At 50.6% G+C, this 276,400-nt stretch overlaps 12 protein-coding genes across 23 annotated transcripts; 5 read left to right on the top strand and 7 right to left on the bottom strand.

The window, feature by feature from the left end:
- Nucleotides 1-5,818: 5,818 nt before the first annotated feature.
- Nucleotides 5,819-63,151, top strand: Syt7 (synaptotagmin 7). 2 transcript variants are annotated; one of them, XM_042676116.1, is made up of 13 exons: nt 5,819-5,889; nt 27,620-27,723; nt 32,438-32,517; nt 36,252-36,383; nt 37,309-37,533; nt 40,834-41,202; nt 44,770-44,892; nt 49,436-49,571; nt 53,486-53,756; nt 56,896-57,065; nt 57,402-57,516; nt 58,011-58,210; nt 61,219-63,151. In XM_042676116.1, exons 1-13 carry the CDS (start codon nt 5,859-5,861, stop codon nt 61,321-61,323), a joined length of 2,061 nt encoding a protein of 686 aa, XP_042532050.1. In that variant the 5' UTR covers nt 5,819-5,858; the 3' UTR covers nt 61,324-63,151. The 2 variants fall into 2 exon arrangements, with proteins under 2 accessions (XP_042532050.1, XP_042532051.1); XM_042676117.1 differs by lacking the exons at nt 36,252-36,383; nt 37,309-37,533; nt 40,834-41,202; nt 44,770-44,892.
- A 6,172-nt stretch (nt 63,152-69,323) lies between these two features.
- On the bottom strand, nt 69,324-70,406 carry Lrrc10b (leucine rich repeat containing 10B). The gene has a single exon (XM_042676526.1). The coding sequence runs from the start codon at nt 70,247-70,249 to the stop codon at nt 69,371-69,373; it is 879 nt and encodes a 292-aa protein (XP_042532460.1). The 5' UTR covers nt 70,250-70,406; the 3' UTR covers nt 69,324-69,370.
- Nucleotides 70,407-84,721: 14,315 nt separating this feature from the next.
- On the bottom strand, nt 84,722-95,344 carry Ppp1r32 (protein phosphatase 1 regulatory subunit 32). Its single transcript, XM_042676400.1, has 13 exons — nt 95,236-95,344; nt 94,533-94,650; nt 94,149-94,305; nt 89,570-89,698; nt 89,273-89,336; nt 88,892-89,004; nt 87,896-87,955; nt 87,694-87,780; nt 86,688-86,801; nt 86,501-86,595; nt 85,805-85,957; nt 84,932-85,019; nt 84,722-84,780 (listed from the first exon to the last, which is right to left on the bottom strand). The coding sequence occupies exons 1-12, from the start codon at nt 95,342-95,344 to the stop codon at nt 84,950-84,952; spliced, it is 1,269 nt and encodes a 422-aa protein (XP_042532334.1). The 3' UTR covers nt 84,722-84,780; nt 84,932-84,949.
- Nucleotides 95,345-105,474: 10,130 nt separating this feature from the next.
- Sdhaf2 (succinate dehydrogenase complex assembly factor 2) lies at nt 105,475-124,770 on the bottom strand. Of its 2 annotated transcripts, XR_006146978.1 has the most exons (5): nt 124,651-124,770; nt 119,050-119,267; nt 118,863-118,972; nt 110,166-110,826; nt 105,475-105,546 (listed from the first exon to the last, which is right to left on the bottom strand). XR_006146978.1 is itself a non-coding variant. In XM_042675606.1 (4 exons), exons 1-4 carry the CDS (start codon nt 124,684-124,686, stop codon nt 110,696-110,698), a joined length of 495 nt encoding a protein of 164 aa, XP_042531540.1. In that variant the 5' UTR covers nt 124,687-124,770; the 3' UTR covers nt 105,475-110,695. The 2 variants fall into 2 exon arrangements, 1 of the variants encoding a protein (XP_042531540.1); XM_042675606.1 differs by having other exon boundaries at nt 105,475-110,826.
- A 62-nt stretch (nt 124,771-124,832) lies between these two features.
- Cpsf7 (cleavage and polyadenylation specific factor 7) lies at nt 124,833-150,050 on the top strand. Of its 5 annotated transcripts, XM_042675604.1 has the most exons (11): nt 124,833-124,918; nt 125,570-125,678; nt 131,923-132,141; nt 132,949-133,052; nt 133,420-133,592; nt 136,091-136,505; nt 136,976-137,094; nt 138,904-139,072; nt 140,929-141,096; nt 145,904-145,944; nt 148,016-150,050. In XM_042675604.1, the coding sequence occupies exons 2-9, from the start codon at nt 125,625-125,627 to the stop codon at nt 141,089-141,091; spliced, it is 1,416 nt and encodes a 471-aa protein (XP_042531538.1). In that variant the 5' UTR covers nt 124,833-124,918; nt 125,570-125,624; the 3' UTR covers nt 141,092-141,096; nt 145,904-145,944; nt 148,016-150,050. The 5 variants fall into 5 exon arrangements, with proteins under 5 accessions (XP_042531538.1, XP_042531539.1, XP_042531535.1 ...); XM_042675605.1 differs by lacking the exon at nt 145,904-145,944 and having other exon boundaries at nt 133,420-133,565; XM_042675601.1 differs by lacking the exon at nt 145,904-145,944.
- A 5,020-nt stretch (nt 150,051-155,070) lies between these two features.
- Nucleotides 155,071-159,092, bottom strand: Tmem216 (transmembrane protein 216). Of its 2 annotated transcripts, none has more exons than XM_042676142.1 (5): nt 159,020-159,092; nt 158,355-158,456; nt 157,571-157,663; nt 155,841-156,042; nt 155,071-155,587 (listed from the first exon to the last, which is right to left on the bottom strand). In XM_042676142.1, the coding sequence occupies exons 1-5, from the start codon at nt 159,030-159,032 to the stop codon at nt 155,572-155,574; spliced, it is 426 nt and encodes a 141-aa protein (XP_042532076.1). In that variant the 5' UTR covers nt 159,033-159,092; the 3' UTR covers nt 155,071-155,571. The 2 variants fall into 2 exon arrangements, with proteins under 2 accessions (XP_042532076.1, XP_042532077.1); XM_042676143.1 differs by having other exon boundaries at nt 159,006-159,075.
- Nucleotides 159,093-167,875: 8,783 nt separating this feature from the next.
- Tmem138 (transmembrane protein 138) lies at nt 167,876-175,056 on the bottom strand. The gene is made up of 5 exons (XM_042676163.1): nt 174,829-175,056; nt 171,959-172,226; nt 171,121-171,292; nt 168,786-168,861; nt 167,876-168,545 (listed from the first exon to the last, which is right to left on the bottom strand). The coding sequence occupies exons 2-5, from the start codon at nt 172,084-172,086 to the stop codon at nt 168,433-168,435; spliced, it is 489 nt and encodes a 162-aa protein (XP_042532097.1). The 5' UTR covers nt 172,087-172,226; nt 174,829-175,056; the 3' UTR covers nt 167,876-168,432.
- A 258-nt stretch (nt 175,057-175,314) lies between these two features.
- Nucleotides 175,315-185,673, top strand: LOC122104885 (lysosomal membrane ascorbate-dependent ferrireductase CYB561A3). 3 transcript variants are annotated; one of them, XM_042675870.1, is made up of 6 exons: nt 175,321-175,560; nt 179,610-179,807; nt 181,403-181,611; nt 183,015-183,169; nt 183,635-183,791; nt 184,361-185,673. In XM_042675870.1, the coding sequence occupies exons 2-6, from the start codon at nt 179,624-179,626 to the stop codon at nt 184,382-184,384; spliced, it is 729 nt and encodes a 242-aa protein (XP_042531804.1). In that variant the 5' UTR covers nt 175,321-175,560; nt 179,610-179,623; the 3' UTR covers nt 184,385-185,673. The 3 variants fall into 3 exon arrangements, with proteins under 3 accessions (XP_042531803.1, XP_042531804.1, XP_042531800.1); XM_042675866.1 differs by adding an exon at nt 178,115-178,195 and having other exon boundaries at nt 175,477-175,560; nt 183,635-185,673; XM_042675869.1 differs by having other exon boundaries at nt 175,315-175,560; nt 183,635-185,673.
- A 1,610-nt stretch (nt 185,674-187,283) lies between these two features.
- Tkfc (triokinase and FMN cyclase) lies at nt 187,284-200,608 on the bottom strand. 3 transcript variants are annotated; one of them, XM_042675865.1, is made up of 19 exons: nt 200,536-200,608; nt 200,049-200,203; nt 198,648-198,763; nt 195,572-195,761; nt 195,114-195,224; nt 194,837-195,018; nt 192,479-192,557; nt 192,098-192,187; nt 191,242-191,276; nt 191,081-191,165; nt 190,909-190,998; nt 190,134-190,250; nt 189,689-189,808; nt 189,361-189,498; nt 188,761-188,867; nt 188,545-188,648; nt 188,388-188,421; nt 188,186-188,275; nt 187,284-187,825 (listed from the first exon to the last, which is right to left on the bottom strand). In XM_042675865.1, the coding sequence occupies exons 3-19, from the start codon at nt 198,648-198,650 to the stop codon at nt 187,664-187,666; spliced, it is 1,737 nt and encodes a 578-aa protein (XP_042531799.1). In that variant the 5' UTR covers nt 198,651-198,763; nt 200,049-200,203; nt 200,536-200,608; the 3' UTR covers nt 187,284-187,663. The 3 variants fall into 3 exon arrangements, with proteins under 3 accessions (XP_042531799.1, XP_042531798.1, XP_042531797.1); XM_042675864.1 differs by lacking the exon at nt 200,536-200,608 and having other exon boundaries at nt 200,049-200,356; XM_042675863.1 differs by lacking the exons at nt 200,049-200,203; nt 200,536-200,608 and having other exon boundaries at nt 198,648-199,046.
- Nucleotides 200,609-200,734: 126 nt separating this feature from the next.
- Ddb1 (damage specific DNA binding protein 1) lies at nt 200,735-232,889 on the top strand. The gene is made up of 27 exons (XM_042675862.1): nt 200,735-200,945; nt 202,193-202,341; nt 203,756-203,872; nt 204,183-204,404; nt 206,327-206,441; nt 208,247-208,344; nt 209,880-210,038; nt 210,741-210,824; nt 211,363-211,479; nt 211,984-212,086; nt 216,005-216,080; nt 216,177-216,285; nt 218,704-218,882; nt 218,999-219,162; nt 219,240-219,347; nt 219,490-219,697; nt 221,115-221,210; nt 221,303-221,414; nt 222,227-222,350; nt 222,639-222,803; nt 225,289-225,383; nt 228,792-228,962; nt 229,527-229,636; nt 229,813-229,982; nt 230,190-230,292; nt 231,920-232,043; nt 232,442-232,889. Exons 1-27 carry the CDS (start codon nt 200,885-200,887, stop codon nt 232,523-232,525), a joined length of 3,423 nt encoding a protein of 1,140 aa, XP_042531796.1. The 5' UTR covers nt 200,735-200,884; the 3' UTR covers nt 232,526-232,889.
- A 4,579-nt stretch (nt 232,890-237,468) lies between these two features.
- Vwce (von Willebrand factor C and EGF domains) lies at nt 237,469-262,671 on the top strand. Its single transcript, XM_042676330.1, has 20 exons — nt 237,469-237,578; nt 240,179-240,273; nt 240,355-240,444; nt 241,031-241,159; nt 243,194-243,310; nt 244,728-244,844; nt 245,672-245,800; nt 246,783-247,204; nt 247,280-247,373; nt 248,554-248,636; nt 250,960-251,047; nt 252,828-252,913; nt 254,418-254,535; nt 255,118-255,203; nt 256,517-256,613; nt 258,107-258,189; nt 260,159-260,249; nt 260,329-260,411; nt 261,034-261,124; nt 262,052-262,671. The coding sequence occupies exons 1-20, from the start codon at nt 237,469-237,471 to the stop codon at nt 262,669-262,671; spliced, it is 2,829 nt and encodes a 942-aa protein (XP_042532264.1).
- A 1,762-nt stretch (nt 262,672-264,433) lies between these two features.
- On the bottom strand, nt 264,434-267,430 carry LOC122104837 (endogenous retrovirus group PABLB member 1 Env polyprotein-like). Its single transcript, XM_042675783.1, has 3 exons — nt 267,049-267,430; nt 266,144-267,012; nt 264,434-264,484 (listed from the first exon to the last, which is right to left on the bottom strand). Exons 1-3 carry the CDS (start codon nt 267,428-267,430, stop codon nt 264,434-264,436), a joined length of 1,302 nt encoding a protein of 433 aa, XP_042531717.1.
- Nucleotides 267,431-276,400: the final 8,970 nt, after the last annotated feature.

The following is a 276,400-nucleotide window of genomic DNA, read 5'->3' as shown; positions in this document are numbered from 1 at the left end:
AGCCCAGACTGAAGTGCCCTGCAAGGATCAGGGGTTTGACTTTCTACCAGCCAGGCTCAGACTGAGGCTCCTAACAGTCCAAGCTGACAAAGGCTGGAAGATCCCGTTAAGTAGGCCGCCACTGGGGCTGGGCACTGGAGGCTGGAGCTGACCGGCTTGGGGCTCCCAGGGAGGTGTCAGCCAGGTCGTGGGCTTTGAACAAACCACAGAAAGTTTCTGTAATATCACACACAAAAAAAGAGCTCTTAGTGTCTAATCATATGGAGAGAAGGGGGGCAGTTGGCGAAAGAGCCAGTACTCAGTTCCATCAGTGGAGGATCAAAAAGCATTCGGTCAAAGAACCTTTAAATACCTTGAAAGGCAGGTGAAGCCGGTTCAATGGGTTCTAAAAGGGATTGAAAACATCAGCCTGAGCTGCAGACTGGCTGGCTCCAGCCACAGCAAGTGCTGGGGGAGGGAGATGGTGAAGATGAACCACTAGCTCGCCCCTCTTCCCCACCCCCTCCCGGGATCCACAGTCACAGTGGGTAAAGGAGAGAGGGTGGAGAACTGAGTTCAGACCCACTAAAGTTGGAAGCCATCTGACCTGGGTGATATCCTGAGCTCTTTTGCTCAAGGCAAGTGCTCTACCATGTTGAGCCACAGCTCCACTCCCCATTTCTTGGTGGTTAACTGGAGATAAGAGTGTCACAGACTTTTCTGACCAGGCTGGCTTTGAACCATGATCCTCAGATCTCAGCCTCCTGAATAGCTAGGACAGATTTTTAAGCATCATCCTTGTGGCACACTGCAATGAACAAAGCCTTGGAAGAAAGAACCTGGTTGGAATAGCTAAGCCTGTGGTCCTGGAACAAAGGTCTAAAGTCAAGCTTTCAAAGGAGACTGCCACTGTCCCAAAGTAGGGATGGCTGGGAGAAGGAATCGCCACTTTCATCTTTAGGAGACAGTGAGGTGTTAGGAGGCCCTGAGCCAAGCACATGTGGGTGTCAGATGACCACGGTGGAGAGAGCAACTTGGACAGAATTAGGAAGGGAGGAAGGTAGAGGGAGAAACGAGATGGGAAGATGGGTGGAATGAAGGTGGGTTTGGAGCAAGAGAAGGTTTCAGGATCTGATAAGGGCCTGGGACGAGGGAAAGTCAGTCTGGGCAGGGGCCTTAGTGTCTGGAGTCATCCCTAAGGAGCCAGGAAAGATACCCAACCCTGAATATATAATTTGTTATCTGTCTGTCTGTCTGTCTATCTAATTTGTTGGTGGTATGCCAGTACTGGGGCTTGGGCAGTGTCTTTAGCTTTTTCACTCAAGGCTACCTCTTTCCTCCTTGAACCACAGCTCTCCTTCTGGTTGTTTGCTGGATCATTGGAGTTAAGAGTCTCTTATGGACTTTCCTGCCCAGGCAGGCTTCAGGGCACACTCCTTAGATCTCTGCCTCCTGAGTAGCTAGGATTAGAGGTGTGAGCCCCTGGCACCTGGCTTCCGAATATATATTTGATATCTCTAGATAGTGTAATTATTAGCCCTATTCCATGGATGAGAAAACTGAGGCTCAGAGAGGTCAACTCGATAGCCAAAGCCGAACAAGCTAGAGACACAGGGAGAGGCAGGGCCAGAGTTCAAGCCTAATGTTCTGGTACTGAACTCAGAATGCCAGTCTCTGCTTCTTCAGGACCAGGCCTCCTCAGCAGAGCCCAGCCCAAGTAGTCTAGGCCCCAGGTAGGACATGAGATACCCTGGCTCCTGGGTCTGGAGAAGGGAGGTAATTAATCAGTAAGTATTGATTCTGTCTCTACTACGATGAGGTAGGAAGGAGATGGTTGAAACTGCCTTCTAGGACTTGACTGTCCTGTCCCTTCTGGGGGAGGAGGGCGATGGTATTTGCTAGTTCTATGCTTTTACCCTCTCCAGAGTCTCCATCTTTGCAGAGGAAGAAGGGACCCACCATGCAGCACATGCAGGACAAGTCCTTGCTGGAGATCTGGCACATTAGCATGCCCATGACCTTGGCCCCTCCCATTTGTCACAGCCTTTCCCTCCTGAAGCAGGCCAACACTCCCATCTGAATCTCTTGCTACATGGAAAGGAGAGAGGTGTGTTTGTTCTGTCACGTGAGCTTCACAAACGGCTTTCTCAGCATTTTTATTAATAATTCATCCTGTAGCGGGGGGGGGGGGGGGGGGGGGAGGAGGCGGGGACAAGGGGACAGGAACTGGAGGGAGAGAGACCAGGCCAGTTTAGAGGCCGTCTGGAACCCAGGGACCTTGCCTCATAGCTGTGGCCTAGCAACACAGCCAGGCAGCCTCCGGGGGCCTTGTTTGGGAGAGTAGAGGCCAGGCATCTATTCTCAGGGGACAAGATGTCCCTCCCTGGTTCCAGTCCCTCCCTGAAGCCACCGACCCAGGACACCTGGCCCCGATGACTGTGCCAGATGGGAAACAGGCCTGAGGGGTCCACAGCATGCTGTGTGGAAGTCCCTCGGGAACCAGGTGCTGCCAGTGTTTCCTGCTACATCATGGAACCCAGGACACAGGGGCCAGCAGCGTCATGGAATGACAGGGCTTCTCTGGGCAGCACCCTGTTCCCCCCTGGGTGCCAGAAAGGAGAAACAGAGCTAGCATCAGAGACCCAGGCCCTCTCCTAAGAGATGCAAAGCCCAAGGCCAGGCAGGGGTGATTCACAGCCTCCCATCTCCTATCTCCCAGGAACCGTGGTCTCCCATAGACTCTTTCCTGCCTTTTCTGCCCAGTCCACGAGTCCTTAGAAGGTTTGGCTATCTGACATGCCAGCAGGAGAGAGTGAGCCTTCAAATGCAGTCGAATGATTTGAAGCTAGACATCTGAAAGAACTTCCTTGACAGGAAAAACATAAAATAGGGAGTATGTGGTGTCCCTGTTAAGGATAAACAAATAAAAATCATCATTGGCACTCAGTATCTACCAAGAATCAGTCATATGCTCCAAGTATCATTTTAAGTGCTTTTACTGTATCATCACATTGAATCTTATACTCATCAAAGGAATAAGTCTTTTTATTCCCTTTGTATGGAATGAGGAAACAGGCCCAGATGTCTGTCTGCCCATGTTAATCATAGCCGTAACGGCAGAGCTACATAAATCTCTATTTCTGCCTCTTTCAAAAGCCTCTGAACTTGCTCAACAAAGTGACTGAGATCCAGACCAAAGGTATCTTTAAAGTCCTTCTTGAAGCTGGCAAGACAGAGAAAACCACCCAAGATTTCCAATGCCTTCTTGGTTTACCCAATGCTGTTTTGGGGGTTCGTATCTGGCATGGCTGCGGACTTTCCATCTCTGACATTCTGGTACAATGGTTGTCTAATGCCTGCTGGGAGTGCATGAGGCTGAGATTTTTATTGTTTGTAAGGGTCAGGCCTTAAGCTCTTGGCAGTGGGAGCAGGTGTCATCCTTCTCTTCCATCTCACAGCGGTTGGCCAAAGGCTAGGTCTCAGGACAAAGGGTTTCTCTTGGGCTCTCAATAGCTCCCTGGGCTGTGAAGCACTGGAGGCTTTAGCAACTTGAGTCTTCCTTCTCTAGAGGCCTTGCCTTTACCATCTGTTATGGGAGGAGGCAGCCTGAGTCATCTCTCAAATGGCCTCTCCATCAACTCTGAGAAACTGGGTGATCCCAGATGCCCAGTTAAGACCTGTTGAGCTGCAACAGGAAGTTCTGCTGTCCCTCTCCTCTCAGGTTGATGGCGGGGAGGAGGGGCGGGCAGTGAGGCTCTGGGGGTGGAAAGATTCCTGAACAAGAAATCTTTCTGTGTGCCCATTGATGGCTGGGGTGGAGGGAGGTGCCAGAAGGGCGCACTATTTACTCTTTACAAGGCAATGAGAGACAGCTGGAGGTGGGAGGGAAAAGAAGCAAAGGCACAAGACCCTAGAATTCCAATCTATTGGCTTGGCTTTCTGGAGTTTGTCAGGCCCTAAAGGGTGCTGTGTTGGTACCCTAGACCTGGGATTTAAAAAAGGGGGGTGGGGTGCGGGGAGAGACTGTGGATTGCTGCAGAGGTCTGGAACAGAATAATGGCCCTTCACCATACTGGGTAAGGGCTGAGATTCTGGCCACAGGAAAATTGCAGGCCTTCACCTACAGATGCTTTTTCTTTCTTTCTTTTTTTCTCCCCCCCCCCCCTTCCATTTTTAATTAGAATATTCAATCTCAGGAAATCTGTTCTCCACCGGAACAGTTTTAAAGAAGGTTGGGGGGGGGGGGGAATTTCCTTATCTGTTTCTCAACAGGAAAAGCTGTGGGTGGAGGTGAATGTACAGGGGGTGGGAAGTGGTTCCATGTGAGTTCTAGGGGATGGTGTTTGTGTGTGTGTGTGTGTGTGTGTGTGTGTTGGGGGGTGGGGGGAGACTTGGGACAGAGGCTTAACCCTGTGAGAAGGTGCTGTCTGCTGTTCTTCATAAAGGTGAAGGTGGGCTGATCATGAGCCCATACAGTAGATTTCTGGGGTGGGAATACTAATTCTTGAGTCTGGGAAGCCGGACTCACCTGGGATCTGGATTTTCAGCAGAGGGGAGGACAGGATGCTTCTGCAGACCCGGGCCTTTTGCCCTCTTGCCTACCCCTCTTGCGGGGAGGGGGGGGGGCAGCGGCAGACCTGCACTGTGGGAAGTGTCTTGGTCTGTGTCTGTTGTGTGCTAGGTGTGTATGGGGGATACTGGCAGATCTCTGCCTGATGCCACCTTTGAAGTCCTTGGGAGATCGGGAGATCGCCTCACTGGCGGAATCAAACAGTTTGCATGCTGCAGAGAAAAGAAATGGGTTCCCCTGATCAGGGACTCCGCTAAACCAGACTCAGCCGGGAGAACGTCAGGGTGGGCAGGGAAGGGGGAATTTGGTTCCTGCTACGGAGGTGCTGGCTCAAGAGAAAGAGGGGAGGGCCCGCTTCGGGAGAGGCTAAAAGGCCTGCAGGAGTAAGAGAGAAGGGTCATCAGACCCAGCGCCGCACTGAGGACAGGGATTCTAGCCCAGTCCGCTCCAGCTGGGAATGGGAGCCGTGGCCGACCCAGGCCCAGCGCTAGCAAAAAGGAAAAAATCCACTCCTGGTTTTTGCTCACACCAGCCTGTCTTCCAAGGACCCTGCGGTGTCAAGTCCGGAGCTGACGCCCTCGAGCGGCCGCCCGCGAAAAACCCGGCGTGGATCGCTCCGCCTTTCGGAATGGAGTCAAAGGACACCTCGGAGGAGGTGGCCGGCTACCCGGTGGCCCAGCGCGGTGCGAGGCCGCTGCCATCTGGGCAGCACGGGTCGGGTTGGTCGCGCAGTGCGGCGGGGCCCGCAGATTCCAAGCACCGCGGCGCGCGGATCCGGCAGCGGGCCGGGCGCGCGGGGCGGCGGCCGTGCCCTCGGGGCGGCTCGGGGCGGCGGCGGCTGGGCCGGCGGGCGGGCGGGCCGGCGGCGCGGGCTGCAGTGCCGCGCTCGGCCGGCAGCGGGCGGCCGCGGGCGCAGGCGGTGGCAGCGGTGCTCGGCGGCGGCGGCGGGCGGGCGGCGCCGGCGGTGCCCCGGGCGCGCACACACCACACACACCACACACACACACACACACACGCACACACACACACGCACGCACGCACCCCGCCTCGTACACACTCACACACGCTCCGGCGCGCACACGCGGCGCGCAGGCCGGAGGGAGGAGGCTCGGCGGGCGGGCGGGAGGGCTGGCGGGCGGCCCCCGCTCCCCGGCTCGGCGGCTCGGTGCAGCCCCGCGCGGCCCCCGCCCTCGGACCCGCCTCCGGGGGTCGCCCGGCCCCATGCCCTGCAGCGGCAGCGGCGGCGGAGCAAGGTGCGGCCGCGGGCGGCTCTGAGGAGCCCGGAGGGAGCCGGCGACGAGGGGGGACCATGTACCGGGACCCGGAGGCGGCCAGCCCAGGTAAGCGCGGCCCCGCGCGGGCTGGGGCGCCCCGCACCGGCGGGCCGGACGGAGGCAGAGCCGGGAGCGGTCTCGGAGCCCCAGCCCTGGGGCTTTGCTGTTGGCTGGAGCGCACGGACTCGCCCCCTCCCCCCGGGGGTCATCCCAGCACCGCGGGCGCCAGCTCGAACCCAGATCCCGCCGTCTGGACAGTGCCAGGCTGGATGCCCGGGCCGGCCTCGCAGTGTCCCCACAAGGATCTCCTCCCCCCCCCTCCCCCGGCAGCCCAAGGACAACGTGTGTAGCGGAGCGCGGAGCCGCTGCCCCTGCGGGAGCCGGGCAGTGCCCCCAGAGGTACCCCCCGCTCTCCCGGCGCCACCGCCCGGGGGTGCCGGCGCGGAGGGACCCCGGGACCACGATCCTTACAGCGTGGGGCCCGGGATCGTGAGCGCAGGGGAGCCGAGAGGCATCGGCGGTGCCAACTGTATATGGGGGCAAGTGGGAATGTGGTGCAGCGGCCGGGCAGGGAGGCTTCTGGGCGCGGGGGACTGCGGGAGCTGGGGGTGAGAGGGGGGGAGGCTGGGTAGGGAAGATGACAATGGGGGTGCTGGGGGAATGTGCACCTAGGACTGGGGAGGGGGGGAAGCAAAGAGCCCCAAACTCATTCAGTGCGGGGAGGGAGGGGGAGGGGCCGCACCCCTTTGCATTGCTCCTCGAAGGGAGTGGCCGGGGAGCCCACGGTCTGTCTGCTCAGCGTCTTCCAAGCTCAAGCCAGGAATCTCTTCCTCCTTCCTAGGGGAAATTGCCCTGCCATTTCCTCCTTGGCTTCTGACGCCTCCTCTCACGCAATGCCCACCTGTAGGCAGGTCCCCTGCAGCTCCAGCTCAGGCTTAGTCCCAGCTTCAACCTGAGACGATCTCATCTCCCCCGTCCACCAGATCTGCCATCAGGGGCTCCCTTTCCGGGTTGTCTTCAAAGCTGAGAGCCTAGATCTAGCCTAGGACCTACTCCCAACAGAAGAATCGCCGGGCTCTGACACATCAGCTCCCTCGGGGGTACAGGTGTTGGGGGAGTGCACCCTTCTAAGGCCCTCCCCAGAAAGGCCTTAGAGCTACAAGGATCGTGGCATCTGGCTCTGCCCCTTCTTGCCCCAGCCCACCCACACTTGCTCTTTCCCTTTAGGGGGCAACCTCTGCCCACCCCTGCCTCCTGCAGGATCCGATGTCACCTCCACCCATTCACTTCAGCCCAGAGCCATGAGGACCACCTACTGGGCACCAGGCATGATGCTCACTCATCATCAGGGTTAAGGGGGTGAGGGCCACTCAAGTCTGCTTCCCTGGAGCCTTATGTCCTGCTGTGAATGTCCTCTAGGTGAGGGCTGAAGGGACATTGAATTGGTGGAAGCCCTCCTCTCATCTGTCAAGCCCCAGCTCACCTACCCGGGCATTTTCTCTTAGAGGAGCAAGGTTCCCATACTAGGACTAAGGACAGGACCATTGTGTCCCTTGGTTCACTCTCAGAAGCCCATAGCTTAGTTCAGAGACCAGCTGGAGGGGAGGGACACTCTCCTCCCCTTCTCTTACCAGACTGGTGGTTCCCTACTCCTTTCCTCTTAGGCCACCAGCCTCTAGACCCAGGCCTACATCCCCTTTCTCTCCCTCCTCATTTTCTCCTATGTTTGAGCATCATGACATCACTACCCCTCCAAACGCCTCTGCCCCTCTTCAGAGAGGCCAATTTGATGTGCTTGGCACCTTCTGGGCAAAGAGTCTGGAGTCCAGTGCTGCTCCTGGCAGACTCAAGACTCCTGAACCTTTTCCTATCCTCATCTCCTCTGAACAGGAGCTGTATTGCCCCTTGCAGCCCTCCCCTCTCCCCTCTCCCCCCAAGCCTGCGCCAGGGATAGCTCTGACTACGAAGAGGGCTAGCCTGAGGTTTGCTTCTCTCTGATATGGGTGCTAGCCTTGCTGGAGAGCCTCTTTAGCTCCAAGTCCTCCAGGGTTCGCAGAGGGTCTGGCCTCCATGGTCCCTGGTGCCCCCAGATCCAGAGATGCCTCCCTGCAGCTCACCCCAGGTCTTCCTGACTCTGCTACTCCCCAGCCAGGACTCTGTGTCCCGCCCCATTCCTGCCCACCCTTTGCCTGGCACCAGGTAGGAGGGAGATATGCAAATTAATTCCTGTGTGACTCAGGCCAACCCCTCTTCTCTCCCCTTTGGTCCCCCAGGAACCAGTAAGTACCTCTTACATCCTAATCTCCTCATTCCTCCCCCCCCCCCCCAACACCTGCGGCCCAATTCTGCTTCTAAAAAAAAAAAATCTCCTGTGCTCTCCTGCTCCCTCCCTTAGAAGATCCCTGTGGGTACTCTGGCTCTTCACCCACTCACTCTGCAGGTCCCTACTGGGGGGGGGGGGGGACAGCTGAGAGGTAAGACCTTACCTGACTGGAGTTCTCCCCCCGCCCCCAACACACACACTTGGTACATTTTACTCCTGTGTAAAAGAAAGGGACGGTGAAAGAAAAACGGGAGTCCAGCATGAATGAGACCACAGATGTCTTCGTTCCCATGCAGGCCTGAGCGGCACCGCTCTGCACACTGCTCAGCCTGCCCTGGCCTAGCCTTCTGCTCCCCCTGAAGCTGGCCAGCCCAGCCTCTCTCCCTGGAGTGCTTGCTCCTCTCCCCGCCCCCCCCCCCCCCCACCTTCCCTGGCCGGGCAGGACTTCAGCACGCCTGCAGGGGTCAGCGTTGCAGTGGGCAGGCAGGACAGGCAGGACAGCCGGAGGAGGAGGGAGGGAGAGGTGACCTTGTGGTGAGCTAGTGAGCAAGGCCAGAGAGGGACCGGCTGAGAGAGGGGTCAGGCCCTAAGGACGGCCTGCCAGCCCCCAAGCCCTCTGGGAGCTGAGCAGTAGTGCTCCAAACCTTAAGTCTGTCCCACCTGTTAGTGGGCTGTCTCTTACACACTCTGGCAGGTCATGCCTTAGGGTATGAGGGACAGACATGAACTGAGTGGAGGGAAGAGGCGTTGGCATGGTGGGCAGAGGAACCAAATCTGACCCTGCACTTTCTGGGTACAAGTTAGGGGTCGAGGTCAATGAGGGAGGGTGTGTGTGTGTGTGTGAAGCAGGAGTTAGAGGTATGGGCAGATTAAGGGTATCTTGGGAGGATTAAAGCCCGAGGATGGAGATGGGGGGAGGACCAAGGGTGGGGGAAGCAGTGCTGAACATTCCATCATTTCCCTGACAACTGCCTCTGGACCTTCCTCCTCTGGCCTGCCCTTCCTCCTCCAAGTACCCTGCTGCCTGTATCCTAGGCTTAGGGCAGAGGCTGAGGCTGAAGATTCATTAGCTTCCCAACAGGTATGGCAGGGAGAGAGCCTGGGAGGGAGCGGACTTCACATCAGAGTGGGAGATGGTGCCCTTCAGGGTATGGACCAATTGCCAGTACCCACAACCTATCAAGTTGATGTGAGATTGGCTCTTTCTTGGCCCTGATTCATGCTGCTCTGTAGCTTTGGGGGACAGCCTGACCAGTCAGCTGGGTGCCCAAGGACTGCAAGATGGTCCCGAGGGAGGGGCCGTGGAGGGATGAAGATGGTCCCCGAAGGTTCTCTTTTGATGGTGAGCCAAAGCCGACGGTAGGAGGGTGGTGAGCCAGCTGGGGACAGGTGAAGAGACAGCTGTAAGGTAGGAGTAAGTAAGCGAAAGACCCACCTTGGGGCAGCTGGGTTCTAGCCCTGGCTGTCCCCAAGCTCAGGCCTCAGGGACTCTGAACAGCACAGTGCATGTCTGCCTGCCAGCCCTTGTGGTATAGCTTGTCTGTGGGAAGGGCAGAGGAGGCATGTGTGGCTCCCTCCCCTCCCTACATTCCCCCATCCCCACTCCCCACCCACCCCCTATTCTCACAGGGACTTTGAATCCTTATTGAATCTGATGGACTGTTTTTTTTTTTCTTTTCAATAACCACTTCCCCCAGGAGAATGAGGCAGAGAACAGCAGGAGAGATGTGGGTGAGGGGGGCCACATGGGGGCCAGGAGGCCCAGGCCAGAGGAAGAGTCAGCCTTGTGGCCCCCTGAGAAACACTAAAGCATCCCAGGTGGGCACAGGCGGCCTTGCTTGAAGCCAGCCCCCTGCTCCATGGGCAGTGCCCGGCAGGTGGCACGCGTGGCCAGTGAGGTCAGCTTTCTCTGTCAGGGCAGTCACTGGTCTGGCCAGGTGCCGGAGCTAGCCTGTGCCAGGCCCTGCCTGGGTACCCTCCTGCCTTGCCAGGGAACCACAGCCAGTGGTGCCAAGCAAATTGTGCCAGTTCCATGGACATGGAGGTCCCTGACCTTCCAGGCAGTGAGGGCAGACCTTCTGGACCCTGGCCAATTAGTATCTGGAGGTACAGGACTTTGTCTCACCCAGCACAATTCCCCAAGGGTTGGAACAGAGTTGGCAGACAGCAACGGGACCTGTGGAAGGGGCTGGATGGCGCCCAGAGCCTATGCCTGCATTCTAGATCAGTTGGTGGGAAGGTGGGCTGGGACGTCAGCCTGTTCCACGTGGCCTCTGCCTGGAGGCTCGTCTTGTCCCTTGCGGGGCCTGGCGGGACCTGACTTACATGGTGGGTTGAGATGTTTTCGGGGTTGCTATGTTCACGTGACTGCACGGATGGGGCTCCAGGGCGGGGCGGGGGAGAAGCGGTGTCTGTGTGTACCTACGTGTGTGCGGGCGGCAGCTGGCCCGCAGTAATAGCAGCGCTCATCGGAGCGCCGTGCCCGCTGTAAACAGCAGCTAATGAGTGTATTTGTAGCAAGGTGCGTTGAGGTGCGCAGGGAACTGTGACGATAAGCTTTGGGGAGGGCTCCTCCCCCAGCCCTTGCCCAGCCAGGCAGGACCTATGCCCTTTAGGGACCTTGCCTGCCCTCTGCCACACCTTCCACCTGCTGGTTTAGCCACCTCTGAGGCCTCAGTCTTTGGGGAGCAAAGCCTTGCCTGGCTGTAAGCAAGCTTGCTTGGGTGTGGATATGGGGTGGTATGTGTGTGTGTACATGCATGAGCACACAAGTGTAGGTTCCCCCCTAGACTGAGATAAGGACTGACCCTGCCTCTAGAATGACCCCCAGAATGGCAAAACCAAAGATGTTCTTGGAAGAGGCACGTGCTGCTGGGGCTGCTCATTTGCAGAGTGAGAGGGGCGGGGGGCGGGAAGCTGGGGGCTTCCAGTGCTGCCCAAGAGAAGACAGGGTGACCCTGTTCTGTCTGTTGAAGGAGACAGGAGGGAGCGATCTGAGCCCCAACCTCAGCAGGCTCCCAGACTTGCTGCTTGTATCCGAGAAAGGGAAGAACCAGAAGCCTAGAGGTCCCAGGAGCCTGAGGGCAGATAGGCGCGCCCTAGCTTGGAGAGGCTGGGGCTTGGGTGGCGTGAAAGAGAGGCCTGCGTGAGGTTTTGCACGAGGGGAGCGGAGGAGAGAGCTGTGTGGCTAATGTGTCCAATTAAATTACTTCAAACCCTGCCGCGGCAGCTGCTCCCCGTGGGGCTCTGGGTACAAATTGGATCCATCTCATTACCACAGGGTGGTGTCAGCAGGGCCAGAGAGCTGCGGCCAACACGGCCAGCAGTTCCCGGGCCCTCTTCTGCTCTGCCCAACCTGGCCCTACCTTGGTGACTTACTCCAGCACCCTTCAGAGTCCCCTAGTAAACTGGGTCTAGATATTGGGGCTTCCTGCCCACTTTGCCCATCCCTTATCCCATCCCTGGCAGCCTCAGGACCCCTCTTGAGTCCTTGCTCTTTTTTCTCTCCAGTAATGGGGGTGCTTTGTGTTTTGCAAGGGGTCCCCTCTCAACACACCCTGCCCTCGTTCCTGAGTATCCGTAGAGCCAAAAGAGCAAGTGCTGTATTCATGGAATACTGATTGTATTCTAAGCACCTTGCTTGTATGTTGCCAGCTGTGGCTGTCCATGTAAGTCTTGACATAGACCCTAGCTGGCAGATGGCCTCAGTTTTCTCCTCTGTGAAATGGGCCACATGGCTCTCTCCTCCTCAGGGGGGTGGGGGGCTGGAGGATGAGGTGAGTTAAGGCAGGATTCATATTCAGCAGAGAGCCTAGCACATAGTAAATACTCAGCCAACGGCAGCTGTTATCAACATTATCGTGTACCCAGTGATTGATGTGTGGGACGGGAGTTCTGGGAGCTCCAAAGAGGACATGCCTGCTGCTTTCTTGGTGGCAGAGTTGGGCAGGACTTCATTGAGCTGGTGACAGGTATCATCAGAATACCCAAGGCTGTTGAGTGCCAGCTGTGGGCTTGGGGCTGTTTTAAGTATATAGCACACTGGCCCATCCTCAGAAAGCCCTGGCAAGTGAGAATTTACAAGTAAAAGAAGTCGGTCTGGGATTTCAGCCCCACTACTGGACCCGAGTGTGAGCTCTGGGTGTAGGGCCTTGGCTCTTGAAGGCAGAATAAGAGCTTGTACAAGCAAGACCTTAAGAAAGATGGGGACAGCTTATCAGTGGCTTGGGGAGCTGAGGGGTCTTGGCTAGTTGTGGCGTCAGAGTGCAGAACTTGCCTGGAAGGAAGACGGGGAGGCAGGCCATGGCAGGATTCAAGGCTTGGAAGGTACTTGGGTCAGAATACAAAGGTCCTAGCATTCACAAATACCAAAGCTGGATTTTTTTCAATTAAGTCAATAGAAGCTTTTCAGCAGGTGAACAGCATGGGAGTGTGGAGGATGGGAGAGTCAGAGGCAGGCAAGTAGATGGAGCAGGAATCGCTGTGGGGAGCATTCCTGCCCCTACTTCTGCTCAGCTTCTCCTCAGTCTTTTACCTACACAGGGCTGGGTCCCAGCTTACCCACATTAAGAGCTGTGCACCACTCAATTAGACTAGATCCTACCTTTGGCAATCTAGTGGCTGGGAATGGGCAGTCTGATGGGGCTGGGCATTAACAAAGATCCAAGCATTGCTTCCTGGGGCATCAGAAAAGGCTTCTCATAGCTGGATGGACCACTGGTGGTTCATCCCTGTAACCCCACTCGTGCCTGTAATCCTAGCTGCTCAGGAGGCTGAGATCGAGGATTGCGTTTCAAAGCTATCCTGGGCAGGAAAATGCTCTTATCTCCAATTAACCACTAGAAAACCAAAAGTGGCACCGTGGCTCAAAGTGATAGAGTGCTCACTTTGAGCAAAAAAGCTCAGGGACAGAGAGCACTTAGGCCCTGAGTTCAAGCCCCACAACTGACAAAGAGGAAGGAAGGAAGGAAGGAAGGAAGGGAGAAAGAAAGAAAGAAAAGTCTTCTCAAGGATGACCAGCTAGGTGGGCAAGCTAGCAAGATAGGAAGGCCCAGGCCTGGGGGGCACAGATAATGTTCTTGAGGATTGGTTCTGTGTCTGTTCCTACCCTGGGCATTGGGCCCAGGCCCTGGAGAAGCCACCCTCTAGCCACCAGGCCTGAGCTCCAGTGCCCCATCAGAGCCAAACTGTCTCCACGGCAACTCGGCGGGCCGCCTCCCTTTCTGTGCCCACGGCCCTTGGCACAAGGGCGGTTCCCAGCAGGGCCTGGGTATGTCTTCCTACTTCCTTTGGGGGGGTCGTCTCAGGGCAAACACCCTCACATGGAGACCCTGGTAGCACACAGGTTGGCATTTGTGTCTGTGTGCTCGTGTGTGTGTGTGTGTGTGTGTGTGTGTGTGTGTGTGCGTGCGCGCGCACACGCACATTCATCCTGAAATGAGAAGTAGGGAGAGGGCCTATAGGGCTCACTCACTTTAGCTGTGGATTTGTTCCATGGGAGGGGGTCAGTCAGATGGCATCAAAGAGCCTGATGCCAGGATGAAGGGTGGACCTCTGCTATGGGAAGAAAGCAAGCCCAGAAAGGGGTCGTTGGGAGTAACTGAAGGTTCTAGCAGGAAGTCTCACAGATCCTTTGGCTCCTTTATTTAATCCTCACAGTTGTCTTGCAAGGGAGATCAAATTGTCACTGTCTTACAGATAAGGAAACGGAGCCCCAGAACGCTGGAGGGTCCTGGGTGGGTCACTCAGCAGATGTAGGATAAGACTGAGTCAGCCTGACTTCAAAGGCAAGGTCCTAACCACTTGAATCCACTGCCTGGCACCTCCCTTACCCTACTAGGATCCAAGCCAGCCTGTCTCTCAGCCTGTCTCTCAGAAGGGAGCGCTTGAAGTTTGTACTGGCTGCAGAGCTGGATTCAGAATGTGTCCCCAGCACTTCCTTTAGTGCTTGGGCTGTCCTCTGAAGCCTTTGTTCTCAGGTCCCTGAATGGAGTAAAAGCTCCTACCCACCCTGTCTCCATCATCCTCTTCTCCAGGCAAGGTGGAGGGATCCTCTCACCAGGGGAGGCTCCTGGGGAAAATGGGAGGAGCCCTCACTCCCAGCTTGGCACCTGCCAGCCCCAGAGGAGCCTCATGAATCGTCTGTGTGCCCCCCCCCCCCACAACCTCATTCCTCCCTCTCCAGCCCCCGCCTGGTTGGGGAGGTGCGAAGGGAGCGATTTCACAGCCTGTCAGCTGAGGCCTAAAAATACCCAGAACTCGGAGATGCTTGGGCAGGGGGAGGAGAGAGCAGGGACCAGGAATGGGACGGAGGGGTGCAATGGTAACTCAATCAGCGGAATCGTGGTGGTGAGGAGATGAGGGGCAGGTGCTCTGTTCCAGGTGCCCCTGTGGCCCCACATCTGGCAGAGACAACAAGAGGTGGCTACCCCTAGGGTTGTAAGAACTCAGCAGTGGCCTGGGGGAGGGGGTGGACATGGTCTCCAATAGGAACTGTGGACCCCAGACCTCTCCCCACCCGCCAAGCTTCCAGTTGATGTCTCTTTCTCCCTCTCCGCCCCCAGATTGCTGGCATCTTTGGAGCCAGGCTGAGCCCGGGGCTGTCTCCTTCCTGGAGAGGTGCCTGCGTCTGTTCAGGGAGAGGCATGAGGAAGGCGGTGGGGATGGGGTGCCGGCAGGTATGTGATTTGATGAGCCAGCCACCCAGGCACTAGAAGGAAGCGGAGGAGAAAAGGGTGTGGTAGCCCACGTCACTGCCACGTGGCCGTGCACTGCAGCATAACACACATCAACCAGAGTGGGGGACACGGTGTGTGTATGTGTGGGGAGGGTACACGTATGTGCGCATGCGTGTGTGAATCGAGCTGCTGGGAGTTGGGCTGTTCTGGAATGTTTGTGACATGTGTTGCCCAGCAGGGCTAGGCCACCTAGAAGCAGGGTGGAAGCGCAGAAACAGGTGTGGAACATGGGGGCATGGGGCCGTGTGGAAATCTGAGAGACTTTCAGAGCACGGGGCTCTGGGTCAGAAGGGATGGATTCAAATCTAGATCTGCCATGTATTTATTGATCGGTTTTGTGACCTTGGGCATCTTGACCTTGTAGTACTTCATTTCCCACCTGTGAAATGGGGTATTTGAATCTGTAAACTGCCAAAGACTGCCTGTACAGTTACTGCCGAGCACTAAGGCCCAGAGAGGGCGAATGATCTGTGCAAAGATATACAGTAACTTGGCAGCAGAGCCAGCAATACAACCCAGACTGTGGTGTCCTAAGAGGAGGATTTGATCAAGTCTAGGGCCTCATGGTACTGCCCCCTAGGAGCCACACGAACCCCTCACCTGCCAGAGCTGGACACTGGTCCTGGGAACTCAGACTTCAGCGCCTTCAGCTAATGCCATGTTGTAGGGGTCCTGGGGCAGTGGCCTTGACATAGCTGACCACCCTAGATCCATTGTCTAACTAGAGTTGGCACCATTTTCACTGGCTAGCTCTGTAGATGTGGCCAAATCACTCAACCCTCGTGAGTCCTAGTTTCTTCTCTATAATAGGATAACAGTGCTGTGTACTTTATGGGGTTGTCATGGGGATCAAACGGAGTCCTGCATACCATGTGGTAAGTAGCTGGCACACTCTGCCTACTAGGTGTTTGATAATGTTGCTGCAATTAGAACCCTGCCAGAACCCTTCCACCTAGTGCCGTCTTTCACTTCCCTTCCACCTGTGGCCATCCTTGCTCCTTTCCGTTCACTGCCCCACTGTCCACAGAGCTTTGATCAGAGTATGACTTCCTGGCAACCAAGATCCCCGTCTTCTTGTGTCATTGTTGCCCAGGAGGGAAGGGAACAGGGCCCACCACTGGGTGGACCTCTGCATCTGGCTTCAGCATCCACTGGCCATATGACCTTGGATGAGTACCATTTCCTCTCTGAGCCTTGATCCTCCCCCTACCCCTAGAAGTGAAGAAGCTGGACCAGACAGTTCTAAAGGCTTCAAGTCATGTTGCTGTATGACCCAGGAGGGGCCCTGGCTCAGCCCAGTGGAGGAGGTGGCAGGCAGACAGGGAAGGAGGTCAATTGGCTGCCCACAATGAGTGGAGCATCTGGGGCTTGAGCTGGCTGGTGGCCTGCCGTCATGCCCGCCCGCACCTGTGGCTGCGCAGGAGGGTGTGCAAGCCCGGCTGGCTGGGTACTGACATTGGGGAGGCTCAAGGACAATGACGTAGAGAGAGCCCTTCTTGTGGCCGTGGGATCTGCCACTCCAAGCTGTCCTTCCCCATCCTCCTCCCCCTTCTCTCTGGGGTTTTCCTCCAGCAATTCCCCCTTCCTTCCTGCCCTTCCTCTCTCCTTCCCCTTCCTGGAGTCTCCTCTCTCTCTCTCTCTCTCTCTCTCTCTCTCTCTCTCTCTCTCTCTCTCTCTCTCTCTCCTACAATTTTGACCACTTTCCAAGGTACCTTCTTCCTCTCTGTACAGAAGTCCTTCCCTCTCCTCTGCCTCTGGTTCCTCAGAGTCCTTCCCTTCTTCCTTCCTGTATCCCAGTTTCTCCAGATATCCCAGACTCCCTCTGCTGCTCTAGGACCTATGTCTCCTCAACTCTGCAGAGATATGTCCAGGCTGCTTCTAGCTTCATGGCCTCTGGTGCTATTGCTCACTGAGCCTCTCCCTCCCTAACATCCTCACTTTCCTTCTTCCAGTTCCTTGAACTGTCCTTTTCCTTCATACTCTCCCTGCCCCGACCCCTGCCCTGACAGGCCCTGACCCAGGCAGTTTCCATAGCTGTGTCTGCTACCTAGTGTTTCCACAACCCCCACCCCCGCCCCTGTGAGTTGAGAAAGGGGTCAACTCAGGGCCTTGGGACTGGCAGCCTTGCTTCCTAATTAGCAGAAGGTAATTGCCTGGAAAAAATTTTCATTTAGAATGAGACTCCAAGACTTCAAGTTAAAGCTGAGCCAGCTGATGGCCCCTGGGGGAGAGAAGGGGGGATACAGCCCTCATCGGGGCTTCAGAAAGCCCCTCACGAGATGGAGACACCTAGAACTCCCTGCCTGGCTCACCCACAGGACACCAGCCTTAGGCTCTGGCCAGCTGGCTGGCCCACCATCTCAACTGGGTTCTGACTATATGCTCGCTGTGCAACTTAGGGCAAGTCACTTTGTTCTTCAAGCCTTTTATTTTCTCTCCTATATAATCCTAGCTTGTCCATCCCTGCCCACCTTGGCCCTCACAGTACTTAGCAGGCTCTAAGTGCTACAGAGATGAGGCATTGTTGTCTTTTCCACAGGGCTCTCGGGTGAGAGGTGAGGATGGTGGAGAGGTGGCATGGGCTTGACAATACCTAAGGATAGATGGATCTCTGGAACACACAGCTGAGCTTTAAATTCAGAGCACATAGGGTTTCACATGTGTGCCTCTCTCTCTCTCTCTCTTTCTCTCTCTCTCTCTCTCTCTCTCTGGTGCTGGTTCTAGAGCTTGAACTTAGGGTCTAGGTGCTGTCCCTGAGCTTTTTTTTGGCTCAAGCCTAGCACTCTACCACTTGAGCCATGGCTTTACTTCTGGTTTTTTTGGTGGTTAATTGGAGATAAGAGTCTCATGGGCTTTTCTGTCCAGGCTGGCTTTGAACCACGATCCTCAGACCTCAGCCTCCTGAGTAGCTAGAATTACAAGCGTGAACCATTGGTGCTTGGCTCATGCCAGTCTTAATACTCACCAGCTACCCTATCTGAGTGGGTACCTCACCTCTCCCAACCCTACTTTCCTCATTTGTCACATGGTTGAACATGATGCTTCCTCTGGCAGGGCAGGGGAGGGGGAAGGGTTGTAAGGCCAAATGATATAATGTTTACAGAACTCAGTACAGTGCTTGGTGTATAGCAAGTGCTCAATAAGTGATAGTGGCTGGATCTACTGTCATTAAAGGTCATCAGCTTTACTCCATGTCTGGATCTATAGCAGCTCTTATCTTCAGATGGTTTTATTTGCTTTGCTTTGTGTTTGCCAAAGGAGGGGAGTTTCTCCAGCTAGTGAGGCTAATCTTAAGTAGTCTTAAGAAGCACCAAGCATAATTGCTACTTAGCTGTAGATTAAGAGAATAGGAGTGTCCTGCAGTTGTGTTCTTTCCCATCTTGCCCCCAGCTCCTCACTTATTCCTAGGGAGGTGTTGTAGGCAAGGTTCTTGTTCTGGAGATTGTGAAGTAGGGGGTTTCTGCTCTGGGAGAGACTTTGCTGGCCTTGCAGCAGAAGGAATGGTTAGGTTTTGTTTCAACAAGTCCACCCCACCCTTCTGGAGGAGGGAGCCGGAAGTTTTTACTATTCCCAGGACTGGTCATCTGGGTTGAGCCTGCGCTGTGGCCCGGCCAGCATGCACTCAAGGAGACAGGACACAGTCAGACAAGTAGGAGTGTGCGGGTGTGAGCAATGCTGCAAGCTCAGAGTGCCAGATTGCCCCGGGAGCAGTGAGGGGGCGGCGGGGGCCATACCGTCTGCCGCTCCTTCCCTGCCCGCCCAGCACCACCGCTGGGGACCTTCTGTGCTCCTGTTCTGGGTGCAGTAGTACCACGCCAGCCACCAGGAGGCAGAGTGGCTGGCTACCCTGGAAGGAAGAGGGCTCTTTATATTACTGGTGAAACTCTTTCTGTCCGGGTTCCCTGGGGGTCCTCACCAGCTGAGCTGAAGGAGCCCTTCAGATCCACCAGTCTGCAGTTGGAGATTGATCAGGAGGAACTGATAGTGTTAAACACTAAGATACCGTTGTGAAAAGGCTCTAGTTTCTTGAATCCTATTGTCAAAAGCAATGCCAAGGGCGTGGAGAAGAGGAAGCCATAAAGGAGGGCCCGAGAGAGGTTTCAGCACCAAGGCCAGGGGCAAGCAGAGGGTAGAGGTTTCAGCACCATGGACAGCGCAAAGCACCTGGCGGTTCTGTCCTCATCATCTGTGGTATGATAACGCTGGAATAGTAAAACAACACCTATGAAAGAGAGCCTCAGACATCCTAAGTTCCAACAAGAAGGCCGAGAACCAGGCAGATGAGTGAGTAATCCAAGGTCATAGAGCCGATGGAGAAGCAGAACTCTCCATCCATCTCTCCCACATCTGGATTTCTACATCCTGCTAATCACCTGACTCAGACATCTCTGGGAGCCACTTCACATGCTAGTGTATCCTCCAGATCCCTGGCAAGGACTGAGCGTTCCCCTCCCCCGCTAAAAAAATCCCTAGCCAGGGATCTGAAACTCAGAGTAGATGATTCCTCACCCCTGTGGCCTTCATGGCGCTAAGCCTCATGTAGGAGGAAGTCAGGAAGGACAGGTGCCACGTCCTATATGGAAGCCTGTAGCCTGAGGAGGTAGAGTTGAGTCATCAGATGAGGAATTGTACAGTGCTCCTGAGATCCACAAATGAAATACAGCACACCGTTCCAACCCCAGCTTCTTTGCAGCCCTGTATTATTAATAACAATAAGATGCTGATTTAGGCCAAGGCACAACTATGCATTATTCATAAGAGTAACTAGTGGTCAAGGCCCGCACTTAATCATCACACACGTCCCTGATCCTGCTTCCGCTCCGCACTCCTGGAGGAGAGGCAGGATCATCTCACCTACTCGTCTTGGGCTCCTGCTGTTCTGATGGACATGATCATTTTCATGGCTTCCTGGGCAGTTCATCGGCTTTGGGACTCAGGTGGGAGTGTGTGTGTGAGGCAGCAGATTCCTGACTTAACTCGTGGCTAGATATCCTTCAGCCTGGGATCCCTGTTCAGAGCTGACCCCTGGTCCCCTCCATCCTGGATGGCTTTAACCCTGGTGACTTCTGAGCTCAGCAGCTCTCTAGGGTCTGCAGATGGCCTGTCTTCCCCGCCTCCTGTTTTGAAGCCAAAGATGGAAGGTTGGCGCACTAGGCCTCCTCCTTAAGCCAAGAATTTGTATGAAATGAGGTAGATATGGTAAGGGGAGGGGATCACCAGGCAGAAGATATCCCTATCAACAACATTAAATGTGATAATGGATTTGAAACCCTTGGTAAAGTGGCCAGCACTTTGCAAAGTACACTTTGCAAGGTACAAATGCAAACAATTATTCCCAAGGCTGTGCTTTTTGCATGAGAGAGAGAGAGAGAGAGAGAGAGAGAGAGAGAGAGAGAGAGAGAGAGAGAGAAAGGGAGAGAGGGAAAGAGGGAAAGAGAGGGAGAGAGGAGGTAAGGAAGGTATGGATGAGGCCCTTGTAGCTGACCAGGTCTCGCTCCCTGATGAGGAGTCGAAGTGCTTGTGGATCCTGACATGTCCCCGTCCAATTTCTTGCTGGAACAGCTCCTGGCCCATCCGGATAATCCTTCATTCGCTGTTTACTCACTTGGCATCTCCTCTGAATTCTAAACTGTCTGCATCCAGCCGGCCTCTGCGGCCCCTGCCAGCATGCTCTCTCCAGCTCACTCACGCATTATCTGTTTTTATTACAGTCAAGGTTGAGGAAGCTTGCTCGTGCTAAGCCCCTATTTTGAGCTACTTGTAACTTTCCAAAACAATTCCTCCAGCCCCCCGCCTCTTTTACCAGTTTTGTTCCTGCCTCAGGTGAGGCCTGAGTTGTCCTGGGCACCTCCTTGGCTTTCTGAAGGACACTCAAGAGAGAAGGGCTAGAGGGAAGAGGGGAAGAGCCAAGGCCCAGCTTTCTTAGGAAGAGCAGGCTGGGCTCTCTAGCTTTTTCTTTTTCCCTTCTCCCCTATTTCATTCCCTTTTTCCTCTTACAAGGGAAAAACTGCCAGATTCCAAGGTAGATAGCTGGGAAGGGGTGTTTCAAAGTGAAAGAGGGGAAGCAAATTCTGTAGGATGCTAAGAAGCCAAGCTTTACGTAGCGATCTGAGCTTCCAGGTTTGTCTCAATGGTTTTTCTCTTCCTTTCTCCTCACCCCTGCCTCACTCCCTGGCTTTCTTGTGTATGTCAGGTTAGGAGGAGTAGAGGAGGTAGAACAGGCTCTGAAGATGCCTCCCCCACCCCCTTCTCTTGCCCAAATTGCCCTGGAGCTGCAAGGCTCTGCCCACTTGTAAACACCCTCCCGCCTTGGCTGAGGGAGCTTCCTGCAGAAACCTGTGACTCCAGCTTTCACTGTTTCTACCTTCAACGTCATCCTGGAGGCTGGGGGGAAGTGCTGCGTAGTGCAGGATCAGGTGGGAGGAGGCAGGCTCAGAATGGGAAGGTGCTGGCAGACAGAGCCCCAACCACCCTCAACAGCACTCTGCTCTATCTCTGCAAGAGTTGTTGTGCTGTAGTCAGACCCAGAGACAGACCCAGACATATCCTAAGCCACATCTTTCCCTCTGCACTCCTGGCCTGCCTGGCTCTAGCACCCAATCCCCAGCAAGTTTGGGGATCTTTACCTGTGCTGAGTCTATCTCCTGTATAGATGCTTTTCTGGGTCCCTGCCCAGGGCAGTAGAATAGAGAAGAGCCTGGAAATGTGTGTTAGAAGGGTCTCTGAAATGCTTGGGTTTACTTGAGCCTGGCTCCACCTGGCAAAATTCTTGAGAAAGTGGGAGCCCTTTCCCTGGCTTCTCTGTATTTGGGTTCTCTTGATCCTTTTCTTTATTCTCTGTCTCCGTGGTGACTTACTTCAAGGCATAGCTCCTCTAGTGTGGAGCAAGAGGAACAGCAGGAGGGCTTCTGAAAGACCTCAGGACTCATTTTGGCTTTATGTCTCTCCTGCTATCTTCTCTTGAGAGCAATGAGCCCTTTGGAGCCTCAGTTTCCTTCCCTGTACATTGGGCATAAGAGAATTATTTTCAGAGGGATGCTGAGGATCGTGGACATGGCTCAGTGCAGAATATGCCTTGGTTACTGTGGCTTATGGCAGGTGGGATCTGGGGGTTCCAGAAAGAGCCTCTAGGAGAGGGGACAGTCTAGACTGAGAGGGTTTGGGGAGGATGGAACAACCTGTGAGACCAAATGAATTGTGGGTAAAGGGGCTCTCAGGGATTCCAGTGGCTTGTATTTGCCTAGGAAGGTTCATACCAAAAATGGTTCTTGAAGAGCAAGGAAAAGAGAAATCGGACAGAGAATCAGTTAATTCAAGCTAGGGGTAAGAAGAGTCTGCTGTAAGTGTCTGTCATTGGAGAAGGCTTCCTGGAGGAGGTGGGCTTACCAAGAACCTCGAATAACTTCATGCATTGGTTTAACAACTCTTTCTCCAGTCTCTCTGTGTATGTGGGGCTTCAGAGATGAGTAATCTGGAGTTTCAACCACCAAAGTATTCCCATTGTGGAAAGGCCATAGAAAGCTAATTATTAACCCCAAATGGTGAGTTGTCATAGCTCCTGGAGATGGAGAAGGACTTGTGGGAGGCAGGAAAGCTCATCTTTGGCTTCATGCCTGGAAGGTAGAGAGGGTAAGGAAAGGTGAACTGGGGGAACTGTTCCTGCAAAGGCCCCTAGGCATGAACGTGCTCGTTGGAAGGAGGAAAACAAGGTGTGGCTAGACAGTGCAGTGTGGCCCCTTACAGAACACCGTCACGTGGTACTTAAGGAGACCTCTGGGGCTCCAAGGCCTTTAGTTCTCAGTGCCTCTGTTTCTTCCCCCAAGAAATGGAGCTAATAATGGCTTGAGGTTCTGGCGATGGGGCGTATAAAGTTTCTGAGGCAGTGTCTGTCACATTGTGTGTCCTCCATGTTCGCTATTATTTGGTCCTGACAGCCCCCCAGCAGGGGCAGTCAGGGTTTATTATCATCATTTGAAGGGTAGGCCTTGCCTTGGTGCACTTAGTGGCCCAGGCCCAAGTCGGGGCTCGGACCCAGGTCATCTGCACAAATTTACTGCACGTGCTCTGCTGTGCCTTAGAAGGAAGGAGCAGGACAGAAGAAGAAATAGAATTTAAGTAGACAAACAATGTTACATTTAAAAGGTAAAGAATTCTGAGAGGAATGACATGCACAGCTAGACTTCCTGCATGTGTGTGTGTGTGTGTGTGTGTGTGTGTACATGTGTGTGAGCGCATATGCATGCATGCCCGTGCCAGGGGCGAGACTCCATAGGTGAGGACTGTGGGTGTCCATGTTGGGGTCTGTGTCGCTGTGCCCCTTCCCGCCTCCCTGCTGTCCTGCACCCCTAGGGGCAGCTAGCGAGCTTTGCTCTCTGAAGTCCATCCCCTCTCCCGCAGCTCCCCTTGGGCCTCTCAGCTGCCCGCGGCCCTGTTTGATTCTGTTCATCCATTAATCATGGCTTGCTGAGGAGATGAGAAGGACAGGGGCAGAATCCTGGCAGGGCACTGAGTTGGGTCTCCAGTTCACACCTGAGGCCCATTCTTGCTTCCAGCTGTCACACACACACACACACACACACACACACACACACACACACACCATAGTCCAAGTCTCCATCCTCTCCTTTCCCTGCTATGGGTGCCCTAGGCTAGTTACTGGGACAAGGGGGTGATTAGTGACACATAAAATTGAGTAAGATGTGACCCCTAACCTGTGCTGCCCTGTGGGGACGACTCGAGTGTATCCAGTTCTGATTCATTCAACACTGATTGAACGCCAGCTCCATATGCCCCAGATATGGCGTGTACAGGTTGTGACGTGGCAAGGTGAGGATAGTAGCTGGCATTTATTGCTTACTTACCGTGTCAGGCACGGTGCTAAGCACATTATGCATGCTAATTCCTTGAAACCTCACAGCAGTCCTATGAAAAATGTACTTTATCGCTCCCCACCCGCTTTATAGATGGGAAACCAAGACCCGCAGGGATTAGGTCATGGAGTTTGGAAGAATCTGCACCAGAATCTGAGCCCAGGAGTCTGACTGCTGAGCCCTGGCTCTTAATCACTAAAAGACAGTGTTATGGGTACTCAGAGGAAGGGAAAATAATCTCCCCCCACCCCCACACCCAGACAGAATAAAGAAGGCTTCATGGAGGGAGTGTTTTCATCTAAGACTAGAAAAATCAAGTTTGTCAGGCAGAGTTGGACATGGAGAAGAACAGAAGGTGTGTGTGTGTGTGTGTGTGTGTGTGTGTGTGTGTGTGTGTGTGTGTGTGTGTTCAAAAGAGAGAGACTCTGAAAGTCTCACATTGACATTGACGCCTCTCCCATCCCTTCTTGTTTGAATGACAAGTAAGATATCCTATGCAAGCACTGAATATTCAACAAATGTTTGCTGAACATGTCTTTGTGCAGATTTCAACCCTGACTTCAGGGGCCCTAGAGTAAAGTATACACAAGGTGCTTAATAAATAGTAGCCTCCATTGATATCCTTACTTCCTGGGATTTCTCCTCATTCATTCTCACAACAAGCATTAATGGGACACCTATTGTATAGCAGAGCCTGGTATACTGGGACGCTGGGAAGAGTTTCCAAATGAGAGATGAAACCCTGCTAGAGAGAGGAAGACAGCACGGGCATCTTGTCTCCAGGCCTTCCCCTGACACTTGCCAGGAACACAGCCTTTGCTCAGTGGACACAAGGAGATCATTTAATGCCCAGTACAGGCCTGGGCATTACACAACAGTGTGTGTGAACCCACACCCCTTTGAGTGGCCCGGTCGGCCTGGCTGTGCCCAGCTCTTGGCTCACCCTATCTCTCAGGTCTGTGGATGTCATCTGTCTGCCCTTGTCTGTGTCTCCCCCCTGGGGAATCGACGATGTCTCCTCTGCCCAAGGATAGGTCGTGGAACTCAGCCCTGTCAAAAGGCTGACTCGGGCTACAATATTTTCTTTCCCTGAATGTTAATATGCTGACGATAAGGGGACTTGAAACCATGTGTGTCATCCGAGGAAGGGATAGAAGGGCCTGGGCAGCTTTGCCTGCAGAAGACTTGAAGGGGACATGGGAACTGTCGGCAAGGATTTGGAGGCCTGTCATGTGGCAGAGTCCTTGTAGTTCCAGAGGTCAGGTAGAGGACCATGAGAGGGGTGGGAAGGAGGAAAGAGTGTGTGGACTTCCAGGGAGACAAATTGGGCTCCACACAGGCACAGCAGCCTTCCTGACAGGGCCTGGCCATGCAGGGACAGCCTCTTGCAGAAACAACTCCCTGTCCCCACCAGGACTGGGGGAGGGGCACCCCCATGACTCTCAGGGTCCCTTCCAGCCAGAGACACAGTGACACCAGGCCCTAGGAACGGCTCCCTCTCTAATGGCAGGCGAGAACACGCTTGCGCCCCTTGATGGCACAGCACTCGAGGGCACGCTGGCCAAGGACATCTTGTCACTTTTATTCACAACATCAGTGCAATTTGCAATCGCAAGCATTTGTTTCACCCTGCCTTCAAGGGCTGTGTGAGGGCTGCTGAGGGGGCTGGGGGATCTTGTGGGGGAGGAGTCACTGTTCCAGAGGGGTTCAGCTTTCTTAGCAACACAGCTCCTTCAAATGGAATTTTCTGCAAAAGCCTAAGATGTGAAGCCAAGGGAAATACTGCTGCTCTGATTGAAGAGGGCTTAAGAGACCACAGCCTATCGGCTCAGTACCCACCTCCAGAGCCCCTGACTGACTTCAGGGAACCCTAGGGGTTCCAGGGAGCAGGCTTTGAGAACCACAGACAGCCACCTCTGTAGTGGGTGTGAATGGCGAAGGAAGCAGCATGAATTCTAACTGAGCCACCTGGGCTTGAGCTCTCCCACTGCTAGCTAAATGAGTGTGAGCATCATGTTGACCCGTCTGGGGCTCAGTTTTCCTCATCTGTATAATAGGGACAACTCATAATGCATATCTCAGTTGTTGTGAGGACTGAGTTTTTCCTGTACACGGAGCACCTGGAATTCCTGGCTCATCTTCTATGCGAGGAGGGGTCACTGATGTGTGAGACCTCCATGGGCAGGACCTGATGCCCGCAGGTTGTCCAGGTCACAGCTCATGGTTGCTGTGGCTGACAGTGAACTGGACGCAGGGGCTTCTGGTGGTTGAGGCTATGCACTTGGCACAGGCAGAGTCTCTGTGGACCTGGCAGGTGGACAGGCTTGGCAGAGGTGGCAAGGAGACTTCTTCCCACAGTAAGAAGTCCCACAAAGATGCAGAGAGAGAGGTGGGAGCCGAGCAGCAGCCTTGAGAGAGCAGGCCCCCCATGGCACTGCAGGGGTCGGGGGAAGGAACTAAGAGGTTCCGCAAGTCAGGTGTCTGCTAGCTCCTCCACAAGGCCTCTGGCCAAGCAAGAGAGACCAGGAGAGGAAGGGAAGACAGAAAAACCACAGGAACTGGGACCAGACAAATATCTCCAACTCTTAATTACCACAATCACTGGCACCAAAGAGCCCACGCAGGCTCCTCTGTAAACACACCCCATCTCCTTGACTTCAGGACACATCCCAGTGCACACATATTTACAGTGCACGCGTGATCTCTGCTGTTCTCTCTCTCTCTCCTCACTCGCCCACATTCCCACTTTGGGTCAAGGTTTTGCTTTCCTTGCATTTGGTTTAGACTCATGTTTACAACCACCTGTGAGGAAGACAGAGGAGGCTGCTAATCCACATTAACAGAGGAGAAAAATGAATGCTTATATGACTTGTCCAAAGCCACACAACTAGGAAGAGACAAGATTCAGGAAGAAACCTGGAGTTTCTCCCCCTCCCCCATGTTCGATCTCTTTCTTTGAAGAGCATCAAGGTCTTCATTTTCTGAAGCATCTGGCCCCTGAGCAGCACAAAATGTGTGCCAGAGCCAACAGGATTGGAGGGAGGGCCAGAGGTAAGCTCAGGGGCTAAGATGGAGAGAGCAGGGATGGGCAGAGACTTCCAACATAGTAAGCTGAGCCAAGGTAGGCAGAAGGTTCTGGAAAATTCCTCTTTTCTTGGGGGGGGTCCAGTCGTGGGGCCTGAACTCTGGGCCTGGACGCTGTCCCTCAGCTCTTCAGCTCAAGGCTAGCACCTGAGCCACAGCACCACTTCTGGCTTTTTTTCTTTTTGCTTATGTGGTGCTGAGGAATCGAACCCAGGGCCTCAGGCATGCAAGGCAAGCGCTCTACCACTGAGCCACCTTCCCAGCCCCTGGAAAATTCCTCTTAAGGACACATATGGCTGTTGGGTCTTGAGCAAGCAAACACTTAAGAAGGTCCATGGTGCATCAGAGGCAGATGTGCTCAGAGAACTGTAGGATCTACAATCCTTTGGTCCCATTTCACTGGAGCTGTGGCTCAGAGTAGGGTGTGAGGTGGAAGTCTGGAAAACCATACAAAAGCAGTGGTTTCTTCAGAGAGATCATGGGCCTGGTGAAGTCTGGCCTCTCTCTGCAGAGAGTCATCTGGAGGATAGCACTGAAAAGAGATGCCAAGTGGCACAGTCCCCCCATTTTACTGAGGCATGGAGGAAGGGAAGGACTTCGCAAGTTCATCCAGCAAGGCAGAGCTGGCAGTAGAACCGGGACTCAAAGCTCCCCATGTCCTAACCAAGAAGGAAGAGGAGGATATGGATTATTCTGGAGCGGGGAGGAGGGGGGCCCTCTGGGATAGAGAAGAACGGCTAGCCCTGGACTGCTGAGGGTCTGACTGTGCCTGTCCTCTTTAGGGGCACCCACCCGTGATGTCCTCCTGGTCTCTGCCATCATCACCGTCAGCCTTAGCGTCACTGTCGTCCTCTGCGGCCTCTGCCACTGGTGTCAGCGTAAACTGGTGAGGCGCCTGTGGGTCCCTGTAGGGGGTTGGGGGAGGGTGGCCCTGCACCCCTCCCTCCACAACTCCAGACATGTGCTTAGCTCCAGCTTGTGCAGATAGCCCACCTGCCCACACAGACACAGCTCCGTGGAAATTCATGCCACATGCACACATGCACAGTGCACAGTGTGTGAATGTCAAAGCAAGCAGCGTGAATTCTAACTGAGCCCCCTTGCCAGGGCATCCTGTGTGTGCCTGAATCTTGGTCCCATACGTCTCTTTTTTACCTATAGAAGCACAAACGTGGGGACACATTTGCGGACACACTTAAACCTTTAAGGCTCTAAACTACACACGTGCGCGCATGCATGCAAGGACACGCGCGTGCGCGCGCGCGCCCCACCGCCCACATAAAGAGCCCCAAACTCACAGGAGCCGAGACTGGAAATTGAGGCCCCTCCAACCCCTGCGCCCCGCCCCGCCCCTCTCCTCTCACGCCCCGCCCCCGGTGGGCGTGGCCGAGTGGCATCTTCTAGCCAATGAGGAGGCGACGCCCTCACCTCCCCACTCCCAACAGCACATCCATCCCGGTTCTCCCGGGTTTGTACAAGCACAAACGGCTTCTTTTCATTTTTAACGAGGGCTGGGGAATTAACGAGCAGGATTAGGCCATCAATAAGTAACGAGACTGTCAGGAGGGACATTCATCACTTTGGGGCCCCGGGAGCGGGAGCGCGCTGAGCCTGCAGCCGCAGCCCTCAGCTCCACCCAGCCTGCAGTTCTGCGAGCCCCACCAGCAGCCCTCCATCTGGCCTCCTGCAGCCCCACCCAGAAACCACAGCGGGACTTGGAGGGCTACAAGGGGAGAGGTGTCCAAGGTTCAGGGCCTTTGCAGGGCTCAGGTGAAAAAAAAGGTCCCCGCAGACTCTCCCTCACCCCCCAGTTGAGAATGGTGTGAAGTGGGGGCAGAGCTTCACATTGGGAACTCCATTCTGTCCCAGAGGGACTATTAGGACAAAGGGCAAGGGCTATAGCTATGGGCACTGAGTGGGTAAGAGGCTTCATGTCCCATGCCTATAGGGGAAGAATTCTCTTGAGGAGGGGGGGGGGGGGGAGATGTATTGGTCTTGTGAGATACCTGGTCTGGGAACCCATGAGGTGCTTAAGCCAGCACAGCTCCTATAGTAGTGGCAAACTCAACTAGGATGTGGACTGTCAGGCAATTCCAGCCTCTGGGGAAGAGCTACAAAGCATGCCCGCTCAGATCCGTGTGTGTGTGTGTGTGTGTGTGTGTGTGTGTAAGCGTGCTCACACACATACACAAGTGTGAGTATGTGATTGACCCAGCCCAGCCAGCCCTACAGCAGGGGTGTGGACAGGGCTGGTTACCCTGCACTGTTCTTGGGTCCCCCGAGTCTATCTGTGTCAGAATTTCAGGGGTGGTAATGGAAGGAGCTTGGCCTCAGAAACCAGGGGAGTGGCTGAGCACACTCTGCAGCCCTGTGCTGGCTCCTCATTGCCAGACCTGTTAGGCTCTTTGGTCTGTCTGTATTTGAAGACAGGGCAAGAAGGTTGTAGGCAGGCATTGCTGGTGACTTTGGGTGCATGGGGGCGGGGGAGGGAAGAGGTGTGCCTTTGTGATGAGTATGTTGGAGCAACAGTGTGTATGTGTGTGTGTATGTATATATGTTGGGGGGGAGGAAGCTGCCTTCCCTGAGCAGTAAGATGTGCACATGTATATATGTGCTGTTGTATGTACCTACTACAATGTGTGAGTGTATGTATGTGACTCTGTGTGTGTGTGTGTGTGTGTGTGTTTGTGTATGACACCCTTTCCAGGACCAGCATACAAACGGTCCCCCACCCCCACTCAGCCTCCAATGTGGGCTGATCCTGGGACAGGAGTTCAAGGATGCCAGTTGTAAGCAGGTGGTGTTTTCATTATGAGAAATATCTTGAGCCACTGAGAGACACAGAGCCGACCCCCGCCCTGTGCTCAACCCCACGCCTGGCTCCCAGTCAGGGCCCCTCCTGAACTCCAGGCCATAGGTAGAACATTATCTTCCAAACCTCCCTTCCCCAAGACACACACCAAAATGCTACCATCTTCATCCCCTTGTCCTGGATACCAGGGAGGTTTTTGACCAGGCTGTCTCCTTGCTGAAGGGAAGGGCTGTGAACTGTTGCCCCCCCCCCCCCCACACACACAGTTGCTGGGCTCTCCTTGCCTGCCTGTCCCCTCACCACCAGTGACGTGATTCCTTGACAGCCCAGATCCCATTTCCAAACATTAATAACTTCCTTAATCTCCAGCTGGCTTTTTCCGGCTCAGCCTAGCCAGCCCCCCAGCCCCCTCCCCCTCCCTGATAAGCAGACTGGTGCTGTGGGCTCCTCTGGAGCAGCCTCATATCTCCTGGGCCCCGCCTGGTTTCCTATTGACTTGGGTTCGCCTATTAAATTCCCCTTGCCCCCCAGTCAAGTCCTGCCCTGTTTTCTATCTCCACTGCCCATCATGCCTCAGCTCCTACCGCACAGTAATAAATAGTTACAGCTAGAGGGGAAGGGCCTCTCAACTCCCAGAATGCCCTGGGTAAATCAAGATCACCCACCCACTCCAGCTCTGCCTGGCCTTGGGGAAGGGGCAGTTGATGAGCCTTAGTGGAGGATGCTGTCAGGGACAAGGTCTTCTGCCAAGAGCAGAAAGAAGAGTGTTGGGGGGTGGGCAGGGGTGTTGTGATAAGAGCATTGGGAATGCCACCAAACAGATCCACCCTGCCCTGCACTGCCTGGGGACTGGAAAATAGTGGGGGCTGGACTCTTGCCTAAGGGACAGTCCTTGGCCACCACGGGGTGGTCTACCCCTGATGCTCCCAGTTAACCCTAGTAGGTGCTGGGGATTTGAACTTGAGGATGATAGTGGGAAGAACTAGAGACAGGTCTGAGAGTGAAGCTATTGAGAGCCCAGAAGGTCGAGGACTCTGCATTCTCATTTTTTTTTAACCAGTCCTGGTGCTTGAACTCAGGGCCTGGGCTCTGTCCCTGAGCCTTTCTGTACTCAAGGCTAGCGCTCTACCACTTGAGCCACAGCACCACTTCCTGTTTTTTCTGTGTATGTGGTACTGAGGAATCAAACCCAGGGCTTCATGCATACTAGGCAAGCACTCTACCACTGAGCCACCTTCACAGCCCTGTATTCTAGCTGTTAAGATTTCAGTGGTCTCCAGTGGTCCAGGCCCCAGAGTGGGTGGGGTAAGGGGAGGCATTTCTTCCAGTTATTTTTTGAGAACTGACTGCCAAGTGGTACCAAGCTCAACTCTAGGTTCTAGAGAGCATACAGCTCTGCCTTTGTGGGCCTCCACTCCAGGGCAGCTTGGTGGTCTAGGAGTGGGGTATCATCCTTTAGGGGGCTCATCTGGTGACGTCATACCATTTCAGGAAGGCAGCAAGAGGCCGGAGAAGGGAAGAGGCTTGGCCAGTGTGATACAGGGAAGGTGAAGCATAGCTGAGGCCAAGACCCAGGTACCCCTGAGATGCAGGGGTGCGAGGGGCAGAACGGGACGCCTGTCTATGCTCCACACCTTCCTAGAAGCGCTGCTGAGTCTCCCTGGACAGCCAGGTCCTGTGGCTAGGAAAGGGGTACAGCTGGCAGGAACATCCGGGAATGTGGCTGTGGCAGCTCTTATTTTGCTTTAGGAAGGATAGAATAATTGACTGTTGTGGCTGCAGTGTTGGTGCATATGAAGGAATGCTGAGGAAGCATGCACGTGCCTCTGTGTGTGTGTGATCTGTGTATTTCTGTGTGACTACGCTCAGCTAGGCAGGGGTGGTCCGTGTCTACTAGGAGTAGGAGAAGGAGCAGACCCAGCCCCCACCAGCCCTCAGCTTTTTACTGCCTGCCTCAGTCCGGGGCCCTGCCCAGCCCATAGCCCATGGGTGCACGTGAGGACTCTTGGTGGCAGCCAGGAATGTTAATGGGGCCGGGCTCTGCATGAGCTAAATTTAGAAACCCAAACTGAGAAGGTGAATGGTGCTCACCTTCCCGGCAGTTGCGGCTGCTCCTGTGGCCCTTCCTCTGGCTGGAAGGACCTGGGGTGCCCACTGGCTGCCCTGCCCCTCACCCCTCACGTTGGTTGGGGCTGCACCTGCACCCACACCAGCACAGTCCGCTCTCCCCCGCCCCTCCCTTCTCAAGGCTGCCTCTTACAAAGGCCCGGGGGCAGGAGGGCCCCAGGGAGCCTCCAGTGACCACACAGCCCTGGTCAAGACGGGACACGTGGCCTCCCTGCCCCCGCCAATCACGTCACTGGCCGCTGCCAACCTTGCCCTGCAGGATGCCGCCCCCACCATCTGGGGGCGGTGACGTGGACAGTGTGACGTGGCCAGGCGCCTGAGAGCTGTCTGTCCGTGGCAGAGGGAACTGTTTCTGGGAGCTGGGCCAGAGGCCCAGGAGACTTTCAGACATTACGGCCTGATACCTGCGGGTCAGGCGTGAGGTATACATTCTGGGTAACAGGCAGGTCCTAGAGCCCACTGGGACCCCAGATACTGGTCAACCAGGGGGAAGGGACCCCCCACAGTGGTGACCCCCCCCACACACATATCATCCCTACACCTTTTTGCATGCAAGCCCAGACTCTGGTTTCCCCCCTGTAACCTAGCGTCACTATGTGGGGGAGGTGGGGAGAGTCTGAGCCTGACCCCCTCGAGAGTGACCCCAGTGTTATCTCCACAGGGCAAACGCTACAAGAACTCCTTGGAGACAGTGGGCACGCCAGACTCAGGGCGTGGGCGCAGTGAGAAGAAGGCCATCAAGTAGGTGCCAGGCTGCCAGTTGGGGGGGGCGGGGCGGGTAATGCAGACAATCCAGGTGGAAGGAGCCCCTCCCCCTCCCTCAGACCTGGCCACACACGTCCACGCTGTCTACCCACCTCCATACCCCTAGAACCCCAGGGTGACACCAGAGTCCCTCTTTTCTGTCCGTGCCCCCTGAGACGATCACAAAGCTTCAGAGCCCTGGCTCCTGTGTTCTGGCTCCCTCTGTCTGCGCCCCAGTTGCTGGTCCCATTACCCACTGTGTATGACACGCACTGCCCCCAGGTCCTGGCTCTTCCCTCAGCCCCCCTGTCCTGGGTTGGAAACCCCTCCCCATCGTAGGCACTGGGTCTTTTCTCAGATTCTACCCATGTTCTGAGGAGGAGGAACTACATGGGGAAGAGACCAACCTGGGGACCCAACCCTGGCCCCTCCTAGGGAACAGAGCTATGGGGAGAAGGTTCCACCCTCCCTTCCCTGTAGCTTGGGCCCGGCCTCTGCCCTGCCAGGGTCCCACTTGAGTCCCATCGACAGATGGCTACTGTCTTCTGTAGCCCACTGTGGCCAGCCCAATGCTGAGGGTCACTGGGAGACATGTAAGAAGCCCCCCACTTCACCCGGCTGGAAGCTCCAAGCCCCCAGGCTCTGGGAATGCAGACTTTCTCTATTGCCCACCGGCCAATAGCTGTAGCTAGCCCTTTCTCTCTGTACAGCCCAGGCATTCACTGGGAAGTTATCAGGGAAGGACAGCTCACCCTCATCTTAGCCTCTCCAGAGCCAAGCCTGCCAGCCAAGGGGCTCTGCCTAGAAGCTGAGCCCCTCCACACTTCAAGGCCTGATGCTCTCCCCTCCCCTTTCTCTTCTACTCCTGCCTAAGGCCTTCGCCCTCCTGTATCTTTCTCCTTTCCTTGCCTCCTCCACTCCCACCCAGGCTCCCTGCTCATCACAGCTCTGTTTTCTTCTCCTGCTCTGACCCTGTTTGGGGCTCTCAGGGAAGCTGCGGGGGTGTGTCTGGGCTGGGGGGTGAGTGGAAGGGTGGGCCAGTTGAGGGGATGGGTAGGTGGAAGGCTCTGGGGGAGGCTACGGGGAGCCTTTGAAGCTGAGTTTGGTTGCTGGCTCACAAGTCTTCAAAGACAAGAGCTGGCAGGTCTCAGGGGCTGATGCAGAGCTCAGGCCCTGGGCTTTCTGGAGGGGAGGGGGAAGCATGTATGAGGGAGAGCGTGGGCCCCGCCCAGCACCTCTGCTGTCTCCAGGCTGGGCAGCATGGGGCCCTGGATGAGGGCAGCGGCCCTTCCACCAGCTGACCATAGCCTTCCTGCAGAGGAGCACATGTGGCAGGGCCAGGATTTCTGGGAAGGACCTGCCCCCAGCCAGAGGGTAGCAGGTCAGCCACGAGCTCTGCCAGGCTGGGACCAGTTCCAGGAGGGCACTGTGAGGGCAGTAGTGCCATCCAGCCTGTAGCCACACCATCCACAATCCAAGCCTGCCCCCCCTCCACCTATTGCACTGTCAGATCTCTGCCTTAGGCGAAGGAAGTCCCTTCCCATGTCTGTGTGTCCCATATTCTCAACCGGAGCCATTTATTTGCTATACAACTTCCCTACAGGCTCAGACCTCCTCCAAGGGACTCATCTGGTTAGCGATCATCTTAGCAGTGCTTCCCAAACTCTGTTCCTCAGAGCACTTGGGTCCCATCAATGATACAGGAGTCAAGGGTTCCACAGCCAACCAAGGTTTGGAAAACACGGCACACTCTGTCTCCCTTTTTGATGATACTGATCATTATTGATACATTAAAGGCTCTGACAAGTCTCGCAGTAAAGAAACCAGTTTTTTTTTCCCCCAAACTTCTTTAATTAGAGATTCTCTTTTCCAGTACCATAGTAGAGACCTCAGGGACTCTAGAGTTCCCTGAAACTTAGGGAGGGACATGAGGCTGGTAGGGATGACTGTTCGTGGATCTTTTGCTCTAGGACTTGGGGTCGGATAGAGATTTTGGAGATCTGAAGGGTTGAGGCTGTCCACCTTCCCCATCTGTAACTAGACCTGTGGTGGGAGGATGGGCATCCACTACTTTCTGTGGTGCCCTGCTGGGGAACAAGGCCAAAGGACACCTCTGTTGGACATGGGGTCCTTTGAAGGAAGCAGTTTCCTTGGGCCCATCCCCAGCCTTGTCTGTCCCTGGGAGCTACCTCAGGTCTTGGGCTTTGAATTTGGTACACAGAGTCCCTGATGAGACATTTTCAAGAGCTCCTGTCCTATTCTAGAGTGAGAGACTGTCTAGACCAGAGCCCGTGGTGGCAGCCCAGCCTCTCATTGCTCCCAAGTCTGAGGTTAAGAAGGGTCAAGGCCAAAGTCTCGGGGTCAAGAGAAGCAGGTCCCACAGAATGGTTTGCTTGATCCTTAGAGAGCATTCTCCCCTTCACATGTCCCGCCCCCAACGGCGCTGCACTGTGGCCTGAACTCCAGTCCAACCTTCAGCCCGCACGCAGGACTTCCCATCTCCCACCAGAGTCCCTCTCCAGCAGCATTCTCGTGACCCAGGCATGGCCCAGTCTTCCAGAACTGTCCTTTGGCCTGGGAGCTGCCTCTCTTCTCCCCCTGAAAACCTCAGTCCTCCTCCTTGAGGCCCTAGGGGGATGACAAGATGGTGGAGACCTTGTCCTTAGCACCCGAGGTCTCCAGGCCAGGCTCTTTGTCAGCCTAGACTTCTGCCACCTGCTTTATGTGGAAGTCCCCACAGTCTCGCTCCTAGCAGACTGCTGATGCTCCTCTAACACCCCAAATCACAGCAGGGGGTAGCAGACTGGAGCGATGGTCCCTTTGGACTTTAGCAGCTCCATCTTGGAAAGGGATGAGATCAGAGAGGAGCTGCCCAGCGGACAGGCTGGACACACATAGGAGTCCTTGACCCCATCAGAGAAGGGCAGGCTCCCTCCATCCAAGTCCCAGAGCAAAGGACCAATGCATATGAGACCCTCAGTAAGCTCAGAGGCCTAGAGGCCCCTCCTCTCTAGGAGACCCCAACCACCACATCTGGAACATCTCTCCAGCTCACTGAGAGCCCCCCTCCCAAATCATGGAAACCCTGCGTCTCAGTCTTGGCAGAGGTGGGGACAGGACAGAGGAGGCCAGGGGCCACCTTTGGCCAGGAGAGAGAAGATGGAAAGGGAGAAAGTCACCATCTTCTCCTTTGCCAGGCAGGAGAGTAGGGCCTTCAGTTGGTCCAGGACCTGGTCTATTTCCCCACTTCCTTCTAAACCAGAAACCAACACTCTCCCCCTTCTTCCAGTGCCCTCCGCCTCCCCAGGCTTGCCCCAGTTTCCCCTGCCCACTGTCCCTTCCTCTCATCATCTTTCTCTCTCCCACCAGCGTCCTAGGTTCGAGGCTCCCGTCCATCCTCCTGCAGCACGCTCCTTCTGTACAGCTTCACCTGCTGACCCTTCAATGTGTGTGTGTGTGTGTGTGTGTGTGTGTGTGTGTGGTGTGTCTGCGTGTCCACGTGCCTTCACGCACGTGTACAAGTGTGTGTGCCTGCCCGTGTGCATGTGTGTGTGCAGGCACGGGCACGCAGTGCCTGCTTGCCTTTCTTCCTCTGCAGGACTGACCCTGGAAGCCCTGCCCACTCCGTGCTCCCCTGGGGTTCCCGCACCCCTCCTGCCCCCACAGGATTGGCAGTTCTTGTTTCTTCTTGTATTTCCCTGTTTTTCTCCCCTCTCTCTCTGCCCCTCCAGCGACCTAGACAGAGACTTTTGGAATAACAATGAGAGCACAGTGCAGCAGAAATGGAGCTCCTACCCTCCCAAGGAGTTTATTCTAAACATTTCACCCTACGCCCCTTATGGCGACCCACGACTGTCCCTCAAGTGAGTGACTTTACCTGGTTTGATCATAATGTACCGAGTTACCCGCGCACGCCCTCCTTCCCTCCTCCCATCTGCTCCCAGCCCCCTTTCACTTCCTTCCTGCTCTTTCCCCCCACGTCCCACCCATCTACCCCCATGGGCAGGCTGGCCATGGAGACGAGCAACCCCTCCTGCCCCCTCTGCCCGCCTGCCCCCCTGTCCCCTCCCCCAGGGCCAGCCACACAGGAGAGCCCCCTGCCCCCCCGCCCCCGCGCCGCAGCCACGCCTGCCCCCCCCACTAGCTGTCCTGACCCCTCCTCCACCCTCTGTGCAGTCAGGATTGGGGTTGCCCGTTTTTGGTCCCTCCCTCTCGGTTGTGGCTCGCTTTTTCCTCCCCGCTGTGTGCTGCTGCCGTGGCTGCTGGTGGTCGGTGGTCGGTGGTCGGTGGTTCGTGGCGGTGGTGGCGGTGATGGTGGTGGTGGTGGTGATGAATTCTGACTAACACAGCTTTCTCTCTCTCCCTGCCTGGGGGCCTCCTGGCCTGGACAGCCCGCTCTTCCTCCGTCGTTAACCCTTCGTTGTCCTGTGGGATAGAGTTGGAGGTGGCTGCCCTCCCCCACCCCCGCCGCCCCTGCCCCAGGCGGTGGGGAGGGGCCCCCTTCCGTTGTCGTGGTGCGTTGCTCTCTGCCCCCCAGCCCGCCCGGTCCCCTCTCTCCTGCAGGCTCTGCTGTTAACTCATTTGCAGTGCTGATGTCTCTCTCTCTCTCTCTGTCTGTCTCTTGTCCGTCTGTCTCTCTCCTCCTCTCTCACTGTCTCTTTTTTCCTTTTATCTGTCGTTGTTTTTCCTCCTCTTCCTCCCCTCCACCCCCACGTGTGGCCTGCCCTCTCTCCCCCCACCACCACCCCCGGTGTCCCCCTGGCCGGGCTGCGTTGTGCATGCCTCCAGTGGCACCCTCCTGTCGGGCGCCAAAGTGGCCGCCGCGGCGGGGCTGGCGGTGGAGCGGGAAGGCCGGCTGGGGGAGAAGCCGGCACCGGTGCCACCACCCGGAGAGGACGCCTTGAGAAGCGGAGGGGCTGCCCCCAGCGAGCCGGGCGGCGGTGGCAAGGCGGGGAGAGGCCGCTGGCGGACAGTGCAGAGCCACCTGGCCGCAGGGAAGCTCAACTTGTCCAAGTGAGTGCTGGCGCCCCGTGGCCGCCGGAGCCGTGAGCTCAGGCCTGCCCCCTGCAGGATGGACAGCGGGACCCCTGGCATGCCCGCTGCTGCCCCCGGAGGCGCCGACCTCGGCCCCCTGGCTCATTCCATCCCTTCACCAGGCAATCATCATCCTTGCCATGAGGCACAACCAACTCAGCCATGCGGTACCCCACGTTCACAGCCCATTGGCGGCCCATCAGTCCCTCCCTTAACCAGTGACCAGGCCATTCCATTCTCAGCCCCCAGAGCAGCTCCATTCCAGTCCTTGGGCCATCCCATCCTCTTCGATTGGCTGCCCATCCCAACTTCCAGGATATCCCTTTCATGAGCAGTGGGCCCCAGATTGTCCCACCACGGGACCATCCCATCCCAGCCTGTGCCTATGCCCCTCATCAGCCACCAGGCCTTTCCTCTTGTGGCCAGCAGATGGCTCTAGACCCAGCACTGAGCCGTTCCATTTTGGACCACCGAGGGATTTCATCTGCTTGTCCCAGTCTTGCTTGTATCATGCAACCATCTGTTTCAGGGGTTCATCCATGAACAGGCCACCCCGATTGTTCATCTCACCCTAGCCATCCCCACTGGCTGTCCCAGTCTCGGTCAGTGAGCTGTCCCACTGCCAGCTGCTGGGGTTGGGTGTTCTTGGAGGTTGGGTTGTTGAGCCCCAGCTAGCTGCTCTGTTCAGATGCCAGGGTGTAGTCTGGGGGCCACAAAGAACTGTCCCTTTTCAACACCTGCCCTGAGCTTTCTGAGCAGGCATTCCCACTCTTGGGTGGTTTACACAGGCTTGACTCTGTTTTCCAAAGATGACCATGTCTCCTCTGTGGAGCAGCCTTGTCCTCATCTTGGCTGTTACTCACCTCCAGTTCCCCCACCAAGAAGCCATTCCAGTTCTTAGGTCCTCTGAACTATGGCCCTCCTTACACATGAAGATGCTGATTCCATTGGAACAGCCTCAATCCGCTAACCGAGTGGCCTCCCCATTAGACCTAAAGCCCTGACCCCTCTTAGTTGTTGGGCCACCCTTTTAGCTTCTATTTAGGGCCATCTGAGTTCTCTTGAAATTTTCCACCCTTGGAACCAGCTAGGGCCACCAGACTGAGACCTCATTTGCTTGTTGGCTTGAGTGAACGCAAGTCAATTTCTTCCCTGACATCTGGCCTCAGAAAGGTCCTGAGGGAAGCCCCACACCCCACCAGAGTCAAGCTCTGCACCCCAGCCTACCTAGACGGGCCCTGCCAGACTGTAGGCCAGCTAGAACTCCATGCCATTCACTGGCTTCAGATCTAGAGGAACCAATTTTAGTTTCCTGTGACTGAGAGGTTGTAAATTGTACTAATTTTGGATGTGATAGGAAACCAAAATGAGGTCAGCAAGGAGGAGGAGGCAGCCACCAATATACAATCCTCCCTCTACCTCCACCTGCCCCCCCCAGGGAGCTGTGGGCTTACCAGGCCAATCCAGCCTGGGCCTTCCTGTGGGGGTAGCCCTGATTCCAGGCCTGAGTCAGACAAGGCTGCTACCCCAAGTACCCAAGCTTCAGCCACTTTTTGCTTTCCTCTCTCTCTCTTTCTCTCTTTCTCTCTCTCTATCTCTCTTTCTCTCTCATTCTCTCTGTACTATACTCTTTCTCTTCTCTCTTTCTCATTCCTTCTCTCTGCCCACAGGGGCCACCTAACTGTTGTCTTTTAGTTCCAAGGGTGGGATCAGGGGGCAAGCAAAGCTGAGTGCTGGTTGCAGTGGTGAACGAGGCTCCCGAGGGCCTGGACCTCTTAACAGGGCCTAAGCATCCTCAGTGACCCTAGACCACTAGGCCAGGGGTTGGCAAACTTTCTCGGTAAAGGGCCAGGTAATATCTAAGAAAGAGCTAGACTTTTGCCAGCCAAGCTGTGCCTTTCACCCTGCTTGGCCCTGCCATTGTAGCAGGAAAGCAGCTGTGGATAGAATGTAAATCAAGTCCAATGGCTGTATCCCAATAAAACTTTCTTTAAAAACAAACACAAATTGCCCACAGCCCATAGTTTGTCAACTCCTGCCCTAGACCATTGGACTGGGAGAAGGAGGGAAGGGATGGTGGAGAAGAAGTTGGACCTTCAGGCCCAAGAAGGAGAAATGACTTGCTCTGAGCTATTCAGGGTAGTCTGTGACTTGGCACTCTGCTGACAGCCCACTTGGGACCCTCCCCCGTGTGGCATGTACTGAGATCTCTGGTCAGAGCACAGAGAAGGGCAGGTGACCTCAAACGACAGACCTGACTCTCATCTGTGGCATGGGAGTTTTTAACCCATCCAACCCTTCCGCACAGCCTGGCCCTACTGGGTCCTCATGGAAACTCTGGATTTAAAACATATATATATATATTCCCCTCAATCTACAGATGAAGAAACTGAGGCCCAGAGAGGTAGAAAGGCTTTTCCAAAATCCAGTTAGTCAGTGGCAGAGATGGGCTTTGAACCCCGATCTCTCTGAGCTTATACTGTCTCTAACCAGCTGGTGGGGAGGGGTCCTGACTCCAGTCTGTCCATGTCCTGCCTCCCAGGAGTGAAATAGCCAAATGAATGACTTCTGGGGCTCTCTACCACCAGCTACTCTTTCCTTGGTCCCTTCCTCTGAGAGAGAGAGTCTTTCCCACAGTACCAAGGGCCTCTGGGATAAACAGCTCTGGCCACAGGACACGGGGGTCTGTGGGCCTGAGGCTCCTTCCTCTTCTCCATGGGCAGAGGAGGAGAGTTGCTGGCTGCCCCCCTTCGCCAGGCATTACTAGGCCAGCTCTGCTGGCCTGGATTTTTCCTTGTCTCCCAGGACAGTAGTACCTGGAACCCAGAGGCAGACTTACTTAGCTGGTGGCCCCCAGTGAGACAACGGAAGGGACAGCCACACCTCCCTCTCCCCTCCCCTTTCCAACTTGATTGGCAGCGGCCCGGCCCGTGGGAACTGCCTTCACCACGCTGCCACCGCAGCTGCGGCCCGGCTCAGATCAGCAGAGAGACCAGGCCAGACGGGAGGTACCTGGGGCACTCGCTAGCCAGCCGAGCTAGGGCCAGACCGGGAGCGGGTGGGGCCCGAGCTGGGGGCCTCAGGGTGGGCTCAGGCTTTGTGGCTCCTGGGTGAGGCGGTGGCAGCAACAGCGGCAGCGACACCGATGGAGGCATGGCGAGGTCCGGCCGAGCGCGCCCTGCACTGGGGCCTCCCAGCCCTGGCTCTCGGCTTCTTTCTCCTCCACTGTGATCCCTTCACCTGCTTCTCCTTTCTCTCCTCTCCTCCACCTGCCCCAAGTTTCGAGGACTCCACCCTGTCCACGGCCACTACCCTTGAGTCTATCCCCAGCTCCGCGGGAGAGCCGAAATGCCAGCGACCCCGCACTCTGATGCGGCAGCAGAGTCTGCAGCAGCCGCTGAGCCAACACCAGCGGGGCCGGCCGCCCAGCCAGCCCACCACCAGCCAGAGCCTGGGCCAGCTGCAAACCCACGCAGCCTCGGCACCGGGCACCAATCCCCGGACCTATGGCCGGGGCCAGGCTCGGCAGGGCACCTCGGCCGGCTCCAAGTACCGGGCAGCCGGGGGCCACAGTCGCTCCAACCCGGGCAGCTGGGACCACGTGGTGGGGCAGATTCGAAACCGAGGCTTGGACATGAAATCCTTCCTGTAAGTCCTCCCCTTGAGTGGGCTGGCTCCCCCAAATCCCCTCTCCCCGCCCCCAGCTTCCTTCCCTCTCCCCGCCCCCCCCCACATCTCATGAGCAGCCACTAGAGTGCCACTCTGGGTCCCCCCCGTGGCCTTGGCAGATGCCACCCACGCTTTGCTGCTCCCTTCCCTCTTGTTACTCATGCCGGAGCTTCCCTCTCCCCATGGAAGGATCTGTGTCTGATCCACCCTCTCTGAGGACCCCAGGCTACCACCGGTCCCTGACTGCTCCTCCCCCCCTCCCTGTGACTTTACCTCCAGGGCCCTGTCCTCCTACCTTCCCATTGCCTCCTCTCTGAAACCCGACTCTGCTGGCCAACCTGCCCCACACTTCCTCCCTCCCTCTCACTTCCTCTGTCCCTGCCCTCCATCCTGTCCCTGTCTCTTTGACCTTCTGTAGCTACCTGTCCTCCCCATAATGGCCCATCATCTTCCCCTGAGAACAAACTTGAGATGTTCTCTCAATGCTTCTGAGCTTGGTGTTTCTAAATCAGAGCCTCTTTCAAGTACCCGGGACCAAGAAGAGATAGACTGGCAACCACTATCTGACCTTAACCACTGGCTCCCTGCCCTGGGCGCCCCTCCTTGCGTCCTCCCGTGCATTTGCATTCACTCTCAGACCCCTATGACAGGGCTGGGCTACAGCCCCAGCATCGCTCCCTCTGCCAGCCTAACATGAGCTTCCTTCCAGGCTGGGGGAATTCTCCCTGCACCCAAGGATTTCTCTCCTCCGGGAGCGTTTTACAGGCACTGGAAAGCAGCACTCTTAAGCTCGCCTCTCTAAGGAGAAGAGAAAGGGAGGAAAAAAGGCAAGCCTAAGAACCAGGCCCTGCTACTGGCAAGATGTAGGGATCTGAAAGACCAGCAAGTTCGGCTCAGCATGCTGCCTCTCTGCGTGCGAGGCCAGCAGACAGGAGCCCTGCTCTGGGAAAGGCTTCAAGAGAACCAGCTGCCCACGCCTATGCAAGAGGCCTGGGGCCCTGGCTGGCCAGACACGCTGCCCAGGGCTCTTCTTGTTCAAATGGTAACACCTTTGGAGTCCAGCTGGATGTCGTGACAGATGAGGCAGATTCCTCCCTCCCCAAGATTGGCTACTGCAACTCTGGAATGGATACAGATGATAGAAGAAAGGGGTGGCGCTGTGGCCTGAACAGAATTGAACAGAATTGCCCCTCTGCACAGCCTCAGGCTGCTAGATGCATGCACCCACATTATCCCTGCTTTCAATTGTTGAAACCATCAGCCCAGGCCAGGACCTGGGTCCAAACTCTCCCTAGCTACTGGAGAACTCCAGCTACCGACTCTTCCCTTCCCACTATTGTCCTATCCTACCAGAATCTGATGGACGCCCCTCGGCTGCCAACATCCTGGGCCCATGCTTCTCCTGTGGCAGTTCTTGTGTCCTTTCTCCGCTGGCATCTCCAAGCACAGTCCCCCACCCCCAGCCCTTTCCTCTGTCCCTCACAGCAAGGATCTGCAAACTCTTGTCCATGAAGGTCAGATCACAGAGCTTTAAGGTTCTGCAGGGCGCATGTTCTGCTCAGACAAACAAAAAAGAACTTTATTAAAATGTAGATTCTTAGCTTGTAAACTACAAAAAAAACTACAGTGGATGACAGGCCATAGTTTGCCAAACCCTGACTTGCAGATTAGTTCTCATGCTTCTTAGGCAATTCTCTTTCCCCAAACACCCACTAGCATCCAATGGGACTATACTCTTCCCTTTAGCCCCCCCAACAAGCCAGCAGGCCCTCCACCTCCCAGCTGCTTCCTCTCATCCCTGCCTCGTGGCCTGCACAACTGCAGAAAATGAGAAGTTGGGTGTTTTACGCAGAGGAGCTGTTCCATTTTTTTTTTTTTTAAAGAAGGTGTTATCGGAAAATTCATTTAGCAGGAAAAACATGTTTTCATTGAGTTTGCCTTTCCCAGCTCCACTAGCTCCGGAGCAACTAAATGGAATTTTACCAACTCCTGACCAACTACTGGTGGGGCAGGGACAAAGGAACCATGATCTACCCTGAAGAAAGGGAGAAACTGTAGCCCTAAGGTTAGATGCCAGTGCCAGTGTCAGCCTGGACCAGCAGCGCTCAGTACCCAGCACAAGCACAGGAAGAACATGGAGCACTTAGCACTTCCTCACCTCACTGGGACCCGGCTGGCATCTCCCATTTTCTAAGACCCCTGGGCCCACCCAGGTCCTTTAGCCCAAATGCCATTTGAGTTCCCTTTTTAACAGTCTCTTGGGGGGAATAATCCCGGAAGCTTTTGCCCTCCTTTAGGGGTTGAAATGGCAGATTCTTGACTCAGAATCCTCTCTCTTCCAGAATGTTTTATCTGCCTTTATCATTATTTCCCTGGGCCCCTTCTTAAGGCATGCTTGCCTGTCTGCCCCATCTGCGAACCCCTCTCCCTTAGTTCTACTGAGAGAGGAAACGCAGAGCACCAGCCAAGTTTCACACGTGGATGCTTGTAAGGAGCAGCGGCTACCATACTTCCTTCTCCTCTCAGGAAGACACAGATGATCCTGGCTCTGGGAAGTTGCTCCACCTTAAAGCTATGCACCTTGACCTCTGGCCTCTGACCTGCTGCCCACATGTCCTATCCTAGATTCTGCATTCTGTTCCCTCCAGAGCCATCTCTCTGCAGCCTCGCTCACAAGGCCCTATAGCCTGGCCAAGACTTCTTCAGACCTTGCCAAGCTCCTGTACTTACTCTTCATCTTCCCATTTTGTGCCTATTGGATGGCTCCAAAGAAAGGCCCTGAACAGGAGCTGGAAAGCTAGGTGACTGTTGCCTGGCTCCTTAGAAAGGTGGATACGGAAGAGGACATGCTATGCTCAGGTCATCAGCATGTGCCAGAAGGGACCTTCAGTCTCCTCGGATGGGCTGGCTATGCACCTGAGAGCCTGAAGGAGGGAGATCTTTAGGCCCCTCTTGGTTTCAAAGACATTGGGTTGACCTTGATCCCAGGGTCTGGCATGGATTTCCCTGGGCCACTGGATTTCAAATTTTCCTAACCACCCAGAAGCCTGAACCTGCATGCACAGTCCCCAAGTTAAGATGGTGAAAGAGCCCCTCCCTCTTTCCCAGGGGTCCAGCTGGGCAGAGTAACTTAGCTGGGGCTGCATTAGCCTCGGAGAACTCTGCCATGCTCCAGGACCGATGCTCCGTTCCCCAGCCTTCCCTGTGTACTCACGTGGGACTTTCCCAGCTACTGACCCTCACCTCAGGCCTCTGTCCCATACCTTCCTGGGTCCCCTGAGAGAATCTCATTCCTGCCTCAGGTGGCAGACACCTCCCCTCCCACCCCCACTCCCATCCTTTATTCCTCCCCTTCCCCAGCTCTCTGCAACTGTTGACAGTGCTAAAAGTTTGGTTTCTTTCCTCCAGGGCCAGTTTCTTACGCATGTCTCTTCTCTCTCTTTGTCTCTGTCTCTGTCTCTGTCTCTCTCTCCTTTCCCTCTCCCTACTACTGTCCGTGGGGCCTTCTCGTCTCACCCCGGCTGGTGGGCTGCCCACCCCGGGCAGGGAAGGCCGGATGGTGGTGCTATCCTTGGTCTTAGGGCTTTCGGAGCAGGATGACTTTGCCAATATCCCTGATCTACAAAACCCAGGAACTCAGCAGAACCAGAACGCTCAGGGGGACAAGAGGTACGAGAACAGGCAAGGCCTGCGGTGGCGGCGGCGGCGGCAGCGGCGATGGCAGAGAAAGAGGCTCGGAGAGGCTGCCGGCCCCAGCCGACGCCGGCTGCTGGACGAGGCGGTGCCTTCAGTGGAAGCTGGAGCAGGAGGATGAGCCCCTCCCCAGCCGATGCCCATGGCCACCTTGGTGGGGTCCCTCAGGTCTATGAAGGGACCATCCTGGGACCATTCTGGATCAAGCCTGCTCCCTGGCATGCTTGCCCTGGCCTGGAGCAAGCCCAGCCCTCTCGGCCCCATCTTTCCTGCTTGGCTTCCTCTCTGCTGTCCCTCCATCTCTCATCTCTGCCCCACCCCAGCCCGGAAATCCCTGTTTCACTGGTGGTTGCTGGATGGGGAGGATGTTAGGGGAGTTGGGCACCAGCCTGTCCCCCCTCATCCCCACCACCCCAACCTCCCTCTTGCCTGGGGGGAGAGAAACCCCTAGTGGGGAGGTCTGGGGGGCGGGAGAGGCCTGGTGACCAGAGGCAATCAGAAGGACAGCCCTGGAGTCCAGATGTCAGGAAGAGAGAGTAAGCAAGCAAGGCGGATGCCCAGGCCTCACTGGAGCAGGCGCCCTGTCCCAGCTGCTGCTTCTGGGCCTTGGTAGGGACCAAGTGGCCATCACACATGCTGAGCAAAGCCTGAGTATCCGGACTTCCGGAAAGCCACCATTTAGGAATTCAGGGAAGCTCTCCTGCTGTCTGTCCTCTGTCTCCAGGAGAGGTGGGCACTGCTCAAGGGCCAAAGGGAGAGGGGCCAGAGGTCTCAGGGCTTAGTGGCATCCCAAAAGCGGGAGCTATCTCCTGCACCCCTTCCCCCCAGCCTGCATTAGACTAGGCAGACGCACAACCGCAGTCCTGAGGAGGAGGGGCGATGGGCACCACCCATACCAGGTCTGCTCCTCAGGAACCCAGAGGTCTAGGGGAGAGGGTGTGGCCTAGCAGCCAGGGCGCCTGCCTCAATTTGGGGGCAAGAAACAGCCCCTATCTAGGCCTCTGCATTTGTTGAGTGAAGATCAGACAGGGTGACCTGTAAGAAATGGACTAACGGGCTAATAAGGAAGCGAACCCTTGGGCAGGGAATGTTTGGCGGGTGACTGATGTTCATTAGGAGGCCTGATGTTCATCAGGGGCAGGAAGGGGCTGTCCCGGGCACTGCCAGGGGCTTGGGGGTTAGGGAAGAGTGGCTAGGCTGAGATTAGACAGCCAGCTTGCTGTCCCTCCAGTAGCTTCTGGAGATCGGCCCTCTCAGCTCCCCCCCGACACCCACCCTCAGTTCACCTTGCATGTCTGTGGTGGAGCGGAAGTGCTCAGAGAGTGAGTGGGAGGGGAGAACGGGGCTGGCTCTTCTACGGGGTGGCACTTTTGGCGTCCTGAGCCCATGTCTGGAACACCTGACCCACCTGTACGTGGCAGAAGCCATAGCGTCTCCAAGCTGGGTGGCAGGCAGGCCAGGGGGCAGCAGGGGGGTTGGAGCCCTCCAAGAGCCTGCTAAGAACCTGATCCCCTTGCTGGGAAAGGTGTGAAGCGTGAGGAAGCAGATGCAGGCTGGAAACGAGATTTCACCTCACCCATGTATGTGTTAATTAACCGGCTCCATTTTCACCCATAAGCCTATTTTTACCTCCTTGCTACTCAGGTCTCACTCCATATTTTAACACACCCATCCCCTTCTGATCATGACATCAGCTTGTCTTCTGCCTCCCTGGGGACGGTGGGTGTGGAGGTGGAGGCCCGGACCCTCCCCCCACCCTGCCTGACTTTCCAAGCGGTTACATGCCACCCTACCTGCTCATGCCCACCCATCCTGGATATGAGTTTCTCATGACCCCTGGAGTGTCTTCTTAGGGGTGGGCCCCCCTACAGAATCAAGTGCTTCCTCCCTAGCAAGCTTCCCCATCCCAAAATTTGGTCCTGAGAACCCCTAGCCCGGCCCCAGCACCTCCAGACCCACCCTCTGGGATCCCAGACCCGCAGTGTCCAGTTGAGTAATCTGTCACCTTGTTTTCAGACCAAGGGTCTGCCCTTCTACCCTCAGTCCATCCTTCCCACCCTCATTGGATCCCCTTGGTCATGTGTCTTAGCTGATGTCTGGGAGAACAATCCCCCCCCCCCCACACACACACACTTGGTTCCTGCCATTCCAGGACCCCGGGGAGGGTAGCAATGTGTCCAACAAGCTGCAGGGAAGTAGAAGGGGTGGGTTCAGTCTCGATCCCCAGATTCCTGGGGCCCACCTAGGTTACCCCAGCCCCAGGAGTGCTCTTGGAGGGAGGCGGGGGGCCAAGCTGGCCGCTGGCTCCGTGCCCTGCTGTGCCCCGTCCACTCATTCACCTCCACCTCCATCACGCCCTCGCCATTCCGCCTGTGCTCCTTGGGATCCAAATGGTTTCCACCGTGGCCCCACCCCCACCCCAAGTGGGAGGCGGGGCAGGTCAGGCCACCCCATTGCTCGCCTCCTCTGAAGCCGCCATGTCCCTTCGCCCCTGTGTGTCCCCTGCCTCCTCTCTGCCTCTCCTGTTGGCCGCCTCGCTCCTCCTTGTCCTCTCGTCCTCCCAAGCAGCCTTCTGCACATGTCTCTGACTAACCTTTCTTGGCCTCTCCTCTCTCTCTGTCTCTCTCTCTCTGTCTCCTTCCTCCCATCTGCTCCTCACAGGGCCGGTGACGGGTCCCCCTGCCTCTCCCTGTGCCTCTCTGTCTCCGCCCTGTGGCCTCCAACAGCTTCGGGGGCGCTGACCATCTTTCCCAGGCTGCCTTGCAGCTGTGCTGACACTGTGGCGTGGCCAAAATAACTCCAACTTTCTCATACCTTCAGCAGTCAACCTCACGCTCTCTCCTCCTCTCCTGCTCTATTTTTAACCTGACTTTACCTCTTCAGCTATTTCAGTCTCCTCTTCCTCCCTGTGCCTGTCTGTGTGAGCACGTGTGCACGTGTGTGTATGTGGCAGTGTGGGCGGGGTCCCAGGTACACCTGCGGTTCTGATACTGGGGTATCTGTGCGTCTGGGGAGCGGGGCCTGGAGCAGTGGCAGGGTGGATGTAGCCGGGGTTCCCAGCAAGGCCAGGTTCTCACACCAGGTGTGTTGTGCACCTGATGATCAGGGATGGGTCTGAGTCTGCCCCCTGCCTCTTCCACATGCACACATTGGCATGCCTGGGTCTCCCCGAATGCATTTCTGGTGGGGATTGAAGTGTGCCCACCGCTGTGTGTGTGTGTGTGTGTGTGTGTGTGTGTGTGTGTGTGTGTGTGTGTGTGTGTGTGTGTGTGTGTGTGTGTGTGTGTGTGTGATCTCAGCTGCTCTGGTTGACCTGCCTGCTGCCCATGCTATATTCTCTTCCTGTTCCTCTGGGCATCTGTTCGGCTCATGTGCATGTGTGTGTGCAGGTGTGTGGGTCTGCGTTTGTGTAGCCTGCTGTTGAATCCTGGTGTCCGTTTCCCCCCCACCCCAGACTGGCATATTCCATGCATGTCGGTCTGTCTGTGCTGTTGTGGCCGCCTGTGTGCTGTGGCTGGTCTGTACCGGAGGCCATGGCTTGTCCGGCCTGTGAAGCTGTGAGTCTGTGCTCTCGATGCTGTTCTGTTCCAGCCTGCCCGAGCCCCATGCTCCCAGTCCTGTCTCCTCCTCGCTGCCTGCCCCCACCTCTCTTCCTCCTCATGGGACGTTCCAGTCTGGTCCCTGGGCAGGTTGTAGGCCCCCTTCCTGAGCCCTTAGCTGAATGGAGCTTGGGCTCACTGCCCTGAACAGCATGGAGTCGGGTGCAGACAGGACTCCTGGGTGCTTGCCCCCATACTTCTCTCACCCTTCCTCATCAATTATGGAGTCACCTGGTGGAAACAGGGTGGAGACTGGGGAGCACAGGGTGCCACCCTGCCCTGCCTACTAGGTAGCTATTAAATCTACATTAGCCTAGTGATCAAATGCAGACTCTTGCAGCCACTCATGCTGGCCACGTTGCAAAGTCTCAGCCTCTTGCCTGTGTGTGGCCAGTGATTGCAGCAGGGGTCAGCGCACATAGAGAGAGCACTTCGGTGGTGGTGGGAACTCGCTGGGCAGAGTTTGTGTGGATAGTGACCCTGCCCCCACCTGTGATCGGCTGGGCCTGAGCAAACACGGGTGGGGCTCTGGGAGACAGACACTGTGGCGTGTTTACAGAGGGTAATGATGCAGAGAGGCACCTGGATGTGCCACCCGGAGCCTGCCCTCCAAGGCAGGGGTGGGGTCAGCCTCTGGCTGAGCGCGTGAGCTTGTAGAACAGCCATGCAAGCTGGGAGACTGGGGTCTTGGGGAACAGGAAGAATGTGGACACCCTTCAAATGGTCCTCACCAAGGTACTTAACGCCCTGAGTGCTGGGCCTGGGGTGGGAATCCATTCTCCCTGTGGACAAGAATTCTGCTCTTGCAGAGGCTGGATCTTCAGAGAAGGCTTTCCAGCCACCCAGGCCCATGGTACCCGGCCCACTCCACCCCCCCCAGCCCTCACTCATCGGGCCTCCTCCCCCCTCCCCCCTGCCAGGTTACCTGCAGGAGGGAAGGCAGTGAACACGGCCCCTGTACCGGGCCAGACACCCCACGATGAGTCAGACCGCAGGACTGAGCCCCGCTCATCTGTCTCGGACCTCGTCAACTCCCTCACCAGCGAGATGCTTATGGTGAGAATGGTGGGGGGAGGGGGGGCGGTGAGGGAGAGGGGAGGCTGTGCCCCGCAGAGGAGCTGGGCTAGGAGGCTCGTGGGGGAAGGGGCATACACGGTAACTCACACGGGCCCACTTGAGCGCTGGACCCAGCCAGAGGTGGCCTGGAGAGTCACGCTCAGCGTGGTGACCGCTTGGTGCTTGCTAACTGGTAGGACAAAGCTCAGGTTCTTTTCCTGGCTCTTTCACCCAAATAGCCTCTTTGTGCATCTGTTTCCTCCATTGTCAAAGGAGAATAAGAATAACCATCCTCCTTTGATCTCTTTCTGGATTGAAAAGAGCACCTACTCGTGGGAGATAGCTTCTAAATGGAGAGACTGGCATGCAGTAGCCAGGGATAGTTTGTAGAAGGAGAGGCTGGCATGCAGTAGCCAGGTGCGCCTGTCCTCTGGGTGGAGGTCTGGGGTAGAGCTCTTGGCCAAGTCGCTCACATCACCAGTGACCTTACCACTCCACGGTGGGAGGCCCAGAGAACAGAAGAGCAGGAGCCCCCACCCCCAGGTCCTTCTTGTGAGTGGATCGCTGTGCTAGGGAGCTCCTGTCCACAGCTCACCTGGAGGCCATCTGCCCTGCGGAAGCCCAGATCTGGGTTGTTTGGAGGCCTTGGGTTGAAGGCTGCATGGCTCCTCCTGGTGGCAGAAGTGAGTCACAACACCTGCCCCACCTGTTCTTTGCAGAGAGCTCCTTGGCTTGGCCCAGAGGGAGGCTGTGCCAAAACCAGTTACATGTCTGGAAGGCTTGGTGAGGCCTGGACATGGCCAGAATGAGGGAGGGTCCTTCTGTGGAGGCAGAAGTAGACTTGGGGAGGGGGTGGGGACACACAGCTTCTATCTCCTTGTTTTCCACGTCCTACCCTTTGCCAGTTAGGGCTTCGGCCCGCTCTTACTAGCAGCCCCACAGCCCCTTTCAGGCTTGCCATATCTCCATTTACCATTGTAAAGTGCAGATCCCAGGCAACAGGCCTACACCGAGGCCCAGGCATCTGCATTTCTCTCCAATTCAGGTTAGAGCATCAGGGGATCCCCAGATCTGCCCATCTTGAGCCCTCTTCCTCTCCCTGCCTCAGTCATGTAGTTGACCCCACACTGCCCTCCTCCCTACCTGCCCTCAGCCATGTACAGAACCTGGCCATCTTCAGTTCTAGACAGCCCATTGCCACAGCCTGCTCTCCTCCCTGCCCAGCCCCTTAATTGGCTCTGCTTCTGGCTAGCCAGGTTCCCAGAAAGGACAGCCCTTTCCCAGCCAGCTTGCTGGCCCCTGGCTGCCCTCAGGGAGGGGCCGACAGGCACAGGCAGCAGATGAAAACGCAGGCCTTCTCCCGCTCATGTCCTCTGCCCTATGCCGCTGGGTTGTTGGAATTAACAGTCCCTAACGGTAAAGATAACCAGGCCCAAGTGAACCCAATGAGCTTCTGGCCTGGGTCATAGAAGCTTGGGGATCTCAGGAGATGAGGGAGATACACAGAGCTGACCAGCTGAGAGAAGATGTCAAGCCAAACCCATTGGGGTATTCCAGACCTGGCACAGGCTGGTGTTCTTTAAGACTTGTCTCCTGGGACAGGGCCTCTGGCAGCCCCTCCCTGGAATGAGGATGGGAGGGGAGGTATCCTGGTTACCATGGAAACAGCTGGTTCATTAGGACTCCCAGCTGTGGATGGGAAGGCTGGGAGAGGGTTCAGAGGCATTCCCCTTTTCCAAAGTAAAGCCTACCTGGGCTGGGAATCACAAGCCACAAGGATCTCAGCTAGGGCCCCAGACACCCAAAACCACACCCTAGTTTTGAAGGAATAAAGAGGGGCAAGTGATTCTTGTCGGTTGTGAGGCCTGAACTCTGGGCCTGGGCTCCGTCCCTCAGCTCTTCAGCTCAAGGCGAGCTCTCTACCACTTGAGTCACAGCGCTACTTCCAGCTTTTTCTGCTTATGTGGTGCTGAGGAATCGACCCAGGGCCTCATGCGTGCAAGGCAAGCGCTCTACCACTGAGCCACCTTCCCAGCCCCAAGTGATTTTTTTGGTGGCACTGTCCACGCATGCCAGGGCTTCTCTTGATCCTACAGCCAGAGAGCTGGGGTGCTGAGCAGGATTTGGAGGGACTGGGGGCCCTCAGGGTCCCAGGCTGGGTCACATGATCCCGTTCTGCAGATGGAGAAACTGAGAATAGGTTGCCATGAGGGAGAAGCCAAGTCATGTTCTCAGTGGGCCTGGCAAAGGGCTGGGAGAGGCGGGGATCTGCCATGAGTGTGGCCTGGAAGGACTCTTCTGATGTGAGGAAGAGCAGCTACAACGGCCGCTCAGTGTCCCCCTCATGACAGGACCACGCCAGGGTTCAAGCTCTCAGGACAGAGTATAGGTCTGGGTAGCTAGGTGCTGAGGACGCAAGTACCTGTCCTGGTTCAAGTTCCCATTTACCATTCTGTGACTGGCCTCCAGTCACCTGACCTCTTCTGTGCTCCAGATGGAAGGTAGAACACTGTGGTGCCTGACCATTCACTGTGTAGTAAGGAGTGAGTGGAGATGAGGCGTATGGCATGGGCAGACTTGAACACCCACCTCTCCCCTAGCACAGGTGACTTTGCTGGTGTGGGTGTGTGGGGGTGTATCTTACTATCACCCTGGACAGGGGTGGGGGGGGAGCAGGAGGGTTAAGCCTGCTTTGATGGACAGAGTAGGCCTTCAAGTCACAAAGGGCTCCTACTGCTGTGCGTTCTTGGACATGTGACTTAACCTCTCTGAGCCAGTCTCCTCAGCCAGGAGGCGGTGACAGCTACCTGGGCCAGCGGTAAGAAGTCTTCTGCATGGTAGGTGACATTATTGCTATCTGCGTTATTTAGAACTTCAGAGCTGGGGCTTGCCTCTCTAGGATGAAGGCCGGCACAGAGGTTTCTGCTAAAAGCAAGTACCTGCGGATTTGGTGACTGTGTAGCTCCCCCAGGGCCTATCCCTGGCTCATCAGCGATGCCCAGGTGGCAGGGTCTTAAAACCTCTCGAGGTGTTCCTCGTGGAGCAGCTACCTGGCTGAGACCCCCACCCCCAACCACCTGCCACACACACACACACACACACACACACACACACATACCCACACACACATGCACGCACGCACGCGCCCCAGACATCCACTGGTGTCTGTAACAGCCCCCAAAGCCAGCCCTGACACAGGGCACTCAGCACGGGGCACAGCCTTCTCGTGTCCCCACCTAGACTCACAGTGCAATCATCAGAGGCGCCTCATAGACAGCCCAGCCTGAGCCCGGCAGCCTCTCTGAGGCCAGGGCCTGTGGAGTCTGTGATTCTTCCAGTCCCTAGTGGACCTGACTTACACCTCACCCCAAAGCGCCTGCCTCTCACCTTATAACTCGCACTATGGGGGCATCTTAGAGCCGTGTGTGGTGAGCTCTGGGGGGGAACAGCCCCTCATCTGCGTTGCGGCCCACTGTGTCACACTGTGTCACACTGTGTGTGTCCCTCACACACATCAGGACGCTGGGACAGGGAGGCTAAGACAGTCTGAGGTGACGCTTGAAGCCGGCCAGACCCCGGGGCTGCAGGGGAGGCAGGAGAGTGGCGTGGCCGGCCCACACTCTGAGCCACTCCAGCTCTGCCTCGCCGACCTCCCTTGAGCCCTGGTGGCGGGGGGCACGCTTGCGCACTGGGTCAGAACTTCCTCTGCTGGGGGTGAATGCAAAGCCCTCCCCAGCCCCACCCCAGCCCCAGCCAGACCCCTCATGCCGATCCGGAGCTGGGGGGGGCGGGTAGTTTCCTAACAGCTGGCCTGGACTCCAGCACAGAGAGAACTGTGGACCCTTCTGGGCTGTGGAGAGGCCCAGGAGAGGCAGAGTGCACCCCTCCAACCTGCTGGCCTCTCCTGCCCCCAGCTCTCCCCAGGCTCGGAGGAGGACGAGGCCCACGAGGGCTGCAGCCGTGAGAACCTGGGCCGGATCCAGTTCAGCGTCGGCTACAACTTCCAAGAGTCGACGCTCACCGTGAAGATCATGAAGGCCCAGGAGCTGCCGGCCAAGGACTTCAGCGGCACCAGCGACCCCTTTGTCAAGATCTACCTGCTGCCCGACAAGAAGCACAAGCTGGAGACCAAGGTGAAGCGCAAGAACCTGAACCCCCACTGGAACGAGACCTTCCTCTTCGAAGGTGAGCCGGGCCCCACACCCCCTTCCGTGTCCTTCCCTCTACCCGCCATTGCTCGCCTCCCCCACACGGGCACACGCGTGTGCATGCACACGAGAACGTCCTGGTGCACGCACACCCAGAGGCATCGACTCAACCCGTTGACCCAAGGCATCATAGGACTTAACTCACATCAGGGTTCAGATGCTGAGAAGAATCAGCACTGGCACACCAGAGGCTAAGGATGGAAGTCGGGCCTTGCTTGGGCCTCCAGCCCAGACTCAGTACTCCTCCTGGGGAGGGCAGGATGGGCGGGAGGTACCCATGCCCATGCCGTTCTGAGATTGAGCACCCTGGGGCAATCAGTGCCGTGGTCCTGGCTGCCTGGGTTTGAATCCTACCTGTCACATTTCTTGTGTGACCATGGACCAGTTCCTAAACCTTCCCGGGCTTTGGTGTTCTCATCAATAAAACAGAGGCAGGAGTGAGAATTTCAGTATTGTCTGTAATAGGATAACAGGTAACCAGCGAGTACGCTGTCAGAGCTCAGTGAGCAGCGCCTGGCCCTCCGACCGCTGCCCCAGCCTTGGCTGACCTCTGCCTCGCTCCCTACGTGGGATGGAGTAAAGGCGCCCCCCTGTGCCGTCTGGGGCCCTTCCTCGTTCATGAAGCTTATTCTTATCTCTAATGTCAGAGGGTCGCTGGGAGGCAGGGCTTATGATTAAGGGACAGTTTCTGTCCCACGGCCTGTGGGTGCCACATCCCCACTCACAGAAGCCAGAGCCGACAGCCCGACAGCCTGGTTCAACCAGTGAGAATAAACCCCTTGGATGCCAGCCGCCCCGGTGCCCTGGCACACCCCAGAGACCTTCTCCAGCCAGTGACCACATCCTTCCCATTCTGCAAGGTCGCAAAGCATGGCCCCTCTTCCCCAGCTCAGCCTGGGGACCAGGTTAGAGGCAGCACCATGGGTGGAGGCTAGGCTGTGCACTAGCTGAGAGGACAAGGTTGGACAGAGTCCTGGCCACCCCGCTCCAAGCCCAGCAGTTACTCAGCACTGACTTGGAGTTAGGTACTGGAGCTCAGAAGAGAAGGAGGCATTGCATGGACTTCCAGCATCCCAGCCTAAAGGAGGACCTGGATGAGCCAATAATGAAGCCACACACAACATGACAAATGCTATAGGAACTCATCTTGATGAGCAAAAGAAATCTTCCCCAAAGAGGGGCCATTCAGGGTAGATTCTGATGGCTGCGTAGGAGTTTGCTAGATGGGCAATGACTTGCTCTGATTGTGTGGAGCTGTCAGATTCAGGAACCCCTTAGAAGCATCAACCAACCTTTCCCAGAATACTTGTTCTCCATTTCACCCAAACACATGCCCAAGGTCACCTGGGCGGAGTCCTTTGAAGAGTTCCAAGATGACCCAGACAGACTCCTTCATAGCAGACGAGAAGGTCCTTGAACAAGTTCAGAGGATTGGTCTCTTCTAGCTCAGCTGCTCTGGTCAAAGCCTCCTCTGCTGCCAGTGTGAAGGTGCTAGATTCTTCTAGAGCTCTTCCCTCCCTCTATACCTTCTCCATCAGTCCAACTTAGGTGCCCCTTTCTCCCTACTCACCTCTCAGTTCAAGATCTCAGCCTTCAGACTGGCCTGTGTCCCTCCCCCAAAACCACCCCAGTCCCCCCACCCAGCCCCCAAATCCTCTGGGGCCTGTAGCTCCCAGCTTCTGACCTTCCCCGATTCCCTCTCTCTTTTTGTTCTAGTGGCTCTGTCCATCATTTCCCTGGCACCCATTCATCCCTTCAATTATTTATTCTCTTAACAAATATTTATCGAGTGCCTACTATGTGCCAGCAACAGCGTTAGCCACGTGGGTCCAGCGGCTGGTCACAGAGATGCCTTCCTGGAAGTCCCTGCGAGTCAGGCAGTAATGAAGGAAACAGACGGATAAGTCTATTACGGCTTGCAATCCACACTGGGAAAGGGAAGTGCTCGAGCGTGGAACAGGGCATCCGGCCATCTGGGATGGCAGGAGAGAAAGCTGAGAACTCAAGATGACAATAAACTGGGAGAGAGCAGGAGGGGAGGGGAGGGGAGACAGTGCGAGCCAAGGCCAGGAGAGGTCGGGGCCTGGTCAGGGTACAGAAGTCTGGAAGGAGGCGTCTGGGCTGGAGATTTGCCCCATCATTGAGGACGGAGCCTTTGCAAGAAAACGGGGTGCAGACAGCAGGGCCAGATTGTAGGAGGACTTGGAAGCAAGGTGGGGTGCTGGCTCTTGTTCTGAGTGCACCGGGACACTGAAAGGCTTTCAGCAGGAGTGGCCGGCCCGTGATGTACGGGCTATTTTTAAAGCTTGCTCCGGCTGCTGTGTGGAGAATGGACTGTGGGAGAAAGCAGGGAAGCGGGGAGGGCGGTGTCATGGTTGTCCAGGCACGAGGTGCGGGTGGTGTGGCTGCAGAGGTGATGTGGAGGAGAGCAGGAACACAGGATCTGTTCAGATTGCACAACATCTAAGGCCGGTGCCTTGGATCGCTGTCTGTTCCCAGTTCTACGCTTTTGCTGTTTGCCTCGCTTGATGTTTTCCCATTTCTCCCCACCCTCATGCGTCCTGGGCTTTCTGACTGACAGCTGGGCAGCCTCCAGCACCGCCACTTGTCCAGATTTGGCAGTGGCTCTCCAAAACAGGAACCCCCGCTGCCCAGTTCCTGAGATGGCCACGTGGGGAATTAGTGCAGGGACTGCCTCTGTTCTGTTGGTAGCTGTGGAGCTTTGCAATTAAGCTACTTGGGCCTCGGTTTCCTCGTCGGTTAAATGGACAAGATACTAGAAAAATAGTTGTCATGTGAGATCCAGTTCTCAGTAGCACTTTAGCAAGTTGTACTGCAGTCGGGTGTGGCCTACAGGCCTAGGACACAGGGCCAGCTCTCGGGGCTAGCTGGCCAGCCTGCCTGCCTCCTTCCTTCCTTGTTTCTTTCCTCCCCTTCCTTTCTTCCTTCTTTCCTTCCTTCCTTTCCTCCCTGCTTCCTTGCTTTGTCCCTCCCTCCCTCCCTTCCTCCCTCCCCTCCTTCCCTTTTCTTCTCTCCCTCTCTCCCTCACTTCCTCTTTCCTGGGCCACATGTGGCCCTTCTGCCCCCTCCTCACCCCACATGTCTGTCCCTCTCAGGTTTTCCCTACGAGAAGGTGGTGCAGAGGGTCCTCTACCTCCAGGTCCTGGACTACGACCGTTTCAGCCGCAATGACCCCATCGGGGAAGTGTCCATCCCCCTCAATAAGGTGGACCTGACCCAGATGCAGACCTTCTGGAAGGATCTGAAGCCATGCAGCGATGGGAGTGTAAGTCTCCCCTGTGGTCCACGGATGATCGCAGCTCCTGGTCTCTCCAGGACCTTGGGAAGCCAGCAGGGCGTGGGGTAGGGTCCTGGTGGATGGTCACACTGTGGGACTCAGTCTCAACACTCAGCACTGATCTGGGAGAAAGACCCAGGGTCTCTGTTCAGCAAACTGGAGACCCTAGACTCGCCAGAGGAGGTGAGGTAGTCTAACTGTGGTAACAGACGGGGGGGGACAGGTAAGCACCCCGGTGGATGAGGGCAGAGGGAGTCTGGTTATCTGTTGTCCCTCCCAGGGACCCTACCACCACCCAGCCTCACCCTCCTGTTGTTCCCACAGGGGAGCCGAGGGGAGCTGCTCTTGTCTCTCTGCTACAACCCCTCTGCCAACTCCATCATCGTGAATATCATCAAAGCCCGGAACCTCAAAGCCATGGACATCGGAGGCACATCAGGTACTGGGGCTCCTCATGGCAGAGGGGGCATCCCCAGGGGGGCACCTGGAGGATAGAGGGTGGGCCGTGCCCTGCAGCTCTCCTCCTGGACTCCCAAGCCAGGGCCTCCGCCCCAGATACCCCGAGGGGCCCCTTACCACGCCCTTAGGGTCTCCTTGGACTTGTCCCTGCCAAAATCAGAGACACAAGGATTTTGTACTGGGACAGCTTGGTTCCGAGCTCTAGCTCCAAAGCCAAGTGAGTGATATGGGGAAGACGTGGCCGCTAGAGCTGGGGTTCCTCCTGGGTATTGGCTTGAGGACACTAGGGGATGGCCCAGCTTCTTTCTGGTTCTGCCATAGGTAGTTCTCCCTGAGGTCTCCCGCTCTGCCTGAGTGTGCAGCTCTGGAGATGCGCACAACCAGCGCTCACCTCGGCATCCACGCCTAGAAGGGCACCGGGATCCTCGCAGTCCCCCTAACACAAGGACTCTAACCCTTCTCCCACACCCCCAGATCCCTACGTGAAGGTGTGGCTGATGTACAAGGACAAACGGGTAGAGAAGAAGAAGACGGTGACGATGAAGAGAAATCTGAACCCCATCTTCAACGAGTCCTTCGCCTTTGACATTCCCACGGAGAAGCTGAGGGAGACCACCATCATCATCACTGTGATGGACAAGGACAAGCTCAGCCGCAACGACGTCATAGGCAAGGTAGGCCAGTAGGGGGCGCATGGCCTGGGCCCATATTTCTTTGTGGAGGAAAGGGGATTCCAGGAAAGAGGAATTTTCCTCAGGAAAGAAAGTTTTCTAAGAGGAACCTTCGAATCAGTTCCAGAGTTCTTGGAGGTCCACCTTCAAAGAGGGTGAACTGTGCAGGGGAAGGGTCACCAAAGGCCTGACTTCAGTTCCGTTCCCACCTTATACAGATGTGTGGGCTACAGCAAGTCATGTACCACTCTGAGCTTCTCTAACATGGAGGGACTAATGCCAATCCTGCAGAGCTCTCCAGGGTGAGATTCTCTCAGGGAACCCTCTGAGAGCAGACACCAATGGCTCATACCTGCAATCCTAGCTACTAAAGAGGCTGAGATCAAATGTGATTTAAAGCCAGCCCAGGCAGACAAATTCTTATCTCCAATTAACCAGCAAAAAGCCGTATGGCCCAAATAGTAGAGCCCCGCAGCCTTGAGCAGAAGAAAGCCAAGTGATAGTGACAGATCCTGAGCTTAAGCCCAGTACCAACACCAAAAACAAAAAACAAAAAAAAACTGCCTAAGATAGGTATAAATTCTCCATTCTCCTCGCATTGAAGTTAACCCCTACTTCTTATCACCTCTTGAGCCTAAGAATCCACACCTAGCCTCGAGTGTGACTTTATGACATAAGCCCTTCCATTGCCCTGTTTTGAAAGGATCTCTTCCTGTTTATGGCTTAGTGTTGAGAATGGACTCACGGGTTCCAGCCCCATCTCTTTTTACCTTTGGCAGTGCTTAGGGACAGAACCCAGGGCCTCCTGCATGCGAGGCAAGTGTCCCACCACGAGCCACACCCCCAGTCCTCTGGCCCTGCCTCCCGCAGCTGTGACTTCTCAGAGCCTTATTTTCTCTTCTCAAGATGAGCATGGAACCATGCTATCACACAGCCTGTGGGGAGAGCTAGGTGACACAGCTAGAGGCGCAGGGAGATGCTTGCCGTAGCACTTGGTGCATATAGGTTAGCTACTATTTATTACAAGTTCCTTTTTAAATGTCCTACTAAAGGTAGGGTCTGTCAGTCAGGAAGCCAGTGATCAGAGTTAGTGATGGGGAGCCAGGGGTGGCAGGAGGTGCTGCCTTGTTTGGGGAAGATGGGAGTGGCCACATTCTTGCAGGGAAGGGGTTGAGCTGGAAGCCTCCCCCTGGCAGATGGGAGAGGAGAGCCCAGCCGTTGGAGGGCAAGGGCAGCCTGGCTTGGTGAGGGAGAACAAGCCCTGGGAGTCTGACTCACGGATCTGTGGTCACAGGTGGGACAGCTCCCTGGGACCCGGCCTTCCCCTACTCCAGCCAGACTCTGCTCTGTGGACAGCTACGCCCCAGGGGTGAAATGCCCACCTATGTCCTCTTCTAGGCTCTTTCATGGCTCAGCCTTTTGGAATTGGGTGTTCCTTAGATATCAACGAGAGCTGCTTTAGAAACAGGCCTGTCTCCTGTGGGCCAAACCCAGGCAAATGTGGATTTGTTCTTGCCTTGCGCCTAGAGAGTTTATGGGGCCTAAGGATCAGGGGAATCCTTCTGAGATCCTGGGCCAGGCTCAGCCCCTAAAAGCTAGGAATCTGTACCACTGATGATGCTGGTTATTGAGCTCGACTGAGCTCATAAAGGCGGACCATTCCTAGAACCTCAGGGGTCAATAGTCAATCAGTTTCAGAGCTACGGATCTGACTTAGAGAATTCATCAAGGGAGCTCCCACCATGTCCTCTGAGTGGCCCATGTGCCAACTCCAGCTGTCTGTGAGGCAGGTGCCATGATCAGTTATCTACATTAGCTATTGATCCATCAATTGATCTTGTGGAACTGGGGATTTAATTTGGGGCCTTATATTTCCTAGGCAATACTTTACCACTTGAACTACACCCCCAGTCCTTTTGATTTTCAGCTAGGGTCTGATAGTTTTTGCCCAGGCTAGCCTTGGATTGCAATCCTCCTCCCTCTTCCTGGTAGTTGAGATTACAGGTGTATACCATCGGCCCATTTTATGCAGGGGCCTGAGTCTGAGAGAGGTAAATTTGCTTCTACATGCCAGAGCTGGATTTGGCTCACATGCTTTTTCTTTTATTAGTATATACCTCTTGATTAATCTTAGATTTACAGAAAAGTATCAAACACAGTGCAGAGTTCCCGGAGCTCCTGGTGCAGTCTCTCCATGAGCTTCTTGTATTGTATCAGTGCAGTCTTCACCACCATGGCTGCCGTGGTGAGACCCCCCCCAACTGCAGACTATTTGCATTCCACCACCTCCTCCCTGGGTGTTCTCTCTCTGGTTCAGGATCCAACCCAGGGTCCCACTTTGCACTGAGTTACCTTGGCCGTCAGGCCTTTCTAATCCACAACAGTTTCTGTGTTCCCCTTTTCCCTTTGACCTTGACACCCTTGAAGTGCCCTAGCTGGGAGTCCTGTAGTACCTACTGCCTTGTCCCCAGTACCTCTGCTCTTAACCAGCCACCAGTGCCCGCTCTGAGCCTACACTAGGGTTCTGAAAGCCTCAGCACACAGCCCCACAAAGCTATGGAGTCCTAACACAGAGGCCCAGCAGGATCCGCCATCTAGAGCCTTGAAAGACTTGCCGTAAATCCCCAGGCACAAACTGTAGCTGAGGGTTAAGTCTCTTCATTCTTTGTGCCTTAGTTTCCCCCATCTGAAACCATCTCGTGGTTGTAAGGATGCCATGATCCACAAATAACAGAGCCCTAGCTCAGGGCCTGGCAGGTAGGAAATTCACAAGAGGCAGAAACGATGGTGATGATGGTGAGCTAGGCAGTGCCCTCAGAGAAAGCCAAGAGAACACACTGCCTGCACCCGTACCCACATCTGGCCCATCAATGTTCACTGCAAAAGAGATCGCAGTCTGATTCAAGGGCGGGCATGCTCAGGCCCTGGCTGGGCCAGTAGAGTGGGGAAGGAAGAGGCCTGTGTGGCGGTACTGACACCATGATAATACATCCGCTCCCTTTCCTCCCCAGATCTACCTGTCCTGGAAGAGCGGGCCCGGTGAGGTGAAGCACTGGAAGGATATGATCGCCCGTCCCCGGCAGCCTGTGGCTCAGTGGCACCAGCTAAAGGCCTGAGTAGGGCCAGGAGAGGCCCAGGGGGCAGAGGCCCAGGTCCCTGTCATGCCCTCACCACTTTATGCACAACACCCGGCCTGGCCACCCTGCCGTGGGTGAGGGGAGGACCCTGAGGGCTCAGCCAGGGAGGGGGGTCCCAGGACTCGATTGGGCCCCATGTCTAGGAAGCATCAGCCCCACCCCCACCAGTCCAGCTCGGGGGCGGGGCTCTGGGAGCCATTTTCCTGCTTTGCCCCTTTCCTTCCTGACTCGCTGACACTAAAGAAGTGGGGGAGAACTCGAGAGCCAGACGGGCAGATCCCTCCAGAGGCCCGCCAGGTGGGCAAGGTCCCCCGTTTTCTTTAAGGCAGTGCCTGGAGTGGAGAGCAGCCACCCCTCCCCACAACCCCCTAGTGTGGGTCCAAGGAGAGGGGGGCCTGAGGCGTTTGGCCCCAGCCAGGCTGATCAGGCCCATCACCAGGGCAGTTTCAGGCGCCGGCTGGGCCCTGAATGCCGAGGATAGTATATTGGCCGCTCCAGGATCCTGGAGCTATGGCCCTGTGTACTTGTGTTGTGTCCACTGTGTGTGTGTGTGTGTGTGTGCGTGTGCGTGTGAGGAGGGCACTCACTCCCCGTCCCCCCTGGGGCCAGCAGGCTTTGTAGAAAAGCAGGAATTCATGAAGGCCCGGTAGGGCTCAAGGCGGGGAGAGGTTGAGGCCACAGAGCAGAGTAGAGCTCAGGGCTCTCCAGGAGCAATGTCATCTCTTGGACCTGAGTTCACATTTTGTAGGAACCTACTGTGTGCATAATATTCCACAGGACGGGCCTGCCCTTTTCCTTCTCAGGCATCCTACACCTCGCTCTCCTAACACCCTTACCCATAGACACTCCCCCCCACCAAAAAAAACCTTCCATATCTCATTCCAGTCAACTTGGCAATATGTTCCAGCCTTCTTAACTTTTCTTATCTGTCCCTACCCAGCAGACCCTACCCCTCTGTCCCCTGCTGGAGACCTCCCCTTCCTTCCTTCCACAGTCCCTGACAAACACCCACCCCACCGCACCCCCATCTCCTGAGCTGCTCCAGGCTCTTTGCACTTTGCTAACCCCTCCCAGGAACGCCAGGTTGGTTGGTTTTTTTTATACCCCTCCCTCCCACCGTGCAGGCAGAAGCAGCAGGGGACTGGTCCAGGATTCTGGGGTCGCTCCCACACAACGCAGCTGTGTTTCCTCCTCCCAGCTACCACTGAGACTAGAACTGGCTTCCCTTTGAACAGAGCAGATTCTAGAGTGACCGACCCCTGCTTAAGCCCTGTCATCTTTAAAACCACCCAGACTCAAAATGCCGATGCTCCAAGCTTGGGCCAGACATTCCCACAATGCACCACCAGGTGGTGATAGATCGCCACCATCTGTGTGTTTCTAGACCACAGTTTTCTACCCTGGGTGGGTCTGACACCCCAAAGGAAAATAAGGAGAGTCTCAGGACTGGGCCCTCACATCCAAAGCACAGCGAGACCATGGACTTTTGGAAGCTGTTTTCCTTCAGTAGGCTTGCCCTTGAGCTAGCCTTCTACTCTCTGCAGTAGACGGGCTGCCTTTCATCCATACCAAAATGTTCTTAAACTGACTTTAACCAACGCCCCCCTCGCCCCCATTCCCCTCCCAACCCTTGGGATCTGGAGGAATATCATATGTAGTAGGTGAATTGTTTTGTAGAGCGAAGAATGCCAATGTAAAGCCAATAGTCACTCACATTCTTTGTAAATCCAAATGTTTCTATAGTGTAGCTTGTTTTAAATGGGGAGCTGCCCCTCAGTGGGGTCTCGGGAGGCTGTGTAGAAGTAGGAGAGGGTGGTGTCAGGTGGAGGGGACCTGTCATTCTCTGCACCCCTCTAGAATTTACCTGGGTTTTCGGGGGGGGGGGGGGGGGGGGGGGGGGCTGCAGGACCTTGGAGGAAAGTGAGCAAGCCCCGCCCTAAGCCCCTCCCCTGTGGTTGTGTCCTCCAGGCCCCAGCCAACTCAGATTGAGTGGGCGGGGCAAGTGCTTCCCCAGGGTACCGCCTATGGAGCTCTTAACCAATCATATGCTGAGAGCATCCTGACTAGGGGTTAGTTCCCAGTCAGACTCCACCCAAGTCACCTTGGTGATCTGGCCTGGGATTTCCCTGACCTCCAGCCATAGTGGGTGCTCCTGATCTGGCATCAGGGGAAGAGGTGGCTGGTAATTTGGAGTGGGAGCAAGACAATCTAAGGCAATGGATTCGAGATCAGGAGTGGGGGAATTTGGAGAGGGAGGGCACCAGAGCTTTGCCACCACAGTCCCAGATTCTTTGGGCAAGTCACCCACACTCCCTGGTCCTCAGTTTCCCCATCTGTATAATGATGGTAATAACACTTCACCTACCTCATAGGGGAGGTTGTGAGGCCACCATCACCTGACCTAGGAGTCAAGAAAAGAGCCACCCTGGAGCAAAGTATTATTACTACAGCCTGAGAGCAAGGCCCACCTGCCCCCCCCCCCCACCAGGAGCCTCCAAGGACAGCCCAGGCCAGCCAGAGCCTGTTTGTCTCTTCATTGTGTCCCAAGGCTCCATCATGAGAGTCATCTGTCATCTTTGTGGGCACCCTAGACTAGTTGTTTACCCTGTTCAGGTATTCCTTCTTGTGACCATCTGCTCCACGTATCTGCTGTACAAATTCCACCTGCCCCAAGACCCCTTACAACTGCCCTCTGGCACCAAAGGCCATGAGAGAGTCAGAGGAAAACAATCACACACACACGCACACACACACACACACAAAGCCAAGGGGTTCCTAGCCCAGTTGGAGCCCCAGGGGTGTGGGGATTGGTGGCCGCTGTTTGTATTGTGTTTGAGTCCTTGAGCGCAAGTGTTTTATAAAAAACAAAACATAAAAAAACCCACTATCACAAAAAAAGCAGCAAAGAGAAATGAAGAAAAAAATTGAAGAAAAAAAAAGGAAAAGGAAAAAAGAACCATACAAAATTTTTCCACTACACGCACCCTCTCTTAAGCCAGCAAGATTTCCTCTTTGCAAAATCCATATTTTTGTGGGAATGGGCCCTGCTTTTTGTAGCAAGGCCTGTTCTGATTAATAAAGGATCGTGAAAAAGTAGGGCCTCTCTTGTTTCCTCCGCGGGGCCCAGCTTACTCTTACCTCCCCAGAGGAAGAAGCAGGTGGGAAAGGGAGATGGGGAGCCTGGGACTGAGGCTCCTCCCCCCACCCCCTCCCTACCTCAGCTTGTCATCTTTAGGACTTCCTAGTGGTCCTGGCCCTGTTTGAGCTTCATCCACCCTCAGATATAGATTGCCCAGAAAGTAAGGAGTCCTATCGCCCAGGTCACACTGAAACTAAGGCCTATTGGAAATCAAGTTTCCTCCAGGCCTCAGGAGAAGTCCTTGATCTCACCGAATTGGACATCCTATCAGTTCCTCCCAGGGACCTTTGTTCCCTGACTCCTCTGAAAGATCAAATAAGGCAAAGGTGACCCCCCCTTACTTTCCCTACTTCCACCTGCTCAGCGGCTGGGGTTTGGGGCCAGTGTCTTCTTCCTGGTTCCCTGGTTGGGGGGAGAGGGGGTGCTGGGAGGAGGATAGAGCTCTAGGTCTATTGGCTTGACCTGTAGCCGCTCTTTTCTGTAGTCGCTTAGGGGAAAAAAAAAAATCAACTTTAAAGAGCCCTTGGCAAGTTCTAGCTTGAGGGCCTGGGAAGCGAAATTCCCTTTTCCTCCTGTCTGTAGCTCTCCGTCAGCTATTTCCTTCCTCCTGCTCTTAGCATCCTGGCCACAAAGAAGCAATAACATACAGATGCTTCCCCACCAGGGCAGGGGCAGTGCTGGCAGCTCTCAGGGTCCCTTGGGAGGTGGCACTCTCCTTTGGACAGAGGCACAAAAGAAACCGTGCATGTCACTTGTCTACCTGCTGTCCCTGACCCGCTCTGGAGTTTAGGGAGCCACATACCTCGTGTCCCCCCTCATTTGGGGCCGACAGCCGCCTCCTTGAGCTGCACTATGTGCCCCCCCCTTCCCTACCCCCAAGCTGTCCATCTCTGCCTCCTCAATTTCCTACAATCTGGTCCCTTTTCCAAGGGCCAGGGTGTCGCTCGGTGGCAGAACTCTTGCCTAGCTAGCATGAAGCCCTGGGCCTAATCCAAAGCACCAGAAAGGGGGGTGTGGGGATTGACTTCTTTTGGCTTCTGATCTCTATGCCAGAGATTGCAGGGGGGCCCTTGGGTCAGGTAAGTAGCCTCAGGGGCCACCCCCCCCCCCATTGTGGGAACTTCTGTTCAGGCTTTTTGAAAACAGCCCTGGGAAACAGCCTGATAGCCAGGTGCCAACAGCTCAGGGCCTTTTCCTTGGCTTTTGGCCTCTTCCTTGGTTGCTGCTGCTGCTCCGGAGCCTCACGCAGGCCTGCTCTGAGCTTGCCCCCTCTCCCCTCCCTGCGCCTGGGACTGCTGCTGCCTGGTGTTTCCTTTGTCTTGCAAGTCCTCCGCTGGACGCATTACTTCCTTGGAAGGCCATCCTGGGCTTTACTGCTCCCCTCTCCCTCCCCACAAAGACAAGCAGAAGGACCCTGCCACTCTCGCGGTTATGCCCCCAGCCTGTGGTTCCCTCACCACCTGTTTCCTGTGAAGACCCGCTCCCCATGTCCGCTGTCCTGTGTGTGTGCGTGCGTGCATGTGTGCGGGCATGTGTGCGTGTGTGCTGTCTTTTAGATTGTGAGCCCTCCTGGGCAGAGACTCCTGTCTGAATCCGTGTTCTGTGTGGCACACCTGGGTGTGCTAATAAATGTCCATCTTCACAGTAACAGTGGCCAGGTGTCTTCAAGAAGCTTTTGGACAAATAGCCGAGAAAAAGCCTGTGTGGTAACACTGGACACAAGGAGGTGGTTCTGGCCAGGGGACCCAGTTCCCAAGCACCCTGTTCTCCCCCATTCCCAAACCCTAAGGGTGGGAGACAGTGAGGGAATGGCAGTAACAGAGCTAGAAAAGGATACTGCCCAACCCCAAGTCCCTGCTGCTCTTCTAGCCAGGAGGTCGGCTTGTCTGGAGGTTTGGAGACAGGGTATATGTGGAAAAGAGACAAGCAACTCCATAGTTCTCAGCCCTGGCTGTGGGAAGTCACTCTACTGCCCCAGACTTTTTTCTTGCTCTACTATCTTCTGAATGTGTGTGCGCACATGCATGCGTGCGTGCACATGCACACCCATACTGGGGCTTGAATTCAGAGCCTCCTGCTCTTGCTTAGCTTTCTAGCTCAAGGGCTAGCACTTTACCCCCTGACGCACATCTCCACTTCCAGCTTTGTGTTGGTTAAATGGAGATAAGTCTCTCTCAGATTGGTCTGCCCAGGCTGGCATCGAACCTCGATCCTCAGATCTCAGCCTCCTGAGAAGCTAGGATTATAGGCGTGAGGCACCAGTGCTTGTCCCAATTCCTTTCTCTTCTTGGTTCCCACAGCCTTCCCTCCTCTGCCCTCGGCCTTCCCATGGCCTTTGTGCCCACATCCCTGGCACCCACACAGCTCTGCTGAGGCCTGCTACCCACACCCTCCCCCACTGCTGGCTGCTCCTGCTCCTGGACGGTGTGGGAACCACTAATGTTGCCATAGTCACCGGCATCCTACACATCTCCCTTTTCCCTGCTCCCTAGAGGCTGAGGGGAGAACTCATAGGAAGTTGTGGGATGGCCAGGGGTGAAGAAGCCTCCCTAAGGGAAGCGAGGATGCCCAGGGTACCCAGCAACAGCCCCCCCCACCTTCCCATCGCTCTCATTTCCTCGTAGAAATAGTGACCCTTGCCAGCACTCAGCGCCTTAACCAAACTCGAACTTTCCAGTGGCTAGTGAGTGAACAGTAAAAAGGGCCCTGACAGTTCTCCCTTTCCCCAAGGAAATGGCCTCTGTAGTCCCTGCTTGGCTGACAAAAGGCCGTGAAAAGGATGCCAGGCTTGATAGAGCCAAAGGGCGGGCAGCAAATCAGCACAGCCGGGGAGGGCGAGGGGGGGCAGGCCAAAGAGGCCCAGTCAGCACCAAAGGAAAGGAGAGAAATATGGACACACGTGGGCCTGGGGAGCTGTATTGTGAAACTTAAATAAATCCACATCCTTGCCTACAAATGGAGAGACGGAGGCCCGGGGTGAAGGGGTCCTGCCTTAATCTAGTCAGGAGCAGGAGCAGGAGAGAGCCCAAGCCTTCTGGGTCCACACCAGGATACTTCCCCTATGTCCCAGACAAGTTTTAGGTCAAGAGGACAGTTCCTGGGGTCACTGTCCTGTCCAGATTGATGATCACCACACACACACACACACACACACATACACACACACCAATCCCTTCTTCCTCCAAGTTTCCAGGCTCCGGAAACTCCACCAGCCCAGATTGCAGCTCAGTCTACAGACAAGGACCGAGTCTACAGACAAGCCCAAGTCCCATCCTTGGTGAGGAAACAGCCTGCATCTCCCTGATCTACCTCCATCTATCTGTGATCCCCGGCCCTCATGGTCTGCTCCAGATGTGTCCCTAGCCTCCTCCTTACCCAAGGCCCAGCCCACAGTGCCAGACTCGCCACTAGGGAGACCCTGACCTTTCAGCCCTGAATGACATCAGTCCCGTTGCCATGGTGACCAAGAGGCTGCTGGAACTTCTCCTGGGAGATGGGCCTCTAGGCTGAAGGTTTTACAATTTTCTTCCCTTCTTTAAATCTTTTTGCCCTGAACGACAAAAGGAAGAGAGTAATGCCAAAACAGAGAGGGGGAGAGGGAGGAAACAGGTGGCAGAGGCGAGCAAGTATGGTCATAGGATGGGGTGGGGCAGTTCTGGTAAAAGAACACAAAAAGGTCAGTCCACATGGTAGGAGAACTTGAAACCATCTAAGAACCTGGAACCTGACAATTAAGCTGCAGATCTGATAGCCCGATGAAGGGAGGGGGTGTGCGGAGAGCACATCAGACCACCAGCCTGGGATGGTCCAGGCTGTGTCTGTAGGCCAAGGGGACCTTGTCCACCCCGAGAGGCGGGACACACAGCTGGCAGGGGTCATCCTGACAGAGCAGCTGGCATGTGGGGGGGGGGGTGCAGTGTGCCCGCAGCGGCGGGACCTGTGCTCCCCGGGCTTATAAATAAACAGGCATGTGGGAAACGCACATTCTTTCTCCCAGAAATATAATTTATGTTTACAGCCAGTTTTTTTTTCCTTCTTAAAGAAAACATTACTCTGTGGGGCTCCAGGCCCTGACAGTGTCCCTGAGTGTCCTCGGCCTTGGCCCCCTCCTCCTGTTATTGCTTGAATGGAAAAAGACCTCACTCTGGGAAAGCCAGAGCCCAACTCTCTCCTCACCCCGTCGGGGCTTGCTTGTCCCTGGTGATGGAGTGGAGACACAATGCCCGACCAGTGCCCCACGCCACACCAGCCATCCTGGGCTGTGCCCATTTAAGGGAATGGAGAGTGCAGGCAGGAGGAACAGCTCTGAGCAGCCTCCTGGAGCGCAGAGCCCTTCTCTCATCAGGGCAGGAGGCTCTTGGAGGCACAGTGGCTTCTTTTCAAACTTGACAGCTGAGGACACAGGCTGTGGGGAAGGGAGGGAGAGGCTCTCTTTGCCCAGCAAGACTCCAAGCACATGCTTGAAGAAGAGATCAGATTGAAAGGTGAAGAAGATCTGCCTTCCTTCCAGGGGCCCCGTACCAATAGTGGGGGTGGAGGGGTGCGGTCTCAGGATGAGACCCAGCAGAAGGGATAAAGTGGCTTCTGTCCTAGGCCCAGGCTCCAACTCCCACCTCTTGCCCCAAGCCAGGCCCTCCACAACGTCTGCCTCCACGGGCAGATCTGGCACCTATCCTAGAGCCCAGACTTCTTGGCCTGAAGACTGCCCACCGACGGAGAGGGGGGTGGTCTAACTACCCAGGACGACCCGGGGATGGATCTAGGCCTGCCTGCACCTGACAACCTGCCCAAAGCAGCTTTGTCTGCCACTGCCCGCCCTCCCGAGTAGGAGCCCTGCAGCCAGAGTCTCCCAGAGTGGCCCTTAGCCCCGTGGCCCAGGGCGGAAGCTCAGGTGCCCATCCCCGGAGCACCTTCCAGGGCGCGAAGGCTGTCCCCGGGGGGCTCCAGGGCCCGGGGGGCGGCGCCCCCGATGAGTAGATCTTCCTCCTCCTCATCCTCGAAGGCCCGAGCCGGGCGGCGCTGCGGCGGCCGGGGCGTCGGTTCATCCCGCTCGGCCATGCGTTCGACGGCGCCCTCGCCCACGAGGAAGACGGTGTCGGCGACGCGCGGGGGCCCGGTGACCGGGTTGTGGTCGTAGGAGAAGACGCGCAGGGCGCGCAGCGGGTGCAGGTCGGGGAAGCCGCCCAGGCGGTTGCGGTCGAGGTCGAGGATGTGCAGGCGGCCCATGCGCAGCAGGGCGGGCGGGAACTCCTCGAAGCGGTTGCCGTAGAGCCAGAGGCCGCGCAGGCCGGTCATGCGCGGCAGCTCGGCGGGCAGCGCGCGCAGCCGGTTGTCGCCCATCTGCAGCGACTGCAGCGCCGCCAGGCGCAGCAGCGGCCGCGGGAAGCGCCGCAGGAAGTTGCCCTCGATCCAGAGGCAGCGCAGGCTCTGCAGCTGCGCGAAGTCGGCGGGCAGCGCCAGCAGCCGGTTGCCGCCCAGGTAGAGGCGCGTGAGGCGCGGCAGGCGGCACAGGCCGTCGGGCAGGCGCTCCAGCTTGTTGAAGTCGAGCGCCAGGATGCGCAGCTCGCGCAGCTCCTCGATCTCCTCGGGCAGCTCGCGCAGCCCCGTGCCGCTCACGTACAGCTTCTGCAGGCGGCCCAGCGCGCACACGGCCCCGGGCAGCCGCCGCAGCCGCCGCCCGCTCAGCTCCAGCTGCTGCTCGCCGCTGCGCAGCTGCTCCTCGGCATCCGACGGCAGCTCGTCCGGCGTGGACTCGGCGATGCCCATGGTCACGGGCCCCGCTCGGGGCCGCCGCCGCCGTCACCGCCGTCCGGCATCGCCCCGCCCCGCCCGGCCGTGCCCCGGCCGCCCCGACGGGGCCTAGGAGCCGGCACCGGTTTCGGGGGGCCCCCCACCCCGGCTTGTCCCCGCGCCGGGACGGGGGGCCGGGCCGGGCCGGGCCGGGAGGAGGCGCCCCGCCTGGGGCCACGCGCGGCCGCCGCTGCGTGCGCCGCCCGCCCGCCCTCCGGCCTCCCCCCCGCTGCCTCCGCCCGTGGCCGACTGGCTTCGAGTTGGCGCCGGCTGCGCGCAGCTTAGCGACCCGTCGCCCTGGCAACCCCCGACGCGCACGCGGCTGCCAATGAGGCGGAGGCAGGGCGGGGCGGGGCCCAGGCGCCGCCCGCGCGGGGTCCCCGCGCCCGGACCAGGCCGCGCGGGCCCGGGCGTCCCGCACCGGCCGCACCTTCGGGCACAGCCCGCCACCGGCGTTCGCCCCGGGCGGCTGTGCGGGACGAAAGCCAGCACCGGACCTGGGCATCGGGACCGCCCCGCTGCGGGCTCCGGAGGCGGGGCTGTGGGCGTGGCCGCCGCCGGCCATCCCCGCCCCGCGGCGGGCGACCCGTCTCTGGCGGGGTGTGGAGGGGAGGTCCCGCAGCAGCTGCTTCCTGGCCCTTTTCGCGTCTGAGGGTTTGCGGGCCCTGGGGCCACCCCCGCCCGGGACCTTGCGCGCCGCCTGGGCGCGCGTTCGCAGCCCCTCTGCGGCCCTGCCGGGACGCGCGGGCCCGCGGGAGGCCGCGTGGGCCGGGGTCTGGGTCCCCGATCGCCCACTGTGCCGACCCCGCTCTCGGCCCGCCCGAGGCGCTCCCTGCCCGGCCCCGCTCCTCCCGAGCCCTCCGGCCTCGACTCCATTCATGCCGAGGCTGCCTCGTGCCCGGCACCCTGGGCCATTCCGAGACACCGATCCCCGAGCCCGGACGTGGGTTTGACTTCAGCTGACAGACTCAGCTGGGTCCCCGCAGCCGCTGAGCCAGGACTTGAGCCGGGACCTTAGCCACAGGCGTGGCCGGTAAGCCCGGGAGCGGAGCGTCCGCCCCGAAGTTCCCAGCTGAGCCTCCCCGACCCTCAGGGCAAAGCCGTGAGGGAGGCGTTGCTGATCCTATGGGAAAGGGGAGAAAAGTGTCGCCACGGGCGCCGGACGCTGGGCTCCTGGGAGGGCCGGGTGAGGAGGCGTGGTGGCCGGAGAGTCTGCAGCCTCCGAGCCCCTCCACCGGCCTTCTCTGGAACTGCCCGGACTCTCCTAACCTCGCTGAACCGGCAACTGTCAGAGCAGTGACTGGAAGCTCACTTAAGCCCAGAGAGTTCAAGACCAGCTTGGGCAACATCACAAGATCCCATTTTAGGAGGGAGGAAGGCAGAGAGGGAGGAACGGAGGAGGGAGGGAGAGAAGAAAGGAAGAGAAGGAAAAAAGAAGAGACGAAAGAAAGAAGAGAGAAAGGAAAGAAGAAAGAAGTAAGGGGAGCAAACTTTGCACACAGCGGGATGCCGTTGGCTGTAGGTGAACCATGTGCACGTCCAGGTCGCATTCCCACCACCCCCCAGTCTTCCCACCCTTCCCCTCGCAGAGGTAACCATGCTCCCCCGTGACCTCCGCCATCAGAGAGCACTTTTACCTGTTCTTGAAGTTCATATAAATGAAATTCCCCAGCACATACTTGGTTTTGTCCCTGGCTTCTTTTGCTCGATACCTAATATATATTTGTTAGATTGAAGCATGAAAGGGCAGAGTGAGAGCCCTTGTAATCAAGCCAGGGGTGACTCGGGGTGGACAGGTATTGAGAGACACAGAAGGCAGGTTGTTGCTTTAATCTAGAAAGCAGCTGGGACTTCCATCCTGAGAGAGGCTGATCAAATGAAGCCAGGACCCTAGCCAAAGTAGGAGATCCAGGCCAACTAAGAACAAGGCCCTGACTCTCCATCTGGGATGGTCAAGGATGCTCGACCCCCCTCCCCCAGCTGGGAAGGGAGGGGCTTTAAGCTCCTCCCAGTCTTTGTTCATACCCGATCTAACATTCTCATCTGGGAAGACGTCCTGGAGAAGGTGGACAGGTACATGATCAGAAAGCTACCCGGATGAGTAGGAGCACCTTCTCCAAGTCCCCAAGCAGCTTCGCCAGGGGACCATTGGCTGTGGAGGAAGCCCAGCCAGCCCACGCTAGCCACATGCTGCTGCTGGCACCGGTCACAGTGGCACGGGCAGCAGCCACATGGGCCCCTCCATTCCAGCACCTGCTTGGCATAGCTCCTGGGGCCCTGAGCCTTGGCAGCCCAGCCCTCTTCTTTCTCTGAGTCCTTTTCCTGCTGGAGGTAGATCCTGTACCTTTCCCTCCCACCAGGCCCTTCTCAGTGGGTAAAGGTAAAATGTGCTGGCGTTCTGGGCCCACGCAGACTGGCAGCGGGGTAATCATCCTGATGAATCACCCTGGCACCGCAGGCACCTAGGCCCTGTTGAGGCGACACTAATGAATTAGCTTCACCCCCAGCACGGGGCCGATCAGCCTTTCCCTACTCCCCAGGAAGGCAGGAAACAGATCTGCTGAGGAAGGTGTGGGGGGGTTCTGAGAGCCCCAAGTTCAGTCTGAGGCCCTATTAGGGCCTCAGCCCCCAAGCTGAACTTGCTCAGGTCTCTGCTCCCCTCCAAAACCATAAAATAAAGCTATATCTCAGTTCTTTGTCATGAGCTATCTTGCCTACACCCAAACCTATTTGTTTTGTAAGGAATATTTTGAAATAGGGGGAAAGTACAAAGCTGTCTACGGTAAACACCCCGGTGCCGGGGCTCCAGTGCCGACCAGGGTGCGCTTGTCACCCTGGCTGGAAATCCATTTTCATGCACATAAAGAAAAGCAGCGCACAGAGAAGTCACGTGGAAATGAAAGAAAGAAAAGCAGCACACGGAGAAGTCACGTGGATGACTCCCGGCTCCTCTCCTCCTCTCCCCCTCCCCCCCCGCCCCCCCAGGACCCTGCCAAGGCTCGGGAGGAGGCCCTGTCCCGTCTCTGGGTCAGGGCCTCCCTCTGCAAGACTGGAATCCACAGAATGAAGTCCTGTGCACCTAGGCCTAGTTACTGTAGGGAGAGCGGAGATCTGAGGATCCCAGTTCAAAGCCAGCCCAGGCAGGAAAGTCTGTGAGATTCTTATCTCTAATTAGCCAGCAAAAGAAATTGAGAAGCGGATTGAGCTGTGGCGCAAGTGGTAGAGAAGTAGACTTGAGCCAAAAAGCTGGAGGACAGCAACCAGGCTTTGAGTCCAAGCCCCAGTACAACAACAAGAAGTGGCCTTTTGTCTCATAGCTGCAATCCCGAAATGTCAGAGCAGGAAGGGGCCCCGCAACTCCAGGAGGGCCACAAAATGTCAAATAGCTGCAGGAAGCTAGGGACGCGCTTTCCGGAACGATGCGTCAGGCACAATTCCCACAGGTTCATGGGCTCCTCCAGAGAGGCATCTGGTCTGATCTCCTTATTTATCAAAAAGGAAACTTTTGGTGGTATTCAGCTGGCACACTCCCCTACCCCACCAGACCCTGAGCTGCTGCAGTCTTTCAGATCTTCACTCAGCAAACGCTAAGCCCATGCTTCTCATCCGAGGCACTGGGGATGACTGAGTATGAATGCAGTGGATCACGGGTCACAGCTGTCCATGGTGGACATTGGCGGAGACAGAGAGAGGAGGAGAGGGAACAAGGTGGGGTGAAGAGACATGTTCAATTGTGTGGCTGGCCAGAGAGAGAGTCGCGTTGAGAGGGTGCTGTTCAGCCAGGACAAGAGGCTGTGGGTGCAGGTCAGAACAGAGATGGGTGCGTTTCTGGCAGAGAGGAGGTAGAGGGAGGGGTGCAAAGCCTAGGCAAAGAGCCGGGGGCTGGAGTCCACGGAGCAAGGAGGAGGGCTGTTGGGGGTGTCAGTGGCTCACCTCTGTAATCTGAGCTATTTAGGAGGCGCAGATCTGAGGATCGCTGTGGGAAGCCAACTCAGGCAGATAAATCCAAGAGACTCATCTATGATTAACCAGCCAAAAGCAGGAAGTAGAGGTATTGCTTAAGCCATGCACAGAAAGAGCCCGGTAAGAGAAGACCTTGAGTTCAAGCCCCAGGACCAGTGCACACGTACACACACACAGACACACACACAGACACACACACACACACACACACACACACACACACACACACACACACGGGAAATACAACAGCAGATGAGTTTGGCCAGGTGGGCCACAGAGTCCACTTGGGTCTTCATTGACTTTGGGAGAGAAGTTGCTGAGGGACAAAATCTTGAACCAGTTCCCTTTGGCCACAGCTGCCGGCAAGGTCCCGGGGCAGGGGGAGACCTCCTACCCCTCTCTTTTTGCTTCTCTCCCACACGCTAATAAGAGTTGTCACTTACTGAGCACCTACGGTTGTCTAATTTCTCCTTCAGCACAGCGCTGCCAGGCAGGTGCTATATTCTCCACCACCCTCCCACTCCACGATACAAAAACAGATCAGAGAGGGTAAGCAACTTAATCAAGGTCACACAGCTGGTATTGCAAAAACAGCCCAGCTTATCACAAAGTCAAGGCTTTTCCTCCTCTGGTTCATTGGCTCTCGGGGCTGGGAGAAATCAAAGAAACCACCTGTGGTTTCCCCAAGACTTGCCACCACCCTGTAATGGCAAAATGATTTCCAAGAATTCCCTGTTCAGAAATTTTGGTGTTGCTGGAGAATGGAAGAGTGGCGGAGAGCTACACAGTCAATCCTCTTCCCCCTCCTGGGAGCCAGAGCCACGGATGACTTTGCCTAACACTCTAAAACCCTCAGAGCAAGCCTGGGGACCCCAGCACAGGTTCAAGAAGACAAAGACATCCTCAAGCTGGGCTCCAGTGGCTCATAACCCTAGCTACTCAGGAGGCTGAGATCTGAGGGTCACAGTTCAAAGCCAGCCTGGGCAAGAAAGCCTGAGAGACTCTTGTCTCTAATGAGCCACCAGAAAACCAGAAGTGGCACCATGGCTCAAAGTGGTGGAGCACTAGCCTTGAGCAAAAGAGCTCAAGGGACAATGCCCAGGCCCTGAGTTCAAGCCCCACGATGGACAAGAAAAGAAAAAAAAGACATCCTCATACCCTGGGCAGGCAATCTAGACCCAAAGGTTCACTATTCCAGTCCTTCTGTGATTCACCATGACCAGCCCAGAGCCCTTGCATAGGCAGCAAAACCACCAGGCCTGGCTCGGCCAAGCTGACCTGCTTCTCTACCCCCTCCATCTCACCCCCACTCCACCCAGGGAACTGGAGCCCAGGCCTGGCCTGGAGTCAGGTTTCCCCTGGGGCCCTGGCTCTGTAGCTGTCCATCTGATCTACTGAGAGCTGAGTCTCTCCACTCTTAGGGACTCCAGAGGTGCCTTGGTGCCAGAAGCCACGCCTCCTAACTGTAGACAGGAACTTGACCAAGCAACTTCCGGTAGGCCGCCATATTGCAAGCATGGTGGCTGAGTATAGACGAGATCTTCTCCTAAGGTAGGGACTCAGGTTCCAACCAAATCCGCTAAAAGCCCTCCTCACCTGGCCTCCTCCCTTCACTGAGGGGCTGCCAAGGTTCTCTCTTCTTCTAGGAGCTTTTCCCAGGCACAGGGCCTGGGGCGGGTCTGATAAATGTGGACAGGAGACTCCAGGTGAGTGCATGACCCTCCTACTCTTTTAATTTCCACAGAGGAACTGGATCCCCTGGGGTCACCAATACCTGGAGATGAGCCACCTGTGCCACGATAAACTGTGGCAATAAGAAATGGACGTCTAAGCCAGGTGCTGGTGGCTCATGCCTGTAACCCTAGCTACTCAGGAGGCTGAGATCTGAGGATCGCAGTTCAAAGCCTGCCAGGGCAGGAAAGTCTGTGAGACTCCTATCTCCAATAAACCACCAGGAAACCGGAAGTGGCACTGTGGTTTAACTGGTGGAGCGCTTGCCTTGAGCTGAAGAGCTGAGGGACAGCGCCTAGGCCCAGAGTTCAAGCCCCACGACTGACAAAAAAGAAAAGAAAAGAAATGGGTGTTTAAATGTATATTTGTCTGTTTAGACAGACTTCAGAGCTGTTGATTATAGAGTCAGTTGGAACTGACTAACGGAATTCCTCTAGGGTCCTAAGTTTTGCTTCCTACCCCAGGACCTTTGTACATGCACACACACCCTCTCCCCACCCCAAGATCACATTATTCATCCTTAGGATCTGCTTCCAGGATCCTCAAGAGCCCATTGAGCCCCATGATAAAGATTTGTGAGACTCTGCATTTGTCTCCTGAAGTGTTTATTCCACGTATAATTAAGTCATTAGCTGTGAGTGATTTAATGGGTCATTTCCTCTAGAACAGGATGTGAACTCCCAGAGGGGAAAAAAAAAGGAAAGGTTGCTTCCCTCCCTCAGGTTCCCCCAGGGCTACCTGTCCCAGTGAGAATTCACTTTGTGAACCTCAATTTCTGTACCTGGAGAACTGTCTGAACTTGGACAAAGGGAGAGATGCACTTACCCCAGGCACAGAGTTTAAAAGACAGTAGTGGTGTAAGCCCCCAAACGCTGTAATTACGATAAATAATAATTTCATGCAATGTTTTAAAAAATTCAAAACGAAAGCCCCCAAATTCCTGATGAAACAAAAACGTTCAGATTTTAAGTAAAGACAGTGCCATGCCAAGAACCACTGGGGCATTCGAGATAAAAGCAGCACTACTGACTCTGTCTTTATTTCAAACATTGATATGTGGTTCGCTGTGTGGCAATTAGACATTGATCTTTTTTTCTAAGTAATTACATTATGCCAGGCATGGGTGGCTCACACTGTGATCCTCGCTACGCAGGAGGCTGAGAGCTGAGGATCGTAGTTCAAAATCAGCCTAGGCAGGAGAGTCTATGAAACTCCTATCTCCCGTTAACCAGCAAAAAGCTGGAAGTGGAGCCATGGCTCAAGTGGTTGAGCACCAGCCTTGGCAAAGAAGCTCAGAGACAGTACTTAGGCCCTGAGTTCAAGGCCCAGGACTGGCACACACACACAAAAGCTTTACCTTAGGATCTTAGTGGCAGAGAGAGAGATTATTTAAATGATTACTTATTTTGATTACAAAGGTTTCTTGTGGGGGGGGTCGGGGATTTCCCTTTGCTTTTCAGGTACTTGAACTCCGGGCCTGGGCACCGTCCCTGAAAGCTAGTACTCTACCACTGTGAGCTACAGCTCCATTTCCATTTTTTTGTTGGTTAATTGGAGATAAGAGTTTCATGAACTTTCCTGCCTGGGCTGGCTTTGAACCATGACCCTCGGATCTCAGCCTCCTGAAGAGCTGGGATTATAAGAGTATTTTTTAAAATGTTGTACCTGAGTTGGGCATGGTGGTTCGAGTTTGTAATCCTAACTGCTACTTAGGAGGCAGAGATCATTGAGGAATTGTGAGGAACTGAGACTAGCCCAGGCATAAAACTTCTTAAGACACCATCCCAACCAATGGCTCTGTGTGTGTGTGTGTGTGTATGTGTGTGTGTGAGAGAGACAGAGAGACAGAGACAGAGAGAGAGAGACAAAGAGAAAGAGACAGAGACAGAGAGAGAGCACTAGAGGAGAAGTGCAAATAGGAGGATCATAGTCCAGGCTGGTCCTAGCATAAAACCAGACCCTACTGGAAAATGACCAACACAAAAAGAGGCTGGAGGTGTGGCTGAAGTAGTAGAGCACCTGCCTACAAAGTACAATACCTTGAGTTCAATTTCCAGTACCACATATATATATGTGCATACACACTTATATGTATAGAAGTATGTACATACATTTACACGCATATACACATATATACATATCTACATATGCCTGGAACAGGTGCCTGGATCCCTTGGCCCTCAGGCCAGGCCTTGGAGGGGCGTGGCCACTCTGCCCCCAGGGAAGAACCTGAAGCCTCAGGGAGCCGGCCTGACAGCTGTGTGGCCTGTGAGATCTCCTTGAAGCTTTCCTCATAATCCTCTCTCCTCTATTCAGACACTAGCTGGCTTCCTGTGTCTCCTGCTTTCTAAGGAAGATCCAGAACAAAGAGCCAAATCCTTGACTCTGAGTTGCAAAAGAGGCTTTGCCACCCAGAGCTGAGCCTGTGCACAGCCTTACGCAAGCTGGGATTTGAAAGATAAACCTTTCTTTTCTTTTCTTTTTTGGTAGGTCCTAAATCCTGGCTTTGAACTTGAAGAGCAGACAGCGGATGCTCCAGCCCTCGAGAGGGGCCTCGTGCGCACGTGCATGCGTCAGCCCAGAAGCGAAGATTCCCACTCAGGTGGGAGGAAACAGACCAAGCTTGCTCCCCTAACACAGGTGACCAGGAGAGGGGCCTGGGAGTAGAGATAAGAGAAAACCCAAGAGTATTTGGAGGATATCAGGGAACTTCTTCTGAGGGGGATGCGGTCAGTCCACAGTGGGGTTCTCCTCCTCCTCTTAATCCTGGGTACCGCTCCTTCTCTTAATACTCCCGCACCATCTCCCAAGGGGAGTACCCAGAAGTCTCTGTGCTCCACCGTGGATGCTGGGCGCCGCCTGGAGGGGCCGGAGAGCTGCAGGGTAGAGGAACGGCAGAGTTGGTGGGCTGATCCTGGCAATCAGAAGACTGGGTGACCATCATCACTCTACTTCTAGGCTGCTGCCGGAGCTCAAAGCCCACAGAGCTCACAGAGGGAGGGGGAGGGGGGAGTCTCTGTTCTAGGAAGGAACATGGCACACCATTCCTGACCAGATTGGATTTGAGTCCTTAAATGAATCGAGATTTAATTCCAAGGAGATTGAGTTGAACTGGACATGAACTTGATCCTTGTCTTTACTGAGTTCTGTTATGAATAAACCAATCTATAAACATATATTTTTTTTCTTTTGGTACTGGAGATTGAGCGCAGGGCCTTGTATATATTAAGTACACACTCTACCGTTGAGCTACACCGCTAACCTCACAGACATACTGTTGTTGTTGTTGTTGTTGTTGTTTGAGATGGTGTCGCTCTGTATAGCCCAGGCTGGTCTCAAACTCGTCAGTATCTAGGACTGTAGAAGTGCACGACAATGCCTCATACATTTGGAGAGCCTGAGCATGCCTGCCATCCTTTTCCAATTCTCACAAGGGGTCCTTTCAGTCCAGCCCACAAATACATAGTTCCACATTCCATCAATATACATTTCCTTTCTTACACCATATATTGAGACCATTTCAATTCCCTGCCCCTTCCTCCTCCAGCAGCTGAAGGCCTTTCTCATAATGGAGAACCATCCCACCTGCCTTAGAAAACAGACCCCCCCCCGCCAGGCACTGGTGGCTCATGCCTGCAATCCTAACTACTCAGGAGGCTGAGATCTGAGGATCCTGGTTCAAAGGCAGCTTGGGCAGGAAAGTCCATGAGACTTTAACCACCAGAAAAAGGGAAGTGGAATTGTGGCTCAAAGTGGCAGAGGACTAGACTTGAGCACAAAAGCTCAGGGACAGCACCTAGGCCCTGAGTTCAAATCTCATGACCCACAAATAAAAAAGAAAGGGGAGAGAGAGAGACAGAGAGAGAAGCAAGCAGAATCCCCTCCTCTCATTTTCTGAAAGCTGAACACACTACACACTCTCTTTCCCAGCATCCCTTGCGAGCTGGACACACCCACGTGGCCTTCGAGCATTCCTTCCCCATCCCAGAAGCACCTACCAAGATCTTGGGCTGCCTACAGAGCAGAAAGGACCAGAAGGAGGCCTCTGGAGAAGGAGAGGGAGGACTGGCAGCAGAGGCTGCTTCTAGGTAGCTGGGGAGCAGTGGGGGAACCCGGGAGCCACGGGCAATGTTGGCTGTAGTCATTAGAATTTTCCTTTCCATTTAAATTAGTCAAAGCAGGTTTCTGTGGCTCCATAGGAACTTGATACCTGGGCTGTGAGCCTTTGGGGAGTCACATGATCTCCCCCCTCCCTCCCCCCCTCACACTCCTACTTTAACAGCAGCCCCCGCACCACCGGATGCCTACTTGATGTGGGCCCCGGAGTGGGTTCCCCCGAGTTCACTCACCCTGGGTGCCCTGCCCAACCCATCCTGGAGTCCAGGATCCCAAGGACACAGCCAGACACAGCCTCTGCCCGGCCTCAGGTCGCATGGCTCCATGCTAGCCCAGGTGGACCCTGGGCTAGGTGTCTCCAGTGCTCTCTCTCAATAGATCTCTGCAGCCAACGGGCCGGCCCGGCCAGTCTCCCCCACTCACCCTTTCAGGAGAGGCACAGGTAGGGGCTGAGGGACCCCATTCCTTCCGTGGGTTTGCCTATTTGCTTGTTTGGGGAACAGTTCCCCGGGAATGGGTGGCTGCACAGATGGCCCGAGAGGAAACTGGAGAAGTAATTCAGAGTTTCACGCACTCCATCTGTCTGTGTGTACCATACCCATCATGCCCAGCTTCCCCATGCAGGCTTTCCCAACACTCCCCGGGCCTCCACCGCCCACAGACACATGCCTTGCAACGCCCCCGTGCCCCCTGGGAGCCCAGTTCTCCCAGCTGGACAGCGATCAGTGCCCGCCCCCCCCAGAGCTGAGGTTCTGTGTCATCCTATGACCCAGGCCAGATGGTACCTGCCAACCTCGGCGCCACGATCGGGCACGCCTCACACAGGCGTTGGAAGTGAGGGCTCCATGGCATGAACCCAGCATGGGTCTCCATCCTGCAGCCTCGGGCCCTACCCCTCCTCCCAGTGCCCTCCGTGCCCTGCCCACGGGAGTCCTCAGCCTTCCCCCCCCCCCCCGGGGGACCCCTCCCTCTGTGTTCTCACTGAAGAGGTGCAAGCCCACGGGAGCCTCGCAGCACCTGGCAGGCTGTGGGAGCGTAATAAACGTTAATCACCATCATTGCACACCTCGAAAGTGCGCTAAAATATCCGCGGAGAGAGGGGGAGGAAGCATCTGCAGCCGTCCCCCAACGGGAGGAGGGAGGCAGCTGCCATAGAGGACTGGCAGGAGGTGGCCTTAGGGGACCCCCAAGTCCTCTTGAAAACTCAGTGCCAACCCTGGGGCTTGAACTCAGGGCCTGGGTACTGTCATTTAGTGCTTTTTTTTTTTGCTCAATGCTGGTGCTCTGCCACTTGAACCACAGCCCTACTTCCGGCTTTGGGGTGGTAGATTGGAGATGAGTCTCAGGCTGACTTGCAAGTGAGATCCTGAGATCTCAAGTCTCCTGAGTAGCTGGGGTTACAGGTGTGAGTCACCAGCAGTCACCCAGAGAAAGGCCTGCAGGAGGCCATGCGGCCTTGATCTAGCTCTTCCCTCTTCCATCTTGGTTTCGGTTCTTTCTGCACCAGGTTCAGCGCCGCTACCCTTTTGGTGCTAAGTGCTCTTTGTACAGCATCTCGTTTTGTCCACTGAGTAGGTGCTGTTGGCTGCAGCTCAGAGTGGTTCGGTGACTGACGACATCACACAGGTGATAGCAAAGTCCAGGTAGCCAGACAGTCCCTTCACCTGGCAGCGAGCAGCCCAGCTGCCCGAGGGGAGAGGACTCCCAGGGCTTGGGGGCCTCTGGGGCCCCAAGCAGGGTCTTAGGCCACCATCGGGGAGTTGGTGGGCTTGGTGAGAGGCTGGGAGGCCAAGGGGACACTGTGAGAAAAGGCCCAGCCTGACAGGCACAGCCGAGGCCCCTGGAAGGGGCGGCCTAGCCCAGCTGCGGGGCTCCACGGCCAGCTGCCCAGATGTGGAGAGCCTGGGCGGCTGCCACCCTGCTGACAGGGATGCCATCTGCCGCCTCCACTGGCAGGCATGGTCACGCCGTTCTTCACTCATTCGTTTACTCATGAACTCATTCTCTCCCGCATTCATTCATTCAGTCGGTCGTTTGCTCATTCAGTCATTCCTTTATGCACCTATTCTCACGCGCTCATTCATTCATTCCCTAAGGCGCTCATTGGTTCACCATTCACTCATTTGTTCATCAGTTGGTCATCCGCTCTCACGCATTCATTCACTCCGTTATTTGTCCACTCCTTCACTCTTTTATTCATTCACTCCGTTGTTCCTTCCTCATTCTTCTTTCCTTTCGTTACTCTCACTCACTCACTCTTGCATGAACTGATTTGCTCCTTTGCGTATTTATTCACTCATTCATTCATTCATCCATGTGGTATTTAGCAAGCCCTTCCAAACAAGCCAGGAGCTGACCTAGGCTCTGGACTTTCAGCTGTCAGACAGACGTAGTTCCTGCCCGTGTTGGGCCTCACTAGAAGGAGTGGCATGTTGAGGGCTCCTTAGCTAGGACCTCAAGACGGCCCTGTGCGCACACTTCCCTTCCGGGTCCTGCTGGCCATGCCAGCCTGTCCTCTTGGGACCTCCCCCAGCCGCTTGCCCTTGCGGTCCAGGCGTGCTCTCCCTGCCCCTCTGACACCGGCCTGCTGCGGAGCCCAAGGAAGGGGTGTGGCTTGAGCCTCACGCAGCCCCTCCCAGACTTCTGCCCTCCCCGGGGCCCCACGCATGTCCATGGCTGTGTGACCTGCGACAGGCCATGTGTACCAGGCCAGGGTGCCAAAACCCACCAGGCTTGTACCCAGCCCCTCCCAGCCCCTCCTCCTGCCATCCAATGTCCTCACGTAGCCCCCCACCCTTGGACCAGGGGCAAGGGAGGGGAGGAGTCATTGCGGGGTTGTTCCACTGGTAGATCCAGGACACTGACAGGGGGAGGGGGAAGAAGGGGGAGGAGAGAGAAAGAGAAAGTAATCGGGCTCCAGTGTCCCTGTCCCTGACACCACATCCTCATCCGGCCAGGTAGAAGTAGGGTGAGTGGGAAACACGAGCCGTGGGGTGGAAAAGAACTCTTGGGCCGGGTGCCAGTGGCTCACACCTGTCATCCTAGCTACTCAGGAAGTTGCAATCTGAGAACTGCAGTTCAAAGCCAAGCTAGGCAGCAAAGTCCGGGAGACTCGTCTCCAATAAACTACTCAGAAACTTGGAAGAGGGCTGGGAAGGTGGCTCAGTGGTAGAGTGCTTGCCTCTCATGCATGAGGCCCTGGGTTCGATTCCTCACAGTGGTGCTGTGGCTCAAGTGCTGGGGTGCTAGCCTAGAGCTAAAGAGCTGAGGGACAGCGCCCAGGCCCAGAGTTCAGGCCCCATGACCGACAGAAAGAAAGAAAGAAAGAGAGAGAGAGAGAAAAAGAGAGGAAGGGAAGAAGGGAGGGAGGAAGGAAGGAAGGAAAGAAGGAAAGAAAAGGAAGGAAGGAAGAAACCTGGAAAAGGAGCTTTGGCTCCAAGTGGTAGAGCACTAGTCTTGAGCAAAAGAGCTGAGGGACAGTGTGCAGGCCCTGAGTTCAAGCCCCCTGACTGACAAAAAAAAAAAGCACTCTCTTGTGGGAAGGAGTCACAGAGGAGGGACGTGTGTGTGTGTGTGTGTGTGTGTGTGTGTGCTGGTAGGAGTCTGTGTCCTTTGCGTTCACAGTGGTGTGTCCTGTGTGTGGACTGATTCCCCTGGGACTCCCTGCCCCCACCCCACGCAGCGGCCAGGGCAGGGTTGGGGTAGAGCTCCATCTCTGGGACGGGGTCTCGTCTCTCATTTGGGGGGGTCATGGAGCAGCAGGTCTCCACCCACAGCCTGTTGGCTGTCCCTGGGCCCCCAGCTTGGCTGGGTTTCTAGCCGAGAGACTCTGTGTCCTCAGCTCCACCTCCTCGAATGCGGGACCAGCTGGAGCCACCCACAGCCCACATGGAGCCCCACCCAGGCTGTGGACAGGCCCTGGGCCCGTCAGGCGGGACTGCACTGGGTACAGCAGGGACCAGCAGGGCCTCATCTAAATCCTCGCCCCTCTGAGTCCTGGCTGGTGCTGGCGGGGATGTGCTACACAGTTGGTGGGCTGTGTACTGCACAAATGCACCTGGCTGTGTGGCAAAGGGTGCTGAGAACTAGTCCAGGTTGCAGGCTGGGGCCTTCTGATGCCAGGCTGCAGCACCTCTTCCCACTGATGTTTGCCTGTGAGGACTTGTGCTAAGGTGCAGCATCCACCGGTGTGTTCTCATTCTCACAAAGAGGCTGCCTAGCAGCAACCTCTGCAATCAGCCTCCCTCCCCCATGTTGGATATCCAGTTCTCCAACCATCATAGACTCACCTCCATCTTTCTGGAAGCTGGTCTCTGGTCTCTGCTCTCCTCCACTTAAACCCTTCCTCCTCAACCCATCCAGCATAGTCACAGAAGGCACACATGTCTTTGCCCTAATTCCACCTCCATCTTATAGACCAAGTAATGAAGGCCTAGGGTTAGTGAAGGGCAGGAGCCTTGTCCTACAGCCACAGTGATTCCTTCTCCAGTGAGTCTCAGATTCAAAATCCCACCCTAGCCTCTCTACCCCAGCACTCAGGGCCCAGATCACCCCTTTTTTCCCCAGTCCCCTGACAATGGCCGGCACAGTGTTCTGATGCTATGCGCTTTATTTCCTTAGGAAAGTAGCTGAGGGGCTCTCCGTGGGAGCTGGAGGGAAGGCTGGGCTCTGCTCCTGTCGCTGGGAGGCAGTGCAGCCTGGGAAGAGGGACGGAAGCAAGGGCAAAGTGGTTCTGCCAACTGTCAAAGACAGTCCCTCCAAGAGTCCACCCCCGCTTGGAAGTTAGGGACCCCCACACCAGGGCTGCTGCTCCAGGGAGCAGCCTAGGAGGGGGTTCAGGTGCCTTACCTGGGGGGGGCCTTAGGTTCAGCTGGAGGCCAGGTGGTAGGTGCCATGAGCTGGATTTCGGGAAAAGGGGTCAGCTGAGGTCATAGTTCTGCAGAGGAGAGAGAAGATGGGAGGGAAGGAAGAAGGGAGGGGGAGAGAGGAAGCAGCAGGGGTCTGGACCCTCTCTTCTGCCAGCTCCTCCTTGACAGCCAGAGAATAGTCCAAGCCTGAGCCAAAGCAGCCAAGCCACAAAACATCAGTGCCTGCCAACTTGGGCCGCGTGTCACGTGAGCACAGGTTTTGAAGAGATGAGTAGAAAGGAATCAGGAGAGAGGCAGATCCACCGTCCATTCATCTTTGTACCCCTCCCACACTGCCCCTGTGCAGAAGGGAGCTGGAGGGGGGGAGTAGGAAAGGGGAATGGGGGCCCAGAGGGAGAAATCGCTGGACAGACAAGAGGACAGAGGCAGAAAAGCCAACCAAGAGGCTTGGCATGTGTGGCTCACGCCTGTAATGCCGGCTACTCCCGGAGGCTGAGATGTGAGGATCAAAGTTCAAAGCCAGTCTGGAAAGGAAAGTCTGTGAGACTCTTTATCTCCAATTTACCACTAAAAACAGCCAGAAGTAGAGCTGTGGCTCAAGTGACAGAGTGCTATTCTTGAGTAAAAAAAATGCCTCAGGGACAGCACTGAGGCCCTGAGTTCAAGCCCCAGGACCAACACACACAGACACAGACACACAGACACAGACACACACACACACACACACACACACACACACCACAGAGCCAACCAGAAGAAATGGCCTCGCAGAGGCACAGACAGATGGAGGCAGGAGAAGGACCTGGAGCCGGCTGAGGGGCGTGAGAAGGGAGAGAACCGTGGGTCTGCTAACCTTGCCATGTTGGGGGGGTTCGGGCGCCGTTGGCACTCTGTAGGGCTTGGGGCCCCCTCCATGTTGAGGGCATAGCTTCCTGCCATCTGGGGCTGGACGCCGCCTCGAGTCCAGCCTTCCCAGTCTCGGCCTCTGGGGATGTTGTCCATGTACCTGGAACAGAGGAGGGGTGGAGCAGCCAGCCCTGTGCTGGTCTTGCCTGGTCTTCCTCTGGGGCACCCCAAGCCCTTGTCCACTAGGGGGCGTGCTCGCGCCGGCGGCCCTGCCTGAGCCCTTGCTCCAAGTCCAGAGCACACGTGCCATGGACTACACTTAGTATCTTAGGATCAAGGAGGCCCCTGGGACTTCGTATCATCCCAGAGACTGATGGGGGTAGGTGTGAGCGCCCACTCTCTCACCCGGTGGCTGGGATGATTCTGAATGGTGTGTCCTACACTGTTTTGTACAGTTTCTATTGTGGGGACAGCTGGCCTCCTAACACCCCCACTACCCCCCCCCCCCATTTCCTGGCTGCCTCCCCTCCACCCTCCATATTTCCCCTGCAAGCCCCCAAGAAGAACCTGACTTGAATGTTTGGTTCAGGGGAACAACAGACTAGAGTTCAACGTGGGTCATCTCCCCAAAGCTATGAGCAGCGTCTACATCCCTGCCTCGTTCTTCCAGTCTGTGAAATGGGTCTCAATGGCGGACTCTCACCCTTGGTTGTAGGTGGTCAGGTACTGCTGATCCCTGTTGGGGTCACAGGAGCTCCGGAAGTAGGTGGGGTTGTTAAGACTGAACCCCGAGAGCTCCTATCCCAGGGGAAGACAGGGAGATCATCAGGTGGGGCGGAGCAGGGTGGGGGCTGGGGGTGGATGGCCCGGCTGGGCCGGGCAGGCCTCACCTTTCTTCCTACAGTGTCTCTGCCAAGCATGGCCACGTTTGACTGTTGTACTCGTTGGGGTGCCTGGTACTGCCGGGAGCCCAGGCTTCTGGATTCTAGACTTGGTGGGGGTACCTGGAGGGGTCAGAGCCACAAGATAGAACCACCCCAGGCAGGGAGGGGCAGGAGTCCTGGAATCCTAGCTACTCTCGAGGATGAATTCTGAGGATCACGGTTCAAAGCCAGCCTGGGTAGGAAAGTCCATAAAACCCTTAACTCCAATGAGTTAAACTACAAGTGGTAGTGTGGCTCAAGTGGTAGAGCACCAACCTTGAGCGGAAAATGCCAAGCAAGAGCCGGAGGCCCTGAATTCAAGCCCTGTACTGGCAAACACACAGAAAAAGAATGGAGGCCAAGCTTGGCTCTGGTAGCTCCTGCCTGTAATCCTAGCTACTCGGGAGGCTGAGATCTGAAGATTGTGGTTCAACTCCAGCCCCCGCAGGAAAGTCTGTGAGAACTCTGATCTCCAATTAATCACCAGAAACCGGAAGTAAAACGGTGCTAGAGTGCTAGCCTTGAGCAAAAGAGTTCAGGGACAGTGCCCAAGACCTGAGTTCAAATCCTGACAAAAAAAAAAAAAAAGAGTGGAGGCCAGGCAGATGCACACTACCTTCCTGCTGAGTATAATTGCTGTTTTTTGTTGTTGTTGCTGTTTGTTTTTGTTTTTTGGTCAGTCATGGGTCTTGAACTCTGGGCCTGGGTACTGTCCCTTAGCTCTTCAGCTCAAGGCCTCAAGTGCTCTACCACTTGAGCTACAGTGCCACTTCTGGTTTTCTGGTGGTTAATTGGAGATCAGAGTCTTACAGACTTTCCTGCCCAGGGTGGCTTTGAACCTCGATCCTCCGAGCTCAGCCTCCTAAGTGTAATTGGCTGTTTCTGAGCACACTCCTTCCCCTCCTCCTGGGAGGCCCGGGTCCCCACGGGTCCAGCTATCCAAATCCTCTCGCCTGAGACCCCCATCACTCACTCTGGGGTTCAGGATCCTCTCATTCACTCGGCTGTAGCCCGTCTCCCGCTCAGAGCCTCTGGCCAACACGGGGAGGTGGTCACTTCCCTGAGAGAAGCAAAGCAATCATGCCTTCACCTCTGGGTGTGGCCACCTCCAGGCCCCGCCCCTGTCCTCCCTCTTCCCCAGGAGCCCCCTCCTGCATCCCAGGGCAGCTGCTTACTTGTGGGTGAGTCATTGGCATGAAGTCGGACTTGGTGACACTCTGGCTTGGGAGGAGGACCTGAAAAAGGGGTCCACAAGGGAGCCTCAGCTTGGCACCTGTTCCCAGATGCCCTCTCTGCTTGGAGATGCCCCTCACTGTGCTGAGTTCACAGGAGGGCCGGGGCTCACGGCTGGGCCTCGCTGGGTGACTGAGGAAAGGAAGAAGCTGGGAGAGAAAGGCCAATCCCAGGGCCGTGGCTGGGAGCACCTTCATCTCCCCACACCTCAAGACTCTCCTCTCTGTGGTGGGGGAAATGCACCAAAGCACTGGTTTTCTTTTCCTTTTCTTTCTTTCTTTTCTTTTTTTTTTTGGTCAGTCGTGGGGCTTGAACTCTGGGCCTGGGCGTTGTCCCTGTGCTCTTCAGCTCAAGACAAGTGCTCTACCACTTGAGCTACAGTGCCACTTCCAGTTTTCTAGTGGTTTATTGGAGATAAGAGTCATGGACTTTATTGCCCAGGTTGGCTTTGAACCGCGATCCTCAGATCTCAGCCTCCTAAGTAGCTAGGATTACAAGCATGAGCCACTAGCGCCTGACCTCAAAGCAGTGTTTTTTACTAAGCTCTTTCATCTTGTGTTTGAACATGGGGCGCTCTGTGTGTGTGTGCAAGTGTACACGCACACACACCAGTACTGGGGATTGAACTCAGGGCCTCCTGATCTCCCCTTAGCTTTTTTACTTAAGGCTAGTCCTCGACTACTTGATCCATAACTTTTCTTCTGGCTTTCTTCTGGTTATAATTGGAGCTAAGAGTCTCACAGACTTTTCTGCCTGTGCTGACTTTGGTTGGGGATCCTTAGATCTCAACCTCCTAAATAGCTAGGATTACAGGCGTGAGCCACCGGTGCCGGTCTTCAATGTGGGGCTTTACAGTTCGTATCTGAATAAAGCTTGAAATCTGTAGACCAGAAGGCTTCAGAGACATTGAAAGTCTAGCTAGGGCCCCAGGAACTTACGGGGTCTCCAGGAGGAGCCTGGGACGGTGGCTGGAAGATGATAGGATTCTCGTTGGAATCTTTGGTGAAGCCAGTATCCTCCTTGGCGCCAATGGATTTTTTGTGCAAGAACTCTGTAAAAGACAGATCTCCTGTGCTGCCCAGGACAACAGAGGCTGGGACAGGATCCGTGCAGCTCAGGGGAGCTGAGGATGTTGGTCATCAGGACGGAGACTCCAGAACAGAGGCAGGCAGATGTAAGGGCGAGGCAAAGGCCGGGAGCAGCTCTGCTCAGCCATGGCTCTGGGACACAGCGGGTCCTGGGCATACGGGCCGCTCCACCCACGGGGACCCATGGAGGCAGCCACTGGGCAGGGTGGCCTGACTCACAGGTGGGCTTACCTGCCTGGTGGGGAGGATCTTTGAGGTACTTGGCGTTGTACTCTGTAGTCATGTATCGGGGCCCCTAGAACACAAAAAGAGGGAGGCTAAGCGGGGACAGAAGGGTGTCCATGGGGGTCACCTTAATGCTGTTTGGGAAATAATCCGATCACAAATCCCTCCTTCTTGAGTTTCTTGGTGCCCCAGTCCCCCTCCAAGTTCTCCCTGGGCGAGTGGGCAAGGGCTGACATGTAGCATCGGACTATGGAGCCAGACTCGGGCCTGCCTCCCAGCCCCCAGCCTCAGGCTTCCGCTCACATGGCGCATGTTCTCCAGCTCCAGGGAGCCCTTGTCGAGGTGCTGGTGGAGCAGAGGCACCTGCTTGGGCTCCAGCCCTGTGATGGTCTGGGGCCCGTGATCCTGCGTGTCGAAATGAACCTTCCTGATCTGGAGGAGGAAGTACCAATGGCCCTCTATGCACACCTCCTCACTCTCCCCTTGCCCTTCCCTAGTGACCGCACGAGGATAACACTGGAGGGGTCCCATGATGCTCTGGGGCAGGGATGGTGCAGCGTTTCCTCCTCTTCCTCCTCCCCCTCCCCCACGCCTTCTACAGCGCCTTGGTACCTGCCACTGGCAGTGCCTAGAACTCTCTTCTCTCAAATGGCTGCAAGTAGAGGATGCTACCTGCCTTCAAGGCTTTATCCCGACAGTAAGATTTTTCCCAGCTCTCATTCTTATCCCTACTTCTCCCCTGCTCCCATCTCCTCCAACTGTGAAAGATGTTCCAAATACATTCATTGGATGAATTTGAATGGATGGATGAATGGATGAATGCACGGATGGACAGAGGTGTGTCCTGGAGACCATGGTGATGGTAAGAATGAATGATGGTAATAATGAGAGAAACAAAGAAGATGGAGCTGGGTGCCAGTGGCTCCTGCCTGTAATCCTAGCTACTCAGGAGGCTAAGAGCTGAGGATTGCGGTTCAAAGCCAGCCTGGAGAAAAAATGTGAGACTCTTATCTCCAAAGAGCCACCAAAAAGCTGTAAGTGGAGCTACGGCTCAAAATGGCAGAGCACTAGACTTAAGCAGCTCAGGGACAGTGTCCAGGCCTTGAGTTCAAGTCCCAGGACACACACACTCTCTCTCTGCCTCGCCATCTATCTTTGTTCCACAAAGAAGATGGATGGGGTGATCGTGACAATGGGGGTGACAAAGAGCCTGGATGTGGGATGGGTGCTGGAGACTGGGAGGAGTCGGGTTGGGGGTGGTGATGGGTGTGGAGGGACCTGGAGAGAGCAGGGGTGGGGGGGCAGAGCTGGAGGGGGGGGGCAGAGCTGGAGCAGGGGTGGGGGGCAGAGCTGGAGCAGGGGTGGGGGGCAGAGCTGGAGCGGGGGGGGCAGAGCTGGAGCAGGGGTGGGGGGCAGAGCTGGAGCAGGGGTGAGGGGCAGAGCTGGAGCGGGGGTGGGGGGTGGCAGAGCTGGAGCAGGGGTGGGGGGGCAGAGCTGGAGCAGGGGTGGGGGGGCAGAGCTGGAGCAGGGGTGGGGGGCAGAGCTGGAGCAGGGGTGGGGGGCAGAGCTGGAGCAGGGGTGGGGGGGCAGAGCTGGAGCAGGGGTGGGGGGGCAGAACTGGAGCAGGGGTGGGGGGGCAGAGCTGGAGCAGGGGTGGGGGGGCAGAGCTGGAGGGGGGGGCAGAGCTGGAGCAGGGGTGGGGGGCAGAGCTGGAGGGGGGGCAGAGCTGGAGCAGGGGTGGGGGGGCAGAGCTGGAGCAGGGGTGGGGGGGCAGAGCTGGAGCAGGGGTGGGGGGGGCAGAGCTGGAGCAGGGGTGGGGGGGCAGAGCTGGAGCAGGGGTGGGGGGGGCAGAGCTGGAGCAGGGGTGGGGGGGGCAGAGCTGGAGCAGGGGTGGGGGGGCAGAGCTGGAGCAGGGGTGGGGGGGCAGAGCTGGAGCAGGGGTGGGGGGGCAGAACTGGAGCAGGGGTGGGGGGGTAGAGCTGGAGCAGGGGTGGGGGGGTCAGAGCTGGAGCAGGGGTGGGGGGCAGAGCTGGAGCAGGGGTGGGGGGCAGAGCTGGAGCAGGGGTGGGGGGCAGAGCTGGAGCAGGGGTGGGGGGCAGAGCTGGAGCAGGGGTGGGGGTCAGAGCTGGAGCAGGGGTGGGGGGGCAGAGCTGGAGCAGGGGTGGGTGGGGGGGCAGAGCTGGAGCGGGGGTGGGGGCAGAGCTGGAGCAGGGGTGGGGGGGGCAGAGCTGGAGCAGGGGTGGGGGGGGCAGAGCTGGAGCAGGGGTGGGGGGCAGAGCTGGAGCAGGGGTGGGGGGGCAGAGCTGGAGCAGGGGTGGGGGGGCAGAGCTGGAGCAGGGGTGGGGGGGGCAGAGCTGGAGCAGGGGTGGGGGGCAGAGCTGGAGCAGGGGGGGCAGAGCTGGAGCAGGGGTGGGGGGGCAGAGCTGGAGCAGGGGTGGGGGGGGTAGAGCTGGAGCGGGGGTGGGGGGGCAGAGCTGGAGCAGGGGTGGGGGGGCAGAGCTGGAGCAGGGGTGGGGGGCAGAGCTGGAGCAGGGGTGGGGGGGCAGAGCTGGAGCAGGGGTAGGGGGGTAGAGCTGGAGCAGGGGTGGGGGGGCAGAGCTGGAGCGGGGGTGGGGGGCAGAGCTGGAGCAGGGGTGGGGGGGCAGAGCTGGAGCAGGGGTGGGGGGGGGTAGAGCTGGAGCGGGGGTGGGGGGGCAGAGCTGGAGCAGGGGGGGGTAGAGCTGGAGCAGGGGTGGGGGGGTAGAGCTGGAGCAGGGGTGGGGGGGCAGAGCTGGAGCGGGGGTGGGGGGCAGAGCTGGAGCAGGGGTGGGGGGCAGAGCTGGAGCAGGGGTGGGGGGGCAGAGCTGGAGCGGGGGTGGGTGGGGGGGCAGAGCTGGAGCAGGGGTGGGGGGCAGAGCTGGAGCAGGGGTGGGGGGCAGAGCTGGAGCAGGGGTGGGGGGGCAGAGCTGGAGCGGGGGTGGGGGGGCAGAGCTGGAGCAGGGGGGGCAGAGCTGGAGCAGGGGTGGGGGGGCAGAGCTGGAGCAGGGGTGGGGGGCAGAGCTGGAGCAGGGGTGGGGGGGCAGAGCTGGAGCAGGTGTGGGTGGGGGGGCAGAGCTGGAGCAGGGGTGGGGGGGCAGAGCTGGAGCGGGGGTGGGGGGGCAGAGCTGGAGCGGGGGTGGGGGGGCAGAGCTGGAGCAGGGGGGGCAGAGCTGGAGCAGGGGTGGGGGGGCAGAGCTGGAGCAGGGGTGGGGGGGCAGAGCTGGAGCAGGGGTGGGGGGGCAGAGCTGGAGCACGGTTGGGGGGGCAGAGCTGGAGCAGGGGTGGGGGGGCAGAGCTGGAGCAGGGGGGGCAGAGCTGGAGCAGGGGTGGGGGGGCAGAGCTGGAGCAGGGGTGGGGGGCAGAGCTGGAGCAGGGGTGGGGGGGCAGAGCTGGAGCAGGGGTGGGGGGTAGAGCTGGAGCGGGGGTGGGGGGGGCAGAGCTGGAGCAGGGGTGGGGGGGCAGAGCTGGAGCAGGGGTGGGGGGCAGAGCTGGAGCAGGGGTGGGGGGGGTTGAGCTGGAGCGGGGGGGGGGCAGAGCTGGAGCAGGGGTGGGGGGGCAGAGCTGGAGCAGGGGTGGGGGGCAGAGCTGGAGCAGGGGTGGGGGGGCAGAGCTGGAGCAGGGGTGGGCGGTAGAGCTGGAGCGGGGGTGGGGGGCAGAGCTGGAGCAGGGGTGGGGGGGCAGAGCTGGAGCAGGGGTGGGGGGCAGAGCTGGAGCAGGGGTGGGTGGGGGGGGTAGAGCTGGAGCAGGGGTGGGGGGTAGAGCTGGAGCAGGGGTGGGGGGCAGAGCTGGAGCAGGGGTGGGGGGGCAGAGCTGGAGCAGGGGTGGGGGGTAGAGCTGGAGCAGGGGTGGGGGGCAGAGCTGGAGCAGGGGTGGGGGGGCAGAGCTGGAGCAGGGGTGGGGGGGCAGAGCTGGAGCAGGGGTGGGGGGCAGAGCTGGAGCAGGGGTGGGGGGGCAGAGCTGGAGCAGGGGTGGGGGGGCAGAGGTGGAGCAGGGGTGGGGGGGCAGAGCTGGAGCAGGGGTGAGTGGGGCAGAGCTGGAGCGGGGGGGGGCAGAGCTGGAGCAGGGGTGGGGGGGCAGAGCTGGAGCGGGGGGGGGCAAAGCTGGAGCAGGGGTGGGGGGGCAGAGCTGGAGCAGGGGTGAGGGGGCAGAGCTGGAGCAGGGGTGGGGGGGCAGAGCTGGAGCAGGGGTGGGGGGGGCAGAGCTGGAGCAGGGGTGGGGGGGGTAGAGCTGGAGCGGGGGTGGGGGGGCAGAGCTGGAGCAGGGGTGGGGGGGCAGAGCTGGAGCAGGGGTGGGGGGCAGAGCTGGAGCAGGGGTGGGGGGGCAGAGCTGGAGCAGGGGTAGGGGGGTAGAGCTGGAGCAGGGGTGGGGGGGCAGAGCTGGAGCGGGGGTGGGGGGCAGAGCTGGAGCAGGGGTGGGGGGGCAGAGCTGGAGCAGGGGTGGGGGGGGCAGAGCTGGAGCAGGGGTGGGTGGGGGCAGAGCTGGAGCGGGGGTTGGGGGGGCAGAGCTGGAGCGGGGGTTGGGGGGGCAGAGCTGGAGCGGGGTGGGGGGGCAGAGCTGGAGCAGGGGTGGGGGGGCAGAGCTGGAGCAGGGGTGGGGGGGCAGAGCTGGAGCAGGGTTGGGGGGGCAGAGCTGGAGCGGGGGTGGGGGGGCAGAGCTGGAGCAGGGGTGGGGGGGCAGAGCTGGAGCGGGGGTGGGGGGGCAGAGCTGGAGCGGGGGGGGGGTAAAGGTAAGCGAGACCCTCATTCCTCAGGGTGGCTCCTCCACAAAGCCATTTCCGTCTCAAGCACAGTTAGCAGCGGTGTCCCTGAAGGACCTCCAACCTCTCAGCCTCCTCCCTGCCTCCCCTCCAGAGCTCCACACTGACCTCCTTGGTGGTGATGGGCCCCGTGTGGAGCCGCTCCCGCCCGTAGCCTGAGGGAGACTGGTGCATGTTCCAGGGCAGCGGGCCTTTGGCGTCGGGCTTCTCTGGAGGGCAGTAACTCTGGCTGGCCACTGACTGGAGGCTGTCTCGGACCTGTTCTCTGGAGAAGGCAGGCAGAGTGGGGGCTGGGACAATCAGAACCACCTGGCCACCTACCCTTGCCCTGAGCAGCTGGTGGTTTATTCCTAGGGGCTCCCCACTTCCTTCTCCTCTCCCAGGGAACTCAGGGCTCCCCGGGCCTCACACCCAGAGCCCCCTAAAATCCCAGGTTGTGGCGAGGAGCGCAGAGGCCCAGCAGGACGAAGGGAGGGGGTGCACAGCCCGTACCTCATGGCTGGATTGTCCATCGTATCCATGTTGGGCTGGTAGGTGGCCAGAGGACGGTAGTTTGACTTGTAACCTGTGCCTTCATGGCTGCCCAGGTGGGGCTTGAACTCACCTCGTCCTGCGGAGGGCAACAGTGGGGAAGGGGCAAGAGTTGGGGTCAGCAGAGGTGAGGAGGAAGAAGGGGACTTGCAGCCGGGCGCCGGTGGCTCGCGCCTGCAATCTTAGCTACTCAGGAGGCTGAGATCAGAGGATCTCGGTTCAAAGCCAGCCAGGGCAAGAAAGTCTGTGAGACTCTTATCTCCAATAAACCACTAGAAAACCAGAAGTGGTGCTGTGGCTCAAGTGGTAGAGCTCTCGCCTTAAGCTGAGGGACAACGCCCAGGCCCAGAGTTCAAGCCCCACAACTGACAAAAAAGGTGTGTGTGGGGGGAGTTGCTGGGCACGGCTGCCATCCCCTGGGGCTCAGGGGCCGCTGTGAGATGGGTGTTGGGGAGGCCTGGCAGGTGGGGCTGTGACAGCAGGATGGTGAGGGCACAGGTCTTGTGGCCAGCAACAGATGTCGGTGGGAGCTGTGCGTGGGGCAGCGGCGGTCCTGCGGGAAGGTAGGGGAGGGGCAGATCCCCCCCTTCTCCAGGGCCCCTCTATCCCACCCAAGTGTCCCGGAGGCGGCTCTCCACGGCGGGGGGGGGGGGGGTGTTCTCACCGTAGGCTGTGCTGTAGCTGGTGGCGTAGAATTTCAGGGGGTCTGAGCAGCCCCCTGAGCTCATCTTCACATAGGGGGAGGCAACACCCATGGGAAGTTTCCCTATCATGGTGCTGTCCCTGGAGCAGGGCCCTGAGGGCCTAAGAAGGAACGCGGGGAGCCTCATCAGTCCCCAGCCCTGGCTTCCATGTCCCGCTGGGTGCAGTCGACCCCCACCTGGCCAGGCTCTTTTTCTAGGTCTCCATCCCCATCCTGGACACCCACACCCCAAAATGGAAAAAAAAAATAATAGAACTACTCTTCAGTTGTCATCGCCTGGCTACTTGAGTCTTGTGTCCTCTTCCCAACTTCCTATTAACCTGACACCCCCACTGGAAAGCTGGGAAAGTGAGGTTCCCGGGGCTGAGAGAGCCGATTCACGCCCAGGCCCCTGATCTGGGTGTTTCTTGGAACTTCTGGACCATCCTAGCTCTACTGCTCACGCCCAGCCGCACCCAGGAGTCTCTCTGGCTCCCCGGCCTTGCCCACGTCCCACTGGACGCTGGCTAGGCTCTCCCAGGGCCCCACGCAGCGAGCCCCACCCTCACCTGCCCTCCTGAGTAGCTGCGTGGTCCGCAGAGACCAGAGGAGGCAGGAGCAGCTCAGAGAAACCAGTGGCCAAGCCAGAAGCAACAGAGAGTTGCCTAGCAACCAGTGCCTAGCAACAGCGTCCTCACAACTCTGAAGCCCTTAAGGGCTCAGGCCTCACTGAAGGGGCTTGTGACCCAGCCAGAAAGAGGAAGGCCAGGACTGGAGCTGCGGAGATCAGGCCCTGTCTCCACAGCTCCTAGCTTGTATCTGGCTGCCCGCACAAAGTTGGGCAGCGTTTCTGGCTGAGTAACAGAAAATAAAAGATAATCCTGAGCAATCACTCCCGTTTATTGAGTATCCACTTCTCACCAGACACTTTACATCTTTCATCTCCATCTTCCGAGCGGCTCTTCGAGGTAGCTATTATTATTTCTATTTCACAAGGGGAACATGAGATTTAGACGCATCAACAGCAGCTTGGCAGGCCAGAGATCTGGCAATCAGAAAACAAGCCAGTTTGAGATTCAGACATGGTGAATATTGGATCCCACTCTTAGGCCTCTCGGTAAATTAATATTTACTATGCTCTGCTCCCGGCAAGTCTGCACTAAACCCTTTGACACACATTTTCTGGTACTGTGAGCAGGGACCTTCTCGTTCCCCACAATTCCCTCTATTTCCCCAAGAACAGGATATACCAAACCTTCTGCCAGCTGTAACCAGCGTGTAGGTCTGGCAGGGGGCCAGGCTCCCTTCCCTCAGGCTGTGATTCAAACGAGGCCCTCCGATGGTTCTACAGCCCATGTCACAGTCAGCTTCTCCCTTCCTCCCCCAGGAGAAGGTTCTGGTTTGTTGCATTTGTCAATTTCTGGGGGGTAAATAATCCCACCACAGTTACTTTCAAATTACTAACATAAAATCACCCAAACAGAGCCTTGGGAGGCAAGCTTGGGGCTGTATAGTATTTCTACTACACTGATCCCAAAGATAGGAAGCAGCTTCCAAGGTATCAACACCAAAGGGTAGGGGAGCGATGGCCTTGGGCCTTGAATTCAAGGCCATTTGCTAGGTGAACACTGTCCCACTGAACCACACCTCCAGTCCTGTATTTTGTTTTGTTTTGTGTCTGTTCTGGGGTTTGAACTCAGAGCCTGGGCTCTGTCTTTTAGCTTTTTCACTCAAGGCTGGTGCTCTACCACTTGAGCCACACTTCCATGTCTAGCTTTTTGCTGGTTAACTGGAGATAAGAGTCTTAGGGACTCTTCTGCCTGGGCTGGCTTCGAACCTCCATCCTCAGATCCCAGCCTCCTGAGTAGCTAGCATACAGATGTGAGCCACTAGCACCCAGCTTCAGCCCTGGTTTTTTAATTTGTTTTCTAGCTATTTTTATGGTAGGGTCTTGCATTCTGCCTAGGTATGCACCTGGACCAAGACTTCCCCCACGTGCCTCTCATTATTTTATTTCAGGCTTTTGAGTGTTTCTGGGATGATGGGTACAACAGTTCATCCAGCCTCCCTCTGAGAAGGTGGGATCTGACAGACTTTTCTCTTCCAGGGTGGTCTGGAACTATAATCCTCCGAATCTCAGCCTCCCACATAGCTGGGGCACGCCATAGGCACACACCTATGGATTGAGAAGGAGGACTCTCACTAACTTTTCTGCCAGAACTGGCCTCCCCCTGTGATCTTCCTGCTCTTGGCCTCCCACGTAGCTAGGCTTACAGAAGTGAGCCATTGGCACCTGAGTCAAGTAATTTAATTGACAGAGTTGAAGTGACAGAGTTTAGTAGGCAACTTAGAGGTACCCTGGAAGTTTCTCTTCATCTTGTGGAAGTATGTGAGCGGGTTCCAGTGCACCCCTGCTCCTCTGAGAAAGTGAGGTGTCAAGGAATGATGAGGTAGAAGGAAAAGGCTGCCCCACCCAGGAAACGCTCTGGCCCAACTAGCCCTGCCAGCAAGGGGCTTGTGCCAGCCTCTCTCACAGAGAAGCTCTGGTCTCAATTGGCCAAGGCCTTAACAGGACTCACGGGTGGGGGGGCAAACAGATAGGCAGGGCTCCCACCCTCCTATGTGAATGCTTATGGCCCTGTTTACCAGTGAGTAGCTACCAGTCAGCTGACAGAGGCTCAAAAACACAGAGAGAAAGCTGTGCAGGCTTCACACCTGTCATCCTAGCCATACAGGAGGCTGAGAGCTGAAGGTCAGGATTCAAAGCCAGCCCAGGCAGAAAGTTCATGAGACTCCTATTTTCAACGAACCAGGAAAAAGCTGGAAGTGGATGGAGCTAATGCTCAAGAGGTACAGTGTTAGCCTGGAGTGAAAAAGCTAAGGGACAGCACCCAGGCCCTGAGTTCAAGCACCAGTACTCCTCCCCCTAAAAAAGAAAAAAAAAAAAACAAAAACAAACACAATAAAACAAGAAAGAGGTGGGGATTTAGCTCAATGGAAGAGTGCTTGCCTGGACAGTAGGCCCCAGCTCTGCGAAAAATAAATAAATAAATACACAGGAGAGAAAGACCAACCACTGGTGGGGGACACACAGGACAAAGTCCTTGGACAGGGCAGACTCTCCCTCTCAGCCACCGCTCAGATAGCAGGAGCCCTCGGTTCTGCCCCTGAATGATTAAGATGAGACTTATGCTTCTGTTTCCTCTTTGGCATCTGCCTGAAGGTTATGGTTCAAAGGTAGGACTTAGCCTAGCACCTCACACATAGTCAGCACTGTCTACTGGACAGGAAAAGGCCCTAGAGAGAGAGATGCCTTTGAAGTGTTCACTGGGGCTTGGGCCCAAGGGAGACAGGGTTCCACAGGGCCCTGCCCTTGGGGAGCCAGAAGTCTAGGGGAAATATCAAGCACAGCCAGGTGATGATGTGATACAAAGCATAACGCCTGAGTCTGAGTTAAAGACCTGCTTTGGCTGCAAGACCCAAGGCACATGGCTCCTTCCCTGAGCCCATTCTGTACTTCTAAGCAGGGAAAGCAGCCCCTAAGAAAGCAGTGGCCAGGTCTCTTTCTATCAGGGCAGAAGGATGGAAACATGGCTTGAAATGGTTCCCGGGGGACCTTGGGTGGCTGAAGCTGACAAAGGGCTTGGGGCAGGAGTTCTGGAAGGTGGTAGCTTTTCTTGTCTCCATTCTCATAGATCTGGCTGTTGTAACCCTCAGGCCTGGGTTTCTTTTTGCTTTGTAGCGACACCCAGTGGTTATCACACAGAACTGCAGGATGTACCACAATATGTTGTTAAGAGACTCCTGGAGGTGCTCCAGGAAGAGGCAGAGTGGTCAGATGGCTCTGGACTCTCCAGAACAGAAGGCTTGGTTCCCACACAGGGTACTGGCCTAGGGTCTGCCCGCTTGGATGCAGGTCTTAGCGGTGACCAAATTGCTGCTTGAGTTTTGGGCCTCTGACCTGTGGGCCTCAGTTCTGTTTGTACAGTGAAGGGGCAGAAGGATCAGCTCACCACACTCCACTTTCTGCTCGTCCTTAGGTTAATTTATTAAGCGCTTCCTCTGTGCTGGGAGCTGAGTTTGCAGCCATGTCTGTCATCAGTGTTTACTTCGCCCTACAAGGCAGGAAGTATGTTGTTATTCTCTGGGTTTTATTTTTATTTTTCAGTCATGGGGCTTGGAGCTTTTGAACTCATGGCTTAGGTACTGTCCCTGAGCTTTTTGCTTTTGTTTTGTTTGCTCATGGCTAGCACTCTACCACTTTGAGCCCAGGCTGGCTTTGAATTATAATCCTCAAATCTCAGTCTTCTGAGTAGCTAGGATTACAGATATGAGTCCCTGGCATCAGCTTCATTCTATTTTTTTTTGGGGGGGTCGGTCATGGGGCTTGAACTCTGGGCCTGGGCGCTGTCTCTCAGCTCTTCAAGGCTAGCCTTCTACCACTTGAGCCACAGCGCCACTTCTGGTTTTGTGAGTAGTTTATTGGAGATAAGAGTCTCATGGACTTTTCTGTCCAGGCTGGATTTGAACCACGATCCTCAGATCTCAGCCTCCTGAGTAGCTAGGATTACAGGCATTGGCACCCAGCCTATTTTTTTTTAAGCTAAAATCTCACTTTGTAGCATAGGCTGGAAGTGCTGGGATTACAGGTGTGCACAAACCTGCCAGCTACGATTCACTGAAGGCAGATATCATGGCCTATGGCCGCTCCAGGGGCTTCTGCCCTCAATGCAAGCTCTGCTTCCTCTCTGAGTCAAGGGAAGTTGGGGTTTAAGCACTTATAAAGAGGGCATCTCCGGGGCTCAGGGTCAGGGAGCTCCTTGGCCGGGAGCTCAATGGCATCCAGACCTTATAGTAGGCCCCAAGACATACTACCTGACCCTGCTGATTCCTGAGGGGAAACAGGCATTGCACTCTGTGTTCTGAGCTGAATGGGGTCTGCAGCTCCCCAAAGGAGGCTTCAGCGGGGCAAAGGAGACCGCACAACGGAGCATGCGTCATCTGGCCTTGATATGTCTTTAAGGCTGGCCTCAGAGGGCTGAGCTCTTGCTGTGAAGAGACAAATCAGCAGACTTTAGTTTAATGGAAAAGCTTCCAGACACACAAAACCATCCAGCAGAACAGGCTGACCTGGGGGAGTGGGTTTTCCATCCTGGGAGGCATGCAAGCAGGTGCATTGTAGGAGGGCAATGACAGCAAGTCACCCAGAGTGTGTTAGGTACCTCCCATCAGCATAGCTAACATGAAGGCACAGAGAAGCTGCATATCTAGTCTGGGGTCACACAGCTAGGAAGGGCAGAGCCAGCTACTGGAACCTGGGCAGTCTGGTTGGTTCCCAAGACCATGCCGCGATCAAGTTGACGTCACCTCATAGATGAAGCTACAGCTTTTCCAGGCTGTTTTCAAAATCAAGCCCTCAGTGAATGTTTTAATCCTTTAGGGGGAAAAACCCTGTCCTTCTGGTGGTGTCTCCACACCTAGCTCCATAGTGTGTGTTTGGGGGCTGTGGTGGCAGGAAGAAGGGCTCTGGCCCTGGCACAGATAATGCTGTGTGACTTTTCTTTCTTTGTTCTTTTTGTTGCAAATTCTTTATTGTGATTAAGTGAATACACAATTTCACAAATTTCACAGTATTGTGGGATAGTGATGCTTAAAGTCACAAACACATTCTAACCTTCATGGGGCAAATTGTCCATTGTGGTCTATAAAGTGTATGAGTTCTATGGCTTTGACTGTATGGTTCTTTCTCTCACATCGGGTGATGTGTACATTCCTTTCCTTTTGCATAGGGTCAGCTGTTCCCTCTTTCCCACTCATTCCCTCCCTCCCATTGCTGTCACCGAGTTGCTTAGTTCATTTCGATCAATGTCCAGTGCAGCTGATGGGTCCCACTGTGGTCTGTTTTCCCGTTTCCCTCTGGTTCTGTGTCCTCCTCCTGGTTTCCCTCAGATGTGCACATATGTACCATATATGTGATCAGCAGTATGGGGTATTTATAGTGATTGGACCTGATGAATGGAGGCCCTTTGTTTCTTGAGTCTTGTTAACTTTGTCGTATCACCTTACGTTTTGGGTTTAACATCCACTTATCAGGGAGACCATGTGTCGTTTGTCTCTTTGCTCTTGGCTTTCCTCACCCAACATGATTTCTTCTAGTTCCATCCATTTCCCTGCGAATGCCATTATTTTGTGTGTGACTTTTCTTAATAGATGGCTCCTCTCTGGTCCCTCTGCTTATGAAGAAGATGCTGAGCCAGAACAGGGGGTTTGGCTCCTTTGCTTTTAGTTTGCGATGTGTTGTTTGTTTGGCCTTGGCAGTCCTTCAAAGTGATACTGAAATGATGCTTTGCTTCATGTCCCCTCTGCCCATCCTGAAATAGCTGAGAGACCACAGGGCCATCCTCCCAGCTCCGGCCACCCTGCCTGCTTGCTTCGGGGCTAAATGGAGAGAAGTCCGCTCACTCTAGACCATGCTTAGCACCGCTACTAGCTGGACCAGCACCGGCCATTCCTCCTAGTCCAGAACCCAACATGGACCAGAGGACTCAGCCCTCCCATTCTGCCATGGGAACAGACATCTGATGAACCCCACCCAGGGCCACCCCTTCCCACATATACATTGTGTGTGAACACCAGCCCCCACCCCCACCCCCGCCCCGATGGCACAGAGGCCCCTCCTGGAGAAATGTTTTGCTTGTTTTTGTGCCAGTATTGGGGCTTGAGCTCTGGGCCTGGGTGCTGTCCCTCAGCTCTTGAGCCACAGAACCACTTGCAGTTTTCTGAATGGTTATTGGAGATAAGAGTCTCATGGAGTTCCCTGCCCAGCTGGCTTTGAACTACAATCCTCAGATCTCAGCCTCCTGAGTAGCTAGGATTATAAGCATGAGCCACCAGCACCCAACTCCTTGAGCTTTGTTTTTGCTCAAAGCTGGTGCTCTACCACTTGAGCCACAGCTCTACTTCGGTCCTTTTGGTGGTTAATTGAAGATAAAAATCTCACAGACTGCCCAGGCTGGCTTTGAACCATTATCCCCAGATCTCAGACTCTTGAGTAACTAGGGTTACAGGTGTGAGTCACTGGCACCTGATTGAGCCCATCTTTAAAAAGTGCTGTGGGGGCTGCATTCACTAAGCACCCTCACCATGGGGAGCTGCTGCAGCCCTAGTACCCCAACACCCTCCTCCCACTTCTTGTTCTTAGAAGGAAAGGGATGCAGCGGCCCCCTTCCTGCCTCCTACATAGCCACGGCGTGTTAGGTACAACCCATCAGCACAGCTAACTTCCAGTGTTCCTGTGGGGTGGGCAGGATGGCTCCCTGCTGCTGCGCACGTTGCCCGGAAGAGCTCTGCCGGCTTATTTATGACTGTTCTGTCTCTGCCTGTTCTGTTCTTTCGCTGTCTCCTCTGGGTGAACTTGTTGATCTTGCACAAGTTTTAAAAATTCATGACTCCTGCAGAAGACAAGCGAGATGAAGCAGAAAACAAGAACCAGTCCCAACCTGCCCCAGGCCCAGTGAGCTTCTTGTACAGTGATGAGGGAGGGAGGGGTTCCGAGGACGTGCCCATGTGCGCAGGGATCTGGGTTCAGATCTCAAGCCTAGCCTTGAGGAAGGTCGTGGCCTTGGCTCACCTCCTCAACCTCTCTCAGCCTGTGGATGATTTCGTCCTGGGAGAACATAGCTATAGAGCTAGGTCTCTGAACAGACAGCATTCAAGTGCTTAGCAAGCAGCCATCAAGCAGAAAGCTCTTGGTAGATGCCAATGGTAATTACTACATTTCCCAGACTCCCTTGCCGCTAGTGGGGGGCGGGGGCTGAGGAGGTTGGTGGAGGAACTGTGGAATGCTGTATCTGAAGGGAGAGGTTTTTCTCTAGGTGGAGGCGCCACACATGGTTGGGAAAAAAAAACAAAACAAAAGATGGCTGGATTGCCAAGCTACTCCATGGAAGACTGGTTTATGCTCCTGAGTATTGGAGAATAAGCTGTGGAAGCATTGCTGCGAAATAAGGAAAGCAAAGAGGATTTGGGAAAGAAATGTCTTGGGAAAGAAATTAAGGTGTGTTCTGTGTACTAGTCAAGTTCTTCAGAGAAACAGAACTGATAGTGCTTTGTATACACACATACACACACAGGCCTCTGTCTCTGTCTCTGTCCGTCTGTCTCTCTCACACACACGTGTTGATTTATTGTAAGGAACTGACTCATTCAAAGCCTGGCAAGTCCCAAGATCCAAGTTGGTAAGCTGCAAACCCAGAGCAGCAAGTAGGTAGCTTAGCTCTATTCTAAGGCCAAAGTCCTAGAATCAAGTGAGCTGAAGATACATACAGCCTCTGTCTGAAGGCTAGGAAGCTTGGAATCCAGCAAGAGCCCTTATTTCAGGTTGAGTGTGAAGGCAGAAGATAAGTCAATGTCCCACTCTGAAGGCAATCGGTAGGAGGAATTTCCTCCTACTCAGAGGAAGGTTAGACTTTCTGTTCTACTTAGGCCTCCTGATGAGTCAGGGCTCATCCACAGTAGGGAGGGAAACCTGTTTTATTTGGCCTGATTTCAATGTTTGTCTCATCCTGAAACACTCTCAAACATCTGGGCACCCAATATCCCAGTCAAGTTGCCACGTAAAGGGCACCATGGTGCTCTGAGACATAGAAGTCACATGGAATATACAGGTGAGCCTGCTGAAAACTTGTGAACAATAATGCCAAAGAAATCACGATTCTGGTCTTTTAAAGCCTGAGACCCTTTAAGACCTAAAACTGCTAAGGAATCAGGGCAGAGTTCTTGCTTCAGGTGTGCCAAAGGAGGGTAGTAGGAAAGGATGCACCTCCAGATGACAGGCATAGCATCCAGGGCAGAGGATTCTCCTTAGCCTACAAAATGTGTATCCCACAGGATCCAGATCAGTGCGTCTGGGCCCTAATCAGCATCCTCTTCTCATGGGCATTTTCCCTGGGGCTGCCCTGCCCCACCTCTGCCCTGGGATGCTGGCATGAAGGGAGAGCAGTTCACACATCTTTGAAGGTTGTGTACTTTCGGATTCAAGGGGTCATGTCAAGACCTGCTAACGAGAGCTCCAGGAGCCCAGGAGATCCAAGGCTGGAGGTCAGGGTCCATCAATCTGGCTTTTTTTTTTCTTTTCCTGTTTTGATGGTGCTGGGGGTTGAACTCAGGGTCTTGCACTTGCTAGGCAGGGATTCTACCACTTGAGCCATGCCTCCTTTTTCCACTGGTTTTCCACAGAGGGTCTCACTTTATTTCCAGGGTTGGCATGTTTCTCTTGTAGCTGGGATAACACCACCATACCCAGCCATTGGTTGAGATGATGTCCCACAAACTTTTGTACCTATATCCGTGTAGTTTGGGTGTCTGTAATACTGGCTAATATGAAGGTTTAAAAAAAGAATTACATTTTGATGGAGAATTTCATCTTCAATTTAGATATAAATAATAGTAAGTAGGCTAGGCGTGGTGGTGGCTCACACCTGTAATCTTAGCTACTCAGAGGGAGGCTGAGATCTAAGGATCATGGTCAAAGTCATCCCCCCATGGGTCAAATGGTAGAATGCTAACCTCAGTTAAAAAAAAAAAAAAAGAAGCTCAGAGACTGTTCCCAGGTCTTGACTGTGCCCAGAATCTGTGATCTGTGCGCGTGCACGCACGCACACACACACACACACACACACACAAGCCAGTGGGCAAATGAGTCTCCCATACTTTGTTGATAGGAATGGAAGATGGTACTACTCTCGAAGCTTTAGAAGTTTCTTTAAACTAATATAGACCTACTTTATAACCCTGCAATTCAACTCCTAGGTAGTCGCTCATGTGTTAGCCAACTTTCAGTTGCTGTAACCAATATCTGAGATAATTCAACCCCTGACCAGGCTTGTCTTGCCCTAGTTTCAGAGTTTTCAGCCCATAGTCACTTGGCCCATTAGTTGGTCCTGTGGGCTGCACAGTATCACTGTGGGAGCAAAGGACAGAGGAAGCCTCTGCTTCTCATGGCAGCCAGGAAGCAGAGAGACTAGAAGCAGGTGAAGTCCCAATACTTGATTCATGGGCACGCCCCCAATTACCTAACATCCTCCCACTAGGATCCACCTCCTCAGGGTCCCAGCATCTCCTACTGGTGACTAAACCTTTAACACACTGAGTATTGGGGAACTTCAAGTTTAAGATCCAAACTATATAGGACCAAGAAAAATGAAAACATAGGTTCACAAGAAGGTTTGCAGTTATCTTTATTAACGGTCCGAAATTAGAAACAGCTCGGGTATCCATCCATAGGAGATGAACCTGGATACAGTAAAGTTGTGTGATAGGATGGGAGTGAAGAGTAAATGGGTCACCAACATGTACACTGCACAGCCCCATCAGAAACATCTTACCATGTCCAAGTGAACATGAGTGTAGCTCACATAACAGAGCACTTTTTGCCTAATACATGCAAGATCATAAGTTCAAACCCTAATACAGTCAAAGAAAAGAACGCAGCTGCTTATTTCCCAATCACTGATGTCCCACTGGCCAGTGAAAGGCCCACAGCTGGCAAAGGGCAGGGACATGGCAGGGTGAAGAGTCTTCCACATAATCTTAAAACTGACTAGATCCTTTCTGGACTGCCTGCTGTCAGGGCCAGTGCCCGAGAGCCGTGGCTGTCCACTCATTTGTCCCTCCTCCTCCAGAGGTCCCCGGGGCATGAGCTATATCTCATTGATCTGTCTCTGTGTCTGGCACAGGGTGTAGCACATTGCTCGACAATCAATGAAATAAACTGTAGAAGAATAAACACTGCGTGCCTCAAGGACAGACCAAACACATTCTTCTCCCATCCCCAGCATCTAGTGAAAACCATTACAATATATCTTTCAAATTAGATTTCTGAGCATCCCTTGTCTGTTTCTACTTAGCCTGGAAACTCGGTCTCTTTTGCAGCATCTACTAAAACCCTGAGGGATGGGAGCTGGAGAAGCTGGTGAGCCAGGGGATGACCCTGCTCCCAGGAGGGCTGGCCCCACAGCCTCCAGCATGGCTTGTCAGCAAAAGCCTTGGAGCTGGAGGAATGAAGCAACTTTTAGGATCACCTGGATACAGTTCTCGTGCGCTTGCTGACAGATACGTTCAATTCTGAGCCAGCCTCCCAGTGACGCAAAGGCTCTGAGAGTTCACACCTCATTTCTGAGGCCCAGGGTGAGGAGGAAATCTTGGTGCAGGCCAGTACTTGAACCCTTCCATTGATGTCACCCAAACCCAAAGGAAATCTGAGCTCCAAACATGACTCAGGGAGGCTCACTCGGCTGCGTGTGTCCTCCTTGGAGGGTTCCGTACTTAGGTCAAGTACTTGGCTCAAGTGTGACCTTATCTCTGGCTCTGACCACAAGAGGGTGGCCTGTCAGCATGAGCGAGACAAGACCCGGGATAGGAAGGCCCTGGCCCAAGAGGACAAAGCGGGGGAGTGGAGCGCGTGGGCCACCGGCTGCCTTCAGATTAGTGCTGCCTTCACTTCCCTCCTGAGACTTTGAGCAAGATCCTAATGAAACCACACCTCATTTCCACCCAGAACAATGCCCCTTCCTTCCCTTCCCTTCTTTCCCTTCTCCTTCCAATCCCTTCCTTTCCACCTAGGAACAGGAGTCTGGAGAGGTCAAATCACATGACCAGGGTCACTGACTAATAGATGGTAGTGCCACAGGTCTGAGGTGTGATTCCCAAACAGCTGCTCTTTTTAATTTATTTATTTTACAATTTTCTAGCAATGCTGGGGACTGAACCCAGGACTTCACACATGCTAGGCAAGCAATCCACCACTGAGCTAGACTCAAACCCCCACTCTTAACAACTGTGCTCTCCTCCCCTGAACATTTGTTCTAGGGGCACCACCAGATATGAACAAATATCTTAAATCCTAGCTGACTAGCCAGGTATGACAGCACAGCCTGTAATCCTAGCACTGAGAAGGCTGAGGCAGAAAGATAGCAGGTTCGAGGCCAGCCTAGGCAACCAGTGACACCCTGTGTCAAAAGAAAGCAAGCCAAACACAAAAACAAAACCTAACTAAACAAACCCACTGGGAAGCAAAACGCACAGGGTAACATCATGTGCTGTTCAAAGCCACCTGCTGTGGCGGAAGGTGCATACAATCATGTGTCCACTTGGCCCTTCTTTGCCAGAGTATCTGGAGATATAGGGCTTGAGCTTTCCTGTCATCATCCTGGGTTATAAAGCAGAGGAGTTCTCTACACCTCCCTTCTGAACATGGATACTATCTTGGATGACTTCATCTTTCCCCCAAATCCTTCCAATAGACCTTTTTTTTTTTTCTTTTTTGAGACGGGGTCTTGTTAGGTAGCTGGCTCTCCACTCCTAGGCTCAAATGATCTTGCCTCAGCTTCTCAAATAGCTAGGACTATAGGTATGAGCCACAGAACTAGACTGGGGGTTTTAGTCTCAGAGCCATGGAGTAGTCCCACCCATCCCGTTTTACCACACGGGAGAAGATGCCCATGCTGCTCGTCACTCCCAGAGGGAGGGCTATTCCAAGTGAGTGCACAGGGTGACTGCCTCGGCCTTACCAGTATCCACACCAACAACTTGGGGTAAGGTGTCCAGTGTCCTAGGTTCTGTAGGGTGAGCTGTCAACCCCAAAGTCAAATGCTTGCTAGCCTTCCTCTCTCCAGCTAGCCACAGAGCAGCTGGGGGAGTGAAGGATAAATGTGAGACTCTCGCCTATCTCACAGCAATCCTTCCTGTTTGGTTTAAAAATATAAACTGGGTTATAGATTAGTGCTGCCCTATATGAAGAGACTGACCAGTGGACCTCCACCTACTGTGCAAAATCCAGTGCCCCCCCTCCCCGCCAAAGACACAATCTACCTGAGGCACAGAAAGCCTGAGCACAAGGTGGTTAGCAAATGGATTTCTGAAGACTTAAAATGAGGAAGAGAGGAAATGGTGAGAAGGGAACAGCCTTGACCCAATTTGATGTGTCATGCAGAAGCCCTTCCAAGAGGACCCTGGAGACCACCTTGCACTGCTCGGGGCAGGCCAGACGCTCCTGTGACGGCGCAGGCTCAGAAAGAGGTCAGCGAGGAGCCAGGTATCAGAGGAATGCGTCTGGCTGCTCTTTCCAGGCATCCTCAGGGGCTGCTGGCCTTTTCTATATGTTTATTAATTTTGTTTAAATGTGCTATGGCCGGCCTAGTTTTACTTAATGCCTAATAAAGGGGAAAACTGTTTACATAGCACCCTTGGGCCTAACACTAAGCAGCTGAGATTAGCAAGATCCTTCCTTTTCCCAGATGACAGAAGCCAGCAGCCTGGGCGGAGAACAGTTCCTTTACGAGTGTGCCATTCCCAGGTGGCAGTGGTGGAAGCCGATCATGATGTGACACAAGGCAAAATCGGGGTAAGGAGGGCTCAGCTCCACCGTGGGGGTGAAGCCCACTCCGCACACTTGGCTTCGGGAGCTTGTTGTGTAACAGGCCCAGGATAAATGGGTAAAGTCATCGCCCGATTCGTGTGCACATCTCCCAGTCCAGATAGGTTTCTATATATAAACTGCCTGCTTAACATTCTCCCCACGAGACATCAGAAGAGGCTGGAGAGAATGGCCAGAGTCTCCTGTAAGCTCCTGCTCCTGCCTTCTAAGCCTCGCTCCTGCTTCTTGCTCTATGTGAGCGTGCTAGACTTTTCCATCAAAGGACTTGTCACCAGGCTCTGTTTTCATCCCAGTTTTCCCAGGCTGAAGAGACACCCTCTGCTGTGGCTACTTTAATAGGCTGCCTCTCTGGCTTGCAGATGAACTTGCCTGCATGTAGTGATAATGACCGTGCTGATGTGCTGGATGATTTGTTTCAGAAGACCACAGGCTCCTGAAATGTTCTCTTAGTGAACTCCATGTAAGAGCATCATGGGTTTCCTTTCCTCGGCTCTTCCAGGCAGGGAGAAGGCTGGAGCCAATACATTAATCCAGTATATCAAAAACAGAGCCAGGAATTGAACTTGTAGCCAGTGTACTATGCTGCATTCTCAGTAGCACCTGGTAGCCCTCTACCCCTGTGGAGGAGGTCACGAGTCAGAACTGTAGTTTGTCTGCCTTAATTTTCCCAGAAAGATCCTCAGAGGCATGGATTTTCTGCTTCCTGCAGTAAAGCAGCATCTGCTAGCGGAACATTCATGAGCTTTGAGGCAGACGGAGCCATCCCAAGTTCTGGATTTGTGACGCAGTAACTACCTGACCTTGGACAGCTGACTTCCTCTCTCTGAGCCAACTTTCTGTCTATGAAATAGGCCCGTGAGGGCACTGAGCTCTGAGCCACTATGTAAGGAAAAGCTGGCTCTCTTCCTTCCTTAGCCAGGGACTCCAAGGGGCAGGCTGGACTCGTGGTGAGGCTGACACCCCCTCCCCACAACAGTCCTGAGAACCTACTTCCTCCCTGCCTGTAGCTCTGTGATCACCAACCACGTGTTCATCAATTCCAGCTGGCCTTCTTCTAGCAAACACTTCAGGATTCTCCCTGCTGATCTGAGTGACCACCATTTCTAATAAATCACAGGCAAAGCCCCTTTCAGAGGACCATCTCTAACCATGCAGAACTGGTCCCAGACCTAAGCTCTCTGATAATTTTGTTCTAATGTGTTACTTCTTATGTATTGCTATTTCGTGAGGTAACGGTTATGCAGGTAGCAGGAACAAGGGACAAGTTCATGAGGAGGCCACATGGAAAGCAAACCTGTGCCTGTGACCTTGTAAAACGCTTAGAAATAGGACTATGGGTTATGTGAGAGTAGACAAAGGAAGTCATTGTGACGATGGGGGAACTGTTGACTTCCCTTTCTTGGTGTTCTTTAATACTCAATTATCTTCCCATGACAAAAGTGCACGTTTTAGAGAAACTGACCATGAGGAGGTTTACCTTATGCAGTGTGCCCACGCTGCTCTGCCTGCTGCCCTTCTTCTACCTGCTGTGCCTTTGAAGGGGTCCGCTCAGGGGGCTTGGATCAGTTTTCCTTGGCAGAAAGGATCCTACCAGGTTTAAGGAGGGAATTCCATTTTGACAAAGCCGGGGGGCCGTTAGGGGCGGGGGGTGGGATAGTGGCTTTTCACACAGCACTTGGCGCTGGCTGCCTTTTTTCCTTGCCTACCCTGGGGTTGAGGCTGTGCCTTGCACAATGGCTTCTGCTACAGTGCCCTCTTGTGGCAGACCTGCTCCCCAGCAGCCACACAAGGCCAGATGCCTCCCATGCTAGATGCTGACCAACAACGTTGGAGGCTCAGGACCAAAAAAAAAAAGCATGTTAAGAGAAGCACTGAACATTTACATGTCAGTTCCAGGAGACAGGGGTGACCATCACTTGAAGGGGGAGAAGCAGCAGGTCAAAGCCAGTGTCATAAGCAGTTACCGTCCACATACCGAGCCAGGAAGGGGAGTGACACGCAGCTAGCTCAATGCGACTTCTCAAAGAGATACTCAAGATCTGGGGCGCGTAGTCTCTGCTCTTTGTTTTTGTTTTTTGCAAATTCTTTCAGCATGGCCATGATTTCGTTTTCAAATATTTCTGGGGCTGGTTTTGCTTCTACAAGAGAAGAATGGGCAGAAAAGCGTTATGTCACCATCAGTCAGGGCTCAGGTATAGGCCCTAAAAATGGAAACTCTGGCTCTGGCCAAGAACCACAGATGTATTAATGGACCCTCTCCATCCTCCCTCTCAATAGATGGGACATTAGGCTCGGCAGGGCTTGGCAGCAAGCTGATGGCCTCTATTTGTAAACAGTTTTGTTGGAACAGCTGCTCACATTGTTTGCACAAGATCTACAGTTCCTTTTGTGTTACAATGGCAGAACTGGGTAACCGTGACTGAGATCGTATGACAGCAAGATTCCATATTTACTATCTGATCCTTTATGCCCGAATCTGCTTGATGCCTGCCCTGAGCAATCTTGGGCTTAACCACTTTGCTCTGCACTTGGCCTTTCCGCTGTTTTCTGGGTGCAGTTATTCCTCCCTATCTGAGCCGCAGAGTTTCATTTACCTCGGAGTCAAACACAGTCTGGAAATATTAAATGGAAAATTCCAGAAATAGTAAGTCTTAAGCTGTATGCTATTCTGACCAGCATAATGAAATTTTACACTGTCCTGCTTAGTGTTGTACTACACACACACACACACACACACACACACACACACACACACACCACCTGCTATCAGTACACCACCTGCTATCAATACTTTGTAGTCATCTCAGTGTTTGGCCTTGACCATCAAGGTATTATGAGCTCTTGCATCCAAGTAACTGCTCTTTCCTTAGTAATGGTCCAAAGCACAAGAGTAGTGAGGCAAAGAGGCGCAGGGCACAGAACACGAAAGCACAGGTTAACTCCAGTACAGTGTGCTGACACTGTGGTGTGTGATATAGGCTATGTACGGGGCTCAGGGTTATCCACAGCTGCAGGTATCCACTAGGGGTCTTGGAATTAATTACTTTCAGACATGGGGAGATCACTCTATTGTGTTCCCTCCCTCTATCATTTGCTCCCTTCCCTCCCTCTTTCCTTCCTTTTCCTTTCTTCTCTCTTTCCCTTCCTTCCTTCTCTCTTTTTTCACTTAGGGCTGGTACTCTACCACTTAGCCATACTGCCACTGTTTTTTCTTCTTTCCTCCTCCTCCTCCTCCTCCTCTCTCTTCTCTTCCTCCCTCCACAATCCTCCATGATACCGGAGATAGAACTCAAGACTTCATCCATGCTAGACAAGAAGTCTACCACTGAGCTATATCCCAGTCCTTCCCTTATAATTTATAAATTTTGTGAGACAAAGGCTTTACTTTCTTTGTTGGAGGTCCTCAGTGATAAGTGACAGAAATGAATATTCTAGTATTAACTTAAGCAAAAAGGGCTTTTACTGGAAGGATAGTAGAGGCACACAGAACTGCAAGAGCCTGATATAAGTGGACAAGCAACAAAGGCACGGAGCAAAGAAATGAGGATGGCCACAGGAGTGTGGCAGCTGCTGTCACTTCCAAAGTTTCTTTCACCCTTGAGACACTTGCTAAGCCTACAAATTCCACACAAAGCCTCCTGTTGGCAAAGATTAGGCAGTGTGCACTGGATCTGCGCTGTCATGACTAATACAATAGCAGGAGAGGGAACCTTTGCAACTTAAGTCAGATTCCCCTCTATTCAACAGAGGACCTGGCAACAATGAATTTCGGGAGGCAGGGGGAGGTTCTGACAACCCAGAGTAAGGGGTGTCGGACTTCTCTTTATGATGTAGAAATTGGAATAAGTATTATACCTGCTTTAACAACAGGAAAAAGCCAGAAAACAATTATCAAGATTTTTTATTGAGCTTGAACTCAGGATCTAGGCACTGTCCCTGAGCTATTTTGCTCAGGGCTAGTGCTCTACCACTTTTAGCCACAGTGCCACTTCCAGTTTTTTGGTAGTAAACTGGAGATGAGTCTCTCAGACTTTACTGCACGAGGTTGCTCTGAACCAGAATCCTCAGATCTTAGTCTCCTGATTAGCTAGGACTACAGGCATGGGCCACCAGTGCCCAGCATGATTTTTCTTGAAGCTGTCAAAGAACTGAGTTGTCAGGGCAATGAAATACAATGGGTAAGAAAAGAGAAGTCCTTCAAAGAGGTTACTGGCTCACAGGTGGCAGATATGCGTAAAATAGAGACAGGGCTGGGGGTGTGGTTCAAGTGGCAGAGCTTGTGCCCAGTAAGTGTGAGGCCCTGAGTTAAAGCCCCAGTGTTTCCAAAAGAAAAGAAGAGGAAGAGAAGGAGGAGAAGGAAGAGGAGGAGGAGGAAGAACAGGTAAGAAGAATTCAGCTAAAACAGTTTACCGTTTAGAGCCAAGTGTGAGCCAGCCCTGGAGGCCACAGACACAAGTAGAACTGGCACCCCACACTGGGTGTGCTCCTGGTAGAGACTAGGTGCAGAGCAGGAGGCTGGAGAAAACCTGCCTCAGAAGTGCAGGCCAGGAGGAGAGCAGCTCCCATGTAAAGAAACAAGAGGCCCAGGTGGCGCTTCCTCTCTACATAATGAAACCCTCTACTGTCTGAGAGCAGGTACAAAATTCCTGTCTCTCTCAGCTTTCAGGTGAGAACTGATGTAGACCGGAAGAAGAGCAGAAGAGTAAAGGAGGGCACAGGAAACTCACTGAAAGCGGTTGGACACAGGGAAGTAGGGGGACCAGGAAAGAGGAAGAACAGAATGAGTTAATCTGTCTAAATATAATATGCATATATATGAATCATGGTGGTGAAAACCCTTTGTACAACTAATATACACTGGAAAAAAACTACAGGAAAGTAAAACAGGCTATTGGGAATCAGGTACCAGTGTGGGGAAGAACAGATGGTGAATGAGGGTGAACGCAGACTAAGCAATTCATAAATGTGTATGAAAACAGAACAATAAAGCCTTGTTGAACTGCTTTAACAAGAGGAAAGGCTGCCAGGCACCGGAGGCTCACGCCTGTAATCCTAGCTACTCAGGAGGCTGAGATCTGAGGATCATGGTTCAAAGCCATCCCGGGGAAGAAAGTCAAGTCCGTGAGACTCTTATCTCCGATCAACCACTCAGAAAACCAGAAGTGGTGCTGTGGCTGTGGTAGAGCTCTAGCCTTTAGCTGAAGAGCTCAGGGACAGCGCCCAGAATTCAAGCCCCATGACCAACCAAAAAAAAAAAGGAAGAGGAAAGGAGGTGCTGGTGGCGCACAGCTATTATCCTAGCTACTCAGGAGGTTAAGAATTGAGGACTGGTTTGAAGTCAGCCCAGGCAGAAAGTCTGTAAGATTCTTATCTCCAATTAATCACCAGAAAACTAGAAATGGTGATGTGGCTCAAAGTGGTAGAGTGCTAGCCTTAAGTGAAAAAGTTCAGGGACAGCACCCAGGCCTTGAGTTCAAGCTCCATGACTGACAAGAAGGAGAAGAAGAAGAGAGGAAGGATGGGGGAAAGAGACGGAGGGAGGGAGTTTGATTGGGGTACCTCGTATGCATGCAAAAGATACTGACACCCTCTTATATAACTAATACACACTAACAAAAAAAAATCTTTAAAATCAGACAAACAAGACACCCTTTAATCCTGAGATAAGGGGCAGCAGCTCCAGAGCACACAGAGAATGCCAGCCTCTCCTTCCTTAAACTCACCAGCAGCCATCTTCTGTTAGGGGCAGTTAAGAACGAGGGGAAATTCCCTCTGAGGCACAGAAATATAGGAAGGCCAACAGATAAGGGTAAAACAGGAACACCGAAAATATCTTTGAAAACAGGTTCTGGTAACGGTAACAGAAGAAGCTCATGATGCCCTTAAGGTAAACATAGCAAAAACAAAATGCAAATTAAGCTTAACTCTTAACCCAACTGACTCAATCCCCAACACAACAACCTAGGAGGAGTACACCCACTTCAAGCCAAAATTACCTCGTATCTCAGTCTTTTAATGTCTTCCTCGTGATGTCTTACATTCAAGAGAAATTACACAATGCAGCTAGAGATGGTGGCACATACCTGTAATCCCTAGCACTGGGGAGACTAAGGCAGAAGGATTTTAAGTTGGAGGCCAGGCTGGGCTGCATAAGAAAATCCTATCTCAAAGAAACAAACAAAAATGATATGATACACACACACACACACAGAGAGAAAAAGAGCTGGGTGTCAGTGGTCATGCCTGTAATCCTAACTATTCAGGAGACTGAGATCTGAGGATCGTGGTTCAAAGTCAGCCCAGGTAGGGAAGTCTGTGAGACTCTTTATCTCCAATTAACTACCAGAAAAAAAAAAAAAAAGGGAAGTGGTGCTGTGGCTCAAGTGGTAGAGCACTGTCCTTGAGCTCTTTAGGCCCAGAGTTCAAGCCTATGACAAAAAAAAAAAAAAAAGGAAAGAAAAAAAGGCTGGGAAGTTAGCTTAGTAGTAGAGTGCATGCTTAGCATGCATGAAGCCCTGGGCTGGATTCCTTAGTATCACATAAGCAGAAAAACCCAGAAGTGGCACTATGGCTTAAGTGGTAGCATTCTAGCCTTGAGCAAAAACAAGCTCAGAGACAGTGCCCAGGCTCTGAGTTCAAGTCCCAGGACCGGCAAACAAAAAAAAAAAAAAAGGAAAAGGAAACCTCACACTGTTGAATACAAAAACAGATTCAGGGATGACTCAGACATTAGAACTACCTCAGGGAATTTAAAGACTCTAAAGACAAGGCATTTGAAAAGATGAGGAATTCCAGCAGGGAGTTAGAAGGAATGTCAAATGGAAATACTAAAACTAAAACAAAACACACACACACACACACGCGCGCGCGCGCGCGCCAGGCACTGATGGTGCACAGCTGTAATACTAGCTACTCAGAAGGCTGAGTTCTGCGGAGTGCAGTTTGAAGCCAGCCTGGGCAGGAAAGTCCCTGTGAAACTCTATCTCCAATTAACTACCAGAAAACTGGAAGTAGTGCGATGGCTCAAAGTGGTAGAATGCTAGCTTTGAGTAGAAAAGCTCAGGGACAGTGTCCAGGCCCTGAGTTCAAGCCCCATGACCAAACAAAGAAAAGTCACAGGGACATATTAAAGAAATGGTGGATGTAAGATGAAAAAATTTTAAATGTTTTTAAAAAACAGAGAAAGCAGAAGTGTTTCTCTTTTCAATTTCTCCTTACATGTACTTTCATTTCCAGCCATGTTTCCTGGCTTATAACTCTCTGCTCAAAGCAGAAAGTGTCCTGGAGCTGCCTGTGAAGAAATTTTCTGCCCTGGCCATAAGATCCACCTCATCCCAGAAGTGCCGTCTCACACCTTGAAGGAAGGAATGCTGCAACAAGGATCTGAACTGACACGTCTTCCTGTGTTTCCTACTGGGTCTCTTAGCAATCATCCCTATGCAATGAAGTCTCCACAAAGTCCCAAAAGACAGGATTTATGAGCTTCCAGACAGCTGAACACACAAAGGTTCCTGGAGGATGGCTCACCAAGAGAGGGCACAGAAGAGCCTCGGAAACTCCTCACCCTTTCTCCCCTACATCACCCCACACTTCCCTTCATTGTGTCTTTTTTAAAAGTTCCTTTATGATAACATAAGAAGGTATTTACATGAGTTCTGTGAACTGCTGGAGGAAATTAATCAAGAGGTGAGGGGTTGTGAGAACCCCAATTATAGCCAGCTGGTTAGAGGCACAGGTAAAACCACCTGGAGTTTGCACCTGGTATCTGAAATGGGGGCCAATCTTGAGGACTGAGCTCTCAATCCATGTGATCTGACACTGACAGAATTCAATTCAATGTTATGTTGACTGTGGTATGAGAGTAAGGGAAAAAGACACCTGGGCTTTTCCCAATGAGGTAAAAGAATGGCATGTGAGGTAGACTTACAGTATGGCCTCCAATATTCCTTACTCTTCTAGTATAGGCTCTGGATATGAGACTTTTCTCCTGTAACTAGTTTGTATTATGTGGCAAAAATGACTAGAGAGAGCTGACCAAATCACATGAGCTCCTTAAAAACAGGGCTCTCTCCAGGTAGTAAGCAGGGAGGAAGTCAGAGACAGATGCTTGAGACTCAATGTGAGGGAGAGAGACTCTTCAAAGCTGAAGGGGAGGGGCCGTGTAGCAAGGACTCAAGCTAAAGGAGATCAGCTGATGGTATGACAATGGGAATCTCTGTTCTCAGGACAAGGAAATGAATCTTGAACCTGCATGGGCTTACAAATAAAATCTACCCTAGAGTTTCCAAAGGGAATGGAGAACCCCCTGAAATACTGATTTCAGAGAGTGGCTCACGCCTGAAATCCTAGTTACTCAGGAGGCCGAGATTTGAGGATCATGGTTCAAAGGACACAGTTTCTGACAAAAAAAAAAAACCAATGAGGTGCTGGGAAAGTGGCTCAGTGGTAGAGTGCTTGCCTTGCATGCACGAGGCCCTGCGTTTGATTCCTCAGCACCACATAACCAGAAAAAGCCGGAAGTGGCGCTGTGGCTCAAGTGGCTAGCCTTGAGCTGAAAGAGCTCAGGAACAGTTCAGGCCCCACAACTGACTAAAAAAAAAAAAAACCAAAACCAAAAAATAATGAGCTAATAAATGGATGTTATTTAAAGTTTATGTTGGTTGCAAGAGGAAACTAATTCAGATGGAAAGCCAGATACCATGCAAAAATTAATTAAAGAAAGTTGAAGTATCTAGATTACTACCAGCCACCTCAGAACAAGAGCCATGGTCAATTGTAAAGACTGACAGATGCATTGCTAAAGGAAACAATTCACTTGGAAGATACAACAATCCTAAATGTTTACATATTAACATCAGAGCTTCAAAATGTGAGGCAAAGTGACTGAGGGAAGTGAAAGGAATAACAAACACATAACTGTAACAGTAGATTTCAACAGTCCTTTTTTTTTTTTTTGATCCGGTCGTGGGGGCTGAACTCTGGGCCTGGGTGCTGTCCCTCAGCTCTTCAGCTCAAGGCTAGTGCTTTACCACTTGAGCTACAGCGCCACTTCCGGTTTTTTCTGCTTATGTGGTGCTGAGGAATCGAACCCAGGGCCTCATGCATGCGAGGCAAGCGCTCTACCACTGAGTCACCTTCCCAGCCCTCAACAGTCCTTTTAGGAATTGGGAATACTTGTTTTTATCAAGTATTACTCAGTAGTGAAAGCACAAAAGAACAGCAAGGGAAAGGAAAGAATGACACAGCAAGTCACATTGACTTAACTGATCTTCACATTGACTTCATTGATCTGTTGTCTAGCAAGCATGACTTGGACCTGGTAAATTACACTCCATTTCATCTAGTGAATTTCATCTATTTTCCCACCAAATTCCCTTTTTGCTTAAGTTAGAGTGAGTTTCAACTCTGTCTTAAAAACAAAGAACCTGGGGCTGGGGGTTTTGCCCAGCGGAAGGGTGCCTGCCTGGTGCGCGGAAGGCCCTGGGTTCGGTTCTCAGCCCTGGAAAAAAACAAAAACAAACAAACAAACAAAAAAAGAACCTGCTGGGCACTGGTGGCTCACGCCTGAAATACTAGCTACTCTGGAGGCTGAGATTTGAGGATTGTGGTTTGAAGCCAGAATGGGCAGCAAAGTCTGTGAGACTCTTACCTTCAATTAAACTTTTGTTGTTGTTGTTGTTGTTATTGGTTGTGAGGCTTGAACTCTGGGCCTGAGCACTGTCCCTTAGCTCTTCAGCTCAAGGCTAGCGCTCTACCACTTGAGCCACAGAACCACTTATGGTTTTTTGGAGGTTTATTCACAATTTGCTGCCCGGGCTGGCTTTGAACCTCGATCCTCAGATCTCAGCCTCCTGAGTAGCTAGGATTACAGGCGTGAGCCACTGGCGCCCGGCTACCTCCAATTAACTAATCAGAAAAAAACAGAAGTGGTGCTGTGGCTTAAGTGGTAGAGTAGCTCAGAGACAGCATCTAGGCCCTGAGTTTAAGCCCCAGGACTGGCAAAACAAACAAACAAACAAAAAAACCAAAGAATCTTAACTGACAAATAACAAATTTTGCACATTTTGGTAAACACTAGCCTGCTGGGTTGCGTTCATTACATGAATTAAAGGAGGTCACTACCTGGGATATAACTTCAGACTTAGATCAGCCTTTCATGTGATAAGCCCCGTACCTGTGGCCCAGTAGTAAATATCCCAGTCGTTACTAGGCTCATTAATCAGGCGATCATAGAGGTTCAGCTGCTGCTCAGTCATGTTATGCAGATGTTCTTTAGCAAAGAGACTGAAAACACAAAGGAAAAAGAGGCTGCAAAGGCTGTTTCCGATCCAAGAGGAGTGCCACCCAAACCCATTCTCTACCTCAGGAGGATGCAGTTTTCCAACATCCCTCTCTTCCGGCTCTCATACAGCAGCCGGGCTCTTTTGGTTTCTATGGATTCATCTGCTCTCTCCTGCCATGGAGGCAAAGGGATTTCGATCATGTCCTTTTGGGAATCTGATGGGCTATCACCTCTATAGAAGCGTCTGAATGATGTCCCACTGAGCAAAGGAGACAACAGGCTGTGCCTTGACAGCATCTGAAACAAACCAACCACAGGGTCTTTATAATAACCATGACTACCATCCGTCATTTACTCAACACTTAGGAGGCATTAAATGCAACAGACCTCATTTAGTCACTAAGAAGTTACGTTAAGGCTGGGAATGTGGCTTAGTGGTAGAGTGCTTGACTAGCATGCATGAAGTCCTGAGTGATTCCTCAGTACCACATAAGCAGAAAAAAACTGGAAGTGGTGCTATGGCTCAAGTGGTAGAGCTAGCTTTGAGCAAAAGAAGCTCAGGGACAGGGCCCAGGCCTTGAGTTCAGGCCCAGGACTGGCAAAAAAAAAAAGTTATGCTAAGGGATGTCCAAAAAAATGTACTTACTACCTGACTTATGAAATGGTAACCCCTCTGTACTGCACCTTAATAATAACAATTAAAATTATATATATATATATATATTTTTTTTTTTTTTTTTGTCTGTCATGGGGCTTGAACTCTGGGCCTGGGCACTGTCCCTCAGCTCTTCAGCTCAAGGCCAGTACTCTATCACTTGAGCCACAGTGCCACTTTTGGCTTTTTCTGCTTATGTGGTAGTGAGGAATCGAACCCAGGGCTTCTTGCATGGGAGGCAAGCACTCTACCACTGAGCCACCTTCCCAGCCCCCAAATTTAAAAAAGCAGTTATGCTAGTCAGGAGCTTGTGACATGCCTGTAATCCTAGCTACTCGGGAGGGTGAGATTTGAGGATCGTGGTTTGAAGCTAGCCTGGCAGGTAAGTCTATGAAACTCTTTTATCTCTAATTAACAACAAGAAGCCAAAAATGGAGCTGCAGGGGCCTGGAATGTAGCTCATTGGTAGAGTGCTTGCCTAGCATGCATGAAGCCCTGGGTTCCATTCCTCAGAATCACATAAACAAAAAAAGCCGGAAGTGGCACTGTGGCTCAGGTGGTGGAGTTCTAGCCTTGGGCACAGAGAGGCTCTGGGTCAGAGCCTAATCCCTGAGTTCAAGGCTCGGGACTGGCAAAAACAACGGAGCTGTGGCTCAAATGAGCATCAGCCGGGCGCTGGTGGCTCACGCCTGTAATCCTAGCTACTCAGGAGGCTGAGATCTGAGGATCATGGTTCAAAGCCAGCCCGGGCAGAAGAGACCGTGAAACTCCTATCTCCAATAAACCACCAGAAAATCGGAAGTGGTGCTGTAGCTCAAGTGGTAGAGCGCTCGCTTTGAGCTGAAGAGCTGCGGGACAGCGCCCAGGCCCAGAGTTCAAGCCCCATGACAGACAAAAAAAAAAAAAAAAAATGTACTGGCACATACATACACAGAAAGTTATAGTCAGGTGCTGAGTAGCTAGCTACTCAGGAGGCTGAGATCTGAGGATCCTGGCTTGAAGCCAGCCCAGGCAGGAAAGTCTTTGAGATTCTTATCTCCAGTTAACCACCAGAAACCCAGAAGTGGAGCTGTGGCTCAAAGTAGTAGAGTACTGGCTTTGAGCAAAAGAGCTCAGGGACATCGTCCAGGCCCTAAGTTCAAGCCCCATGACTGAAGAAAGAAAAAAGAAGTTATGCTGATGTTGTCCCCACTTTACTGCCCCAAGTCGGAAGTGTGAGGCTCAAAAAAGACAATCAGCCAAAGAATACTGCAGACTCACTTTCTAACCAATCTTTCCGGATACTATCCCAGCAAAATATTCTCACCTTCTTTGTATTCCTTGAAAAGTCTCACAGTATGGTTTGTATTCTAGTCATTCATCTGTGTTAAACATTGAAGCTACATGGTCTGGCCCCTAAATGCCCAAAGGCTCCCAATCCAGAGAAGAGCAGAGACATAGTGGCAAGTTGGCAGAGTGCAAGAGCAGGGGCAAATCTGTGACCCTCACAAATCACAGTACCCTTTCCCCCAGAATAGGGAGTTGGTTGAAAACTTGCAGCTCCTGGCTTCTACCTGGAGAGGAAAAAGACTAAAACAATGTCCTATGTTCTGACTGCTGGGCCATTGCTCAAGGGGCTGATTTCTGCCTTGCCTGAATGTAAGTGCTATCAACTGGGGCCCAGGAAAACAAAGGCAATGGTTTGGACTGGCCAACACTCACTTGCCAGTTCCCAAAAATCCCAGGGAGGGAAAGAGCTAAGCCTAGACAGCTAAACCTAGGTTTTCAAGGGCAGGGGGGTGGGGTGGGGGTGGGAAGGGGCTGCCTGGAAGACTACTTTCTGTCTTGCCTTTGTCAGAATACTGCCAGGATGAAGCTTACTCCACATACCTAAAGGCGACTGAGAATAAAAAAGCCGGTGGCTCTTTTGGGTGCTGGCTGATGGACTGGTTTCTGTTTTGTCCAACCTAGAACACTGACAAGAGCTGGTGTATTTTAGGAGCCTAAGGCCCACTGGGAATAAGGGATCTGAGCCACTTGCAGCAGTTCCAAGGGGACACAGTATCTCACACAGGCACCGTAAAGAACCACAGAGTATTCGCTCCCAGAAGAGAAAATGGACAAATTGAAATGTCCATGAAGTCCTAAGACCATACACCTACAGAAAAGGCTTGAGGCACTACTGACAGTTAAAGGTCTTTCCTGGTGTGAAGCCAGTCCATAAAAAACTTCTTTCAAATGTACAAATCCTAATGTGAAGTTGTGAGGTAAAATATGGCCAAAGACAGAATAAATTTCCAGGAAACAAACAAACAAACAACAACAAAAAAAAACCAGAAGTAGCTGAAAGCCAATGGCTCACGTTTGTAGTCCTAGTTACTCAACAAGCTGAGATTCACAGCACTGTAGAGTGAAGCCAGCCCAGGCAGAACAGTCCACTCCATCTTTGAAATAACTAACATAAAGCAAGGAGCTGAGCAAGAGCTGAGAACCTGAGTTCAAACTGCCATATTGGAAAAAAAGAAAAAGAACTACCCGATGAAAAAAATGAAAATGTCAACAAAGACACAGAAAGTATAAAAAATGGAAAATTTGTAGCTGGAATATACAATAACTGAATTAAAAAAACAAAAAATATCTCACTAGAGAGATCCAATAGAAAGCCTGATCAAACAGAAGAAAGAAGCAGTAAACTCAAGGGCAGGTTATTTGGAACTACTCAATCAGAGAAACAGAGCCAAAAAGAATGAAAAATGAAGAAAACCTAACATTTGTAGGTGAGCATCAAGGAGAACAATGGGCAGATTATGAAAGTTTCAGAAGAGAGCAAAAAGGGAGCAGAACTCTTCCTTAAACAGTGGTTGAAACTTCTACAATTTGGAGAAATAGACATGTAAGCTCAGGAAGCCCAAAACCTGGACTGGCATGAACCTAGAGAAGTGATTCACATCCAGACACATTGTCAGGTCAGAAAAGCACTAGGCACGTATACCTACAAGACAATGTGAGGACATAATTAAAATCCTAGCTACTCAGGAGGTTGAAACCTATAGGATTGTAGTCCAAAGCCAACCAGAGCAGAAAAGTTTCACTCTATCTCCAATAATCTAGCAAAATGCTAGATTGGAGCTATGCCTCAAGTAGTAGAGCACTAGCCATGAGCAAGAATGCTGAACAACTGGTCAAGGCCCTGAGTTCAAGCTCTAGTCCTGGCATCTTTAAGCCAAGAAAAGAGGCTTAGAAAAACAAACTTGTTAACATTTTTACCTTGGACCTTAAGCCTCCAAAACCATGAGAAAATAAACTTTTGATGTTTATACCACTCTGTGGTGTTTTGTTATGGTAGCCCAACCAAATGAATGTGACATGTAGTAAAAATGCAGTTTCCTAAACTGTACTCTAAACATGTTAGATCACAATCTCTGGGATCAGGATCTAGAAGTACTTTTTTTTTTTTTTTTTTCCGGGGAAGGGGGGGTTGCCAATCCAGGAGGCTTGAATTCAGACCCTGAGCACTGTCACTGATTGTTTAAGGCTAGTGTTCTACCACTTTTGAGTTAGCTTCACTTCCAGCTTTTTGATGATTAATTGGAGATAAGGGTCTCATGTATTTTTCTGCATGGGCTGGCTCTGAACCATGATCCTGTCACATAGAACAATTACATATGTATTCAACATCAGAGCATCCAGATCTATAAAGCAAACATTGACTGTCTTGAAGGAAGAAAAATAGCAACAGTTGATTTCAAGACTCCACTTGTAATAACAGAATAAACAGATGGTGGATCAAGAAGAAAATAAGTAGAGTACCAGTGTCTGACGCATGTAATCCTAGATACTCGGGAGGCTGAGAACTGAGGACTATAGTTGAAAGCCAGTCTGGGCAGGAAAGTCCATGACACTCATCTCAAATTAACCATCAGAATCTGGGAAGTAGAGCTGTGGCTCAAAGTGGTAGAATGCTAGCTAGCCTTGGGTGAAAAAGCTCTGGGATAGTGCCCAGGCCCTGAGTTCAAGTCCTACAACTGACCAAAAAAAAAAAAAAGGGGGAAATAAAAGAACTTGAATGACACAATAAAACTTAATAGCTAGCTGACACAGAGTATTCCACTCAACAACAGACTTTTCTGTACAGTGCACACAGAAACAATGCCCCTGCCAGACTGCACATTGTATTACTAAAAACAAGTGATGACAAATTTAAGATGATGAATTGTCTTTGCTAAAGAACTAATCTTAGTAAATCTTAATAAATTCAACCACACTGAAATAAAACTAGAAATCAACAATAGCAAAAGAAAAACTGGAAAATCCACCCAGCACACTATTTTTGTGCTCAAGGCTGGGACTCTACCACTTTGGGTGGGTTCCAATGGGAATCCTCAGGTCTCAGCCTCCTGAGTAACTAGGATTGGAGCCACTGGTGTCTGGCCTCAAAAGGAAAAAAAAAAAATTAAAGTATCTCTAGACAAACAAACAAAAAAAAAGGCCACAAAAAAAAATTAAGAGATGTGACAAAAAGGGAAAACAGGACCAAGAATTTACAGAGGCAAATGCTTACATTAAAAAAAAAAGAAGAATCCCAGCATGATAATGCACAGCTGTGGATCCCAGCTACTCTGAAGGCTGAGGATCTCGAGGACAGCTTGGGCACAGGATGAGATCGTCTCAAAAGGGAAGAGAAGCTCCAGATACTATAAAATCACGACAGGTGCTGGAGAGTTACGAACTGGTATGGAGAGAGGGGCACCACCCAGGTGTCTGGGCTCCGTCGGCCTGGGGAAGTAGATGAGACGTGAACTGGCTCCCTCACCATGACCGACCATCCACCCGCACATTTCCAGGCATCACCAGTCGAACACACAGTGGCTCCCCGAAGGATGGGGAATGACCTCAGTCTCCTAGGGTTAGCCTCGCCTTGACCTGACCTTGCCCTGGGGCTACGGGCAGTTGAATGTTCCTCACAGTTTCCAGGACCACAGAGAAAGATGGAATTCAATCCTCGCTGCCGCCCTCCCGGGACCCTAAAACACACAGCTCTCTCACCCGCGCCAGAGTCGGGATCACAGGGACCACAGCCATTTTTCCCTACTGCACCGGAAGCCGGCAACCTGGCAACTTCCGGGAAACGCTGTCCATCGGCCTAGCGGACTTGGCCGCCGAGGACCTGAGCCGGAAGGTGCGTCCCTGCGTATGGCGGAAGTGGCGGTGCGTGTGACGCCGCCAGCGAAGGGGGGGGCGGGACCTGGGGCGGAGAGCGGTTCGCGCGCTTCGGGCCTAGTCCGGACTCGCCGCCGCCGCCGCCATATTCCCGGTAACGGGGGCGCGCGGACGGGGGCCGGCTGTGCCGGAAGAAGGATCGGGGCCGGCGCTGAGGCTGGGAGGGGGTCGGTTGAGCTTGGGACGGCCGGAGTCAGCGGGCGGAGGGAGGCTTGGGCCTTTGAGAGAGGAGGCCGAGGGCGCCGAGCCGGGCCGGTGGGGAGGGAGTGGGAGAGGCCTAGCCGGAGGGGGGGGCGAGGACCGGGCCTGGGTGGGAAGCGGAGGTGGCGGGAGCTTCCGGAACCGCCGGGGCTTGGCCGGAGCCGCTCCGGGGCCTAGACAGGTGCGGCGGGCTGAGGTAGCGGGCTTCGCCGCGGTCGTTCCTCACAGCCGGGCCTGAAGGCCCTTGAGAGCCGAGGCCTGGACTTTTCTCATCGCGCCACAAGCGGCTGCGGCGCTGGTTCGGCGCAAGTCGGGTCGGGCCCGCGGGTGATGGGCAGCGAGCCCCGCGAGCCCGGGAGGCCTGGGAGAGCTGGGGGCGGCGCGAGGCCGGGGGCGGGGCGGGGCGGAGCGGGTGGGGCCGAGCTCGGGCTGCCGGGATGCTCCTGCGTCTCTGGAGACGGGAGGTTGGCAACCATCGTCCTCCTCTCCCAGCCCGGGATCCTTTTCTTGCCTTCTAATCTCTGCCCTTTTCTGAATATCGCAGTGGCAAATTTCCTACTTTGTCCATTCTCCCGGCCCGAGATCTTCTCTGCGGAGCCATGTCAGAAGGAGTGGACTTGATTGATATATACGCTGATGAGGAGTTCAACCAGGTGAGGGGTGGGGATTTTCCTCCATCAACTGAGGAATTACTTCCAGCCAACTCTCCTGGACTTAAAACAGGAGTCTGTTGGAGCTTTAAGAAAATTTCCCCCTTAGCATCTTGAGAATTTCCCCCTAGTGGAGACTAAAGACTACTGACCATTCCATTCCGCTTTTTGTTAGTTTCAACCTCCAGGCTAAATTTTAAAGGATTTGCTTTAAGAGCAAATTAAAATCCGATGTTACGGTGAACCAACCTGTGGAATCTCCCTCCGCAGGAATTCAGACTTGGATGACAATCTCCTCACAGACTACACTTAAAATCAACTGCTTTTGTTACAGTATTCCTGAGTTCAATGTTGGTAACTGTTTCTTTAATGTTTTTTGAGACTTCATCTCAACAATGTTAGCCCCTTCTCCCATAAACTCCCAAGAACTCTATATATCATTTAGTGTTCCCTCTATTCCAGTTGTGCTGGTCTTGAAGTCCACAGGCATTTTGGTATAAGTTGTATTAGTGAACCTTTTAAAAGAGAGTGGGGCTCACACCTGTGCCTTAGCAAGTCAGGAAGCTGAGATCTGATTATCTTGGTTCAAAGTCAGCCCAGGCAGGAATCCATGAGACTCTTACCTCCAATAAGCCATCGAAAGCCTGAAGTGGCACTATGGCTTAAGTGGTGCTAGCCTTGAGCAAAAAAGCTCAGGGACAGTGCCCAGGCCCTGAGTTAAAGCTTCAGGACTGGCACTAGATTAAAAAAAAAAAAAAATGAGTGTAAAGACATTGGACAATCTAGTTAGGAAGTGAGTATAAATTAACTCACCCTTTGTTAGATTGGTTAGTAGTTTTATATTTTTATGGTAACGACAAAAAAAGATTTTCGGGGCTGAGAAGGTGGCTCAGTGGTAGAACACTTGCCTTGCATGCCGGAGGCCGTGGGTTCGATTCCTCAGTACCACATAAGCAAAAAGAAAAAAGCTGGAAGTGGCGCTATAACAGCTCAAGTGGTAGAGTGCTAGCCTTGAGCTGAAGAGCTGAGGGACAGCGCCCAGGCCCAGAGTTCAAGCCCCACGATGTTACCCAAAAAAAAAAAAGAAAGAAAGATTTTCCCTGAAATGATTGTTTGTGCAATTCGGTTCTGTGACCTAGAGGTCAGATTTCAACAATATTCCAAAATCCTTATTTAAAATTTACTAATATCTTACCTGGGTTATTTTCAGCACCATTCTCCTTGAGCAAGCTGGCTCTTACCGGTGTCTTCCAAAGGGTATACATAAAGATCTGAAAAGAGCATGGAAAGAATGGAGTAGAGAAGAATACCCTGGTTGGACCCTGACTTTGATATGAGGCAACAAAAGAGGCTAATACATCCATTTTTCCCCCTTGCCCTAATTGGCATAACTTTATTTAAAAAAATTTATGCATTGTGGCATTTATTATTTTGGCTATACTGTAGTTTTTTTAATTCAGCCTAATGCAAGCGTTCTACTACTTGAGCCATGCCTCCACCCCTTTTTTGCTTTAGTTTTTCAGATAGGGTCTCCCACTTTTGCTGGCCTTAAACTGCCATTCTTCTACCTCTGCCTCTCTTCTACCTCTGCCTCTTGAGTAGTAGCTGGGAGCTATAGTTGTGTGCCACTGCCAGGTCCATATCAAGGCTTTTAAATGTTAAGATTTTAAAGCATACACAAAGGTGAAATGGTTGGAGTACATTAGACCTATTATTAAGTTGTACAGATTATACTTTTTTTTGGGGGGGGGGGTCTGGTGGTGGGGCCTGAACTCTGGTCCTGGGCACTGTCCCTCAGCTCTTCAGCTCAAGGCTAGCGCTCTACCACTTGAGCCACAGTGCTACTTCTGACTTTTTCCTTTTTGCTTATGTGGTGCTGAGGAATCGAACCCAGGGCCTCATGCATGCAAGGCAAGCACTCTACCACTGAGCCATCTTCCCAGCCCTTTTTTTTTTTTTGGCAAAGGGAGAGGGCTGCTGAGGACTGAACTAAGTAGCCTTGTACATGGTAGACATGAGTTTTTCCATTGGATGATACCTCTGGCCCCAGTTATACTTCTCTTCAGAGCCTTGCTGGGAAGTATTCTTCTGTTATTTGAGCCACATCCCCAGTCCATTTGCTTTTGTTTGCTTTTCAGAAAGGGTCCTGTGCTAACTACCTGGACTGACCTTGAATTATCCTGCCAGACTCCACAATAGCTGGGATCACATGCACTTAACCACTACATCTAGCTTAATTATACTTTGTTTTTTGTTTTTTGGTCGGTCCTGGGGCTTGAACTCTGGGCCTGGGCACTGTCCCTGTGCTCTTCAGCTCAAGGTGACCACTTGAGCCACAGCACCATTTCTGGTTTTCTAGTGGTTTATTGGAGATAAGAGTTTCACAGACTGTCCTGCCCCAACTGACTTTGAACCGTGATCCTCAGATCTCAGCCTGCTGAGTAGCTAAGATTACAGGCATGAGCTACCGGTGCCTGGCTTAGTTTACTTTGTAGTAATAACATTTTCCCTGTGTCTTCTCTGTTAAATTTTAGAGTTCCCTATATATGACTACTAATTGTCTTTTAAATACATGCAAGATGTTTAAAGTGGTCAGATGAGACAATATATGGATAAAAGGTTATGTATACAAATTATAAAACTATTCCTGGATTTTATATCTTTGTTTTAATATGACTTTTTGTAAATCACAGTTTTATTAATGAGAAAAACAGACTTCCTTAGTTCTTGTCTTCTCTGTGTAATTGACAGTGCTGCCAATTTGGGAAGTAGGCAGAATGGAATGGGGCCTTTTACTTTAGGTCATGGTTGGTCTTTAAGAAAATGATTGTTTTCTCTCTTAGGGTTTTTTTTTTTTTTTTTGTCCTAAGGCTTTAACATGGTCTAGGCATTATCCTTGAGCTTTTTTTTGCTCCAGGCTTTCCTGCCAGTGCTGGCTTTGAGCCATGATTCTCAGATCTCAGCCTCCAGAGATTAACAGGTGTAAGCCATCAGTGCCCAGTTTTTTCTCTTTTAGACAGGTCTTGCTATCTACCTTAGCTGAAACGGGAACTTAGTATGTAGTCTAGACTGGCCACTGATTTGTCCTTTTCTACAATGGCCTCAACAATTAGTTTTCCATCTAGTTAATAGAGGAGTATTTTTAGGGTTTTTTTTCTTTGCTGGTACCAAGGCTTAAGGGTGTTTGTGCTTGTGCTTGCTTGGCCACTTGGCTTTTTTGCTCATAGTTTGTACTCTACCACTTGAACCATGTGTCCAGCCCAAAGAGGACTTTTTTTTATGGATCTGAAACATATCTTTAGTATGTGGTGTCAATTAGATGTTAACACCAAATAGGTAATATTTGATTTTGGAAAAATACTAGAAATTTTAAAAAGGATTTGGTCAAAATAAAAACAAAACTGCAGGTAGTAAGATTGTTACAAGTTGATGTAGACTGAGGAAGCCAGTACAAGTTGTTTTGGGATGTCTTAGGAATATTATTGATTTGCCTCAAGCTGGCCATTGCATAAGAACCTCCCCTCACATATACTTGGCTCCCTGAGAAACATTAATACAGTTCCTAGATGGAATCCTGTTACACTTAAACTCTGATCTGTTACAGAATGTGCTACAAAAGCTTCTTTTGCAGAGCTTCTCTATTGGGCTGGGAGTAAAACTAGAAGGGTGGCTGAGAATTGCTGCTCTCCTGGGTGCTTTGTCTCTATTCCTTTTCATGGTGAGATAGGTTTTGCATAGTATGCCTGGTTCTCTTCCTCCCTTCATTCCATCTGTAAGTATTGTTGAGGTACTTCTGTTCGCTAAGCATTATGCCAGAGCTAGCTAGTGAGGTCAGATGTTGGGATGGGGATGAATCTTTGTGCTCAAAACAGGTTCTGGTCCAGGGGGGCAAGAACGATGGTGATGGATAATAATAATGCAGAGTAACAGGTAGTTGTGATGAGGAGGAAAGGTACAAAAAGAACTGTGGAGATGGATGTGAAGCCCAAATTTTAATTCAACCTTGGTACAATAAAAGTAATCAATGGTATTAAATGGGTTGCTTTGAGAAAAATCAGTTCTAGGCTAGTTGCTTTTTTAAATCAGACACCTAGGAGAAGGCTTGAAAAGTAGGAATATTGAGCATACTGATGAGGAAAATCTTACATGTTTTCTTGTTTACCAAGAAGACTTTCATGTGGCCATCACAGCTTTTTGTGCACAGAATTTTTCCTGAGATACTTATTCAGTATTAAATGCATATTTCTTGTTTACAAACTTTTCTAGAATTAAACTTTTTGAACACTACTGCAAGTTAAATGTGGTTTTTCACTTAACATGTAGGATTACATTTTGTTTTAACCTAATCTGTTGCTAGATAAATTCTCGGTTTTGGTAATCAGAAAATTGTAAGAACTTACCTGGTTTTCTCTTACCAGCTAAGCAATGATGTTAGCATATTTATGCTAGACACAACCTGATGCTTCATTTCTTCAGTAGAACTCTCTACTTGAATTTCCTGTGCAGTTCCCACAAGCTCTTTGAACTGAGATGCCCAGAAAGACATGGGAATCTTTTAACAGTTTCACATTCATTGAATACTTTTGTTTCTAAATGCTAATCTATAAGCCAGGGTCTTCAAAGATTAAGTCTGTCTTGATCTATTTATTTGTCAGTTGTAAGGCTTGACCTTAGCGCTGGGCACTGTCCCTAAGCGATTTTTACTCAAGGTTAGTGCTCTACCACTTTGAGCCACAGCTCCACTTCCAGTTCTCTGGTGGTTAATTGGAGATAAGCATTTCATTGACTTTCCTTTTCGGGATGGCCTTGAACCACCATCCTCAGATCTCAGCCTCCTGGGTAGCTAGGATTGTAGGCATGAGCCCCAGCACCTGGCTGACAATTTTTATATTACAACTTTCAGACATCTCTGAATCACATAACTTCACCTAAGGAATCTCAATACAGTTGTATTGAATATCCAAGATAGTGCTTTTTCTTATTCCCTTTAAATTTCCATTAAAAATCCTTAAATTTTTTTGTGTTGTTGTTAAGACCTTGATGCAAAGTACAGTTGCCCCAGGCCTCAGGTGATTGGTCTCAGGCCCCATCCCCCCATTACCACAATCCTCAGGTACTTAATGCATTTATAAAAAATGGTGTAATGTTTGCATATAACTTAACCCTCTCATGTACTTGTCTCTAGCTGATTTAATTTTATTTTGACAGTGCTGAGGACTGAACACAGCCTCACGCTTTTGAGGCAAGTGCTCCAACTACTAAGCTATATCCCCAGCCCTATATTATTAGTTAACTTTTTTTTTGGGGGGGGGGGGTCCGGTCGTGGGGCCTGAACTCTAGGCCTGGGCACTGTCCCTCAGCTCAAGGCTAGCACTAGCACTCTACCATTTGAGTCACAGCGCCACTTCTGGCTTTTTTCTTTTTGCTTATGTGGTGTTGAGGAATCGAACCCAGGGCCTCAGGCATGCAAGGCAAGCGCTCTACCACTGAGCCAACTTCCCAAGGTTATATCAGTCCATAGTTGGTTAAATTTGTGGATATAGATAGAACCCACAGATAAGGCAGACAGACTACAGTGCCCTCTAAGCATTAGATCATTGAATTAGAATCAAGTGACTTTTAGGTCCTTGCTCTTCCTTAAACCATGATGGGAAATCACCATAACTAATACGTGAATTAGGAAGGTCTACAGTCGGGATAGTAAACAGTGCTAGGAATCAAAAGCACTCTACCACATCCCCAGTATTTCAAGTTTCTTTGACAGTTATTAGAATACTGAGATTGTGTTCTGTGAGCTTCAGAGCTTCCCTAACTTAGTGTGTTTTGCATTTTGGTATCCACTATTCCTCTATATTTCCAAATAAGTTTATTTCTTATTAAGTACTACTGTGTAATACTGGACTTGAGAAGTAGCATAAGATTTTCAAGACAAATACTTGTTAGTGTATCTGAGATGTGGTCTTCAGAGCTGACCTCACTAATAACAGCACATATGTCTCATTTCTATTTCCCAGTTCATTCACAATGTATCCTTTGATTCTCCTAGGTGGCTAAAGTCAGAGATATTTGACACTGCTAACAAAGTCTTGGGAGAGAAATCTACAAAAAAAATAACTAAGATGCAGTTTCAAATGAAGTTTTTTGTGTAGGACGAGAAAGTATTTGTGGGCTCTAAGTAAACTGGTGTGAAATAGGAACAAAATGAAAGGTTTGCAAATGGACCTTTGCCAACCCCCTCATCTTTTAGGACTCAGAGTTCAACAATACAGATCAGATTGACCTATATGATGATGTGCTGACAGCCACCTCCCAGCCGTCAGATGACAGAAGCAGCAGTGCTGAGCCACCACCTCCTGTTCGCCAGGAGCCGTCTCCCAAGCCCAACAACAAGGCGCCTGCAATTCTGTATACCTACAGTGGTCTGAGGAATAGACGAGCAGCTGTCTATGTAGGCAGCTTCTCTTGGGTGAGCAAGGATAACCAAAAGGTTTATGGGTGGACTGGAGGGAGAGCACTGGGAGGTGATGGCATTTTCAGAAAACACTGTTGCACCTGTTTTGTGCTCTGATGGGGTTGGATTTCTTTTCCCTGGGATCAGGTTGGATTGCTCTCTGAAAGAGAACTATCCTGAGGACGTACTGGTGCCGAAGAAAGGAATGATTAAGTGGGTAGTTGCCTTTTCTGCCATTCTACTACTGCCCCTGACCCTGGGGCTTTATGTCTAGCAGGGTCATCTGTGGGACGACGTTTCAGAGTGAACACCTTGAATTCTTGGTGGTCATTAGATGGTCCTGTGATAATGGTGGGTGATGGGGATGAAAGATCTCTTGGTAGCTCCAGTACACGTGTGTGTATACACACACATACATATGCTTACATACATATATGTGTATATATGTGCATATACATGTATGTATGTGCACACACTGTGGGGAAAGTTCTAGTGGTGGTCAAGCAACTCTAGCCTGTCAGATGTGTGATTAAAAGTTGCTAGCAATCAGTGTTTGAATTGATGAGCAACCAGCCCAAATGGTGGTCAGAATTAAAATAGGGCCAATCTTAATCCCTAAAAATAGGCATGGGTGGGGGGTGGATGGGTTTTGAGTCCTGGATGAGTGAGGACAAAAGAAAAGCTTACATGAATTAAAATATTGCTGGGCTTTGGGGTTTTCTATGGGAAGTCATGCTTGTGGCTAGAGTCCTAGGGTTTGGGACGTTTGATGGAGTAGGTAGAGTTCTTGACATTTTTCCCTTTCCATCTTGCCGGCCCCAGTGGACCACAGACCAGCAGCTGATCCAGGTTATTCGCTCTATAGGAGTCTATGATGTGGTGGAGTTGAAATTTGCAGAGAATCGAGCAAATGGCCAATCCAAAGGGTGAGGTCTGGATTTGGGGAACCCTATTGATTTGTAACTATTGGTAGCAGGTAACAGATATTTATACTACCTTTTGGCTCTGGATTCTAACCCTTGCAACCCCTTGTCTAGTTTATTCTCTTGTTTGGGTACACTAACTCAGAATAGGTACTAGCTGCAGTGTGGTAGAATGTCCATTTGTTGAGGGGGAAAGAAGACTGATTTTTAATCCTCCCAAGAACATTAGGAAGATTATAGCGTGGTATCTTTTTTTGTTGATAGTTTAAGCAAGGTATCCTTTGCTTTGCCAAGTAGAAGAGATTTGTTTATTCTCAGTTGGGTAAATAGATATCACTCATTCTACTCATTCTAACTTCTTTTCCTCAAGGTATGCTGAGGTGGTGGTAGCCTCTGAAAACTCTGTCCACAAGTTATTGGAACTTCTGCCAGGAAAAGTTCTTAATGGAGAAAAAGTAGATGTGAGGCCGGCCACCCGGCAGAACCTATCACAGTTTGAGGCACAGGCCCGGAAACGTGAGTGCGTCCGAGTCCCAAGAGGGGGTACGTGGAGACCATCTGTATGAAGGGGGGAGGGTTGTGGGTTTGTTTTCTGTGGGCTTAAATTGCTGTGTGCACAAGCTGGGGGAGGGTACTGATGGCTGTCAGTGGTGGCATGATTAGTAGTAAGCCAAAAAGTGAGATTTTTGTGTAGATGAAAGCATACATTGGAGCCAGGTAAGTTCAGCTCTGCCACTGACTGGCTTTGTGACTTTGGGCAAGTCACTTCATTGGTTGGGGCCTGTGTCCTCATCTGACCAGGATACAGGATATCAAGCACTAATTTCCATATTTCTTATAAAAAATTTCATACCAATAAATGGACTTGTAAGAAGCAGCCACCTGAAAGTGCGCATAAAGTTAGCTGTAATCTTGTCAAGAATATATTGGGGGGGGTTAAAGAATCAACTGAAAGAAATATTGGAGAATAGGAATTTCAGCATTTCTCTAGCATTATCCTGAGGAGAGAGCAAGCTTTTAGTTATGGAATGTGTTGTCTGTTGGCAAGTGGATCCTATTTGTAATTAACATTGCATCCTTCTGCCTTAGCTTGATGACAGTGTCCCTTAAGTTCATCCCTTAAGCCTTTGTGCTGATTCTAGTCACCAAGCCACCTTCTAATACCATCTGGTTTCCCAACAAGGCTTTCTTACTGGCAGGAGATGCACTGACCAGCTGACACAGTATTACAGTCTGCTTGGCAGTTTATAGTTCTCATTGTAAATTACTAAATTGGCATTCTGATTTATAAATCAGTCTTTTGTGAGCTCGATTATCTTGAATCCATCTCTAAGGTCCAATTACCCCTTGGTGAACTGTTGATATCAAATTTCTGAATCTGTGAAACATGAAGACCAGACCTGGAGTTGTCCTGGCCCCACAAGGCGCAGGCCCCCATGCAGGGCCTTGCCTAAGAGTCACCCACCTTTCCTTTTACTACTGTGGGGAGGGATGGCAGCGTATCTGCTGCATGCTCTCACTACTTAGGCCAGCTCTAAAAACAGTACTGCCTTGTGTTATGAGTGCATTCTTCAGGATATTGCCACTTCTCTCTTTCAAAAGAATAACTATTTCACCTAGATTCAGAGCCTGAATGAATGAGCTCTCATTGTTATGATGAAAGGAACATGCTTCTCTTCTTTAATTTGTGTTTTCAAGTCACTTCTGTTTGTCGCTTCTGTAATTCAGTTCTTTAACTTTGCAAAGGTATATGATTTTACAGGTGCATTGAGGGTGACATGTCTACCTCTCTCCACTTAGCTATTTCCTCCTTTGGTATTACTTTTCTGAAAAGACAAGTGTGATTGTTGTTTTTCAGCTCTGTCACATTGATAGAGTTGAGTTGTATTGACTCATTAAGTAAATTTAAGTGGCTTAAAGATGGCCACTTCTCAGACTGGTAGCATGGCTCAAAAGGTAAAGCACCTGCCTAGTAAGTGTGAGGCCCTGAGTTCAACCCCAGTATTGTTTCTTACTCTTACTCTCTCTCCAAATAAGAGACGGCCAATGCTCTGGAGACTTGTAGCCATAGATACAAAACAACTTTTGCAGATATGAGAACAGTAGCTGAGAGGGTGGCTGGTTGTCAAAAGATTGTACTTGCTTAAAACCTCCTCTTTATTCCATTTGAGAGAACTCAAGAAAGGAACAGTTACCATGTGTTTAAGAAACGAAAAACAAGAGTGCTGTGGCAGGCACTGGCAGTATTATCAAATAGAGAAATTGAGGTGGTATCAGCGTACCTAATTCCACCTTAGACTTGCCTCAGGCTTGGATAATACCTTACTCTTCTTTCCCCCTATACATTTGCTAAGTATCTTTCTACCTTTAAGACTTCCAAAGCCATATGATCATGTTCTGTTGGAGCCCTATGATTAATACTTAGCCTGGGAATTAGAGAGGACAAACAAGTGTAACCAGGTGACTTATCAGAAGCCATGCTTCCATCTGCATACAGACATGCTCTGCACCCCTGTGGTATGCAGCAGCATCCTAACATTTTCTGGTGGTATTCCCAGTAGAGGACTTAGGCCATTAAAATGTTGTTAATGAAACACATATTTAACTGTTTGAACAAATTTGAAGCATGTTTTGTACCAAGCTTTTGCTAAGTGTTCCTGTGTCAGCTGGGTGCCATCTGCTCAATCTATGGGCAGATCTTTTTTGGTTTATCTCCCATTTTCTGTGTACCTCTCAGTTGACCTCATCATCTACTCTTCAAGTGTGTCTTTTTTCCCATCCCAGTTTCATTTGGGTGTGTGGAAGAGCATCTTTTGACATATAGAACTTAAGGGTAGTGTTCTTTTCTGGATTCCTCTTAACTGGGATGACCTTTTTCTGAGACCAAAAAATGAAAAAGGCAATATATGATTTTTCCTTCTGTCTCAGCTACTGCAATTGCCTTCCTCAGGAGAGGTGTTAGGTGATTTGCCAAAGGATGAGCTGGTCCAGTCAGTATGTCTAAAACCTTGGCAGTAACGTCAGATCTGTTTCTTTTGTAGGCATACCTCCACGGGCCCACTCCCGAGATTCTAGTGATTCTGCTGATGGACGAGCCACACCCTCTGAGAACCTCGTGCCCTCATCCGCTCGTGTGGATAAGCCCCCCAGCGTGCTTCCTTACTTCAATCGCCCTCCTTCAGCCCTTCCCCTGATGGGTCTGCCTCCACCCCCAATTCCACCCCCACCACCTCTCTCCTCAAGTTTTGGGGTTCCTCCTCCTCCTCCTGGCATCCACTACCAGCATCTCATGCCCCCTCCTCCTCGATTACCTCCTCATCTTGCCGTACCTCCCCCTGGGGCCGTCCCACCTGCCCTGCACCTCAATCCAGCCTTCTTCCCCCCGCCAAATGCTACAGTGGGGCCTCCACCAGATACTTACATGAAGGCCTCTACACCCTATAACCACCATGGCAGGTAAGAACTGTCTTATTCCCTTTAGATCAGAGCCAGGTACAGTTGGGCACAAACTGTTCTGGAAAAAGTGCACAGAGTCCTGAGCTTTCCCCCATGGAAACGAGTGTCACAGTGTTGAGACTCAGGCAGAGTTTTCTGTCATTTTTTGTTTTTTTCTATCAGTGCTTTTTATGTAATGTTTTGGTTTGCATGCACATCTCTTGACCTAACTATATCCTTCATTCTCCTCGTAAGAAACTTGATATTGAGTGCCATGAATGGCTGCTACAACTACTATGTCTAGCATTGTCAGGAGGAAATTTACAAAAGCATATGACGTAAATCCTGTCCTTAAAGAGAAATTGAATGTGTAAAGCACAATAGATAATAAGCATTGAAGGTATACAGTAAAATATAAGTAAGAGTGCTGTAGAATATGGTCAAATTCTTAAGAGCTGTGGGCAGTGAAGAATGGTATTATCTCCCTGCAGCCGAGATTCGGGGCCCCCGCCCTCCACAGTGAGTGAAGCTGAATTTGAAGAGATCATGAAACGAAACAGAGCAATTTCTAGCAGTGCCATTTCCAAAGCCGTATCTGGAGCGAGTGCAGGTAACTTTTACCTGCCTTTTCTTTGCCTTCAGTTTCTCCCTTGTTTTGTCATTTCATTGAAAAAAAGTTCAACAAAGTAAAAGATACCAGTTGTGGCACACTTCACAGCTTGATTTCTTGGTTTTGAGGGTCTCTGATGGTATCATTTAGCCAATATCTAAACTTGCCCATAGAGAACCAACTTATTGCCCAGTATGTGACTTATACCATCTCCTTTGGTATTCCTGCCTTAGGGAGATTTTAATTTCAGTGAAGATCTTTAGGCTGTGTTTCTGTGTAGTAGAGCCAGTGCCAAATATAAAGGCCAGGATTTTTAGGAAAGATATCTAAGATAGAAGCCGGCACTGGTGGCTCATGCCTGTAATCCTAGCTACTCACGAGGCTGAGATATGAGGATCACTGTTCAAAGCCAGCCCAGGCTGGAATGTCCATGAGACTCTTACCTCCAATAAACCACTAGAAAACGGGAAGTGGCTCTGTGGCTCTAGCGGCTCTGTGGCTCAAGCGGTAGAGCGCTTGCCTTGAGCTGAAGAGCGCAGGGACAGCGCCCAAGCCCAGAGTTCAAGCTCCAAGACTGACAAAAAAAAAGATATCTCAAATGGTAGTTTGATAAGGAATCAATATGTTAGGGAGTCTGAGAAGAATAGCTTATCCTGGGAAGGCAGTTTTGTTGAGTGTCTTCCTAAGTATATTGTGCCCTTCAGCTAATTTTTCTCCTGTAGACATGATTGCAAAAGCACTGGATATAGAACCTGGCTTCTAAGGGGTTGTGGATTTAACTGAGTGGAAGAGCACTTGCCTGGCAAGTACAAGACCCTGAGTTCAGTCCTCAGCTCTGGGGAAAGAAAAAAAATATGGCTTCTAAAATGATATGATACAGGAAGTCACATCATGACAGTTCTATTTACTAACTTCCTGTGAGTTTCCCACATGAATATAAATATCTATAGATAGGTTAGCACTCTGATCCCCAGCTCACTTTCACTGTGTGTGTGTGTGTGTGTGTGTGTGTGTGTCACACACACACACACACACACACACACACACAAAGGAATATATTTTTTAACTTGCTTTTCAGTTCTTTTAGAGCAGTTATTTACCTATAGGTTTACCTCATGCATCTAACAGTTTTTCCAGTAATCTGGATAACTATTGTTTTTTACTCAGGCAGCCTTTATTAAAAGCAGTACAACAAATTGAAACATTGTTCTGTACGAACATGTTGAAGTAAATTTTTAGAATTGTTGCATTTTATTGTTTGCATATTATATATTTTAATAGATATCAAATGGTCCTCGAGCAGTGATACACAGTTTTATACATCTACTAACAGCATCTGGCAATCTCTGTCAAGATTCAAAACAATTGCCAGGCATCAGTGGATCACATCTGTAATCCTAGCGACTCAGGAGGCTGAGATCTAAGGATCAAGGTTCAAAGACAGCCCAAGTATAACTGGAAAGTCCTTGAGATTCTTATCTCTAATTAACCACCAAAAGCCAGGAGTGAAGGTGTGGCTCAAGCAGTAGAATGTCAGCCTTGAGCAAAAAAGCTAAGGAGCAGTGCCCTGGTTTTCCGTTGTGCCAGTTTAGTACCAGTACTCATACACACACACATACAAAAAAGAAAAACACTGGAATATGGGTGCCATCTAGTTTTATACTTGCCATATGGGCTTGATTGATCCATATTGCCCCAGTTCTTTGGAACAGCTATTTAATTTTGGTCTGTGTCCTCCTGTGTTCTCCTTTTGACCCTGTTAGTTTACTGCCTCTGCTCATCTTTGGCCTTTCCCATCCATCCCATCAGGGGATTACAGTGACGCAATCGAGACACTGCTCACAGCCATTGCAGTTATTAAACAGTCCCGGGTCTCCAATGATGAGCGTTGCCGAGTCCTCATCTCCTCCTTAAAGGACTGTCTTCATGGCATCGAGGCCAAGTCCTACAGTGTGGGTGCCAGTGGGAGCTCTTCCAGGTGAGTTGATGATGGCTTCAAAGCTGACCAGTACTGAGTAGTATTCTTCTGGGGATCGGTTAGGAAAAAATGGAGTCCAGAGTAACTGATAACGACCTGCCGAAAGAGCTGACTTTACTCTGACATTTTTAAAGAAAAAATTAACAATACATTTTTGTTAAGTGGTGTAATATCTGAAATGTATGTTGGGTAAAGCAGTGGAATTGTTTAGGGATGGGAGGGGGAAAGTAGTATAGCTTTTTAACCACCAAATAGCATTTAACTATCAAAAAGCCAGAAGTGTAGCTGTGGCTCAAGTGGTAGAGCACCAGCCTTGAGCAAAAAAAAGCTAAAGGAGGGCTCCTAAACCCTGCCTGAGTTCAAGTCCCAGTTCCAGCACTAAAACAAACAAAAACAGTCTATTGTACTTTCCTACATGATTTCAAACCATCATCAGATATCAGCTTTCTGAGTAGCTAAGAACACAGATGCAGGACTAGGAAAATGGTTCAGTGGTATAGTGCTTGCCTCATATGCATGAGGCCCTGGGTTTGATTCTTCAGCATAACATAAGCAGAAAAAACAGGAAGTAGAACACGTGGCTCAAGTGGTAGAGCGCTAGCCTTGAGCTGAAGAGCTCAGGGACAGTGCCCAGGCCCAGAGTTCAAGCCCCACGACCAAAAAAAAAGTAAAAAGCAAACAAAACAAAAGAATACATATGGGCACCATCAGCACTTGGCTAAAATTCTTTTTTTTTGTGAAAATACTGTACAGAGTGGTTACATTTACATGGGCAAGATAATGAGTACATTTCTTATCAAGCATTGTAGCCTCCTCCTTTGTTTCCCTTTCCCATCCCTTCCCATCCTCCCCCTCCCACCAAAGTTGTAAAGTTCGTTTTCAACATAACAACTTGTACATCTCATTGTTGCAATGGGGTCCACCTGTATCCCTATTTAAACGATTTGTTTTTTCCCTTCCCCTCCACAAATTATACCAACATCAAATACAGTGAAAGCAGGGGTTATATCATGGGGGAGGGAGATACAAAGCAACAAAGAAATAATCTTATAAATGTGTTAGAAACAATTGCATGAAAGAAAAAAATTTTGAATACATATCCTAGGGTTCATTTCCCTAACATTAACTTATCTGACCTTTTCTGCTTGACTCAGACATAGTCTTTTGGCTAAAATTCTTAACACTATATTTGATACATTTAAGATTTTTTTTTTGGGGGGGGGGGAGGGGTGTCTGTTCGTGGGGCCTGAACTCTGGGCCTGGGCGCTGTCCCTCAGCTCTTCAACTCAAGGCTAGCGGTCTACCACTTGAGCCACAGCGCCACTTCTGGCTTTTTTCTTTTTGCTTACGTGGTGCTGAGGAATCGAACCCAGGACCTCAGGCAAGCAAGGCAAGCGCTCTACCACTGAGCCACCTTCCCAGCCCTACATTTAAGATCTTAACCAATTTAACTTTCATTCTTTTTTTACAAAAAGTAAATCCTTGGGCTGGGAAGGTGGCTCAGTGGTAGAGCGCTTGCCTTGCATGCATGAGGCCCTGAGTTTAATTCCTCAGCACCACATAAGCAAAAAGAAAAAAGCCAGAAGTGGCGCTGTGGCTCAAGTGGTAGAGCGCTCGCCTTGAGCTGAAGAGCTGCGGGACAGCGCCCAGGCCCAGAGTTCAGGCCCCACGACCAGACCCCAAAAAAATAAAATATAAAAATAATGAATCCTCAAAGGGCTTTAGATCCTCAGCATGCCCATGGTCGAGGTGTTGAGGTATAGATGAGTACTTGAGGCAAATACTGAGAAACACCAAAATTACACATCTGTGGTAGACTCTAGGTGAGGCTGTGGGATTTTTTTTTTTTCTGATAGGAAAAGACATCGGTCCAGAGAGAGGTCACCCAGCCGGTCCCGGGAGAGCAGCAGAAGACACCGGGATCTGCTTCATAATGATGATCGGCATGATGATTATTTCCAAGAAAGGAACCGGGAGCATGAAAGACACCGGGATAGAGAGCGGGACCGCCACCACTGAGAAAGGTGGGAAGCCTCGTTCTTGGCTGTGACTAATTTTTTTTTTTTGGTCTGTTGTGGGGCTTGAACTCTGGGCCTAGGCACTGTCCTTCAGCTCAAGGCAAGTGCTCTACCACTTGAGCCACAGCGCCACTTCCAGCTTTTTCTGGTGGCTTATTGGAGATAAGAGTCTCACGGTCTTTCCTGCCTGGTCTGACTTTGAATTGCAATCCTCAGATCTCAGCCTCCTGAGTAGCTAGGATTACAGGCGTGAGTCACTGGCACCCAGCACTGTGGCTAATCTTTTATGAAAGATAGTATTGCAAAATCTCTCTTTTTCTCTTTCTCTTTTTTTTGTCTATCACAGAGCTAAGTTCTTCATAAATGATCATTACATTTTAACCCCATAGAATTTTCAGTAAAACATAGGCACATTGACCAAGACAAGTAAGACTTTCTTATTCAAAGAGGACTGCTTTTTATTCAAGGCACAAAAATTCGTATCTACTAAAAAGAAATTTTGAGCTGGGTACTGGTTGGCTCACGCCTAATGATTGTAGCTATTCATGAGGCTGAGATCTGAGAATCTTGGTTTAGAAGCAGCCAAAGGCAGATAAATCTGAAAGACTCTTCAGTTAACCAGCAAATAGCTGAAAGTATGGCTCAAGGTGTAGAATGCCAGCTGTGAGCAAATAAATCAAGCGAGAGAGCAAGGCCTAGAGTTCAAGCTCCAGTACCAGCTGGGAAAAAAAAAAGATTTTGAAAATTGAGTTGGTGTTTTTGTTTTGTTTTTTATTTTTTGTCAGTCGTGAGGCTTGAACTCTGGGCCTGGGCGTTGTCCTTCAGCTCTTCAGCTCAAGGTGAGCACTCTACCACTTGAGCCACAACGCCACTTCTGGTTTTCTGGTGGTTAATTGGAGATAAGAGTCTCATGGACTTTCCTTGCCCAGGCTGGCTTTGAACTGTGATCCTCAGATCTCAGCCTCCTGACTAGCTAGGATTATAGGCATGAGGCACCCAGCTTGAAAATTGAGTTTTGTTTTGTTATAGCAATTTTTTTATTGTGATTGATTACATAAATTTCACAAATTTCACAGTATTGTGAGTTAGTGATAAAGTCACAAACACATTGGGCAAATTGTCTTTTACATGGTCTATAAAGTTTATGAATTCTAGAGCTTTGACAATACAGTTATTCCTTCCATATCGAGCGAGATGTTGCTTAGTGTCATCTGTTTCCTCTTTCCCACTCATTCTTTTCCTCCCATCACTGCCATTGAGTTGCTTAGTTCATTTTGATCAATAACCAGTGCAAGTGATGGGTCCCACTGTAGTAGGTTTTCCTGTTTCCCTCTGTTTCTGTGTCTTCCTCCTAGTTTCCCTTAGATGTGCACATATATACCATATGTGGTCAGCAGCATGGGGTCATTTAGTAATGATGCAACCAGATGAGTGGAGGTCCTCTGTTTCTCAAGTCTTGTTTACTTTGTCATATGTCCTTACGTTTTGGATTTAACATCCATTTATCAGGGAGACCATGTGCTGTTTAAAGTCTCTTTGCTCTTGACTTACCTCACTCAACATGATTTCTTCTAGCTCCATCCATTTCCCTGCGAATGCCATTATTTTGTCCTTTCTAATGGCTACATAATATTTTATTGTGTATAGATACCACAATTTTTGGATCCATTCATCTGTAGTGGGGCATCTCGGTTGTTTCCATATCCTTGCTATTGTGAACAGTGCTGCAGTGAACATGGAGGTGCAGGTGTCCTTGTATCCTGGTTCCTGTTGTTCAGGAAAGATGCCTAGGAGTGGTATGGCTGGGTCATAGGGGAGGTCAATATTTAGCTTTCTGAGGACCCTCCAGACTGCTTTCCAAAGTGGTTGTATTTGTGTACATTCCCAACAGCAGTGCAATAGATTTCCTCTTTCTCCACATCCCCTTCAGCATTTGTCATTGGCTGAATTTAGGATGTGGGCCATTCTGACTGGGGTAAAGTGATATCTCTGGGTTGATTTTATTTGCATTTCCTTTACAACCAGAGATGGTGAACATTTCCTCATGTGTTTCTTTGCCATTTATATCTCTTTTTCTGAGAAGTCTCTCTTTAGTTCCCTTGCCCATTTAGTAATTAGTTTGTTAGGGATTAGTTTCTTGAGTTCCCTGTATATACTGGATATTAGCCTCTTGTCTGATATATTGTTGGTAAATATATTTTCCCAATTAATTGGCTGTCTTTCTAGTTTGGTTGCTATGCCTTTAGCTGTGCAGAAACTTTATTTTAAGGTAGTCCCATTTGTCAGGTCTCTCTCTAACTTGTTGTGACCCTGGAACTATGTTCCGGAAGTTCCTAAAATTGAGTTTTTATGAAAGAGAAAGCTGACTGTGGAAAGGTGTGTTTGTTTTCAATAAGATTTTTAAGTAAACAAACAGGAGGAAATAATTGTAAAGTTCAGTTAGGATCTGTAGACTCTGCTTTGCCAGAAAGATTTACTTGCCCTGTATCTCATCTCTGCTTTTCTGTGGTTTTCATTCTCAGAAAGGCTTTGCTTTGGGGGAGAGTCCTATATCTCCAGGTGAAATTCTACCAGTTTGTGATCTTACCTGAAAGCAAGCTAAAAAGAATTATTCAAAGCATGTAATGAAGGTAGAGCAGTTGTTGGTGTGTTCTGTGGGAAATTGTAAAGCAGGCTAGGAGAATCTTGTCAGTGGTTATTAGTGGTTACTAGTCCTTTTCCTCTTTGCTTGTTCCGAAAGAAGGTATTTGAGGAGGGTAAAGAAGAAAATAGCAGACCTGTCTTTGGAGTGAATAAATGGATGACTAGGAAAAATAAACACACACATATATACACAAAATCTATGCTACCTGTGTAGTTCAGGAGCAACAGACAGAAACAGTTGGAAAATTCTGCAGCATTTTGGCTATTAACTAATAATATTCTTCTGGTGTTTGGTATTTAAGTTGGCTTTACTATTAAACAGATTTAAAGCTAAGCATTATGTTTGTCTTCTTCCATAGGAGAAGACAAATCAATGGGAACATGAAGAGTTGCTATTTTGTCTGTCTCCTTTCTCTTTTTTTCTTTTTTTGGTGCCAGTTCTGGGGCCTGAACTCAGGGCCTGGGCACTGTCCCTCTTTTGTACTCAAAGCTAGTACTCTACCAGTTGAGCCATAACTCTGCTTTGGGTTTTTTAAGTGGTTAATTGGAGAATAAGAGTCTCACAGACTTTCCTACCTATCCTGGCTGTGATCCTCAGATCTTGGCCTTCTGAGTAGCTTGAATTACAGGTGTGAGCCACTCAGCTCGTGTGTGTGTGTGTGTGTGTGTGTGTGTGTGTGTGTGTGTGTGTGTGTGTGTGTGTGTGTGTGTGTGTGTGTGTTCGTGTGTGTGTGTGTTCGTTCGTGTGTGTGTGTTCGTGTGTGTGTGTGTTCGTTCGTGTGTGTGTTCGTTCGTGTGTGTGTTCGTTCGTGTGTGTTTCTGTTCTGTCCTGGGGCTTGGAGCCTGGACACTGTCTCTGAATGTCTTTTGCTCAAGCTAGCACTCTACCACTTGAGCCAGATCTCCACTTTGGGCTTTTTTGGGTAGTTTATCAGCAATAAGAGTCTGACAGATTTTTCTGCCCTACCTGGCTTTGAACTGTGACACTCAGATCTCAGCCTCCTTAGTAGCTAGAATTGTAGGCTAACCACAAAATAGAGTACTTGTTATCACTAAGGTCTAAAATAACCCACATAAATCCAAAAGTAAGGCTATGTGTTCCAGATAGTTCTTTCCAGGTTTCATAACAGATTGAGTTTTAGAAGGTGCCCACAGGCAAGCTACTGTAGATGGAACTCACCAATAGATGTGGCCTGGTTCAGACTTGGAGTCAGCAAGAAGGTATTAGTTGTCATAATCTACTACCTCCCCTTCTGTACGTAGCAGCATTTCACTTTTTTCATTGGAGCTAGCACAATTACAGTGTTACTAGAGATCTAGAACCACCAGAGTCAGGCATTGTGGCACATATCTGTACTCCCTGTGCTCAGGTGACTAAGAAAGGAGGATTGAAAATTCAAGGCCATCCTGGACTATATACATAATGAGACCCTGTCTCAGAACAGTCATATGACTGGTGTTAGTACTGTGCCAAGATGAAGAAAAGTAATGCCTAGGCAAGTTTTCTACTTCCATACTTCCCTGGTTACCCTTAGGTATGTTGCTTATTCTGTCTTTAAAATAAATGAGTCCAAAAGAACTGAATTAGATACCCCAAAAAGGTCAGTTTCTTCCATTCTCATCCTAAAGATTTGAATCCACCTGCATTTGCCAGGTTATAGTTCCGTTTGTGTTGGGAAGGTGGTGTGTGGACCTCACTTAGAAAACTTTTAGCTCAAAAAGTCTGGTGTTGTATTCTCTAAACAAGTATTCCCTGAGATACATAGTGTGCTCTGTGCAGAGGCTGCTGTTCTGCAACTTTTCTGTTGTGCTATTTCTCTGTCCTTCCTTGGAACATTACCTCACTCTGGAACCTAAGGCTGAGTGGCCCACTGAAGGAATTTTTTTTTTGTTTGTTTGGTTGTAGGGTTTGAATTGAGGGCCTGGGCACTGTCCCTGAGCTTTTTGCTCAAGGCTAGCACTCTGCTACTTTGAGTCACAGCTCTACTTAATGGTTTTAGAGTGGTTAATTGGAAATAAGAGTCTTGCAGGGGCTTTTCTGTCCAGGCTGGCTTCAGACGGCAGTCCTCAGATCTCAGGCTCCAGAGTAGCTAGGATTATAGGCACCAGTTGAAGGAATCTTTTACTTCTCTCTATATGGTTTTGACACCCATTATATCCTTTCTTCCAGGGCATGTGTGTGTGCACCTTGGAGTTTGAAGATGTTCTTAGGTAATTTGTGGCTTCAACTATGTCAATGTCTTACTGTTTTAGGATGTTTCCTACTTGAAGTAGAGCCATTCTCACCTCAGTGCTATCCTTCTGATCCAGTGAAAATTTGAATGTTTCATTCAACTTTCGTCCAGCACAGGGATTCAGTCATGTGTGGTGGTGTATGCGGACACTGGTGGCTCACCTGTAATTCTAGCTACTGAGATCTGAGAATCATGGTTCAAAGCCAGCCTGGGCAGAAAGTCTGAGACTCACCAAAAAGCTGGTAGTAGTGCTGTGGCTCAAGTGATAGAGCACTAGCCTTGAGTACCCAGGCCCTGAGTTCAACACCTAGGATGGGCACAAAAAAAAAAAAAAGAAAATGAGATAGATACTTTCCTACCTAGGTGTTTAGAACAGTCAACTAGGCAGAGAAGCTAGACTGGTTCTAAGGATCCAAGCTAAAAGTAGTACCATTTCATGGTTAGAGGATCAGGCACCATGTCGATGTTTTATTTCCCCTTCAAGTATCTCCTCCAGGTTTTATGAGGCCTCCTTATAAAACATGTATCAAAGGTAAGCAGTAATATACAATATATGTATCTATAAAGGTAAGCAATTTTAGAAAGGCTGTGTTCCTAGTTTAAGCATTAGTAGAAATTAAGCTGAATTTAATTTTCCTCTTTCCTTTTGACTGTTGTCTTTTATATGGTCAGACCAACCATATTTCCATACACAGATACTGTAAGCACTGTAATAGTGGATGTATGTACTAGGGACCTCAAGTTTGGTAGTGATATGACAAGTGGCATTACAAACCCTTACCATTGGGTAAAGATTCTTAAGTACACTGAAATTTCTTTGATGGTGTCTACTACTGCTGGTTATTTTCTTTCCTCCCATGATGCTTTTTTGTAATTCCTATTTGGTGTTCAGAAACTTTTTTTTGTGCTGTACTTAGTCTTGAACTCAGGGCCATAGGCTCTTGCTTGGCTTTTTCATTCAAGGCTGGTGCTCTACTATTTGAACCACACCTCTACTTCTGGCTTTTTGCTGATTAATTAGATATGAGTCTCTCAGATTTATGTGCTTGTGCTGGCTTTGAACCATGATCCTCAGATCTCAGCCTCCTGAGTAGCCAGGTTCATAGTTGTGAACCACTGGTGCCCAGCTCGTACCTCTTGTTCCTTTGCTGTCATCCCCACAATTATCACCTAGGGTAAGGATAGGAAACCTCTTTTCTGCCAAGGGCCATTTAGATATTTATGAAATACTCCAGGGCCATACAAAATTGTCAGTACAGGTAGATGGTATTAGACAGGCAGCGAGAGCCAGTGAAAGAATGTGTCTATCTGATCACATGCCCAGTGATTTCACCAGCCTTGTAAAGCCTGTGAGCCTCATATTCACACACCTGATGTAGAAAAAAAGTTGAAAAATCTTTGGAGTTTTAGAACAACTTTGGAAAAGCTCTAGTGTTGTGTGTATACACACCTATGTGTAATTACAGTTTGGAATCTGTTTTAACCAGGGCTATTATAAAAGAAATCAAATTGAGGGTTTTGCTATGGAAGTACAGCTCCTTGCTAGGGCTTCTAGGGTGTTGAAGTTGATGGATTTGGTTACACACTGTTACTATTCCATTACCATTGTAATGTCCCATTTCCACATTTTTTTTCTTCCTCTTAAGGGTTGCTCTGAAGAGATTGTCTGAAATGGTATTTAAACTTACCATGTCCTTTGCAGGAACTTTTCTTGAAAACTTACAGTTTCATTCTTTCCAGCCAAAATCTATTCAGACTCATTTCTGAGCTCTCATTCTGTTGGTTTCCCCCAACCTTAAAATAAGATGATACTGCTTTTTAAAAATGTATTTGCTGTTGCTTCCCTACAGATTCCCTCTGCCTCAGTATTCCTCACTACTATCAGACAGTTTGTTCTACTTTGCTAGGTTTGTGTTCTCTTCCTACACCCTGATTGTTATGTTATAATTTAAGAAAATGCTAGTGTATTTCATGTAAGCCCTGTCAGTCAGAAAATAGCCTCTCACTAGTATTCTTCTTTTCTCTCTCTTCTGATGTTCTTGTTGCAGGACACTGGTTGGAAGCAAATGTTTTTTTAATGGACTTGCATCTCCTCACCTTGATCAGGACTAAAGGACGGAGGCCGCTCCACCCCTTCCCCTCCTCCAAACCCCTAACTCCTCCCTCCAGGCACCCAGGCAATACACTCTGCCCTACAGGATTGAAGATGGCTTGGCAGCCCTCCCAATCCCACACTTCCTGTTTGCCAGGGGAAAGAACCTAAAGACTTCATGTGGCGGGGGGTGGGGGTACAGACAGGAAAAAAGCAACATGTCCACTCCCCTGGTCCCCATAGAGAATGGTGCTTTGTCCGAGGAAACGAGTTTCTTAAGTTTTCAGCAGTGCAGTGGTAAGGTTGATGGAAGACTTATTCCCAAAGGAATTGGATCTTCCGTGTAGGATCCAGGAGATTGACTGGGTGTGCCAAAATATGCCCAGGGTCCTGCCCTCAGCACTAGATTTGATGGGGCCAAGAGGGTCTGAACCTCTGCTAGTATCCCATTTCTTTAACTCCTTGATCTTCCCAGCCCTTTGAGGAGGGACCATGAGAACAGAAACTACCTTTTGAAAAGCTACTGTTCTTGGTTTTGCCCTCTCACATGTTGACGGTTTATTTTACTGCCCTCTCAGATTGCTTAACCCTTTTGACTCCGTGCAGCCCAAGCTCCTCCATGGACTTGCCCCTCTAAAATAGAGCAACCCAGGAGGTTGCTTTCAGCTGGGCAAACTGGCAAGCCAGTTACCATCCTCTGCGGTGGTTGCCTCTTGGAATAACCAGCTCTTCAGTATTCCTTTCCCTAGGGCTCTTCCATGTAACAAGTAGGGCTCTTCCCCCAAGAAGGCTGCTTCCTTGTTTTAGAGGAAGGTACTGCCATTGGGAGATGGGGATTCTGGGACCTCAGCAATCAAGAGCCCTACTGAAGTACCAGGAGGACTGGGGAAGGAGGCAGCTTGGGTGGGATGTGGCCTACTTCCATAGGCTCTTCCGTCTTCAGGTTTGATGTAAGCATGGGCTTGCATCTCCCAGGTACACACTTTTGCTTATTACCAGATAATCTGGCACTAGTATGCAGGTCAAGTCAAATTTGTTTTCTTTCCACCTTTTGACTATTGACTCAATACCTTCCACATTCTGCCTGGAGGTACTTCCTACCTCTAACAAGGAAAGAGCAAGGAAGAAATAGAGCCTGACTTGAGTGAATTCATCTCAGAGCTCTAAGGACCAGCAATCTGAGGGTCATTTTCTACACAGGCAAAAGGAATTGCTTGCCCCTATAACATCCAATTTGTGATGATGCTGCTGGTGAAGGAGGTGGCAGTAGGGTCCTGCAGCGCCCACATGGGGCATGACTTTTACATGTATCCGTAGGGCATATGACATCTAAGGTGAGGAGATGGGAGTGTGAGGCATAGGCTACTGGAGACCCTGCTGGCTCAGTGGGGAGAGACTGAAATGGACCGAACAACCCTTCCTCTGTTTCCAGCACGTTTCTAATACGCCCCTCAGTCACTGAGGGGGTACCCCAGGGTTGGAGAGTCACATTCCCATGGGACAGAGGCTACAGGATTGTAGCTGTGTTTCCCCTGTCCCCCAGCCCCACCCCCACCTCCACCAGAACATGGCACCCGCCCAACTGGCCAAGTGTTAAGTGATGTGCTTATCCTCAAGAGCAGCTCCGGTGTCTTTTTAAAATGTAGAGAAAACCAAGTAAGGTGACAGTTTAAAGAAAACAATATATAGAATATCAGAAAAACTGTTTACCCGGAGAATTATTTTCTCCCCATTTTTGTTTTGTTTTTACTCAATGACACAATTTTTAGTTTTATTTCCTGATAGCAAAAGGAAAAAGAAAAAAAAAAAAAACCCTCAAAAGGCCAAGGCCCCGTCCCCCTGTTGTCGGTGATTTGTTTGTCTTTCTGATAGGTTGAAAATTGTGTAATAAACTTGATGACGCTGTCAATCTTTTATACTGCATTGTATTTTTTTCCTTTTGTAACAAAATATTTTTAAATAATAAATGGGGTGTGAGCTGTTTTCATGGATTCTGCATTGAATAGATTTGTTGAGGTGTTGGGCGTGGGTGTGGGCTGATATAGATGCTTGGGAAAATAGAAAACCGAGTTTTTAGCTGGAACCTGCATGATGGATAAGTTTGTATGGCGGTGGCTGACCATGACCCCATGGTGACACTCGACCTCTAGTGTGAAACTCTGGGATGCTTTTTTTCCTTAGCCTGCTAACTAGCCTGGTTTAAAAAAATGTGGACATCATCCTGTATTGTTCATGATTCCTAAGACGTATTTTAAAGCACATTGTATTGTACAGTTCTCCCCGAAGGATCAGAAAGGATCAGATCTGAGTGCCAGCATCCAGTCCTCATCAGTTTAACTATAGACAAGCAGTGTATCCCTGGGCACTCTGATCTGGAAGATGAAAATAATTACTGTTCTTTCACACAGGGATGTTTTAGGAATCAGATAATGTGAATGTTCTGTGAGCAGAACTGCCATTTAAATAAAAGGAATAAGAGTCAAGATTTTAGTAGAGAACTGGCTTTTCAAAAGCAAAGCAAAGCAGGGTGCTTGTGGCTCATGCCTGTAAATCTTAGCTACTCCGGAGGCCGAGATCTGAGGATCGATCATATTTCAGTCAGCTGGGGCAGGAAAGTTTATGAGACTTATCTCCAATAAACCACCAGAAAACCAGAAGTGGTGCTGTGGCTCAAGTGGTAGAGTACTTGCCTTGAGCTGAAGAGCTGAGGGACAGCGCCCAGGCCCAGAGTTCAAGCCCTGTGACTGACAAAAGCAAAGTGGGGCTGGGAAGGTGGCTCAGTGGTAGAGTGCTTGCCTTGCATGCCTGAGGCCCTGGGTTCGATTCCTCAGCACCACATAAGCAAAAAAGAAAAAGCCAGAAGTGGCGCTGTGGCTCAGTGGTAGAGTGCTAACCTTGAGCTGAAGAGCTGAGGGACAGCGCCAAGGCCCAGAGTTCAAGCCCTATGACAGGACCCCCCCTCCCCCCCCAAAAAAAAAAGCAAAGTGAAGGAAGTTGGTAGCCTGAACCTGAGGTAGAATGGCCATTTCTCAATGATTTGACTAGTCAACAGATTGACAGTGGTTTCAAGTACCAATGTGTCATTGTTCAAGGATGTGGCTAAGCCTCTAAAGCCCACTTTATGTCTAAATGTAAATGGAGGAATGAATCTTAAGGTGCCGAGGAGCTCAGGATGGGTTCATAATAGGATCTATGATCCAGAATCTTACAGCTTTCTGTCCCCGCAGCCAGAGAAATGAAGCTGACAAAGAGGAGGGCTAGATGATTAAAAAAAAACCAACTCCCACAGGGGTTGGGAAGGTGGCTTAGTGGTAGAGCACTTGCCTTGCATGTATGAGGCCCTGGGTTCAATTCCTCAGCACCACATAAGCAGAAAAAGCCAGAAGTGGTGCTATGGCTCAAGTGGTAGAGCACTAGCCTTGAGCTGAAGAGCTGAGGGATAGTGCCCAGGCTCAGATTTTAGGCCCCATGACCGACAAAAAAGTCCCACAAATGAGCCAATAATTCCAGCTGCTATCTGGAAAGGCAAGACCAGTGTGAAGGGGCTAGAAGGGGCAGGATAATGTGAAACTTAAAAATATTCTCAGAATTTAAAGTTTTGAGGGAACTGAGGTCATGCCTAAGTGAATATACCTTTCTAGAAAGTACAAGACACCAAGTTCAAACCCTAGTACTGAAGCATCAAAGAAATTGTTTTCAAGTTGGGTTCCATGTCTCTCTGCCACAATTACTAGGTGTCTGGTGCTACTCCACCAATCTACTTAGGGCCTAGGCTTTTTATGCTCCAGAAGACTTGTGTAGGAAAGTATAAAGAGCCAGCAACTTGGTGGCTCATGCCTGTAAACCTAGCCACTCAGGAGACATATCTAAGGGTCATGGTTCGAAGCCAGACAGAACAAGAGTGTCTGAGACTCTTCAATAAATGACTCAGAAAAAGCCAGAAGTGGTGCTATGGCTTAAGAGGTAGAGTCTTGAGCAAAAGCAGCTCTGGCATAGCACCCAGGCCCAGAGTTCAAGCCCCAGGACTGGCAAAAAAAAAAAAAGTAAAGATTGCTGAGGCGATACACTCTTACCTAGGAGGTACCATGGAAGCAAGGATTCTATCCTTTACATTTAACTGCAAATTTCAATTCTGTCTCTAAAACAGAGTGCCCTTAATTTCCTTCTGCCTCATAGGATGTAACTATATATTTCAGAGAAATATATGCCTGAGTATACCCAGCCTCACTCATACATGGATCAAATACCTGCTCCACACTGGATGAATTCTGCTTGCTGCCATGGTGTGGACCTTCTGCACTGGGCAGACATTAGCCTGCAGAAATGAGCATGGCAATTACTTGCCAATTTTAGCCATGAGTGCAAGCAGCTGGTCCAAGAACACTAGTGCCTCCAGGTGTGTAAGAGCTGTGAAGTGACTTGCTTCACACCAAGCAGATCCTCTAGCCACATTGACTCTTCCAGTTGGGAATAGTGGTACACACTTAAAATCTCAGGAGGCTGAGGCCGAAGAATTTGAGCCAAGCTTGGGTTGAGTAGTAAAACCTTGTCTCAAAAACAAGACTTCCTGGGCTGGGAAGGTGGCTCAGTGGTAGAGCACTTGCCTTGCATGCATGAGGCCCTGGGTTCGATTCCTCAGCAACACATAAGCAAAAAGAAAAAAAGCCAGAAGTGGCGCTGTGGCTCAAGTGGTAGAGCACTAGCCTTGAGCTGAAGAGCTGAGGGACAGTGCCCAGGCCCAGAGTTCAGGCCCCACGACCGGACCCAAAAAGAAAACAAGACTTCCTGTCCTTCACTACCTTCATTTTGTTTTCAGTTGTTTCTGTCCTGCATAGTATTTAGGTTGACTCAGGGCAGCTGGAGGCCAAGGGCTCAGAGGTATAAGAAACAACAAAAATAGCCAGGCACTGGTGGTTCACGCCTGTAATCCGAGCTACTGAGGAGGCTGAGCTCTGAGAATCATTGTTCAAAGCCAGCCCAGGCAGGAAAGTCATGAGACAATACCTCCAATAAATCACCTGAAAACTGGAAATGGCTCTGAGGCTCAAGTGGTAGAGCACTAGCTTTGAGCTGAAGCGCTGAGGGACAGCACCCAGGCCCAGAGTTCAAGCCCCATGACCAAAAAAAAAGAACAAAATCAGTAGTGACAGGAAGTGACAAGCTTTAACAGTTGGGGGGAAAAATCAGTTCAAATCCAGCATAGAAAGCTTAAACTTAAATGTCAATAACCTTTTCCTTTGAGGAAGGATAGATATTCTGGATTCATCAAATAGAGGGCCTCATTCAATGTTTCCTAAAGTGAATGTTGTCTTTTTATAGCTTCTGGTGGCTTTTTTTTGGGGGGGGGGGCAAAACTGGGGCTTAGACTCAGGGTCTTGTGTTCTCATTTAGCTTTTTCACTCAAGGCTGGTGTTCTATCACTCGAACTATACCTCCATTTCTACCTTCCTGCTGGGTAAGTGGAGATAAAGATCTCTTAGATTTGTCTGCCTGGTCTAAGCTTCAAACCTCCACCCTTGGATCTCATCTTCCTGATTATCTAGGATTACTGACATGAGCCACTGGTGCCTAGCTCCTGGTGGCTTCTTGAGGCTGAAAAACATAGCTAGTATCTAGAAAGTTGACAGGGATAGTTCTAAACATGGCTACTCCGGGAAAGAGAGAAGACACATGTGTAGAGCCTATTCTCTAGCACTAAATGTCTGTGTGTTGTCATTAATTCAGTATTTTGTATATGTACCATTACTAGGATTTGCATTCAGGACCTTTGTGTGTTTTTGCTCACCTTTTTGTTCAAGTCTGGAGCGCTATTTGAGTAATGCTTCTAGTTCCAGTGTTTGGGGTTTTTTTGTTTTTTTTTGGTTGGTTGTGGGGTTTGAACTCTGGGTTTGGACACTGTCCTTGCGCTCTTGAGCTCAAGGCAAGCGCTCTACCACTTGAGCCACAGCACCACTTCTGGTTTTCTAGTGGTTTATTGGAGATGAGTGTCTCACGGATTTTCTTGCCCAGGCTGGCTTTGAACCCCGATCCTCAGATCTTAGCCTCCTGAGTAGCTAGGATTACAAGCGTGAGCCACTGGCGTCTGGCTTTTTTTTGTTTTTGTTTTTTTGGTTAAGTGGAGATAAGAGACTCTGCCTGGTTTGATTTTTTTTTTTTTTTCGGCGATGTAGGGCTTGAACTCAGCTCAAGGCAAGTGCTCTACCACTGGAGCCACAGGGCCACTTCGGGTTTTCTGGTGGTTTATCGGAGATAAGAGTCTCTCTGACTTTCCTGCCCAGGCTGGTGTTGAACTGTGATCCTCAGATCTCAGCCTCCTGAGTAGCTAGGATTACAGGCGTGAGCCACCGATGCCTGGCTTGCCTGGCTCAATTTATTTTTTTGGTAAGTTTAGAATCCGCTACTTCCAATTCCACATAGCTCTCCCTGGAAAGGATCTACAAGTAACAACAGACAAGATGCTGACTTTGAGCTGGGTGCCAGTAGCTCATGCCTAAAATCCTAGCTACTCCAGAGGCTGAGATCTGAGGATTGTAGTTCAAAGCCAGCCTAGGCAGGAAAGTCTGAGATTCTTATTTCCAATTAATCACCAATAAGCCAGAAGTGGAGCAGTGGCTCAAATAGTAGTGCGCCAACCCTGATTGAAAAAAGTGAGGGACAGCACCCTTGAATTCAAGCCCCTAGTACCAGCAGAGAGAGAGAAGAGAGGAGAGAGCGAGAGCAAAAGAGGCGGGGGGAGAGGGAGAGCGAGAACGAGAGTTGCCTCTGCCTTTGTGGCAGAGACAGAGGAATTCCAGTCTTTTGCACATGAGACCTGAAGAAGACAAAGGTGGCAACTCCTCTGACATTAGTTAAACTACAGTCTAAGGCAGTGGGCCACCTGCACTGCTGCCTTTGCGTCTCAGTGTAACACCTAAACACAGCCTGAGGACACACTGTTGGGACGGTGTCTATGCTCTCTTGGACGGGATGAAATCCAAAAGGACAGGTGTCAAGGAAAAGGCCACCACCCCACAACAGAAAATACATATTTATTATAAAGTAGTGTTCGCTTCATGATCAGAATAGAAAAATAACACTATGAGCTACTAAAAAAGGTTCTGGAGCTCAGTGTCCCTGAGCAGTGGGGCAGGGGGCTTTCCCATCACCTTCGTGAGACATTCCACGTGCATGCCAGACAGATGTGGCTCAGCATACATGAGGGCATGTGGGTCAGGCCTGCCGAAAGCCCAGGGAGCATACATGGTCCACACCAGCTGCTTTGGCCATGACATCCAAAGGAGAGAGGTGAGCAGGAAACGGTTCTGAGACGGCCCCGGGTGGGGACCACGTTGCCCAGCCTGTACTGGAGTGTGGCTGGTGCTCTTGGTTTAGAAGATGCTGCTCACTGGCCTTTGGTGGGCTTGTTGCCTGATGGTGTATGTACTGGAGAAAAGCTCCACAACCTTTCCAAGGCCAGCTTGACATATCACTTCCCACAGGTGTAAAGTATCAGAAGTATGTGTGCTGTCGGCCTCAGATCCTGTCCATACTGATGACAGAAAGAAAGTGTTAAAAGACTTGGGAACAAAAGCTACTGGCCTGAGCTATTCTACATTCTAAGTCTTCTGGACCCAGAAAAACAAGAATCTCTTTCTTGAGAGAGATACTTTCTCCAATTGAACACAGGAAACGCAGGTCCAGACAACCCCTTCTATCTAGTGCTTTGGACCCCGGACCCCTTGAGCCTCTGGAGAACAGCACATCCCTCCCTGGGGTAGGGATCCAGCCCTCAGCAGCAGTACCTGGAGAAAGTGGCCAGGGTGAGCACCTCAAGCAGCAGCTCTGAGCCACAGAAGAGGAGCAAGACGCTGTTCATGATGGCCTCCAGGCGGAGCACGTAGGTCTGTAGCAGTAGGTAGTAGGAGGCCAGCATGGCAGATGGGAAGGTCAAGGCCACACTAATGCCAAGGGGCATCTTCCGCTGGCAGAGGTTTCCCTTTGTACCTGTCAGACACAGCCCATGGAGTCACCTCCAAGTGGCCTGCCTTCCCTGGCCCCAAGGGCAAGGTGGATGGAATATGATGGATTGGAGAGCAGAGGGAAATGATTTGTGTGGGAAGTTGTACCTTTAAAAGTGGGAATATGGCTTACCAGTAGAGTGCTTGCTTAGCATGCATGAATCCTTGGGTTTGATTATTCAGTACCAGACAAATAATAAAAAATCAAGTAACACTGGCCAGGCACAAGTGGTTCACATCTATGACTGTAACTACTTGGGAGTTGAAGATTGGGAATTTAAGTTTAAGACCATCCCTGACACAAAAAAGCTGAGTGTGGTGTTGTGTACCTGTCATCACAGGATTAAACAGAATTGCTGTGCAGGTTGGCCTGAGCAAAAAATGAGATCCTATACTAAAAATAACCAGAGCAAAAAGGGCTAGAGGTGGGCTGGGAAGGTGGCTCAGTGGTAGAGTGCTTGCCTTGCATGCATGAGGTCCTCAGCACCACATCAACAGAAAAAGCTGGAAGTAGCTCTGTGACTCAAGTGGTAGAGTGCTATAAGAGCTGAGGGACAGTGCTCGGGCCCAGAGTTCCAGCCCCATGGATGACAAAAAAGGGCTAGAGGTGTGGCTCAAGTGGTAGAAGGCCTGCCTAACAAATGTAACATCCTGAGTTCAAACCCTAGTTCTGAAAATAATAATAAATACATGATCAAGCAAAACATGATGGCACACACCTGTAATCCAAGCACTTGGAGGACTGAGGCAGGCTGATTATGAATTCAAGGCTTGCCTGGGCTACAAAGCAAAACTCAGTCTGTCTGTCTCTCTACAGAAAATAATAGTAGAAAATATATAAACAGCCAGGCACTGGTGGCTTACGCCTGTAATCCTAGTTACTCGGGAGGCTGAGATCTGAGGGTCAAGGTTCCAAGCCATCTGGAAAGAAAGTCCAATAAATTACTCAGAAAAAGCCAGAAGTAGTGCTCTCGCTTAAGTGGTGGAGTGCCAGCCTTGAGCACAAAAAGGCTCAGGGACATCACCCTGGCCCTGAGTTCAAGTCCCAGGACCAGCCAAAAAAAACTGTGTGTGTGTGTTCTTTAGCAACTTTTCACATTACTTCATCTTTTCCTTAGTGGTATATGTGAGCCCCACTTTCCTTTCTTATAAGTGCTGCAAGTATTTTTTCTTCTCAGTTTACACTTTAACTCTAGTTTCAAACCCGAACTCCTTAATCAGAGAGGTGGGGAGCTTCGTGTTGTGAGAACAGCTCAATCTGTTCTCCCACCAAAACCAGCAAGAGGAAGCAGGCACAGACTACTGTCTGCTTCGGAGCCTACAGAGCAACAGAAGTATATCTTGTCCCAAAATAGGAGACAGCAGCTAGAAGATTCAGAGAGGAAGTAATGGGAGACATTTCCAGATCCGACCTCTGATACCAAGTCCAGGTTATGGACATGATCTTGGTAATTAAGTTACAGGAACCAGCTTGTTCCATAAGGAATGGAAATATTCTCTGGATAAAAACTCACCAAAAAACAGTCGAATGACTTCAATTCCCAGATAAAGGAGGAGCATCACCATATCCAGTACAAGGTTGGCTGTTGGGTATGGCAGCAACAGACCTGTCAATACAAGAGCCAGAGTCTGCAAGCTTGTAAGAACGAATGACATCCACAAGAACTGCCAAGCACTTAGGAACAGTGAGAACATCAGTCTTAGTGCTCCATGAAGTAGCTAGAAGGCAGCGGCAATACTACAGCTGCAGGGTAGTTAACTCATGGCACAACTCTGACTACTAGAGGCAGGCTTTTACTCCTGAGCCTGTGAGGACTCCATTTCCCCAACTGACTGGACATACACGTGTACACCACTGAACAGCATCTTTGGGTCACCAATAGGTTTAAGGAAGAGTTCAGTAGAGAGGGGTGGGGAAAAGGTCCTATTTTCCAAACTCAAGAAATTCTTAGCCATATGCCCATAGCTCATATTTGTAATCTTCGCTGCTCAGGAGGCTGAGATCTGAGGATCCCAGTTTAAAGCCAGCTCAAGCAGAAAAGTTTTGAGGTTCTTCAACTAATTAGCAAGAGGCTGGAAGTGGGAGCTGTGGCTCAAACGGTAGAGTGACAGTCTTAAGTGAAAACGCTAAGGAAGGGGAATGAGGCTCTGAGTTCAAGCCCTAGTACCAGCACAAAAAAAAATAAAAAGAAATTCTTGCTGAAGGATTTGAAGATAAGACGGTTTTTGATGAAAGCAGGCTTTGGGCTAAAGTGGGAAAGGGGGGTTGGAGCAGGGGCAAGCAAAGTCCAGTCTTACCTTTATACAGGAATATGAAGAGTTCCAGCAGGAAATAGGTAGCATAATACCACCCGTTGAGGAAGAACAGGATCTCCAGAGGGGTGGAGGATAATCGTTTACCTGAAAAACAGAGGCACTTGTAGGATGGGCGGTAGGACGGCTCAAGATCAGTTCCTTGTGCTGTTCTAACGGGAGAAAATCGCCAAGAGGAGCGGGGCGGGCCGTTTGTGGGCACTCTTGATTCTGCAGGGAGTGGGGGGTGTGTGTGTGTGAAGGGTTTGGCTGGGTGGGGCGAGGCCTCCTTCGAGCCCCTCTTGCCCACCAGGACTTACAATCCAGCTCCACCCTGGGCTTCGGGAAGGCAGTCAAGGGGTAACGGGTCATCGCGGCGGATCTGGCCCTGGGGGGCTCTGGGAGCATCACCTACCCGGCTGAGGGCAGCTGTTCACAGCTGAGCCACGGCTGAGGCAGGCCCAGCCAAGGGTTTAGGGGCACAGTATTCGCGATCCGCACAAGACCTTCGGGAACTCTGGGTGGGCGGGGCTCGCTGTGGACAAGCGAGGGGCGACGTCCCCGCCTGCAGAATGGGGGTGTCGCTGGAGCTCTGGGAGCAGGGAGGCGGGGAAACTGCAAGTACACCGACGGGACGGGAGCCAGCGACTCACACACCTCCAGAATCTCACCTCGCGGCGCCATCTTCAGTCCCCATGGAAACTGCGTACGCGGCAGCAGCCCCTCCCGGGGCAGCGAGGCGCTGCCGGAAGCGGATGACAGAGCGGCCCGGGTGTCTGGCCTCTCTGGCTGCGCTCTGGACTCTATGGCCAGGCCGCCTCTCCCCCCCACCCCGGGGGCGGGGACATCGCGGGCCCACCGCGCCTGCGCAGGGCGGGGTGCCAGCCTTCCCGCGAAGCTCTCCGCGGCGGGTCCCCCGCACGAGGGCCGGCCTGCGGCTCCCCACACGCAGGTTGCAGGGTTTGGGGGTGAAATGGGCAGTTGAGGAACGGCGTGCGCGGCTGTGCTCTGCGTGGCGCCGCTCCTCCTCCCTGCGGCGGGCTTCCGGCCCGGGGTCCTGCTGGAAGACGCCAGATCAGCCGGAAATGGAGCGGGAAAAACACAGATAGGCCACGGGGCCCAACGGCCGAGGAGCGGAGCTGGACGACGGCCCCGGGAGGTGGTGTGTGAGCTGGGCTTCGAACCCCGGAGCGGAGCCCTGAGCAGCTACGCCGCGGGGATGGAAAGGGGCCTGGGCGCCGGCCCCGACCACCGGAGCCACAGCTCCACGCCGGCTTGATGGGGGTTGGCTGGAGATAAGAGCCTCACGGACTCTCCTGCCCAGGCTGGCTTTGAACCGCGATCCTCACATCTCTGCCTCCTGAGTAGCGGGAGACAGTGGCCCCAGCTGTTTCGTTCTATGAACGCACGTGTCGTGTAATCCACAAAAATGTGTTTACCTTGTCTTTTGTCACTCCCCACACCTTCATTTGTTTTTTCCTTGCCTCATTGCACTGGCTGAAGCCTCCAGTATAATGTTGAATAGAAGTTGTGGTAACAGGGGCTGGGAAGGTGGCTCAGTGGTAGAGCGCTTGCCTTGCATGCCTGAGGCCCTGGGTTCGATTCCTCAGCACCACATAAGCAAAAAGAAAAAAGCCGGAAGTGGCGCTGTGGCTCAAGTGGTAGAGCGCTAGCCTTGAGCTGAAGAGCTGAGGGACAGCGCCCTCTGGGGCCCAGAGTTCAGGCCCACGACCGGACCCCCCCCCCCCAAAAAAAAAAAAAAAAAAGTTGTGGTAACAAGACATTGTTTTATTTCTTTGTGTTGTTTTGTCGTTCCCCCCCCCCCCCTCCCGTGCTGGGAGTTAAACTGTTTTATTCCTAACCTCTGGAAGAAGTGGTTGATCTTTTGCCATTATGTTAGGAGAAGTGGTTTTTATTTTGACCTCATGTTGGCAAGAGTATTGCCACTCGAGTCACACCCCACATTCGTTATCGATCTTTTCAGATACAGTGTTGGTTTAAAGAGAGAAATTATCCTTGTTCATGATTTTAGTGATTTCAGCCCAGAGTCCTCAGCTCTATTAATTCTGCCTCATGGTGAGAGATAGGTAGATAGCATGGCTGCCTGAGATCATGGGGAGGAAGCTGCTGTCTTTGAATCTGTATAACCTTCTAAGGCATCTCCTTAGTGACCTTACTTCCTCTAGCTAGGCCCCATCTCCTAATGTTTCCAGAACCTCCCAAAATAGCACCACTAGCTTGGAACCAAGCATTCAATACATAATCTGTGAAGAACATTTCATATTGGAACCACAGTTGATACTGTCCAGCTAATAAAGTGTCTTCCTTTCCCAGTTATCTGAAAGGCTTATGAGAGTTTGTTAAGTGCTTTTTCTGTAAGTATTTTGATGACAGTTTTCCCTCTTATTCTGCTGTGATGAATTATATTGATTTTCCAAGGGTGTCACCTGTCTTCCTTTTCTGGAAACATCCATTTGGTTATAATCTTGTTCAGGAAAGAGTTAAAATAGCAAACCTGAGGGGCTGGGAAGGTGGCTCAGTGGTAGAGTGCTTGCCTCTTATGCATGAGGCCCTGGGTTCGATTGCTAAGTACCACATAAACAGAAAGAAGCCTGGCAGTGGACCTGACAGTGCAATCTCTAGAAAGGTGTTTTCAAGGTTGACTCAGGGTTGGTGCTTCTGATCTTGACTGTGAAAGGATTTCACCAGTCCATCGAACTGTGAAAAAGTGACATGCTGAACCCCTGTTTTCCTTCAGGGAGTCTGGGATTTGGGTACATTCTAGGAATGGGGTGGTTAGTGTCCCATAAAAACTTTGTACTTGGAGCCGGGCGCTGGTGGCTCACGCCTGTAATCCTAGCTACTCAGGAGGCTGAGATCTGAGGATCACGGTTCAAAGCTAGCCCGGGCAGGAAAGACTGTGAGACTCCTATCTCCAGTAAACCACCAGAAAACCGGAAGTGGCGCTGTAGCTCAAGTGGTAGAGTGCTCGCCTTGAGCTGAAGAGCTGAAGGACAGTGCCCAGGCCCAGAGTTCAAGCCCCACGACCGACAAAAAAAAACCCAAAAAACTTTGTACTTGGGGCTGGGAAAGTGGCTTAGTGGTAAAGTGCTTGCCTCGCATGCATGAGGCCCTGGGTTCGATTGCTAAGTACCACATAAACAGAAAGAAGCCAGAAGTTGCACTGGCCAAGTGGTAGAGCACTAGGCTTGAGCTGAAGAGCTCAGGGACAGCGCCCAGGCTCCACAACTTTGAACTTTGAGCCAGGCACCAGTGGCTGAAGCCTGTAATCCTAGCTACTCAGGAGGCTGAGATCTGAAGATTGCTGTTCAAAGCCAGCCCAGGCAGGAAAGTCAGTGAGACTCTTATCTCAAATTAGTCACCAGAAAATTGGAAGTGGAGTTGTGGCTCAACTGGTAGAGCACTTGCCTTGAGCTGAAGATTTCAGTGACAGTGCCCAGGCCCAGAGTTCAAGCCCCACGACTGACCAAAAAAACCCCAAAACTTTGAACTTTGAATCTCTGAGTTTCTTCTGTAGACAGTATTCCACAGAAGTTGCCTAAACACCTTGCTGGAGGAAGTAAGCACAACCTGGACAGTGCCTCCAGGAGAGGAATCTTGGAAGCTTCCGGTTTCTTCTGGACTTCACTGTGTGCATATTTTCTCTAGCTGATGGGAAGCCTTGTTTTTTTATAACCCAGTATTGCTCCCATGGCCCACTGAGCTCCCCCCACCTGCCCCTTATCAGAAACTTCCCCCACTCACCTGAATTTAAACCATTCTTCTCAGTCACACTAGATGGCAGTATGGCCTTTTGACCCAAACATTCATTGTAATGTCTACGTGACTGCTACTTGGACCCTAACTCAGTTCAACATGTTCCCTTGACAAATTGTACTTCAGACCCTTCCTTCCCTGCTCTTCGTTTTCCATACTTCTCGATGTTCGGTCTGCAGCCATGATTAAAGTCTGTTCTGGTCTGCTGAGGTCTCTGCCTTCTTTTTCTCTCCTTTTGGCTGCTTGATCTTTCCTAACAATCATGACTCAGTTTCTGAACACTAGCCTTTAGCGAAACAGCTCAGGGACAGCACCCTAGCCCCGAGTTCAAGCTCTACAACTGACAAAATTTTAAAAAAAGAAAAGAAAAATTATAACCTTGAATATAACTCTACACCAAGTCCTGTGAGTCCTAGAAAATCACTGCAACCAGATATGGTCTTAGGCCCAACACAGATATCTTTTTCCTGAACCTGGAGCTTGATCTCAGGGCCTAGGTACTGTCCCTGAGCCTCTTTGTGCTTAACACTAGCACTCTACCATTTGAGCCACAGCTCTACTTCTGGCTTTCTGGTGGAGATAAAAATCTCATGGAGGGGCTGGGAAGGTGGCTCTGTGGTAGAATGCTTGCCTTGCATGCATGAGGCCTTGGGTTCGATTCCTCAGCACCACGTAAGCAGAAAAACCTGGAAGTGGCGCTGTGGGTCAAGTGGTAGAGCCTTAAGCTTAAGAGCTGAGAGACAGCGCCCAGGCCTAGAGTTCAGGCCCCAAGACCAACCAAAAAAAAAAAAAAAGTCTCATGGACTTTACTGCCTAGGCTTGCTTTTGAACCACTGTCTTTAGATCTCAACCTACCCAAATAGCTACTAGGGTTATCAGCATGAGCCATTAGCAGACAGCAGATACATCTTTTATCCTGGATTTCCTTTGCTAGTATTTTGTTCAGGTTTTTGCTAATTATATTTATGATTGGCCTGTAATTATAGTTTCTTGAAAGGACCTTTGAAGCTGGGTATCAAGGTTAAATTAGCTCATAAAGTGAAACAAGAGATTGAGAATATAGCTTAGTAATACTTTCATGTGTGAGGCCTGTGGTTGGATTCCCAGTGCTACCAAAAAAAGAAAAGAAAGAAAATAAAAAGGTAAACTGAATTGATATGGTGAATGAAACCCTTTGTACAGCTACATAAAAATAACTTTTTATTTCTTTTTTGCCAGTCATGGGGCTTGAACTCAGGGCCTGGGCACTGTCCCCGAGCTTCTTTTTGCTCAAGGTTAGCACTCTACCACTTGAGCCACAGCACCACTTCTGCCTTTTTCTGTTTATATGGTACTGAGGAATCAAACCCAAGGTTTCATGCATGCTAGGTAAACACTTTACCACTAAGCCACATTCCGAGTCCCAAGATAACTTTTAAGCCAGGCTGGTGGTTCACACCTGTAATCCTGGCTACTCAGAAGGCGATGATCTGAGGATTGTGGCTCAAAGTCCACAAAACTCTTACGTCAAATTAGCTGTGGCTCAAGTGGTAGAGCAATAGCCATGAGCAGGACACACACACACACACATACACACACACACACACACACTTTTAAAAAATAAGATATACTAAATTTTTATGATTATTCAAAGTATTTTATAATTGTTTTTATAACTTCTTTGGCCTTTTGATTGTTTACAAGGGCATTGTTTAATTTCTAGCATGGTTTCCTGGCACAGACAGCAGTTACCAGACCCTCAGTGATCCTTAATAAATACCTTTTGTGTGTAAGGCTTGACCTTCCTCCCTAACTGCAAGTGCAATGTGCATCTTTGTCAGTAGAGGGCACTGGAGAGACAGGAAGAAAAGCATTGCTCCCTGGTTCCAGCAAGAACTCATCTGCTCTGCTCCAGCTTTGTGGCAGGAGGCAAAGCCCTGGACAGTTTAGACATTGTCTAGGCACCTTGTTGTGGTCATCTTGTCAACAATGCTATAGATTTGCACACTTTGCATCCAGGCAGCTTCCTAATTCTGCCCACTAGTCCCTGCCTGCTTTGGTTACCTATATCTTCAATGTTTTTTCCCAAAATTCTCCAGCTGTGGTCACCATGCTCCTACAGCAGCTTCCCAAGTCCCTCAGTTATGTCTGCCCACCAATGTAGGCCTTCTGCTGCCCAGAAGACTGCTCCTAAGGCCTCCATGTGAGATCTGGGTAGGGCAAAGCACAGTAAGCACCTTTGAACTCCTGCCTTCCTCCTCATGGAATCTGCACCACGGGCTGGGCCCCTGGTGGCATGCTTCCCGAACTCCTCCCAGTGTGGGTGCTATTGTTCTGCCCTGTGCCTACAGGTGCCATTCTTAATGCAACTGTGCCCCTGCCAACCAGCCTCAACTTGCCTGTAGCCCATGGGTTGTTTCTTTCCACAGCTATCAACCAGCTGTGGGTTTAGCAAACCCATGACCTTCTCCCACGCTCAGTGGGCTACAGTGAATGCCATCCTGTCTCTCCTGAGTCACGTCCCCCCCCCCCTTTTTTTTTCAGTCCTGGGGCCTGAATTTTGGCCCTGGGCGCTGTCCCTCAACTCTTCAGCTCAAGGCCAGTGCTCTACCACTTGAGCCACAGCACCACTTCCAGCTTTCTCTGTTGATGTGGTGATGAGGAATTGAACCCAGGGCCTCATGCATGAGAGGCAAGCACTCTACCACGGAGCCACCTTCCCAGCCCCTCCCCTTTACATTTTTAAAGTCCCTGATCTATCAGAGTTTAATTATTCTGTGTGTATGTGTGTGTGTGTGTGTGTGTGAGAGAGAGATAGGTGCTGTTCCTGAGCAATTTTGCTCAATGCTAGCATTTTATCACTTGGAGCCACAGCACCACTTCCAGTTTTCTGGTGGTTAATTGGATGTAAAAGTCTAGCAGACTTTCCTGCCCGGACTGCCTTTAAACCATGATCCTCAGATCTCAGCCTCCTGAGTAGCTAGGATTACAGGCATGAGCCACTGGTGCCTGGCTAATAATTATTAATACTAACCTTGCCATGTTTAAACTGTGTGGTTTCAGTCTCCTAATGGCCTCAGTCCAAGTCACCTGAAAATTTTTCTACCTTACCCTACAGGATAGGATTATGTTTTGGAACCCAGGCTGGCCTTGAACTCAAGATCCTCCTGCCTCAGCTGGAGTGCTGTGATTACAGACATGTGCCAACATGCCTAGCTCATGCTTTTTATGTTGTTGTTTTGGGGGCTTGAACTCAGGGCCTGGGCACTGTCCCTGAGCTCTTTTGCTCAAGGCTAGCACTCTACCCCTTTGAGTCACAGCTCCACTTCCTGTTTTCTGGTGGTTCACTGGAGATAAAGATCTCAGCAGGGCACCAGTGGCTCACTCCTGTAATCCTAGCTACTCAGGAGGCTGAGACCTGAGGTTCACAGTTCAAAGCCAGCCAGGCAGGAAAGACTGTGAGACTCTTATCTCCAATAAATCACTCACAAAACAGAAAATGGTACTATGGCTCAAGTGGTAGAGTGCTAGCCTTGAGCTGAAGAGCTGAGGGACAGCGCCCAGGCCCAGAGTTCAGGCCCCACGACTGACAAAAAAAAAAGTCTCACAGACTTTTCTGCCTGGGCTGAGTTTGAACTACAATTCTCAGATCTCAGCCTCCTGAGAAGCTAGGATTACAGTTGTGAGCCACCGGCTCCTGGGTGCTCATATATTTTATTCTTTTAAATCTGTATAAGCCAGGTGCCAGTGGCTCACACCTGTAATTCTAGCTACCCACAAGCTGGGATCTGAGGATCACAGTTCAAAGCCAATGTGGGAAGGAAAGTCCATGAGACTCCAGAAGTAAAGCAGAGACTGGCAAGGGTGAGGGTTTAGGTAGGACAGCATTTTTTAATGTGTGTGTGCCAGCAGGGGGGCTTGAACAGAGCTTTGATATCTTCCTTTCCTTTTTTCCTTCAAGGATGGCATTCTACCACTTGAGCCATGCCTCCATTTCCAATTTTTTTGCTAGTTAAGAGATGAGTCTACTGAGGCTAGCTTCAAACCAACATCTTTATAGATTTCAGCCTTCTGAGTAGTTAGGATTACAGGTGTGAGCCACCAGAACCTGGCTAGAATTTTGACCACTGAATGGAGAGGGTATCTGATTGCATTCTCCATGAACAGACTGGGTCAAGTCAGGGGTCTGTTCTTTGTCAAGCTCTGGATTGCTCACCAGGTCAAATTTATATCCCAGAACACTTACTTCACAGTGTCATGGCAGATAAGCTGTCTGTAATATTGGCTTGTTTTTGAAAGGCCTAAAGAAACACTTATCTCCTAAGCTTTTCTTGTTGGTCTTTATCTTTTGAGGAATGGTCTGGCTGGAACTTGAGAAGAGTTTTATAGTAATATAGGTCTTGCTGTCATTTTATTCTGTAGTATCCTGTTGTTGGGGTACCAGGAATCAAACCCTCACATTAAACAAGTACCCTCACATTAAGCAACCACTCTACTATTGAGCGACATCTAGTCCTATTGCACTATAGATCTTCTGGAAATGCTTAGTTTTCTAGAACTCAGGAAGACTGTTTATTTACTACATTACTGTTTTTGTAAAGAAGAGAACTCAGGGTCAGCCAGGTGGAAAGATGCTGGTGGCAGGTATGGAAGTCACTGGGGAACTTCCCTCCCTCTCTCTCTGCAGGTGGGGGTGCTGCACATCTCCCCCAACCCAAAAGCTCCTCAGCCTCCTGCTTTAGGCTTTCTTTGGTGTTCCTATCACATGACTTGCTTTAGCCAATGGGACTCTGAGGCTTAAAATGGGGATATCCAATGAGACTTGTGCTCTTCTACTCCTCACAGACCCCAGTCTACCTGCTGGAGGGTAAGTCATAGGATCCAGGGATGGCATTCTACCTAGGTAAGCCCAAACTTCCAGGATACCACACTGGTCACAGCTACCCACAAATACAAGGAGCAGACCCAGCTGAAATCACCCAGGATCAGCATGGGTCTGTTGAACCCTGTGATCTGAAAATCAAATGATGTAGTCATACGTCATTGTGGTTTATTATACAATACTCTGGCAATAGAAAGTAGCACAGGAATTTAAAAAAATCTCCTTTGCCCAAATAGGCTAAATGGCTAGGTATCAAAGTACATTTTCTTTTTCTTTTTTCTTTGGTGCAGGTAAGGGGCTTGAACTCCAGCTTGCTTGTTTTTTGTGTTTCTTCTTCTTTGTTTTTCTCTACCACTTAAGCTGTGGCTATTTTTGTGGTTAATTGGGAGATAAGAGTCTTAAGAGACTTTTCTGCATGTGCTAGTTTCAAACCTCAAAAATCTCAATCTCTTGAGTAGCTTGGAAATCAGGTGTTAGCTACCAGTAGCCAGCCCAAACACATATTGAATTTCTACAAAAGTACCTTGGCTCAAAACGGGCTTCGATACATATCTTTTTTTCTTTTGGTCAGTTCTGAGGCTTGAACTTGGGGCCTGAGTGATGTTCCTGAGCTCTTTTGCTCAAGGCTAGCACTCTACTACTCTCAGCTACAGCTTCACTTCCAGTTTTTTTTTTTGTTTTGGGGTGGGGGGGGGTTTAACTGTATTTTTTTGTCTTTTCTTTTTTGGTACTGGGGATCAAACCCAGGACGTTGCACTTGCTAGGCAAGCGCTTTGCCACTGAGCTACATCCCAGCCCTCACTTCCAGTTTTTGAATGGTTGATTGGAGATCAGAGTCTCATGGGGACTTTTCTGCACAGGATGGCTTTGAACCACAATCCTTAGATCTCAGCCTCCTGAGTAGCTAGGATTACAGGGGTGAGCCACCAGTGCCCAGCTTGTATTTGACCTATGGCTCCTTCTGCCCACTTGATCAAATAGATTGTGAGCTTGTCACTTTATATGCCTCTTAACCATGCAGAGAACTAGCTAGAGATGCCATCATTTATGAAAAAAAACTTTATTTCCTGTTTATAAATGTAAAAAAAGTACCTTAGGTATAAAAATCTAAATGTCTGAGGGTGCTCAGTCAGGACCACTATAACCATCACTCTTTGCTATTTTTAGTCATTCAAGTATGTCATGGGGGAGTGGGAGCCAGAAGGCTGCTGTCCCAGGCAGAACTAAGGCTCCAAGGTTGGGAGCCCTGAATTTTGCAGCGAGGAGTCCAGAAAGCATTACGTACTAAAGACTGTGGAGAACACTGAATGTGCATGAGGAATGCTCTTCTTTCTTGAATGATAAACACAATCGGCCTGAGCCTATCTGTGGCCAGCTCTGCAGTGTGGCACCCGTGGCTTTTAGCAGGAAGGAAAGGCATCCACCTAGCAGTGTGACAAGAGGCTGTCACCTTCGGATTTGCATGAACTCCCTGCGCAGCCATAGAGAGTCCTGGTAGAAGCGGGGGTCGCCCAGTCTCATAGCTGTGCGTTTGTAGAAGTAACAGTACAGCACTGCCACTGAGAAAAAAGTAGAAAGAAGCTTCAGAATGGCCCTGAGAGGACCGAACCTTACAAGTCTGAGACCTGCCCCATGTTCTCACTGTCTCTGACCAGAGGGCAGTGCTCTTTCCCATCCATACATGACCATCCCAACCATCCCAGGCCAGCTATAATGAGGCCGGGAAGCCAGGAGCAAGGCTCACTGCCAAAGACCCTTCTGGACCCCAAGTGAGCCCTAGGTGGCTCTCTGATCCTTACCTAGTCTCTGGAACACAAACAGCGTTTGAAGTCCATCTGTCCAAACAAAGCTGTTGGGGCTTTTCCAGCGTAACTTCTAAAGGAGAGATGAAAGGTTAATGGCCAAACAAGGCCTGAACATCTCCCTGGTTGAGCTGCAGTGAAACCAGTTGGTTGAGAATCATTGCTAATCTCACCTCCTAGTTTATAAGACCAAGGAGTGTTTGGTCTGCTACACAGGCAACATCCTTTAGCCCGCAGGGAGGAGCGCCGAGGCATTTACTCCCTTCCCCTCGAGTGCCTTTGCCAAGGAGAAATGACATGCAGTATCTTTAGGAGTCCAGCTGTCTAGCCTGGAAAATGTCAGCTCCTGTTAGATAAACGCTCTGGTGCTCTCAGGGCTTAAGCAGATCAACAGGAAGCAGACTAGAACCCCAGGCAGGAAGCTCCCAGAGCCCTCAGCATGGCTCTGTCTTTCATGGGAGTTCCAATTCTCTCCAGGGGATTCCAGAGCACAGGGTCCAGCTAAGAAGGAAGTTTTAGGAAAGAAGCAACTAGAGACTCTGAGGTTTTGCTTTGTTTGTGGGCCTGCAGATCTAGCCCAGGACCTTGCATATGTGAGGCAAACACTATCACTGACTGAGTTCCAGCTCCAGCCCCAAAGCCTGAGGTTTTAATGTGTTCCATAAAAATAAAAGCATGAGACCCATGAGATGACCAAAGAGAAGGAAGAATCTGTGAAAGGGAAGAAAGATAAAACCATAACTGGATTGGCTCTACAGCTCTTGCAAGCTAAAAGGGGTCTGGTTCTCCAATGTAAGAATAGGGACATGGCAAGCACCCAAATGCAGGTAGCATTCCTACGTGGCAACAGAAACAGATACTATCTACACCACAGCCTGCAGGACCTTGATGCCCACGAATTTCCTATATCATGAGAAAACCCATTCAACTTCTGGTCTGAACTGCCTATTTGGGACAATGGTAAACAATGTTCCAGAGTTACGGGACTTATTATTTTATTTTATTTTGTCAGTCATGGGGCTTGAACAGAGGACCTGGACATTGTCTCTGAGCAAGTTTGCTCAAGGCTAGCACTCTACCACTTGAGCCACAGCTCTGCTTCCAGCTTTTTGCTAGCTAATTGGAGATAAGAGTCTCACAGACTTTCCTGATTGGGCTGGCTCTAACCTGTGATCCTCAGCCTCATATTATAGCTGGGATTATAGACAAAAAGTCACTAGAGTTTGACTGAGTTACTGGACCTTATCTAAAAGTCCAGTAACTTCCAAAGAAGTTTGGGAAAAAGTGTCCGTGACAATTTTACTTGCTTAGCACTTCAGCTTTCCTTTTGGCTCATTCCTATCAAGGAATTTTACTGTGTAAAAGAATGGTTTGGGGTTCCCAGAGGAATGCTCTTCCTACTTCTTTAAAAATTCAAGAATTAGCTACTTAGGAGACTGAGATCTGAGAATCACTGTTCAAAACCAGCCTGATGAACTTCACAACTTTGGTGCGGGGCGGGGGGGGGGGGGGGGGGAGGAGAGGGGATGGGATTGGGGGGACGAGGGAAGGATGGGAAGGGATGGGAAGGGGAAACAAAGGAGAAGGCTACAATGCTTGATAAGAAATGTACTCATTATCTTGCCCATGTAATTGTAGTGCCTCTGTATTTTCACAATAAAAAAAAAAACAAAAAAAAACAAAAAACAGCCTGGACAGGAAAGTCTGTGAGACTCTTATCTCCAATAAACCACCAGAAAACTGGAAGTAGCGCTGTGGCTCAAGTGGTAGAGCATTTGCCTTGAGCTGAAGAGCAGAGGGACAGCACCCAGGTCCAGAGTTCAAGCATGAGTGTCATAAAAAAAAAATCAAGAATTAAGCTGGACACTGGTAATCCTAGCTACTCAGGAGACTGAGATCTGAGGATCTAAGTTGGAAGCCAGCCTGAGCAGGACTCTTATCTCTAACCATCAAAACACTAGAAGTAGAGCTCAAGTGGTAGAACACTAGCCTTGAGCACAAAAACTCAGGGACAGTGTCCAGGCCCTGAGTTCAAGCCCCAATACCAGCACAAATGCACCCCCCCCCACACACACACACTTGAGGGACTGGGAAGGTGGCTCAGTGGTAGAGCGCATGCCTGGCATGCCAGAGGCCCTGGGTTCGATTCCTCAGCACCACATAAGCAAAAAGAAAAAAGCCGGAAGTGGCGCTGTGGCTCAAGTGGTAGAGCGTTAGCCTTGAGCTGAAGAGCTGAGGGACAGCACCCAGGCCCAGAGTTCAGGCCCCATGACCGGACCCAAAAAAACAAACAAACACACACACACTTGAGAATCCAGAGTTCCACTCTTACCATGACCCAGACATGAAGGGAGATGCTGAGGGCGAGGTACACAGTCGTCAGGATGATGGTCCCTTTGAACTTATGGAATAGGAGGTTGACCAGGCCAGCCTGGAAGACGAAGGTGTTGAAGAACATGAGGAAAATGATGATGATGTTGAAGAGGATTGCAATGTCTTGAATGCTGTGGACATATAAAACAAAGTACAGCCAAACAGATGCCCATGTGAGAATCCACGAGCTGGCTCTTAAGTCCTGAGGGACACTATTGCCTTTGCCTGTGATATAGTCACCCCAAGTCTCCACAAGCAGCAGGGCTATGACCCAAATGACAAATAACTAATACCACCCATTGATTTGTAGCCCAAACACTAGGCTTTTTTTTTTTTTTTTTTTAATGTGTCTGTGTGCCAATCTTAGGGCTTGAACACAGGGCCTGGACACTATCCTTGTGTTTTTGTGCTCAAGGATAGCATTCTAGCACTTAAACCTCATATCCATTTCCAGCTTTTTGGTAATTTACTTACAGACTTTTCTGCCTGGGCTGGCTTTAAATTGCAACTCTTAGATCTCCTAAGTAACTAGGATTATAGGTGTGAGTCACTGGCACCTGGCCTTTCTCTTTAAAAGAAATGTAACTATAACCTCTCTGTACAGCATCTTTACAATAAAATAAAATTAAAATTCCATCCGTGGGGATGGAACCCAAGGTCTTATGGATGCTAGGCAAGTGCTCTACCATTGAGCTACACCCCTTCCCCTTTACTAGTAACTTTCAAATGATAAGCCATGATGGGTAGGGCCTTCAAATTATGTGGGTTTAGCTTTCTAGGCCCACCTGAGAACTCACATGAAGAGCACCAGCTGGACGACAGCTGCCATTCTGAGTAGCTCTGAGAAGGAATTGACGAAGAGATCATAGCACAGCAACAGGAACTGCAGGGAGAGCACCAGGCTGTAGTTACTCGTCTGCAGCATCTTCCTCCGGCTTTTTTGGGCTCCCAAGGGCACATTCCACAGTTTCCCAGAAAATAGCTCCTGGTTCTTTTCCTAGCACTGAGGGAAAGGTGTCATTTGCTTCCAACTCAGAGTGATTTCCTTTGCTTTGAGATCAGTACCTGTGGGGTCAAAATGAGGCAAAGTTAGAAATCCACTAAGGAACATTTATTGAAGCCGGGTGCCAGCGGCTCCTAGCTATTCAGGAGACTGAGATCTAAGGATCCTAGTTTGAAGCCAGCCCAGGCAGACATGATATTCTTATCTCCAATTAACCAGCAAAAAGCCAGAAGTGGAAGTGGAGCTGTGGCTCAAGTAGGAGAGCACCAGCCTTGAGTGAAAAATAAGGGACAGTGCCTAGATCCTGGGTTCAAGCCCTAGTATCAGCACCAAAAAAATAATCCACATTTGCAATCCTAGCATTCAGGAGGCTGAGGTAGAGGATTTCAAGTTCAAGGCCAACCTGGGCTATACAGAGTTTCAGATCAATCTAGGATCTACGGTGTTTCTGTTTCCAAAAATCAAACAAAAACAAACCCCCCAAAACTCAACTTGTCATTTCTTCTAGGGACCATCACCCATAAACCTTTCTCTATACCTGGACTCAAATTCTAAATGTACTAAGAGAATCTATAGAAAAGGGTGGACACCCATTCATGTGGTAGTAATAATAATTACAGCAGCAAACTCATATATTAGTTGCAGTGTGACAGAGACTGTTAGACACTGATATTAAAGCTTGAAATAACCTCATGAGGTAAAAGGCACATTCTTACTTTTCCCTTTTTACAGATGAGAAAACTGAGGCTTGGAGAGGTAAAATAAGTTGTCTAAGGTCTTATTGGTAGTAAGTAGCTGAGCTGGGATTTTGATCCTGGCAGCCTGGATCAGGAATCTATCTTAATTATTGGCCTACACTGCTCTTCCATAACCCATAGACTGATAAGTAGATGGGGAAAATGCCCATGCAAAAGTGGGATAAGAGGGGCTGGGAAGGTGGCTCAGTGGTAGAGCGCTTGCCTTGCATGCATGAGGCCCTGGGTTCGATTCCTCGGCACCACATAAGCAAAAAGAAAAAAACCAGAAGTGGTGCTGCGGCTCAAGTGGTAGAGAGCTAGCCTTGAGCTGAAGAGCTGAGGGACAGCGCCCAGGCCCAGAGTACAGGCCCCACGACCGACCCGACTCAAAAAACAAAAACAAAAAAGTGGGATAAGAGAGGACACAATGCTCTTCTGAAAGTCTTTAAAGTTACTTTAGCAAAGGGTTGCATACATTTTTCAAGGCTCACTAATTACTCTGGAGTGTCCTATGACCCTGAAGCAAGATCTAATTCATAAACAACTATCAAACAGCTCTGAAGTGCTCCAGCAATTAAACTATTATCTATAAAATGTTTTACAATTGTGTGTGTGTGTGTGTGTGTGTGTGTGTGTGTGTGTGTGTCTGTGTCCATTCTGAGGCTGAAAGTTAGATCCTGGTTCTGGCTCTGAGCTTTTGTGCTCAAGGCTAGTGCTCTACCATGTACAGCTTTTTGGTGGCTAATTAGAGATAAGAATCTTATGAACTAGATTCGAATTGTGATTCTCAGATCTCAACCTCCTGAGTAGTTAAGATTACAAGCATGAGCCTGTAGAACCCGGCGCCTGGCTACAAATTTATTAACCCTCCATGCTCATTAATTGATGCTAGGGCTATGACAATAAGTAGACATTTTAATACATATAATTCCTCTTTTGCATAAAGGCACGGAGAAGTTAAAGCCCTAGGTCCACTTCACTTGATGGACAAGTCCCACCTTGCTGGGTTTATCATTGTGGCTTCTCTCGACCTGAGTTTCCTCCCTCATAAACAACAATCATAGTTTATCCCTTCCGGTCCCCAAGACCAGGATAAGCTTGGTACCCAAGACAACCACCTTTAATCCTCGCAACGAGGTAGGAAGAGAATTATCCCGAGTCGAGGCAAGGCCACCGGGTCAGGCAGAGTTGAAGGCATCCCCGCTAAGTGGCAAGTGAGCGGCGCCGGGATCCCTGGCTCAGTCCCCCCACGCCGCAGGTCCGCACCGGTCGGTGGCGGCCGGGATCCCTGGCTCAGTCCCCCCACGCCGCAGGTCCGCACCGGTCGGTGGCGGCCGGGATCCCTGGCTCAGTCCCCCCACGCCGCAGGTCCGCACCGGTCGGTGGCGGCGGGGTGCGGCCGGGATCCCTGGCTCAGTCCCCCCACGCCGCAGGTCCGCACCGGTCGGTGGCGGCGGGGGGCGGCCGGGATCCCTGGCTCAGTCCCCCCACGCCGCAGGTCCGCACCGGTCGGTGGCGGCCGGGATCCCTGGCTCAGTCCCCCCACGCCGCAGGTCCGCACCGGTCGGTGGCGGCGGGGTGCGGCCGGGATCCCTGGCTCAGTCCCCCCACGCCGCAGGTCCGCACCGGTCGGTGGCGGCGGGGGGCGGCCGGGATCCCTGGCTCAGTCCCCCCACGCCGCAGGTCCGCACCGGTCGGTGGCGGCCGGGATCCCTGGCTCAGTCCCCCCACGCCGCAGGTCCGCACCGGTCGGTGGCGGCGGGGGGCGGCCGGGATCCCTGGCTCAGTCCCCCCACGCCGCAGGTCCGCACCGGTCGGTGGCGGCCGGGATCCCTGGCTCAGTCCCCCCACGCCGCAGGTCCGCACCGGTCGGTGGCGGCGGGGGGCGGCCGGGATCCGCCACACGCCCGCCCGCAGCGCTCCCTACCTGGACCGTCTCCGCCTCCGGTGACCGACGAGGAAAAGCAGCGCGCTTCACTGTCCGCTACCTGCCGCCTGCCCTTGCCTCACCCTTCCCGACTCGCTTAAAATGGTGCTGTCTTGGCAGGAAACAACAACAACAACAAGCTCAAGCCAAAAGCAACAGCATCAGAAATTCTGCCTTCGCGTCAACACCACCACTTCTCAAACCCCTCACCCTAAGGAACCACGTCGGTTGTCATGGAGATATCGTCCAGGCTTCCGGAAGCCCGCTTTAAATCCCGGAAGTAGATGGCGGAGGCTCCCTCCCTGCTTCTCCCGCCAGCCTCGCCGCCATGTTTGGGTCGTGTTTTCTTGGGCCCGCCCGGCTCAACCTGACCTTTCCGGGACGCGGGATGGTGAAGGACAGAGCACCCACGTCTTAGCGCTCTCGGGCCCTGACCTTAGGCTTACGGAGGGAGCGCCAGCAGCAAACGAACCGGGGTCGGAGACCGATACCCTGGCGCATTACCAGCGGCCACGTCCAAGCCCCTGGACTACATTTCCCAAGAGGCCGTGCGCGCGCCACCGGAGGTGTTGCCGGGCTATAAAAGCCGGGGTGGCGTTGTCGGAGGGTGGCAGCTAGCTGAATGTAGGTTCCCGGGATTCTACGTGCTTCTTGTAAGAGACCCCGGAGTGGCCCGCCTCTCGTCGCCCGGCGCCGGAGACTTCAGTCCCCTGTGTCCCACTGTGGTTAGGGGTGAGAAAGAACCCGGGCGGGGAGGTCAGGAAGCCAGGCTTCCAGTGCTATTACTACCTCGCTTTGCGCTGTGCCGATCTCGCTCAACCTCAGTTTTCTCCGTCAGGAGCCTGTTCTCAGCGCCCTTCTTCCACAGTTGGTGGATGGAAGGCACAGAGTTTGGGAAGGCGCTTGTTTTTTAAACCCCCGATTATCTGGGACCACGCGCCCAGCAGGGGGGTCAAGGGATGTGTCCCTGGGTGCCTGGGTACCTGACACCGCCGGAGGAGGGATCTGGCATCTCTCGTAGGTGAGGGAGGCCGTTTTTACTTCTTGGGCTGGGAAGATTGAGCCACTCACTCCTGAGTCGGGCCATTGCTGAAGCTATCTTTGGAAATAAGGAGTCCTGGGAACTGAGGAGGAGTGGACCTGGATACCTGTAACCAGCTCTGCCACTTGCGTTGGCCGAGTGACTCTCCTTTGGGCCCCAGTGTTAGAGTGGTTTTGATCTGTAAGGTAAGGGTTAAGACCTGAACCCTAAGTCTGATTCTTAGTATCCCAAAAATTTATCATACATCCATGAAGGGTAGCAGCAAATTGATTTTTCATCCCTTTATCTGTTTGAACTTCTAAGTTGTAAGAGGACTGAGAAGAATTTGGAATAGAGAGCCTTTTTCGAAGACTAAGAGCTGAATAGGAAATACCCATTTCTTATCCTGGGACTGATGCTAGTTTAGCTCAGCCTAGGAGAATCCTTTTTTGTTGTTAAGGAATTGAGGAAAGTATTAAATAAGATCAACATGACCAACTATTCCCTGCAGGCCACATGTGACTCACCAGAAAATGAGAGGGAAAATGAAAAGGCTATGTGGCATGTAAAAATGTTGGCTTTCAGAGGGCTAGGAAGGTGGCTCAGTGGTAGTGCCTTGCGTGCCTGAGGCCCTGGGTTCGATTCCTCAGCACCACATACGCAAAAAGAAAAAAAAAAGGCCAGCTGTGGCTCAAGTGGTAGAGCGTTAGCCTTGAGCTGAAGAGCTCAGGGACAGTGCCCAGGCCCAGAGTTCAGGCCCCACGACAGGACCAAAAAAAAAAAAAAATGTTGGCTTTCAGAGTCCATAAATAAAGTATTGTTGGAACACACTTATGCTTATTTGTTACAATACCTTCCCTGGCTGCTCTTGCACAAGTACATCAGCAGGGTTGATGACATTGTTGGGACAGATAAAATGGGGCTCTGCAGAGTGAGGGCAGAAGAGGAAACTGAAGTCCTAGCACAACCTACTCTCTTAGAACAGAGGAGAGCATATTCTCAGCATCTGCATGGAATTTTTACTGTGTTCTTCCTTTCTCCTAGATTTTGCTATTTTGGGAAGAGGAAGGGAGGGCTTGTCTGTACTGTGGACAAAGTAATGTGACTTCCTGCTCTCTGTCTCAAAAATCTCATCATCTGGTCTAAGCGTGCTGCATCTTACTATTCCACAACTTCTTAGGGGTTTGGATACAATCCCTTTTAGATGATAGTATGTCTTTCTACAAATGTCAAAGAAATTGTAGAAATAGATAATTTGAGTTAAGTGGAGCCTCTTAATGACCAAGAGCTTCTTAATGCTGACTTAACACTTCACTGGGGAGTGGAGGATATGTTAGCCAAACACCTGGTGATTGGAACTTTCTTTGCCCTTGCAGGAGACAACTCTGAGGTGGGAGGCGGGCTAACAAATCTCTAAGCTCAGCTAAGTCATGAAGCTGGTTACATGACTTTCTCCTTCCAGCCTTCCTCACTGAAGCTTGTTTTCTTCTCCCTTAATACATAGCCCTTCCTTGCTCCAAGATTTTAGATCACCTTGTAAGAACCAAATGCTGGTCTGTTAGATATCTGGCTTAGGGAGAGCTGGCATGGACTTCAGCTCACAGCTAGGGCTCTACCACATGAGCCACAGCACCACTTCCTCTTTTCTGGTGGTATTTTGGAGATGAGTCTCACGGACTTTCCTGCCTGGGCTGGCTTTGAACTGCAATCCTCAGATCTCTGCCTCCTGAGTAGCTAGGATTACAGGTGTGAGCCCCAGCACCCAGCTTTTTTTTTTTTTTTTTTTTTTTTAAGACAAAAATTTCACTGTGTTAGTCTGGCTGACTGTGAATTCCTAGATCAAGCAATCCTCTTTCCTCAGGCTTCCAAATAGCTGGCACTATAGGTGTGTGTCACCAGGCCCAGGTAGCTTTCAGTTTTCCCTAGCAGTTAGGATAAAATATATGGCAGCATAAGAAAGAAGAGTTGCTGCTTTCATGGTATCCTTACATAGCATTTTTTTTCCTCTTGATATGACAACCTGTGGTCAAGGAAAAAGTGCAGTTTTCAGGCCTCAAATCCAAACAGGCAAAAGGTTAGAAAATCCTCTGCATTAAATGAAGCTGATATTAGTTTCTTAATCATTCTGAGCCTTTGTCTCCTCATGTATATGATGAGGGATAGTGAGAATAAAACCCCTCACAAGGTTGTCAAAAGGAGTAACAGGATGGTATAGAAGGTTCCAGTGCTCATAGCTGATCTTCAAAATCTGTGTCTTTCTTTCAGATGAGAACAAGTCCTGCAGCTGTTATACCCAGTTTGTGAGAATCAGAGCCCAGGCCACCTTTCTGTGATCTGGGTCTAAAGGTGAGGAATTAGGTATTGTCCCATGGGAGTTACCACCCATTTCTTCTGGTAGCTGGTTCAGAGGAAGGGACTTGATCATTTCAGGAAGTCATATTGTCCTCTTGCTGTGAGCCCATAGGACAGGGTAACTGCCTTGAGGTGTGGGCCCATACCGTCCCACGTTGACTGGAAGCAGGGTCAGTCTTGTGCCTCCCCTACCCACCCGCCTGCCACCCTTGCCACCTGCTCTGGGAATCTTTTTTTTTTTTTTTTGGGGGGGGGGTCCCGGTCATGGGGCCTGAACTCTGGGCCTGGGCGCTGTCCCTCAGCTCTTCAGCTCAAGGCTAGCACTCTACCACTTGAGCCACAGTGCCATTTCCGGCTTTTTTCTTTTTGCTTATGTGGTGCTGAAGAATCGAACCCAGGACCTCAGGCATGCAAGGCAAGCGCTTTACCACTGAGCCACCTTCCCAGCCCCATGCTCTGGGAATCTTAACCCATGACCTGCACATAGGAAGAAAGCTGCCTATTACCAGGCCCACTCCCCACCCCACAGGCCTGGCTTGAGTATGTAAGCGATCACTAGGCCTGAAACCAGAATTGGTTTCTGGGTTTCTCATGGAAATCTCAAAATAAACCTCTTACTCTCTAGATCTTGAGTTCTTGCTTCCTCTTTTCTCCTCTGGACTTTCCCCTCAGAGAAAAGAAGCAGAAGTCTCAGGCTTGGAGACCACTGAGCTGTGTCACTCCCTTCAAGGAATCGAGTGTGTGGCTTCTGCTAATGGGCTTTGGCCCAATGGAGTTCATCCTCTTAGAGGAAAAAGACTTGTCTGTAGAGATGGTGTCCCATAGGACTTCTCCCCAGAGAGTCTGACAATGCAGGTAGAGCATCCCTTACCAACAATCTCATGCTCTGAAATTTGAAACATCAATTACCAGCATGATGCTCAAAACATACAGGATACAAATCTACATTCCACAATTCTCTGGAACAATTCTGCCTGCTTACTCCTTTCTGATGGTGGTTTTTGCCATTCTTGTGCTAGAACCCAGGGACCTGGGCGGTTATGATGTAGCCTACATTTTTGTTCTTTTCTTTCTTGGATCAGGGTTAGGGAGTTTTTTTTTACCTTCTGGTTCTGTGCAGGGAAATGAATCCCAGTGTTCCAGGCTTGGGCCTTGTCATCCAGTCACAGCCCCACCCTTGCTGCTCACTGCCAGTTGCTGGGCTGGGGCCTTACTCATTTCAAACCCCGTACCCCCCCCCCCCCCATGTGCCACTGAGGCCTCTTGGGAGTGTGCACAGGCTGCTGGCACGAAACAGAAACAAGAAAATTCTGTCTCAGGGGCCAAGAGGGAGATCAGTACTACTTCCTTTAGCCATCATAGCTTGCACCCCCAGCCAGTGGTGACCTATGACTTCTGACTCTTGTAGGAGTTTTGATCAGAATGGCTTTGGGATGCTTTTACCTGTCCTGCCTGGTGCTGGGCTCCCTGGGCTCCATGTGCATCCTCTTCACCACCTATTGGATGCAGTACTGGCGTGGTGGCTTTGCCTGGGATGGCAGCTTGCACATGTTCAACTGGCATCCTGTGCTCATGGTGTCTGGCCTGGTGGTGCTCTACGGAGCTGGTGAGTGAGAAGTGTGCAGGGCATGGCAGGGCCTGGGTCTGGCGGGCAGCACTTGCCCTCTCCTTGCCAGTGTTGGGTTGAGGGCTAATGGGCTTGGGAGAGTTGGGATGGCCCGAAGCTCAGCTGTCATTGGGGATGAAATGGGAAGAGTAGAGATCTCAGATCTGTATTGATTTCAGAAGGGCAACTTCACAGATCCTCTGGGGGCAAGGTCAGCCAACTTTCTGTGAGGGCACTGTCCTTGAACTCTTCAGCTCAAGCCAAGCGCTCTACCACTTGAGCCACAGTGCCACTTACAATTTTCTGGTGATTAGTTGAAGAGTCTCATGGGGCTGGGCGCCAGTGGCTCACACCTGTAATCCTACATAGGAGGCTGAGATCTGAGGATCTCGGGCAGGAAAGTCATGAGACTCTTACCTCCAATAAATCACTCAGGAAACTGGAAGTGGCGCTGTGGCTCAAGTGGTAGAGCACTTGCCTTGAGCTGAAGAGCTGAGGGACAGCGTTCAGGCCAGAGTTCAAGCCCCATGACCGACCAAAAAAAAAAAAAAAAAAGAGCCTCATGGGGAATTTCCTGCCTGGGCTGGCTTTGAATCACAATCCTCAGATCTCAGCCTCCTGAGTAACTAGGATTACAGGTGTGAGCCACTGGTGCCTGGCTGCCATTGTACTTGAGAGCAGCCACAGAAAATACATCAAAACATGAATGTGGCTGTATTTATTCCAATAAAACCTTGTTTATGAAAATAGGTGGTGGGCTGGATTTGGCTTGGGAGTTATAGCGAAGAAGAGCCTGTTATGATATAGTCAATTCCCCGCAAGAGAGGGGCTTTCTTGTTCTTCCAGGATCCACCTTTGCCTCAGGCTTGTGAAAGGGCAGTGAGTCTCATTTTCTCCTCCAGTAAAATGGGAATAATAATAACATTGGTGATAGCTTACCATGTGCACCCTTCATTTGTATGTGTGGTGTGTGGTGCTGGGGTATGCTGAGAAAGTACTCTCCCCCTGAGTTGTATCTCTAGGCCTTTGTGCCATTTTTTTGGGGGGGGGATCAGTTGTGGGGCTTGAACTTGGGGCCTGGCCATTGTCCCTGAGTCTTTTTGCTCAAGGTCAGCATTCTACTACTTTGAGCCACAGCTCCATTTCTGGTTTTGGAGATAAAAGTCTCATAGATTTTCCTGCCCAGGCTGACTTCAAACCATAATCCTCAAATCTAAGTCTCCTGAGTAGGTAGGACTATAGGCATGAGACACCAGCACCTGGCTGTGCCCAAATTCTTGGCAACCTTGGCTGTGAGAACTCAGTTTGATGGAACTTTGGGTGAGACAATGCTTCCTGTCTTCACACAGCATTTATGATTGCAATGACAATACGACAGGCTCAGGACATGTCTCCTTTCCCTATAGTTTGCCCTTCTCTCCTGACTGGTCCCTCGCAAATAGTAGGGTGGAAGATGCCAAGAAGTTGGTTCCTTCTTAGCATTTCCTTCTCCCTTCATTGGAATGCTGTGTGGGGTCACATCAGGGTGTTCTGATTTGGGGATGGGGTGGGCAAGAGGGGATGTGGCTGAGCCTCAAAACTACCCTCCCCTACAGCATCACTGGTGTACCGCCTACCTGCATCCTGGGTGGGGCCCAAGCTGCCCTGGAAGCTCCTCCATGCAGCCCTGCACCTGATGGCCTTCATCCTCACCGTGGTGGGGCTGGTTGCTGTCTTCCAGTTTCACAGCCATTCAAAAATCGCCCATCTCTACTCCCTGCACAGCTGGCTGGGCCTCACCACTGTTGTCCTCTTCGCCTGCCAGGTGGGTGTCCTCTGCCCTCTTCTGGGTTCCTGCTGCCAGATCTAGCACCCCAAGCTGTAGACAGGGTTACATTGCTTCAGCTCCAAATATTCATTGTATTTGAAAGCCCATTTATTACAGCCCCATGGCTTGTCAAGGGCCTTGCACACGTGTCCTATAGATTCAGCCACTGACATAGCCATCGGAGGTTGGAGTACCACATTTGCCCTCTTTCTTTCTTCCTTCCTTCCTTCCTTCCTTTCTTCCTTTCTTTCTTTTTTGGTCAGTTGTGGAGCCTGAACTATGGGCTTGGCCGCTGTCCCTGCTGTCTTCAGCTCAAGGCCAGCACTCTACCACTTGAGCCACAGTGCCACTTCCGGCTTTCTAGTGGTTTATTGGAGATAAGAGTCTCACGGACAGCTGGGCGCTGGTGGCTCACACCTGTAATCCTAGCTACTCAGGAGGCTGAGATCTGAGGATCGCGGTTCAAAGCCAGCCCGGGCAGGAGAGACCGTGAGACTCCTATCTCCAGTAAACCACCAGAAAACCAGAAGTGGCACTGTAGCTCAAGTGGTAGAGCGCTCACCTTGAGCTGAAGAGCTGAGGGACAGCGCCCAGGCCCAGAGTTCAAGCCCCACAACCAACAACAACAAAAAAAAAGTCTCACGGACTTTTCTGCCTGGTCCGGTTTTGAACTTTGATCCTCAGATCTCAGCTTCCTGAGTAGCTAGGATTATAGGTGTGAGCCACCGGCGCCCGGCATTGCCCCATTTCTTATACCATCATACTGCCCAGCTGTCACCCAGAGCTCTGGAAGACTTTCTCATAGCCTGTACCATGCTACTCTGACCTGCCACCTTGTTTCCACTTTCCCCATTAACCCCTTTCTATGAAATAGGAGAATTCTAGGCGCTGGGAAGGTGGCTCAGTGGTAGAGTGCTTGCCTTGCATGCATGAGGCCCTAGGTTCGATTCCTCAGTACCACATAAGCAGAAAAAGCTGGAAGTGGGGCTGAGGCATGAAGTGGTAGAGCGCTGGTCTACAGCTAAAGAGCTGGAGGATAGTGCCCAGGCCCAGAGTTCAGGCCCCACAACAGACAAAAAAAAAAAAAAAGAATTCTACAAATGGTTTCTCACATTAGTCCTGTACTAGAGAGATTCTGAGTGAGGACGGGAAGCAAGAGACAAGTGGATGGCTGGGTTGCTGGTAGGTGGGATTATAGCTAAGACCTTCATGTACTGTTCTCATTTCTTGTGTAATAGCAATGGACAGACCACAGTGAGGGTCAGCTGCAGTGGGGCAACCTCTGGTGGGAGTGCTGCAGTTGGGACAGAAAGGGCCAGCATGAGACAGGAGGTACTGGTGGGGCAGTGACCTGGCCCACCTTTGGTCACCGTCCAGGGCTTCCTCTCTTATGTCCACAGTGGTTCCTGGGCTTTGCTGTCTTCCTCCTTCCCTGGGCGTCGTTGTGGCTGCGCAGCTTCCTGAAACCCATCCATGTCTTCTTTGGAGCCTCCATCCTCTCTCTGTCCATTGCATCTGTCATTTCCGGCATTAACGAGAAGCTTTTCTTCAGTTTGTGAGTGCATTGGCATCTCTAATTCTGAGGCAGGTGGGGGTGCTGCAGTATGTTCTTCAGAAGGTGCAGCCTATGGATCTTTGTTGTGCCATTTGGCACAAGTTACAATTACAGCTTCTGTTTCCTTGTGAGTAAAAAGTATCAAGGCAGCCCCTGCCTGTTACTGCAGCAGAGGCTTGGGAAGTATGCTAAGATTCCAGGTGCCCAGTGGTTCCAGGAAGATTTTTTTTCTCCTTTTTAAGATAGTAAGAAGTGATTAGCAGAGCAAAAGTATACTTTGAATGGGCAAGGTGGGCACTTGGATAAGGACTGTGTGGGAGCTATGGGAATTCAGGGTTTTATCTAATGGAAGGGGGTGGGGAGTGGATGAGATGCAGCTGTTCTTAGTGGCATTGAGTCTACCACTGGACAGAAACAGGTGAAAAGCTTCTCAAGGGCCCACATTGTTGTTTCTGTTATGTTCAGGAAGAACGTCACTCGGCCATATTCCAGCCTGCCCAGCGAGGCTGTCTTCGCTAACACCACTGGGCTGCTGGTGGTGGCCTTTGGGCTTCTGGTTCTCTATGTTCTTCTGGCTTCGTCATGGAAACGTCCCGAGCCGGGGATCCTGACTGACAGACAGGTATGGCTGAGTGTCACCCATTCCAGCGTGGGGCAGGCCAGATCTAGAGGAAGACTACCCAAGAAAGACTTGAGCCTTGCCAAGAAGACTGATCATGTAGTCTGATGGGAAAGCAAACAGCTTGATGGTGAAATTAGGGGGGCCTGCAGAGACACTGGTATGAGTGACTCATCCCAGAAAATGGAGCAAATAGGGCTCCTTGAACTTTCCTTCCCAATTTTCATGAGAGAACACAAAGCTTCCCCTTCGCCAAGAAAGGACTTGAGCAGAGTGAGGGGTGTGGTACTTCTGCACTGCCAGCTTTGGTGTGGGACTAGTGCTTGGTGACTACTTGAGAGCAGGTTGTGCCTGTCCTTAGCCACTTAGACATCTCTTAGATGTAAGGAGATGGGAGTGTGTGCCAGCCTCTGGGACGTTGGGGCTTCCTTGACCAATCTGGTTGGTGGCTTGGCAGGAGATCACCTGCAGGATGGGGATCTATCTGGGCAGCTCAGGCCTGGTGTGGCTCCTGCAGGTCAGGAGGCATTTTGACATCATGTCTTAACCTCTATGCGTCTGCCTTCTTTCAGCCCCTGTTGCATAATGGGGAGTGAAGCAGGAAGGGGCTACGGGAAGTCAGCGGTGCAGTCTGTCCTCCCCAGAAACGGCTGTACTTGGGCTCCTCCTGGCCTCAACTTCTCCTTACCTCGGTGGCAGCCTGCTCTCTCCAGCCACTTCCTGCCCACCTGCAGTTCCTGGTGGCTTTGGCTTCTCCGCATTGACTTATCGGATCCTGCATTTGTTGAGGATCTTCCTTGCCCTGGTCACTCATGTGGGGTCTGCTTGGTCTGCAGGGGTTGGGCTAATCTCCCCTAAGAGTCTTAGTGGGGACGTGGGAGAAAAATCCTGACAGCTCAGAAAAGCTCCCTCGAGTGCAGTCCATGCTTTAACACGTGGTAAGAGGGAGACAACTTTCCCCTTGGAGGAGCGCATTGCATTTCCTCTGCACTGTCCCTCTGCCTGCCTCTTGCCTAGGTGTGCAGGTGGGCAGAGGACTCAAGGTAACTCACTGAAGGGAGTTGGCAGTGGAGCAGAGAAGCCGAGGGCCAAGTGTTCTGAGATGGTATGTGTGTGACTGTGTGGCTCTACCTCTTCTAGCTGCTCCTTCAGCTGCGGCCTGGATCCTGCCCTCTCCCCGTGACTTACATGCCTGTTGCTGTCAGGCAGCCATGGTAACTTGCTCTCCAAGAATAATCTGCCCCTTGAGTCCCAAGAGATGAGTAGCAGTGGTTTCTGAGGCCTTCCTTTCTTACCTCTTGCTGTGTGTGGGTCTTCCTGCCAGCCCCTGGCCAGGTCCAACCTATCTTCCCTCTCCAGTCTACCATGAAAGCCAAGGTCATTGTTGCAAAGCATTGTTCCCAGCAGCCCTGGGAGTTGCTTCCACCTTCAGAGACTTTTCTTGCTGAGAAGTAGGCTGCTTTGCCTGCACTATGACAGCTGCTTGGCTGGCCAAACCCTGCTTCCCCGGCTGTTGCAGAACACGAGCTTTGCTCTTCTCCCAGGGAGAAACTTGGGAGAAACTTCTTGCTTCTCGATTCTTTCCTAAGTGCTGCCTTGTGGCTCTTCCTGCCTTCTCCAAATAAGCACTGCCAGGTCCCTGATTCCAGGCTTCTGTGCTTAGCAGATAGCTGGGACGTAATCTAGGGTTTAGAGATGAGCACTCCCTGGCAGATAGTGACCCAGCTAAATGCACCAGCTCCAGCTGGCAGAGTGTAGCAAGAGGACTGGGCCGGACTTCCTGATTCATTCAGTTGAATGACTGACACGTCTGTGACCAGTGCCCCTTGTTAACATGTGAGTGGGCATTTCACTTGATTTTCATTAAACATGTTTTTAAGAATCAGAGTTGACTTGGTCTGTTTGGGTTAGATGGCTTCAACCATAAACCTTTATTTCCCATAGCTCTAGAGCCTCCAAGTCTAGGATCCAGGTATGAGCAGATGTGTCTGATGAGGACAACTTCCTCAGACTGTCTCCTGTCACCTCCCATGGTGCAGAGTACCAGGCACACACTTGGGCCTCTCCTAAATGAGGCTACTGGTTTCATGTGTCAGTGCTAATCACTCTTGTCTAAGCATCTCCCAAAGGCCGCACCTTCTAATACCATCAATGTTGGGGTTAGAGATTTCAGCACAAAATTTTAGTAGGACACAAAGCAGAACAAAAGCCTGGGATGAAATGACAGTGGTTAACTGAGTGCTGGGGCCACTTGTAAAAGCAAAGTAGCGGGTACTGTAAGAATGCACAATTGTCTTCATGGAACTGCAGGTGATTCATGTATGGGGGGTGTCCTTAATGGTTATTGACTTTGGGGGCATTTGCTCATCTCATGGGGAAAGAAATGTTTTTATAATCTAGACAAAATTCAAAAAGGACAAGTGACTGGCTTTAGGTCACCCAGCCAGTTTGGATCTCTGGCCACTCTGAAGCCCGTCTGCTTCCCAGTTTTGGACACATATCCCTGAGCACAGTGACAACTATGTTTATCATCAGAGACCCGTGGTGAAGTTGATGGACAAGAAACTGTGGGAAGAGCCTGGTGCCACTGTCTCATGCCCATAATCCTAGCTACTCAGGAGACTGAGATCTGAAGATAACACTTTGAAGTCAGCCTAGGCAGGAAAAGTCTATGATTTGTATTACTAGTTAAACAGCAAAAAGCAAGGAATGGAGCTGTGGCTCAAGTGGTAGAGCACCAGCCTTGAGTAAAAAAGGGACAGCATCCAGGTTCCTTCTGAGTTCAAGCCTCAGTTTGGGCACTAAAAAGTAAAAGAGTAATAATAAATCCTAGGCAGAGAAGCCCACAGAGCCCACAGCCAAATTTGGACAAAAGAGGTGGTGAGGGTAACTTTCCAAATGTGACCAGCTATGATTCATGTGGTGGTGGTCACCCACAAGAGGAAAAGATGCTGACACCAGTGATGGGCAGTCTGACCAATGGTCCTTACCTTGGTCAGCTTATCTGAACCCTTTCCTATGCCTGAGAGATGGTTATCAAGCTGACTGACAGATCTCAGGAGGCTACATAGGGGCCTGAACTCTTGTAGCTGGTTTAAAGAAACACCAGATTCCAAGTGATGGCCAGTGCCTTGAGCTGTTTCTGTGCTGAGGACATGACAGGTGTGTCCTGGGTGTTTCTACTAGGCAGCCCCTCCTGTTTGCCCAGGGCTGTCAGTGATTTCTAGAAAGAGACCTGGGGGCTTACGTGGCTGGTTCTAATCTAAGCTGTCTTGAAAGGTGGGGATTTCTTTTCCTTCTGGTGCTGAGCAGCTTTTCTAGCATTCCCACATGTACCTGATAGCGTGTAAGTCTGGAAAGATAGGGACAGGGCTTCAGTGAACCAACCTCGCTGAGCAGAGCCTGCCTCGGACCCAGGTGAGGAGCTACCTGGTAGGATTGGGTCTTGATCCCCAGAGCCAGGGCAAAGGTTTCCACAGAGCAGCAGCAATTTTATGGCTTCAATACATTTTATTAGCTTTCCTTCCATGCTCACTTGGGTTGAGGTATAGAAGGCCTTGCAGAGAGAGAGGGTTGGAGTCTTCAGGGGAAATGTCTTATCACTGATGCCCAGTGCTGGCTGGAGCTGGGTGGGACCTATAACTCTACCCTCCCTGAGGAAAGAGAAGACAGTGCTGGGAGGCAAGTGGCCCAGGCCAGTCCAGTGCTGCCTGTGGGAACCAGTTCTGAACTTTTGAGGATTTCCTGCTGGACTCAAAGGATAGGCCCAGGGACAAGAGAGGGAGAGAGGGGGAAGGTGACCATTGGAAGGCAGAGGAGCTGATAACAGACACCTTTGCACATCATTGAGAGAGGGCTGAGACTGAGGGAGGCAATCATGCTGCCCGATTCTGTAAGACCTCCAGGATGGCTCGGAGAATAGCAGCGGCAGCCACTGCCCCAGGGTCTGGCTGGTCCAGCTTTGCTGAGGTGATATAACTGGCTCTCCCAGCTCCAGCTTCCATGTTCTTAGTAGCCTCCGCTGCTGCTTCTGCACTCTGAGGTAATATAGGCAGTCTCAAAGACAGGCCACCAGGCTGCATGCAACGTGGTCTGAACTTGAACCCCCTTTCCTCACCCTGCAAGCACTCCTTTGTACCATCACTGAGTGGAAAATCACCTCTCAGCTGCTTGTAGCAGGGAAAGAGACATTTACTGAGGTGCTGCTATGTCTCAGCACGCTGCTGCGCTCAAGGTGTTTCCTGAGCTGCATGACCTCTGCTCAGACAAGCACTTACATCTATTTTATAGACAAAAGGGAGGTGCAGGAAGACCATTAACTTGCTCATGGTTACATGGAGATGGGAGCCTGCTGGCTCTAAGCTATCTGCCTGGGTGGCCAGGCTATCCCTACTCACCTTGACTGCTTTGGTCAGAACTGGGAGGAGATCAGCCCCTGGGCTCTTCCAAGCTTGGAGCTCCTGTCCTGCTGCCCATAGAGAATCCAGCTAGACAGGGTGAGGGAAAGAGTGGTTGAGGAGAGGCCCTGCCTCTGAGAGTGGCCTTCAAGTGATTGCAGGCTCAAAAGGAGAAAGGGACAGCCACAGCCTGAATACACACCATAGTTCTGTCCCCTGGTGCAGCCTTTCCATACCTGGCAGAGGAAGACAGTAAACAAGGCTCAGTGTAAGGGGTGACTCTACATGTGGGAACAGATGAGATCCACCAGCCACCTCTCTCAGCACACCCCCATCTAAGGCTCAGGGCTCTGGCTTACTTCTGCATGGCCTCCAGGCCGGCATCCATGGCAGCTGACCAAGCTGGGAGGTCAGTCTTGGTCTTGAGGGGCTGAGCAGCTGCGGTCAGGAACAGGCCATAGAGCTGAGAGGCAGAGGGCCAGAAAACTGCGCTTGTACAAGTAGCTGGCCTGGGCTTCAGCCAAACTGACAGTCGCCCTGTCAGCCCTTCCTCCCTGGAGGCTATTGGCACTTACCGCGCCCGATGAGCCTCCCATCTTCTCTAGCAGCAAAACAGACAACTTGGAGAGGAGCTGGGCAGGGCTGGCAGGAGGAGGGCACTCCTTTAGCCATCCTTGGATAGCTATAGGTAGAGAACAATAGCAGACATCAAAGGTATTCTTCTTCATTTCCACTAACATCCTATGTGATTTACTGATCAATCGTATTCACTAAGGCAGTGATTCCCGCTTGTTTTGCTCACTCTGTAACCACAGAGACGAATGTCTGGCTTAGATGGTCAGTAAATACATTTGTCTTGAATGAACAGCTCTGGACAATTAAGAGCTTTTCATTGGGATGGGCCAGCTGAGAAAAATGATGACTGATCATAAATTATAGTCCACGGGGGAAGATTCTATTTTCTTCTCAGATCTCTCTCACATGTAGTGTGAAAAGCACATGTCTTTTAGCTAACTGGTGAAAGGGTTCTGTGATTGATCTCACTTAGCAAAGGAAGAGGGCATGACCCTATAGCAACACCCTAAATATTGTGGAAATTATTCCATGAAATTCCCAAATCTAAAACTGTGTTTCATCCTAGCCCCTCCTGGAACTCCAGGGGTCCAGACACCAACCTTTGGCAGCTCGACTATGGGTGGTGCCACAGTCCCCATCACCGGCAGCCCGGTCCAGGGCATTCAGGTGTTCCTCCAGGCCCAGGAGGGTGGTACACACTCGCTCCAACACAAGCTCCATCTGCTTTGAGGCTACACCTAGAAAAGCAGGATGTGGGCAGGGGTCTTCCTGTCCCTTCTCACAGCTGCACTCGACTGGTGTGATAGGTGTATGGATGCCAAAGCTCCCAGATACTCCATGGCTCACTTCCATACCCAATGGAGGTCAAGCCAAAGCTCTAATCCACTGAGGATTTCCTGCCCCTCCCACAATACCAGGACCTGGTACCTCTTGCCCCAGTGGAATCAGGGGCCTCCTGGGGCTCAATGGGGGCTGCCCGGCTCCTCTTCCGCCCCGTCACGGAGATCTTGGCCACATTAGGCCAGGCTGCTGCATTGGTTTCAGCATCTAGACATAGGTGTCACAGATACTCTCTCAGACATGGCTGGCTAGCCAGGGACCAAGAGGACCCTGGGCTCCCCACCTGACCCTGGGAAGGGAGTTCACCTCAACAAGTAGGACCCAATTATCTACTGCATGAAAGGGATTGTGGGGAGTGTCCCCAGGGAAGGATCTGGAAGATGTAAGAAGGGTCCTTCAGTCAAGAGAAGGCTGGAGATGGGCTAAGGAAGCCAGAAGGGGCATCATCTCAGGTCAAGAACCTGGTTGTCATGGTCAGGCCTGATGGGGCCTGTGACAAGGAGCCTTGTGGTGTGGATGACTCAGGTCTCACCTATCAGTTTCAGGAGGGGCTCATCCACCAGCAGGAGTGTGAGAGAAACACCAGGCATCTCCAGTGCTGACATGAAGGTGCCCACCAGGGCCCGGGCTACCTTTACCCCACGGCCCTCTGTAATGTCAAGCATGGGAGTCTGTGGAAGAGGGATGGACACTCTTCCCCAACCCCTATCCCAGAGCATCCCATGCAAACAGAATAATAGAAGCACAGGGCCCTGGAGGCTGAGGCTGAGGTCAGTAGGGAGATGGTCTGATTCCTTTAGTAAATCCTTCAGTGCTAGCTCAAATCACCACATTCCCTGGAGGGGTCCCCTCTTGAGGGACAGGTAAGTAATTATAAGTTTCAGATGTCTTGTGTATATTTAATCTCATTGAATCCCAACCACCTGATAAAGTAGGAACTATAATTACTCTCAATATAGACAACAAAACAGCAATTAAGTGGCAAAAGCAGTGATTTAACTCAAGCCTGTGTGAGTGCACAGAACATGTTCTGATCCATCATGAGACCCTACCTTAGCTGCCTTTTTTTTTTTTTGGTCAGTCGTGGGGCTAGCTCTCTGTCCCTCAGCTCTTCAGCTCAAGGCTAGCACTCTACCACTTGAGCCATTTCGGCCTTTTCTGTTTATGTGGTGCTGAGGAATCGAACCCAGGGCCTCATGCATGCAAGACAAGCACTTGACCACGGAGCCACCTTCCCTACCCCCTTAGCTGCCTTTCTTATGTCCAGTTGTAAAGGGCTGGAGGGTCCCCTCCCAGGATGGACTCACCCAGAGCGCGCACAGCAGCATCAGCTATGATGCCCAGCTCCAGGAAAGACAGGCCACCCAGGTTGTTAACCATTAGCACCACAGAGGATCCTATAGATAGATGGGAGATGTTTGGGTGCTCTCTATCCAGAGGGATACAACAGGCTGAGAGAGGGGGATAGTGGCTACTCACCTGGTGGCACTGACACATGGGATGCACTGGAGGTATCTGTCATGTGGTTGAGTATGAGTGTGACAATCTCATCAGCAGGTGCCATCTGTCAAAGTGAGTCAGGGGTGAGCTGCATTGGGATGCCTTGGCCTTGGGCCAGGCTGGGCAGGGAGTCCACCTACCTTTATCCGGCGCACACCAGCTTCCCCATGGATTCCTGTGGAGAGATGCAGTCACTGCTTACCACCTCAGGATCTGGAGCTTTTCTGTCATGGGCTTACCAGGTGCTTGGCACTAAGCCAGGCACTGTGAATATGGGGGATGAGGGACAGAATAATGAATAACATAGTCTCTATTCTCTGGGAGTTCATAGCATGGTGGTGAAGATTGCCAGGAACTGAAGTAGCTTTAACTACAGGCAGTCACAGCAAGGCCTGGGAGGCTAATGGGCATGATTTTAGAAACATGGTAGCTCACACCTGCAATTCTAGCTACTCAGAAGGCAGAGATCTGAAGATTGTGGTTTGAAGCCAGACCAGGTAGTAAAGTCCATGAGACTTTTAGCTCCAATTAACCAGCAAAAAGCTGGAAGTAGAGGTGGTTGAGCACTAACCTTGAATGAAAAATATCAGGGACAGTGCTTAGAACCTGAATTCAAGCCCTAGTACTGACAAGAAAGGAGGGGGGTGAGAGGATGGAGGAAAGCCTTGAAGTTACAGCATGGGTGGCCTTTAATGGCCTTTGCCAAACCAGCTCCATCTGGGCACGTGTTGTAGGAACTGGAATGGTATGAGTAAAGGTGAGTGGGTGGTACACAGAGATCCATGTAGCCAGAGCCCTGGATGTGGACAGCAAAGCAGGTAAAAATCAATCAGGGCCATCCTGGCCTCAAATGCCTACTTAGGAGCTTCAGACCACCTACAGAACAACTCCAGACCAGCAGAGAGGACCTGTGGGTAGATGACTCCAGAAACTAGAGGTTGGCAATACCCAAAGCAGAGGAGCATGATGCTGGGACCAGAGTGCCCACAGACTTACCTAAGCCCAGCTCCACCTCATCTGCTGCGAGCTCAAAGGTGGGTTTGGAGCCTGGGACACTGCAGGAGGATAAGCTCACCCCCAGGGTACCTAGGACAAATGAGAAATGGGATGGCTTCTTTGTATCCGGCATCAGGATGAGTCTCAGAAGCCCTGGTCTCAGGCATCCTCTTCTCTGAGCAAATGTGCTGGACTCTTCATCTCAGTGATGAGAGGAAAAAGCAGGTTCTGGAATCTAGTCACTAGGTCCTGGGGCATTCCCCCAAGGATACCTTCCCTGAGCCCCTAGGGAAGCCCTTCCCACTTCCCCCAAACAGTAGACAGGACTCTGCTGCTAGCCCCTGGGTTTGTCCTAGCCCCCATCCATTGACTGGCACTCACCCATGGCCTTGGCCACCACGCTCACCCGCTTTGTGATCTCCTCCAGTCCCATACCTGCCTCAGCAAGGGCACCTGCCACCTGCAGCCACACAGAGAAGTACCCAAGGGAAGGAGTCATTGAACCATTGAGGGTCAAGGAAGGCGGGCCAAGGGAGAATTTCAGGATCACCACTCAACCTGGCCCATCACAGTCAGGACAGAAAGGTGTCCTCTTCTTATTCACAATGTACTTACTAGCAGTCTTCAAGAATTCCAGTCTGGAACTGGAAATGTGGCTTAGTGGTAGAGCGTTTGCCTAGCATACATAAGGTCCTGGATTCAATGTCCTAACTACTTCACCACCTGATTCTAATGTATTGGAATTGGAAGGGACTTTACAAATAGGGAAACTATCCCAGATGTGACTTGTACAATGTCACACAAAATGTTGGTGGGCACTTTCCTGATTTCTTTCTTTCTTTTTTTTTTGTCGGTCATGGGGCTTGAACTTTGGGCTTGGGCGCTGTCCCGTCCCTGCACTCTTCAGCTCAAGGCGAGCGCTCTACCGCTTGAGCCATAGCAACACTTCTAGTTTTCTGGTGGTTTATTGGAGATAAGAGTCTCAAGGACTTTCTTGCCTGGGCTGGCTTTGAACCGTGATCCTGATCTCTGCTTCCTTAGTAGCTAGGATTATAGGCGTGAGCCACCGGTGCCCGGCTAAGTTTCCTGAATTCTGTCTAGAATTCTTTCTAGAATATACACACACACACATACGTATACATACATACATACATGCATACATACATACATACATGCATGCATACACACACACATACATACATACATACACTGGTTCACTTTACTGTTCATCTATCCATTCATCCACCCACTTACCAGCCCATTCAACTTTGATACAGTACCTAGTATGTGCTAAAAGAAAAAAAGATGGCTGAGCCATGGCCCTGCCTTCAAGGAACTCGACAATTTGGGAGGGAAAGCAGATAGACCACATTGAAAATGAATGTCATGGTAAGTACTAGTAGCACAGAGGCCACAGTAGGAACCTGAGGGAACACTGGGAGAATTCCAGCCAGCTTGGGGCCTTGGGGCAATCAGGAAGAGCCTCACTGGGAGACATCGGAGTAGGGCTTCTACGGAATGGCAGGAGTTAGCCAGGCCACAAGTAGCTGGCTAAGGGAAAGATTTTCTAGGCCATATATTTCTAGGACATAAGCAAAGCCGAAGAGAAAAGCCCTGGCCCAGTGGGCACAGGGACTGGTGCTAATGGAACAGAAGACAAAGTTGGGATTCATAGGAGGTGAAGCTAGGTGGATCAAGAATGTGGTAGAACTGGGTACTGGTGGTTCACACCTGTAATCCTAGCTACTCAGGAGGCTGAGATCTGAGGATCAAAGTTCAAAGCCAGCCTGGGAAAGGACAGTCCATGAGACTCTTATCTCAAGGTAACTGCCAGAAAACCAGAAGTGGCACTGTGGCTCAAGTGGTAGAGCCTTGAGCTGAAGAGCTCAGGGATAGTGCCCAGGCCCAGAGTTCAAGCCCCACGACCGACCAAAAAAAAAGGATGGTGGGCACCTGGCCCAACCTAACTTCACAAGGCAGGGGTATGTACAACCCACTCCAGTGTGCCTTCTCTATAAACACACCCTCCCACACATATGTTTTTTAATTTTTGGGACAGGATCTAGCTATGTAGTTCAAATTAGCCTTGAACTCATGATCCTCCTGCCTTAGCCTCTTCAGTATAGGTAGATGTATATTTTTAAAAGCAGCAGCAGGGCTAGGAAGGTGGCTCAGTGGTAAGAGTGCTTGCCTTGTATGCATGAGGCCCTGGGTTCGATTCCCCAGCACCACATAAGCAAAAAGGAAAAAAGCCAGAAGTGGCACTGTAGCTCAAGTGGTAGAGCGCTAGCCTTGAGCTGAAGAGCTGAGGGACAGCGCCCAGGCCCAGAGTTCAGGCCCACGACTGGACCCCCCCCAAAAAAATAAATAAATAAAAGCAGCAGCAGTATCATTACAGGAAGAGCACACTGGCCAGACAGGAGGGCATCTGGCAGAGAGGGGAGCTCAGTGGTGGGTGGCTGCTATAGATGTGTCTTGTACCATGGCAAGGCAAGAAGGCAGAATGTGAGGAGGATCCCATTATGGAGGGATAAGTGCCTGCACAGGGCACAGGGCAACTGACTGGGCATGGGCTTGGGAGAGGGAAGGAAAGGAGGTGAGTCTGGGAGAATGCTGGCTTGAGGGGATGGTGGGCCCTTGCTGGGTCTGGGTGAAGGATTCGCTGGAAAGGTCACTACTGGGTTCTCCTAGGGAGAATCTGAACCAGCCTCAGTGTCTGGGGCAGCAAGGGAGGCTCACTTTGTGGATAAGCACTGTGCCGCAGAGGCCCCGCCGGCCTGTCTTCTTCAGGACAGTGAAGGCACTGTCATCTCCAATGACCACCATCTCCACAGGGATGCCCTCAGCCTGGGCCTGCTCTCGAGCCAAACCGAAGTTGAGGCGGTCCCCAGTGTAGTTCTTAACGATGAGGAGGGTCCCCGCTGTGGGGAGTCACCAGTAGAGCCCTGTCAGTGCTTGCCTTCAACCACTCCCAGTGTGCCCTCCCTCCAGCTCCCCTCCCACATGCTGGCCTGACCTGTGCCTGCCTGGGCCACAGCTCTGATAGCTGCCAGGATACTGCCCACAGCTGGGGAGGCAAACACGGCTCCAGCAACAACCCCTGTCAGCATGCCTTTCCCGATGAAACCTGGAGATGAGGAAGGGAGAGGTGATGATGCTGGTTGGGGGCTGTGTGCATGGGGTTTATGACTGGCTTAGTCCTACTGTGTATGTACTTATGCTGAAGTCCCCCAGATCTTCATGTGGGCAACTCCTCTGGTCCCACTTCTACCTCTAGAGCCATATAAACCAAGATCCAGAGACTCAGTGGCTATAATGAGTCCCAGATTATAGCAGGGGAAGAACCAGGTCCATTCCTAACTCTGGCCTACACTTTGGCTGGCTGGCACCTCCTGGTAGTGTTGAGAGTCTTCAGGAGCCCCAGTCTTTTCATTCAGTACCTTTTACCCCGCACCTCCACCCAAGGGCACTCACCAGCATGGGCAGGCTCATGGCCAGAACCTCCACCTGACAGCAGTGCCACCCGGCCCTTGAGGCTGTCCAGGTCAGAGCGGAGAGCCACCCGGTGGCCCTGTAGGAGCTGCAGGTGGGGGTTGCAGGCCACCAGGCCAGCAAGGGCATCGTCAGCACAGTCTACCACTGAGTTCACCAGCTTCTTGGAGGTCTATGGGGAGGAACACAGAGAAAGGTCTTAGTGTGGTCAGTCAGCAGAAACACTCTGTCCTGCCTGTGAATGTAAATGTCCCTTTCCATAGCCACCCAGCAACCTCAGAGACAAGCAGTGCCTTGCATTGGGCTACATTTACCTGTGAATGTTTCTACAACTTTACTTTTTTGTGTGTGTTCCAGGATTATGGCTTAATCTCCAAGTCAAGATGGTATTCCTTAGTTTTATTGCTCAAGGCTGGCACTTTACCACTTGAGCCACACCTCCACTTCCAGCTTTTTGCAGGTTAAATTGGAGATAAGTCTGCTGGATTTGTCTGCCCAGATTGGCTTTGAACATGGATTTTAGCCTCCTGAGTATATAAGATTCCAGGTATGAGCCACCAGCACCGAACTTAGTTTGTGACTTTTTAAGTTCAATGCTTAATTTATAAACCTTTTACCCCATGGTTTTAGTCTAACCCTCAAAATAGTTTCAATACAAAGAACATGGGGGAAGTTAGAGTACTCAGTATAAATACTAATGGAATTGGGACCTGTGTCTCAGCTGAGGTTCTTGAGCCAGGCAAAGGGGCTATACAGCCTTCCACGCCCCGCCCCCCCTCCCCCATGCTGTTGCTGGGCCTCCAATACAAGGTCCTGATGGCCAGGCCCAGTGTACACACAAACAGGAATGCTATTCCTGCCCCCTCTGAAAACACAAAGATCATTTCCATGGGTTACATGAGAGAAGCATATATGTGCCTTGGAGGTACAGAGGAGGTGATTTCTTCTTCCTGAAGGAACCCTAAAAGTTTTTGTGAAGTATGAGTAGGTGCTAAGCAAGCAAAAGGAAGCAGATTATGGAGCAGGATGAGAACATTCTAGGCAGAAGGGAACCTAAGCCACTGGAGGTTGAAGCAGTAAGGTGGGTCCAGAGGACAATGAGTGTGACCTGAGCAACCAGGGGCTGGCAGGTCAACTAGGGCCTCACTAGCTACAGGAGGAAAGTAGAGAGAGTAGAGCCGACTGCCAGAGAGCTAGAGCAGTCCTGTTACATTCAGACATGATACAGAGGTGCAGGTAGAGAGGAGCTGCATGGAAGCTAGAGTGGTTGAGAGCTCAGCTCTATAAATCATGGACTTGAGTTCAAGACCCACTCCTGCCTCTCACAAGCTGAAGATACTCACTGAAGATAAACTACTGCTCTGAGGTCAATTCTTGCTTTGTAAAACAGGGAATTATAACAGTAGAGCTTGTACCTATAATATAAAAGCCACTCCATTAAAAAAAACAAAACCTACTTTTATAAACAGGCTTTGGAAAGTTGAAGCCAGATAAACATGGGTGCTAAGGCTAAGAATGTAGCGTGTCTTTGTCCTAGGAGACAGTGAGATCTGTTGATTAAGAGGTCCAGCGCCACCTAGTGGCCTGCATCTGAGCCAAGTCTTTTTTTTTTTTTTTTTTCAATTTAATTTAATTTTATTTGTGAACATACTGTACAGAGGAGTTACAGTTACATGGGCAGGATAAAATGCGTACATTTCTTACCAAGCATTGCAGCCTCCTCCTTTGTTTACCCTTCACATCCCTTCCCAGCCTCCCCCCTCCCTGAGCCAAGTCTTGGCATGCGCCACCTAGTGGCCTGCAGTTGAGCCAGGTCCTAGCAAGTTTCTGTCTGCCTCAGTGCTTTCCTGAGCAGGTGAATTTGACTCCTTTGTGAAAAATGCAGCCCTGATGTCTCTCTGACAATCTTTCTTCTGCCCAGTAGGGGACAGGGACACATCTGCTTACGGATGAGGAGAGTATCCCAGATCTTCTTGCAAGCAGAGTAAGAAAACTGGCTGCATTTGCCAGGCAGACACAAAGAGCTGGATCTGTTTCTAAGTACTCTTAAGTATGTCTCAATTCACTTTCCAACAACTCTATGGAAGAAATATTAGCCCCAGGAGCAGAAGGAGGCACAGTTAAGTGACTGTTCCCATAGTCACATAGCCAGCAAGTCTATGAGTCTGCCTGATTCTGTTCTAGCCTCCTCATGTTCTGAGTAGTTGAAGAGAGCTGCAGGATGGCAGAGTATTGATCTAAGCAGGGCATTCATAGAATGTGGATCTTAAGAGTTTACCATGGCGGCTCATACAATGAAGTTGCAAGTTATGTTAACTCCAAGCCCATCCACCAGTACTACCACCCTCTAAGATTATGTCTTGCCTAAGATTCTCAGCCACCAGAGCCAGAGATGGCTTTGCTTGAGGACTAATGCCATTCCTGGAAACCAGTAACCTAAGGGTATGGAAAAGGAAAGGAAGTCAGGCACTATGGGAGGGCCTTAGGATTCTGTTCTAACACTTCACAAACACTTGGTAGACACCTTCATCTACCACATTGCAGATGAAGGAAAAGAGGCTCAGAGAGGTCATGCTTCCTTGAAAAGGTCACACAGATGGTGAATATCACACTGAAATCTGAATCTAGATCTGTTCAAGGCTTGCTTTTGTTCAGATCAGTTTTAGAGCAGGTCTGGAGCAAAGCCATAGGGACATGGTCTCAGCTCTACTGTGGTCTCAGACCACACACATGCCCCAGTCTCAAGAACAGATTGTTCTTCCTGGTTCCTTCTGTAACTGGTATAGTGGCTTTAAAAGCAAATAACTATGAATATTCTAATCTCAATGGATAGCCAAGACCCAGGCAAAGGGGTTTTAGAGGAACGCGGAGTGGGATCTGTGGCCTACAGGAAAGGGAGGGAAGCAGGGATCAGTCCCTGAGAGAGGATGTCTTTAAACCTCAGGAGGTGGCAGCATCTCCCCAGTCAGGGCATAAGAAAGCCCAGTGTGTCCAGGGCTGGGATCCCCACCACTTTAAGACCACAGTCCTCCCTCTTTCCGGTTCTCTTAGGACTCACCATGGTGAGGAACCTCTGAAGCAGGCCAAGTTCACGCTTCTGCACTGAGCTGCTGTAGGGTGCACAAACCTGGGGGTGCTACCAGGGTATGAGCACAGAGGAGACAGTGGCAGCACCTGCAGGGGTAGTAAAGACAGGAACTACTAATGCCAACTGACACCCACAGCCAACTGGCACAATCATGCCTTCAGTGCCTTAGTCATTAAGGAGCTGCCTCAGACTTTGATCCAAGTCCAAACTCTAGTACATGGGTTTAGGATGGAGACCAGCATGGGGCTGATCAAGGTTCATCCTCACACTTGGTTGCGACATGATAGATCGATCCATGTGGGCATAGAGCTGTCTTTATGCCAAGGAGCAGCACCCACCTCATAATCAAGGAACAAAGTTACACAAGTAACATCAGCTTTTAGGGTGGAAAACTTGCAAAGATCTTTATACATCCTCTCCCGTTGGCCTTGGCACCTCACCAGAACTGAGTTAGCTATTTATGACTTCATTTTACTTCTAGGAAAGAGAGGTCTAGTGACTTGTCCAAAGTCATATTCGTAAGTGTCAGGACTTAAACCCTTGTCTGGATGCCATGTCAGGAACCAAACCAATGTCTGGGTGTCAGTGGCTCAGGCCTGTAATCCTAGCTACTCAGGAGGCTGAGATCTAAGGATTATAGTTTGAAGCCAGACAGAACTGGAGCTATGGCTCAAATGGTAGAGGGCCAGCACTGAGAAAAAACAACAACAACAAAAAAACCTGAAGGATTATGTCCATGAGCTGAGTTCAAGCCCCAGTACCAGCACACACACACACACACACACACACACACACACACACACACACACACACACAACCCAAAGCAAAAAAATGTCTTTTTTGGGGGGGAGGGGTTCCGGTTATGGGGCCTGAACTCTGGGCCCGGGCGTTGTCCCTCAGCTCTTCAGCTCAAGGCTAGCGCTCTACCACTTGAACCACAGTACCACTTCCGGCTTTTTTCTTTTTGCTTATGTGGTACTGAGGAATCGAACCCAGGGCCTCATGCATGCAAGGCAAGCACTCTACCACTGAGCCACCTTCCCAGCCTCAGCAGAAAATATGTCTAGTTTCTCTGCAAAACACCTGTATCCTTTCTCCGATGGCAATTCAGAGCTCTAAAGCCAGGTAAGCAGAGACTCTAAAGTGGGAAATCGGAGGTTTAAGTCAAACTGCTCTGTTCTACCAAATGAGTGTTGGGGGTCACTGTGTGAATGTGCATGGCACACTCATACTCACACTCACCAATCCCCCTGGCTTTGTATTTATCTCTACCTCAACTTACTGGAGGGAGTCTTAGATAAACAGATTCTCCTGTAAACCCCAGTTCTCATCTGGGCTAGTCCCCGCCACTCTCCTGCTCCCCGGGATAACCTGTCTGAAGCGGCCTAGGTGGCACATCTGACGGCAATGCCTTCCTGGGTCATTAAGGTTCTTGCTGGAGTTCCGGCTTTGTTGAAGTTCAGGATTTGTCCGGCAAGGCGAGCATAGATAATGCCGGGCAAGCGATTTCCTGGGCCCTTCCACATCTGCAGAATAAAGCAGGTGGGCATCCCGGCCCGCAGGTGAGGCGAGGTGGTTATGCTAACGCCAGGTGAGGGCACGGGCTGGATGTGGAAGAAGAGGTGAGGGCAGGGTGGCGCGGCTCCAGCCTGGCTGGGGCGCCGAGGCCGGCCACCCCGCTGCAGGCCTCCGCAGGCATTCCCCCCCCCCCCCGCCCCGCCTAAGGGAACTGACTCAAAGGCGCCAGGAACAATGGAAGGGGACTGGGTGTTAGGAAGGGTTTGGGGGCCACCGGCCAAAGCTCTGAGGGCGCGTAGCGCACGTCGGTGTCACCATCCCGCCTTCCCGCCTCAGACACCTCAGCCAGCTCCGCCACACTCGCGGCTTCGCACGAAGCCCTCCAACGGCTCGCCCTCATCCGGGTATTCCAGGTTCCGGCGGTAAAATACAGAGGCGGGACCTCAGGGGGAGGATCCTTCCTTTGATTGGCTGTCTCTGCCACCGTGAGTCCTCCAAGAGGCGGGGAGTGAGCGTCCCGGCATGCCCTGCAGCGCGGCCGCTCTGGCCTGCAACGTGTCTGTCTCTGGGGCGGAGGCAGCGGCAGTGGAGTTGGCTGCGTGCGGGTGGGGGCTCGCCGTCTCTCAGCTTGTGTCGGTCTCTGTTGTCGCTCTCTGCTCCGCTCCTGACGGGCCGCCCCAAACCTCAACATGTCGTACAACTATGTGGTAACGGCACAGAAACCCACCGCCGTGAACGGCTGCGTGACCGGTGAGGCTGCCAGGGCCTGAGGCGACCCTGCTAGAGGAGGGAGCCTGTGGGAACCGAGGCCTAGGGAGGCCCGCGGCCCCGGGCTAAGGGTGGGGGTGAGCGGGCAGGACCGGGCCCCGGGAATGGAAGGCGCTGGCGGCCGCGGAACTTCTCTCGGCCTCTCCGGACCTCCGAGTTGCTGTTTCACTCAACACGCGCCCTTTGGGCCTAAGAAACTGCTGTTGAGGGTCTGAGCCCCCTTTCGTCCTCCGAGGTCACTTGGTCTTCGAGGATGAGGCTGGGCCCACGGGGAGGGACAGCGGAGTCTGGAGTTGTTTGTGTCTCTAGACTGTCCTCGTGTGGTCAGGCGGGGGGCGGGGGTGGAGCAGGGGGAAGGGCGGCAGTGATGGCGACTTTGAGGTTAAAAATTTCCCGTGGGGAATCTAGGGGGCTCGGGAGATGGTGTATTGGTTATACTGTGAGCCCTTTCCGCACTCGCCAAAAGGAGGGAAGTGGAGCACTGTTCAGACCCACCCTTTTGCCTGGGGCTCTGTTGTTTACTTGGAGGGCGCTGAGTGTGTGTGTGAGTGTGTGTGTGTGTGTTGGGGGGGAGAATTGGTTGACTCTACCCTCGGCTGGATTTGTTTATTGTGTGTGCAACAATCCTCAAGGATATCAAGGTCTCCAGTTGGAGAATATTCATCTTGAACTCTCAAACGTGTAGATTTATATACGCAGATCTCATAGTTGGATGTTTATAATAAAAGATAACTTTAATTCCAGAATACAAGTTCTGAGCGCTGCCAGAGGAGCTACGAGTGGTTTCGGTAGATTGCTTGGGAAGGACAAGGGGTGTGGCAAAAATGCAGAAAGCGTTGGGAATTTTCTTCATCTTACCTATTCTCCTCCATGAAAGTTTTGTGAGGGTTTTAGATGAGAACTCCAGCAGCCTCAATCAATTAGTCTGCCACCCTGATAGGAAAGTAAAATTTAATAGTCATCCGGAGAGTTAAAAAAAATCACTATCCCTTCAAAGGACACACTGTTCTTACATGTACGGCCCAGTTTTTCTCATTCTGCAGAGGAAAGCAGTTTTGTTCATGTGTGAAGTGGGATTCTTAGAGATGCTGGGTTTGACAAGAAGGTGGGGTGAGGTTAGTCAAATATGTGAAATAAGTGAGAATTTTGGTAGTCAGTGATGAGATTATTGAGAAGGACTTGGGAGGCCTTTTCTGCTGCTTCAACAGTTAGAGGATCTGCTCTTTCAGGACATTTTACTTCAGCAGAAGACTTGAATCTGTTGATTGCCAAAAACACAAGATTAGAGATCTATGTGGTCACTGCAGAGGGGCTTCGGCCAGTCAAAGAGGTGGGCATGTATGGGAAGATTGCAGTCATGGAGCTTTTCAGGCCCAAGGTAAGTGTTCCCAGTGGAGACAAGCAGTGAAAGATCTGTGTGAGTTGTAAACTGTTTTCATATATTATAAATGTCAAATTTCAGTGCACATGCTGATTAAACAAGCTTCATAGAAGTAGGACAGATTCATTGGGAAAAGTTTATCAAGTTTGGTTTCTTTAGGAAAGGAGACGTAAAAGCAGTTTGTAATATGGGTCTATTGCTTAATGATTGAGAGGGTAGGCTGTAAAGTGGAGTGAGCCTAGCTTCATTATTAATTCTCACTTTAGGTGTTACTGTAATTGTTGATTTCCCCTCCCCCGTTTGTTTTTTGCTTTAGTTTTTGTTTATTGTTTTGGTGTTGGGGCTTAAGCTTAAGGCTCGGTGCTGTTCTTTAGCTTTCTTTCTTTTTTTTTTTTGGGGTCCAGTCATGGGGCCTGAACTCTGGGCCTGGGCGCTGTCCCTCAGCTCTTCAGCTCAAGGCTAGCACTCTACCACTTGAGCCACAGCGCCACTTCCGGCTTTTTTCTTTTTCCTTATGTGGTGCTAAGGGATCGAACCCAGGGCCTCATGCATGCAAGGCAAGCGTTCTACCACTGAGCCACCTTCCCAGCCCCTGTTCTTTAGCTTTTTAGCTCAAGGCTGGGGTGCTACCACTTGAGCCACATCTTTACTTCTGGCTTTTTTGGTAGTTAATTGGAGATAAGAGGCTTGGACTTTCCAGCCAGAAATGGCTTCAAATTGTGATTCTCAGATCTCAGATTCCTGAGTAGCTAGGATTACAAGCATGAACCATTGGTGCCTGGCTAATATTTCCTGTTTGTGAGTAGGAATAACTAATAAAAACCAATCCTCTGGATAACCTAGAAGATGAAATGATTCAACTACACGTGGGCTAGCACGTTAACAAGAAGTGTTAATATGAGTGAAATTTTAGTCCTTTTTGTAATTGTTTTTATCCACCACATTGCTCCATTATATCTTAACTGAATCTGACCAGAAAACAGTGGGTTCAATACTTTGACCAAAACACTCATGTTTTTAGGTCAGTGTTGAGAAATTGCAGGTTCATTTTAGCTTTCATTGTAATTACCATATTTTTTTCTTTCAAGTACTTGGAGATTAGTGGGTACATTGCATTCATTTTTCAGAATTTGAATGGAATGATTGAGATTAGCCTGGGATCAACATAGATGAAGACAAAGTAAATCCAGCAGAGAGATGGAGAATCATGATAATGAGGACTAGATGTTTTCCAGCTGCAGTTCTGGCCTTTTGTACATACCCTTAGGGTACATACTAAGTACACGCAACCATGTATTTCTCTTTAGGGAGAAATTTGGAAAGTCTTAAAGAGCTTTGCATGCTTAAAGAATGATGTTTAAAGGCTGGACAGGTTGTTCCTGTTTTTGAAAGAACCTCTTTTGATTTCCAGGGGGAGAGCAAGGATCTGCTGTTTATCTTGACAGCTAAGTATAATGCCTGCATCTTGGAGTATAAGCAGAGTGGAGAGAGCATTGATATCATTACACGAGCCCATGGCAATGTCCAGGTGAGGTGTTACTTCAGGCTGATCAGAGTTTTCCAGGTAGGACTATTGTGGTTCAACCAAGAATATTGAAGGGCTAGAGTCTGACACTAAGGGTCTGAGCCATTCAGATAGTCCAAGAGGCAAGCGATATACTTACGATTCCATTGTTAGAGCAAAAAAAAGAATGTACTGACAAGTGGGTTTCCTGGCTTGTCATGTAGAGGTTATAGGTTTTACTACTTACAGAATTGGCCTGAGAAAGTGGTGCCACTTGTCCTCTGTTACTGGGTTGAGATTGAGGTTCTTCCCTAATTTGAGTTTTGTTTCTTAGGATCGTATTGGCCGCCCCTCAGAAACTGGCATTATTGGCATCATTGACCCTGAGTGCCGGATGATTGGCCTGCGACTCTATGATGGTCTTTTCAAAGTTATTCCACTGGACCGTGACAATAAAGAGCTCAAGGCATTTAACATCCGCCTGGAGGAATTGCATGTCATCGATGTCAAGTTCTTGTATGGTTGTCAAGCACCTACCATATGCTTTGTCTACCAGGTACTGGATCTGGAGAAGAGGAGAAAGTATGATTTGGGATGGTGGGATGGGTTTTTTCATTTGATGGTGTGGTAGTAGGTATGTGTGTGTCCTAAAACATTTCGAACGACAATTAATCTGGGTCAGATTTTGGCTGCTCTCAAGTGCAGTAGTGGTTATTGTGGAGACAACAAGCTTGCTTGGATTTGTAGCGGGTTTTAATCCTGAGATTACACTCTGATTGCAGGCCCTGGAGATTTTATATAGGTGACCCAGTTTATACTTTGTCTAAGTCTCTCACTAGCATGCTCTGGGATTATAAACACTTAGCTGTAGAGAAACGATCTAGAACTTGCCTTTACAAGCAAAGAGAAAATGTCTTGGCAATGCTCTGTTTGTTTCTCCTAAAAAGAAGTGAGGCTTGCAATTTGTCTAGCACTCACTTTCTGGTGACTTGCTGGCTCTTGACTTCTATTTTAGTCTGTGCCTGAAGTTTTAGCATTGCTGATCCTGGGCAGCTGTTCTCTGGTCCAAATCTGCTAAGGGTGTGGGGCGGGGCTATGGAGCTGAGGACATGCCACTACCTTGGTAGAATCTTCTTTTTTTTTTTTTAATTTAATTTTAAGTAGTTGTACAATTGGTAAAATCTTAACAAAAGGTTGGGCAGCGTGAAGTCATCTCCCTTGCACATGGTTGAATAAATGATGGAAGGAAATAATGGTCCAGTTCTCTGTAGAGTAGTAGAACGTGTGGGCATATAAACACTTCTACACGCTGTGTAAGGTTTTGGAAATCTTTGTATGTTTCTCCATGTTACTGCAAGTGCTGTAGTCCTGAGGCTGGTTGGAATAAGGGTCATTTGAATGAAATTGTAATTAATTTAGGAGATTAGATCTTGTTAGCTATCAGAGCCGGAAAAAAAAAACCTTTGGATTTCTCTCCTTTTTTCAGTTTAACTATTAGATCATGAAAACACTGCTATTGGCTAGGCAGGCACTGTCTGTTCCCAGCTTAGGGCTGCTAGTTCTGAACATTCTTCATTTCTGTGAGTGTATAATGGAGGCCCAAATCTACCTTCACTTGAACTTTTTGTGAAGATGGGTCTTTCCTCATTGGTGGTGATATCTTTTTATCAGCTTTAAGTGAAGTGACTGTCTTTCAATAAGATGAACATTTAGTTACCTCCCATGTGAAAGGTACTCAAGCTAAGTGCATCAGGAGCTGTCACAGTGATTGAGATGTGGTCACTGCCCTGAAACACATTGTTGAATTCCTTCCATCATTATGTAGATTCTGATCTGGGCTTTGTTGAAGCCATCTTCCATTCGCTGAATGTAGTCTTCTCCCTGTGCCTGTTCTTTAGCCTCTAAAAGGTGACTTTGGCAGCCCCAGGACTGACGTGAGTCATGGTTCCAAAAAAGGAGGGGAAGAGTCACGATTCAGAAAAAGGAGAGGAAGATGGTGGTGTCAGTGGCAGGACTGAAGGGTTTTGACTACTGTAACAGGAGCGATAAGTTCTCTTCTCCCTACCTTTACCCCTTCAGAATGCTTTTAAGAATTGTGTCCAACAATTTTTAAAAATCTCTAAGATTTAACTTCTCAGTGTGTTTTTCTCTCTAGCTATTTTCAAAGTTCCTTGAGGGTGAGGACAAACACATATGCACACTGTGTTTCTTATAGTGGGTAGTGCAGTGTGACAGATTTATTTTTCTATTTAAACCTTTCTGGTTGGTTGAATTCTTAGAGGCAGTAGATCTCAGATGATGGCAGTCTACTTAGAAATTAATCCCTTGCTCAGCAGGTGACTGTCAGTATCCTGATAGATAAGGAGCAGAAAGATTGACTTGACAGGACTGTCATCCTGGGAGGTGTGGCTTGTCCCTTTCCTGATTCCTTTAGCCTAAGTCATCTTAAGGGCTAACCATCCCACTTTTTCCTTCCAGGACCCTCAGGGGCGGCATGTAAAAACCTATGAGGTGTCTCTTCGAGAAAAGGAATTCAATAAAGGCCCTTGGAAACAGGAAAATGTAGAAGCTGAGGCTTCCATGGTGATTGCAGGTTAGTTGGATTTTAGGGAATTTGCCTCCCTCAGGTCTGAGCCAGTTCCCTTTCTTACCATCTCTGCCTTTCAGTGCCCAGAGCTTGGTAATATCAGGCTTGTGCAGTTTTTCTCTCTGTCTCTCTAGAAATGGCTTGCTTTTGCCTTTTCCATTTTTGCCTTAGGATTTCTGTTTTTGCTACTTTTCCCAAAAGCATAATACTGCTTTTACTTGAGGTGCCAGGATCAACTGTCAGACATTGACATATATTTGTAAAGGGGTGTATGGAGATGAGTGTCATTTTATTATTAGGTACAACATTTAAAAAAACTGAAGGGGGGCAGGGGGAGATGGGAAGGGATGGGAAGGGGAAACAAAGGAGGAGGCAACAATGCTTGATAAGAAATGTACTCATTATCTTGCCCATGTAATTGTAACCCCTCTGTCGGTATTTTCACAATTAAAAAAAAACAAAAACTGAAGGGGCTCATTAGAGCTTACCTCATCTGATGACTTTCACAGATGAGGAAACAGGCCAGCAGGACTTGCCCATGCCTACCTGTAAACAGCAAAACCTGGGCTAGCTTCAAGGTCTCATCGGTCCTTTTCTTATACTAATTCCCCTATACTATGCTACCTCCCTTACCCAGTTGAGAAGTTCTAAAGCTCCTAAGAGAAAATTGATTCTTTTAAGTAATATTAATAATGGGGAAAATTAAGCTACAGAAAAAGAGTTGAGACATGGAGAAAGAAGTAAAAGCTTGTGGCTCAGCAGTAGAGAGTACCTACCACCAAAAAATAAAAATAAAAATCCAACATATAAATAAATAAAAGCTGCTGGGCATTGATAGCTCACTCCTGTAATCCTAGCTACTTAGGAGGCTGAGATCTGAGAATCATGTTTCAAGGCCAGCCTGGGCAAGAAAGTCTGTGAGACTCTTAACCTCCAGTTAACCAGCAAAAATTCAGAAGTAGAGGTACGGCTCAAGTAGCAGATGATCATCATTACATGAAAAAGCTAAGTGAGAGTGTGAGACCCTGAGTTCAAGTCCCAGTACCTGCACAAAAAAGAAAAAAGCATAAAAGCTTTCATTAGAAAAAGCCAGTTTAGGAGAGAAAATGGGGAGAATGCACATGAAATAATTCCCCATTGTGTGAATGCCAGTATACCAAAAGAGTGAGAGTTAAAAAAAAAAATAACCAGGTGTCTGTAGTCCAGCAATTAGGAAGCTGAGGCAGGGGGACCGCTGGAGTTTAGTTTGAGACCAGCCTCAACAATATTGCAAGACCAGTTAGTTGGGTGAGGGTTGTAGATCACTGGTAGAGTACTTGTTTAGCATTCACAAGATCTTGCTTTTCATCTCTAGTACCATTAAACAAAAAATATCAAAACACCTATCTACTGGATTAGTTAATAGCTAGTCTAAAATGTCTTTTTCTTTTTTTTTGGGGGGGGGGGGGTGTCTGGTCATGGGGCCTGAACTCTGGGCCTGGGCGCTGTCCCTCAGCTCTTCAGCTCAAGGCTAGCACTCTACCACTTGAGTCACAGCGCCACTTCTGGCTTTTTTCTTTTTGCTTATGTGGTGCTGAGGAATAGAACCCAGGGCCTCATGCATTCAAGGCAAGCACTCTACCACTGAGCCACCTTCCCACCTCAACTAGTCTAAAATTTCTAAGATCAGTCTCTTGGGCTTTGATAGCCTTTATAAAATAATGATTACCTTAAAGTTTGCCTCCAAGTTAATTGGATCAGTGTCCTTGCTGCCTCTGTTTTGGTATGTCCAAAGTGCTGAGCCTTCTAATGCTGCTGTCTCTCCCTTGCAGTCCCAGAACCCTTTGGAGGGGCCATCATCATTGGACAGGAGTCCATCACCTATCATAATGGTGACAAATACCTGGCGATTGCACCTCCTATCATCAAGGTGAGCAATAGTCTTTACGTTTTCCTTTATCTTTTCTTTCCTTAATCTTATCTTACTTCCCTCTTTCTCTCCAATTGTTAGGAGAATCACAGATGTCTGTCACACTGTATAGACATTGTGCAAAAAACACTGGTTTTTTATGGGGCACACAGATCAGCCTGGTTTTCTGAACAATGTCTTGCTTGCAGTCAAAGTAGATTGATCCTTTTGAAACGTTGTTAGGGACAACTTAACGAAGGGGAGATTTGGGGTGTGAATATAGCTTGATGGTAAGAGTACTTTGCCTAGCATTCATGAGGCTTTAGGTTTGGTCCCCAGCACCATAAAAGGAGGAAAGTTTATTAAACATAGTTTTTAGCACTCTCTCATGCTCTCAAGACAGCTAATATAGCGATAAATTATGTAGCTTTTATAAAGACATTTAAAGATTAGTCATGAAAATTTCAAGCTTCAATTTGGGTCATGAAAAACCTCCAAAGCTTCATTTTACTTGTATTTATTGAGAATAAAGAGTAAAACTGGTAGCATTAGTGGTAGGAAATGAGGAGTCATAGTGTGGATAAGTAACAAAACCTGTGCTGGCATTCATGGTCTAGTGGATACTTGTTGTAGCTGTGTGTGTGCACACACATGTGTATATGTATACACATATGCACACACATCAATCCTGGGGCTTGAACTCAGGGCCTAGGTGTTGTCCTTTAGCTAGCACTCTTATTACTTGAGCTCTGCTTCCTGCTTTTTGCTGGCTGATTGGAGATGAGAACCTCATGGGCTTTCCTTCCTGGGTCGGCATCAAACTGCTGTCCTCAGATCTCAGCCTCCTGATTATGAGATTATAGACCTGAGCCACTGGCAGACCTATTTCTTTTTTTTTTTTTTTTTTGGGTCCAGTCATGGGGCCTGAACTCTGGGCTTGGGCACTGTCCCTCAGCTCTTCAGCTCAAGGTTAGCACTCTACCACTTGAGCCACAGTGCCACTTCCGGCTTTTTTCTTTTTGCTTATGTGGTGCTAAGGAATCGAACCCAGGGCCATGCAAGGCAAGCACTCTACCACTGAGCCACCTTCCCAGCCCTGGCAAACCTATTTCTAATGGAACAGTTATAAGTGCTTCTTTTCCCATCTGCCATGTACATGTACCTGCGTGCATGCGTGTGTGTGTGTGTGTGTGTGTGTGTGTGTGTTCATGCGTGTGCGTGCACATAGGTGTATATACATCATCTAGGACCTTGTGCTTGCTAGGCAACTGACACTGAGCTCTCTCCCCAGCTGCCAGATTTCTATGTGTTTTTTGTTTTCCATAGAATAATGTGTGAGATAACGCTTAAGGCATTTTGAAAATTGCTTTTTTTTTTTTTAAGGCTGTTTTGAAAATTGCTTTCATAGTAAAGTCTGCCCACTGTCTCTCTTGTCCATACATGATTGAATTCATTGCCAGTGAATTAGCTGGGTTTGGTGAAGAGCATGACTGTCAGGGTTTACTTTCTGATTTGGAAGATGCTGACCATAATTACTGTGCCCTCATGCTTGGCAGCAAAGCACAATTGTGTGCCACAATCGTGTGGACCCTAATGGTTCCAGATACCTGCTGGGAGACATGGAAGGACGGCTTTTCATGCTGCTGTTGGAGAAGGAGGAGCAAATGGATGGCACTGTCACACTCAAGGATCTCCGTGTAGAACTCCTCGGAGAGGTAGGGCTTGTCCCTGCTCCTGTGCCTCATTTGAGCTGTCTGGTGATCTTAGGTGTGTAGTTCCACACTATTATTCTGGGAATTATGTTGTTTGACTGTTGATCATTTTGTGGAGGTTGAATTTTCAATGGCTTAGATGTAAGAATCCATAGGTTGTGGGGATATAAAGTAAGGGAAACAGCTAGGAATGGTGGTGTATGCCAGTTATGTCAGCACTTGGGAGCTGAGTCCAGGGAATTTAAGGTCAACCTGTGCTGTATAGTGTGATACTCAAGAACCCAAGAAAAGGCAGGAGAGGTAGGAAAACAATAATACAATTTGGAATTAAAGTTTGTTTCTAACAAACAATACTTATGCAGTGACCTTTAGAAATTTCTAATTATTTTTGTGTAGCCTGGAAGTATTGACATTGAGATTAAAGTTGTTGTTTGTAGAAGGCACATGCAAGGTAAGTCTTAGATTTTTCTGACTGAAGGAATGTGGTTCACAGAGAATCATGAACTTCAGGGACAGTTGCTTAGTGTGACCTGAGGATTTAAAATGGCTGCAGAGGATTGTCAGCAGGTGGCAGAAGCAGGGCAGGGGTAGGAAAGGGGTCATCTGGAAATGGACACTTGGTGGTACACCTCTGGAGTCTGCCCTGTGTGTCAAAGTCCATGTAGGGTCCAGTTTGATTTCTCTTATGTGCCAATTTTTTTCCAGACCTCCATTGCCGAGTGCCTGACTTACCTGGATAATGGGGTGGTGTTTGTTGGGTCTCGCCTTGGTGACTCCCAGCTTGTGAAGGTGAGGAGACATCTTGTTTCTGGCTTCTTTTCCTCATGTTTCTTCACAGATTGCTTCTGTGTTTTATGCCTCATAACCTCGTTTATCTGCATCTTATCCCTGACCAGCTCTTTGTCTTAATGGTTCTTCGGCAAATGTGCCAGGCAAGGTAAGGTGAGAGGTGCTGTGAATTTAATGATGAATAATACCCAGCTTCCACCCTCGGGTAGATCATAGTCTAAAGTGATGGAACTTTCCCCTTTAGAATATGAAAACTCTGGACTTTATGTATAGAAAAACACATTTTACACTAGTTTTTAAGAATCTACTGTTTCTCTGAACCCATGCATGGGACTCTAGGTTAAAACTTGCTGACTGGTTAGTAGGTCCATTGTGGAATAATCATGTTCCTTAGTCAATAGTTCCCTTTTAGAAGCATCTTGAAGCATAAGAAGGGGACAGAGCTAGCAGGATGGAAATTTGCTTGAGAGTGATATACATCTCTTTAGGGTTAGTCTTTTAGGGGCATTGTGGGACTAACATTGTTCTTTCTTTTTAGCTCAATGTTGATAGCAATGAGCAAGGCTCCTATGTTGTGGCCATGGAAACCTTTACCAATTTAGGACCCATTGTGGATATGTGTGTGGTGGATCTGGAGAGACAGGGGCAGGGGCAGGTAAGAGGGTCATGTGGAAATGCCTGATTGATACCTGTTCAAATTGTCTGCCTTGTCTGGCTTACCTAGAGTGGGGAATACACACTGAATGTACTTTTAAGACCCTTGTTCCCCAATCCTAGTGATATAGGAGAACTGTGACACACACACATGCACACAATCACAGTCACACAATCTGTAATCCCATAAGTACTGTTAGAATGATTCTTGGCTATCTAACGGGGAACTAAGAGTCATTTGCCCATAGTAATCTAATAAATAGCCAGAGCCTGTGTTTTTTCTAGTAAATGAGGTTCCAGTATCTAAGTAAGTTTACTAGGAACACTGATAGGAGATTTTGTTTCTTGACTAGAACATCCTATCTGCTTGGTAAAGCCAAAGGCCTTTGGAAATCAACCTCTGCTGGGTCTGCATCCTCAAATTCAGTTCCAGTGAGGGTCCGGGGAATTAGGGCTGCCTAAATTTCCTGAACAGGGTATTGAGAAACCTTTTTTCTACTTGCAGCTGGTCACTTGCTCTGGGGCCTTCAAGGAAGGTTCCTTGAGGATCATCCGGAATGGAATTGGAATCCATGAGCATGCCAGCATTGACTTACCAGGCATCAAAGGTAGCCTTTTGGTAGACAAAAGATGCAGATTTCACTTTTGTGACTTTGGCCTTTGACTTTGTTACATGTTGTGAAGGCATGTTGATAGGAGCTAGTAGAAAACAGATAAATGAAGAACAGGATAACCCATAATGATAGGTTATATGTAGAAACTTAAGCATATTTTAAAATAGTACAAAAGAAAACATAAAAAATACTGTTGATAAAACCTGAATATTGGAAGCTGAGCAAGGTGGCTCACACCTGTAATCCTAACTACTCAGGAGACTGAAATCTGAGGATTGCGATTCAAAGGTAGCCGAGGCAGGAAAGACTGAAACTTATCTCCAATTAACAACCAGAAAACTGGAAGTGGCGCTGTGGTTCAAGTGGTAGAGTGCTCACCTTGGGCTGAAGAGCTGAGGGACAGTGCCTAGGCCCCCAGCCGACCAAAAAAACCCAACCCCCCAAACACCTGAGTATTGTGGGAGAAGCTTAATGTTTATATAAGGGAACACTGTTAGCTAATTCAGAAGACATGATGGACTGAATAAACTAGTTGCAATTCATCTTACAGACAAAAGCCCAGAACTTTTAAATGGGTATACCAAGCACCCTTGTTTTTGACCAGTCCTGGGACTTGAACCTTGGGCCTGGCCAGGTGCTCTACCACTTGAGCCACACCTCCACTTGTTTTTTTCTGAGTAGTTTATTGAAAAGTGTCAGGCTTTTCTGCCTGGGCTGGCTTCAAACCACAATCCTCAGATCTCAGCCTCCTGAGTAGACCGGACCCCAAAAAAAAAAAAATTACTGGGACTGAGAATGTGGCTTAGTGGTAGAGTGCTTGCATAACACACATGAAGCCCTGGGTTTTATTCCTCAGTACCACATAAACAGAAAGAGCCAGAAGTAGTCCTGTGGCTCAAGTGGTATAGCGCTAGCTTTGAATTATAGAGGTGAGGGACAGTGCCCAGGCCCTGAGTTCAAGCATCAGGACTGGCAAAAAAAAAAATAAAAATAATAATACTATTCCTTTTTTGGGGGGAGGGGGGGAGGAGTGTCAGTCATGGGGCTTGAACTTAGGGCCTGGACGTGACTGAGCTCTACTGCTCAAGTCTAGTGCTCTACCACTTTGAGCCACAGCTCCAGTTCTGATTTTTAGGTATTTAGTTGGAGATAAGAATCTTGAGGACTTTCTTGCTTGGGCTGGCTTCAAACTATGATCCTCAGCTGGCAATAATACTTTTTTTTTTTTTTTGGTTATGGGGCTTGAACTCTGGTGGTTAATTGGAGATAAGCATCTTATGGACTTTTTCTGCCTGGGCAGCCTTTGAATGGAGATCCTCAGATCTGTTTCCTGAGTAGCTAGGATTATAGGTGTGAGCCACCAGTGCCCAGCTAGTAATACCATTCTTTTTTTTTTGGGGGGGGGGGGGTGGGGTCCGGTCATGGGGCCTGAACTCTGGGCCTGGGTGCTATCCCTCAGCTCTTCAGCTCAAGGCTGGCTCTCTACCACTTAAGCCATAGTGCCACTTCTGGCTTTTTTCTTTTTGCTTATGTGGTGCTGAGGAATCGAACCTAGGGCCTCATGCATGTAAGGCAAGCGCTCTACCACTGAGCTACCTTCCCAGCCCAGTAATACCATTCTTTACTGGCAAAAATACCATTCTTCACTAGCTGATCCAGATCCCAAAGTTGAGGTCACTTGTTTGTAAGCTAACAAGTACCCTCTCTTTGTTGAAGGGAATTTGGCAACATCAAATGTTGGTTTCCATGTAAGGCCAGCAGCCTTACATGGTGTCTATTCCACCTTTGACCTTCATATGCATAGAGATACAAGTACAAGTTTATCCCTGCCAGTATTGGGTGTATAGAAAAATAGTAAAAAATTGATGGAGGATGCTTCCTAATGAGTCTGCATAATTGTACTGTGCAGGTACAGACAAGGAAATGTCATATTCTGATAAGGGGTCCAACATGAGTTGTTGAGTGAAAAAGTAAGGTGTAGAACAGTCATTATAATAGACTGTTTGTTAGCTATTTGCTTGTAATACAATATTTAGTTCCTTAAATTACTCCCCAAAAACAAAACCCAAAATGGTGGAAAAAAATACTTAATATTTATTTAAATGATAGGTTAGAGGTATAAGTGTTGGGGCTTACTAATTATTTAGATGATGGATTGGAGGTAGAAGTGTTGGGGCTTAAGATTTCTGTGTGTACTGTTTGTGTGTGTGTACTGTTTGTGTGTGTGTGTGTGTGTGTGTGTTTTGTGGGGGGTGGGGTACCTATCCTAGGGCTTGATATTAGTGCTTAAGCACAGCCCCTGAGCTTTTTTGCTCCAGATTTAGCACTATCATTTGAGCCACAGCTCCACATCTGGCTTTTTAGTGGTTAAGTGGAGATAAGAGTCTCATGGACTTTTCTGTTTGGGTTAACTTAAAACTGCGATCCTTAGATTGCAGCCTCCTGAGTAGCTAGGATTACATATGTGAGCTGCTGGTACTTGCCTCATGTGTAGTGTGTGTGTGTAGTGTGTGTGTGTGTGTGTGTGTGTGTGTGTGTGTGTGTGTGTGTGTGTGTGTGTGTGTGTGTGTGTGTGTGTGTGTGTGTGTGTGTGTGTGTGTGTGTGTGTGTCATTCCTAGGGCTTGAATTCAGGGCCTGAGCACTGTCCCTGAGCTATTGTTCTCAAGACAAGTGCTCTACCACTTGAGCAAAGCTCCATTTTCAGATTTTTGTTAGTTAAGTAGAGATCAGAGTCTCGTGGATTTTCTTTCCTGGGCTGGCTTTGTACTACAATCCTCAGATCTCAGCCTCCTGAGTAGCTAGGATTACAACATGAGCTACCGACCTCTGGCCTTTTTTTTTTTGGTCGGTCATGAGCCCGAACTCTGGGCCTGGGCCCTGTCCATGAGCTTCTTTTTGGCCAACACTAGAACTCTACCACTTGAGCCACAGGGCCACTTCTGGCTTTTTCTGTTTATGTGGTGCTGAGGAATTGAACCCAGGGTTTCATGCACGCTAAGCAAGCACTCTACCATTAAGCCACTTTCCCAGCCTTTTTAATTTTTAAAGTGTTATTGTAAGGGTGATTATATAGAGTTGTTACTGTCTCATAATGAGTTTTAGGTAATGAGTTCATTGCTCTTTGGACAATGCTAACCTTCCTTCTCTGCGTACTATTTATTTATTTATTTTGGGTCCGGTCATGGGGCCTGAACTCTGGGCCTGGGCGCTGTCCCTCAGCTCTTCAGCTCAAGGCTAGTGCTCTACCACTTGAGCCACAGCGCCACTTCCGGCTTTTTCTTTTTTGCTTATGTGGTGCTGAGGAATCGAACCCAGGGTCTCAGGCATGCAAGGCAAGCGCTCTACCACTGAGCCACCTTCCCAACCCCCCCCCCCCCCCCCCCGTGTACTTTTTTTTGGGGGGGGGTCTGGTCGTGGGGCCTGAACTCTAGACCTGGGCGCTATCTCTCAGCTCTTCAGCTTAAGACTAGTGCTCTTGAGCCACAGCACCACTTCCCGCTTTTTTCTTTTTGCTTATGTGGTGCTGAGGAATCGAACCCAGGGCCTCAGGCATGCAAGGCAAGCGCTCCACCACTGAGCCAATTTCCCAGCCCCCCCTGTGTACTTTTTAAAAATAAGATTGAACCCAGAGCCTTCCATATTCTAGTTAAGTTCTCTGCTACATCTCCCATCCAGTAGAATTAGCGTTTGAGTCATGGAAGTATATTGAAATCAAAATAACAGTGTAGAATATTAGGTTTAAAGCATCTTAAAATCTCTAGCTTCTTCAGAGTTTTAAAGCCAGGAAGGGATAGGGAGGGATTTAGCTCAGGACTTGAACTCCAAAGTTCCTGTTTTTCAATGGCCTGGGCTGCACATGCTTAGTGTTAGTTTCTCAGATGCCTCTTCTTCATCAATGTCCCTTGTTCCAGGCTTATGGCCACTGCGATCTGACCCCAGCCGTGAGACGGATGACACTTTGGTGCTCTCTTTTGTGGGCCAGACCAGGTAAAAATGGATTAGGTGTCAGCTGTAAGTGTGGGGTGAAGGAGAAGGGGTAGAGAAACTGGCCCCAGGCTAACTTAGGCCTTCCTCTTGCTTCAGAGTCCTCATGCTAAATGGAGAGGAGGTGGAGGAAACTGAACTGATGGGTTTTGTTGATGATCAGCAGACTTTCTTCTGTGGAAATGTGGCTCATCAGCAACTTATACAGGTAATGGATGAGAACCAGGCACACTTGACCATTTACTTGAATTTGACCTAGAATGTAGTAGACAGTGCTATTGGATTTTTAAACCAGTCAGTTTTTATGCCACTGAGATTAGAAATTCTAGGGTGAAAAAAAATTCATTCATAGAGGCCATAACTGAGGTTTGAGCTCAGGGCTTTGTGCTTGCTAGGCATGTGGTGTACCACTGGAGACAGGCTTCCACTCCAGGGAAACAAATTAAATTACCTGATACCCTCTTATAGGTAACAACTCATAACTTTGCAGTTGATCCTTTAACTTTACTTTTTGTCTATAAATATACAAATATATTTATTCACATTTTCTTTTATAAGTAGGACTGTTATATGTAAATATATACTGTATCACATAATATAAATTACATATATTACATATATATGTTTTAAAAAATTTATTTGTTTAGTTTTTGGTCAGTCATGGAGTTTGAACTCTGGGCCTGGGTGCTCTCCCTCACCTCTTCAGCCCAAGGCCAACACACTACCACAGTGCTACTTCCAGTTTTCTGGTAGTTAATTGGAGATAAGAGTTTCACGGATTTTTTCCTGCCCAGGCTGGCTTTGAACTACAATCCTTAGATCTCAGCCTCCTGAGTAGCTATAATTGCAGGCATGAGTCACCAACACCTGGTATTATATATATAAAATTTGGATCTTATTTTCTTTTTTTTCTCCTTATTGGTCAGTTGTGGGGTTTAAACTCAGGGACTGGATACTGTCCCTGGGCTCTTTTGCTCAAGGCTAGCATTCTACCACTTGGAGCCAAGGCACCACTTCCTGTTCTGGTGGTTAATTGGAGATAAGAGTCTTACAGCCTTTCCTGCCTGGGCTAGCTTTGAATGGTGATCCTAGATCTCAGCCTCCTGAGTAGTTAAGAATTATAGGCATGAGCCAACAGTCTTCGGTCTTATTTTCACACTAATTATAATCTTCTGAAGTTTTCCTCCTCAGTATAACATTGATATATGTCCATTTGTAAAAATTTGAAAGTACTAAAGAGCACAAAAAATGAGTCATAAGGCTGTGAGTATTGACAGCACTTTGTACCTATTAGCTATAATCAGAGCTCTTACTCTGTGACAATCCTTACTTGATATCTTTCTGTGGTATGTGAGCAGTCTTTGGCTTTTATGATCCACAGAGTTTGATTTCTATGTGTCCTCTCCTCTTTACTCCATAGATCTTTCTAAGTTGGAGTACCTGATGCCCTGCAATTTTTCTGCATTCCTTTCCTCCTCTGCTATTCTTTGCTCTGAGGCCAGAGCCAAAGTCTTCCCAGTGGTGGGCCAGGCACCAGGATTAATGGGCTTTTCTATCTTTTTTATCCACTGGCCATCTCTTAGCCACCACCTGACAGTGGTAGATTGGTAAAAAGCCAGAGGATAAGTCCTGTTTGTGGGATGAGTCCAGATGCTGAGTTCTTGCTTTGTCAGTGTTATCTGAACATTGTTCTGAGCAGCGGCACCAGGTCACCTCACTGTAATTAAAAAGCTTTCATAACTCAGTACTGATGAGTAAGGTGAAAAAGTAGCAGTGATATGAACTAATTTTTTGTTTTATTTTAGTGATAAACTTTTAGCACATATTTCAGGAAGTACGGATGTAACTCAGTGGTTATGTGTGCTTAGCATGCATGAGTCCCTAAGGTTCCAACCTCAGCACCAAAATAAAACATCACCGTTTTGCCACTTTTAGTAAGTACTTAATGGCTTATAGGAAAGAACATAGATCTATTTAAGAGATGTATTTTTAGGGTTCAGAAAACATGGTGGATTGGTGGTCTTAATACTCTTATTGATAGGTTCCATAAGATACAGTTTGAATTGCCCCACTCAGCCTCAATTAGAAGGAAATAGGAGTTCTGTACAGTCTTTCTCCACTCCCAAAGGTATGGAAGCAGTAAGCTTCAGTAATCTTCATGAGTTAAAAATGATACTTATTTTAACAATCATGGTAAAAGTATGTAGTTGACTCCTTATATACATGAATTTCTCATTCATGAATTCAAGTTTGATTGAAGATATTTTGGGGGAAAAATCATGTCTGTGCTTTGTACATGTACAGCTCTTTTTCTTGTCATTCTTTTCTGTTAATAGTATAAAAATACCTATATAACATTTACATTGTTTTAGGTACTATAAGTAGTAAAGAGAAGACTTATATTATACGGGTAGGTTATATATATAAATATATACTGTTTTATATGAGGGCTTGAGCATCCATGGATTTTGGTCTTTGAGGATCCTGGAGCCAGTTGCCTATAGCTGCTGGGTGCTGACTGTATTGGCAGAAGAGGACTTACGTGGCTTATTAGGGCTCCAGGAGGGCACCTTTCCCTTTCTAGATAGATTCTTGAGGTGCTTGGTAATATCTGCTCTTCCTCTAGATCACATCAGCATCTGTGAGGCTGGTCTCTCAAGAGCCCAAAGCTCTGGTCAGTGAGTGGAAGGAACCCCAGGGCAAGAACATTAGCGTAGCCTCCTGCAACAGCAGTCAGGTGGTGGTTGCTGTAGGAAGAGCCCTCTACTACCTGCAGATCCATCCCCAGGAGCTACGGCAGATCAGGTGTGTGTGCTTATCTGCCTACTCGTTGTCCTTTCCTGCTCTGGGACTTTTTTGATTGGATTGGATTGGATTTTGATTGGACTTCTTCCTCTGCCATATTCTTCCTCCTAATTCAGCCACACAGAGATGGAACATGAAGTGGCCTGCCTAGACATCACTCCATTAGGAGATAGCAATGGTTTATCCCCACTTTGTGCCATTGGCCTCTGGACAGACATCTCAGCCCGTATCTTAAAGCTGCCATCTTTTGAACTGCTGCACAAGGAGATGCTGGGTGGAGGTATGTATCATATGGCATCTGGGGTAGGATCAGAGTCTGAACACAGAACACAAACTTAATGTCTCTCTTGCCCACAGAGATCATTCCTCGTTCCATCCTTATGACCACTTTTGAGAGTAGCCACTACTTACTTTGTGCCTTGGGAGATGGTGCCCTATTCTACTTTGGGCTCAATATTGAGACAGGTGAGGAAAGCATTTGAAGCAGTACTCTTTGAAATAGTATTGAGTTGAGCTGAGTTCTCAGCCTCAGTATGCTGCTTCATAACCCAGCTGTTGGTCTGGTTTTTTTTTTTCCTTCTTTCTCCTGACACCATTCTTTGTGTAGGCTTGTTGAGTGATCGTAAGAAGGTGACCTTGGGCACGCAGCCCACAGTATTGAGGACTTTCCGTTCTCTCTCTACCACCAACGTGTTTGCTTGCTCTGACCGCCCCACTGTCATCTATAGCAGCAACCACAAGTTGGTCTTCTCCAATGTCAACCTCAAGGAGGTGAACTACATGTGTCCTCTCAACTCAGATGGCTATCCTGACAGGTGAGCCTCCTTTTCTTTTTTTCTTTTCTTTTTTTGACAGTCGTGAGGCTTGAACTCAGGGCCTGGATACTGTCTCTGAACTTTTTCACTCAAGGCTAGTGCTCTACTACTTGGAGCCACAGAACCACTTCTGGTTTTCTGGTGGTTAATTGGAGATAAGAGTCTTGCCCAAGCTGGCTGTGAACAGTGATCCTCAGTTCTCAGCCTCCTGAGTAGCTAGGATTATAGGCATGAGCCACTGGTACCTGGCTCATTTTCTTTCATTTTCAGCAAGAGTCACTGATGGAGGCTATCATGGTTTTCAAACCTTCCCCCTGCTTATCCCAGTGTCAAAATCAGTAATTAGCAGCAATGAGAATGTAGGACAGAGACTCTCAAACCTGACAGCCTATTAGGAATATTGGAAGCTGTTTAAAAAAAAAAAAAAAAAGTATCTGGGGTAGGAGGTATAGCTCAGTAGCATCAACAGATTGTCGACCAACAGAGTTTTTTGTTTTTTTTTTGAGTCCTCAGATTCCAATTCTGTTGCTCTGAGGTTAGACTGTAAAATGCATATTTCTAAAAACTCTTCAGCTGATTTGGATTATTAGTTGAGCTTTAGAATCCCAGACTTAGTTGTTATTACTCCCCTGAAATGAGGTTCTCAAATGAGGTTCTCAAAATGTGGCTCCAGCCAGCAGCTCCAGCACTACAGGGGCGTGGGGCCAGTGCCCAGCCAATGATTCGCTGACTCTGAAGCACCTGGAACAAGAATCACTGTCCTGCTTAGAGCACCAGTCCTTTGATTTTCAATGTCATTGCACATGAGTTTGTGAAGCTGTTAAAAATTTCAGCGTAAGCAGTGGCTCACAACTGTAATCTTAGCTAATAAGGAGGCTGAGATATGAGCATCAGTTCAAAGCTGCCCAGGCAGGAACGTCCACTACATTCATGTCTCCAGTTAACCAACAAAGGAAAGTGGGGCAGTTGACATAAGAGGTAGAGTACTAGCCTTAAGCAAAAAAACTCAGGAACAGAGCCCAGATCCTGAGTTCAAGTCTTAGGACATATGCATATGTACACACACACACACACACACACACACGCATATGTACACACACACACGCATATGTACACACACACACACACACACGCATATGTACACACACACACGCATATGTACACACACACACACACACACACACACACACCTACCTCAGCCTAGGCCTAGCCAGACCATAAGAATATTTTGTGGGGGGAAGAGCTATGTATCTCAAATAGGTCTCCCTAAATTATTTTTAGCAGTCAGTGTGAAGACCCTGCCCTGGAGTAAAAGGTGGTAATTCTGCCTGTTGGGTTTCTTCTCCCCTGAGGAGTGCCTCTGAGAATCTAGTCCTTTCCTCAGTCAACTCACTCTAAGCTGAGACCTTTTTTCCAGCCTGGCACTGGCCAACAATAGCACCCTCACCATTGGCACCATTGATGAGATTCAGAAGCTGCACATTCGAACAGTTCCCCTGTATGAGTCTCCGAGGTGAGTGCCAGGCCAGAGAGCCCAGGGGCAGCTGGTAGAGGGTGCCTGTGACTTATTGTGAGCAATGCTGTCGGCCCAAACTTGTTCTGCAGGAAGATCTGTTATCAGGAGGTGTCCCAGTGCTTCGGGGTCCTCTCCAGCCGCATTGAAGTCCAAGACACAAGTGGAGGCACAACTGCTCTGAGGCCCAGCGCCAGTACCCAGGTGAGGACAGTGGACAAAGAATAGTGGCATTAGGGGCTGGTGAGATTTCTTAGATAGGAAAGAGTCCCTACTTTGCAGCCATTTGGACTTAGTTCTGACTACCCATCTTTGCCCCAGAGACAATAGGTGGGTATAGCTGGATTCCAGTAAAGCTTTATTTATAGGAAGCAATTGCCACTTGGTGACCTTGTGAGGTCACCAATTCCTTTTCTCTCATGATCAGTTTGAGTATGCTATAGGACATGTGTAATTGGTCACTGTGCATATAATAGGCAGGAACATGGGATTAGAGTCTGACAGCTGATTTTGAGGTTTATTCCTAGTGCTGTGACCTTAGTTGGGCAAGCCTAGCTTTTGAGTTTTTTTGTCTGTAACTTGAGATTCTAATATGATAGTTTAAGCTCAGTGGAGACATGAGCTGTTTATTTTCTTGCTTCTAACTTATGTATTTCTTGTTCCTAATTCATCTGATATAGAAGCTTCTCCCTGAATCCAGGGCAAAAAAAAAAAAAAAGGTCTTTATGTTGATGGTAGAGTCCATCACTGGATTACATTGCTTGAGTTTCTCTTTAGCCTTGCTTGACTGAAAGCATCACTGTTTGCATTATCTTTGATGAGGATTAGACTGGACCAGCATGTCAATGCACTTGGAACCTGGCTCCTTACTTTGGTTCTAGTGTCTTCTCTGAGACACTCTGTTTTTCAGGCTCTGTTGCTCTGCCAGCCACCAGCCTTCTGGCCAAACTCTCCTCATACCAGCACCTGTTCGGCTTTGGTTAGAGTGATGTACTTACTGTCTTGTCTGTCTGCAGGCTCTGTCCAGTAGTGTCAGTTCCAGCAAGCTGTTCTCCAGCAGCACCGCTCCTCATGAGACCTCCTTTGGAGAAGAGGTGGAGGTGCACAACCTCCTCATCATTGACCAGCATACCTTTGAAGGTGCTCAAGGTCTTTCTGTCCTTTTTCAGTGGGGCTGTTCTGAGCTCTGGAATGTTCTAGAGCTTGACAGAGAAGGGTGGGGGGACACCTGTGAATTGCAGGGAGCCTGGAGTGTTGTGTACTCTCTTCCTTGCATAGGCTGATGGGTGGATGGTCAGTCAGAAGAGGCAGGGGAAGTGGACAGCTTTTATCCTTTCACGGCCTCGCCACAGCATGGGATGTGTGGGCTGAAGGTGGGGTGGATACAGGAGCAAGGCATAAGTAACTAGTTGTTTTCTCCCCTTCTAGTGCTTCATGCACACCAGTTTCTACAGAACGAATATGCTCTCAGCCTGGTCTCCTGCAAGTTGGGCAAAGACCCCAATACATACTTCATTGTGGGTACAGCTATGGTGTATCCTGAAGAGGCAGAGCCAAAGCAGGGTCGCATTGTGGTCTTCCAGTATTCGGATGGTAAGTCAGTAGTCTTCACTTCTGAGGGACACACAGTGATGAAAAGGCAACGCACTAGGGAGAAGGGGGAAGGCATAGCCTTAATTCCGCATAGAAGGACTTGAATTCATTGCTGTAAAGAGATATTCTGGGGCTGGGAAGGTGGCTCAGTGGTAGAGTGCTTGCCTTGCATGCATGAGGCCCTGGGTTCGATTCTTCAGCACCACATAAACAAAAAGAAAAAAGCTGGAAGTGGCGTTGTGGCTCAAGTAGAGCGCTAGCCTTGAGCTGAAGAGCTGAGGGACAGCACCCAGGCCCAGAGTTCAGGCCCCATGACCGGAACCCCCCCCCCCCCCCCCCCCACCAAAAAAAAAAAAAAAGATATTCTGTACTTCCCTTTAATCTGTTAGTTGAGTTTTGGAGTAGGTGAGCAGGTTTTTTTTGTTGTTGTTGCTGTTTTGTTTTCTCTTTGAAAGACAGAAGAAAAGAGTGTTGAACAATGGGTGAAAGAATATAGTAGTCAGAATATGGTTGTGATTTATATTTGGGGCATATTCCTGCAAACCACTCCATTGAGAGACACAGATGAAGAGGATTGTGGTTTGAGGACCTCCAAAATTGAGACGGACCCCCCCCCCCCCCCCCCCGCCATCTCAGCAGTCCAGCCAACTGTGTTATATGCCTGTCATTCCAGCTGTGTGGGAGGCAGAGGTAGAAAGATCATAGTGCAGTGCTGTCCTCATGTAAAATATTAATGACTATACCTAAAAAATAAGCAAAAAGGAGTTGGGGGTATGGCTCAAGTGGTAGAACATCTGCAAGCTTGAGACCCTGAGTTAAAGTCTGGTATTCCTGCTGGGCGCAGGTGGCTCACACCTGTAGTCCTAGTTACTTAGGAGGCTGAGATCTGAGAATCACAGTTCAAAGCTGACTGGGGCAGGAAAGTCTGTGAGACTCTTATCTCCAATAAACCACCAGAAAACCGGAACTGGTGCTGTGGCTCAAGTGGTAGACTGCTAGCCTTGAGCTGAAGAGCTGAGGGACAGCACCCAGGCCCAGAGTTCAAGCCCCATGACCCACCAAAAAAACAAACCCAGTACTCCAAAACAAAATGAGTTCTCCATTTGTTTCTACTGGACTGCTCAGGCATTGGGCTTTTTACAGCTTTAGCACTTAGAACTCTTTTTCTTCTCACCCAAGAAAAGATGTGGATCTAAAGACTAGTTGTCATCCACAGGTCTCATATCAGAGGTCTTAGAAGGGATTTGGTGTCCTCCTTAAAGAATAGATCTGAATCTGACAGGGGAAAGACAGGTCTTGCCACCTCCTGGAATCACCTCACATTGTCTTATAGTTTGTGGTTCGTGCTTTAGTATCAGGGATGAGGAACCTTTTACTGCCAAGGGCCATTTGGATATTTATAACTCCCAAGGACCATAAAAAATTAGTACCAGTCAGGCTCTGGTGGCTCACACCTATAATACTAGCTACTTAGGAGGCTGAGATCTGAGGATTGTGGTTTAAAGCCAGCCCTGGTAGGGAAGTCTATGAGACTCTTATCTCCACCAAGCTAACTACCAAAAAGTCTAGGAGTAGAACTGTGGCTCAGGTGGTAGAATGCTAGCTTTGTACAAAAGAAGCTCAGAAACAGTGCCCAGGCCCTAAGTTAAAGCCCCAAGACTGGCACACACACAAAATTAGTATAGGTATCCACTACAGGCACCTGGCAAGAAGTATAAAAAAATATGTGTGGTTGAGGCTGGGAATGTGGCAAGTGGTAGAATGCTTGCCTACCATGCATGAAGCCCTGGGTTCGATTCTTTAGTATAACATACACAGAAAAAGCCAGAAGTGGTACTGTGGCTCAAATGGTAGAGCGCTAGCCTTGAGCAAAAGAAGCTCAGGGACAGTGCCCAGGCCCTGAATTCAAGCCCCAGGACTGGCAAAAAACAAAAAACCAAAACATGTATGGCACCAGGCACTAGTAGCTCACGCCTAGCTACTTAGGAGGCTGAGATAAAAGGATCACAGTTCAAAGCCAGCCTGGGTTGAAAAGTCCCTGTGAGACTCTTGCTTCTAATTAACCACTCAAAAACTGGACATGGAGCTGTGCCTCAAAGTGGTACAGTGCTAACCTTGAGCAAAAGTACAAAAGGAGGGGGGGAGGATGGAAAATAAACACAAAGAAAAAAAAAGTACAAAAGGACAGCCCCTAGGCCCTGAGTTCAAGCCCCATGACTGCGTAAAAAACAAACATGCGTATCTGTCCTGTCATGTACCAAATGATTTCTTGGGCCTTGAATAGCTCATTGGCTGGACATTCATTCCCCAGCCCTAAGTGGTGTTTCACCTCAGTGTATAGTGACTGTATTTCTTGATTTTCAAATGAGAGTTCCAGAGGCATGAATTAAAGCCATAAGGGCAACCAGGGGACTCTTGACTAGATAAAATGTGGGCTCATAGAAAAAAACTGAAAAATATCTCTTCCCTCTTCCTCTTCCCCTAGGAAAACTACAGACTGTGGCTGAAAAGGAAGTGAAAGGTGCTGTGTATTCTATGGTGGAGTTTAACGGGAAGCTCCTTGCCAGCATCAACAGCACGGTGAGGCCACACCTTGTGGGATTGTACTTCAGGTGGCACACCACTGTCTGCAGAGCATTTCTCTTGTTTCCTGGAGCTGTGTGTGTTCAGTGTTGGGAATCAAGCCCAGAACCTTGCATATTCTATTCTAGGGAAGCACTCTACCCTTGACTGAATCCCCAGTTTGACTATATATACTTAAATATAATAGTTTGACTCCCCCCCCCCCCCCCCCCCCCCCCCCAGTAGCCACCCATTAATGTTAAAAAGCAGGTGGACCTGACTAGTGGCTCATCTATAATCCAGACTACCAGGGAGGTTTGAAGTTTGAGGCCAGTTGATGCAGAAAAGTCTTCAAATCCCCTTCTCAACTTTTCTTTGGGTGTTTTTAGTGTACACATATCCCAGCTATGTAAGGAGGTAAGATAAAGTTATAGGCCAACCAGACAAAAGTCCAAGAGACTCCCTCTCAACCTGAGGTGCTAGTGCATCCCTGCCTTCCAGGTGAATTGTGGGCCAGGCATTCACCTATGCAGAATAGGAGCCCCTATGTCAAAAATAACCAGTTCAGGTGTGGCTCCTGTCTGGTAAGTGCAAGGCCCCAAGTTAAAATCTTAGTACCACCCAAATCCAAACGAATAAAATTGGTGTGTGTGTGTGTGTGTGTGTGTGTGTGTGTGTGTGTGTGTGTGTGTGTGTGTGTGTGTGTGTGTGTGTGTGTGTGTGTGTGTGTGTGTGTGTGTGTGTGTGTGTGTGTGTCCTGGTTGAACTCAGGGTCTGAGCACTGTCCCTGAGCTTCTTTAGCTCAAGGCTAGCGCTCTACCACTTGAGCTACAGTGCCACTTCCAGCCTTTTCTGCTTATGTGGTACTGAGGAATCAAACCCAGGGCTCCATGCATGCTAGGCAAGCACTCTACCAACTAACCCACATTCCCAGCCTAATAATGCATTTTAACATGAGATACTTACTTATTTATTTATTTTGCGGGGGCGGGGGTCCAGTCGTGAGGCCTAAACTCTGAGCCTGGGCGTTGTCCCTCAGCTCTTCAGCTCAGGGCTAGCGCTCTACCACTTGAGCCACAGCGCCACTTCCGGCTTTTTTTCTTTTTGCTTATGTGGTGCTGAGGAATTGAATCCAGGGCCTCAGGCATGCAAGGCAAGCGCTCTACCACTGAGCCACCTTCCCAGCCCGTAACATGAGATATTTAAAACATTATTTCAACATGAAATTTTAAAACTTTTTTTCAGTCATGTGGCTTGAACTCAGGGCCTGGGTGCTGTTCCTGAGTTCTTTTGCTCAAGGATGATACTCTGCCACTTTGAGCTATAGCACCTTTTCTGGTGGTTAACTGGAGATAAAAATTTCATGGACTTTCTTACCTGGTCTGGCTTTGAACCATAATCCTCAGATCCCAACCTCCTGAGCAGCTAGGATTGCAGATTGTGAGCCAACAGCACCCAGCCGTGCAATCAGTTTAAACACTATTAATGAGACTTTTTTCTTGTTAAGATTAAAATCTGTGATTTTTATACTCATAGTACTTCTCAACCTGGAGTAGCCACGTTTCAGGTGTTTTGTAGCCACATGTTTAGATCTGGAGTCTTTATGGGAAAGAATGAGAGTTGGACGTTTAGTGATAGTGAGCTTGATCTTGACTGTCTCCATGGTGATGGTGAATGGGACAGAGTATAGAGAGGGAGATGGTGTTGGCAGGAGCAGATGGCTGAGGTAGTTTCTTTACTCCAGTCATTGGAGGAGTAGAGGCACAGAAGGGATAAGGTTGAAGATCAGATGCTCAGAAGGAACTCTGCTGATGGAGGTGTGGTGGACCTTTTGTGTGTGGGGGGGAGGGTGGGGTGGCAGTACTGGGGCTTGAACTCAGGGCCTGGGTGTTGCCCGTGAGCTGCTTTGCCCAAGTTTGATGCTCTACCACTTGAGCCACAGTTCCACTTCTGGCTTTTTGGATATTTTATTAGAGATACGGGTCTTAATGAACTTTCATGTGCAGGTTGGCTTAAAACTCAGATCTCAGACTCCTGAGTAGCTGAGTAGCTAGGATTATAAACATTATTATTAGTCCCTCTTGGTGAATAATGTGTGGAGCTGGGGTTTCTTGAACATATCTTTGAGAAATCTTAGCTTACTGCATTGTGCCTACAAGTTTCGATATGCAGTGGCCATGGCTGAATGACCTGGGCCTGGACAGCCTGTCTAGTTAGACATATTGTATCTGTCTTCCTGAGCAGTGGGCAGTGCCGAATACTTCCTCCTGTCCACTGGTTAGAAGGCCTCTTTGCTCTTTTAGAGATATGGTTGATTCAAGAAGAATTGCAGTAAAAGGGGGATAGTGTTTCTTTTATCCTCTTGAGGGCAGTGGAGTGGGGTGTCCACAGAAGCTAGTTCTTTTTTTTTTTTTTTTTTGGGGGGGGGGGGGTCCGGTCGTGGGCCTGAACTCTGGGCCCACTCTGAACTTCCCAGCCCCCAGAAGCTAGTTCTTTAGATTCCTTTAGTCCCCAGCAACGTTTCTGTTACTTTCCCATTGTTTACTTGCTAGGTTCATATAAAAAAGTTCCAGGGATGTGCATGTTTTGGGAAAGGTTGAGAAAAGGCAGTTTGTTAGGAGTTCATCTGTTCCTTTCTGACCGGGGAATTGGAGATGGATCTTCTCTTTCTAGAGATTTTTCTGTAGGTCTTTTACCAAATATAAGTTAAAAAAAGACTCTTGCAATGTATTATACTTACAATACTAATACACGTTTTATACCTGCATTATTATTTCTTTGGCCTTATGCTCTCCCTTAGCTTTTTTGCTCAAAGCTGGTGATTTGGTGCTTGAGCTCTATCTCTACTTCTGGCATTGTGCTAGTTTATTGGAGATAATAGTCTCTTGGGATTTGTCAGCCAGGGCTGGCTTCCAACTACAATTCTCAGATCCTCAGATCTTAGCCTCCTGAGTAGCTAGGATAACAAGCATGAACCACTGACAATAGGCTGGACTCCTTTTTTTGGTTCGTCATGGGTCTTAAACTCTGGGCCTAGGCACTGTCCCTCAGCTCTTCAGCTCAAGGCTAGTGCTCTACCACTTGAGCCACAGTGCCACTTCTGGCTTTTTCTGTTTATGTGGTGCTGAGGAATCAAACCCAAGGCCTCATGCATGTGAGGCAAGCACTCTACCACTGAGCTACCTTCCCAGCCCTGGACTCCTTTTTTATATAAAGGAGAACTTTGTATTCTCAGTTTAGTGCTTACTGTTTTCTTATATCATCAGTATATAATACTGAGAAAAAGAATGTCCCTCCCAGTACCACATAGACCACTTATAGCCCCATCCATCAGACCCTGTGGGTAACAGTGCTTTGGTAGAGAATTGAGTGGGCTAGTCGTTCTTGGAGGACTGGGACCTCTGCTGACTTTAACCCATCTTCCAGGTACGGCTGTATGAGTGGACCACAGAGAAGGAGCTCCGCACCGAGTGCAATCATTACAACAACATCATGGCCCTCTACCTGAAGACCAAGGGTGACTTCATCCTTGTAGGTGACCTCATGCGCTCAGTGCTGCTGCTTGCCTACAAGCCCATGGAGGGAAACTTTGAAGAGGTAGGGGACACAGACTTCTGATTAAATACCCTGTAGGCATTTCATTGGAAGAATAATCAAGGCCAGTGGGAGCAGAAATGTTTCCTTGGGTCACATTCTGTGTAAAGTTGTTTTTTTTTTTTGGGTCTGGTCATGGGGCCTGAACTCTGGGCCTGGGCGCTGTCCCTCAGCTCTTCAGCTCAAGGCTAGCGCTCTACCACTTGAGCCACAGCACCTCTTCCGGCTTTTTTCTTTTTGCTTATGTGGTGCTGAGGAATCGAACCCAGGCCTCGGGCATGCAAGGCAAGTGCTCTACCACTGAGCCACCTTCCCAGCCCTGTGTAAAGTATTTTTTAAAGAACCCTCAACCTGAGCTCAAATAGATTTTGTCCTGAAAATTGCAACCAGATGGCCTACATTGGTCAGATTTGGGAGGGAGGAATCTCTAGATGTCACCCTGTGTTTAACAGAATGACAGAATAGGACTTGGTTTCTAATAAAAGAAAGACAGGTCCCAGAATTGTATTTCATGCAAACTGCTCACTTGTTTTTTGTTTTTTTAACCACACCTTGTCTCTTTTTAAGATTGCCCGAGATTTTAATCCCAACTGGATGAGTGCAGTGGAAATCTTGGATGATGACAATTTCCTGGGGGCTGAAAATGCCTTCAACTTGTTTGTCTGTCAGAAGGACAGGTGAGTGACCACCACAGGAGCAGTGGTGAGGCAGACCTGTGGTGTGTAGGACTGGAGCTCAGTTGCTGTTTGACTAGTAGCATTTCTTTCATGAGAATCAAAAAGCCCATAGGCAGGCTCTCCAGGATGCCCAGCACACATGCTATTCACATCTGTGCTGTGTGTCCACCTTTCAGTGCTGCTACTACTGACGAGGAACGGCAGCACCTACAAGAGGTTGGGCTCTTCCATCTGGGCGAATTTGTCAACGTCTTCTGCCACGGCTCTCTGGTTATGCAGAATCTGGGCGAGACTTCTACCCCTACACAGGGCTCAGTGCTCTTTGGCACAGTCAATGGCATGATTGGTAAGGATACACCTGCAGAGCATGCTCCTACACAGGCCTTCTTTCTGAGACTACCATTTGGAGGGTTGGGGAAGGAGAAGAGATAGATACCTAGGAGTTTGCCACAGGCTGCAGCAAGCTTGTCTCCTTGTGGTGCTTACCTGGTAGACTTGCTGCAGCTCTGGAGCACTCTGCACTCAGCAGCTCATTGCATCCTTCCTTCTTCAGGGCTGGTGACCTCACTGTCAGAGAGTTGGTACAACCTCCTGTTGGACATGCAGAACCGACTCAATAAAGTCATCAAAAGTGTGGGCAAGATCGAACACTCCTTATATCCTTCCCGCCCAGAGCCTCCCTGCTGGGAAGCATCCCCAAACCTGCACAGCGTCTTCAGAAATGCTTGATTAGATTTGTGGACAGAACAGGTTTGTTTGTTTTTTTCCTTTTTAATTTTTCTGTTCGGAAGATTTTAAAACATACACAATGGTTGAGGGAGATGAGAATAAATGCTCACATACTTAGCACCCAACTGGTAGACCATACAGGCAGCTGGTCTGTCCTGGGATACCTTCCACTTCTGAGCTGGCTCTGCCTCTGGCTTCTTGGGTGCATGTTGGACAGGAACTCAGGTTACAGTATAGGAGGGAGATCAGCTTCTTGGGTCATGCTAAGGGCACAACAGAGGAGAGCACTGTGTAGAAGGTACAACTCCAGAAGCTTAAGGGTCAGCTGTCCAGGGACACAAGAGTCCCAAGTCCTGTTGGAAAGTCCACCCAGGAATCTTTTGGGCAAGACTTAGATGACTGATTCTCTTCAGGTTCACCTAAAAGTCCTTTTTAAAAAATGTTTATAGCTGGGCACTGGTGGTTCATGCCTATAATATTAGCTACTCAAGGGCTGGGAAGGTGGCTCAGTGGTAGAGCACTTGCCTTGCATGTCTGAGGCCCTAGGTTCGATTCCTCAGCACCACATAAGCAGAAAAGCCAGAAGTGGTACTGTGGCTCAAGTGGTAGAGCGATAGCCTTGAGCTGAAGAGCTGAGGGATAGCGCCCAGGCCCAGAGTTCAGGCCCCATGACCGGACCCAAAAAAAAACAAACAAAAAAAAAACAGAAAATGGGAAGTGGCTCTGTGGCTCAAGTGGTAGAGCCCTCACCTTGAGCTGAAAAGCTCAGGGTCAATGTCCAGGCCCAGAATTCAAGCCTCACGACCAACTGGAAAAAAAAAGTTTATATCTGTGGGGTGCCAGTGATTTGTGCCTATAATCCTAGTTACTCATGAGACTGAGACCTGAGGATTACAATTCAGAGCCAGCCCTGGCGGGTGAGACTCCAATTAACCACCAAAAAACTGGGAGTGGTACTATGGCTATAAGTGGTAGAATGTTATCCTTGAATGAAAAAGCTCAGGGACAGCACCCAGGCTCTTGAGTTCAAGACCTACAAGCAACCAAAAAAAAAAAAGTTTCTATCCATCTGAGCTTTACATAGATAATTTGACCTGTATTTTAAAAACATTTTAAAGATCACCCTAGCTCAGAACCATTGGGTTGTCAATACATTTTTTTAATTCCCCAAATAACAAAAGTAATAGTGGCTTCAGGAAGCTGTCATTTCCTCCTCCCATCTTTTTTTTTTTTTTTTGGTGGGGGGGGGTGTCCGGTAGTGGGGCCTGAACTCTGGGCCTGGGCGCTGTCCCTCAGCTCTTCAGCTCAAGGCTAGCGCTCTACCACTTGAGCCACAATGCCACTTCCGGCTTTTTTCTTTTTGCTTATGTGGTGCTGAGGAATCAAACCCAGGGCCTCAGACATGCAAGGCAAGCACTCTACCACTGAGCCACCTTCCCAGCCCTCCTCCTCCCATCTTGATAGTCCCCACAGACCAGGGTCCTGCTCAGGGTGGGGATGATTGAGAGTAAGGGTGTTTCCAGATAGGCCACCTTCCTTAACTCATCTGCCCACCTGGAGATCCTTTCACACTGAGCGAAAGACAGAGCCAGCTACAGGCTTCATCGATGGTGACCTGATTGAGAGTTTCTTGGATATTAGCCGTCCCAAGATGCAAGAGGTCGTGGCAAACCTACAGGTGAGCAGAGGGGCTGGGCCACTCCGATGGAGTCAAAGGTCAGAGCCTGCCTGGTCCCAGTACCTCTTCTTGGATCTGAGGGGTCATCAGCCCTGCACAGTGCTTACTGCACAGGCAAGGCAGTGTCATTAGGCTCACAGTACCAAGTCCCAGGCATAGTGCTCAGAACTCTACCCTAAAGGCACATCTCAGAGATCTCTGGTAAAACCTAAAGGTGGGAAGTAGGGTGGTTCTGGAGGTTGGGATATTGCTCCGTGGGGAGGGATATGTACCAAGGGGCAAGAGTGGGTTTCTGGTGAGTCCTTTCTCTCTAGTAGTACTGGCCAGTGAGCATCTCTGTATCCCACCGAAGGCGTGTGCCCCCTTTGCCCTCATGGCCTCCCTTCCTGTCATTGCAGTATGATGATGGCAGTGGTATGAAGCGAGAGGCCACAGCTGACGACCTCATCAAGGTTGTGGAAGAGCTCACTCGGATCCATTAGCCCAGGGCAGGGAGCTCCTTTCCTGCTCTCCCTGAAGGCTCTGCTGTTCTGCCCTCCACCCTCCCTCTCCTCTCCCACCGTTGTCTTCTTGGCCATGGGAGGCTTTTCCTTAAGCCCGCTGCCCTGAAAGCCACAGCTCACCTTTGTGGAAATGGGGCTTTCTTAGAACTAAAACCAGTTCACTGGAGACTTGGGAATGGGCTGAAGGTGGGGTATTTTCTCCCTGGATTTTTACCAGTCTTATATGATTCCAGCCATCACCTTGGACCACCAAGTCTTGATTGGTGTGCCAGTTGTCCTCCTTCTGGGGAGGGATTCTGCAGCCCTTGGGCTGAAAGGAAGCTGTGTGTGTGTGTGTGTGTGTGTGTGTGTGTGTGTGTGTGTGTGTGTGTGTGTGTGTGTGTGTGTGTGTGTGTGTGTGTGTGTGTGTGTGTGTGTGTGTGTGTGTGTGTCTCACACTCATGCTTTGTCCTCTTTTTATTTAGGTTGTGGGTGTGGGGAGGTGAAGGCACAGGGAAGTGTCAGGAGGGTTTCATTGTCATGAAATGAGCTTCCTTTTGCTTTCTTCTCTCGCCTCTGAGAACATCAGCCTGGATGCCTGTCAGGTCATGGGCTGCCTGAGTGGGAACCTGGGATGGTGGATGATCCCCAAGCCACAGCCCTTTTGTCTCGGGGAACTCCCTTCTTCACAGAGAAGGTGGGGGCTGTGAATTGGTTGGTAGTTTCTGAGTTTTACCAAATAAAGTAGAATCTAAGAAGAAAGATCCATTTGTTCTGCCTTTCTGTTCTCTGCCTAGTTCTCCAGCATCCTGGGTTCCGTGCTCACATGCACAAAGCAGGTGTCCTCTGCTTCAAGGGGCCACACCTCTGAGCCACACCTCCAGCCCAGTTCATTTTTTGTGATATTCCTAGTGGTTCTTTGAAAGCATCTGCTAGTAACCTACTGGTCCTGGGGCCTAGTGAGCTGCCTTTTCTGTCCCCATTTGCAGCCAGCATTGCTCCTGGACCACTAAGCAGTCCATGCGTACCTCACTACTTCCTTTTGTCACATTCATTTGCATCTCATTTCCCTTGGTAAGCTCAAGTGAAGTCAAGTGGCCTTTTTTTTTTTTTTTTTTTTTTGGTCCTGGGGCTTGGGTGCTATACTTGTATTCTTCAGATCAAGGCGAGCACTCTACCGCTTGGGCCACAGCACCACTTCCTGTTTTCTTTTGGTTTATTGGAGCTAAGACTTTCTCACGGACTTTCCTGCCTGGACTGGCTTTGAACTGTGATCCTCAGCTCTCAGCCTTCTGAGTAGCTAGGATTACAGGCGTGAGCCACCGCTGCCCGGCTCCAGTGGCCTCTGTGAGGCTCACCATTTGGACCAGCAAACAAAGCATGTCATCTGTCAGCAGGGCAGGGTGGTCACATTAGGAATAAAGGCTGCTTTGTCCCAGCAGGGTTGATCCTGGGCATATTTGCTGGCTCCTTTAAGACCAGCCTTTGATAGGGTGTCAGGAAAATTATGATGTTAAGTTAGGTTGTGAGAGACTATAGCTTAAAGGAAAAGGAAAGCTCAAGGAATCAATCGTCTCAGCTTTTGGGAGCAGCTCTTTTTTGATGGGTCTAAGTAAGTTTACTTCCTCAGAGACATTTGTGAGTTATTGCCCTTTTCTCCTTTACTGTTTTTGGATTTCTGAGGGTGTCAGATAAGGATCTTCAGAGAAAAAAAATCAACACATTGAAAAGCTACCATTCAAATATGAAACTCAACACTGATTTGAATTCTTTTTTTTTTTTTTTTTTTTTGGGTCCGGTCGTGGGGCCTGAACTCTAGGCCTGGGTGCTGTCCCTCAGCTCTTCAGCTCAAGGCTAGTGCTCTACCACTTGAACCATAGCACCACTTCTGGCTTTTTTTTTTTTTTTTCTGCTTATGTGGTGCTGAGGAATCGAACCCAGGGCCTCGTGCATGCAAGGCAAGCGCTCTACCACTGAGCCACCTTCCCAGCCCCTGATTTGAATTCTTAAGAGTCAGGGCTTGGATTTGAAAGAGGTTGGCCCCCACAGACCAGCCTTAATGAGGCAGGCAGGCAGGCAACATCTCCCAGCTTATGATTCTTTAAAAAATATAATCCTAAACCAGGCATCGGTGGCTCAAGCCTATAATCCTAGCTACTCAGGAGGTTGAGATCTGAGGATTGAGGTTGAAAGTCAGCCGGGGCAGGAAAGACCATGAGACATCTCCAGTAACCCACCAGAAAACCGGAAAGTGGTGCTGTGGTTCAAGAAGTGGTAGACGCTAGCCTTGAGCTGAAGAGCTGAGGATAATACCCAGGCCCAGAGTTCAAGCCTCATGACCGACAAAAAAAAAAAAAAAAAAAAAAATGTAATCCTAGTAGAGTGTATTGACTATAAGGTGCCAAGCAAGACCAAAAGGAATGTGGTAGGGGTGATGATTATGGTGTTTTGTTTAACTAGTGAGACAGGATCTCACTAGCCTAGGTTGGCTTCCAGCTCAAGATCCAGCTTCAGCCTTCCAAGTGCTGCATTATAGGTGTAGACCGCAAAGTCCAGCCATTCAGGGGCTCTGCAGTGGTAAAACCCTCTGGCTACTAAGGCCTACTATATTGTTACTTAAAGCTGTAGAGTCCTTGCAGTGTTTGTTTTGTTGTTGTTTCCTGTAATCTGGGGCACATTGACTGGGGGCTGAGTTCTGGCAACCCTTTAGAAGCTGACATTCCTCTGTCACTCCCACATCCCTTCTGAAAAGCATTAATCACCTCCTAGGGGGTAAAAGGTCTTTGGAGCCTTGCTCCAGCCAGCTGGCCAGTGCTACAGGAAAGCGCTGATGAGCTAGTCTCACTCCAGGCCTCAGCATGAATGGACCTTGGGGAGAATAGAAACACTGACTCATCACAGGGCCATTTGGAAGGATCTCAAGCCAGAGGCCAGCATCCTGCAGCCAACAATAACTTGGATCCTTTGCTCTCAGTGGAGGGTCCTTTTGTCACTAAGAAGCCACAAGCCAGAGACAAGAGGAAGACACAGCAACTTCAGTAAGGGATATCCCTAAACTAGTCCTTGAAGATGAATTAGGGTTAAGCTAGAGATTCTCAAGAGTCAAACTAAATCCCAGGCCAAACAAGAAGACAAGGAAAAAAAGCAAAAATGGAATCAAAGGAGCCAACTGTTAATGGCCAGGTGGGTTCCAAGAAGTTTGGGAAACAGGGAAAGTGAAGGAAATGCCAAGAGCAGTGCAAAATTCCCATCAGGAATTTCCTATCTAGTCTGTCTCCAGAATGTGCCTTAGGAGGGCTGAAAACCTTGGACCCCACCCCTACCCCTTCTCCTTTTTGGGAGCCTTTTTGGCTTTTTGCTGGCTAATTGGACATAAGTGTCTCACAGACTATTGCCTGGGCTGGCTTCTGATTTTTGTTTTTTTCTTTTTTGGTCATGGGGCTTGAACTCGGCCTGGGCACTGTCCCTGAGCCCTTCAGCTCAAGGCTAGTGCTCTACCACAGCACCACTTCCAGTTTTCTGGTGGTTAATTGGAGAGAGTCTCAGACTTTCCTGCCTAGGCTGGCTTTGAACCACGGTCCTCAGATCTCAGCCTTCTGAGTAGCTAGGATTACAGGTATGAGCCACCAGCACCCAGCTTGAGCTAGCTTCCAACAGTGATCCTATAATTATAGCTCAGTCCCCTTAGTAGCTAGGATTACAGGCTGGGCCACTGGGTGTGGATTTTAAGTGCAAGCTGCATCTCCTGGGTCCACCTGCCATCGGGGGCCGGGAAGGGGTGGTGGTGCTATGGAACAAACCAGAGTGAATTCTACTGGATGAAGGCGGGGGCATTAGCCCATGTGTGTTGGAGGCTGATAAATGGCATGAACCATGACATCCAGGTGAAGGAAATGTCCTGTGTGAAGTGAGATTTGGATAACTTCTAGGGCAAGGAAGGAGGAACACGGAGCACAGGTGTGTGAGTGGGGAAAGATGAGCCTTTCCATGTTGGAGACTTGTCAGCAAGTAATGAGGCATTTATTCCTGGGCATTGTTTACACACAAACTTGACTAACTGGGTCTGGATAGGTAGGGAAAAGATTCTTGTTCCCCATCTAAGGTAAAATTGACCCCCTGCCCCTTAGCTTTTTCTCAGCAGGATAACTGTAAATTCTGGATCCATCACTCTCCTGCTTCAATCCTTCTGCAGCCCTTTATAAAAGGGGGCAATGGGGAGCCTTCCCGTTCTGCCTCCGTGGCTCCACTGCCCAGTTGCTCCAGGTACCCAGCTGTTTCCTCATCTCAGGGGAAGCAGGAGACTGCCCATGGTGCCCAAGTGGCCTGCAGGTTCTAGGCCAGCTAGTGCCCCCTGGCCTGAGATAGAGGGACCCCCCCATCCATGCGTTCAGCCATGGTAGACAGGGATATTCTCACCTGGTGATATCCGGGTGGGTGCCTCTGGCTCCAGGCTCCATCCACGGGGCTGGCAGTGGCTCGGCTTGCGGGGCGCGCAGCGTTCAGCCCTGGCCTTGTTCCCGAAATGTCTTTCCAATCAGGGCGTTAGTCTGCCTCCCTCAGCTCTTCGCAGGAAGCCGACTCCCAAAGTGTGCAGGGGGTGTGGGCTGGAGGGTGAAGCCCCGCCCCCAGGGGTCCCTGATCTTTGCCCCCGCCCCAGGTTCCTGGCCTGCGGGGAGAGGAGCCGGCGGGCCTGCGGTGCTGCCTTTTGTGTGTTCCGCTGTGGGGGGGCGGGGGGTGCTGGGGACCCCCAGTCCCGCCCCAGCTGTCTGCCTGCCGAGGCCCGGGCCCCTCCTCTCGGCGGCCTCAGCCCCCTGGCTCGCTCCGCTCCGGGTGCCTGCTAGTTTGCTCCCCTCCGCGCCAGGAGGAGGGGCGAGGGCCGGCGGCTCCCTCCCGGTGCAGGCGCCCGAGCCCAGCGGGGGACCGGGGACCCACCACCGCTGGTCATGTGGGCCGGACTGTTCCTCTGGGCCGCCTGCACTGCGCTCCTGCTGCCCGGAGCCCCGGCCCGAGGCTACACCTCGAGAAAGTCATCCGGACACTTCCTGGCAGAGAGGTGAGAGCCCGGGCTCCCCGGCCCCGCAGGGGGCACACCCCTCGTGGAGTGGGAGGCGCGCCCCGGAACCCCCGGAGCCGCAGAAGGTCGGGGCAGGTCGGGGCATCCTCCGGGGCGCTGTCCACGGGGTCAAGACAAAGACACAGTAACTTGTGCCTCTGGGTGGGTGGCAGCTTTGCGTCCCAGTCTGCGACTGTCGTGGCTAGGACCTTAGGGACACGGAGATCCAGACGCTGGGGGAGCCCGAGTGCACCGGGAGACGCAGACCCCTGCACGGGGACCCCGGGACGTGCCATCTGGTCTCGGCTGATTGGCTTCCGTTCCCGGAACGTGCCAGTGACTGCCCTGGCGGAGCCCTGCCCTGCGCCCCCCGCCCCCGCCCTGGGGTAGCGGATTCTCTGTGTGCGCGGGACGGGGGCGCGGAATGCACCCCTGCGCTGCCCTTTCGGACCCTGGCCGCCCTCATGTGTTTCCTTCCCCCGGGCGCCCCGGGGTGGGGGTGGGAGGGGCGGGCTGTGTGCGTGACTCTGTGCTCATCTCCCAGAGAGGGAACACGGTCCTGGCCCTGGGCCAGGTCCTCAGGGGGCGCGTGGCAGGGGCAGCCCCTCGGGGCTCCCACCACGTCCTCTGTGAGCTCCCTGCCACCAGTTCCTGCTCAGAATCAGCTCTGTGGGGCCCTAGCCACCTGCCGCCTGTTTCCCTGTCACCACCAGCCCTGGCCCCCTGGCTTTTGGGGACCACTCTGGTGGGCGGGCAGATCTCACTCACCTGAAGATGCCACTCCACCAGTATTTTTTCCCCCAGGTACCCTGCCATCTGCTGCTTTGGTGGCACTGCTGGTCCTTCTCAGAGCCTTCTGGGGCTCAGCTGTTGAGCTGTTTAAGAAGCTGAGCCCTCCTACTAGCGTGCTTCCCTCAGAAAGAAAGGGGCTCCTTGGGCCCTGGGTTTTACTGCCCCAGTCTGCCACCTACCTCCCTTTCTAGTGTACATGGCATTTGACATAGATTATGGTCCTTCATGAAGAGGGTAAATCTGGATGGCATGTTCCCACCACCTGGTGCAGGCCAGGTGTTCTCTATAACATGCCCAACTGGCAGAAGGACACTCTCACCTGCTAATTTTCTTGTTTAAAACCCCCAGGATTCATGGCCGTCTGTCCAGCCCTTGAAGGAAATGGATCTACGCACCATCTCTGTCCTCTCTGGGCTTGTATTTATGACTGTGCCATTTCCTCCTTCCTCCTCAGCTTACCTACTGCCTTGACCTTTCCCATGGCATTATCACACTGTGTTCTTGTCACCTGGTTCCTGTCTGTCCAGCATCCCTTGAGGTGAGGACAGTGGCATATTGGTGGCGTTAGTCGAAGCATCCAGCACAGTCTTCTGCTTTTTCTGGCTTTCTGTCCTTTCTCCTGAGCTCCTGTCCCATCCAGTCCCAAAGAGTGTTCCTGGCTAGACATACTCTCAGGTGCCCCTCGCTCTGTGTCTTCTGCTGGTCCCCCTTCTCAGCCTTTTTCCCCAAGAGCCATTTATTACAATGTACAAATAAGTCATAGTGTTCAAGAAGTTGCAAGGGAGACAAGGAACAAATTGTCAAATTATTAAATCATTCATGTGATGCATAAAGCAAGGTGTGAGTGGGGCGAGAAAGTCTCTGTGGGGAGATTCTCACTAGAGAAGCCTCAGCTTCTCTGGGAAGGTGGCTTAGTGGTAGAGTGCTCGCCTAGCATACATGAAGCCCTCGTTTGAGTCCTCAGTACCACATAAACAGAAAAAGCTGGAAGTGGGACTGTGTGGTTCAAGTGGTAGAGCGCTAGCCTTGAGCAAAAGAAGCTCAGGGACAGTGCCCAGGCCTGAGTTCAAGCCCCATGACTGAAAAAAAAAAACAAATAAGAAGCCTCAGTGAAGAGAGCTTGCTAGAATTTGAACTCAGAGCCTCATGCTCTCATTTAGCTTTCTTGTTCAAGTCTAACTCTACCATGTGAGCTGTACCTTCACTTCTGGCTTTTTGCTAGTTGATTGGAGACAAGAGTCAGATTTATCTGACCAGGCTGGCGTTGAACTGTAATCCTCAGATCTCAGCTCCCTGAGTAGCTAGGATTATAGCTGTGAACCACAAGCTTCTGGCAAGAACCTTATTTGTTTGTTTTAGAGACAGTGTTTCACTATGTAGCTTAGGCTGTCCTTGAACTCATCATCTTTCTATCTTAGTGTCATGAGGGTTAGGATTACAGATGTTTACTACTATACCCTACCAGGAAGAACTTTCTTAAGACAAGGTATAGCAAATGAAAGGTCCTGAAGTAGCCCTCCTCTCCTCCCTCCATCCACTGTTGTCTTCCCTTAGCACTGAGCCTCTGTCCTGGCTGCCCTTTGTTCTGTGATCACAGGACAGATCTATAGGAGGCTGGTATTTGTTCTCCCACTCTTTTGTCTTTGTCCCACCTCCAGGACAGACCGTCTGGGTCATTTTTCTTTGGAACCTTCTAGTTCTTCCCAGGACGCTTTGGAAAAATGTACTAACTCATAGCCAGACGGGGGGCTTTCCTGTTGCCGGATCCTCTCCTGATACAGTATGGAAAACATTCTTCTCTCTTGCAGACGCCGACTGGGCCCCCACGTCTGCCTTTCAGGCTTTGGGAGTGGCTGCTGCCCTGGCTGGGCCCCATCCATTGGCAGTGGGCACTGCACCCTGCGTAAGTTCCCATCCCTGCACCTGGGGCTGGGAAGGAGGTGGAGAACTGGTCCCAGGCCCTCACTTGCAGTTCTCCTTTCAGCTCTCTGTTCCTTTGGCTGTGGGAGTGGCATCTGCATTGCTCCCAATGTCTGTTCCTGCCAGGGTGGAGAGCATGGGGCCACCTGCCCAGGTAACGTATGGCTAATGGGAACAATTGAAATAGTATTGAGAATCTGTGCCAGGCACTGGACAGTCAAGAAGTGTTCTAGCTAGGCATGTTAGGTTGGCCTTTTCATGCCCATTTTTTTAGGGGGGGCGGGAGTGGCTTCGAACTCAGGGCCATGAGCTCTCATTTGACTTTTTCATTGATGGTTGGCACTCTAGCACTTGAGCCATGCCTCCAGTCCACCATTTTGCTGGCTAATTGGAGATGGCACCTCAAAGACTTTTCTGCCTGGTCTGGCTTTGAACATTGATCCTGAGATCTTAGCCTCCTGATTAGCTAAGATTATAGGCCACCAACACCAGATTACTCATGTCCATTTTATAGAAGAGAAGATGTGACATGGAAGTTACGATCTTGTCCTTGGTTACCTAACCAGTAAGTGGAAGAGCTGGGTTGCAAGTCAGGCCTGTTTACTTCTAGAATCATCCCTCAACAGATTCTGGAGAAACCCTTGGTCCAGCAACATGGCCTGGGCCAGGGGTAGGCTGAGGCTACCTGGTACACTGTGGTGTTACAGACTTTGTGTTCACCTGTACAATGCCTGTTTTAGAATCGCACGTATCCTGTGGGGAATATGGTTGTGACCTTGCCTGTAACCATGGCGGCTGTCAGGAGGTGGCCCGAGTGTGCCCTGTGGGCTTCTCAATGACAGAGACAGCTGTTGGCATCAGGTGTGCAGGTGAGAGGCTGGGAGAATAGGGGAGGGCAGAATGGGGATTCCTTCTCTTCTGGGAGCTGGGAACCAGGCTGTACTAGGACAAGCTGGGACAGCAACACACCCACCCACACCCCCACACCCCACACCCCCACATACACACCCAAAGGGGATGAGTCCAAATGGGCCTAGCTGGCTTGGGCACAGTCTTGATAACTTGCCTGAAGGAGAGTAAATGGATAAATAGGAGGAATGGGAGTCAGACAGTGTGGAGCCTCAGGTTCCTGAAGGTCTTCAGAGCCATGAAGTATCTTGTTTTTGTTTTGTTTTATTTTTATTTTTTGTTGGTCGTGGGGCTTGAACTCTGGGCCTGAGCGTTGTCCCTCAGCTCTTCAGCTCAAAGCGAGCACTCTACCACTTGAGCTACAGCGCCACTTCCAAGGTGTCTTGTTAACTAATTTTCCTAAGGCGCTGCCCAAGTAGCCAACCCCTCTTGAACAGAACTCCTTTGCACCCCACAGCCTGGTCTTTCTTTTCTTTTTTGGTGGTCATGGGGCTTGAATTTAGGGCCTAAGAGCTGTCCCTGAGCTCAAGGCTAACGCTCTACTTCCGGGTTTTTTGATGATTAATTAGAGATAAACATCTCTGAACTTTCCTACCCAGGCTTGCTTCAAACCATAATCCTTAGATCTCAGTCTCCTAAGCTGTTAGAATTAATTACAGGCATGAGCCACCATCACCTGGCTGGTCTTTCTTAAGCCACCTCTGTAGCCTTATTTCCTGCCTTAACAGGATCCCCAGTTCCTTAACCTGCATCTCCTCCTCCTGATATCTGGTTTAGCTCTACTAGAGCCCAACTGTTGTGGGGACCGTTCTTCCCAAGGGCATGAGTCTCTCTCTCTCTCTCTCTCTCTCTCTCTCTCTCACACACACACACACACACACACACACACACACACACACACACGCACGCACGCACACACACACATACACACACACTGTGCACCAGCCTCATGTGGCTCTGTGTCTTGCCCTCTGTTGTCAGAAAGGTCTGGAGAATCCATGCTCTGTTTGAGTCACTTTTGTATCCTCAGAAACTGCTCTCTGGATCTGCCACCCATAACTAGTGCTCAGTGAACAACATCTAAGGAATGACATTATTGATCATTTTGGGGGATGATACTGGGATTTTTTTTAATTAAAAAAAATCTTCATGACGGGTGCTGGTGGCTCACACCTGTAATCCTAGCTACTGAGGAGGCTGAGATCTCAGGATTGTGGTTCAAAGCCAGCCTGGGCAGGAAAGTTCATGAGACTCTTATCTCCAATAAATCATCAGAAAACTGGAAGTGGTGCTGTGGCTCAAGTGGTAGAGCCCTCGCCTTGAGCTGAAGAGCTCAGGGACAGCGTTCAGGCCTAGAGTTCAAGCCCTACAACCGACAAAAAACAAACAAACAAAAACTTCATTAAACAGAAGGGTTACAGTCACATAGGTCAGGCAAAGAGTACATTTCCTTCTGGACGATGTCACCCTTTCTCTTGCTCTCTCCCAGTTTTTTTCCTTCCATCCCACCCACAAGTTGTATAGGTCATACTGGGATATGCACTTAGGACCTCATGCTCTCTCCACTCACTCGCTCCAGTGACACCACTTGAGTCATATTTTCAATCTTTGGCTATTTGCTGGTTCATTTTAGAGATGGAGTTTTACAACTTTTTCTGCCCAGGCTGGATATCTACCATCCTCCAGGCAAGCATGAGCCCCTAGCATCCAACAACTGTTGATAATTTAACCATACCTCCTGTCCTCTGTCTAAAAGCCTTGAGGGTTAGACTGGCACATTCAGCCACAGCCTCCTCTCCCCACCTGCTCTGTGGGGAGTTAAGGTGCGTCTTGTCCACTTCCACCCTCTGTTGACTCTTTCTGAGGAGGGAAGGTAGTTCCTGGCTGAAAACTTTCCTGGTGCCTGCTCTTTCTGGGGTTTGAGTGGTGTTGTCTCCCACTCGGAGTCATGGCCACTCTCAGAGGGGGGCTTTACAGTGGTGTTTTCTTCCCAGATATTGATGAATGTCTAAGCTCCTCCTGCGAGGGTCAGTGTGTGAACACAGAAGGTGGCTTTGTGTGTGAGTGTGGGCCAGGCATGCAGCTGTCTGCCGATCGCCACAGCTGTCAAGGTAAGGAGACAGAGGAAGGACGGCCACATGGGAGGATGCCACATGGAATGCTTAGCCCTTCTGGCTCCACACCATGTCTTCTCCATGTCACAATGCTGACAGACATACTGTATCATCCCTAGTGTACAGATGGGGAAACTCAGGCTGGCCCAGGGATCTGCCTTTAGTAAGCGGTGGAGTGAGATCTGGGGCCATTGCTGTTAACCAGAAGACTCTAGGCTCCGTTAGAGGGATGGAAAGAGAGGCATTCTGGTGTCTCTTCAGTCCATCATGAAGACCCTACCCTCATGACGTCCTTTAGCCCTAATAATCCCCCAAAGGCCCTCCCTCCCTCCAAAATACCATCACACTGGGAGGAATGCTGAACTTTAGTGAGGGCAGAAGGGGAGGGAGCACAGATCAGTTTCTAGTACTTAGTTATTAGCCTGGTAAGTTCACCCTGTCTTCCTGTTGCATTGGGATGTCTACCTGTCTGCCTTTGCATTGGGATGGAAGTATTCAATTTGCCCTACTTGCATGTTATGGATATCAGACTAAGTGATTTTACGTGAATATTCTTATTGCATCCTTAAAATTATCCTATGAAATTTTACTGCTTGTCTCTACTTTTTTTGAGAATAATTCAATTAGTCCTATTACAGCTGATCATTTTTCTGCTTGTCTTTCGTGTGTGTGTGTGTGTGTGTGTGTGCGTGCGTGCGTGCGTGCGCGCGTGCGTGCGTGCGCTGGTATTGGGGGTTGAACTCAACATTGAGTGTTGTCCTTTGACTTTTCTTCACTTTGAGCCACTTCAGGTTTTCTGGCATTTAATTAGAGATAAGAGTCTCAAGAATTTTCCTTCCCAGGCTGGCTCTGAACCATGATCCTCAGATCTCAGCCTTCTGAGTAGCTAGGATTATACATGTGAGCCACCAGTGCCTGGCTAGTGCTCTTCTTCCTCCTCCCTCCTCCTCCTCCTCCTTCTTCTTCTTCTGTCGTGGGTCTTGAACTCTGAGCTAGGGCGCTGTCCCTGCACTATTCAACTCAAGGCAAGCACTCTATCGCTTGAACCACAGCACCACTTCTGGTTTTCCAGTGGTTTATTGGAGATAAGAGTCTCATGGAGTTTCCTGCCCAGGCTGGCTTTGAACCATGATCTTCAGAACTCAGCCTCTTGAGTAGCTAGTATTACAGGCATGAGCCACCAGCTCCCAGCTGTGCTCTACTTCTTGAACCACAGCTCTGCTTCCTGTTTTATGCTGGTTAATTGGAGATAGTCTCACATTCAGACTTTTCTGCCTAAGGTGGCTTTGAACTGTGATTCTTATATCTCAGCCTCTTGAGTAGCTAGGATGATAGGCATGAGCCACTGGTTCACAGTCCCGAGAGACTTCTAAAACGGGGAAAAGAGTGCCAGCCTTGTCCTTTCCCCTGGCAGACACCGACGAATGCCTAGGAACTCCCTGTCAGCAGAGATGTAAGAACAGCTTCGGCAGCTACAAGTGTTCCTGCCACAGTGGCTTCCACCTCCATGGCAACCGACACTCCTGTGTGGGTAAGGCAGGGACCTTGCTCTATATACTTAGGCGGCCAATCAGGGTGATGGACAGGTTCCACACTGGGACCCAGGAAGTCCATCATTTGCATGTCCTATCTGCTGAAATCTGAAGGGGCTTGAGCCGTTGCCACCATCCACCCTTTGGTTGTCATGGCCTTGGCATGGGAGACCCCAGGCTGCTCATTCCCTGGCCACTGTGTTGCTTTCATCCTGTTCATTTTTTCTTCCGGTCCTCCCCCAGCTTTCCTCTCTGTTCACCTATTTTCTTGGCTGCCTTAGTTCCCCTGGGTAAATAGAACACTTCATGTCCTGGTTCCTCTGGTGTAGAAGGGGACCCCTGTTTTCTCAGCCCATTAGCAGAAATTTCCAGAAAGGGATTAGTATGCTTGGCTCATGGATAAAAGGTGGGGTCCCATGAGCTTGAAAAACACCCTGTTCAAGTTGAGTTAGGTATTCGACCTGGAACTCAATATAGATGCACCGTGGTTTTTTTTTTTGGTGGGGGGGGAACGTGAGATGTTTGGGGATGCTTCTTAGAAAGCAACACCAGGCTAATAGCAGGTTTAGATGAGCTTCAAGCAGGGCTTAGTTGCCCCCACCAGCATGTAATCATTGCTGGCTGAGACACCCACTGAATGACAACTGTATAACCTTCCACGGTGACTGTCACTAGATTCCAGCCCCATTTCCAGCCACATGCGTCACTCCCTGCATCCTGGAGCAGGGACAAACCTCTGCGAACATGGCAAGGAACTCCCACAAACTAAGGGATGGGAGGAAGAAGACCTCCATAGACCCAACAAGGCAGTGAGGCTTTTCCACAGATATCAACGAGTGTCGGAGGCCCCAGGAGAGACGAGTCTGCCACCATTCCTGCCATAACACCGTGGGCAGCTTCCTGTGTACCTGCAGACCTGGCTTCAGGCTTCGAGCAGACCGTGTGTCCTGTGAAGGTGAGTTACAGGCCCCGCCCTCTACACTCAGTTCCTTTCACTAGGCCCTGGCCCCGCCCTCCAGGCCCTGGCCCCGCCCTCCAGGCCCTGGCCCCACCCTCTCGATGCTGGCCCCACTCCTTCAGCCCAGCTCTGGCCCTTCAGGGCCAGACTCAGCCCTCTAAGGCCTGGCTGTCTTCCCAAATCCCCTTCATTTTTTTCCGCCCAGTTAATCCAACATCCCACTTTCTTCCCCTTTCCTTCTTTATCCTTTTCTCCTCTTCTTTCACCCTGTGATGTGATAGTTGTCACATCCCATAGACGGACTCCATTCCACTGTGAGTCCATCTCAGCGTGGAGACAGCTACCTCAGTCCATGGCTAGCTGTGGGCAGCACAGCTCTGATGATTGAGCTGGCCTGTCTCTCTCCCCCTCTTTCCCCACCTTGCTTTCTTTCCTATCTGCCTCGATCTTGAACCTCTTCTTCTATCTCCCCTCCTCATCTTTCTGACCTCTGGACAGTGAGTGTCTATCTGTAGAGAAAAAGCTCTTCCTAGTCCCAAGTGTGCTTGCTGAGTGTGTTGGGGGGGGGGGCAGGAGCCTCCTCATAGAATGGGGCTCATCCTTCATGGATGTCTCTTCAGAGCTTCAGGTCCCACTAGGGAAGTCACAGCTGAGTAACACAGGCCTTGAGGACAGATATTCCCAGGATGCACCCCTGGAGGATTAGAGGCCTATGGGGCTCAGGAGAATGTGTGCCCCCTTTGTGGTAGGGAGGAGAGGAAAGCAGGTGAACTGGTTGGGTAGTGTCTGAAGCCACTAGACCTCCACATCTCTGGCTGGTTACCCCTCCCTGGATTGGGGCTTTCCCAGCCATCTTCCCATGTGGTCACTAACTGCCCAGAGAGTCAGTGAGTTACTGGGGTAGAGCAGAGCCCAGGACCCCCTAGAACCCCGGTCTGCTCTGCTGTCTCCCTCAGGAGACCCTGTGATTCCTTTTCAGCTTCCCCCAAGGCAATATTGGCCCCGTCTGCCATCTTGCAGCCCCGACAGCACCCCAAGATGTCTCTGTTGCTCCCCGAGGCTGGCCGGCCTGCTCTATCACCAGGACATGGAGCTCCTCCAGGGGTCCCAGAGCCCCCTGCAGGATTCAAGACCACCCACCCACCATCTCCCACCCCTGTACCACCCACCACCTCCCCTACCTGGCTGCTGTTCACCCCAGTACCCAGTGCATCCCTGCTGGGGACCCTGGGGCCTCCCTCATTCCTCCAGGGGGAGGCAGTGGGGACCCCTTCTTCCTCACCCAGAGGTCCTGAGAACCCAAGGCCAGAAACAAGCCCAGCTCCTTGCTGGCACCTAGGAACCGCATATGCGTCCGGGAGTCACTGGCTCCAGCCTGGCTGTTCTCAGTGCTGGTGCGAGGTGGGTGTGAGGGGCCAGGGGCTGCCCTGCTGTAGCCTCCGGTCTGGTGGTGGCTGCAAATCTTTGTGCTTCCAGGATGGGGAGATGACCTGTGAAAAGCTGAGGTGTGAAGCTACCTGTTCCCACCCCATTCCCGCCGGAGACCAAGAGTGCTGTCCCTCCTGCACAGGTGAACCACCTCCCTGCAGCCCAAACTGTCCCACACATTCTGGGAATCTCTTGACTAACTGAATAAACCTCATACTCCTGTCCCCCCTCCCTCGGAGATTCTGATTGGTCAAGTGTGGGGCGGGGCCTGGGAATACACTCCCAATCTGCCCTCTGGTGCTGCTGCTCACATGGCCAAACCTAGGCAAGCACTGTACTTACTCACTTGAGCCATATCCCCAGCCCATTTTTGCTTGTAGTTTGTTTTTCAGATAGAGTTTTTTTTTATTCTTGCCCAGGTCGACTTTAGCCAGCTTCCTGCCATTGCCTCCCTCACTGCTAGGATGTCAGGCATGTACTACCACACTCAGCTAGTTTTAGAGATAGGGTTGTGCTAGCGTTTGCTGATACTGGCCTCAAACTGCGATCCTCACCGTTTCCATACTCTTCTTTTGGTTTCATGAAGTGTTGAGGTGGAATCCAGGGCCTTGTGCATGCTGGGTAAAGACTCTCTACCACTGAGTTCCATCCCCAACTCTGCAAGGCCCTCATAGGAAACCTCCCTCTCATCTTTGTGCTTCCTTCCTGAGCTTCATTCATTCAGTGAGGTGCTTCTAATCCACTCTGCCATCCCCTGTCCCTGCCCCCAATTCCCCTGTGGCTGGAGGAGCCATTTCATCTTCCTCCCACGGGTTGGAGGTAGGGCTTGATTGGTAGAGTGCTAACATTAGAGAGGTCCCAGGTGCTATCCCAGCACTGCAAAGACAAAACAAGGTACTTCCTACAGACATGTACTTTGTGATTTTTCTTAACAGGAATGGTGATCTTTTATTGTGTTCTCACTGTGTATTGTAGCCTTAGATGGAAAGTACTGAGTATTTGAACTCTTTCCAAGGCCTGGTTTTGAACACAAGGCTGTCTGGCTGCCTGTCCCATGGGAGTAACGCACCCTTTCAAGACAGTCGTGGCTCTAATGTGACATCAGTGAACCCCCCTGGGGCCCCTGTGGGTGGGCTCCTGAAGTTGTCTCCTGGGCGGTTCCCTAGGACCACCCAGTTCAGGCAGCCAGCATCCGCCGCTGTGGGGACACCCAGGGCAGCAAAAGCAGCTCCAGGGACTTTATGCCTGGAAAAGTCAGGCGACCTGGAGTTTCCTCGTCTTTGAAGAGGTTGAGGCCTCTGCCTCTGGTTTGTCTTTCAAAGGCTGCTTTCACAGTGGCGCCATTCGAGCTGAGGGAGCCGTGTTTTCACCTCCCAACGAGAACTGCACCGTCTGTGTCTGTCTGGTAAGCTTCCGAAGAGTCCCCAGAGCCTCGTGGGTGTTTTCTTAACCTTTGGGGGTTTGAGAGGAGGAGGAAAGAGACCGGATGTTAAAGGTGAGTCGTCTTGAAGGGTTCTCAGGTTGTGGAGCTTAGTCAGAACTTGTCGGATTTAGAAGGGAGGAAAAGCTGTTGGTTGGTGGACTCAGCAAGGCTTCTGGTCTGCAGAAAAGAGTCAAAGGCAAACAGGGTTCATCTGTTTGTGAAGGGAATGGATGAAACTCCTTTAGAAACTCCCCCTGTTCCCTCCCCACCCCCTTCCCCTGTTTCTCCAGCAAACTATTTGCTAGCACACTAAAGGTATCCACATCTGGGTGGGAGAAGGTCAATTAACACACTTGGTTTATTAAGAATACTATATAGTCTGGGTGTGGTGGCACATACACCTGTAATCTGAGCTGTTGGGAGGCAGAGGTAGGACTGAGGTTTGAGGCCAACTCAGGCAAAAAGTTAGGGAGATCCTATCTTAAAGAACAAGCTTGGTGTGATGGTATATGTCTATAATCCCAGCCACATGGGAGGTGAAGGAAGGAAAATCATAATCATAGGCCAGTTGGGGCAAAAGTTGAAGACCCTGTAGGACACATACTAAATGCAAAAAAAAAGGCTGGTGCAAGTGGAAGAGCACCTAAGCAGCAAGCATGAAGCCCTGAGTTCAGCACTTCAGTACTGCTAAAGAACCAACAAGAGTGTTTTGCTTTAGGGAAGTGCACTTTTCCAGAAACTGTAAGCACCTACTGTGTGCCCGAGGCTGCTATGTGGATTTGATTCTGGACACCTGCTGTATGCTAGGCACAGGCTGGTGCCCAAGGCCCAGGCAGTGCCTCAGACTCAGCATTACTATCCCTGTTTTACACTGCAAAGACTGAGGCTGGGAGGTGGCAGGGCTGGGAATGAGCTGAGATCTCACAGTCATCCTCTGACCATTTTATTTTTATGTTTTTAATTTTTATTATCACGTAGCTGTACAAAGGGGTTTCGATTACAGAAGTCAGGTAATGAATACAGTGCATTTGATCATTGTCACCTTTTCCATTGTTTATCTGACCATTTTAAAAGTTGACTCCTGATCTGCATGAGGGTAGACACATGGCAAAAGACTGGGCATGTAGGCAGCTGTTGACACCCTTCATCAGAGCTTTCCTGCATGTCTGGTATACAGCCAGCAAGCCTGGTACCTTCCCATCCATCACCAGTGGAGATACTGAGGCTCAGAGATGCAAAGTCTTTTGCCTAAGTTCTTATGAGGGGAGGAGTAGACATTAGAACTCAGGTCTTGCTGATTCCACAGTTAGAGGTTTTTGGCTTTTTTTCCCCTTAACTTCAAAATTTTAGCATAGCTGGGCAGTGGTGGCTCATGCCTGTAATTCTAGCTACTCAGGAAGCTGAGATCTGAGGATCATGGTTCAAAGCCAGCCACCAAAAAATTGGAAGTGGCGGTGTGGCTCAAAGTGGTAGAGTGCTAGCCTTGAGCAAGAAGAACTCAGGTCCCGGCCTGAAGCTTAAGCCTCAAGACTGACAAAAAATAAAAAAAAATAAAAATTAATGTAACATTTACTTGTTTTATATTTTGGTGGTACTAGAGTTTGAACTCAGGGCCTGCTAGGCAGGACTTTACCACTAGAGTCACACCTCAGCCCTTTTTTGCTTTAGTTATTTTTCAAGTATAGTCTCTCCCTGGATTGTGATCCTCCTATTTGTACTTCCTCCTACAGCTGTATCGCTGGGATGATAGTTGTATACCACCATAGCTAGTTTTTTAATGACTGAGATGAGGGTCTCTTGAACTTTCTGTCCAGGTACTTTTTGTCCAGGCTGGCTTTTGAATTGTGATTCATTCTCCAGATCTCAGCGTCCTCAGTAGCTAGGACTACAGATATGAGGCACCACATCCGGCATTAAAGTTTACTTGTGTAATTGGTTCATTGACTACCGAATAAGAGCCACTTGGGTCAAGACCTGGATGCTCATGAATGGGTACTGGAGCCTTTTTATCAGAAGTCACCTGGCTTTGCAACATGTCTTTTTGTGTAAGGATGGTGGTCTGATCTTGCCCAGGAAACCATGTATCTTGGAAAGAAGTAGTGGTCCTCTAGCCTCACCATACTAAATACCAGGGAGTGTTTCCAGGGACCATGTGGCATTTCAAGTGTTCTATAAAGTCCTTCAGGCAGCTGTGCTTTTGGAAAGGCATGGTGTAAAATAAGTGATGCGCTGGTGGGCCAGTGTCCTTGCAGGTCAGAAGAACGCTGTCCTACCCTTGTCCCACCACCTTCTTTTGTCTCTGAAGGCTGGAAATGTGTCCTGTATCTCTCCTGAGTGCCCTCCTGGCCCCTGTGACACGCACCTGCAGTCAGATTGCTGTGTTTGTGTCCCTGGTAAGTGACCGACTGTGCTGGGGAATTTGGTCCTCTCCTCTCCTCTCCTCCTTCCCCTCCCCTCTCCTCCCTTCCCCTCCCCTCCTCTCTCCTCCCTTCCCTTCCTCTCTCCTTTCTTCTTCTCTCCTCCCCTCCCTTCTCCTCCCCTCCCCTCTCCTCCCTTCCCCTTCCCTCTTCTCTCCTCCCCTCCCCTCTCCTCCACTTTCCTTTCCTCTCCTCTCCTCTCGTCCCTTCTCCTCTCTTTTCTCTCTCTATCTCTCTCTTCCCTCCCTCCCTCCCTCCCTCCCTCCCTCCCTCCCTCCCTCCCTTCCTTCCTTCCTTCCTTCCTTCCTTCCTTCCTTCCTTCCTTCCTTCCTTCCTTCCTTCCTACCTTCCTTCTGTTTCTGGGGTTTAAACTCAGCTTCAAGCTTACTCAGTTTGCTTTGCTAGGCTGATGCTCTACTACTTGAGCCACATCTCCAGTCCAGCTTTTTTTCTGGTTATTTTGGAGATGAAATCTAGTGAGCTTTTCTGGGGGGCGGAAGGGGGGCTGGGCTATCCTTGAATCTAGATCCTCCAGATCTCATCCTCCTAAGTAGCTAAAATTACAGATGCAAGCCACTGACACTAGGCTGGGAATTTTGATTGTCATGTGTCCAAGGGTCAGGTGTCTTTTCCCTGATGGGGTAGGGAGAGTGAGTTTGACTTCTGTGATCCAATGACAGCGAGAGTGCTTGTTCTGTTGAGCACTTATGTGGTTTGAATGCCAGACTGCTTAGAGCCTCTCCTGCCCCTGACCTCAGGATGCCCCTTGAACATGGGCGGGACTGGGTTTGAGTTCACCTGTGCAATTGCTGTCTTTAGATGGAGAAGGAGCTTTCTTTTTTTCTTTCTTTTTTTTTTTTTTTTTTTTGTCGTGGGCCTGAACTCTGGGCCTGGGCGCTGTCCCTCAGCTCTTCAGCTCAAGGCTAGTGCTCTACCACTTGAGCCACAGTGCCACTCCCAGCCTTTTCTGCTTATGTGGCGCTGAGGAATTGAACCCAGGGCCTCATGCATGTAAGGCAAGCACTCTACCACTGAGCCACCTTCCCAGCCCAGAAGGAGCTTTCTTAACCCACTGATGACATAAATGCGTGGTTCTCTTTTCTGAGATGTCTTATCACCATGATGGAAATTCCCTGTCAGTCCTGTGCCCCTTTTTGAGTGTGGCACCTGCCAGCACTATATTGCCACAGGGAGAGAGAGATCTGTTCATTGCGCCCTTGTATAGATAAGAGAACTGGCCCAGAGAAGTCAGGTCATTGCTTAGAGACAAACAGCAGTTAATAGTAGAGCAGAACTTGATCTGGTTGTGTGTGTGTGTGTGTGTGTGTGTGTGTGTGTGGTGGGGGGGGGAGGGTATGTGTGTTCTGGTTCTGGAGCTTGACTCAAGGCCTGGGTACTGTCCTGAGCTTTTGTGCTCAAGACTAGCACTCTACCACTTGAGCCATAGCTACACTTTCTGCTCTTCTGATAGTTAATTGGAGATAAGGTGTCACGGACTTTCCTGCCTAGGCTAACTTTGAATTGCAATCCTCAGATCTCAGCTTCCTGAGTAGCTAGGATTACAGGCGCAAGTCCCCGGTGCCAGCTCATCCTAAGCTTTAAGCAGTAACTTGGTTTGTGCCTGGGGTTTGGAGGGGAGGAGAGCTCTGCGTGTGTGGGAGCTGCTCCCCTCACCCCCTATACCCACTTGTCGCCATGGCCTCTTGTTGCCTCAGCCCCAAATCCCTGAACCCCCTTCTCCCTTTCTCCTCTGCAGTGAGATGCTATTTCCACGGCCGATGGTACTCAGATGGGGCTGTCTTCAGCGGGGGTGGTGATGAGTGTACCACATGTATCTGCCAGGTAGGGGTCGCTGAGGACCTGGTGCTTGTGCTGGGGAGGGGGTGGGCAACACAGGAATTTACCCAGGATTCCTTGTCTGGTAGAAGACAGCCTGTCACACAGCAAAAGGGAGATTGAGGTAGACTCACTGCCAAATCACTGCAGCTGCCTTGAAGTTTTGCTATTGATAGAGTACCTGCTGGAGGCACAGTTCAGCACAGGACGGCCCCAGTCTCAGGCCCATCCCATGAGCAGCTCCACAGTAGGTAGGAATGGGGTCACAAAGGCTGGCTGGGCTGCCTCAGGCATTTCTATGCACATGGGGGTAAAGGACCCCTCTCCACTGTTAACTCTGGAAGATGGCTACAGTCAGCCAGGGGCAGTTCTTAGGAGAGGGCTCCTGCTGGAGTTGACAGCCCTTGGCTCTGGATTTGGGAATGCTGCCACAAAAGGAGGTGATGTGGTCCAATTGGTGCCTGGGAAGGACCAGAGTGAGGGAGGGTGCTGGTGGCTCATACCTGTAATACTAGCTAATAAGGAGACTGAGATAGAGGGATCACAGTTCAGAGCCAGCCAAGGCAGACAAATCTGTGAGGTTCTTATCTCTAGTTAACCAGCGAAAGGCTGGAAGTAGAGATGTGGCTCAAGTGGTAGAGCACCACCTGCCTTGAACCAAAAAGTCAAGCAAGAGTATGAGGCCTTGAGTTCAAGCTCCAGCACAGGTATGTGTACATGTGTGTATGTGTATGTATGTGTGTGCGTGCGCGCGCACACACACACACACACAGACACACACAGACTGGAGGGCAGGAGGCAAGAGCTGATGGATATATTCAGATGAGGAAGAGCAAGCGATGGAGGCCCAGGCAGGAGTAGGTATACTTAGTGTTCTCACAACCCCTTCCCAGCCCAAGAAGGACTGTTCCTTCTCTTTTCCTTCCTCTTTTCCCTGGAGATTTTTTTTTCTTCACACTTGTTTTTTTGTTTTTGTCAGTGGTGGGGCTTGAATGCAGGGCCTGGGCATTGTCACTGAGCTTTTGTGCTCATGGCTAGCACTCCGCCCACTTTAAGCTACAGCTCTACTTCTAGTTCTTAAGGAGTTAGTTGGAGATAGGGGTTTTCTTGCCCTGGCTGGCTTTGAACCACAATTCTCAGATCTCAGCCTCCTTGAGTGGCTAGGATTATAGCCTGAGCCACCAGCACCTGACTTTTCTCACACTCTTGCTTAGCTTGTTTACCCAAAGCTCTACCACTTGAGCCACACCTCTACTTTTAGCTTTTTGCTAGTTAACTGGAGATAAGAGTCTTTTGGGTTTGTTTGCCTAGGATGGCTTCAAACTGCGATCCTCAGATTGCACAGCCTCCTCAGTAGCTAGGATTACAAACGTGAGCAACAGCCTCCGGACTCCCCTGGAGAGTTCTTTGTCACTGTTGACTTGAGGCAGAGGGAGGAGGGTGGCAGCCCTCCAGCCTCCTCTTCAGACCCCTCCAGCCCTCACTGAACTCACCCTTGGCTCTTTTGCAGAACGGGGAGGTAGAATGCTCCTTCACACCATGTCCAGAGCTGAACTGCCCCCGGGAGGAGTGGTGGCTGGGCCCTGGACAGTGCTGCTTCACCTGCCAGAAGCCCACACCTGCTACAGGTGAGGCCTTGCCAGGAGGCACCAGAGCCGGGCTCCTGGGGAGGCTGGGCAATGTTAGTGAGCATGCGTCTATGTAAGTGCGCATGCTCGTTTGTGTTAGCATCTGCTTGCATGGTGGTATGTGTGTGTGTCTGTGTGTCTCTAGTGTCTGAGCACAAGGTGTCATCTCGTGGGGTGGCGTTGTGCTGTATATCTGACAGGCAATTCTGCCCCTGCCTTTTTTGTGTGTGTGTGTGCTGGTATTGGGGCTTGAACTCAGGGCCTGGGTATTCTCCCAGAGCTTTTTTTGCTCAAGACTGGTCCTCTACCACATGAGCCACAGCTCTACTTCTACTCATTGGAGGTAAGAGTCTCACAGATTTTCCTGTGCTGGCTGGCTTTGAACTGTGATCCTCAGATCTCAAACTCTTGAGTAGCTTAGGATTACAGGTGTGAGTCACCAGTGCCCAGCTTCACTGCTTTATTTATTTGGTGCTGGGATTTGAACCCAAGGCCTCAAGCATGCTAGGCCAGCACTGTACCCTGGGGGGTCACACTCTCAGTCCTCTGACCACTGTCTTGTCCTCACTGTCCCCTGGCCAGGCTGCTCTCTGGATGACAATGGGGTTGAGTTTCCGATTGGACAGATCTGGTCGCCTGGTGATCCCTGTGAGTTATGCATCTGCCAGGTGAATGACAGCCTGCTCGCCTTCAGCTGCTTTCCCCGGCTGCCCCGAGGGGACCCCTGCCTCTGGAGGCCTGGCCATCTCTGTCCTGGGCCAGTCTCTTTCTCAGACAGGGTTAGGGCTCATGGCCTCCTGTTCTTGCTAGTTGGTGGAGGACAGCAGAGCTTGGTGATCTGCATTGGGAGCCACACATGTCTAGGCTTGTGCAGGGAGTGGCTGCCATAAAGGGGGACCTCCTAGAGGAGGATGTGGGGCGAAGTAGAGGAGCTGGAGGTTTAGTTCTCAGAATGAGGCTCTTGCACCCACAGTGGGGAGCATTTTGGGGAGCCCTTGTTAGTCATTCATACTGTCTCTCAGGCCCGGCCCATATCTTGGGGTTCAGAGCCTGAATTTTTCTTTTCATTTTTGTGTTGGCACTGGGCTTGAACTCATGGCCTGGATGCTGTCCCTTAGCTTTTTCTGTTCAATGCTGGCATTTGAGCTTCAGTTCCACTTTTGGCTTTTTGCTAGTTAATTGGTGATGAGAGTCTCACAGACTTTCCTGTCCAGGCTGGCTTTGAACCGTGAGCCTTAGATTTTAGACTCTTAAGGAGCTGGAACTATAGGCCAGAGGCACTGGCCTCTGTTTTTTGTTTTTGTTTTTTCTTCAGAGCTTGCATTTTAACCTTCAGGCCATGTCGTACACTTGAGGATGTGAGAAGCAAGGCCCTCAGGTGCCTCTAATGGCCTTTCCTTATACCATGGGTCCCACAAAGCCAAGCATGTGTCATTGGATGTTGAGGTGGGAGAAGAATCCATTTTCTCCTGTTTCTCCCCTTTGGGGCTGATTTCAGGCTCTCATTTTACAAGAATAAAAGAGCCATAAACATCCTGAGTCTGAAAAGAAAAAAAAAAAGAAGAAACCTTGTATGGCATTTTGGTCTTCTGAAATAGGCATTTCCGGCAGAATAGTTTTCTATAAAAATAGGATTTTATTGTTCTCTATAGGTTTGGGGTGAGCTAGGGTTCCAGGGAAACGAGAGAAGAATGCGGAGGGGGCGATGGCGCAGCCTTGGCGGCTGCAGCAAAGGAACAGGAAGCCAGGGAGACCAGAATCCCTGCTCTATCTCCCTCCCCCAAGATACAAATCCACTGGGGAGGCCTTTCCCAAGCAGCTGGTCCTGGTGGTAGGAGACCCGCCACCCCTCCGGCTCCATCAAGGCATCCTAAAGGATAAGCCACGGCCCATGTGCAGCATCAAGTGCCCTTTCTTTCCCGAGGGGAGCAGGCACTGGTGTCCCAGCTGCGGTCTTGGTGAATTTGTTTTCTTCCTTCAGGAAGATGGCTCGGTGAGCTGCAAGAGGACAGACTGTGTGGACTCCTGTCCTCACCCCATCCGGATCCCGGGACAGTGCTGCCCAGACTGTTCAGCAGGTAACAGGCCCCACCAAGGGCCCTCCTCTAAGAACTGACGCTGGCTGATGGCAGTCACTGTCCAGAGACAGATGACGGGGGCCGTGATTACGTGTAGCTCCGAATACAATGTCAAATAAAATTTCCTAGTGTTTCACCTGCTCTTTATTTTTTGGCACGACTGGGGTTTGAACTCAGGGCGTCTAGCCTTGTTAGGCAGGTCCTATGCGACTTGAGCCATACCTCCAGCTATTCTAGTTTTGAGTACTTTTCCAGTTGGGTCTCAGTTTTTGCTGTTACTGGCCTAGACTATTAGCCTCCTTTTGACACTTTTGGCAAAGCTGAGATGATAGGTATTTGCCACCATACCCAGCTTCCTTTTTTTTGATGTTTTTTTAATTGGTCGTGGAGCTTGAACTCTGGGCCTAAGTGCTGTCCCTGAGCTCTTCAGCTCAAGGCTAGCATCTACCACTTGAGCTACAGTGCCACTTCCTTTTTTTTTTTTTTTTTCTGATGGTTAATTGGAGATAGGAGTCTTATGGACTTTCTTGCCCGGGCTCACTTTGAACCACAATCCTCAGATCTCAGCCTCCTAAGTAGCTAGGATTATAGGCATGAGCCACTGGTACCGGCCTTTTTTTTTTTTTTTTTTTTTTTTTAATTGATTGAAAGCATGGGCCTTGAATCTTCCAAATCTCAGCCCTGAGGACCTAGGTTTTATAGGCATGAGCCACCGTGCCCGACGAATCTGCTTTTATACTTAACCATGGATGATTTATCACAGCAAAGTGGCCTTGTTCAGATCCAGCCTCTAGGGGTATCAGGAATGTGAAGGATGTGGGGGAATATTCTGGAAGGTAGAATGTAAGGTTGACTGAGTGGAGAAGGGCAGCTCTCGTGTGTCTTCAGCACCCCCTGTGTCTCCCAGTCCCTCTGCCTGACTCCCCCACAGCCCTAGCATCCCTCTTCCCATCTTTGGGGCAAAGCCACTGATGATCAAGACTCTGTGGAGCCCAATGTGGTAGTATATACCTGTAATCCCACCTACTTGAGAAATGGACATTGGGAGGACTACAGTTAAGAGTCTAGGCTGGGGAAAAAAGTTAGCAAGACCCTCTTCTCAAGCTGAGCACGGTGGTACACATCTGTGATCCCAGCTACATGGACAGCATAAGTAGGGGGATCAAGGCTGGCCTGGGTAACATGCAAGACCCCATCTAAAAATATGTAAAAACAAAAGAAAGCTAGGAGTGTGGCTTAAGTGATAGGCCACCTACCTAGCAAGTGTGAAGCCAAGTCTAAACCCCTGTATTGAAAGAAAAAAACCCCTGTGTTGAAAGAAAAAAAAAAGCCACTGGGATCCCCTGGCTGATTCCAGTATAGAAACAGCAATCACAGTTCCAGGTAACTTCTTGGGGGAAGGGCATGGCCTGAGCAGATAAGCTTCTGACCTTTGCTCTGGCCATCAGCCTGAGGGCCACTGGCAGCTGCTTACTACATGTTCTGTCTGTCAGGCTGCACCTACACAGGCAGAATCTTCTACAACAATGAAACCTTCCTGTCCCTGCTGGATCCATGTTTAAGCTGCATCTGCCTGGTAGGTACTGCCCCTGTCTCACCTCAGCCCTTGGAGCGCCCAACTCCTATGTGAACTCCCCCTCTCCCCCTGCCAGAGGACAAAGCTAGAGCCCCAGAGAAGCCTGGCTGCTGCATCCTGGGGAAAGTCGACTCCCTCCAACCTGCTCAGGCTTAATCTTTTCCAGAGCCAGTGAGCCATTTTATTTTAAATCCTGGCTGACAGATGTTTGTGGGTGGTCAGGGAGAATCTCAGGGGACTGACCTCTAGCATGAAATGTGCCCTCTAGGACTCTTGCTAAGGATGGAGGGTAAGAGCACAAACCCATGGCTCTAGGTTTGGCCTTTATTTTTATTTTAGCACACTTGAGGGGGGGAGGTATCATGCCTATAATTCTAGCTACTCAGGAGGCTGAGATCTGAGGATCAAAGTTCAAAGCCAGCTGGATAGGAGAGTCCATGAGATTTTTATCTCCAACTAACCACCAAAAAGCCAGAAGTGGAGGTATGGCTCAATTGGTAGAGTGCTAGCCTTGAACCAAAAGCCAAAGGACAGCATGTAGGTTCTGAGTTCAAGCCCCAGTACTGACACATAGAGAAAAACCACCCAAAATGCCTGTACTTGGGATGTTGCTCTGTGCCAGCCCCTGTTTTAAGTCCCTTAGAGAATCCATTGGAAAATTCTTTCTAAGTTAGAGAACCAGGGTGCAGGGACAAATTAATCACAGTGCCTGGAACTGAGCCCTGGCATTTCAGGTTCACTGCAGGATTTGTACATGTACCCTTTAACCATCCTGTCTCAGTGTGAAAAAGCCTGTTAGGTGTGATTGAGTATTTGGAAAAATGAAATTGGAAAGTCCCACTGCTTGTCATGCTGAAACTTAATGTCAGATGGGACTGCTCTGCTGGCGGTGGTGGCACATCTCTGATAGTCAGTCTGCCTTCACTGTGTACATGCACACAAAAGGACACGGTCTATAGAAAGATTAAGAAACCATGAACATGGCTGTGGCCTCTGAGTGCTACTGTGAGTTCATAGCCCTGTATCTCAGGGAGCTTTGCTTCAGGCTGCTGCTGCTGTTGTGCATGCTCATATGTGTGTAGTCCTGGGCTTGAACTCAGGACCTGGGCACTGTCCCTTAACATTTTTGCTCCAGGCTGGCACTCTACCACTTGAGCCACAGTTCTACTTCCAGCTTCTTGGTGGTTAATTGGAGATATGAGTCTCATGTACTTTCCTACCTGGGCTGGCTTTGAACTGCAGTCTTCAGTTCTCAGCCTCCTGAGTAGCTAGGATTACAAGCATGAGCCACAGAGGCCCAAATCAGGCTCCTTTTTGGGTGTGCTGGTCTTGGGGCTTGAAGTCAGGGCCTGGGGACTATCCCTGAGTTTTTTGCTCAAGGCTAGCACTGTACCACTTTGAGTCACATTTCTACTTCCACCCTTTTGGTGGTTAATTGGGAGATAAGAGTCTCACGGACTTTCCTGCCTGGGCTGGCTTCAAACCTCAGAGCTCAGCCTCCTGAGTAGTTAGGATTACAGGTGTAAGCCACCAGCGCCCAGTATAGGCTCTTTCTTCCTGCCTAGTTTCTGTTTGTATTTTCATTGTGCCTGGAATGGAACCCAGGTCCTCTCCTGTGCTCAGCAAGTACTGGACCACACTGAACCACAGCCCAGTCCTCCCTCAGGGTTTTGAGGCTTGACCTTCCTGGACAGTTTATATGCTTACTCAACAGGTACTTGTTGACAGATGAACTCGTGGTTAAAGCCAGGCCTTGTGAGGTGTCTTCTAAGAAGGAAGGAGTCTAACTATGTCACCATGGCCACCCCCAAGTCCCTGTCCCTCTCCCCTGTACCACCCTGCATCCTGTTCTACCCAGGCCATCTCCCATGATGTGACATTGCCAGCTCAGAATAGGCCTTGGTACCAATACCCCAGGGTTGCACTGGCAGCATTCAGCAAAGGGCCTTGTCCATTTTGTGTCCTGCAGCTGGGTTCAGTGGCCTGCTCACCTGTGGACTGTCCCATTGCCTGCACCTACCCTTTCCATCCTGATGGCGAGTGCTGCCCCGTGTGCCGTGGTGAGTGGGCCCTGCCACCCTGAACCTGAGGCTCCCGGGCAAGCCCAGCTCTTATGGCCTGTCTCCTCTGCCTCTGCAGACTGCAACTATGAGGGGAGGAAAGTGATGAATGGCCAGCTGTTCACCTTGGATGATGAGCCCTGTACTCAGTGCACGTGTCAGGTGAGCAGGCCCGGGGCCCTGGGGGACTGTTGCTTGCTACACACAACACCCTCTGAGGTGACCTAAGTTCACCTTTTGTATATCAGTGTGTGTGTGTGTGTGTGTGTGTGTGTGTGTGTGTGTGTGTGTGTGTGCCAGTACTGAGGCTTGAACTCAGGGCCTTACATTCTTGCTTGGTTTTTTGACTCAAAGCTGTTGCTCTACCACTTGAGCCACAGTCCTCCTTCTGGCTTTTGGGTGGATAATTGGAGATAAGAGTATCATGAACTTTCCTGCCTGGACTGTCTTTGAACCATGATCCTCAGATCTCAGCCTTTCTGTGCTCAAGGCTAGTGCTCTACCACCTGAGCCACAGCACCACTTCCGGCCATTCCTGTTTATGTGTTACTAAGGCTTCATGCATGCTAGGCAAGCACGCTACCACTGAGCCACCTTCCCAGCCCTCTGTTCATCTTTAATGAATTGCCACAGCACCTTTGCATCTGGACATCTCCCCTGTCTCTGTGGAGATCCAGATGAAGTGAACCCGACCATGGCTGGCATTGCCTCTTCCCTGGCAACTTCCTATGGGTTGGGGTGGGTGGGATGCCCTGCCTCCCTCACGAGTGTCTGCTTTCCCCAGCTGGGAGAGGTGAGCTGTGAGAAGGTCCCCTGCCACCCTGCCTGCATGGACCCCACCCTGCCCCCGGAGGACTGCTGCTCCTCCTGCCCAGGTAAGCGGCCCTGTGTCCTGGCATTTCATCATCTCTGTTTTCTCCTTTGCTCCTCTCGGAGACACAGGACTCGGGGAGAAATCTGGGCTCAGAGAGGGAGAACGGCTCATTCAAGACCACACATTCATGGGCTGGGAAGGTGGCTCAGTGGTAGAGCGCTTGTCTTGCATGCCTGAGGCCCTGGGTTCGATTCCTCAGCACCACATAAGCAAAAAGAAAAAAAAAAGCCGGAAGTGGCGCTGTGGCTCAAGTGGTAGAGTGCTAGCCTTGAGCTGAAGAGCTGAGGGACAGCACCCAGACCCAGAGCTCAGGCCCCACGACAACAATAGCAACTAGAGAGAGAGAGAGAGAGAGAGAAACTTACTGCCTTTCCATTTGCTTAAAAGTTGCACTTTAATCATTTCCTTGCATTGGGCACCAGTGATCATGCCTGGAATCCTAGTTACTCAGAAGGCTGAGACTTGAGGATCGAGGTAAGAAACAACACCCAGACAAGCAAATCAGTGAGACTCTTATCTCCAAATAACCAATGAAAAACTAGAACTGAAGACATGGTTCAAGTGGTAGAGCGCCAGGGTAAGCAAGCCAAGAATGTGAGGCCTTGAGTTCAAGCCCCATCCTGTTGGAAAAGAAAGAAACCCCAAATTATTACCTTTCTTTCATGCACCATTAGCATGCAAAACCCATAGTTTGATGTGGGAGTTCAGGCCTCTTTCCTTCCTTGTCAGTCAGTGATACTGTGATACTCCTTTTGCTGATGAGAATATGGAAGGAATTCTGTACCTTGGGGAAATCACACTGTGAATGCCTCTCTCTATTCATAGTTCTTTCTTGGTTATCTGTCTCTGGTGGCAGGAGTGTGTCTGTCCTAAAGCCTGTCAGCCACCTGTGAGAACCCTTGTGCCTCTGTTTCCCACCTCCCTCTAGATGCCCTGTTTCCTCCAGAAGAAAGGCAGGAGCTCTCCCCTCAGGGAGACCTGGGGCACAGCAAAGCTGTTCAGAGCCTTCATGGAGACACTGAGGTCCTTGTCAACTGTAGTTCCTGCCCGGGACCCCCACCAACATCACCTTCAAGGCCAGCACTCCATTTCCTCCAGCTGCTCTTGAGAACAAATCTGTCCAATGCACAGACGTTACCCACAGGGCCTCCTGAAGCCCAGGCCTCAGCTTCTTCCCCTCCGGGGCCAAAGGCCACTTTTCCAGGGGAGTCTGGGGCCTCCCAGCCCCCTTGGTCCACCTCAAGGTCTTCTGTCCCTGCAGGACCTTCCACTCTACCTCCAACCTCTCTAGGGACTCTTGGGCCACCTGTCACTCCAGAGAACTCCTTCTCTGCCTCTGGGGCCCAAACGGTATCCAGGTGGCCTCTGCGTGCCAACCTCTTGACTGAAACTTTGGGACAATCCATGATGGACCATGGCTCCTCAGAGACCCCCAAGATCCCCCTCAGGCCTTCCAGACTCTCTGTGGCCCTTGTGGCCACCACCCATCTTGGTCCCCAGCAGCCTACCACCGGGATCTCAAGAGAAGATGAAGAATCTACCGTCTGAAACTGGTGCCTGGACATGGTGACAGAAAACACGTGGGTGGGGGGTGTGCAGGGCCGGATTGGGGGGGGGGGGGCTTCTGATAGGAATGAAGCCCCTGGGCTAGATGTGGCCTTGTTCCTGGGAAGCTTTTGGAATGGGCTGAGAACTGAGTGGACTGCCAGGGTCCTCCCTGAACCTCAGGCTGGCTCATCCTTCGAGAAGTTTGGGGCTGCTGAGCCTCGGCCTCTCCTGGAGGAGACCCACTAGGGGCTGGCATCCCACTAAATTGTTCTACCAGTCATCATGAATCCTTCCCTGAAGTGTCCTGATTAAAGGTTGGCTCAGTTTTCCTTCATCTTTGCCCTGCTCATTTGCATCTCTACCCTGCTCATTTGCATGTTGCTCCCAGAGAATGATGGGAACACATTGGTCAGGCGGACAGGTGGTGGTAAAGGACCCCTCCCTCCCTTAGCACCCTCTGGAGAAAGGAGCCTGCGCCACACTGGCATTGGATTTGGAGATGTCTTAGGCAATCACCTGTGACACTGGGATACGGCAGACATAGATGGACAGTTGCCTAGGGAATGATCTGACTCCTATCTCCAATAAACCACCAAAGAGCCAAAAGTAGTGCAGTGGCTCAAGGGGTAGAGAGTTAGCCTTGAGTGAAAAAGTCCAGGCCCTGAGTTCAAGTCCCAAACTGGTGTACACATGCACACACACACACACACACACACACACACACACACACACACACACACACACGTCTCACAGACTTTGCCTAAGCTAGATTCAAACCTGTATCCTCAGATCTCAGCCTCTTGAGTAGCTAGGATAACAGGTGGGAGACACTGGCACCTAGCTGTTTCTGGGACTTTTTCTGAAAACTTCACATGCAGGATAATGTGGATATAAAGTTACTCCCATCACAAGCCATTCCCAAGGGTGGTGTGTCCAGCCAGTGAGCTCCAGCCCCACTGTAAGAAGGAAGACAGGAGCTACCTGCTAGGTGCTGAGCTAGGGGCTAGGGTCACAAGTACAAACTCGGACTTCTAGAAGCGACCATATGTCATTGTCACAGCAACATGTGGTAGGGCTTCCTATTGTTGTCCCCTCTACCTGCATTCCTGGCTGAGTGGGGATGCCCTGGCACCTGGGGCATGGTTCTGACCATAGCCCCGGGGCCAGTCTTCCTTCCCATTGTCCCCATTGTTGTTCCATGGGGAACCTGACATTGATTTTTTTTTGGGGGGCGGCCAGAGCACAGGTGACAAATGGAAAAAAAAAATGAGTATAAATTGTACTTGGTGAAAATTTTTGAAAAACCGTGCCCACACATACACAAACAGTATTCAAAGAATGACTGGCTGCCAGTAGCTCACGCCTGTCATCACAGCTACTCTGGAGGCTAGAGCTGAGGATCAGCCAATGAGGACAGGAAAGTCCATGAGAGTTTTATTTCCAATAACCACTGAAAAGCTGGAAGTGGAGCTGTGGCTCAAGTGGTAGAGCTCTAGCCTTGAGCAATGAAGCTTAGGCCTTGAGTTCAAGCCCCAGTACTGGCACGCGCGCACACACACACACACACATCCAAATTATGTATCTGATAAGGGAGCAATACCCAGAATATAGAATGTCCAAAACTCAACAACAACGAAAAGGCAAACACCCTGATTCAGGAATGAGTAAAGGGAAAAAGTATGCACAGGGAATGGAAAGTCAGGGTTACAAAATACAACGAATGGAGATGGTTGTAGGAAATTATGAATCCTGTCATTGTGGTCTAGTCCAGGTGGGTCTGAGAAGGTCCCCAGAGGGAATGGGCCTGCAAGTCCTGAGGTGACACAGAAAAGAATTTCAGGTTGAGGCATGGAGTAAGAGACTGACAGTGTTTAATTTAGCAAAGTGAAAGATCAAAGATGCACCAGATCGCTGAGGCATGCATGTATAGGAGCAGGACACACGAAGTGACTTTTCCAGCAGGGGTATTTTTGGTTGTTGTTGTTGGTCATGGGGCTTGACCTCTGGGCTTGGGCACTGTTGGTATGTTCTTCAGCTCAAGACAAGCACTCTGCCACTTGAGCCACAGTGCCACTTCTGGTTTTCTAGTGGTTAATTGGAGATAAGAGTCTGATGGGGACTTTCCTACCTGGGCTGGCTTTGAACCACGATCCTCAGATCTCAGCCTCCCGAGTAGCTAGGATTACAGGCGTGAGCCACAGCACCCGGTTTGTCCAGCTATTTTTTTTAAAATTGTTATTATTTTTGTTATCACTATTGTGGTAAAGAGAGGTTGCTATTGCATAAATAAGGTAAAGAGTACATTTCTCTCTCTCTCTTTTTCTATTCTTTTTTCTTTTTCTTTTTTTTTGTTGGTTGTGGCCTAGGCGCTGTCCCTAAGCTTTTCTGCTCAAGGCTAGCACTCTATCAATCTGAGCCACAGCTCTGGTAGTTAATTGCAGATAAGAGTCTCACAGATTTTCCTACCCAGGCTGGCTTTGAACCTCAATCCTCAGATCTCAGTCTTCTGATTACAAGCATGATTACAGGCATGAGCCATTTGTCTGGCATGAGTACGTTTCTTTTTGGCCAATGTCACTCCTTCCTTCACTTTGCCTCAGTTTACACCTCCCATCCCTATCCACAAAGTTGCATAGTTCACTTAATGTATATTTCTTTCGTTTTTTTTTTTTTTTTTTTTTGGGTCCAGTTGTGGGGCCTGAACTCTGGGCCTGGGGGCTGTTCCTAAGCTCTTCAGCTCAATGCTAGCGCTCTACCACTTGAGCCACAACGCCACTTCCGGCTTTTTTCTTTTTGCTTATGTGGTGCTGAGAAATCGAACCCAGGGCCTCAGGCTTGCAAGGCAAGCACTCTTCCACTGAGCCACCTTCCCAGTCCTTAATGTGTATTTCTTATACCAAAAGAAGAGACTGTACAAGGTAGTTTTCTAAAGACATTTTTTAATTTAAAAAATGATATATTTATTCAGATCACAAAATACAATAATCTGGATTAAGCCAGTAGAATTATTTTCAAGTGTAGGTTGCACCTATAATAGGGGAGTGAGACTGGGGGGCAGAAAAAAGGAGCTCCCAATCCCGCTGTCCCATAACCTAATGTTTATTTATTTTTTTAAATTACAGGTTTCTCATTCCCATGCTTCAAGTTCCTTAGTCTCTAATCTGCCTTATTTTCTCTCCAAATTATTTTCATCTCTCACCTGCAGGGATGCTGAGGGACGCAGGTCCGTTTTCTTATAGCTTCTTCAAGCTGACATTGGGCGTTGGTCTTGCCTAAATGTCTGTAAATTGTATACTGGCAGGTTAGGGGATGAGTTGAGGTGCTCAGCTTGTGCCTTACCACGATCAGGTGACACCCAGTAGGTCCCTTGCCACCTCATTGGACAAGAAGCCATTTGAGACATTAGAGAAGAACAGAGCCCACAGACACAGTTGAATGCACAGAAAAGTACTATTCCTCCACATGCAAATACCGCGAGACCAAACAGCAACTTCTTCCACCATGAGCCATCAAAACCCCATGATTTCAGAAGATCGTTAAGACTCAGGGAGGAGTCGGACATCGAGTTGATTTGGGAAGAAAGGTCGTGAAGGATTTCGGAGACGTTGGCTGAGTAGTCTGGGATGTAGACGCAGCATTCGGATTTGATGATGGCGCAGGTACCTCCCTCAGCGGCGGTGAGAATGTCCAAGGCCATTCGGTTTTGGAGGACCGCTTGCCTCATCAGTTTCATTTCCGAGTTGAGCAAAGAGATCCCTTGGGCGGTGTCATTCAAGGCTTTTTGAGTAAATTTGGTCAGAGATTCTATATGCCACATGACATTCTCCAACCCTACAGTGGGAATAATGCTTGCCACATGGTCGTACCACTTAAAGACAGCTCGAGTCCACCTCTGTTTTAAGATCATCAAATTAGCAGGCTTTTCTAAAGTTGGTATCCATCGTCCTTGTACCCAAGGAAAGCCAATGGTGCACCGGCCTATCCAGCCTGGGGGCAGCCATGGCCACATATTGTTCCCACATAACCATTTCGTACCATTAGGGGCCCCCCAACGGACCGCCAAAGAGGTGTTATATGGTTCGATCCAGTTGGAAGCGAACCAGTCAGTGGCCTGGAGGACAATTATTCTTTCACAGTCTGACTCGGGGATCCACCCCATTTTCCTAGTGGCGTTCTCCCAGTTATCAAGCGTGTGATTGCGCTGTTCCCAGCACAGTGGAGCCTTTTGATTTAACTGGCCGATAATGGGAGTCACCCACATATACTGATCCCAAATCTGGTAAAACCCCTCATAGAACCGATGATGTTTTTCATTTGGGGCTGGTGGTTGTAGTGATTCTTCTTTATTTCTGGACTGTATTTGTCCTGATTCTTGACTTCCCGACATCTGGGAAGGCATATACTCTAAACTTTCCTTAATGGTGGTTAACAAGTCAAATGATTTGTTGTGCCCTGGTTGGTGCATAGTTCCTGCAATGGGCCATTCTGAGACATTGTATCTAGTTACACCATTGAGAAAACTGTTATTGACTCTGGCCTGATCTATGAACTCTTGCAGGCGGACCCAGTCCGACCCCTGGAGTGGGGATACCCACCAGGGCAGACCAGATGTGCTGGAAATGGGTAACATGCCACAAATCCAGCAGTTACTCTTATTGACCTGGCTTGCATAATTCTGTGCCCATTCCAAAAAGGAATTGGATGTCGTATGGACAGAAGGAATAAAGAGTAAGAGGAGGCAAACCAGCAGTTTAGACATTTTGGGGCTGAGGGGAGGGTTCAGACCTGACGGAAGTGACCAGAATGAGACTAAGAATGCCATGTCTACCTCAGTGAGCAGGAAATGGCACACAGCTGTCAAGGGAATGGGCGAACCCACAGCTGAGTTTGTCAACACCCAAGGAAAATGATGAGTGTAAGAAGTGTCAAGAAGGCCAAAGTTGTCATCCAACCACCGGGGTGATCTTGTTATGTTGTCTTCTGTCTCTTGAAAAATCTCCCAGAGGTTTAGTTAAGTGTTGAATTACCGAATCTCTCAGGTATGGGTGAATCTGAAAGCTGAGATTGAAATTGGAGAGACAAAGGTTTGATTCTGGATGTATGAACCCAAGAGGATGTGCTGGGTACACTTACAGGTGTAGGGGTGTTGAGGACTGTATATTATCCTTTCCATCCAGATAAAAGTTCATCTGTTGATTGTGCCTATTTTATTTTTTGGTAGTCCTGAGGTTTGAACTCATGACTCCTATGATTACTAAGCAAGTGCTCTTCCACTTGAGTCTTTTTTACACTGTTTTTTTTTTTTTAACAGTCATTTTCTTTCTTTCTGTGTGCTGGTTCTGGGGCTTGAACTTAGGACCTTACACTCTCTCTTGTTTGGCTTTTCACTCAAGGCTGGTCTCTACCACTTGAACCATACCTCCACTTCCAGCTTTTTGCTAGTTATTTGGAGATAAGAGTTTCTTGGGTTTGTCTGCTCAGGGCTAGCTTTGATCATCCATCCTTAGATCCCAGTCTCCTGAGTATCTAGAATTTCAGACATGAGCCCTGTCGTCTGGCTAGGAACCTGATGTTTGGTGACCCTTACAACCAGACAACTTATAATAAAGATACAACTTTGGGCCCATGTTTTACCAGAGAATTACTACTTGTCAATTACCGTCATTATTTCCAAATGGCCACTGGGGCCTGAAGCACAAATCCACCAGACTCATCTCCAATGAACCAGCAAAAATACAGACCGGGGGCATGGATGGCTCAAGCCATAAGCAAAAAAGGTAAGTGAGGGTTCAAAGCCAAGTTCAAGCTCCAGTACTGGTGTGCACACCCGTATACGCATATGTGCACATGCGCGCCACACACATGTTATCTGGAGAACTCAGTCAAGGCAGAGCAGTGAGCCCCAATATCTAAAGGAAAGTTATCAATTTACCTGCTAGCTTGGGAACTACCTGAAGTGCCTCCTACGTTCTCGGTAGTTGACTAGTAGGGGCTTAATTAGGAGGAGGGCTCAGGCATCTTCAGTCCTCCAGAACTTTCTGAAAAATGAAGGAGGTGCCTTCCTCTGTTGGCTTCTCTCCTTACAGAGAGGTATAACCCTGGTCTCTTCCACCCCTTTGTGGTTGATTCTTTTTTTTTTTTTTGTCGGTCGTGGGGCTTGAACTCTGGGCCTGGGCGCTGTCCCTCAACTCTTCAGCTCAAGGCGAGCGCTCTACCACTTGAGCTACAGCGCCACTTCCGGTTTTCTGGTGGTTTATTGGAGATAGGAGTCTCACGGTCTCTCTCTCCTGCCCGGGCTGGCTTTGAACCACGATCCTCAGATCTCAGCCTCCTGAGTAGCTAGGATTACAGGCGTGAGCCACCAGCGCCCGGCTTTCCACCCCTTTGTGGAGCAGTCAGCACTCCAGTGGTTTGGCTAGCTACAGTCATAACATTTCCCTTCTGTGCTTCAGAATCATTTCATTTAGCTCTGTGTTCTTAGAATTTTCCTTGAGGAGTATTTCTTGTCTTTTTCTCTCTTTTTTATTTTTTGTCATTTTGTGAGGCTTGAACTTAGGGTGCTGCCCCTGAGCTCTTTTTCTCAAGGCTAGCACTCTACTACTTTGAGCCACAGCTCCACTTCCGGTTTTCTGATGCTTAATTGGAGAGGAGAGTCTCACAGACTTTCCTGCCCAGATTGACTTCAAACCAAGATCCTCAGAGCTCAGCTTCCTGAGTAGCTGGGATTACAGGTGTGAGCCACTGGTGTCCAATGAGGAGCATTTCTTTAGGAGGGAATTTTCCTCCTAAAGTCAAGAGACAGACTTCCTCTTTGGCCAGTAATTGCTGTCTCCCAACTCTTAGTCATTCTTTCATTGTGACTCAATTGTTGAAGACCCCAAAGGCCAAATTGAGTAACAGATCAATTGGAATTTATGGTCATAACTCATGATGGATATTTGTGGTGGATTGGCTAATAAATGCAGTTCCCAGGCGTATTTGTTAAGACCCTGGAGTTAATATTATTTCTTCAGGTTCTCCGTTAATCTGTTCCAAAACACATATGGGGTCTCATCTTTAGACTGAGTGATTAATCTTGTCATAACTGACAAGCTTGCTCATTAATTTTTTATTCCCTTCATACAACATATATATTATTTCTTCAGTCTCAAGTGAGTAGTTTCAGGCTGACATCACCACCTAGGGTCAACATTTAGTACTGCAACAGTCCAATAGATTTCACTCACCGCCCACAGGCTTGAGTCACTACCACCACCAACCAACCTCCTACCTAGGATGACAGTACAACGTGTAAATCTGCTCTGGCTAGAGCCAAAGAAGGAGTGAAAGATTGAAACTCACCTATGAAGTTTTCAGGATCCCCGGAAGCATCTTCGTTTAGCTTTGCTTCATACCAAGTCTGTCAGAGAGACGGGCAGAGCAACACTTACTGTTTGTCTCTGCTGCAGCTGTTTCCCATAAAGGCATGTGTTATTACTAGAGCTTGGATGGTAGATGGCTGTGCCAAGAGTTGCCACGGCAGTGGGACTTAACTCTTTCCCTTACAAGAATTAAGGGGTTGAGTAGCTGGAGGAAAAGCTGGGGGTAGAATGACAAGTAAGGGTAGAGATTGACAACTTGGGGGTGATAGAGCCCAGAATGAGGCTAGAGGGCTGGTAAAATTGGCCTTTTTCCATCAACCTCAGCAACAACTTGAGGATCCTTCTGGTGGGATAATAAAAACCGTGGCCTCGGGCTGGGTGTGGTGGTGCACACCTGTAATCCCAGCTATTTGGGAAGTGGTAGGAGGAGGATCAAAGTTTGAGGCCAGCCTGAGCGAAGATAGTGTGAGACCCTATCCAAAAAACAGAGAAATAGCTAAAGGACTAGGGACGTGGCTTAAGTGGATGAACAGGGCTTTGCAAAGTTGTTTGCTTTTTGGGTTTTGTGCTGGTATTACAGCTTGAAATCATTTTAGTGACTCCTTCATCTCTGCCTTCTTTGCTAGTTGATTGAGAAGAAGAGTTTAATAGATTTGTCTATCTGGGCTGCCTCCAAACAGATTTTCAGATTGCAGCCTCCTTAGAAGCTAGGATTACAGGTGTGAGCCACCATGTCCAGCTTGAGTTAGCAAGCATTTTGTTGAGGACATTTGCATCCATATTTGTCAAGGAAGTCGATCTGTAGCTTTCCTTTCCTCCTGTATCCTTATCCAGTTTCGAAGCATTTCATCTCTTTGTATTTTATGGAATACTTTGAGGAATGTTGGTGGAAGTTCTGTTTTAAAGACCTATAGGAGGGGCTGGGAAGGTATCTCAGTGGTAGAGCACTTGCCTTGCATGCCTGAGGCCCTGGGTTCGATTCCTCAGCACCCCATAAGCAAAAAGAAAAAAGCCGGGAGTGTCGCTGTGGCTCAAGTGGTAGAGTGCTAACCTCGAGCTGAAGAGCTGAGGGACAGCGCCCAGGCACAGAGTTCAGGCCCCACGACTGGACAAAAAGAAAGAAAGAACTATAGGGTTCAGGCTTTAATCCATTTGGTCCTAGGCTTTTCTTTGTTGGGAGGTGTTTGTTTCTGTGCCGATACTGATGCTTGCACGCAGGGCCTGGACACTGTCCCTGAGATTTTGATGCTCAAGGACAGTGCTCTGCCACTTAATCCACAGCTCCACTTACAGCTCTTTGGTGGTTAATTGAAGAGGCTCACAGACTTTCCTTCCCTGGGCTGGCTCTGAACTCTGATCCTCAGATCTCAGCCTCCTGAATAGCTAGGATTACAGGTGTGAGCCACCGGTGCCTGGCATAATTTGAGTCTTTCCACTTTTTCATTTGGTAATTTAAGAGTTTGTCATTCTTGCTTATTCTGTCAAAGAACCAACTCTTAGTTTTTATTGATCCGTTGTATTATTCTTTTAGTTTTTGTTTCATTAATTTTAACTCCAGTCTTTATTACCTTTATTATTTCTTTTATTCTATGAATTTCTTGACTGGCTTGTTCTTGTTTTTCTACGACCTTGAGGTACATCATTTGGTGATATATTCAAGATCTCTCTGATTATTTGGAGATCAGTACTAGAGGTTTGAACGCAGGGCCTTGCATTTGCTAAGCAAACACTTTACCACTTGAGCCATTTCTCTAACTCTTTTTGTTTTAGTCATTATCAGATAGTTTGTTTTTCTCATGTCAGCCTTGGACATGATCCTCTTACTCATACCTATTGTGTAGGTGAGGTGTACACCACACTTAGCTTTTTTTTTTTTGAGTCTGTTGTGGGGCTTGAACTCTGGGCCTGGGTGCTGTCCCTCAGCTCTGCAGCTTAAGGCCAATGCCCTACCACCTGCGCCACAGCACCACTTCTGGTTTTCTAGTGGTTAATTAGAGACAAGAGTCTCATGGACTTTCCTGCCCAGGCTGGCTTTAAACCGCAATCCTCAGATCTCAGCCTCCTGAGTAACTAGGATTATAGGCGTGAGCTACTGGTGCCTGGCTTAGCTTGTTTTTTGAGATGAAGTCTTGCTAACCTTTTGCCTAAGCTGGCCTCAAACTGTAGTCTTCCTTATTTCTGTCTCACAAGTGGCTAGGACTTATAGCTATGTGCTACCACACTCAGCCTCTCATGAACCTTAAACACTTGTATCCCAGGGGTAGAACAGTTTTGGCTTTTGATCTCAGAAAGGAGGAAACACTCAGACAACAAAGCAGACGTGGACAGATGAGGTACGAGCGGAGTAGCATGCACAGAAGACGAAGGTTAAAGCAGTAAGCTATAGGGATGGAGCAGTATGTGGGCCCTTACCTTAAATCTTCCTCGGGAGAGAAGAAAGATCAGCTCATGATCCACATTTAGCATCCAAAGCTGAGATCGTGGTCCGGGCACAGGGGGTGGTCCAAGAAATCCCCAAAGGGAGCGGGCCTGAACTCGAGACCCTGCAAGACCGTGTTGGCGGATGCAGCCAAACACGTCAGGTGGAGACACGAGATGAGGTAAGACACTCACTGTGTGTCGGTCAGCTCGAAAGAGCAGACACGTCTCAGGTGAGCCGCGGCTGCCTGAGCAGGACACAGCAAGTGGCTTTTCCATCCCAGTATTTATGCCTGAGAAAGTAGGACAAGGTGTTAGATGAGCAGGTGCTGTTCTTGGTTCTGCACCTGCTCCATCGTGCTGTTACCCAGATGTTATCCATCCAGCCTGGAGGCATTTGCATTGAAGGTCCTGACAATATAAGTTCTGTTTTGTGTCACTTTTAATGAGCTTTTTTTTTTGAATACCAAGGGAGGGGACTAGATCAGATGGGTTTTCTAAAAAAGAGTGTTTTGGAAAGAAAGAAAGAAAGAAAGAAAAAAGAAAGAAAGAAAGAAAGAAAGAAAGAAAGAAAGAAAGAAAGAGAAAGAAAGAAAGAAGAAAGATCTTTATTCAGTGATCTTTATTCAGTTCTCAGAATGTATCCATGGTCTGGATTAAGTCTGGGGGTTGTTTACCCAGTATATGTTAGAATGTGGGATGGGAGGAGAAAAAGCCTATCAGGATCCTTTTGTTTTTATTGTTTGTTTGTTTTTGTGCTGGGACTGGGGCTTGAGCTCAGGGCCAAGGCACTGCCCCTTGGCTTTTTCACGCAAGGCTCTACTACTTGAGCCACAGCTCCACATCTGGCCTTTTCTTTTCTTTTCTTTTTCTTTTGCTGGTTCATTGGAGAAAAGTTTCACAGACTTTTCTATCTGGGCTGGCTTTGAACCGCCATTTTCAGCTCTCAGCCTCCTAAGTAGGTAGGACTACAGGCATGAGCCACCGGTACCTGGCTCCATTCAGCTTCTTGAATTATGCTTTTTAATCGAGAGATTGTTTCTGATCCCCATATTCCAAGGCCTGCTGTCTCAGCAGCCTCCATCCCCTGGAGTCGTACTCTTACAATGATTCAATTGCATGTTCAATGTGTTTTACCATGATAAAATAATTGGAAAACCCAGACCTCTCCCCCACACCTCCCCCAAAAGTCTGCTGAATCCCTGATAATGCTGAATCTGGAGGCACTTGAGGAGGGAGGCTGGGGATAGTGGCCCAGCCCTCTGGGGACAGTCGGGAGGCCCCGAGGCTGAGGGTCCTGAGGACAAGAATGTGCTTATGCAAAGACCCAAGGGGGTGAGCTGTGACCAGTGTCCTGGACTCCAGCCTCCCTAATTTTTTTTTTTTTTTTGTCGGTCGTGGGGCTTGAAATCTGGGCCTGGGCGCTGTCCCTCAGCTCTTCAGCTCAAGGCAAGCACTCTACCACTTGAGCTACAGCGCCACTTCCTCCCTAATTTTTTTAAATGTATAAAACTGGTTTATTATAAACAGTAAATGACATAATAAGATATGGGCAAAATGCTCGGATATCTACTTGACAAAGGATAACATGGAAAAGTGGTCAGATCCTTAATAAATGAGGAAATGCCTATTAAAACCCCTGTAAGTCACCTACTATATATGCATTCAGATGCATAAAGTAAAATATTACTACGACTAATAATAATAGTAATTCCACATGATGGTAAAAACGTGGAACAACTGGAATTTTCACATAAAGAATAGTGTTTGGCAAGAAAAGACTGAACTAGCCAGGTGGCAGTGGCTCACGCCTATAATCCTAGCTACTCAGGAAGCTGAGATCTGAGGATCACAGTTCAAAGCCAGCCCAGGCAGGAAAGTCTGTGAGACTCTTATCTCCAATTAACCATCAGAAAACTGGAAGTGACTCCGTGGCTCAAGTTGGTAGAGCCCTTGCCTTGAGCTGAAGAGCTGAAGGACAGCGCCCAGGCTCAGAGTTCAAGCCCCACAACTAAAAGACTCAACTACTCATATCCATGACATAAATTAGTCTCAAGAAACATCACGCTGAGTTAAATAAGAGTAGATACTCGCTGGTACTGTTTACATGAAAATCTAGAACAGGTTAAATGACTTGCCATCTATACGTTTTATGTTAAATTACTTTTTTGTTGTTTTAGAGGTGATTTACAGCGGGATTACCTTTCCATACATATCTTTCTTTCTTTTTTCTTTTTGTCGGTCATGGGGCTTGAACTCTGGGCCTGGGTGCTGTCCCTCAGCTCAAGGCAAGCGCTCTACCACTTGAGCCACAGTGCCACTTCCAGCTTTTTCTGTTTATGTAGTGCTGAGGAATCGAACCCAGGGCCTGATGCATGCGAGGCAAGCACTCTACCACTGAGCCACCTTCTCAACCCCAAGTACATTCCTTTCCTTGTGCTAAGTATCATCTGTTCCTCCTTCTCTCCCATTCCCTCCTCCCATCTCCGTTCACTTTCATCAATGTCCAGGGCAGCCTGTGGCTCCGTTGCTGCACTGTTCCACCCGTGTCCCATGATTGTGCGCCTTCCCCTCTTCCCTCAGATGTGCACGGGAATACCCCAGATACGCCAACCTCCCTCACTGCTGGAGAGGCACTGGCAGGCCGTGGTCCTAGACAGAGTGGAGATGTAGTAGAAGCAACAGAAGTCAGGTTGGGAGTGGGCGGGAGAAGGGAGCGAAGATGGAGGCAGCCCCAGCCCCACACTGGAAAGAAGAGCAAGATAGTAACGGCTGCGAAGGACAGCAAGGAACAAAGCGTGATGAGTGGAGCTGGCCGCCGGTGGCTCACACCTGTAATCCCAGCTACTCGGGAGGCTGAGACCTGAGGATCGTGGTTCAAAGCCAGCCCAGGCAGAAAAGTCCTTAAGGTTCCTATCTCCAACTAACCAGCAAAAAGTGGAAAAAGAGATGTGGTTTAAGTGGTAGAGTGCCAGCCTTGAGCGAAGAAGATAAGGACAGTGCCCAGGCCTTGAATTTAAACCTTACTACTGGTGTGTGTGTGTGTGTGTGTGTGTGTGTGTACACACACACACAGAGGAGACAGGTTAAATGTCATAATGCAACTAACTTTATCTTAAGTGTTTAGACTGGAGCGCTGACCAGACTGTGAGAGAGCTTCATCCTGATGAAAAGACTAATGTTGCCCTCAGGGGAGTGGGTTAGTTACTTAGAGAGTGGGTTCTGATAAAAGGGATGGCTTTGGCTCTTCCTTTCCTGCGCTCTGTCTTGGGCATGCCCCCTTTTCTGCTCTGGCATGGTCTGGTCTGTCTCTCCAGACAAATCTCCTCAATCTTGGACTTCCCATACTCCAGAGGGGAGAGCCGAACCAATAACTGTGATTGATAAGTTACTTAATCTGTGGCTTTGTGTCATAGCTCAGAAAATGGAGGGAGATGGGGTCAACTTGAGCTTGTGTTCGGAGGACATCTGGGAGGCCATCCTGGAGGAGGAGGAGGCATCTGAGCTGCCTTGGCCATACCTGGAAGGTGCAATGACCCCAGGACCGTGTTCCTGCCTGGGCTCAGAGTCGCTTCTTCCAGACTCCCTCTCATAAGCATCTGATCTTAGGATGGCACCAACTCAGAGTGGGTAGTTAACCATAGTTCACCCCTCACATCTGGGGGGAGGTTTTCTCACTTGTTTGTGTTTGGGGGCCAGGAATGGAACCCGGGTCCTCCACCAAGCGAAACGCAGGCTGCACTGACTTCCGCCCTGAATAGGGTTTTGATCTTAGGACAGGCAGAGGAGGTGTCTGGGCTTGGGGGAGCTGCTCTGCCTCAGCAGGAGCCCGGGACCCCAGCCTGCCCTGTCACCCCTCAGCCCTGGGATGGGGTGGGGCCTGCCCCGGGCCCCGTGAGGGTGGACTCGGTCACAGAGGGAGGGCGTCCATTCCGACTTCAATGCCATCA

The sequence above is a fragment of the Dipodomys spectabilis genome, unplaced genomic scaffold (assembly GCF_019054845.1).
Source record: "Dipodomys spectabilis isolate Male_0828 unplaced genomic scaffold, ASM1905484v1 ptg000030l, whole genome shotgun sequence".
In the NCBI taxonomy this organism is placed as follows: domain Eukaryota; kingdom Metazoa; phylum Chordata; class Mammalia; order Rodentia; family Heteromyidae; genus Dipodomys; species Dipodomys spectabilis.
This window is presented reverse-complemented; position numbering and strand designations above follow the sequence as displayed.

What these genes read in the sequence shown, in the direction of transcription:
- Syt7 (XM_042676116.1), top strand. Translation starts at nt 5,859, where the DNA reads ATGTACCGGGACCCGGAGGCGGCCAGCCCAG. An exon ending in TTGGACATGAAATCCTTCCT is followed by an intron (nt 41,203 to 44,769) that starts GTAAGTCCTCCC and finishes CACCCCGGGCAG; the next exon opens with GGAAGGCCGGATGGTGGTGC. An exon ending in GGACATCGGAGGCACATCAG is followed by an intron (nt 57,517 to 58,010) that starts GTACTGGGGCTC and finishes CCACACCCCCAG; the next exon opens with ATCCCTACGTGAAGGTGTGG.
- Lrrc10b (XM_042676526.1), bottom strand. Translation starts at nt 70,249, where the DNA reads ATGGGCATCGCCGAGTCCACGCCGGACGAGCTGCCGTCGGATGCCGAG.
- Ppp1r32 (XM_042676400.1), bottom strand. Translation starts at nt 95,344, where the DNA reads ATGATAGGGAAACTTCCCATGGGTGTTGCCTCCCCCTATGTGAAGATG. An exon ending in GGCCCATCACCACCAAGGAG is followed by an intron (nt 89,699 to 94,148) that starts GTCAGTGTGGAG and finishes TTCCTCCTCCAG; the next exon opens with ATCAGGAAGGTTCATTTCGA. An exon ending in GAGACACTGTAGGAAGAAAG is followed by an intron (nt 86,596 to 86,687) that starts GTGAGGCCTGCC and finishes CCCCTGGGATAG; the next exon opens with GAGCTCTCGGGGTTCAGTCT.
- Sdhaf2 (XM_042675606.1), bottom strand. Translation starts at nt 124,686, where the DNA reads ATGGCTGTGGTCCCTGTGATCCCGACTCTGGCGCGG. An exon ending in TGATCCCGACTCTGGCGCGG is followed by an intron (nt 119,268 to 124,650) that starts GTGAGAGAGCTG and finishes GGTTTGTTTCAG; the next exon opens with ATGCTGTCAAGGCACAGCCT. An exon ending in GAAAACTGCATCCTCCTGAG is followed by an intron (nt 118,973 to 119,049) that starts GTAGAGAATGGG and finishes TTGTGTTTTCAG; the next exon opens with TCTCTTTGCTAAAGAACATC.
- Cpsf7 (XM_042675601.1), top strand. Translation starts at nt 125,625, where the DNA reads ATGTCAGAAGGAGTGGACTTGATTGATATATACGCTGATGAGGAGTTC. An exon ending in CTGATGAGGAGTTCAACCAG is followed by an intron (nt 125,679 to 131,922) that starts GTGAGGGGTGGG and finishes CTCATCTTTTAG; the next exon opens with GACTCAGAGTTCAACAATAC. An exon ending in CGTCCGAGTCCCAAGAGGGG is followed by an intron (nt 133,593 to 136,090) that starts GTACGTGGAGAC and finishes TTTCTTTTGTAG; the next exon opens with GCATACCTCCACGGGCCCAC.
- Tmem216 (XM_042676142.1), bottom strand. An exon ending in CTTCATATTCCTGTATAAAG is followed by an intron (nt 157,664 to 158,354) that starts GTAAGACTGGAC and finishes TTGTATTGACAG; the next exon opens with GTCTGTTGCTGCCATACCCA. An exon ending in AGTCATTCGACTGTTTTTTG is followed by an intron (nt 156,043 to 157,570) that starts GTGAGTTTTTAT and finishes TGTGTCTGACAG; the next exon opens with GTACAAAGGGAAACCTCTGC.
- Tmem138 (XM_042676163.1), bottom strand. Translation starts at nt 172,086, where the DNA reads ATGCTGCAGACGAGTAACTACAGCCTGGTGCTCTCCCTGCAGTTCCTG. An exon ending in GTCCAGCTGGTGCTCTTCAT is followed by an intron (nt 171,293 to 171,958) that starts GTGAGTTCTCAG and finishes ATATGTCCACAG; the next exon opens with CATTCAAGACATTGCAATCC. An exon ending in GTTTGTGTTCCAGAGACTAG is followed by an intron (nt 168,546 to 168,785) that starts GTAAGGATCAGA and finishes CTTTTTTCTCAG; the next exon opens with TGGCAGTGCTGTACTGTTAC.
- LOC122104885 (XM_042675869.1), top strand. Translation starts at nt 179,624, where the DNA reads ATGGCTTTGGGATGCTTTTACCTGTCCTGCCTGGTGCTGGGCTCCCTG. An exon ending in GGTGGTGCTCTACGGAGCTG is followed by an intron (nt 179,808 to 181,402) that starts GTGAGTGAGAAG and finishes CCTCCCCTACAG; the next exon opens with CATCACTGGTGTACCGCCTA. An exon ending in TTGTCCTCTTCGCCTGCCAG is followed by an intron (nt 181,612 to 183,014) that starts GTGGGTGTCCTC and finishes TTATGTCCACAG; the next exon opens with TGGTTCCTGGGCTTTGCTGT.
- Tkfc (XM_042675865.1), bottom strand. An exon ending in TGTGGCCCAGGCAGGCACAG is followed by an intron (nt 195,019 to 195,113) that starts GTCAGGCCAGCA and finishes GACTCCCCACAG; the next exon opens with CGGGGACCCTCCTCATCGTT. An exon ending in CACCAGGGGACAGAACTATG is followed by an intron (nt 188,276 to 188,387) that starts GTGTGTATTCAG and finishes CACCCTGTCTAG; the next exon opens with CTGGATTCTCTATGGGCAGC.
- Ddb1 (XM_042675862.1), top strand. Translation starts at nt 200,885, where the DNA reads ATGTCGTACAACTATGTGGTAACGGCACAGAAACCCACCGCCGTGAAC. An exon ending in GTGACTCCCAGCTTGTGAAG is followed by an intron (nt 210,825 to 211,362) that starts GTGAGGAGACAT and finishes CTTTCTTTTTAG; the next exon opens with CTCAATGTTGATAGCAATGA. An exon ending in GGCAAGATCGAACACTCCTT is followed by an intron (nt 230,293 to 231,919) that starts ATATCCTTCCCG and finishes TCATCTGCCCAC; the next exon opens with CTGGAGATCCTTTCACACTG.
- Vwce (XM_042676330.1), top strand. Translation starts at nt 237,469, where the DNA reads ATGTGGGCCGGACTGTTCCTCTGGGCCGCCTGCACTGCGCTCCTGCTG. An exon ending in GTGCTGTCCCTCCTGCACAG is followed by an intron (nt 247,374 to 248,553) that starts GTGAACCACCTC and finishes TGTCTTTCAAAG; the next exon opens with GCTGCTTTCACAGTGGCGCC. An exon ending in GTTTAAGCTGCATCTGCCTG is followed by an intron (nt 258,190 to 260,158) that starts GTAGGTACTGCC and finishes TGTGTCCTGCAG; the next exon opens with CTGGGTTCAGTGGCCTGCTC.
- LOC122104837 (XM_042675783.1), bottom strand. Translation starts at nt 267,430, where the DNA reads ATGTCTAAACTGCTGGTTTGCCTCCTCTTACTCTTTATTCCTTCTGTC. An exon ending in GCCTTCCCAGATGTCGGGAA is followed by an intron (nt 267,013 to 267,048) that starts GTCAAGAATCAG and finishes CCAGAAATAAAG; the next exon opens with AAGAATCACTACAACCACCA. An exon ending in AGTTGCTGTTTGGTCTCGCG is followed by an intron (nt 264,485 to 266,143) that starts GTATTTGCATGT and finishes GTGTCACCTCAG; the next exon opens with GACTTGCAGGCCCATTCCCT.